This window comes from Sturnira hondurensis, unplaced genomic scaffold, assembly GCF_014824575.4.
Source record: "Sturnira hondurensis isolate 20B ecotype Veracruz unplaced genomic scaffold, ASM1482457v3 Scaffold0005329, whole genome shotgun sequence".
In the NCBI taxonomy this organism is placed as follows: Eukaryota; Metazoa; Chordata; class Mammalia; order Chiroptera; family Phyllostomidae; genus Sturnira; species Sturnira hondurensis.
In genome coordinates, this window is record NW_028077960.1 from 7,129,062 (window position 1) to 7,417,419 (window position 288,358).

The window sequence follows — 288,358 nt, forward strand, 5'->3', positions numbered from 1 at the left end:
CATTTGTGCTGTTGAAGCCACTGAATTTGTAGTAATTTGTTACAATAGTAGTAAAAAACAAATATACAGGAAGTACCAAGATTAGTCTATACCTGAAAGAACTTGGTGAGGTCAGAAACTGTCTTCTTTAACATGCTTGTACTTTTAAAAAAAAATCTTTTTTGATTTTATTTATTTATGTTTAGAGGGGAAGGGAAGGAGAGAGGGAGAGAAACATCAATGTACGGTTGCCTCTTGTGTGTCCCCTGCTTGGAACTGGCCTGCAACCCAGGCATGTGCCCTTACTGGGAATCAAACCGAGATCCTCTGGTTCGCAGGCCCATGCTGAATCCACTGAGCTACACCAGCCAGGGCTATGCTTGTACTTTTTAAAAAACTTTCCATATTGTACAAGTTTTCAGGGTCACTTTCCCATTGTAGACTATACTGAAAGATACACAGAAAGATACACTGAGTGTGTATCTTTCTTTAACCCATAATATTTTAACAATTTATTCATCTATTCATTCATCTGGTCACCTATACAGTTAAAAATACTTAAGTGCTAAATATTTATCATATCCTATGTTGATACTAAATAAGCAGAAATAATATAGACAAATCTTTGCATTTGTATAGCTTCCAGTCTGTCGTGGAGAGGGAGCGACAATTACCTTAAAAAGAGCTGTAGCCCTGGCTGGTGTAGCTCAGTGGATTGAGCATGGGCCTGCGAACCACATGATTGCAGTTCGATTCCCAGTCAGGGCACGTGCCTGGGTTGCAAGCCAGTTCCCAGCAGGAGACTCACAAGAGGCAACCATACATTGGATATTTCTCTCCTTCTCTCTTTCCCTTCCCCTCTAAAGATAAATAAAATCTTAAAAAAAAATGAGCCATGTAAAGTGTGAGTTAGGTTTTTCGTGACGTCCTGCTACATGTATTTGTTTTGCCTGCCAGAATGCCTGAAATCTATAGTAACAAAAGCTCTCTTAGGTTAAAGCATGATTTTCAGAAAGCCATTGTTACAAATGCATTTTGTTTGGCATTTACTCAGTATCATTGAAAAACACCTATTTCAACCACCCACTCAATACTTGGTTATACTTTATAATTTCCTACAACTTTCACCAAAAAAAGTTCAGTATCTCATGAAGTTGACTGTGTCTTTTTAAGCTTTTAACCATGTTAATGATGGAATATTTTTGACATGCAGAGACTTTAAAGTTTTATGCATTCACATGTATTAGTTATATCTTTTATGTTTTGCTGTTGTTTTGAAGGGTCTCAGCCATTCATTCCAGTAATTATAGGGGGAGTAAAACAGTTCTACTTTTTACATTTGGGGCCGTCCAAGTAACCGAATGGAAAGGAACTATTGCTCTTATACGCAGAACCTTAGGGCCCATCTGGGGAAATCTTCCATATCGTCCCTCATAGGCTATTAAGACCAGCAGGCGTCACTAGGGAGTCTGGTTTGAGTCCTGAAACACAAGGGGGCAAATTAAACGAATTAATCCTTTAAGTTTTCCAGGAAGGAATGTAGTTTTAGCAGAATAGTTTAGATCTATTTAAATTGTTCTGAGACAACAAAAAGCAAGTTGAAGGCCACTCGATTAATAAATTCTTCAGGAAAGTGACAGAAACACGTTCGCTTTAGGAATATTGGGTCTTTTGCGCGGCCGTAGAGCTCCGCCTTGTGCGCCTGCGTAGAAGAGTAGCGCCGCCGAGTCCGGCAGTAGTGAAAAGTGTGGTAGCGACCTCCCCAAACCTCGCCATGAAGACCCGCTTTAGCACCATAGATCTCCGTGCGGTACTCGCCGAGTTGAATGCCAGGTAGAGTGCAACAGGCGACCTGACTCATGCGGGGAGTGCGGGAAACAGAGGCCGAGGCCCCACGGTTAAATTCAAGACCAGCCGGATGTTTCCCCTGACTCCTCCCGTGCTAGTCTCTGAGGACCTGGCTAGGCCTGGGTGGGCGGACGCGTTTGTATCTTTTCCTGGCCTGCAGGATTCTTGGGGCGCGGGCTGGGGGTCCCGGCGGCGCGTGAGGCGCCCCCTGTTGCGGATTGCTAGTCTCTCCAGGTCTCGTGCCGGCTGTGGCGGGGCTCTGGCTTTGCCGGCCTGGGACGCCTGGGTCTGGTAGCTAATATTTAGTAAAAGCGAGACGCCAGGTGGACGCCAGGACGTCAGGACGCCCGAGTAGTCATTTGCTCCAGAGGTGTCCGGACTGGAGGCGTGTTTTCTTTGACACTCGTCGCCCCAAACAGAGGGAGGTGACAGATCTGGATTCTGGTTTGGGTTTTTTATTCTAGCTGTGTGAGCTTTGTCATATTTCCCAGGGCCTTGTTTACCTTTTTCTTTCCTCTTGGAGTAAACTAAGTGGATTAGAGTGTCTTCCCTTAAAAAAAAAAGAAAAAGAAAAGGTTATTGCCGTTCCTTATTGCCCTTCAAAGACGCAAGGCATTTTATGGTGTTCCCAGGGCTGATGGACCACATTGTTCTTAAATAGTTAAATTTTGGACTGAGTGCTTGATGTCCTACGGATTCTGTTCCTTGGTAGACTCCATATCTTTACAGTTGAAGATCCCCGAAGTTCCCCTCTTTCACAGGTTCTGATCCCCCCTGCAGCTTTAAATGGTGTTAAGTTTTGTTTCAAATGGTATGATTTATTACATGTTTCCTTTCTCTTTGCAGCTTGCTAGGAATGAGAGTAAACAATGTATATGATGTGGATAATAAGACATATCTTATTCGTCTTCAAAAGTAAGGCTTCTTTTATCTTTGGTAATTAAACGAGATTGTTGATTGATTTATTTATTTTTACCTACACTTTCAGTCCGTTTCACTGAGTTAGTGTTGGCAATGCTCTAAAGAAAGAAACAACTTTTTTTCTTCTGCAGACCAGACTTTAAAGCCACACTTTTACTTGAATCTGGCATACGAATTCACACAACAGAATTTGAATGGCCTAAGAATATGATGCCGTCCAGTTTTGCCATGAAGGTAAATTTTAACTTATACTTGAAAGTACATTTAGGCCCTGAGATTGGTCACTAACAGTGAAATTGCAAACTACTTGGTTTTCCTTTACTGTTATTAATAAAGTGAGATAAAATAGAGTAGTTAGTGGACACTGGAATGAATAAAGTAGAGATATTTGTTAACTCTTCCTTATTGCCCTTTGAACCCAGTTTTGCTTCCCACAGTCAGTATTCTAGTTCAAGCTTTTATACCATTTACCTGTAGTCCGATTTATGTGTCAAAACAATTGTTACTAGACCAACATTAATTTTTTCTAAAGCATCATTTTCATTAGTTATCTCATGTGTTATGATTCCCTGTTTTTTCAGTATCCCAGACCCTGGAGTTCTTGGCTTTCTATGATCTGGTTCTCACCTGCCCCCCACCCCCACCCCTTTTCCTAATTTTACTTCCCACAGCTCACTTTTATGCAACCAATCTGTATTTTTGGGAATACACAGTGACATCAGTATGTTAGCAGTTTTTATATCTTTTTACTTCTCTTCTTGCTTTTGTTTTTACTGTTAAAACACATTCTGCACTTGTGGGCATGTTATTACTCAGTTGCTTTTTGACATAATAGGTACACTGAAAAGTTCATGTGCTACAGAGGAAAGAGGGTTGAGTCAGATATGCCTAACTTTTAATTGATGGTCTTGCCACTCACTTTATAACTTGGAGAAGTTATTTAACCTCATGGAACTTAGCTTGTTTAAATGTAAAGTGTGGATAATATTTCCCTCATGGGGTTATTGGTAAGGATTAATTGAAGTGCCATGTAAAGCATCTAACACAATGCCTGACACGTATTAGGAATCCATATATATTAATTTCCTTCTTCCTCTCCTCCTCACTTTCCTTCAGAAATTTATTTGTTTTGGCATTGTGTTATTTCATTAGAGGCTTTACAGAGAAGAGCCTTATCCCCAGCAACTTAGAATCTGTTTTGGATTGCAAGTTAGGTAAGTGCTTCCCAAATCGCAAGGGCTGTGATAAAATTACCAAAGTCTTAAAAGCTTATTTAATGGTAACTCCAAATGGTTTTTTTGGAGGTTTCCTTTGTAGTAATGACACTTTATATATGTATAGCACTTTTCAAAGTAGATGGGTAATGCATATTTAAGTTAACAACTCAGTGAATATGAAGAACAAATGTTATCATTTTAGTTTTATAAATGCTGTAATAAGCAATAGGATATATGATACTGGGATAGTGTAAACAGCCCCAAATTAGGCTATAGTGTCAATGGGAGGTCAAATACTTATTAAAAACGTAGAATTTTATGAATTAGGTGTATGTATCAGTCTAAATGTATAGAAAGATTCCCTCTAATGGAGCAGGCATTGTTAAGCACTTTATAAACAACTGAAAGAGCTGTTACTGTTGTAAGGTACAGGCAGGGCCATGAACAGTATGTGGTAAATCACAGAGTTCCTAGTTCTCACATTTGGGGATGCCACCTATAGTTCAGGGGGTAGAAGGTTTGCCGTAAGCTGCTAAAGAGAAACAAAAACCCCCACAAGATTTACTTAAGTACTCTATGTCCATACACTTGTGATAATCTTCCATTTTTCACCATTCCATGGTGAGGACTTTTGGTCCTCTCAAGGATGCCCTTTATGTTCATTTTAATTCTGTATTTATTTCTTTTTTAAAAAAAGATTTTATTTATTTTTTTAGGCAGAGGGGAAAGGAGGGAGAAAGATGGAGAGAAACATCAGTGTGTGGTTGCCTCTTGCATGCCCCCCTACTGGGGTCCTGGCCTGCAACCCAGGCATGTGCCCTGACTGGGAATCAAAACAGCGACCCTTTGGTTCGCAGGCCAGCACTCAGTCTACTGAGCCACACCAGCCAGGGCCTAACTCTAGATTTCTTACATAAAAAGATTACTGGGGGACTCTGGAAGGCTTGATCATGATTTTCTCCTAGGGATTTAGAGATAGTCCTATTTATAGGTCATTGTTTAAATCAAGATAGATATAAGTTACTCTTAAGTCAGAACTGTTGAATTTCGGAAGAGGAGGTTGTTTATTCTGTGAAGTTTGAAGAGTCTACAAGTAAATAAAATGAGAATTTCAGTTAATTTGAACTACAGGGTTTGAAGAATAACTTTTCTTAGTTATGGAAAAGTTGCCATTAATTCTAAGAATGACTATTTTTTAAGGTGGTTTCAGATTAACCTCTCTAAAATTTGTGTTGAACTTGAGTCTTGAAGAAAAGAAAGCATTTTTTTTCTTAGTGGTTTTGACTAACTGGAGGATCTTTAAAATTCAGGAATTAGAAACAATTGTAAGATTTTTTTTAGGGGCTACAGAGCAGTCTTGTTTCTATTCCATGTCATACTTAACTATTTGTGCTAAAGGATGGCACAAGTAATCTAGAAAAAAAGGTATTTACCAAGTAATTTGTATTTCGGTTTAACGTGCTAATTTTATTTTGATTGCTAATAAAAACAAGAGCCTTATGACTAGCCATATGACGAATGATATTTGATAATGAATTGGAGTTGCTACATTTAGATTTGAGCTAGGTTGATCAAAAGCTTGGAGATAGTGCCAGAAAAATTCTGTTTGGGTTGTGTCACTAAAGCGTATGGCAACAGAGGGTAGTGATTGGGTGTGAGTAAGGTGGAGGACTAATTTACAAAATACCAAAAAGCTCATGGTTCAGAATTTGTATTTGAAGTGGAAGATTAGTGGAAACTATTAATTAATTTGAGCACAGTTACACAGCAGGAAATTTGGGATATTTAAAAGATTGAAATAGACAAATAAGGTATGACTTTAACAGTATCAGAGCGAGAACAAGGAAATTAGCAGTGGTATAAATTTCACAATGGGTCTGTCATCGTCTACTTAAAAATTGAATGTTGGGTTGGCCAAAAAGTGTATTTACTTTTTTCTGTTAAATAAAAAGACACGTTTTTCATTTTCACCAATAACTTCGTTGATTTGGATATTTGAGTATGTCAGCTGTCTTCCACTATTGGCTTCTAGTGGGTAGAGGCTGGGTTGCATTGAAGAAGTTAAAGTCGTACCTTATTTGTCTATTTCAATCTTTTAAATATCCCAAATTTCCTTCTGTGTAACTGTGCTCAAATTAATTAATAGTTTCCACTAATCTTCCACTTCAAATACAAATTCTGAACCATGAGCTAAATAAACATCTTCCAATGCATAAGACAGCCCTGGAGCAAACACTTATTTGGCCAAAATGTCAGTGGTACCAAGAAAGGTCACAGACTGCTTCTGACATGTTTAATCAGTTACAGAACCTTCTCTATACACTGCACAAATATTTTTTTTTGCGTTCCAGTTGCATTTTTACCTTTCTTGAAATAAGAAAGCATAATATGCTGAAAGTATTGCATATTCTTCCATCATCAGTATTGAAATGGCTGCATAAAAAATTCACTAATTTTGATGTTTTCTTAAAATACATGCTGTGATAGCTGTCATGATACAATCTCTAACAAAATTGTTTCAATTGGAGTTAAAGCACTACCAGAGCCATAGTATGGAAAAAACATAACGGACTTTTGGCCAGCCCAATAAAATACTGTTTCAGAGTTAGCAGTCAGAGTTGTTTGAACCAAAAGGTTCTCTCCTCTGATTATCTGAAAGCTTTTATTTTAGACTGTTTTATTTGCTGCTTTAAAATTATTATTCCTGATAATAATGAAAGAAAAACTTACTTAAAAACCAATACCAAATGAGTAGGAACTTACTTTTACTATATAAATGCATTTTTCTTTTGTTTCTTGCTAGTGCCGAAAACATTTGAAGAGTCGGAGATTAGTCAGTGCAAAACAGCTTGGTGTGGATAGAATTGTAGATTTTCAATTTGGAAGTGACGAAGCTGCTTATCACTTAATCATTGAGCTCTATGATAGGGTAAGTTAAATCTGGGGGATGGGGTGAAGGAGAAGTCATCGTTATATTGTTACTCATGTCATAGTGCCTTGTGGAGGCAGCTTGGCCCGAAAGTTCCCGTCTGCCACGATTGAAAATAAAACTGCCAAGACATGATCTGCTTGGGGAGGAAAGGTGGTCAATCTCTCAAAGGAGAAGGACTAAGAACCTCTTCTTCAACGGCTTTTATTAGGTTCAGAACACATAAGAATACACGTATAGCTCATCAATCAATGTCAGGCAGCAAGGATCAAACAATAGATAATATTTCAAAGAAATCTGAGGGCTTAGTCTGAGTCAGTGTCTGTCAGGTAAGGGGGTTGCAAAAACTTTGGGAGACATACTCATTTCCTGCTTGGACCCTTATCATGTGAATGAAAGCACTCTTAGCAAAGCAGGCTTCACAGGACTTTAGAAATTCTTTCTATGCTCGATCACCCTGGAACCCACTCTAGCCAGCAAAGGGCTGCACCACCCTACCTGTTATAGGTTTTTAGGTTTAAGTGGATTAGAGCCAGGAAGCCCTTCTCCCAGACAGAAATGGGGACTCAGGCTATGTCAGAATAGCCAGGGAGTGAGGGTCCATCACTCCCTCTTTGCTGCAACCCACCTGAGTCTTTTTTTGAGGGCCTCCCAAGTGATCATGTCTGGCTTAGGTCCCCCCTCTGAGGGGTCTTACCCATCTCTGACCTAACTGACCAAGCGTTGGGAGCAGAGATGCTTGAAGCAGAAGCAGCGCTCCTACCAGGGAGATAAGCTTTGTCTCCTTAGTGGCTCACAGTCCTAAGGTCACTCACTCAGCCTTAGCCATGGGGGGGCAGTTACAACTGAAACCAGGCAGAGCGGTTCCCAGCAGTGCCTTAAAATGTGGATGGAAAACTTTTTTCTGTATCAAAGGCTAGTGTTGATACATTAGGTTAATAAATGCCAAACAGTAAAATGTAATTTTTCAGTTAATAACCTTCATTTTGTCTGAAGATCAGAATTTAAGCAACCCTCGGCCTTTTAAAATGGCATTATGAATGTAGGAGATGAAGATCTGAGAATTGAAGACATTCTCTGTTTTTTACATTTTAGGACTAGTGTGGTGCAACCAGAAAAATCATATAGTTGAGTCATAGATAAGAGAGCAGTTGAGACTCAGAGATGTTTCCATGTCTTCGTAGTGTCCTCAGTCCTGAGAGGAAGGCTACCGAGGGCTTCTGTTTACGCAGTTTACACGCTTCTCTGCCTGTGATTCCTTTCACCACCTTTCTACCCCTTCCCCTGCAGGCGGTGGCAGCTACCGCCGCTGCCCATCTGGAATTGTTTCTGTGCGTGCTTTTCAAAGGTGATACATTTTTAAAATTTGTATGATTACCCTCTTCCAAGATTTTTAAAAATTTTTATTTATTTTAATTGATGTTCAAGTAGAGTTTTCTGTCTTTTACTCCCATCCCAGCCCACCCCCATCCCCATTTCCACCCCCCTTAGTTTTTGTCCATGTGTCCTTTATACTTGTTTTTAAGATTTTTTTGTAAAAACTTTGAAATAATTAAGACTCACAGGAAGTTGCAAATGTAGAACAGAGAAGTCTAGTATAGCCTAATTCAGTTTCTCTCAGTTGTTACATCTCATGTAATTATAGCCTAATACCAAAGTCAGGAAATTGCTTTGGGCACAGTGTATGCATATAGTGCTGTGCATTTTGCCACATCTCTACACTCATGTGACCACCTCTGCACCGAAGATAGAGGATTCTTCCATTACTACAGAGATTTTCTTTGTGATACCCCAGTAACACCCACCCTTCTTCCCACCTTCCTTTCTTCTGGCACCTACTAATCTGCTTCATCTGTGTCACTTGTCATTATAAATTAATTTTCAACAAAGAAGGCAGTGTCAGAACCTCAGTGGAAAGGACATACCAGGCACTCTGAAGCAGGAATCAGTAAACTACAGCTTATGGCCCCTTTCTGTAAAGCCTGTGAGCTTAATGGTTTTTACATTTCACAGGGGCACTCTTAAAGTGGCAGAGACCATATGTGTCCCACACACCCTAAAATAATTTAATATCTTACCTTTTACAAAAAAGAAAACATTTGCTGACCCCTGCTCAGTAGATTTGTATTACTTGAGCTGATACTGCTTAGACAGATGCCAGACTGTCGGGTACTGAGCTAGGATTTATAAGGCTCTTCAGTCTAGAAGCGGGCGCTTTCATGAAAGTAGAGTGCTAACCTGTGAGCTAAGAATGTGCATTTGATTACCCAGAACTGAATGAACTGGAAAGAATCTAATTGTGCATATTTTTTCAGAACATTGTTGGTAATTATTTTTATGATGACTATATGTTAAAGTCCTTTACCTTTCTCTGACCTATGAATTTAAGTGACTTTTTAAATTTTTTTATTTTATTTTAATTTTTTAAAAGATTTTATTTATTTATCTTTAGAGGGGAAGGGAAGGAGAGAAGGAGAGAAATATCAGTGTATGTGTGCCTCTTGTGAGTCTCCTGCTGGGAACAGGCCTGCAACCCAGGCATGTGCCCTGACTGGGAATTGAACCGCGATCGTGTGGTTCGCAGGCCCATGCTCAATCCACTGAGCCACACCAGCCAGGGCTAAGTGACATTTTTTAAATGGTAGTTTGCTATTATCATTCTCTCAATTTAGGAACAAATGCCTTTTCCTGAGTTGTTTTGTTTGTTTTGTTTTACTGCTAATGGCAGTATGTGTTTTTACATACGCTTGATAAGAATTTGCCCTTTTGCCCTGGCTGACGTGGCTCAATGGATTGGGTGCTGGCCTGTGAACCAAAAGGTCACTGGTTCCATTCCTGTCCAGGGCACATGGCCTGGGTTGCAACTGATCCATGTTTTTCTTGCATATCGATGTTTCTCTCTCTCTTTTTCTTCCTCCTTTCCCCTCTCTCTAAAAATAAATGAAAATTTAAAAAATACTAAAAAGGAAAAGGTTCTACTAAAAAAAAAACAATTTGTCCTTTTAACCAGGATACAGTTAAGCAAATTGTACAGCCAAGGTCATATATACAGTGTCATGGTGGAGAATAAATCCTACTTAATTCAGTATGATGAGCTCATCATTAAACAGCAAAGGTTATAGTTTATATGTAGAACCATTGTCCACAAAGTCTTCTTGAAAACCTGGTCTTGTATCTGTTCTGTGGCGTATTGAATCCTCGTCTACAGGTCATAATGTCACTTCCTACAGATTGAGTAATTTACAAGTATATGAATTTACCTACATTTTAGGAATTTACCTACACTAAATCTACATTTGCCACAGATAAAACTGGTAGTGATATTTTTTGGTTTGGTTTCACAACTTTGAGAGTAAATAATTTTTTAAAAGATTTTATTTATTTATCTTTAGAGGGGAAGGGAAGGAGAGAGGGAGAGAAATATCAATGTATGTTTGCCTCTCGTGCGTCCCCTGCTGGGAACTGGCCTGCAACCCAGGCATGTGCCCTGACTGGGAATCGAACCGTGATTGTTTGGTTCACAGGCCCGCGCTCAATACACTGAGCCACACCAGCCAGGGCTAGAGTAAATAATTATTAAATCTCTGGAATAATAGAGATTCTTGAAAATAAAACCCCAAATTTCTAGAAATCTCCAGGCATCAGTGATTATTATGGCTTTACTAATTGCTTAGGACCATATGGCTCTACATTTGCTGACTGTAGTACAAGAAAGTTTGTGTATGTCAATTAACATTTCTTGCTCCCTTTATGTAAATCAGGACAAAAAAACAGTGAAAGTAGCTGTGTGTATGTATGTTTAATCAAGAATAATTTTAGATATTATGATTATGAGAGGGGATGTTAAAAGTTATCCAGAATTTGAAGAGACAAAAAGGACTAAAGGCCATTGTGGTATACTGCCGGATGTTGTCTGGTGGGCATTCCTGGGCATTCTTTTGTTCTCTCTGGATGTGTCTTTGATTTGCTATTTACTGTTGATTAGGTTTCTTTACAACTCAATAAGGGTAGACTTTCACATGTAGAAAACTAATAGCAGTGCAGTAATTCTTGCCTAGTAGCAGTGAAAATTTAATTCAGTAGATATTCAAATTCTATCTGTCCAGTGAAAAAGATACACCCAAAAGGTACAGTTTTACCCCAGATTGACAGTCTGATACAATCATTCTTCTCTCAGCCACCCTTAAGTACTTTACTTACTTCGTTTCTTTTAGAACAGGTTGCCATCTAGTTGGTTCTCTCACTAAGTTAAGAAGTACATTTTTGACAGTTAGGAAGATAGTATATGTTGCCTTCTAGTGGCCATTATTTCTATTGCAATTAGTGTCAGTCAGGTTGTTGCTTTGGATGTTATCTGGCCTTTTTTATCTGGATGGTTAAACAATTTTTTTTTTTCTATTTGTCTTTGGTTTTTAGTAGTATTGCCATGATGTTCCTAATTGAGGTTTTCCTTGTAACTGTCCTACTTGGGTTCCTGTGCTTCTAGAATCTGTGAGTTGGTATTTTTCATCAGTTTTGGGAAATTCATCCATATTTTCTTTAGACCTTTCTTTCAGTTTACTAGTTTATTGCTGTCAGACAAGAATTTTGGAATCATTTGTAATTGCTTTGTATCTGATACCTCCATGTGTCTTATTTTTTTGAGTTCATCAGGGTACCACTGGTTAATATCACAGTTTTCACAGGTACAAGATTATAATTCAGCATCTGCGTACTCTGTTGCATGCTTCCTATCCGATGTCCAGTTGTCTTCCATTACCATATACAGGGTCTGGCACAAGGAGCGCTTTCTTTTTTTATTACAGAATCTTTTATTACAAAAATCATAAGCATCTAATGTCATACTCAAGCACAACATACGACATTTTAAGTGAAATGTTCAACTTGCTGTCCATCTTGTGCATGACATTCACGTACCCTGCCAGCCACACTCAGGCAGACCCTACTACTGCCGGACCCTGTGTTCGATCCCCGTTCCCCGCTTTGCCCTCCCCCTTCTCTCTTTTCCTTTTGGTAACCATCATTCTGTTGCCCGCGGTTCCCTTTGACTTAAATGACATTTTCTTGTTTCTTGGCATTTCTGGTTATTTTATTGTGTGCAAGCAGTGAAGGAGGAAAAATACTATATATGTTGTGAGACCTGTGATGATGCTGTCTTCCTTTAAAGAGACTAGTGGTTTGCTTTTGACAAGTAGCTAAGGGTTCAAGTAATCCCAGATTACCTTACTCAGATCAGGCATTGGATTGATGAGAAGTTGGTTCTGAGAAAGCTGATGCATCTCCAGTTCACCCCCTCCTCTGGGATGCACACTTTTGGGGTCACTATTCATAGCTGGACTAGCAGAGATATCTCTCCCCCCACCCCAGGACTTCTCACCTTGGGTCTCCAATTTTTATTCCCCTTAGTAGTTCTGTGAGTCGGCCAAAATTTGTGCTCTGCTCCCCAGCCTCCATCGCTTCTTATTACACAAATGATCCCGGGGGAAAAGTAGCCCCAAGTACGGGGCTCACCTTCTTGAGTTCTGTTCTAGATTTTAGTCCTGTGAATGTTTACTGCCTAGTTCATATTTATTTTATTTTTTAAAGGGCATGGTCTGTGTATTTTGTTCAGTTTTTCTACTTTTCAGTAAGACAGTGGTTGGGAATGTGTAGACTACCATTTAAATTAAATAATGCTTATACAAGTACTACATGAATATATTCTCAGTATGTAGATAATTACATAGAATTAAAATTGAAGGTCTTGGTACTCCTAGCTCAAACCAACTCCTCATACTAATATAACCGGTTTAGTGCCCTATTTATGGTCCCTTTTTTGTGCTTCCCCCAAAAAAGAAAAGAAAAAATTTTCATTTGGAGGTTAAAATCTCTCGAATTTAACTAATTGCATGCGTGCCTTAGGTTTGTAGGTCAATACAATCGTTTCCCCTTATCTACAGTTTTGCGTTCTTTGGTTTCTGTTACCCATGGTCAGCCATGGTCTGAAAATATGAAATGGGAATTTCCAGAAATAACTCATAAGTTTTAAACTGCACATCATTCCGAGTAGCATGGAGATTTCCAGTTCTGTCCCACTCCATCATCTCCTCCCTCCCGTGTCCCAAGTATCAGGGCTGTATGTATGTATATGTAGCCATCTGTTAACGTATTGACTGTCCCGCATTGCAGTGCTTGTGTTCCGAACCTTCTTTTACTTAGTAATGGCTCCAAAGCACAATAGTACTGTTGCTGACAATTCAGCTATGCCAAAGGGAAGTCTTAAAAGTGCTTCCTTTAAGTGAAAAGGTGCAGAAATAGTATAGGTAAGGTACAGTACTACCCAAAGTTTCAGGCATGCTCTGAATGTCTTGGACTCAGCTTCTACAGATATGGGGGGGGGGAGGCTACACTGGGCTTGCGTTCTAAATTTGGGTTTTTGTATCAGGCATGGGCCTTTCTGGGTGGGGGTTCTGTTTTCATTTTAAACTTGGCACTTAGTGGCATCTAAAAATTCTTTCCATAGCATGAATGAATTTGTGTAATCTTTATTATTTTAAAAATCTCAACTCCCTTTTTATTTTGTAATAATTTTAGATTTGTAGAAAAGTTGCAAAGGTAATACAGAAAGTTCCTATATACTCTTCACATAGTTTTCTTAGTGTTAACATCTTACATAACCATGGTACCTTTGTAAAAACTAAGAAATTAATGTTGGTACATTACCATTAATTATACTACAGACTTTATTTGGACTTCACCAGTTTTCATACTCATGACCTTTTTCTGTTCCAGAATAAATCCAGTATACCCCATTGCATTTAGGCTCTTTGTATTTTGAAGACTCTGAGCAACTGGCATGCCTACATTTACTGATGGGATCCAGTTAGTGATGTATTTGGAATAGACATTATGGATTCATATATGACTATATGTGCTTGAGAATTTTCAGTATTCACTGTGATATCAAGAGAGGTCAGTTGGGTGACCCCTAGAGTAGATCTTGAAGATTGCTGTTTCCTCTGTCTATACCAGGATTTGATCTAGCTTTCATGTCTGGAATTTTGATGTATGGTTTATCTGGATTTGACCAGGCCTTGGGTAAACAGGCTGTTGTTACTCAAGCTCATTTAAGAAAGGCAGTTTATTAATTTGTAATAAGAAAGTTCGAGTAGAAGAAGTTAAGATCAAAGTATTTTATTGTGTATATCAGAGCCAAGCACAGTATTTCCCAAAGTATGCTCCTTGGACACCACATTCATAAGATGGTAGGTGTGCCTAGAAAAATGAGTCCCTTGGACATAAAAGTTTGTGGAACTTTGATAATAAGGTAAAAATTTAACTCTAGGACTTAATCAGTGCAGAATTCTTTTTTCTTTTATGATTATTATTTTTTAATGTGAGTAAGGGGAGCCACTTACCAGAATACTTTTGGGCAATCTTTGTTTCAGGAAAGCCCTATCAGAGAAGTAACTGACTCACTGGAATCTTCCAGATGTTCTGGATGACTGCACAGTTTGGTCCAGTAAATGGTGATGGAGCATAGTCTGTGTGCCAGCCTCTGTGGCCAGGTGTTTTTCAAGTCACATCTTCCTGAGCGACACACTATTATGGACTTCCATCCCATCCCTCTGCTTTCCTTCTCCAGTTAACTTTTTTGTTTTTTAAGTTGAATAAATGCATGGTCGCTTTGAAGTCAGATCCTTTAGCGCCTTTCATCACTTCGTAACTTCCAGTTATCTTCATCTTGAGATGAATGGTGTCCCCGTCTACCGAAGCCATGTATCTGCGTCCTGGAATTCCTAAGAGATCGGGGCTACATGTGTCATCTTCTGCGACCAACTTCTAAGTAGTTGCTCTGGCATTTGTGACTATTTTCATGGATGCTTTTAATTGAATACTATCTTCACTGTAATAAATGTGAAAGGTTGTATTCTTTGTGCAGTGTTATTTTCATTAGATTCTTTCCCCTTTTTTTGTTGAAAAGATTATGTAGCTTAAATTTTAAAAAGTCTTTTTCTTCCTGTTTAATAAATATTTTCATTTTTTCTATATTTGTCTTCCACTTTCTAAGAAATTTTTTGCCTTGCTATTTTTTACCTAACATTATAAACAATTTTCTACTTTTTTAACATAGTCTTCATAAATTAACAGCTTTTAAGTATGTTACATTGTATATCATAATTTAACAGTTTTCTCAATTTTACATTTTGGCTGTTTCCTTTTTTCCTATTGTAAATAGAAATATCTTTAAGTGTAGGGTTTTTGGGTTTACTGAGTGATGGTATCAGGCCACATTACCCAGTGCAGAGTTACTTGGATGAAGGGTACCGCATCTTTATGATTTTTGCCACATAACTAACTACTGCTGTTAAAAGACACAGCGCAGGTGAATGTATACAGCATACCTCATTTTATTGCACCTCACTTTATTCCACTTTGCTTTATTGTGCTTCATAAATGTTAGGTTTTTTGCACCTTGAAAGCAAGACCTTCCATTAGCAAAAAAGACCAATTCGCTCTATTATGCTACTTCACTGTAGTGGTCTGGGTTGGAATCAGCAATATCTCCAATATTGTTTGGCCTCTGAAACATACAAGTGTATCTGTTATGTTTTTCTTAATAAGACATGGTGTTTCGACTTGCCTAATGGGAGTTCAGCTGGTGGTCATCAAGGTCAGATTCTCTCTGTAGCCTCATTTCTGTAACCTTCATAAGGTTTCTAAGGGCCCACATTTTTCTTAATTTTTAAGTTTCAAGAATGATTTGGGGAAAGCATTAAATTACTTTACTCTATTACAGGGGAACATTGTCCTTACAGATTATGAGTATATAATTTTAAATATCCTAAGATTTCGAACTGACGAGTCAGATGATGTAAAGTTTGCTGTTCGTGAACGCTACCCAGTTGACCATGCAAAAGCTGTTGCACCTTTGCCTACCTTGGAAAGGTACCGTGTTTTGTTTATAAACTCATTTCATGTTGTTTTAAAAGGTAAAGTAGGTCGCATGTGAAAGAACTGTCATAGAAAATACTTTGTTTACTTGGATAAATAAATTTGTACTCCCTGAACTACATAAATGTGCACGTAAGCAATGGGAGTAGCAAATGTATGTCTTTTTCATCTAAATTTGGTGTTATTTTAGATGTTTATGATTTCTTGGTGAAGTGAGAGGACTTATCAGTTCTTCTGTGAGAAGACATGGATATCTTGGGCAGAGTACAAAAAGAGGTAGAAATTCTGGTTTAGCTAAGGAAAGGGAGCAGGGTCGGATGTGGTACGAATTGTATCTACTCTTCTGGCTGGAGGCTTTGCTGCCGAATAAGCTATAGCCGTGGTCCTCAGAGTTGGGCATCCACTGGCGTCACCTGGAGGGCTTGATAAAACATTTCTAGCTCAGTAGGTCTAGTGTAGGGCCCAGCAGTTTACAGTTCTAACAGGGTCACGGGTGGTTTTGATGCTGTTCATCGGGGGCCTACCAAGGCCCTCGGCATTCTGAGGAACTCAGTATTTAAGTATTAAACCTTAACTAGATAAAGCCAGTTCAGGTATTAAGATATATCTCCAGGCTTCACAAACAACATTTAATTGTTACATAAAAATGTTGCTCTCCTAGTATGCATGGCAGTTGATAATGAGCCCTGTGACTTAGCTGAAAGAGTATTGATTTTCCTTAGGAAACCTGGTTTTAGGTTTCAGTGTGCTGTTTTAAGATTACTAACTTGAGTAAATTAATTTTATGACCCTGCATTTTCTTTAAAGATTTTATTTATTTATTTTTAGAGAGAGGGGAAGGGAAGGAGAAAGAGAGGGACCTGTGTGGTTGCCTCTCGCGTGCCCCCTACTGGGGACCTGGCCTGCAACCCAGGCATGTGCCCTGGTTGGAAATTGAACCAGCGACCCTTTGGTTTACAGCCCGCACTCAATCCACTGAGCCACACATGCCAGCCAGGGCATGACTCTCCATTTTTTTACCTACAAAATGAATTAATTTCTCTTTTATTTTAGAATAGTTAAAGATCAGGCAAATTGCTATTTATGAAAGTATTATGAATATAAATGCTGCCATAAGATTCATTAAATATTATGTAGAAAGAAGTCTGTCAATTTTGTTTTACAGACTGACTGAAATACTAACCAGTGCACCTAAGGGTGAACTGCTGAAGAGAGTTCTTAACCCACTGCTTCGTGAGTAATCCTGCATGGAACAATGGAATGTTTGCAAGATAGTGTAGTTTTCAGGAATATGTTTCAGTCTTTTATAGTTCTAGTGGAAAATTAGGACTTCTTGATAACTGTAGAAAGGAATTTAAAATGATCTTTTAGGTAAATAGTTTAATTTTAAGGAAAATTTGTCATAATCATATGAAGTGTGACCTTTATGTGTTAGATTTTATTTAAAAATAATAATTGTGTTAACTAATAATATGTTATTTAGCACTTTAGGGACAGCTGTAGTATTCTAAGAAATCTTTTTTCTCCCCCCAACATTAATCTTTGGTTTAATAAACACTTTTTTTTTCTTATTATTAGTGAGTCTCAGGGCATTCCAGGATGCCAGGTACCCTTAATAACCAGGGTAAATAAAATTCAATAAACTTTTATGCTTGAGAAAATCATTACCTATCCCTATAATAAGGAATCTGAAAAGAATGTGTGAGCAGGCTGGTACCCTTAATTACTGAGCATTAGAAAGTTATTTCTCTCCTCTGAAATTAGAATTCATTAAAGAGTTACCGTTAGAACTTTCCAACTTTTAGTATAGCATACATAAAATTTGTAAGTTTGGATTCTTCTGTTTTTCCTTTAGTAACATTGTGTATAACAATAACCAACTTTTGGATGCTGAACCAACCTTGCATTCCTAGTTCATAATCTTTTCTATATGTGGCCAGATTTCATTAAATTCCTATAACTTCTGTACTAACATCTACATTTTTTATCATAGTTTCAAATTTTAATTAAGTGCTTGAATTATCATTTCTAATAACATTTCAAAATAAGTGAACTAGTTGTTTTCACTGGCTACTGTTATTGAGTAGATCATTTATATTGAACATAAATTTGTATTATATTTTGAATGATAAATTTCATAGGAAAACACTAAAAATAACGCCCTTTGTTTTTACAGCTTATGGACCAGCTCTCATTGAACACTGTCTTATAGAAAACGGATTCTCTGGTGGTGTCAAAGTGGGTGAGAAATTTGAAAGTAAAGGTAGGTCTGCGTGGTATAAGTTTAGTCCATTTTCATTTGTTTCCTTTTTTAAAACATTACTTCTGGGAAAGTAATAAGTAACCAGGTAGCTCTAGACTTAAGAGCAATAGACTTGTGAGTGTTCTGTCCACGTGGTACTACCGGCTTTGTACTCTAACGTGGCGCTTTATCCCCAGTAAGGAGCGGCTCTGTCCTTTGACCTGCCTTGTTACCTTTCAGCTGGAGAATATTCTCCCTCTCCCCCTGTAAATTTTTGAAGTGGTTACTGGCCTTGAGACAGTCTTTGGTACAAGGCTTGAAGGAGTTGAATTATTCACCTTCTGACTCAGAACCTGGAGTGGGTGTGGAAATAATTAGTATTCGTACATTTTAATTCTGTAAGTCCTGTGGTATGGTTATATGATAAGTTAGGCCTTTGTAATATTTAAGAGAACCTAACTTAACTGCCAGATTAGGATAATAAAAAAATTAGAGGAAATGTAAGGAAAATGGAATATTTGATTTTTCACAAGTCTTTAGTCTCGTGTACAATTAGAAAAATCATTCTTGATGTTTATGTTTTGAGGTTTATATATCATTTTTTAAAGTTTAGGGATAACTTTTATGCTGTAACTTTTTGTGTGTTTGAAAATACAAATGGAATATTTTTAGTGAATGACTTCTTTTCTGAAATGTACTAATTTTATGCAATTCTGATGAAAGTGCCAACAGGTGGTATTGTTTTTGCTGTTGCATCAGTTTTTTTGTTTTATTATTTTATTTTTTTTTTAATAAAATGAATCTGATATTCATGTGGAATAAAAGCATGTGAAAATGTTCAGGAAAAGTGGAAAATAATAGTAATGATGGGGAATAACCTTTCCATAGATAAAATATACAATGAAGCTATAGTAATTACAACAGTTTTTGAAAATGAATGCAGAAAATAATGAATTTAGAAATAGGCCAAAGTATATATATGAGAATTTAGTATATGAACAAAGTGTCTTTCAGATCATGAGGGGCAAGATGTGATCAATAAAAGCTATTGAAATAACAGGCTGGTGAAAGCACCCTCATTTACAGTGCTGATAACAAACATGAGATGACTGTATTTAATTTTCTTGAACATTATTTCATAAACACCGTCCTGTTTTCTGCATAGTTGTTTAATAAGTTAATTGATACTTGATTGCCACTCTTTTTTCCCTTTTTTATTCTCCTATTAGATATTGAAAAAGTACTTATTTGTCTGCAGAAGGCAGAAGACTATATGAAAACAACCTCCAACTTCAGAGGGAAGGTAGTAGCACATATACTTGTTGTGTATTGTGGTTTTATTTAGATTTTTAGAATTTAAGTGTTCATTATACATCAGTATATGTAAATTTTTTGTTTTAGTTTGGAAATTCGACATTTGTAATATGCTTCTTCTAGGGTAGATTTTTTTCTTCAATTGCTATTGGTTTGTAATTTTTGTCTTGCTTTTTCCCTTTTGTAGAAAGTATTAAGTCCTGAAAAGATGAGGAGTTTGCAAATATTTTTTTCTCAGGTTAATTTTAGATAGAGAAGCACATTTTAATTTGCCAGCACTTTTCAGAGATTTGGTGACTTATATCCCGTAATAGTTAAACACCCTCTGAATTGCCTGATATTCTATGTTTTCTTTCCTATTCAAAATATAATACTTACCAGAAAAATTCAGAAACAGTTCTCATTAATTATAGGTAAATTCAGTGTAAATGTACCTGCCCAGATTTTAAAATGAATCAAAATCTGCCAACAAAGTGAATTTAAGAGATTTTCTGCTGGCAGTGTTTTTGGCTTTGTAAAATTGCACAATGTCTAAGAGTGGAAAGAGAGCAAAATGTACTGTATAATTCCACCATTTTATCAGTACAGGAGTTTTCATTTTCTTTATTACCTGTTATTTTCCTTGTGCATATGAATAAACCAATTACTTTCTAATAGTACTTTGAGTCTAAAAGCATTTTAGGAAGTGATATAATCAGTAGGCAAGTGCAGTTGATAATTTATAATTAGAAAATTACACAAGTTAATAGCAGTCATGAAAAGTCTTTGATAATTATGGATGGAAGTGAGTTTTTTGTTGGATTTTTATAGGGATATATCATTCAGAAAAGAGAAATAAAACCAAGCCTGGAAGTAGATAAACCAGCTGAAGAGATACTCACGTAAGCATGTAGGCATGGGTCAGTTTTTTTTAATGTTTATTAATGTTCTTGAATGTGATGAAATAAATATGTTTTGCAGGTATGAAGAATTTCATCCTTTCTTGTTTTCTCAGCATTCACAATATCCATATATAGAATTTGAATCATTTGACAAGGTGGGTTTTACATTCTGTTCTTTGACCAGTTAACATGATATGGGTTACTAAGTTGAGATATCAACTTGCTTTGATTGAAAAATTGGAAATACTTTTTGCTTTACAGTCACTGAATCTGGGTATTACGGAACAATGTAGTCATAGATACAAACTGTTGGAAACATTTGCTGCCACTTTATTTCAAGATAAAGGTTAAAAAGTGTGTCCTGAATTTGATTCTTGATTATTTAGTCATAGAGCACATTTATCAGGGATGTGTTGAGTGGTGTTACAAACAAAATGGACTCTCAGATTCTGTGTATGCAAGTTGCGATAGAGATCATGTATTTTTCAACCTAGTTATTTTTTTTGTTTGATTGTTTTGTTTTGTTTTATTAAGGCCGTGGATGAATTTTATTCCAAGATAGAAGGTCAGAAAATAGATTTAAAAGCTTTACAACAGGTATGATATTATTTGAAACATTAAACCAACTAGCCCTAATGTGGTTTGCTGGGTGGATGATGCTCTCATGTAGGAATGGGCAGCTTTTCGAAGTATGTGGGAGTGCCCTGGTTGGTCTCTCGGCCAATGGATAAAGGTCCAGGGGAGGTCTCAGTGTTGAAAATAACCTTCATTTGTTCCTACAGTGTATTGGGTACTCTCTAAAATGGGAAATACAGTGGGATGATGGGGGCTGTTACTTATACCCTAGTACAGTTTGCTGTATTACAGCATCCCAAAGCTTAAACTTTGCTGCTTAGGGAATACTGTTGGAGAATTTTTTTTTAAGATTTTTATTTATTTATCTTTTAGAGAGGACAGGAAGGAGAGAAGGAGAGAGAAATATCAATGTGTGGTTGCCTCTCGTGAGTTCCCTACTGGGAACTGGCCTGCATCCCGGGCGTGTGCCCTGACTGGGAATTGAACCGCGACCCTTTGGTTCGCAGGCCCACACTCAATCCACTGAACTATGCCAGCCAGGGCTCCTGAGAATATTTTTAAGTAGGCCAAAGGAGAGGGAAAAGTTTTCTCTATACAAGTAAATATTTTTGTTTATCCTTAAACTGTTTTTTTAAGTTAACTTTTAACTAGGCCAGTAGAGACTGGACTGGTGGTTGCCAGAGGGGAGGGGTGTTGGGGAGGGGGATTGGGGAGTGGGTGAGAGAGGTGAAGGGATGAAGTGCAAACTGGCAGTTACAAATTAGTCACAGGGATGCAAAGTGCAGCGTAGGAAATAGTCAGTGATATTGTAATAACTGCATGGTGCCACATGGGTACTGGAAATACCAGTGGCACCACTTTGTAAAGTAAGTATGTGATGTCTAATCACTATGCTGTACACCTGAAATCAATACAAAATAATGTTGGAAGTAAACTGTGATAGAAAAATTTAAAAATAAATCTAAAAAGATACATGCTTTTTCTGTACTGTGGCTCCACAAGGAGGTTTTAATATGCTGTGTTTTCCCGGCACGGCACGTGGGATCGTGTTTTGGAAACACTCCCTGGAGAAAGTTTCAGAAATTGGCCACAGTTACTCTTGATTTCAAGGGGATGTGATTCTTCAAAAATACTAGTAAAGTGTTAAAATGTGTGTGCATGGTTTGTAATTATGTGAATCCCTGTATCCTCACCCCTCTTCAGTCTTAGCACAATGAATGAATAAAGCACAATTTCAAAGCAGATGGGTCAAATTAATTAGTGTGATTGCCACATGGTGGCAGCACTTGAGCTAATAAGTAGGTATTTAGTGGTGACATTGAACCCTATGTTTTTATGTGCACTAGAATACCTATGAATTATTTTAGTAATCATTTTGCATTCTTTTAATAGTCACTGTTCTTATAATTTAAATCTTTTAATACTACGTCTAGCATTCAAACATTCATTAATTGGTAATGCTGTTGCTACTGCTAGAAAATTTGTACCCAAATCAGTAATCTTGAAATATAAAGTACATGTGATAAAATGCTATATAAAAGGTCAAATAACTACTATGACCCTTTGTATTATTAATTTGGGAGACATTCTGTAAAATACTAGAAACAATGCTAAGAAAATTAAAGGCAGCAATGAAATGAAAAGAAGCAATTTTAGTAATTTATGCTATGAATGCATTCCCCCAAATTTTACTTTTCTGCGTTAGGGAAAAAAATGTCTTGAATTCTGCCTGCTTGAATAATGCAAAGGCTTTAGGAGCATTTCTTACTTACATGTAACTTGTAATCAAAATACCTTTCCATATAGGGAATGGGAAGTAGGTAGACTGGAGTTAGTTTTGGAGCATGAAACAATTTGGGGAATGATGAACCTGGGGAGGTGGACTCCGGGGCACTTTAGCTAGGGAGGGATGGCATTGAGGGGGCAGAAACGGGCGGGATAACGAGTTTCAGGAGGTAAAAGAGAAGGTGTGGTAGATAAGAGAAACCTAATTTTTAAAAAATCTGTATTTTGTCAACAAAAGGAAAAGCAAGCATTGAAGAAATTAGATAATTTCCGAAAGGATCACGAAAACAGATTAGAAGCTCTTCAGCAGGCTCAGGTATTATGTTTCGCTTTTTCAGATGCTTTTTCAAAAATGGTAACTTAGAACTGGCATGATAGTAAATGTTTTGGTTTATTTCTTAAGGAAATAGATAAACTTAAAGGAGAGCTCATAGAAATGAATCTACAAATAGTCGACAGAGCCATTCAGGTTGTTCGGAGTGCTTTAGCCAACCAGATAGATTGGACAGAAATCGGGTTAATTGTGAAAGAAGCCCAAGCTCAAGGAGACCCCGTTGCAAATGCAATCAAAGAATTGAAATTACAAACAAATCATGTTACAATGTTGCTAAGGTAAGTTTAATTTTCAGTTAAGCAGTCAGTGCTTGTCTTTATTTTGCTATTGTTCATTGTATTAAAATTTATGTTTTATTTGGAAATTTATCCTCAATACAGAAAAAGTTAATTCAGAGTAAAATAATACAAATTATTTGAATACTGTAAACCAGTTATGATTTCATTTAGTAAAATACTGGAAATGAAAATGTGATGTCATTGACATTAGTGAAATACTATTGGATATTTTTAATAGAAATCCATACTTATTATCAGAGGAGGAAGATGACGATGTTGATGGTGACATCAATGTTGAGAAAAATGAAACTGAACCACCAAAAGGAAAAAAGAAAAAGCAAAAGAATAAACAGCTGCAGAAGCCTCAGAAAAATAGGCCATTACTTGTTGACGTTGATCTCAGCTTATCAGCATATGCCAATGCCAAAAAGTGAGTCTTAAACTTAAGTGTAAATTTTAGGTAAAATATTATCTGAAATAACTTGGGGATTAAATGATAAGAAAAATTTTATTTTGCCTGTCTATACTTAGGGATGAAAATACTTTTTTTTTGATGTGTCTTAAAATTATATTTATTGTAAGAAAGTATACTATTTTGGGAAATAGTAATTTCTCAGAATTACTCCTGAAAACTTCAAATAGCAGATACTTTTAAAATCTCGTGTGTATTCTACATGTAAACTTGGTTTTCATGTGGAACATAAAAAACAAAGTTGCATGGTGCACAAAACTTCTTCTGTATGATTTGAGTGTCTGTAAAATTAGAACAACAAATAGAAAACTAAAGGATAGAGATTTTACTTAAAATTTAAGAGAATTGTGTTTTTTAGGTATTACGATCACAAGAGATATGCTGCCAAGAAAACACAAAAGACTGTCGAAGCCGCTGAGAAGGTACTTAGTGTTTCTTAGAGTGAATGTTCGTTGTTTCTCTCTAATGTCATGGTCTCAGTTATTTCTTCTGTTTAAATGAGGTTTTCTAATTCAGAAGTAGCCTTTCAAACTTAATTTTGTTTTAAATGTCCTACCAAAATTCTTTTTCTTCCCAAACCTGTCCCTCCCCAATCTTTGCCATCTCAGTAAATAGCAGCTTTATTCTTCCCTTTGCTTAGATGAAAAATGTTGGAGTTATCCTAGACTCTTCTCTCATAAACCGTATATTATACTGGGGTGTAAATACTTTTTTTGGTGTGTCTTAAAATTATATTTATTATAAGAAAGTGTACAGAAATTACTACTTCTCAAAATAGTAATTCTCCTGGAAACGTCAAATAGCAAATCCTTTTTGAAATCTTGTATGTATTCTAAAACTTGGTGTTCATGTAGAACATAAAAAACAAAGTTGCATAGTGCACAGAACTTGCTCTGTATGATTTGAGAGTCTGAAAATTAGAAATTAAAAGTAGCAAAACCTTTTGGCTCTTCCTTTAGAGTATAATCAGAATCTGGTCATTTCTCATCGATCCAGGTCTCCATCAAGTGTACTCATGGACTGTAGCAATAGCCTCTTACTAAGGGGGTTGGTTACTCTCCTGCCCTTTCCTCACTACAGTCTGTTCTTCATGCATCTGCCATAGTGATACTTTTAAATAAAAAATAAATAAAGTCATTTCTCTCTCTTCCGAATCTTTCAGTAGCTTTCCATGTTATTCAAGACAATCCAAAGCCCTTCTCCTGGTCTCTTAGGGTCCTGAATGATCTGCCTCCCTCTGATTGCATCATCTGCGTTCCTCCTGCCAGGTGATTCCTCTTACCCACTCCTGCCAGCTGCAGTGGGATTCTGGCTGTTCCAGCAACAGTGGTCCATGCTGCCTTCCCAGGGCTTGCATTTGCTATTCTTTCCACCAACAGTGCTACTCCCTAAAAATTTCCATGGTTTGATCCCTTGCTTCATTCACATGTCTACCTATATGAGACTTCAGAGAGCCCTTTCTTGATCACTCTTACTAAAAATAGTATCGCAGTCTTCCATCTTGACTCTGTTTTTCTTCTTAAAAACCACCCTTTCTGATACATTTATCTGTCTTCACTCTTAAATGCAGATTGCATCGAAGTAGTGTTTTGTCTGTTTTGTTCATTGCTGTGCCAGACCCTAGACTATTACCTGGAACTTAGTCACATTAATATCTGTTAAATGATTGGCCCTCATGATTTAGCCCCTCTGTCTCCCTCTCCAAACTCATTTCTTGACATTTTACCCTGTGATCACTACTTACTGGTTAAGCTGGCTGTTTTGCTTATAGTGCTCTTTTTTTTATTTTTTTTCTTGATAATTACATTAATCCTTCAGGCTTCAGCCTATATACCATTTCTTCAGAAATACCTTCTTGGGTCATAATCAATTATAAATTAGGTTTGCTTGTTATAATTTCTTGTTATGGCATCCCTAGAAGTACTTACCATATGTTTAGTTGAATAATTATGTGTTTTATAGTTGTCTCTTCTCCTAGACCCCATTAGGGTGGGAACTTACTCTGTCTTGTTCACTGTTTGTCTATAGCCTTGTAGTCCAAACTTGTTATGGTAGGTACTTAGTATCTCATAAACGAGTGATACTTTTTTAAATTCCTAGGTTGGGACGATATATGCATACAGTAAATCTTTGACTTAAGTTATTTTAATATTAAAAGCAAAAATTGCCCTGGCCAGGTAGCTTGCTTGGTTAGAACATTGTCCCAATACTCCAAGGTTGTAAGTTCGATCCCCCAGTCAGGGTGCATATAAGAATCATCTGATAAATGTATAAATAAGTAGAAAAACAAATCATTGTTTCTCTCTCTCTCAAATTAATAAATAAAAATTTTTAAAGGCAAAAATATTTACTTTCATGTGGGGGGTATATGTGTAGATAATGCTTTTTTTTATATTTATTTCTTGCCCTATTTGCTTGGTGCTATTTAAATAAATTCTCAACAAATTATTTTAAACCTCCTTTTTTTAAATAAATAGGCATTCAAATCAGCAGAAAAGAAAACAAAGCAAACCTTAAAAGAAGTCCAAACAGTTACCTCGATTCAAAAAGCAAGAAAAGTGTATTGGTAAGTGTTCTACCTTTTTAAAATATAGGTTTTGTTTTATGAAAATTACACTTGCACATTGCTTTTAGAAAAGTGAAGCCGTTCTACAAAGCTTGTTAAAAAAAAACCAATAGCCTTGCAGTTTTTTACCCTTACTCGTATTGCCTCCTCTCCCAGAGAAATTACTTTTATACTTTTGCTCCTTCACTTGATTCTTTTGGTATATACCTTCCTTTTTCTAAGTAATATCCTCATATTGCTGCTCCTTAATTTTTCTGTTTCATACTCTGTTAATGACTCCCCGGTGTGGAGGTGCAGCTCTTACTCTCCCACCTTAGGCTCCCTTGCATAGACCAAACACCACCCAGTGTCCATTGTAGTCACAGCACAATTTAGCCTTGGCATTATTGTGAGTGTTTAACTTGTAGTCACAGCCTGCTTTCAATTTTTGTTCTTAGTAATTCACCTCCACTCTTCTAAGTGTGCTCACATTGGAATTCTGTTAGAAATCTTCTTGCAGAAGTCTCTTCTGGAGCTTTTTGACCATTGTTCTGATTGGTTACTCTAAGCATCCTAAAATTTCTCTTCGTTGTTATACTGAAAGTTACCTTTATCCCTCTCTTCGTTGGCATCTCTGCCCTGAATCTCGGATTTCCTTTATCTTTGTCGATAGAGTTATGAGCTATAGAAGCATGACCAGATGGTCAGTGTTTTTAGGTATCCAATGATAAAAATGATTTTACTCTTATACCTAATTCATAGTTTGGGTATAAAATTCTAGTTTGAAAAATGTGTTTTCCTCAGACTTTAAAGGTATTATACCTCCTGTTAACTTCCAGGTTTGATATTGAGATGTCTCATGTCATCTTGGTAGTTGGTATTTTATAGGAAACGTGTCTAGTCTTCCTGAAAACTTACGGAATTTTTCTTTCTCTCGGTTTTCTGGAATTTCCCAGTGATGTAGGTCTGTGTGGGTATATTTTAATCTATTATGCTGGATAACTTGTGGACTTTTTAAATTGGGAAACATTCAGTTCTGAGAAATTTTCTTGACATATTTCTTAGGAAACAGTGTGCCCTCTGGTTTTTTGTTCTGTTTTTTTCTCTCTTTTTTCCTTTTCTTTCTTCCTTATTTTTTTCTTTTTTAATACAGAAGCCCCTGAAAAATTGTTTTTCATTTTTCTGTTTTTCAGCGCTTTATCATTTTGTTTTATATTATGAAGGATTTCCTCAACTTGATCTTTCAAACCTTACACTGAATTTTTAAAATTCTTCTGTCATGTTTTTAATATTAAGCTGTTTTTGGTTCTTTGAATGGTACTTTTACTGTTTAAGAACTTCCTCTCTAGTTTCTTTACACCGAGGATAGTTTGGTTGTATTTAAGTTTTTATTAATTATATCTTATTGATTATGCTATTAAAATTGTACCGATTTTTTTCTCCTTTACCCTCCTCCACCCAGTACCCTCCACTCCTTGAGGCAATACCCCCATCATTGTTCATGTGCATGGGTCATGCATATAAGTTCTTTGGCTACTCCATTTCCTGCACTGTACTTTACATCTCCATGGCTATTCTATAATTTCCATATTTGTACTTCTTAATCCCCTCACCTCTTTACCTATTCTCTCCCTACCCTCTTCCTTCTTACAATCATCCAGTAACTAATTTCTTCTCTCATACTGCTTTTAAGACTCTCTTTATCTTTAACCTTTGGACTTTTAATAATGATGTATCTTGGACTGGGCCTCTTTGCATCCATCATAGTTGGGACTTTCTGTAATTCCTGGACTTTCATGTCTATTTCCTTTACCAAATAAGGGAAGTTTTCTTTCATTTTTTTTTTTTGGATACATTTCCATTTCTTGATCTTTCTCTTCTCATTCTGGCACCTCTGTGAGGCGAGTGCTGGACCTCTTGAAGTTGTCCCAGAGGTGGTTTTTACTATCCTCGTTTTTTTTTTCTTCTTTTTTTTTCTTCTTGTTCTGTGTGGTTCTTTATTGCTTCCTTATGTCCCAAATAATTGATTTGATTTTTGGCTTCATCCACTCTACTGTGTTTTCTTTGTAAATTTTTCTTTATTTTAATTAGTGTATTCTTCATTTCTGCCTGGATCATTTTTATGCTGCTAAGGTCTTCACTAAGTTCCTTGAGCATCCTTATGACAAGTGTTTTGAACTCTGCATCTGATAGATTGCTTATCTCCATTTCATTTAGCTCTTCTTCTAGAGTTTTGATCTGTTCTTTCAATTGGGCCATGTTTCTTTGTCTCCTTGTTTTGGCAGCCTCTCTGTGTTTGTTTCTAAGTATTAGGTAGAGCTGGTTTGACTCCATGTCGTGGTAGTGTAGCTTAATGTAGTTGGTGTTCTGTAGGGTCTAATGGCATAGCCTCCCCTCACCCAAGCTGGGTACTGGAGTTATGCCCTTTGTGTGGGCTGAGTATACCCTCCTTTTGTGGGTAAGTCTTGGTTGCTGTTGGCAGTTCAGTGGGAGGGATTTACCCAGGGCAGTCCCACAGGTGCAAGGACTGGCTGTGACCGCTGACCACCAACCTCCAGCCTCCGTGAAAGATCAGCTATGCAGGGGCAGGGTGGTGGCGCTCTGATGTGCTCTGTTTCTGTCAACTGGTTGTGCTGTCCCTGGGGTTTCCCGGGTGGTGCAGGCCAAGGTCAGCCCCACCTGTGTTTTACCCAGGGCACCCTGCCTGAGCTATAAAACAGTCTGAGATGGCTGCTACTTGTGCTGGGCTTGGAGATTCCCAGGTGAAGTCAAGCTGTGGTTCTAATCTGGCTGCTACCAGTGCTCGACCTGGGGCTCATTGAAGGCAGCTGTTCCTGCTGTCTGACGATGGGCATTAGGAAGATGTGAAGCATGAGCCAAGACCAGCTGTTCATATGGAAAAGCAGCTTGGGTGGGTGCATACATTGGGTGGCACAGAGTCTCTGGAGGTCTCCAAGGCCGGGCAAACAATATTAGCCTGGTTGATGGAGCCTTAGATATGGCACCAGGCTACTGGCTCTGTGGCAGGAACATTTAGCAAAGGGACAGTGGCTTCTGCTTGCCCTGATGCCAGACACTTCAGTTTTTCCCTGTATACCACTGGTGCCTTTCAAGCTGCTACCCCACTGCTGGAGCTCAGAGGGAGTGAGTCTGTGTGTGGGTTGTTTAAGAGGAACTCCTTGGGACTCCAGAAGTTTCTTCCACCTACTCAATCCTTGCTGGTTTTTCTAGCCAGAAGTTGTGGGGACTTATCTTCCTGGCACTGGAATCCTAGGCTGGGGGACCTGGTGTGGGTCTGGTACTCCTTGCTCCTGAAATATCCTGCCCAAATTTTTATCCACCACACGTAGGTGTAGGACTAGCCTGTTCCGCATCTGTGCCCTTTATCCTTGTCTGAATGGATGTGGTTACTTTAATTCTGTAGTTGTCAGACTTCCATTCAGCTCGATTTCTGGTATTCTGAGGGATGGATGGTTGGTCTATATTTTAATTGTAATTTTGATGTGTTTGTGTGAGTTCGCAAGTCAAGTCTGCCTGCACCATCATCTTGACCAGAGATGAATCTTAAATTTCATTTGGTATCCTTTTCCTGCAGGTCTATCTTTTCCAGGTTTTTTTTCTATTGTTAGTTTTGTCTCCAGCCTTCATGTTAATGTCTAGTGATCTTTGGTTGTCTGCTCACATATTACAATGAAGTATTAAAAGGCTGATTGGGAGTGCTCTGGGTGGTTGGGCACACGAAGTGATCTGTGTGGGCCATCTTGTGTGGAGCTCTGGACATCATTACCGTTTTTCCTCTTAAGCTGGCCTGACTTCCTAGAAAAGATTCTTTTTTCCTTGTTTGTAAAATGAAGACCTGGTTGTCACCTTAGGAGTTCAGTGGAAATGGTGGGAGTCTCAATATCCAGTCTTTCTTACATTTACTTAACTGCCCCGTTTCACATGTGTTATCCCCACTCACAAACTGTGCCACGTTTTCCCTAGTCAGCGTGTGCTTTCTGTACCCTTTCTAGGGAATTAGCTTCTGGCCTCCTTTGGGGTGTGGGAAGGACGGGTACCCCATGTTCGGCGTGTGAAAGAAGATCTAGGGGAGTGTCTGCTTTTGGATCAGACTTCCACCCAGTCCTCCTGTTTTTAGCCCCATCTTAAACCCTTTCTCCAGCAGTACTTTATGCTGCCATTTTTTGAGTCTCTTATGGGTTACATAGTGTAAATTGAGGTGCTTTTGGGCTTTTCCACTGTTGGCTTAGGGTTCAGTTTCTTGAGTTTGATCAAAATTTTGCTGCGATTTTCTCCTTCCCCACTGACATCTGTGTTGATAAAGAGGATTGACCGATAATTTTCATTTCTCAGTGTTCATGTTCATAGTGGTATCAAGGTTATATTGCTTCCTAAGGGAAATTGGGACGTGTTCCTTTATCAGTTGCACTTACTTGGTTAATGGAAATTGACCTGTGAAGCTGAGTGGTCCTAGAGTTTTCTTAATGGGAAAGTTGTTTTTTAAAATTTTAGATTCAAAGCCTTAGCAGGTATAAGGCCAACTCAGATATTCTAGTTTTGATTAGCAATGTTTTTCTAAGACTTTACCTGTTTTGTCTAAAGTTTGGAATATACTGGCAAAATGTTTATAATATTCTACTTTTTAACATACTCTAGGATATTTAATGACATCCCATACTCAGTAGTTATTTGTGCCTGCTCTTTTTCTTGATTAGTCTGACCAGAGGATTTTCAGTCATATTGATATCTGTAAAGCCAATTTTGACTATTAATCTCCGCTGTTACATATGTGCATACTTTCTCTCTCTTTTTTATTTTTTGTCTTTCCACTTTTCTTTGGGATTCATTTTTAGTTCCCTTTCTGACTTCTTGAGATGGAAGCTTAGTACATTGATATCTTTCTTCCTTCCGGCCTCTTTTCTTTTCTAATACATGTTTAAGGTAATAAGTTTTCCTCTAAGCCTGGCTTTGACCAGGTCTAAAACATTTTGTTATGTATTACTTTCATTATCTTTCACATCAAAATGTTCTATTTTCCATTGTAATTTCTTCATTTCTGCATGATTTAAAAGTATTAATTTCCAAACATATGGATCTTTTCTGGTAATAATTTTTTTTACTGACTTTTAGCTTAATTTGCATAGTGGTTATAGAATATATTCTGAATTGTCTCAGTCCATTGACATTTGTTTTTAAATTTGCTTTATGACCCAGCATACTTCTGTGGTCAGCTTCATTTATAAATGTTTCATATATAGATGAAAAAAGTGTCTGTTTTATAGTTTTGGAATACATTTCTGTGAATATCAACTAGGTCATACTTATTAACCATGATGTTCAAATCTTTGACATCTTTACTAATTTTTAAAAATATTTTATTCATTTATTTTTAAAGGGGAAGGGAAGGAGAGAGGGAGAGAAATATCAGTGTATGGTTGCTTCTCATGTGTCCCCTGCTGGGAACTGGCCTGCAACCCAGGCATGTGCCCTGACTGGGAATTGAACCTCGATTGTCTGGTTCACAGGCCTGTGCTCAATCCACTGAGCTACACCAGCCAGGGCTAATTGTTTTTTTTTGTTTTTTTTAATGATTGTTTTCTCAACTACTGAGAAAGATGTGTTAAATATCACTGTTGTGGATTTGTCTGTTTCTCCTTTTACTTGTGCCAGTTTTTGCTTTACTAGGTGATCCTAATACAGAAGCTACAACTTCCTAGTAAGTTGAGCCACTTATTAACGCCAGTGAAATATCCTTTTAACTAATTTTTTTCCTTCTGTGTGAGGTATTAAAACCTCATTAGCTCCATTCGATTAGTATTTGCATGGTATATCTTTTTCCATCATTATAGTTCAACCTTTAAATACTGTTATATTTTAAAGGAGTATATATATCATTTTCCAGTCTTACAATCTTTACTTTTTACCTGGAAAATTTATAAAGTTACATTTATAATAATGTAATTTATGATATATTTAGGTTCAAATCTACCCATCTTACTGTTTGCTTTCTATGTGTCCCATTTATTCTGTGTTCTTTTTCGTCATCTTTATGGGCTTCTCTGATGGGTTGTTGGCTTTTTTTGGGGTGGTGGGTGGCAACTGTTAATTATACATTTCTTTACTCGGATGATTGCAAAATGCATCCTTGATTGATCGGTTTCATTTTCTTCATCCTTTTGGGTTATACACACCTGTTTATCATCAATAGCAGAGCAGTTCAATTAAATGAGTGCATCCATTTAGCCACGAGGAGAGTATATTTTAAGTGAAAAAAAATACACAAAGTGTGTGTTGTGTCTGGAAAAAGGGGTTTAGAGTAAGCATTTTATTTTCCTTTGTATGTTTAAAACAGACTCTGGAGAGGGGTACACAGGAAGCTAATTACAATGGCTCCCTATTTGGTTGTGGTGGTGGGAATTGAAATGATGCAGGATCTTTCATTATACCTTTTTATACAATTAAAAAAAATTCCAACCAAGTGTATGTGTTACTCAGTCAAAAATCAGTTTAGAAAATTGGAATAAAATGGTTTTGCTATTATATTTTTATTTTAGTTTAATGCCTATGCTCAACCTTTATTGTCTTTAATCAAAAGTTTCTAAATTCTGGATTAAGTCATGAAAAAGATTATCTTGGTTGTCATATAGAACATAAGGGTATTTGTTTCATTGCTATTGCATGCCCTTTGCTAAATGGCACACAATATACACTCATTTCTTACTGTTCTTATGGTACATATTAGTCACGAAAAACCCAGATGACTTTGTTTCTTAAGAGAGGTTGAAATTTTATACTTTTAAAAGTAGTATTTGGCCTTTTGTGTAAAAATAAATGTAAAGAATATCATATATGTAAATATTCAGTTGATTAATTGAGGACAGAATGAGAAGACAACTTTTTTCTCTTCCCAGTGGTCCCATAGCCTATCCAGTTCCCCAATGAAAGAAAGCTAAACCTAGGGACCATGCGCCACTTTATTCTTTGGCTTCCTATAATTCATTGTTATAGGTCATCCTTTAGGAACACTGTCTGTGTGAGAGGGAGATAAGGAGAGAACATAATTTTTTAAACATAGAATTTAGGTGCTTTCTTCTAAGACTGTTAAGACTATCTTAGGACAATTTGTATTACAGGTTTTCAAGAAAATTAAACTTCATGCCTTAAGAAAAATCAAACCAGTTGTCCTAACCTACACAGGATAGCTTCATGGGAATTTAGGCAACGACGAAGGGAAAGAAATGTTAACTTTTGTTCTTTCAATTTGGTAGGTTTGAGAAATTTCTGTGGTTCATTAGCTCAGAGAACTATCTGATTATAGGAGGACGAGATCAGCAACAGAATGAAATAATCGTGAAACGGTACTTGACAGCAGGTGGGTAAGACTAAAATTCTAAAGAATTTTCTTGTTAAGTGTTTGCATCAGTTGTCTCAATACTAAGTATAGAATTTTCTTTGTTTGACACATTTAATTGGTAGAAAGTGTTTGATGGTTTGTTTATGGTTTAAACCTAATTCTCATTTTAGGTGATATTCTTAAAGTAGCAGCGTTGAGCTTCTCTGCAGTACTGGACTTTTGATTTTCTACTGCATTAACGAATATTAATGATTATCAATCCTCCAAAGTCATTGAAGGTCAAATTTTTAAAAGCTTAATTTCTCAGTGCTGAAATTTATAACCTTTTTTAACATTTAGAAATAGGACTTGAGCCCTGTGGTGTAAGGCCCTCATTCATTTTCTTTTAAGTTTTTAATTATTTATTTCAAAGTATATTTAATTAATTATGCTATTACAGTTTTCCCAATTTTCCCCTCTTTATCCCCTCTCCACTCCCAATTCTCCAGCATTCCCCAGCCCTTAGTTCACATCCATGGGTTGTACATACAGGTTCTCTGAGTCCTCTGTTTCCTGTACCATTTTTTACCTCTCCCCGTTTGATGCCTACCAGCTCTGCTTCTTTCCTGTACCTTTTCCCCTCTATTCCTCCCTTCCCCCTCCCCACTGAAAGCACTTCATGTGATGTCCATTTCTTCAATTCTGTTCCTGTTCTATTTGCTTAGTTTTTGTTTTCATTGCTTTTCTTTCTTTTAACTTTTTAGGTTCATTTGTTGATAGTTGTTCGTTGTCATTTTACTGTTCACATATTTTATTTTCTTTTTCTTAGATAAGTCCCTTTAACATTTCATATAATATGGGCTTGGTGATGAAATCCTTTAACTTGAGATTATCTGGGAAGCACTTTATATCGGCCCTTCCATTCTAAATGATGCTCTGCTGGATAGAGCAATCTTGGGTGTAGGCCCTTGCCTTTTGTGACTTCAAATACTTCTTTCCAGCCCCTTCTTGCCTGCAAGGTTTCTTTGTGAGAAATCAGCAGGCTCTCTTATGAGCACTCCTTTGTAGGTAACTCTCTCCTTTCCTCTTGCTGCTTTTAAGATGGTCTCTTTGTCTTTAATCTTGGGTGACTTAATGATGATGTGCCTTGGTGTGTTCCTCTTTAGGTCCCGTTTCTTTGGGACTCTCTGGGCTTCCTGGATTTCCTGGAAGTGTATTTCCTTTGCCAGATTGGGGAAGTTTTCCTTCACTCTTTGTTCAAATAAGTTTTCAATTTTTTGCTGCTGTTCTTCTCCCTCTGATACCCCTATCATTTGGATACTGGAACATTTCAGGTTGTCAAAGAGGTTCAAAAGTCTCTCTTCATTTAAAAAAATTTTTTTTTCTTTATTCTGTTTGGTTGGATATTTCTTTCTTTCTTTTGTTCCAAATCGTTGAGTAGAATCCTGGTTTCCTTCCTGTCACTGTTGGTTCCCTGAATATTTTGCTTTATTTCATTTTGGGTATCTTTCATTTATTTTTTCATTTTTCGACCAAGCTCCATCACTTCTGTGAGCATTTTGATTACTAAGCCTTTAAATTCTCCATCAGATATGTTGACAGTCTCCTCCTCACTTAGCTCTCTTCCTGAGGCTTTGCTCTGTTCTTTAATTTGGGCCATATTTCTTTGTCTTGGTGCAGCTGATATGTTGTAAGGGGCTGGCCTTGGGTATTCACCTGGGCAGGTCAACCCTGCTTGCTTCACTGGGGCACTGCCTGTGGGGAGGGGCCTCAGAGGGAACAATGCGGCTGGCCTGCTTGTCTGTAGTGCACTTTCCAAGACGCTTATGTGAGACTGGGAGTTTCTTCCATCACCGCAGCCGCCGCTGTAGTCCAGTCAGCTCTGAGTCTCAGTTTCTCCTTAAGTCAGTCGCTGCTTTGCCACAGTTTCTCTCAGCAGCAGCCTTACCGATCTGGTTGTTCTGTTTGACTGTTTCTTTCATTCTGTGCTTGTTGGAGTTCCATGCAGTTTGATTTTCTGTCACTTCTGATTGTTTATTGACTTTAGGTTAGTTGTTACTCTCCTTTGGTTGTGCGAGGAAGTGAAGGGTTTCTACCTACACCTCTGTCTTGGCCAGAAGTTCTCTAATTATGCTTTTTATTCTGTGTACCTTTCCCTTCCCTCCCCACTGATAACCCTCCGTGTGATCTCCATTTCTGTGGTTCTTTTCCTGTTCTAGTTGTTTGCTTAGTTTGTTTTTATTTAGGTTCAGTTGTTGATAGTTGTGAGTTTGTTGTCATTTTACTGCTCATAATTTTGATCTTCTTTTTCTTAGATAAGTTGCTTTAACATTTCATGTAATAAGAGTTTGGTGATGATGAACTCCTTCAACTTGACCTTATCCAAGAAGCACTTTATCTGTCCTTCCATTCTAAATGATAGCTTTGCTGGATATAGGCAAGTCTTGGATATAGGTCCTTGCCTCTCCTGATTTTGAATACATCTTTCCAGCTCCTTCGCACCTGCAAGGTTTCTTTTGAGAAATCAGCTGATGGTCTTATGGGAACTCCTTTATAGGTAACTGTCTTCTTTTCTCTTCCTGCTTTTAAGATTCTCTCCTTATCTTTAATCTTGGGTAATATAATTATGATGTGCCTTGGTGTGTTTCTTCTTAGAAGAAACACACCAATTTTGGGGGGACTCCCTGAGCTTTCTCGATATCCTGGAAGTCCATTTCCTTCACCAGATTGGGGAAGTTCTCCTTCATTATGTTTTCAATTTCTTTCTCTTCCTCTTCTCCTTCTGGCACCGCTACGATTCAGATGTTGGAACGTTTAAAGTTGTCCTAGCGTTTTCTCAGCCTCTTCTCAATTTTTTAAACTTCTGTTTCTTCATTCTGTTCTGGTCGAATTTTATTTCTTCCTTTTGTTCCACATCTTTCATTTGAGTCCTGGTGTTCTTCCTTTCACTGTTGATTCTCTGTACATTTTTCTTTATTTCACTTTGTATAGCCTTCATTTGTTCATTTTGCAACTGAACTCAAATAATTTCTGAGAGCATCCCAGTTACTAGTGTTTTGAATTCTGCATCTGATAGGTTGTCTCTCTTTTCATCGCTTAGTTCTTTCTCTCAAGTTTTAATCTGTTCTTTCATTGGGCTGTATTTATTTGTCTTGGTGTACCTGTTACGTTTGTTGTAAGGGGCAGAGCTTTAGGTATTCACCAGGGTGGGGCACCTCACTTTGCTGTGTTGTGGTGTTGTCTGTCTGGTTGAATTTTTCTTTAACTCTTTGGTTGTCGGACTTCCATGCAGTTTGATTTTTCTGGCAGTTCTGGGTGTTTTTTGTTTTAAATTGGTTGTATCTTTTGGTTGTGTGAGGAAGCAAAACGTTTCTACCTCTGCCTCCATCCTGACTGGAACTCTCTCTTTTCCTTTATTTTCTGATATACACTGCCTCACTTTGGCTAAACCGTCAGTGTAGGTATCAGGAATCAATAATTAATATCAGAATCAATCTGACATCCACTGAGGATCCTGACCCAGGAAAGAAAGCAATAAGGATCAGGTTACATGGCCCCAGGGCTTGGTCTCTATCTTCTCTAGCTCTCTTTATTGTGAGTTGCGCCCGTCATAGGGCAGTATGGGTTCTGCTTTTCTTTGAGTGTCAAATCCCAGGCGACCTGTTCACAGCACTTAATGACTGCTCATTTTATCTGCTAGAAACAGTGCGTTTTCCTTTACTCTGGTTGACAGTTTATTCTTTCATTCATCTGTTTGTTCCATTGTTCATTCATTGCTATCACACACTTAGAATAACACTGGAAGTCTTGGTCATAGCTTATAAGGATCCTGGTTTCTTCGGCCTCCATTCCACTCTCTCCCCAGTCTCCCAACTACCCTCCCTACGTGTCAAACATCCATAAGTCCTCAGGACCTTTGCACTTCCTAGGATGGCTCATTAGCTCCATGCGGCTCAGCCTTCTAGCAGGCTAGCCTGGCCCTTCTTACATGGTAACTCAGCAAGTTTCTAAGAGAGGAAGCACGCAACACCTCGTAAGGTCTAGGCTGGGATCTGGCACTTGGTCACATCTGCCACATTCGACTGGCCAGGGCAGATCATGGGGCAGGGCCAGATTCAAGGGATGGGGAAGTAGACCCCACTTCTCGATGGGAAAAGGTTCACAGTCAGAGAGCGAAGAGGTATGGATAGAGGAAGGGAGAGGAATTGTGACCATTTTCGTAACCTACCATGTTATCATTGCTTTCCTGTAAGGAGGCCTGTGAGAAATCCTCCAGGGGTAGGAGATGGAATTTTTGTGTCATCTTATCCCTTTTAGATTTTGAACCATTAAACAGTAAAGAAATAATTTTAACTAAGAAAAAAACATGGGATTCAGAGCACTATTTCTTGTTTTTAAGGGGACATTTATGTGCATGCTGATCTTCATGGAGCTACCAGCTGTGTAATTAAAAATCCAACAGGTAATATATTTCTTTCTATTCCCAACTTTTGATTCCTTTTGTTAAAATATTTTAGTATAAGACAAAAATTGTGAATAAAAATAAAGGAAGACACTCTAAATGAAAAGAGGGTCAATCTATCAGTAAGATACAACAATTATAAACATAAGAACTCAACAACTAGAGCCCTAGAATATGTGAAGTAAAATCTGACAGAATTGAAGGGAGAAATAGACTTCATGAAGACTTCAGTAGTTTAACAATTAACAAGGAAATTGAAGATTGGAACAACACCAAGTTAACTAGACCTGATATATCTGTACTACACTCCACCTAACAACAGTAGATTCTCATTCATCTCAAGTGCACATGGAACATTCTCCGGGCAGACCATGTGACAGTCTGTGAAACACAGCTCAGTACATTCAAAACTGTTAAAGTCCTACAAAGTAAGTTTTCTGACCATAATGGAGTGAAATTAGAAACTACCAATAGAAAAAAATTTGGAAAACGCACAAATGTATGGAAATTATACAACACACTCATAAATAAACAATGGATCAAAGAGAAAGAATCACTAGGGGTGTGTGAGAAAATACTTTGAGAGAATGCAACAAAAACAATGTATCAAAATTTATGGGATGCAGCTAAAGCAGTGCTTAGAAATTTATGGTGGTAATACCTATAATAAAAGAGGAAAGATCTCAATAACAAAATTGTAATCATTAAAATCTAGAAAACAAAAGCTAATAACCCATAGTAAGGAGAGGAGGGAAGTAATGGAATGGAAATGATTGAAAGAGACTAGAAATATAGTAAAGAAAATCAGTGGAACTATAGTTGGTTTTTTGAAAAGATCAGCAAAATTGATAAACCTAGACTTAACAAAAAAAAAAAAAAATACAAGAGAACATTCAAGTTCCTAAAAGCAGGAATAGAAGAGGGGACTTAACAAATCAGAAGGGTTTGGAGGAATTTCTATGCATAGTTGTACAACAGCAAATTAGATAACTTTGATGAAATGGGACAAAAATCTTAGAAAGACACAGACTACCAAACTGACCCAAGGTGAAGTGGAAAATCAGAACAGACGATTGAATTAGTCATTTAAAAAACCCACCCACAAAAGAAATCCCGGGCCTTCGTGACTACACTGGGTAATTCTACCACATTTTTAAAGATGATTAAACATCAGTCCTTTACAAAGTCTTCAAAAAAAATAGAAGAAATGGGAACACTTTTTAACTCATATAAGGCTATTTTACCCTAAAAACACAGCCAGACAGACATCACAAGAAAAAAACTACAGATCAGTATTGCTTGTGAATGTAGGCACAAATCCTCAACAGAATAATAGGGAACTGAATCTAGCAACATAGTAAAGCATTATGCATCCTGACAAAGTGGGGTTTACCCCAGGCATGCCAGGTTTGTCTTAAGATGGAAAATTAATTAATATAGTAAAACATATTAATAGAATAAAGGATAAAAATTACACAATCATCTCAGTTGGTACAAAAAAAGCCTTTGGCCACAATTCAGCCCCCACTGATAAACAGTCAACAAATGAGGAATAGAAGGGAATCTCTTCAACTTGGTAAAGAACATCTGAGGAGAACCCACAGCTGACAATCATATTTAACGCTGAAGGACTGAAAACTTTCATCACAAACCAGATGCGCATGCCTGTTTTTGCCACTTGTGTTCAACATTTTGTGGAGCTTCTGATTAGGCCATTAGGCAATAAAAAGAAGGAAAAATACCCAGATTGGCAAGGAACAAATAAAACTGTGTTTGCAGTTAGTTGATCTTAAAACCTTAAGGAATCCACCAAAAATTATTAATAAACAAGTTCAGCAGTGTTTAGAATATAAGAACAATTACAAAAGTTAGTTTATTTTCCATGCTGCAGTAATGAACAGTACGAAAAGGAATTTTTTAAAGATTTTCTTTCTTTATTTCTAGAGAGAGGGTAGTAAGGGAGAGAGAAAAACATCAGTGTGTGGTTCCCTCCCATGCGTCCCCAATCGGGGACTGGCCTGCAACCCAGGCATGTGCCCCGACTTTTAATTGAACCAGTAACTCCCTGGTCTGCAGGCTAACACTCAATCCACTGAGCCACGCCAGCCAGGCCCTAAAAGAAATGTAATAAAATGACCATTTATAATAGTATTAAAAAAAATAAAATACTTAGGAGTAAATTTGCCAAAAATAAATGTAAGACATATACCCCAAACTATAAAAAAACCACTGAATGAAATTAAAGAAGACCCAAATAACTGGAAAGAAGTGTTTATGGGCTGGAAGTGTTAATGTTCTGGTGGCAGTACTTCCCGCATTAATCCATAGGTTCAATGTGATCTCCCTCAAATTGCAGCTGCCTTTTTTAAAAAAACAAATGGACAAGCTGATTTTAAAATGAATGTGGAAATGCAGAGGACCCAGATGAGTCAAGTCATTCTTGAAAATGGAGAATAAAATTGGAGAACTCACACTTCCTGATTTTAAATCCTCCTGCAAATCAGTAGCAATTAGAACAGTATGGTACTGGCCTAAGGATGGACAGACAGATTAATACAAAGTTGATTGCTATTCCTTAGTTGATTTTCAGCAAGGTAACAAGGCCATTCAAGGGGGGGCGGGTAGAATAACCATTTCAAGAGATGGTGCTGGGACAACTAATATCAATGTGCAAAAGAATGAAGGTAGATCCCCTACTGCACATCCTTTAGAAAAGCTAATTCAAATGTCTCAAAGACCTAAACTTAAAGGCTAAAACTATAAAGCCATTATAGGAATATAAGGCATAAATCTTCACCATCAGAAGATTATTGCTTATATACGACACCAAAAGCATAAACAACCAAAGGGGGAAAAACACATAAATTGGACTAAATCACAATTTAAGATCTTAATTTAAAGAACACTATCAGGATAGTGAAAATGACAGCCTACAGACCAGGGGGAAATATTTGCAAATCATTTATCTAATAGCACCAGGACCCAGAGGACTCTTGCAGTAGAAAGACAGAAAACCCAATTTAAAAATGAGCAACAGATCAAACAGACATTTCTTTAAATATATACATAAATAGCTAATAAACACATGAAATGCTCAGCGTCATTCATCATTAGGGAAATGCATTTCAAAACCACAATGAGACAAGTTTTGATGAGGATGTGGAAAGGTTGGAACCTTTATACACTGCTGGGGAGAACAGAAAATGATGCAGCTGCTGTAGAAAAGAATTTGACTATTCTCCAAAAAGTTAAACATCGACTTTACCAATTCTACTTCTAGATATATAACCTAAATAATTGAAAATACATGTCCACACATAACTTACCTGCAGATATTCATAGCAGAATTGTTTATAATAGCGAAGATATGCAAACAACCCATATGTCCATCAGTTGATGAATAAACAAAATGTAGTATATTCATATAAAGGCATATTAATCATACTTAAAGAGAAACAAATTACTGAGATGTGCTCTAGCATGGATGAACCTTGAAAACATGCTACCTGAAAGGAGCCAGACATACGATACCATTTATAGTTGATGGTTGAACCAGTGGAGGGGGGGGTTAGGGACACTGACCTGTGCCAGTCCCCGCCCTGTCTCCCTGCCCTCATGCAGTTGAAAATCCATGTATAGCTTTTCCATGTATAGACTCCCTCAAAGCTTAACTAACAGCCTACTGTTGAGCAGAAGCATTATCAATACTATAAGTAGTTGATTAACACCTATTTTGTATGTTATGTGTATCATATACTATATTCTTACAGTAAAGTATGCTAAAGAAAAGCAAATGTTGTTAAGAAAATTATAAGGAGGCCCTGGTTGGTGTGGCTTAGTGGATTGAATGCTGGCCTACGAACCAAAGGGTTGCTGGTTTGATTCAAAGTCAGGGCACATGCCTGGGTTGTGGGCCATTTCCCCCATGCAGGGCACATGAGAGGCAACCATACATTGATGTTTCTCTCCCTCTTTTTCTCCCTCCCTTCCCCTCTCTAAAAAATAAAATAAATTTAATCTTGAAAAAAATTAAATCATAAAGAAGAGAAAATACATTTAAAGTATTTATTGAAAAAAAATCTGTTTATAAGTGGGCCCACACATTCAAACCTGTGTTATTCAGGCATCAACTGTATATGAAATTCCAAAATTGGCAAATCCATACAAACAAAATAAGTGATTGCTAGGGGCTGAGAAAATGGAGAGTGACTGTTAATGGATGTAGGATTTGTGGAATAAATAATACAAGAATGAGCTCTATGTTTGCATACTTGCCACTGTAAGTCTGCTTTTGCCCCACACTGTACCTTTTAAAAGGGTGAATTTTATGGTGTGTGAATTATATCCCAATTTTAAAAGATTTGAAATCTAACTAGAGATATGTTATTAATAAGCTCTTTATTGTAATGATCTAGGCAGTCTGTAGTAATTCTGGAAATCTTCACATTTTAACTAGATTTTAAAAATTATCTTTTTTGGAATAAAGTTAGAATTATTGATGTAAGTGAGAAGATATACTCTAACTTGTTTTATTTACGTAAACATTTAAAAGCCTACTCTGCAATGAACACATTTTTAATAAAAAGTGTGACTTTTTATAATATTGAAATAAAAATATATGTTAGTATTTGAGATATAAAAAGATTGCACCTGCCATGTATGTGATTTTCTCTTGCTCCGTGCAAAGTCTGTCCTTTGGCACTGAAGCACTGTGGCATGTTGTTGCAGGAGAACCGATCCCCCCTCGGACCTTGACTGAAGCTGGCACAATGGCGCTTTGCTACAGTGCTGCTTGGGATGCCCGAGTTATCACTAGTGCTTGGTGGGTGTACCATCATCAGGTAATAATGGCTCTGGTCTTTTATAAAATTTATTAGGAACTACCCTGTACTAAATTTTGAGGGCATAGACGTGAACAAGGCTAAATACCTCCGTTGATGGAGCTGACGTTTTGGTGGTGGAGAAAAACATAATGTCAGGCAGCAATTGCTATTAAGATTTTTTTTTTAAAGCAGAGTAAGGTGATGTAGAGGGATATAGGCTACCGTTTTGAGTAAAGCATCTATCTGGGAAGGGAAGGTTTGAGCAGCAAAGATCTAAATGGGGAGAGAGAGAGTGATCCATGCATTACACAGGGAAGAGAGGGTTCCAGTTACAACTGCTATACCGACCTGAAAGGCCTTTGTCCTACTCATATTTGTTGGGACTTTCTGACTTCTCTTTAGCCCTTCCAGAAAACTAGGTATGTCCAGTGGTTTTGTTTTCAGCTGATTTCAGTAGTTGTCCCTCTTTGTGGTTAGTACTACTTTATTTGATGATACTTCATTCCATATTTGGGTTCACACTGTTATTAGTACACATTTTCAAGGATTATACTCAATAATGATATACTTTTATGAGGTCCAATGCTCGCTTGGGTAGCACATATACTAAAACTGGAACGGTACAGAGATTAGCATGTCCCCTGCGCAAGGATGACACGCAAATTCTGAAGCGTTCCATAAGGTCCAAAAGCTTATGGTAAACAGAGTTCAATACCATTACACTTCCTTAGATTTAGTTTCATTTTATATTTATTATTTTCTGCTGTGCTGTGATACTGGGTTTTTAGGAAATTAATATCACATCTGAGATCAGATTTTCTGCCTCAGTCTTGTTACGAAAGTGACTTTAATTCTTTTGTGACTAAGTTTTTCAGTGTGCTTTTAATCTCTTGCCTAACTATAGCTAACAGATACTCTCAGATTTGGGGATTTCATAGATGTTTAAAATTTTTTTAAATTGTGGATTTATCTTGCTCACTTTCTGTTTTGAAAAATTAGAATATATTTTAAAAAATTAGAATATATTTTTAAAAATCTGGTATCATTTTTATCTCCTAAAATGAAAGGTTTTTTTATTACCCCCCAAAAAAGTATCTCAGAAAAGGATTTTGTTTAATAAATATAGTTGAATTTTAGTAAGTATAGTTTTATAGTAAATCTATTAAACTGTTTCTTCTCATTATATCTCACACCAGGAGAAACATGTAGACCAGTTCTGGCTCTAACCCAAAGCATTTAAAAATTATCAATGTAGCGTATTTTTTATTACATATTTTCCCTGTGTTACAGGAAAGGGTATATCATTGAAGAGAGGTATCTGTACCATCAACGTTTAGAATTTTCCCTAAATTACAAACTTTGTGGTGCTGCTAACTTGAATATGACTTTACTTTCTCAAAAACAAATTTTTACAAGTATTTCTGAAGACACTATAATGTATTACTCTTCTCCTCAGGTGTCTAAAACAGCCCCAACTGGAGAGTATTTGACAACAGGCAGCTTCATGATACGAGGTAATGACTGTCCGCGGGTTGTGAAGACAGGTTTGAGGACCATCTGCTGATGCCCTCAGGACTGGCACACTTTGATTGTATACGTATGAAGTCTGTTATGAAAGAGGAAAACTTTCCTCTGCTGTGGCACATTTAACATGGGTCATGTTATCTCCATATTTTTTCAGTTGATGGGAATGTACTTTCACTTAGTTTAAAGTTGTATGGGTAAGAAAATATAACATGACCCTTTTTCTAGAAATTGATTATTCAGGGTCTGACTAACCCAAAGAATAAGAGCAGTCATTTTTCAGTCTTAATACCTGTTTCTTACATAATGCCAGTTTCTATAAGTTGGAAGTGTTCCTTCATGACAGAGAAAAGACAAAACAGATGTGACTTGTTGGTGTCAGATATCTTGCAAGCATAGAATAAACAGATTTATAAACCACTTATGTATATTGTCTTTTGTAGGAAAAAAGAATTTCCTTCCTCCGTCGTATCTAATGATGGGGTTTAGCTTCCTCTTTAAGGTACTCTTCATCTTCTTCAGTATTTTTTTCTGATTTTCATTAGCCTCACCTAAAGTTCTATCAGTGAGAAAGAACTGTTTCCATAGGTGGAGGAGTCCTGTGTTTGGAGACATCGAGGTGAACGCAAGGTCAGAGTGCAGGACGAAGACATGGAGACGCTGGCGAGCTGCACGAGTGATCTCGTGTCGGAGGAGCTGGAGCAACTAGGTAGTTCCCAGACTGTATGAAGTAGCTCACAGTGTTTTCTGTGGCCGTTCGGCTTCTCAGTTCCTACTTAGAAAATCATGTCTTCTTTGGGATAACCGAAGTTTCCCAAAAATTTCAAAAAAAACCACCTTTGCTATTTTAGTGATTTTTTGTTTTTGGAAATGGTAAATATGTTTATAATTCTAGTAAATTATATAATAATTGGATCCATTACTAATATACTTGAATATGTTTATATAATAAAACTTCGGTATTTAATGGGTAACATATAAATGTGAATGAGCATTTACTTTTGGGTTTATGAATTTAAAGTGATACAAAGATGAGTTTATAACAAGTACAATTTCCTTTATGGTAATTTAGCTTGATTTAATAATATATGTGCTTCTAGTATAGAGCAACGGTGGTTTCTAAACTAAATTTACCTACTGACCCACAGGAAATAAGGAAAATATCTAAGTTATTGTTATAGTTAGTGTTTGTCCTGAGATCGTTCTGTTTTAGGGATAATACTGTATTGTTTCATTTGTGACTACTATTATACTACAAGATTTCTGTTTTTAAAATTTTCACCCTGTTCCTGATACTATATAAAGTGCTTTGTCTACATTACTTTTTATTGAATTCTCACAACCATCCTTGTCGGATGAGTGGTGGGACCGCTGGTTACAGGTGAGACAACCAGACCGTATTCTAACTGCTGGACAGTGTTCCTCCTGCCAGAGTGTGAAACCTGCTGTGTGCCAGCTACGTAATGTGTATAATCTCATTTCACTTCTCCTGTGCTAATGATAATGAAAGCAGCAGAGTTTATAGACTTCCTTCTGGTGTCCTCCTTTTTGGAAATACCTAACAAAGACAGGTTATCATCTTTATTTTAGATGTATAAAATGTGTAATAAATTTACTGTAGTAAAGCATCTTGGAAATCATTTATTCCGGTCAGTTTATGACACAGAGCATCCTTCTGTGTCAATCAGAGCACCTTTTGAGGATGATCAAGGCAGTTTCTGGTGATCTTTTGGAGAAACAGAAAGAGTCAGTGAAATACATTATGGCGTTTTCAAGAAAATCATCTAGCTTTTCGTTGTGGTGGTAGCACTCTGACTGTCCTGGTGGTGATTCTGCAGATGGAGGGGACAGTAGCAGTGGAGACGATAAAGAGGAGTTACAGGAAACACCCGTGCAAGTAGAACTTGTGACTCAGGTCGACCAGGAGGACGTTACTCTTCAGAGTGGTGGAGAAGAGCACAGTGAGGAACTGATGCAGGAAGAAAGCTCTGAAGATGAAGGAGAGTCAGAAGAGGTGGTAAAAGATCAGGAATCTGCTGGTGAAATGAAAGACAAAGGGGAAGAGACAATAAGTTATCCTGACACTACCATTGACTTGTCCCACCTTCAGTCCCAAAGGTAATTTTAAAACTATAAATTTAAGTTTTATTTTGTAAGCTGTGAATGGTGAAGAGTTAATCCTTAAAAAGATAATACCAAGCTTGACCTTAGTATGTTTACCCTTCATTGTGGATTGGTCTTTTTATCTTTTCACAGTTCGATCGGGGAGGGAGATTTGTTTAGATCTCTCTAAACAAGTTCCCAAGACCCAGGATGGAAAAATGCAGTAAATGTAAAAGTTGCCAAACTTGGTCAAAAATGAAATAATGGTTATAAATGCTAATAATATAAGAAAGGCATTTCCATCCAAAACATATAGTATTTCAGTCTTTACTGTCTTACTGATCACCAAATAAACAAGTACCATGGTTATAAAAGCATTACCACTGGAGTAGTTAAGAATGGCTTAGGAGTCAGACCAGACTTGAGTCTTAGGGTGCGTCAAGTGACTTTGCGTCTAAGCTCCAATTTTCTTCTCGGTGAAAATGGAACATTATTTACGTTCCTTGGATTTTGGTGACGGTTAGGCGCATGTAAAGCATCTAGCTGTGCCAGGCACATTGTAAGCATTGAGTATATGTTAGCTATTTAAGAATAAACTAAAAAGTGTGAGGAAAACGAACAATTTAATGATTTTTCTTCTATTTTACCAACTTTGAAAATCTGTAGGATTGTCAGTAATTAAAGAGTATGATGTGGGAATGTTTTGAGACTTTGTACATGAATGCCTTCTATAGGCCAGTGGACGTCTCTTTTCATAGGTCCTTCCAGAAATTGGCTTCAAAACAAGACTCTTCTAATATGGTAAGCTGTTTTCAGAGTTTTATGAAGAACATCATGGCCTTTTCAATGAATAGAATAAGTTTCTACTTTTTAATTTTACTTTTTGAAAAATTAATAGTAGTGATATTGTTTGTATTTACTTATTTTTTTAATAGAGTGACAGTAAATTACAGAGCCGGAGACATTTGTCAGCCAAGGAAAGAAGGTAAATGTATTTATATTATCTAACTGAAAAGTAGACAGTTACTTTTTGCTGACAATTCAATTAGGACAAATTACCTGGCTGTTCTGAAGATCTTATTAACGTTACCAAGATTCAACATAAATCTTACTGAGTTGTTAGTATTCAGCTCCAATGGGTTTTTCTGATTTAGACCCTATCTGTCACTAATTGATGAGACGGGTCATGTGACCTAAGACAGCCATTTTACTGCATAAATATGTACAGTAGTAACTACAATGTATTAAATAGGCTAATTTTGGGATAATATTGACAGGAATAAATAGGAATACTTGAAATTAAGTAGGAACGTTTTATATAAGAGGGAAGACTTTTGGTCTTGTTTTTAAAAATAGCAGGTCTCAGGAGGCAGATAGAAAGGTAGAGGCAGAAGAAGTGGGGCCCCTGAGATACCTGCGGTGGGTGAGGGAGATTCGGGCTGGTATTCGAAGAGGTACAATACAAAGTTCATGCCATAAAGAAGCTGTTGAGTCCTGGAGCCAGGAAGTAGCCATAAATCTGTGAATACATTTGACCCATGAACAACGAGAGGGGTGAGAGGTGCTGACCCCCACACGGTAGAAAATCCTCATCTAACTACAGTCGGGCCTCGGCATCTGTGGGCTCCTCACCAGGAACTGCAAACACAGTTGGCTCTTCAACAACATGGGTTTGAACCCATGAAGTGCATGGGTCCACTTCTCTGGGGCACGTAAGTGCAAACCTGTGTTGTTCAGGGGTCAGCTGTAGTGTTGTCTGAAAGTGATACAGTAGTTGAGTAAGAAACTGCTGTGAGTTCAGGTGTTTTGGGAAGTACTGTCAGAAGTGTTTCTTTAAAATGTATTTAGCATTTAGGTAAATGAAGGTAATAAGGCAGGACTTGAAGACATCAGAGAGAATTACCATGAATAAAGGGGAGCAGGAATTTGGAGGCAATATGCAGAATGCTTTGAAGAAATGGTAAAAAAAAAAAAAAAAAGACTGTGCCCTGGCTGGTGTGGCTCAGTGGACTGAGTGTTGGCTTTTGAACCAAAGGGTTGCTGGTTTGATTCCCAGTCAGGGCTCAAGCCTGGGTTATGGGCCAGGTCTTCAGTTAGGGCACACAAGAGGCAACCACATACTGATGTTTCTCTCCTCTCTCTCCCTTCCTTTCCCTCTCTCTAAAAATTTATAAATTAAAAAAGACTGAGGTAGAAGGCACAGACAGTTCATGTTTGTGACTGGTGGGTAAGATTGGCAAAGTGAATTTGGACCGTGTGTGGAGAACTTAGAATGACAAGCTAAGTATTTTGGATTTTATCCTGAACGTAGTGTGAGGAGGACTTTTGGAAGATTTTGAATGGAAATGTGACATAGGTAAATATTTAAGGAAGATTAATCTAGAAGTTCCCATAGAACAGATTATTGGGGAAATCACTGGAGGAAGTCAGGGTCGGGAAGTGATGAGGACCCGGCCTAGAGCTGTGGCACTGGGGATAGAGATTGCACATGAAAAAGACCACGGTAAAAGAATTTCCCTTTCCTTCGTAATCTGCTTACTTTTTATCCATTGATTCAGCCAACCAATCAACAAATATTTTATTGACTATCTATGACCTGACAGGGCCACACTGATTAAAAAGACCACAAGTCCCAGTGCCTGGCTCTGCAGGTGTGAGGCACTCAGTGTAGCCACTGAATTAGGGTAAGGCAAGGGTGACAGTGTATTGAGCCTGGCTGACAGAAAGAGTGATAAATCCATGAGAGGAAAAGTAAAGGTTTTCTCCTGAGTGATGGTTTGCACTTTTTTGTATACCGTAGCCCAGTGGTCATCGAGTTAAGCAGAAGCCATGGTCTTTTCCATGTTGTACGTGTTCCCGTCCCCGTGCAGTTTTTTTAGGACACTAAGAATTTGAAATTCTAAAAATCAGATGTTTCCTTTTCACGTATTTTTAGGGAACTGAAGAAGAAAAGGCTTCCAAGTGACTCAGGGGATTTAGAAATGATGGAGGGAAAGGACAGAGAAAAAGAAGACACTCTACACATTGAAACTCATCAGATCACGAGCAGAAACGCCCCGGCTGTGCAGCCAGTGAAGCGAGGACAGAAGGTAATGAAACCTCGGGGTGAGTTGTTAGAGGCGGTACTGTGTGGTTCCCAAATAAAGGTGAGAGGTTCCGCTTAATTTTTTGAAGTTTAAGTGAAACATGATGTAGGCAAAAAGTAATCTTATGTGACATCCTTTGACAGAAAAGATACTGGAAATTTAGGCATCCTTTGAAGTCCTGTCGGCAGAAGGTCTATTTAATGTAGAAGCGGGAGATGGTGGTTTGCAGACACTCAGGTAGTAGAGTGGTAGGCTTGTATTGATAAATTAGATTAATGGATTCTTTTTCAATTATTAATGCACTTTGGATTAGAAATCTTACATTTTTTATTTAAAGGTGGGTGATGGGGGAATAGGTAGTGCTTATAGAATATGCTTTTTAAATGCTGTAGCAGTGTAAAGAAGGGATTGTCAGCTGACACATCAGTGTATTGTTTAAAAAATTTCCTTTGAAATCTTAATAAAGATCATGTTCAATGATTTTCATTCAGAGCATCAGAATTTCTTGGATGTTTTTCAGTGGGCCTCAAATAATTATGTCCAAGCACATCACACACGTGGAACAGAAGAGCACCAGTTACGGCTCCATAAGTTCAACATGACTTTAGTCGGGATTGAGGTTTTAATTTACTCGATGAAGTAAATCTAACGAGTAAATACTAGAGAATAAGGAAATCTTGAAAAGGAGACTGAGGAGGGCGTTTCCCTACTGTGTTTAAATCCTTTAACGTTATAAAACAGCATTGTGTTAACATAGGAAAGGCAGATAGACTAGTTAAATAGCATAAAATCTGGACATGGGGCCATTAGTTACATATTTTAAAATTCAGTATGTGATAAAATAATACAGATTGTTTGGGAAGGCATGAACTATTAAAAATCAGTAGCTAGTCTTGTTTGAAAGAAAAAAGTAGATTCCAGGTGGAGGGAAGAACCCATCAATAAAATCGAAAGACAGACAACAAACCTGATAAAAGAACATGCTTATGTAAAAAAAAAAGGGGTTTTTTTTCACCCATCAAATTGGTAGATGACGTGTATTCGGTCTCATTCAGTAAATGTTTGCAAGCACGTCATGGGAATTCCAACCAAGAGGCCCAACAATGCATTTGCTTGCTGACTCAGCAAGTCTGCTTTTAGAAATATATACTAAAACAAAAAGTCACGTGGTTACTGGGGATATTCATCAAGCTGATATTTATAATAGCAAGAAGAGTGAAGATAATCTTGAATGCCCAACAGTAGAAAATAATAAACAATATTGTATATTTATACAATGAAACATTCTGCAGATAGATTAAGTTCCAAGGCAAAATCTGATGGCATTTTTATTGTTATATTAAATTTTTAGATAATTTTGTGAAGAACTATCACCTTTAGTACTTTGAGTCTTCCTGTCCTTGAATATAAGCTATAATTATGTAAGAATACTTTATATTCTTCAATAAAGATACATTTTCCTCTAGAGTCTTACCCATCTTATCTGTTCCTATGTAAAATTTTTCTTCCTTTTTGTAAATGGTTTGTTTTTTGATCTTTCACTTCCTAGTTATTATTGCTGGTCTGTGGAAAGATAGTCTTCATATTGTAATAGTCAGTCTTACTGAACTTTAAAAATACTTCATGTGTATACAGTCATTAATGGCTTTTCTTCTTTTCTAATCTTATTATCTGTTAGGACTTTCCTCCTGTGTTTTGCACTGCCTCCAAACAGCCGCACGCAGCGCTGCGTAGGGGGATGCGGTGTGCGCCCTTGTCCTTACACTGGGGGGCTCTGTTGGAGGGCGTGGGCACTGGGGGGGGTGTCCCATGAGTTGTTGGTAGATGTTCTTTGTGAAGAGTTATTTTTAATAATGATGAGTTAGATTTTACTAAACGCTTTTTCTGCATGTATTATTTTTTCTTAATTAGTTAATGTGTTAAATTACTTGAGAAAATCTATTAAATTGTCCTCTGATTTCTCATACTGTCTTTGTCTGGTTTTGGTTATACCAGCTTCAAAAAATAAGTGTGGGACTTTCCCACTTTTTTGCTCTCTAAAGCATTGTCCAAAATGGGCATTGCTTGTTCCTTGAAATTTAGTAGTATTTGTTTGTAAAATTGGGCCTGATATTTAGGCCCAATTTTAACCTGATATTTTAACCTGCCCTACCTTTGCAGGTAGGTTTTTAGTACTAATTAAATTTTCTAATGATTATAATAAGTCCATGCAGGTTTCCTGTTTTATACATAAGCATACAAATGGTAGTGTCTGTAGCTGGTACAGTTTGTCCCAAGTCTTCAGTTTCCCTAAGCTGTATCTTCCAGGAAACTGTTTTCCATTTCTTGGTTCAATTTATTGGTAATATTGTTCATGTTAAGGTTTTTTTGAGGTATAATACACATATAGTAAAATGCACAAGTCTTAACTGTTTTTAGCTCAGTGAGTTCACTCTTGCCCCTTTCTAAATAGGACCCTACCCCCCAAAATTACTCCCTTTTTAAAATATTTATTTTAGAGGGAAGGGAGGGAGAGAAACAGCAGTGTGAGAGAGACGCACTGATTGGTTGCTTTCTGTACACACCTGTGTCGGGGACCGAACCTGTGGCTTAGGCTGTGTCCTGACTGGGCATGAAATGGCAATGGTTCTGTTTTCAGGACAGTGCCCAACCAAGTAACTGAGTCACACTGGTCAGGGCCAAAAAGTTATTATTAATCACTATAGGTTATTTTGCTCGTTTTTAGCTTTATCTAAAAGCAACCATGTGGAGCATAGTCTTTTTTTCTGGCATGTTTCACTCAGCATTTTGTGTCATGTGTGTTGTATATGTTCATATGTGTTGCTTAGTAGTGTTCCATTGTGTGACTGCCACAGTTTATCTGTCTACACTGTTGTTAATAGACATTCTTATCTGTGTCTTTTAGGTCCAAAGCATGCATTTCTCTTGTGTTACAGTGAGAATTAGAATTTCTGGGTTCTATTGTGCATGTTTGGCTTTCAGTAGGTAATGCCAGTTTCCAGAGTACCTGTGCTAGTTTCTCAGCAGCAGTGTATCCAAATTCCATTTGCTCCATATCCTAACATTTGGTATTGTCAGATTATTTTTTGATCATTCAAGTGTATATATACTGAAATCTTATTTTGGCCTTAATTTGCATGTCCCTGATGACTAATGCTACTGAGCACTTTGAGTTCTTTGAAGTCCAGAATACACGTCCTTTCTTGATGAATGTATTACGAATACTTCTCACATTTTGCAGCTTTTTTTAACTCTCATAATAGTGGTTTTTGATGAGCAACATGTTATTTTAATGAAGTCTGACTTACCAGTCTTGTATAGTTAGTATGTTGTGTATGTTTGTGTGGCCTATTTTAAAAAGTCTTTAAAATTTTAGATATTTGTTTTGGGCCACAGCTTAGACTTATCAAGACAAAAAAATCTTTGGAGATGAGGCTTAGGTATCTCTAGTTTTAAAAACCGTTAGCATTATTTGGATGTGTAACCTAAATAAAGAATCCATGAAAATTCAGTCTTAAGAGTGTCGACAGTAAGTACGCAGCCTGCTTTGCTGCTTCCTGTTCTCCTCTATTTGTATATACTGACTGCAACCCAGTGCAGTGACTTGCTGTTATTACTCTGTCCTGTCTTTACCTTATAATCATGCTTTTCCTATATTCCCAGATACTATAAAATGTATTTCCTTAAGACTTTCAAGTTTTGCTTTATTTCTTCCTCACAGTTCTTGCTTAAGCTAAAAGAAATTTCATTCTCAAAATTATCTTAGAAATAATTTGTGCCTCTCATATAGCATTTAGAATATGTTGTGTTAATTTATCCTTACTCTTATATGTATCTTCTTCTCCCCCCAGATAGTAAATTCCTTGAGGGATGGGAAGTATGATTTATCTGCCTTTGGACTCATGCCTTACTCAATAAGTATCTTTGACAGAGAACTAAAGAAATGCCTTTTCTTTACAAACATATGTTGTCACTTTTTTACTGCTGAATTTTTTCAACCAAAATCTTGATTTTATAGAGTAAAATGAAAAAAATGAAGGAAAAATACAAAGATCAAGATGAAGAAGATCGTGAACTCATTATGAAATTGTTAGGAGTAAGTAATATCTAAAAACATTCTCTGCCTTTGCTTTTCAAGGGGCATCCAAACCCCTGCCTATTTATATATGCTAGGCATTCCATACATTTTTGTTAAAATAGTGACAGTATTGAAAATGTTGACATTAACTGTTTTTCCTCTATGTATTGAAGTCTGCAGGTTCAAACAAAGAAGAAAAAGGGAAGAAGGGTAAGAAAGGAAAAGTGAAGGATGAGCCAGTGAAGCAGCAGCCGCAGAAATCCAGAGGCGGATTTCGGGCCTCGGACAGCATAAGGAAAGAAACTCCATCCCTTCAGGTTCTGACTCACGAAATTCAAGACTTGGCTGTAGATGACCCACACGATGACAAGGTGAGGCTACCACACACGTGTGGACTTTCCTTCTTAGTTAGGGGGACCAGACAGCCTTGGGTTCCCAGGGCATGGGACTTACCAGGGCTAAAACCAGAATGAGTAGTAACCCTGTCCTTCATGGAAAGTCACCCTAGAAATACAACCTACAGGACTAAAATTCCAGGCACCAGCATAAAAAATGGTAGTGTTGATAGCTGATAAAATTTATAACAGGTTTTTAGAAAATACCGGTTTCCTGGACACACTTTATTTGATGCTATTAGGAACTTTAAAGACATAATTGGGATTGTCTTGAAGATGAGTGTAAAATAAATTTGCATTTCTTGAGGTTTTTTACAGGAATAGGTGCTGCATTCAGTATCTTACATCACGTTGAGAGTGGTTACACAGTTAAAGTGCCAAGTGCCCTGTTTGCAAACCAGTGAGAAGTTAACATTTTTCTAGTTAAGATGGTTGCCTGATTGTTCTCTCAACTGAATATAAGCCCAGCCCTAAGTATATCTTCTTGCATGAATATATATGGTCTGTCCAGGAGGTATCCAGTCATGTAATACGAGGTTTGTCAGGGAAAAAAGTTCAGCCTTTGTTGAGGTAACCAGAATCGTTTGAGTGACATCAGTGTAACCTGGCAGTCAGGGAGAGCGGACTGGAGTGCGCATGTGTGAGCAATGATGACTTCACTGTACTAGTCAGTGTGGCGGGGGGGGGGCGGGGAGGTGGGGCGGGGGCGGGTAGATGCCATGGAGTGAGTGTGTATTGTGTAGCCACTGCATTCAAAAGAATGAGTAGAACAATAAATCTGCATCATAGTTTGCATTAAGCTTGAACATTCCTCCACGGAAATTGTTTGGATGATTCAGAAGACTTACAGGGATGATGCAATGAGTGAAACACAAAGTGTGGCACAAATGCTTCAAAGGTGGTCGAGAATCTGTTGAAAGTGATCCATGTTCTGGAAGACCTGCAACAAGCAGAACACCTAAAACTGTTGAATGTGTTGAACAGTCAGCAATGAACAAAGGTTGCCAACTGACAGTGCGAGAATTAGAAGCTGATCTGGGGATTCCAAACACTTCTGTGTCCAGGATTTTGATGCACGATCTTGGCCTGAAACGTGTTGTGGCAAAATTTGTTTCATGGCTTCTGCTACCAGAGTAGAAGGAACATCGTGCTGTAGTTCTTAATGATGATGGGAGAACTGTGTGAGGTCCTAACATGCCTACCTTGAAGGGGACTGAGGCATCATTGTGGTGTGTAATGTTTCTTGTATCTTCTTCAATAAGTGTCTGTTTTGCATATCAGATGGCTGGATACTTTCTGGGCAGATCTCGTGTGAAAAATAATAGAGACATTTTTTAAGAAGATACAAGTAATGTACACTGGACTATGATGTCTTGGTCCCCTTCAAAGTATGCACCTTGGGACCTCACACAGTTCTCCCAGTGGCCACCAGCTACCCAATTGTATTTTCCTGAATCTCATCAATGGTCTGAAATCTCTTCCCTTTCAAAGGTGGTTTTAGTTTTGGGAGAAGCCAGAAGTCATAGAGTGCCAAATCTGGGCTCTAGGGGAGCGAGTTACCTGGCTGATTTGATATTTTTCCTAAAAATTCTGCATGAGACGTGAAGCGTGAGTGGGCTCATTGTGATGAAGATGCCAGTCTCCAGGCTTGCCAGTAGCGGCAGCCTTCTGAGTCATCTGGATAATTTCGGGGAGGAATGTTCAGGTTTAACATAAAAATTGATGCACATTCATTGCTCTACTCACTCATTTTTTTAAATATTTTATTTATTTATCTTTAGAGGGGAAGGGAAGGAGAGAGGAAGGAAACATCAATGTATGGTTGCTTCTCGTGCATCCCCTGCAGGGAACTGGCCCCTGCCAGAAACTGGCCTGCAACCCAAGCATGTGCCCTGACTGGGAATCGAACCGCGATCGTCTGATTCGCAGGCCCGTGCTCAATCCACTGAGCTACACCAGCCAGGGCTCTACTCACTCATTTTTAACGTGAGGGCCACACACTACACATGCGCACTCAGTGGCGTCTACCACCCCCACTGACCAGCACAGTGAAGTCATCATTGTTCACACATGGGCATCCCAGTCCACTCCTGGGCTGCCAGGTTATGTTGATGTTGTACAAACCATTCTCGTTGTATTAACAATGGCTAGACTTTTCCTGGACATACTTTGTCATCCATCTTCTTGAAATTCTGAGCAAAGGACTTGTTTTTTAAATTTGTAAAAACTTTTGATTCAGCCTGTATTTTTGTATGTGGTTGTTAAAGCTTTGGTTACTATTGTGTGCTCTGTTGAGTGCAGGTAATGCTCATGGGGATTGTAGCTGTTCTGATGTTTTCTTTTTTCCCTGAACAGTGTTGTTGTTTAGTAATATTAAAGCTCAGTTTGGTTCTCAAATTTTAGTGGTCTCATACTCATAATTCTGTAAGCCCTAGACTCACAAGTATTCATTAAATGTGTTAATTTTGAATGTTCTTCAGGGATAGGTTATATCCAGATAGGGTTTTTAATGTGAGCAAGCAAACAAAATGACCATAAACCTTATTTTAATATGTGAAAATTTATCCCAAAACTGTTCAACTAAAATGTAAAAGTCTTTTTGCAAAAATTTTCCGTTTTCTTTTTCCCTGGCAAATGTATCAGGCCTATTTTCATCTTAAGTTGTCTTTGTTACATTCCCCTCTTTAGCCTATGCTCCATGGCAGTGACTTTTCCCTCAGTGTGCCTCAGGAAGTTTTAAAACATGCAGCACCTTCCTATTTAGTCAGGGGCTTTGACCTCTTTTCCTTAGTCCCATAAAAATTGATAGTAGCCATCCCATAGTGAATCAAAACTATACCTGGTTTTTTGTCAGATCAGCAAAAATTGTATTTTTTGGTGTGCCACTGAATCTTAGTATTTGGTTTGTGTGTCTGTGTGCCATGAGATGGAAGTAGTTGAAAATCGCTGCTCTATGGAAAAGTTTTTTTATTTTAACCTCAGAGAACAGTCCCTTTTCTCTCTGAATGGCACTGCGTTCTGAAATAGTAGACACAACCTTGGAGTCCTTATCCTATCGGTAAGATGCGACAGTCTTATTAAATCAGTTTCTTTTTCATAGTGTTAATTGTGTAGAATGTCAATTTAAGTTATAACTGACATTTAAAATTTTATGTTTGGAGCAGGAAGAGCAAGATCTGGATCAACAGGGAAACGAGGTACGATTTTGGGTCAGGGCCCCTACTAGAACGCATTTGACACAAATCCGAACTAATTAAAACCAAAAGGCTAAGAAAAAACTCTGGAGTCAGACTTTCTGGGTTTCAGTCCCAACTTTGCTTCTGTGTGTCTGCTCCTTCATTTGAAGAATGGGGGTAATAATTGTCCCTACTAGGAGAGAGGAATTTTGAGAACTAAGGTAATTTGAACTTTAGAACAGTTCATGATACATATTAACACTACTTTAGCACCAAGCATTTTGTCTCCAAATATATTCATGTTGTTAAAAATGTGGGTAGCCTTGTTTTCATCCCTCCCAGATGGGAAACTATAAGCCCTGGGAGTTCTCCTTAAGAAGAGGTAAGAGAGAAGCCTATTCTAGACCGGATTCTCAACTGCAGCCCTACGAATATTTTGGGATGGGTAATTCTTTGTAGTGTTGGTAGCTGTCCCACCCTCGGTCTCTACCTACTACTAGGTAGATGCCAGTAGCACTCTATACCCACTCCCTCCTCCCCACACACTCCTCCCCGCGTTGTGACATCCACAGATGTCTCCAGCTGTTGCCCAGTGTGTTCTGGGGGCAAAAGCCCATAGTCCAAAACCTCATAGTCCACTGGTCCAAAAGTATCAGTCCCATTTCCATGCAGTGAATTTAAATGTACTTGTGGTCATTGGTATGCTTCCTTTTAATTCATAGGCATTTTCTGCAACCATTTTTTTCTCCTTTCTCTTAAATGGATTTTTTTTTTTTTTTTTTTAAGATTTTATTGTCTTTAGAGGGGAAGGAGAGGGAGAGAAACATCAATGTATGGTTGCCTTTCGTGCATCCCCTGCTGGGGGCTGGCCTGCAGGGAACCGGCCTGCAACCCAGGCATGTACCCTGACTGGGAATCGAACCGCGATCCTCTGGTTCCCAGGCCCGAGCTCAATCCACTGAGCTACACCAGCCAGGGCTACAAGTACCTTTTTGAAAGTCATTCTCGTTTCTGGAAATGCTAGGCAAAAACATACCATTGTTCTTAAACTTTTTGGAGCTGTAAAGCAGAGCTAAGGACTGTTTATCAATCAGAAAAGGATAAAAATGTGTTGAAATACTAATTTGACAGGTTTTAGAGTTTTCCTTTTTAGAACTGATGTAAATTCTTAACGTTTGTCTCCCTTTTTAGGAAAATCTCTTTGACTCTCTGACAGGGCAGCCGCATCCTGAAGATGTGCTGCTGTTTGCCATCCCCATATGTGCCCCTTACACCACCATGACGAACTATAAGTGAGTCTTCGTCAGTTTCCTCAAAAGAGCTGGCATAGTAGTGATTTATGAATTGTTTTGTAATCTATTTAGTAACATATACAATTCCTTTTTAAAGATACAAAGTGAAACTTACTCCTGGAGTTCAGAAAAAGGGAAAAGGTATTTACATTTTTTTATGAATTACGATTTTAAACATTTCTTGACTAAAGAGAAGTATAGTCTTATATTTTATTTTTACAGCTGCAAAAACAGCCTTGAATAGTTTCATGCATTCCAAAGAAGCAACAGCAAGAGAAAAAGACTTATTCCGCAGCGTAAAGGTAAAATATTTCTCCAGAACTTTCTGAAGATTCGCAGTGCAACTAAAAATGTCAGCAGTTACTTGCTATCTTTTATTCTGACTTTATTTAGTAGATGCAAGGTGCAGCCACTATTTTGGTAGAAAATGCTGTCTTCTTAGAAGCAGTATAAAATAAGTAAAATCATTTCAGCGATTAATTTTAGAAATGCTTTTCTATTGCTAGCAGTCATCACATAATTGTCATACAGAAAAATATGACTGACCACATAGAATGTGAAGATACTCAGCAGTTCTTGGTGTTTTTTTGGTTTTTTTTAGGACACGGATTTATCAAGAAACATTCCTGGCAAAGTCAAAGTGTCTGCACCCAACCTTCTGAATGTAAAAAGGAAATAGCTGGGATAAAGCCAGTTTTACGGCCTTCTGGACATTCAAAAATGAAAACACCATGTAACAAGACTTCCGCTTTTAAAAATGAACTAAATATTGCCTTGCTATACTCACCAAAAGGACTTACTGTTTTATTCCAGTTTTACAGAGAGGAGACACTGTCTATTGTAGGATTTCCTAAAGTATTTGGGGACAGTTAAATGCTAATTATATACATCTGTAGTTATTGTACAGTATTCTTGGAATTTGGGGTGTTATTATTAAGCATTCACTTCCTACTGTGAAGTAACTGAACAGTGAAGCGGTTCGGCCGCACAGACTGTCCGGTGTCGTCTGCAATGTATAATGTCCAGTACATCCATTACAGGCCAGTACCAAGGGGGGGGTTGTTTGTTTTCTTTTCTTGGTGATGGTGGTTGGTTTAAAAATTTTGGATTAAGTCTTGAAAATCCTAAATATTGAAGGAGTTCATTTTCTTCCATTTTATATTTGTCAAAAAGTACATCAGACCAGATATAAAATACAAGTAATTTCCATTACTCAGGTTAAGGAATAATATCTAGAAGTAATTGGTATTGATCACTTCCAGGCATTTACATACCCTCACTTTTCACATTAATTTCTTTCCTGTAATCTCATTCAGTTCTGTGCCATTTAATTACCCACGTCTACTAGGAATCAGTAGCGTGTTACGATGACCCTTAACCTGTAATGTCAGAAGTGCACTTGTAGGCTTACCACGAAAGACTCCAGACCCAGCTTTCCTCTGTCTCATAACAGAAGGGAGAATAAAGTCATACCTTATTTCCACTCTTCTATAAACTACAAAACTGTTACTTTCTAAGTGACCAGACAATAGCTCCCTACAGTCAACATGACCACTTCCTCCAGACCCTATACCAAAGCGTTTAAGGTCAAAGTACGAAACTGCTGTTGGTCCTTCCTTCCTTTTCCCAGTTTCTCAGTCCTCCTAGTGAGAGTATTTTTCCACTTGAAATCACTGTTTAAGTAAACTTTATAATTATGTAATCTCATGTTGTAAATATGAGATAGACTATTCTTGCCATTTAAAAAAGTAACTTCAACTTGGGCTGGTGAACACAACACAGTGTACAGAGGGTGTGCTGTGGAACTGTGTGTCTGAAACCTGTGTAATTTTGTTAACCAGTGACACCCCGAAGTTCAGTTAAAAAGGAAAAAAACTACTTCACCATTTTAAGTGGTAAGGATAATTAGCATACTGTTCCTACAGATAATATATCCTGAAGTTAAAGTAAAAAGCCTAAGTATTAATTACCCTTTGCTCTAACAGAAGACAGTTACTGATGTTAAATACATTTATTTAGACACAAAAATAGGTTCTCTAGGCCATTCACATGCACATCAAAATCAAAAGGCTGCAGAACTACAACAATGCATGTAACTTTACAGATGACGCCACTCTTGGATGTTTCCAGAACTGCTGCTGTCCGTGCTCGGCGGCAATCAGAGGCTGTCTGTGGGGCCTTAGGACCCAGAGGTGTTGTTACTACCAAACCTCTGATTCACACTGTGCAGCAAGTGTTTGGGAAGGCAGTTCCATGCGCTGGCTAACATTTCTTTAAAGCAAATGACTGCTTCTAAACTTAGCCTGGAAATGAACAAGGAAAGAGAAAAATAATTTCACTTTACTGTTTAGAAGTACATTCACTTGAACCATTAAAATAAAAAGAAAGAAACCATTTTCTTTTAAGATTTTCACAGGAAAATATAACTGATTAGTTGTGTCGTTCAAGGCTTGTTAGTACCCTTAAAAAGTTACTTGCCTTACAAGAGATTTTGGCTGAACTGAAAATATTAGTACTTCATTACTGTGTGCCTGCAAAGTAGATAAGAACACATTAAAAAGCGAGTACTTCACAAATAAATTTCAGCAGTGTCATAAAGTGTCCTTTCACAAAAGGTCATATACTTACAGCTCTGTGATGGACAAGAAGATTGTTGGCGCATCCACCAAAAACAATCACTTCTCCTTCGTCACTGGCACAAGCTGTATGCCATAATCTACATTCAAAACAAGAGCTTGAGTTTGAAGTCACCCAAAACACCGCAGAACAGAACTGATTTAGTAAAGACTAGAGCTCTTGAGTTCAGACCAATGTCAAGGTCAGAAACATTTTTCTTAAGGAAAAATAGTCAAAGGTACAAAAATCAATGTCTGTTATGATTCAGTGGATGTCAGCATTTTCTCTCTGGTCCAGTGAAGGGTTTGAACTAAACAAACTGTTCTCTAGGTCTTTATTAGCAATAAAAACCTTACGGGAGATGAGTGGTATATGGCCTCTCCTTCCTCTTTTCATGGGCTGGGCCACTTGGCCTTCTACCAAACATCTGAAAGATGCTGAATCGGCCTGAGTAAACATGTATCTGAAGGCCTGGTAATTCAGTGGAAGAACATTTGTCACATAAAGTCTTAGTGGCCTGACTGTACTTAGGTTAAAGGCTTAGGGGAAAATGCAGGCTCATGTATCTAAAGATGCTTTTAAGACCTAATTTGACCACCATTTCCTTTTAGTCTTTTTAACAATCCTTTGAGAGTAACAACAAATAACTGTTTAACAGTCTCTCCTTTTTTGATGGTTTGACTTCCTAGTCTTTGTTTTGAAGTGCTACTGAAAAGCTAATAGAAACTTACTGATTTTTGTCCATATGCATTCTTTAAAGTTTTGAAATTCTCTCCTTTCCAGTTCCTTTTTCTTTTTTTTAATGACAAATTCAGGTGCAGTTCAATTTACTTGGGCAAAGAGCTTGATTATAAATGTTAATTATATCGGTAATTTGTTGATAAAGAAAGGAAAAGAGTTAAAAAATCAAAATCCAGCTGTATTTTTCACACAGATGATGGAAAAGAAAGCATCTGATACTAGGATAACATTTTTTTTCTTTCAAAAGGTGTATTAAACCTTAGTGAATGCTAAGGTATTTAGTAGAAGAATGATGGATTTAATGCAGCCAAATTTTCCTCATTCTGTCTTGTACACCTCTAGGGACTTCATTACTTTAGTATAAGAATTACCTTTTTAAATAGTTCATACCTTGGTCTGTCCGTATAGGGATGATTAAACTGTATCCATTCATTTTTACTAATGCAGAAAATCCAGGCATCACCTAGTCGAAACAGAAGAAATCTATGAAGTACGTTATTCTATCAATGCAAGAGAGGTAATAAATCAGACTGTGAGTAGACAGAGAAAGTGTATTTCCTTTTTTCCTCTGCAGTTAACCAAGTAAACCCTTTGCATGTTACAGCCCTTTGGCAGGGCTTACAGTGTCCCGGGGCCCTTCGTCACAGACTGGATGTATGTCACAGCGTGCAGGCCGCGGGGGTGCCAGACAGGATCAAAATTAACAGCAAACCTGCCAACAAACCCTATGGCCCTGATACATCTAATGAAATAGACTTTCTTGAACTATGTATATATTATTACATATGAATGATATACAGGCGTTTCTTACATTTTTAAAGGACTTACTTAGTGGCTGTTTATCAGTGGTAAATCCTCCAAAAAGAAAGAGATGGTCTGAAGAAACTGGTGTTAGTGAGTGCCAAGATCGGCCAACTGGGCACATGCCTTGTGGAATTCTGAAAATAACAGCTATGTTATAATACCAACATCTAAAAGCAGAGAAATACTGAAATTTTCTTTAAAATTTATATGGAATTAAAAAGAGACTTCAAATTTAAAAAGGCTTTTTTGTATTAACTACATGCTTTATTTAGAATGGACTATTTTCTTTGACAGTCAACTTCAGACTTTTTCAACAAACACTGAGTGCACACTGTGTACAGGCACACAGTTAACAGGATCAGGAATTAAAATTCTTCCATTAAGGGTCTAATGATCATGTTTGTTTAAATTCACAGTTACAGACAATTTAAGCAAGTACATTATATACTAATAATAGAGAATAAGGAAAAAAGCCATTGAAAATGTTTTGGAAAACTTTTCTAAAGAATTATCTAATGCAATACCTACAATTCAATCCACTCCCATGCATCCAGATCAAGATAGTGCAGATCATTCATTCTAGCATCCTAAAAAAGGATAATCATGTAGTCACCATTCGGAATAATTCAGAGGCAGCCACTGAAACAGTTTGCACACTCACTCGGTATCTGCCTCCAAACACAAAGCCTTTGTTTCCCACAGTGGCACAGGCATGGGCAGCGCGAGGCGAAGGTGCCGTACCCTGTTAAAGTCAGGTGAGCAGTTTAATAAATAAGTGAACTTTTAATAAGTGCCAGAGTCTTCACACCTCAGTGTATGAAAAAACTCATATAGTAATGGTGCTGTGTTAAGTGCTTTGATAAATTAATTCGCATAATCCTCATATGTTCTATGGTTAAACAGTCATTGGCTAACTACTTGAGTGGCAAACCACTTTCCACCTAAGAATGTACAAGACACTTGTGCTTTTAAGCTAAACTGCAGCCTTCTAGTCAACAGCAGTACTAAAGGCTGACCACCACAACTGGAAATTTTAATTTTGTATTTCTGAGGTGTATTACTGAGTGGGCTAGTAAATAAATAGAATGCTTACTTTGTTTTTTATTTTAAAATAAAAGCTAGCACATTATATAACATCTGTATCAGAGGAGAAAAAAACCGGTATTTGAGTAACTGAAATTCCAGTGTAGTGCTAGGTCATTTATTTGATTACAGACAATACCACTCAACATCAATTAGATAACAGATGCTGGTTTGGTCTATACATTCATTAAACTTTCCTGAGTTGTGGAGTCCTTGGAACATATGAAAGGTGAGACTCTTCTCCAGAAAACAGGAAGAATGAACTGTCAATCTTACGCCACCTCCCAACTTCCCTCTGAGCAGGCCTGCTTTAGCCATCCATTACTCCTCAGGAACTCACAGTGGTTACAGGCTGGCTCCAGATAAATGTTTCAGTATCCAAAATGTGTACATGATCATTCCATCCTCTCGGATGACTTGAATTCTACAGAAAATAGTAAGAGTCTCTGAGTTATTTTACAATTGCTCTTTACAAATAACATTTATAAAATTACATAGCCTTGGTCTGATTTATTAACAAAGCAAAGTGAACAAAACTACTACCAAATAAAATATATCATTTCAACACACTAAGGCCATATGCAAATATGAAACTTCACTTACCCAAAAAGATGTTTCATCGAATTCAAAAGTTCCCAATACTTTATCTTCAGGTAAATATCCATACCCTCCAAAAAAGATTAACCTATTTTATTAAGAAAATAGACAAATTCAAATATCCATTGGTTAAGATATAAGAGATTTTTCTACTATGTTAAGTGAGTTGAAAAGGCACACGATTATACGAAAATAAATAGTGACGGCTAATATGTCTCAGGTGCCGTGTTAAGTGCTCTGGTGTATTAATACACTAATCCTCCTGTGCACTATGGTGACAACAGTTACCAGCTAAGGATACTTGAATGGCAAACCACTTTCCACGTAAAAACCCCAACCTGTAGTGCTGCTAACTCACTTGTTTTTATATACCCAGACACCAAGTTTGTCCTTTGACGACGGAGGCATTCCTTGGCAATCAATCCTTTCCCACTGTAATACTCTGTCTGTAGACCTTAAATCCAGCATGTAGAACTGTCAGAAGCAATGAGTTCAGTTAGATTTGGTCATGTGAAAGAAACTCCAACTTTGGCATTTAATTTTACTGTGATTTATAATAATGTCATCTAATTCAGTACTGTTCAAGGTGTGACTACAGACTGGCTGCAAAACTGTTAACTGAGTCTAAATAGGGAACTTGTGCCAGAATATAAATTACCTAAGTCACTAAGCATCCCATTTAGTTCAGCTAACTTTTTTCCATAGCCACATTTTTGAAGCAATAGATAGATACTGGCTTACATAGGCACTTAGAGCGGTACTGATCTAATTTGTGGGTATCAGGACAGTATTACCAAAAAATCAGACTCAGCAATTTAACCTCAAAATTTAAGATCAATTTAACAAACGTGTTAAGTGCCTACTTTAACTCTAGGGGCTAAGGACAAATCTTAAAATATTAAGTATCGGTCTACCTTTAAGGGTTCATTCACAACCAGGTAACTGAATAAATGTGACCATTCCCAAACTTCCTGGTGATCGAACTTAGTGCGCTCAGCCCCAGCCCCGTGACACACTAATGACTACTATTTCTCCAGCCGCCCTGGAGGCGGCAGCAGCTTCTCTCTTTCCCAAGCTTCCCCACGTTGTGTCAGAATCGTTTCTCCCCCTCGGCCCTGACATACTGAGCGGTGGCCAGCCTATTGCAGTGCCTCAACAAAGCTTTTAGGCACAGAACTCTTTCTTCACACAAAACCTTTAAGTAAAAGCCTAACATAAAAGGAAAAATGGAGCTACACTTGTTAAAATGGTGGTGGAAGGGCTGGCCTGGAGCCACCCAACACCATTATAAGCTTCCCACGGGGGCCTTAGCATTCATAGGAGCTCAGTTTAAACCACACCAGCCATGTGGCATTCCCACGAGCACACCTGGCTTTTGTGCGCCACTGCATCTTGGTACGTGTAGCTTGGCTATCCCTTTGAGTTGTATTCATTTCAAGCCTCACCTCTTGGGTGAAAACTTGACTTTTTCTGTTCCTCCATTTATCCGAACATGATGTCAAGGATTCTTTTTCGGATTCAGAAATATTTACTGAGCTATTACTATGAGCCAGGCTCTGTGTATGTGCACACCACATGCTACTGGGGTCATTTACTGCCCCTCTAGAATGTGAGCTCCAAGAGGCACAGACTACGTATCAATCATCTCTGTCTCCCATGGCTCCCAAGTGCTCAGCAAATAGGTGCCCATTAAGTTGCCAAATAAATGAATTTGTAAGAGTTTACCTATATCATATGCACCTTTCTGACTTCACCTCTCTCTTCCTGGCCTGAGAGAACAACTGATATCTTTTTCCTATTTGGGAAAAAGCATGAACAAAGTCTGAACAAGAGCATCTCACAGTGCCAGATCATAGGAAGGCTAGTGTACAAAACGTCGTCGGTGTTGACTGACCCTCATGGCTTTCTGCGGGCGGACTGTTCGATTTCACCCTGCCGCCCACAATCACCTCAGGTTCACTTAATTCACTGTTACTCATCTAACACTCCAGGTTTCTAAAAGAACAGGTAGCTGCAAAGAACACAGAAACAACCTGGGCAGTTACTGCACAAAGGTTACCAACCAAAGGTGATTTGATAAATGGCCTAGGTAAATACAGACTGGCAGACTAAAATGCACATTCCTACCACAATCAGGTAAACACATTCTTTTAACTGGAACAGGAATAACTATGGGTTAACCTTAAAAGTCTCAAGTTGTCTGAAAAAGAATAAAACTGCCTTGAACTGGAATCCTTAGGAACACTAACCTTATTCGTATTGCCTCTTGAATGGTGCCCTCCGAACAGGTACAGCACCCTGTCTACACACACAGCACAGCTTCCTGACATAGAAGGAGGAACATCACCTTCAGTGTTAATTTTTCTCCTGAGGGGAGAAAAGCAATGTAAATAAGCCTCTCATAAAGGAACTGGAAAAGTATTTTTTCAAGTATTCCCGCAATAAAAGATAGAAGAGGAGGCTGACTCGATCATGTCTAGGGTCTTATCTGGCTCTCAAATAAATTCAAAGAAGGAGCTCTTCCCTGTCCGTTCCATAGGCTGCACTGGCCAGCCCTGCACGGAGGCAGAATGCATGCGCTGAAAAGCCTCCAGGTTACATTATTTTGGGAGCATAACATTTTATGTTTTTCAGACTGAACTTTTCATTCATTGTCCACAAGTTGTTTTCGTTTTTGAGTGAGCCAGGAAAACACCAACTTTAATAGGTTGTTCAAGATCTGTTCACAATATCACTTTATATTAAGGTTTTAAGTTCTAGTAGGCTTTTAAAAAATTACAGAGCTGATTCTCTTTTTAAAAATATGTAGAATTCTGTATTAAAGGAATACTATTATAAACTCCCAATTTTCCAGAAAAAAGATGGTTAACCTAGCTCAGTAATGGGCCAGCTCAGATTAGCTAGGTACAGAAATAATCCTATTTTTAATTTAACTCTAATCAAGTGGGAGTATATTCCAGTTCTGAGATCCAGAATATGTGCAGTGTTTGTACAGCACAATGTTCTCACAATGCAAACCTTGGGGGAAGACTACTTTAGAACGCCTCAAACATGGTTAACCTAGCCTTCTGAGAATCACATTAATTCTACCAAGGACAGATATTCCTGAGTACCACTTTTAAGAGACTAGCAAAAGATCCTATCAGAATAGCCCCAGTTTGAATAGAAGGTAAATTTAAACTAGTTTTGTTTTGTAAACAAAACACTATTTCAAAGAGAATTACATAGAATATTTAATGTTAGAGATCACTAAAATATACCACCTTTATTTCTAATAGATACAATCTATAATGTTTCTCATCCAAGATACCATGTAACAAAAGATATAACATCTTAAAAAATACATATGTGATGCTTCTGAAGTGATGCTAGACCAAACCAGCACAATTGTTTTCTTTTTGTTTGCAACATTATTTGAGTGTTTCCCCTTATACATCAAGTTACCATCTTCCCGTCTCCATGTTGTAGATCCACAGTTCTTCTCTAGGCAGATAGAAGTCATATAATCCTCTGACTTGGTTACTCTAAGAACCAAAAAGAAAATTGCAAATATAAAAAATAATCAGTATTCTAAAGAGGCACTACTGTGTTTTTTTCACATTCATCTTATTTGAGATGCTGAGAGATATGCAAAATAGGTCAATAAGTCCACCAAATGCACAGTCCTCCCCACCCCATGTCACAAACTCCTGCCAATGCTTTCTATAGACAGCTCCTATTTCAAATTTTTGATAGAACAGTTGCAATGGTGCAGAAAGCTAAGAGACCACCAGGAAATCTTCAAGGCCACTTGATCCTGAAAAGACCATGCACCAAATGTCAGCTGCATGACTTCAGGAGAGATTACCTGTACCATGGTGAGCAGACTGAAAAAAGGTCTACCCTTTAATTCCTCACTCACTCTGACATGTGAGGTATAGTTTTTCCAGCCATTCTTTCCTTTGACCCACCCATTCTCTACCAAGATGCAGAGAGGGTAGCACTGCAAATATGAAAACATGTAAGTCCTTCTGCAAAATTGTAAGTTCCTTATTCTCTATTTCCCTTCAGGTAATAATTCTTAGACTAAATGAACCATATACTAGAACTAGCCTACAGCTACCTATGGATTGCTTTAACCCTTACAATGATCCCTAGAAGTAGTTGGTATTTCAAAAGAACAGGCTTTTTAGAGAGGTAAGCAATTTGCCAGGTTACTTAGCAAGTAATGGTAGAACCAGGATTTCAGCCTCCTTTCCCTGAATTTGTAGCTTCAACTGCTGCTCAACCTCTCCAATCTTTGAACCCCGCTGGCCACTTCTGAACAATGTCAGCATGCAGTAAACAACTGCAGTTCTCTGAGAATGGGTGCCAGAGTCACAGAGCACGTGGAATAGAGCACCTGGCTATGTAAACATTTCACTTTCCGCTCCACCACTTTTGCAGGGAAAGGCTAGAACATAGCAGGCTAAACCCGAGATCAGCGTAGGGAGGACGACTGACCGCTGTATACGAAGCTAAGGTTCACTGCCTTCCATATAATCTCCAAAGGCTTCCTGTGCCTACTCTCAGGGTTCTAACCAAAGTGTGGACAACCTGTCTTTGAACCACCCCATCAATATCCAGGCCTTCAAAAACACCATCAGAAATCTTCCATCCTCACCACCCTCCTTCTCCCCATGCCCAAAGAAACATCCCATTCCCTCAGTGCTGCTGACTTTTACAAACAGAATTTCGAATAAAGTAGTTTAGACTGAAGCATGATTGACCAACAGGATTGCTTTTGTCCTTGTGAATTATTTACATTTCAGTAAGGATCACCACATACCTTCCCTCTTCCTCTTAACAAGTACCCTCTAAACACCTATTCGTTGGAGGTTAAGGAAAACACAAATTAATGATTAGCAAAAAACTCCCAAAACGTTTGTGGTTCAATTACACGAAGTCATCAGGACAGCTAAGGCACTTTGTCCCATCTGTCTTCTGAGAGTATCTCAAAAGTGTTCCACGAAGGTCAGCCCAACGGGACCATGAGCTGATACTGCCAGAGTCACAAAGCAAGTCATCCAAGACACAGGAGTATCGGAATAGATTGCAATCGAATACGGGAGGGCGGGGATTATTTTTAGGAGGGGAGGGGATTATTTTTAGGAGGGGAAGGGGCTATAAAGAATATTTTTGGTAGGAATAGCTTGGAGCCAACTGAATAAATGAAATAAGATTCTAGAATGTGGGGTGTTATTAGGAAGTTCTAAAAGCAAAAGAGCTGGAGAACTAGTGGGCAGGGGGCAGACAGCAGGGACTTCGGCGGGGAGGCTCATGCACGGGGCGGGAAGACATGCAGCTGGCTCCGCAGAGGTAAGCAATCACATCATCATTAGGGGCCAAGGAGCTGTTGATGTTCTGGTTACTGGTGGAGCTTTTCCATTAACTTTTCTAATACGGGTGTCTTCTGAAACTTTTAAGCCCTTTCTCAGCTGAAACCAAAAGGAAAACAGCCTTAAAATATCCGAACACAGTGTGACGGCCATCTGCACAAGCTGCAGCTGTGGGACGGGTGGGAAGGTTGCCTGTGGCCAGCGGCACCGGTGGGCCAGTGGCCTCGGCTCACAGGCAGACCCAACAGAGAGTAAGAGTGACATCACACACCGTCACGTCTTACGCACACCCCCAACTTTTCAAATAAAAACACGGCTAGTTGTCAGGCACGCCAACGTGCCCTCCCCAAAAGATCGCTTCGAGGTCACAGAGCATTCGGGGCGCCTGAAGCAACAGGGCTGCGGGGGCAGAGCGTGCTGTGAGAGCGGGCGTGGGGGTGACAACAGCCCGGAGGCCTCGGACGGGGCCGGGCACTCGTGAGAAGGTTCCCACGCTCAAAAAGAACAACGACGCGCAGAATCGGGACGTGGGGGCGCGGGAGGAGGCCAACCTGGCCCGCCCGCCCGCCCCGCCACCAGAACCCAGGTGACACCAAGCGACGCCCGCCAGCCCGGGCCACCCACTGACCTTGTAGCCGCCCCAGACGAACATGTGGCGCCCGTCGCTGACCGCTACGTGGCCGCTGCGCTCGGCGGGGCAGGCGAGCTCCATGGACTCGTAGCTGTCGTAGGCTGGCCCCGGCAAGTCGTCTGCCCGCAGGTCCTCGTTCCCATCAGCCATCTTGAGGCTGCACTCCCGTCCACCGACAATCCCCACGGCCGCCGCCGTGAGGGGGGGAAGAGACAAAGGGAAAGGGAGAAGAAACGGACGGCTGCGAAAGGGACTGGGGGAAGCCACTCCCTCGCCGCGGGCGCGTGCACCGGCCCAGCCCCCTCGGGGACGGCCCCTCGGCCGCGGGGTGGTGCTGACGGTTCGCAGGCGGGGAGGCGAGGGCTGGGGCGGGCGAGGGTCCGCGGAGCGCAAGGACCAGCTCCTCGCCCGTCCGCCCCGCCCCCCGCTCGCCTCACGCCACCGCTAGCTCCTGTTTACGCTGCGTCTCCGCCGGACCCGCCCGTTCTGCCGGCGCCACCTGCTGGGCTCCGGAAGCTCGGCCCGCGCTCCGCGCCGGGTCCTCCCGCCGCCGTTCCTGCGCTGCTCCGCCCGGCCCGGGCCCTGAAGCCGTGACGGCGAGTTCCGCACGCAGCAGAGCTCCGAGCCCTGCAGGCTCTGCCAGGATACGCTGGGTTGTAGCCAAAGCGGTGCTGAAACGGCCCAGCTGGGGTGTTTCTGGTCTCACTGCCCCGGTTTATGTGGACCTGCGGAGACCGCCGGCCCCGCGGTGCCCTCTCGGGAGCCGGCCGCGGTGGGTAGGCTCCGGGCGCGCAGCCCCGACCCGGCTCAGCTCTTGTGGTTCAGCAGGGATCTTGATTTAGTGCGCCCGACACCCTTATCACCCTGAAAATTATTGTCTTAGTTTATATTAGTTTTCCTCACGCAATATACACACATACATATACACACGTGTGCATGCATATATGCATGTATATATGTGTGTATATATATGTGTGTATATGTGCGTATATATATATATATACATACACACACACACATATGTACTGAGTGAGTTTGTACTGGTGCAAAGATCACCTTGTGCCTGTGCTGACAGTATGACGTTCTAAAGAATATTTTAAGCTTCTATCCAAAGGCTAATCTTTTTAAAAGTTGTGCAAAAATACTACTTGAAAAATGCATACTTATTTTGATGTGCTATTTTCAGTATATCATACCAAAAATGATAATACCAAAAAAGAATCCTCCCTGACAACTGGAATATCCCAAGAGACATAATAAAGATGGTCAGAAATTCTTTTTCCTTAAGAACCAGACTGGAGACCTATTTTGTGAACCACCAGAACGAAACCTGGAATCACCTTTCAAACAGACATGCTATAAGGGAGAATTCAGAGCTAGTGTTAGGAAGCTGTCATTGCCTTGGGCTCCCGTATACTGATCCCCTGGAGGTCAAGAACCTAGAAGCTGACAGTAAACCATCAGCTGGTGAAAAGTGAGGAATTAATACTTCTTGTCTAACGAACTTTACTATCTCCTAATAGCAGGAGAGCCCTGGTTTAAACAAAGTTACAGAAATTGAAGGTGAAGATCAGAATTCCCTGCCACCCCCACTATGAGGCTACCTCAAGACATAATTTTTGGAGTAGCACAGTATATTAGGTCAAATGAGTATAGCGCCAGTTACCTGTACCGTAGAAAACACAATATACAGATTTTCATTCTCTAGAAGACTAAATGCTGTGTATTTGAGGGGCTAATGCAACTTTTAATGTTCTATGTAAACCGTTTAAAAATAGAAGTGCGTTTCTAAGAGGCTAGAGAAGGAATTCATATAATCCAGAAGCCATTTTTAAAAAGTGTTCATTCCACTCAGTGTCACCTATCCAGTAGGTTTTGCTATTTTCCCCTTAAATAGGAAATGCTGATACTGGAGCTCATTGCAACAAAACATTACTTATAAGATGCATATCACCTGTGAGATTCACTCTCAATCTTTTATTCAGCCTAAAAATAGTAAGAACAATGAAAATTTACATTGAAATATTGTTTGTACAATCAACTCTAATGACTGGTTCACACTAACAATACTGGGAAAATAGTAAATCTATAGTTCGTATAATAAATAAAATGTAAACAAAATGTTTCAGTACATAAATAGAAGCTTTACACATCTAAAATACAATACATATATATAAAATATATCTCTAAAATGTATTGAGATACTTCAAACTACTATAATTTTCATTATAAATTACACATATATTTCAATATTTGCTCTCACATTTTAAATTTCAGAGATAATTTGCATAGTGGTATTGTGGAGAGTAGTTTTATATACCAAGCCTTTTAGTAATATATTGTTATTCAATGGAAGGATATAACTGATAATATGCACAATTTCTTAATTATGGCAAAATTGCTCTTTTTAAAAATGTAAAGCTACAGTGTTTTATTTCTGTTTAGGCAGTTAATACTGAAAATAAATAGGAACATAACACATTTTCAACATCCTTAAGCATCGACTTTGTAGAATGGGGTGGGCCAAACTGAGGGGTTTCAATAAAGGCAAATTACTACATTACCATTCCACTTCATTATTTATGAAAATTACTGTAGAAGCACTCTCCCAAGGCAAAATATATATAATGTGTCTCAACAATTAATAAATATACTGCTTCTCAATAATTCAAAGCCTGTATGACAAATAAACCTCCATTTTAGAAACTTTAAAACATGGTCTTTTTATATATATATATATATATATATATATATATATATACACTAATATATAGAGAGACTACAGACTAATAGACTATAGACATGTTAGTCCATCAGTCTTTATAAATATATATATAGATAGGTATATATCTGTCTATCTATATATATCAGTTTGGACAAACTAATAAATTAGAGATAAGGGAAAGCAATTGAATGGTTTATATATATAGACTAATATAGACTATAGACAATAGACTATAGATATATTAACCTATTAGTCTTTATAAATATATAGATAGGTATCTCTCTCTCTCTATATATATATATATATTATATATATATATATATATAATATATATATACTAATATATATATATATTAGTATGAACAAACAAATTAGGGGTAACAGAAAGCAATTGAATACATTTATTTCCCTACTCAAATAAAGGTCGAAGAAAACCTACAGAAGGAAAAAGGGGAAGTCGCATTAATGCCTGAGACCGCTCTCCCAGATGAGTTCCAAAGGGCAGGCTCTCAGTACCTAATACCACACCAGTGTTTGCCGATTTTATAGTTGGGCCAGCTGTATTAGGAGATGTTATTTAAGATGTTATTTAAATAACTGAGTCATTTAATGAGAAGATTTAGGTAATTATAAAGTGACTTGAGAAAATTTATTCTTTTTAAAAGTTGGTATGTCCTGTTTTTATGTATCATTATCATTAATTTATATGTCATTATGATTTCTAAAGTCCTTGAGTAATTTCTTATACCCCTCAAATTTGTACAGTCTTCCCAGTAATGGATACACAATGACTTAAATCTCCTACAACTGTACTTACTTTCAGAAAGTATATTTTTTTCTGCAATTTATAAAGAATTTAGTTTAGAAATATAAACGAATCTGTCATTAACGCCTCATTCCCATATATCCCATCCATGTAATCACTTTAACATAGCACTGTTGCTTCAAATTTTATCTTCTAAAGAAAGGCTCCAGTGTGGGGTATAAATGTACAGTCTGATTTAAATGTTTAAACACACTAAATATACAGAGTGTATAACAATTTAATTCCTACTGATCCGCTGACACTTAGTTTCTGTTTCTTCTTTTTGGGCTCTTTGTTCATCTCGGTGCTTAGCTGCAGTCCAAAATGTGATTTTTTTGAGTACTTGTTGCAGAAGTTTAGGAGGTAATAAAGATATTTGACTTTCTAAAATTACAGCATTTTTACCAATGCAGTCAAGGCATGACCTGTAAATGAAACATAGCAGAATTATTCACTTTTAAGTAATCAAGTGTATGTGGGTAAGTTTCTTAAAAATAAAAATCATGAAAAAGTTTTTCCATACTAACGTGTTTCCTTTGTGTTGTCTGGAGCATGGCAGGGCAGGTGTGCTTCCAGAGCACAGCCAGCCAGCCGCATGCTGTCAAAGCACAGAGACTGCCTCTGACCAAGACCCCACGGAAACAGATGACAATTTAGCATGCATAATATTCTTTAAGTAAAGAAGTTTCCGACTTAATTTCAAAGCAGGTTAGTCTGTAGCAGACCCTTTCTCACCTATCCTTGCAGCCCAATACCCGTTTACTCTGGCTTTTTTCTTCCAGCGCTCCAAGATGAGGCATCTGATATCCATGCTTGCGTAACAAGACGGGGTCCTCCCTTTACTTTGGGACTCTCTGTAAGTCCCAAAACTACTTGTCAGGGAGTCCCATCAGCTGTCTGGACTGGGAGGGCCCAGGGAGCGGATTTGGAGACTCTAGCGGCTGCTGAGTGATTTGAGGACTCTTCTCCTCGGACTCTCAGCACCTCCCGTCGTCTTCACACTTGATTGGATCACTGTGCTTTCTGGTTGAGGTTACAATCACAGGTCACAATTTAGTTCATCAGGAATTAAGGTGACTTCTGGTTTACAGAGTTGTGTCTGGTAAAGGTGCTTTTGGGTTATTGTGACATTACAGATCTGTCTGGCTGAATGGGGGGAAAAGCCTCCATTTTGGGAAACAGCACTTTGGGGCAAGTTTTGGCTCATTGGTTGACCTATACTTATAAACCTGTGACTAAAAAGAAAGTGGAGTTTATTGTAATATTGTTTGGCTTATGTATTACATAATATAGACTCAGGAGAGTGCTGACGGTTGAATGTGTCTTTGAATTACTGTAACATACTGTAACTACAGCTGTTTTGTCAAAGATCTGGGAAGTGGGACAAAATGCCTCAATTAGAAACTTATGAGTTTACATAATCAGGATGCAGGATTAAAAGGAAATAGACTAATGGTCCAGAGAAAAGGGAATTTGCCTGTGAAAGATAGCAGAAGCTCAGAATAGAGGAACCAGGAAGATCTGGATATCGTGGCTGCTGTGAGCGTGGTCAGGGTTCCCACGGCCCCTCCAGCCCCAGGGGATCTTCCTCCTTCCTTGGCTGAGGGAACTGGGGAAAGTGAGCCTGAACTGGTATCAGTTGTCTTGAACCTGTCAGGGAACTAAATTCAGTGGCAGAAAAGCCCCTACCAGGGTGGGGCAATACTCTTTGTGAAAACTTCCAGGGGGAGTAGGGCCAGAGGGCCACCTCACTCGATGTTATTGGGAACATACTCCATTTTCTACATCAGATCTGTTAAACCGGAAAAACTTTGAAAGGACCAGGGTATATACCCCTTTAGAATGGACGAAGGAGTGCACCAGGCTCTTGAGTCCCTGAAGCTGCACCTGGCTTCTGCACCAGCCCAGAGGCTTCCAAACCTACTAAAGGCCTCTCAGTTATACATTCATGAAAGGCAGGGCATTGCCCTAGGAGTCCTCACCCAAATGCTTAGTGACATTATGCAACCCATCGCTTACTTGTCAAGGAAAACTAGATCACACTGTCCAGCAGTGGCCAGCCTGCCTGAGGGCTGTGACAGCCACCTGTGAGCTCTTACAGGAAGCTGAAAATTTTCCCTGGGACAGCCTATCACCATTTATGCACGTGTTGAACCTGCCAGAGCAAGAGGGAAATTTGTGGCTCACTGCTGGAAGAAGGGGCAGGTACCGAGCCATTCTTCTCAACAATCCCAACGTCTGCCTAAAAACTGTAAGTAAGGTAAATCCTGCCTCTCTTCTCCCAGAGTCTGACTTGGCTGCGCTAATACATGACTGCGCTGAGATAACTGATGAAGTACACTCTAGCAGAACTGACTTACAGGGCTATCCTCCTGAAGAGGCAGGCTGCACTCTATGCAGAAGGAAACAGCTATATGGACACAGGAAGCAGAAGGCTGGGTATGCAGTTGTGAGTCTGGAAGGAACAGTAGAGGCAAGGCCTTGCCGCCAGGAACCTCTGCTCAGAAAGCCGAACTGACTGCATTGGCGAGGGCACTGGAATTGTCACTGAAAAGAGCATGAATGTGTACATCAACTCAAGGGAAGCTTTCCTAATTTTGCAACCATATGGCCACATCTTGAAGAAAAAAAGAACTGTTAACCTCCAATAAAAAGGAGATTGAGCGTGCCACAGAAATTTTAAAATTATTAGAAGCTGTTCTAGGTGGCCGTAACCTGTAAAGGTGGCAGTAATGCACTGCCCGGGGCACCAGAGAGAGGACGCTGAAGTGACGAGAGGAAACAATCTGGCTGATCGAGCAGTGAAAGAGGCCGCTAAAGGGACGTTTACAATGCCTTTGGTACCTGTTCTAGATTTGTCTAGTTTGACACTAAATATCTGGCTGCAGACTTAGAGAAAGCTGAGAGCTAAAGTTTTTTAAAATTTTTGTATTTATTTATCTTTAGAGGGGAAGGGAAGGGGGGGGAGAAATATCAATGTATGGTTGCCTTTCATCTGTCCCCTGATGGGAACTAGCCTGCAACCCAGGCATGTGCCCTGACTGGGAATCAAACCGTGATCCTTTGCTTCACAGGCCCGCGCTCAATCCACTGAGCTATACCAGCCAGGGCTTGAGAGCTAAAGTTTTGATGAAGAAGGAGCCAATGGTGGATGGGGAAAGAATAAGAAAGAAGCTATATTACCCCCTGAGCATTTTGGTAGAGCCAGTCACGAAGCATGTGCATGAGGCCACTCACTATGGAAGGGACTCACTAACCACCTATGTCAAACCATGGCTCACAGGTCCTGGAATCGCTGAAGCCATATGAAAAATAATTGTTAGGACTTCCGCCAAGATGGAGGCATAGGTGGAAACACTGTGCCTTCTCCCACAACCAAGTTTGACTACAACAAAAGTTTTGGAGAACTAGAACACACCCAGAGACCAGAACACGGAATTATACGGAAGTCCGACAGCTATGAACTGTTCAACGGGGATGGTAAGAGAGGTGGAGCTAGCAGCGGAGCTGGGTCAGGCAGGACAGATCCCCCGACCTAGACGCTAGGCGCGCAGGCAGCCCAAAGCCAGTCGGTGGCCAGCCCAAAGCCAGTGCGGAGCAGACTGACCAAGGTCGCACATTCGCGCACAGTGAGACGGACAACGCAGGCCCCAGGGGACGAACCCAGTGGTGGAGGGCCGACAGCGGTGGCACACTCGAGTGCAGTGGAACAAAACGCGTGGGCCCGGTGACGGTGATGGCTGCAGTGCCGGTGGGGGTCACGGCAGCAGGCGGCGGAGGGAAGCCATTGTCCCTCTTTGACCCCGCCCCCACATACAAGGTCACAACCCAGAGACTGAGTTGCCCTGCTCCGGTGAAAACCTAGGGCTCCGATCCTGCTACTTAACAGGCACGAACAGCCCAAAAGATGGTGCAAGAGGAACTGAAAGTCCCAGAGCCAATAACCCTAAGCGACCGGGAAATTGCCAGCCTCTCAGAAGCCCAATTTAAGACACTATTTATCAGGATGCTCACAGAATTGGTAGACTACAGTCACAAATTAGAGAAACATATGAACGCTAAACTAATTGAAATGAAGGAAGATGTCCAGGGTACCAATAGCTATGGAAAGGAAACTGGGACTCAAATCAATGGAATGGACCAGAAGGAAGAACAAAACATCCGACCAGAAAGGAATGAAGAAATGAGAATTCAAAAAAATGAGGAGAGGCTCAGGAACCTCCAGGACATCTTTAAACGTTCCAACATCCGGATTATAAGGGTATCAGAAGGGGGAAAGAAACAGCCACGAGTGGAAAACGTATTTGAACAAATAATAAAGGAGAACTTCCCCAGTCTGGCAAAGAAAATAGACTTCCAGGAAATCCAGGAAGCTCAGAGAGTCCCAAAGAAGTTGGACCCAAGAAGGAACTCACCAAGGCACATCATAATTACATTAGCCAAGATTAAAATGAAGGAGAGAATCCTAGAAGCAACAAGGGATAAGGGGACAGTCACCTACAAAGGAGTTCCCATCAGACTGTCAGCTGATTTCTCAAAAGAGACCTTACAGGCAAGAAGGGGCTGGAAAGAAGTATTCCAAGTCATGAAATCCAAAGACCTACAGCCAAGATTGCTTTATCCAGCAAAACTTTCATTTAGAATGGAAGGACAGAAAAAGTGCTTCTCAGATAAGGTCAAGTTCAAGGAGTTCATCATCACCAAGCCCTTATTATATGAAATGCTAAAGGGACTTATATAAGAAAGAGATGATGAAAAATATGAACAGTGAAAGGACAGCAAACACACAGTTATTAACAACCACACCTAAAACAAAAGCAAACTAAGCAGACAGCTGGATCAGGAGTGGAACCATAGAAATGAAGAACACATGGAGGGTTAGAAACAGGGGGGTGGGAGGAGGAGAAGGGAGGAGAAGGCACAGAAAATAGCATAGATGGTAGGTAGAAAATAGATAGGGGGGAGGGCGAGAATAGTGGGGGAAATATAGAATCTAAAGAAATTGAGACACGTGGTTATAAACTAAGGGGGGGAGAATAGTGGGGGAGGGAGTGTGTGGGTGGAGGGGAATGAAGGGGGGAAACAGAACAACTGTAATGGTATAATCAATAAAATATATTTTAAAAAAAATAATAATTGTTAGATGTGTTTTGTGCCAGAACAACCCCAAGACAGATCCCCATCCAAAGAAAGAAGGGAAACAATACCAAGGACAGAGCCCCCTTGAGGACTGGCCAATAGAATTTACTCAGATGCCAAGGGTCTGAGAGTGGAAATATTTGTTAGTCTTTGTTGACACTTTTCAGGATGGGTAGGAGCCTATCCCACTAGAATGGAGAAATCCTTGAGGTAGTGAAAGCCTTTCTGAAGGAAGTAATTCCTCGCTTTGGCCTACCTGGCAGCATCCAGAGCAATAAAGGACCTGTTTTTGTTTCAGAAATTACACAGAAGGTTAGTAAATTTCTAGGAATCAAGTGGAGACTCCACACAGCATGGAAACTTCTTGGAAGGTAGAGAGATGAGTCACACTGTGAAGAAAGACACAGCCAAGCTGTGTCAGGAAATTCATCCATTGGGATCCGGCTTTGCCTATTGCCCTGCTCAGGATATGGGTGGGTCCTCGAAGTGGGATTCTGTTAAGTCCTTATGAAACCATTTTAGGCTACGATTGGAGTGGTAGAGACGTATATAGATCAAGAAGTGAAGATAAAGAAATATGTACATTTAAGGCAGATGTTAGCGGTAATTAATTACCTTGCTTGTATTACTGACCTCTCCCCTGACAGGTCTGGCTACATTCCTTTGAGCCTGGAGATAAGGTACTACTCAAGACTTGAATGACAGCATCTCCAGAAAGCCAACTGGAAGAAAAGTGGACTGAACCTTGGGACATACTCCTTACCACCCCCACCGTGGTGAAGTTGGCAGGAATAAAACCTTGGATTCATCACCCAAGTTAAGAAAGCACTGGAGGAACAATGGACCACTGAACCACAACAAGACCCCAAGAAGACTTTTGAAGTCATCTTTCAAAAACAATGACATATTCTTTTCATTACTTTCTGTTTAAATTCATGTTTTGGAGAACGTGTTCCTTTCAAATTAGATGAGAATATTTGAGTGTATTTAGCAAAATGTTCTAAATATCTCTGACTTTTCTCTTGCAGGAGAAACTTATGTTGAACAAACTTTCACTACATGTCTTACAGGTGTTCGTACTTCCTTGGAAAGCTTCTACTGATATTTATAATTGGGGACCTGTGGTAACTCTCAAAGACAGGGAAATGTTTTTTTTAAAAGCCACTAAGGTGGCCCCAGCTGAAGGCATACAACTTTTTTCAACAGTGCTAAAAGCTGTTTTGTGCTTTATCATAGCTTGTTATTGCATACAATGCGCCCCCTTGTATGGACCTGCAACTAAATGCATTCCTACGCCCCTACCAGACAGTCTAATGCTAAGTTACATGCTCAACAGCAAAATGAGAACTTCCACATGAAACCGATCTCACAGAAATAAGGTATTTTAACTGGGGGGGAATGATGTGAGACTCAAGAGTGTGAAAATTTTATTTTTAGGTAATAGTCAGTAAGCGTAATAGTTAATGCATGTGAAAAGCTTTTGTTTCAGAACTGTAGGTAGGCCCACCCTGACTCCAGGAGACCACAAGCATTTGGCCTTTGTGCTCCAGGAGAGACCAGAAGCAGCAAGGTGGTATCTGAGCCACTGTGTTCCAGGGAGAGACAGTCTGCCCCCGAGGACACGGATAAAGAAAACTGCCCAGGACACAGATAAAGAAATGACTAGACTACAGCTTTTATCTGATTAACCTCTTTCTTGAATTCCAGAAACACTTACCTATACTTTTTTCCCTTGAATTCCAACCCCTTACCTACACTTTTCTTCTCCTTATAAAACGGGTCAGTTGAAAATGGAATTTGAGGAGGTCCGTTAGGGCACAGACCTATCATCTTCTCAAATCACCAACCATCTGAATAAAGTGCCCACGAAGATTCGATCCCTGTCTCCACTTATTGGGTCTGGGAGGTGACAGGCAGCACAATGGCTTATCTGGCTTCACAAATACAATTCCCTTTTTATCTTAAGCAACCTGTAAGAGGGTTTTGTACTTTAAAACCAAAAGAAACTAGATTAAGGTAAGAACCATCAAGAAAGCATCTTTCAACTAATAAACTTTAATTCAAAGAAGTAAATATTTTATAAAAGTTGTGGAAATAGCCCTGACTGGTGTGGCTCAGTGGGTTGGGTGTTGTCCTGCAAACCAAAAGGCCGACAGTTTGATTCTGGTCAGGCGCAGGCCTGGGTGTAGCCCAGGTCCTCAGCTGGGGTCCTGAGAGAGGAAGCCAATCTATGTCTCTCTCACACATCAGTGTTTCTCTCCCTCTCTTTCTCTCTCCCTTCCACTCTCTCTCTTCTTAAAAAAAGTTGTAAAAATAATAGGTTCATTGGATTCTGCTGTGGTTAATCTCAGTTGTCATTTTTTTTAAAGGTTTTATTTATCCATCTTAGAGGGGAAGGGAAGGAGAGAGAGAGAGAAAGAGAGAGAGAAATGTCAATGTATGGTTGCCTCTCGTGCATCCCCTGCTAGGAACCGGGAACTGGCCACTGGCCTGCAACCCAGGCATGTGCCCTGACTGGGAATTGAACCGCAATCGTGTGGTTCGCAGGCCCGCACTCAACCACTGAGCTACACCAGCCAGGGCTCAGTTGTCATTTTTGTAAGGATTTACACTCTAGGATTTTACAAAGATTTACACTTCTTCCGCACTTTCATGAAGACTTTTCTCTCTGAAAATGCTCACTGAGAATAGTGAAAATTTTCTACATCAATACAGAAGAAGTACAAGATGAAATGAGTCTTATTATCTGACGCAGATTTAATTCTGCTGCTACGGAAACAGCATAGCTCCTGTGCCCCTTCCACGAGGGGGGAAGGGAAGAGTCAGACGAGGAGACAGACTCATGACCTTCCATTCACTGATTCAACAGATATTTACTAGTGTGCACCACATATTAGTACTGGCTTAGGAGTAGGAAACCCAACACTGAGAAGAACTCTATTTCAGCCTTCAAGATTACAATTTAGTGAAAAAAAAAAAAACAATAAATGTGCCTGGGATAAAGTGAAACTCCCATGACAGGCACAGGTCCTATGGAAACCAGAGAGAAGAATAACCGAGACCGCCTTCGGAAGCCAGGCAAAGTTGCCAGATGGGAGGTCCGCGCTGAGACCATGAGTCTCAGTAATTTTGTTCCAGGTGGAGAAACCACACCTACAAAACCCAGTGAGGTGAAATAAGATTTATTACAGAGGAACCATGTCCGGTTCACCTCTGTTGTTCCCCAGTGAGTACTAAAAGCCTTCCAACTTTGAATTTAAAATAAAATGGTCACACTTGCTGCACTGTGGACAACTAATTGTGGTGCACATGCCTCTCAAAATCAATACGACTAAATACACGCGCTCAAGTTGTGACGCGCTCAGCATCCAAAGGGCCTGTACCCAGGGGCAGAAGCACCGCACTACTCACAGAGCACGGTACCAAGAAACCCAACTTAAGGTCACCCTGAGTCCCAGCCTCAAATACAGTCCCACCCCGTTCGTCCTTTTGCTCTCTCCCATTTCTATACCAGTTCGTCTTCCCCATCACTGTTTATCTTTGGGGAGGACAGACTGTTCCAGGATGTGACCACTGCCTGCCCAATGAGCGGGACCTGGGCCAGAATGGGGAGTGCTTCTCACAACCCTCCCACCCGCCTTGGAAACTGTCTGATCCTAATTGATGTTTGTTACATCATAAACCAGGAGTGTTCCCCTACTTTGCACTACTGGTTCCTAGAACAAGGCCATTATCTTGAGCTGCACAAACGTGTAAAATAATTCACATAAGTAGCAGCATTCACATTGGAATACCTGTTACTGTCCGCCCCTTTATCCCATATAATTCTTTGGTGCCTGTCAAGTGGTGTGGGGATCCATCTCATTTTACAGCCACCCAAGATGTACCTCCTATATGAGTTTCCCTCGACAGATTCCATTAATTACGAGACTGGAGTGGCCAGCCTCTTTCTTCAGTCTTCCCCGCCCTCTGCTCACAGAGAAGATTTTCAGTCCTGTGACCTTCTCCCTGGGTCTGTGTGTGCTGACAATACCACCTCCCAAATCTCTCCTTTGTGCTTTTCAGAACACCAGCTGTGTCTACAAACACCCCTGCTCCTTCTGACTTTCTGTCCTAGCTTTAATTGAAAGTTAAGAAAATTGCTTTGTGTGTAGCCTTCCTGAGGAAAGAGTACAAATTTTCCCTCCCCTCCCCTTTCACAGTCAAGGAGCCAGTGTTAATATTCCGCTTCGAGCCTGCTATCACTTCACTGCCACGCACTGCCGTCTACTAACCTCCTTCCTATTCATCACCACCCCCCGACCGCCACCCCCCCCCCACGCATGTTGAGGACTCTGATCCTGGCTGCCACAATCTTGTCTCTTGACTGATTTTAGCATCTTTGTGGAAAACCCTTTTATTCTTTTTTTATTAAAAGATTTTATCATTTACTATTAGAGAAAGGGGGGAAGTGGGAGAAAGAGGAGAGAAATGGAATGTGGGAGAGCTACATTGATCACTGTCCCTCACACACCCCCTACTGGGGACCTGGCCCACAACCCAGGCATGTGCCCTGACCGGGAGTCCAACCAGCAACCCTTTGGCTCACAGGCTGGCACTCAATCCAGCTGGCACTCAATCTACTGAGCCACACCAGCCAGGGAAAAAACCTTTTTATTCTTTATGACCTCACTCAGGATAGTTCGACCTCTGAAATCTTAAACTTCCATACTTTCCTCTTGGACCATAATCCTTGCATCCTTTTAATTTTTACACTCCTTTATCTTTTGACTCATCTTGGTTCACCAAATAACAAGATTCCTCCAGTTTTAACTTTCTTTCCTGTCCAGCCTAGTCCATATGCACTTCATTCTCTTACCAAGAATCTTAATCCCTCTCTCCACTGTCCCTCTTGTTACACCATTCTGGCTAAATTCCAACCACGAGTAAACCCTGCGAGTACCTCCTTTCTGCACCTGCACCCTGGCTGCTCAGTGCCGCGGGAGAGGACCATGCGTCTGCCCTCGCATCTCACTGCTCTCTGGTTCTAGTGTACCTCAGCTGCGCCGTCTTTGGTGCTCAGCACTGCTCTGTCCCAGACTCCAAGTCAGCATCTTCTCAGCCACGTCAGCAGCTATTTCAAATTTCACCACTCTTCTTAAATTCACATCTTCATCTCTCTTCTTTCTTATCAGACGACCTCACTATCAGCCAAAACTACCTCAATGCCCTGTCCCCAACTAACAAATCAATTTTTCTTTATACTTACTTTTTTCCCTTCTATTTTAAAAGTATTCTTGCTGCAGCCAAGGGGCAATTCAATTTACTTGTTCAATAAAATACACCTCCTGAAGACTATGCTCTGCTCATTTGCCTTCACTTCCTGTGTTTCCAGCAATTTACTCCCATTGGTTTCTTCCCCTCAGAATGTGAACAAATATGCTCAGTCCTTCCTTGGTCCTGGTGTTCATACCTGGAAGTCACCTTGGCTTCCATCTTCATCTTACCAACAACTTCCTAGTATTGCCAAACTCCAAGGCATGTTTCTTAATTCATTCCTTCCTTCCTTCCTTCCTTCCTTCCTTCCTTCCTTCCTTCCTTCCTTCCTCCCTCCCTCCCTCCCTCCCTCCCTCCCTCCCTCTCTTCATTCCTTTAATTGATTTGACAGTGAAAGAGACGGAGAGACAGAGAGAAAAAAAAACACTGACTTGTTGTTCCACTTATCTATGAATTCATTGGTTGATTCTTGTATGTGCCCTGACTGGGGATTGAACCTACAACCTTAGCATATTAGGACCACATTCCTGGCATATCAGGACTGAGTTACCCAGCCAAGACCTCCTAGGCTCTTTTCAATCCAGATGTTCTATAATCTCTTTACAAGTGGTCTCTCCATCTTCAATTCTCTCCTCCTGCAGGTTTTGTATTCCCATTATCTCCTGGTTCACCTTTGACATTTCTGGTCACTTTCTGCCTCCTTTTCCTCTACCTGCTCCTCAAATATTATGAGCTCTTAATGCTCAGTTGTTGACTTCATCCTTATGATAGTAAGGATGAACTCTTACTTCCTGGGCAAAGCGAACCCACATTATTTACACTCCAACAATCTTTAAATCATTATGTCTAGCCCAGACCTCTATCCATATATTTCCTATTTGATGGATAGCTCCACTCAGAGGTCCCCTAAGGACTTCAACTTTATATGTCCTAAACCAAGTCTATCATTTCTACCCCATCCCACCTTGAACTCCACTGCCTTCTCCCCATTCTCTCTACCACTAATTCTTCCCTCCTCTTTCAACGACCACACCCACGTTTCTCTTCTAAGAACCCCCACCTCCCTCTCTTCTCTCAGACTCTCACTTCGTGCCTGACCACTGCAACAGTCTCTCCCAACTTTTCTAACCCAGTCACATCGCCCTCCAGTGTCTCATCCACACTGCTGCCAGGGGAATTTTCTAATTGTTGGTGTGATTATCTCATTCCTCGCTTCAAATTTTTCAGTGCTTCCTGATCTCCTACAAGATCATGTAAACTCCTCCGCATGAGAGACAAAGTGCTTAGAAGACATACGGGTTCTGACTTCTTGTCCAATCTCATCTCTTACAACCCCCCCCTCATACTTACATCCCAGGAATACCCAAGAAGTCAGTTTCCAAGGCACATCATACATAGTGTTAGCATCTCTGCACTGCCTGTTCGTAGTAAATTCTTGTCTCAAACCCGTCTGCTGAACAGCTTCCCTAGCCTTCACAATCTCAACCATGTGGAGAGAGAGCCTTCCTCTCTAGTATTCTCATAAACTGTCTATATGTGCTTCTTAAAGCAATCTTCAATTTTCTACTATAGTTGTTTGAATGCTTGCCTTCTATATCATTAGCAATTTAAGAGAAAGGTCATGATTTTCAATTTCACAGCAATGTGCCTCCCCATGGTGGGCACTCAAATACTGTATTTCTTGATCCTTGGATATGGGGAATGTGCCATCTACTTAGGGAGAGCGGTTATGTTGCTCACAGCAAAAGTTAAGTAACAAAACACTGCAGTATAAATTACCAGAGTAGCAATTCTTAAACTTTGCCTGCACATTAGAATTACCTTGGGAGCATTCAAGAATTCCAAAGTCCACATTACACTCCAGACCAGTTAAACCACAATCTGTGGTGATGAAACCCAGGCATCAATATGTTTTAAAGTTCCACATGAGAGTCTAATGTGCTGCAAGTGTAGGAAACACTGTGCTGACAGAAAGGGCAGTTAAGAAAGATTTTAGGGAGGTCCAGTTTGAGCTAGTTCATTGGTTTTCAAGTGATTCAAGCTGTTAGATGTCTGGAAGTTTTGGCATACTCCCTGACATACAGCATGTCACCTCTCTCTGCCTCCGTCTCTCTGTCCCTGGTGCCTTCACCCATGTTACTCCTACTGCACACAATACCCACACTTCTTCACTAGGCAACTTGTACTTCACTCAAACCCTTCCACCCAGCCTTCACCAGCAGGAACAGGGGCTTCTTCCACAATCCTCCCATTAAATGTTGCATACATTCTTTTTATTTATTTACTTTTAATATTTTATTGATTATGCCATTACAGTTGTTCTATTTCCCCCCTTCATTCCCCTCCACCCTGCACACCCCCCCACCATTCCCCCCTTTAGTTTATGACCATGTGTCTCAAGTTCTTTAGATTCTATATTTCCCATAGTATTCTTGCCCTCCCCCCTATCTATTTTCTACCTACCATCAATGCTACTTATTCTCTGTACCTTCTCCCCCCTTCTCCTCCTCCCACTCCCCTGTTGCTAACCCTCCATGTGATCTTCATTTCTATGGTTCTGCTCCTGATCCAGCTGTCTGCTTAGTTTGCTTTTGTTTTAGGTGTGGTTGTTAATAACTGTGAGTTTGCTGTCCTTTCACTGTTCATATTTTTTATCTTCTTTTTCTTACATAAGTCCCTTTAACTTTTCATATAATAAGGGCTTGGTGATGATGAACTTGAATTTGATCTTATCTGAGAAGCACTTTATCTGTCCTTCCATTCTAAATGAAAGCTTTGCTGGATAGAGCAATCTTGGTTGTAGGTCTTTGGATTTCATGATTTGGAATACTTCTTTCCAGCCCCTTCTTGCCTCTAAGGTCTCTTTTGAGAAATCAGCTGACAGTCTGATGGGAACTCCTTTGTAGGTGACTGTCCCCTTATCCCTTGTTGCTTCTAGGATTCTCTCCTTCATTTTAGTCTTGGCTAATGTTAATTATGATGTGCCTTGGTGTGTTCCTTCTTGGGTCCAACTTCTTTGGGACTCTCTGAGCTTCCTGGATTTCCTGGAAGTCTATTTTCTTTGCCAGACTGGGGAAGTTCTCCTTTATTATTTGTTCAGATAAGTTTTCCATTTGTTTCTCTTTCTCTTCCTATCTGGTACCCTTATAATTTGGATGTTGGAACATTTAAAGATGTCCTGGAGGTTCCGAAGCCTCTCCTCATTTTTTTGAATCCTTGTTTCTTCATTCTTTTCTGTTTGGTCATTTCTTTCTTCTTTCTGGTCCACTCTCTTGATTTGAGTCCCAGTTTCCTTTCCATCACTATTGGTTTCCTGTGCATTTCCCTTCATTTCAATTAGTTTAGCCTTCATATGTTCCTCTAAGTTGTGACTAAAATCAACCAGTTCTGTGAGCGTCCTGATCACCAGTATTTTGAACTGTGCATCTGAGAGGTTCGCTATTTCTTGGTCACTTAGAGTTATCAGCTCTGGGGCTTTGAGTTCGTGAGCCATATTTTGGTCTGTTTGTGCCTGTTACATATGAGGAGTGGAGCCCTAGGTGTTCACCAGGGTGGGGCAACTCAGTCGCTGGGGTGTGACCCTGTTCGTGGGGGCAGGATCAAAGAGGAGCAATGGCAGTCCCCTCTGCTGCTTCCCGCCACTGGGGCCTGCGTGGTCTGTCTCACTGCTCGCTCCTTTGCTGGTTTATCTACGTGCAAATGTATGACCGCGGTAAGCCTGCCGCCTTGCGCCCTCACTGGGTCCGCCTGTTGCTACCCCACACCTGGGACCCATCCACGGCTGCCTGGGTGCCTGGGGTTGGGGGATCTTTCCTGCCCGACCCTACTCCGCTGCTGGCTCTGCCCCTCTTACCAGTCTGGTGAAACAGTTTGTTTTTGTCGGACTTCTGTATAGTTCAATTTTCTGTGTTTTGGCTGCGTTTTTGTTTACTAAACCTTTGTTATTCAAACTTGGTTGTGGGAGAAGGCACAGTGTTTCCACCTATGCCTCCATCTTGGCTGAAGTCCATACATTCTTTTTAAAGCAAGAGTATATGAGCTAAGTCTCTTGTCAGTTATACCACCAATTTAATAACAGCTTTGAAGTTATAAAAAAAGAAATTGTACTAATTTAAAAGCATGTATATATGTTTACATTTTGACTTCAGAAAAGTTAAAATAAGGAAAAAGTCAGGCTTAGAATCAAGGAAATACAGTATGATTAGTATTCCCATATGAACTAAATGCAATTTTATAATCAGAGCAAAAATGTGAGTATACTATATATTTTCTTTTAAAAATAACATTGGCCCTGGCTGGTGTGGTTCAGTGGACTGAGTGCCGGCCTGCAAACCAAAGTGTCACCAGTTTGATGCTCAGCCCAGAGCACATGCCTGGGTTGCGGGCCAGGTCCCAGTAGGGGGCACATGAAATGCAATTAAACATTGATGTTTCTCTCCCTCTCTCTCACCCTCCCCTTCTCTAAAAATAAATAAAATCTTAAAGAAAAATACAAGTAACACTAGTGTATGTTTCACCATTACAAATTTGAATTATACTCTTAGGATGATTTAAACATTTAAAAAAATTCAAGTCATAAACTACCTGAAAAATATTACAAAGTTTTCCCCAAATCAGGCAGAGATAATTTATCATATATTAATAGCATATATATTAAAAATAATGAATTTCAGCTCTGGCTGGTGTAGCTCAGTGGATTGAGCACGGGCCTGTGAACCAAAATACTGCTGATTTGATTCCCAGTCAGGGCACATGCCTGGGTTGCAGGCCAGGTTCCCAGTAGGGGGCACTCAAGAGGCAACCACACACTGATATTTCTCTCCCTCTCTTTCTCCCTCCCTTCCCCTCTCTCTAAAAATAAATAAAATCTTTAAAAAAATAATGAATTTACTTACCTGAGTAGTGAATAAGGTTGTGTTTGAAAGATCAATAAATCATTACAGTGACCCTAATCAACATAAAAAGGAGTTATCAACATTTTTTATAAACATAACGATGCCAAAGAATGGGGGGGCAGGGAGAGTGGGTATGGTAGGTACAAGGTGAGTAGGGCAGGGGAGAGCAATGGGGGGAAAATGGAGACAACAGTGATTGAACAATAAAAATTTTTGTGAATAAAAATAACTGCATTAATACTGAATATTTTTATTTTATAAATATAAAAGAAATTATATAAAGCTGCAAATAAATCTCTCTCTGGCTATGGACACACATACATACATGCACATATAAACATAGACATATATACAAATATCTATGTCCACACAAATTTTAGAAACATGGTTACCATATTTTCAGTGACCCAATTTTTACCTAACCGCAGTCTATATGACCAAATTTAAAAATCAGAAACATGTTTTTCTCTTAGAACAGTAAGTTTAAAATGACAATGTAGTGGTTTTCAAACTTTTTTGTTTTTTAAGCAGAACTTTTTTCTTCCAAATTACTCTTATTTTTAAATCTTTTCTTTACCCCATCTCCCTTTTCCAGGCAGTCCCAGTGTAACAGGGTGCAGCCAGGGGGCCCCCAAGTAGGGATTTGTAATGGGGTCCAGAACTCAGGGTGTCCAGAAAATATTAAAAATATAGGATGTCCTCACCCCCACAAGTCTGAACTGGGGGATGGGACACATGGAGCAGGGCCCCTGAGAGCTGTTCTGCATAGCAACAGTTTTGCAAATAACCTCAGGCATGGTCATTTAACATATCTATAAGGTTTTTTTTAAAGATGTATTTATAGAGAGAGAGAAGGGAAGAGAAGGAGAAAGAAGGGGAGAGAAGCATCAATGTGTGGTTGCCTATCATGCCCCTTCTACTGGGGACCTGGCCTGCACCAGGCATATGCCCTGACTGGGAATCGAACCACAACCCTTTGGTTTGCAGGCCCGAGCTCAATCCACTGAGCTGTACCAGCCAGGGCTATCTATGAGTTTTAACTGGTTTCATGGACATGTTAAATTGCTGTAGCTGTGCTTTGAGCCAGGAAAATGAGAGTGACTTCCACCCAGGATGTAACTAGGAGGCAGCTCCCCCTGGTTACAGGGCCTGCATGAGAGCTTGGAGATGACTGCTTCCATTCCACGAGGCCACACCTGTCCAGACTTACTTTGGCAGCCCAGAAAAGCTGGAAAAACATGGGAATGCTGGCAGGTGTAGTCCACTGTGGGAAGGGTCAGAAATGGGGCTGCAGAGGAAGATTGGCGCTGGGATTTAAACCCAGGCATGGCAGCCATGCTAGAAGAGAACCATGCAGCTTCGGGGCTCCCTTTGCCACACAGCTTAGGAAGCTGGGAAGCAAGATGTAGCAGCGCTGCAGAGCTCTCTCTCAGCAGCTTGGAAGAATGCAGGAGAGATGCTGTGGGGAGGAAAGGGGTGAAAGGACTCTTGCTGGTGGGCCAGGAGAAGGTGCCATATGGGTTTGGAATAAGAATTGGAGATCGCGGTGACACAGCTGATGGTGCTGGGATCCGAGAGAGGCCTGCCAGCTGAGCACAGATTACTGGGAAGAACCGGGGGCTACCTGAGCCACAGACTTCTATTTCTTTTCCTGAGATACGGTACCCAGGAGTGGGTAAAGGGAAAGCAAGGACTGTATATGTTTGTGGGTGTTTTAAGGGACTTTGGGATCTTAACGGAGACATTGTCATTATTCCTAAGTCAGTATAACTTTTGAATAAATAACTCCTTTCCTTTTCACCAATCTCTGGCATTGAGAGCTGTAATTCCCTGGCACTGGGCAAGGCAAGCCTAGTGCAGGGGGGCCCTGGGAGAAAGGGGAGGTCCATTCAGTAATAGTATTCCCCCCACCCACCCCACAGGTCCATTCAGTAACACCAGGACTTTCTGGGAATTCTTCGCTTGAAGATCACAGATCTAAAAGATTTTCTGAATATAATTTTCTTATTTGAAAATTAGTGTGGAAAAATCAGCAGAAATTTTCCCTAATCCTTTCAAATAGGTCTTTAGACTTTTGTAATTTATGATAATAATTTTAATCAGAATTCCTATTTCAATGATAAAATTAAGTCTTAAGTGAAGACTTCTAGTGCCCAGAAAAAGATGAACCACTAAATTTGCTTCTTAATTAAATGCAAAGTTGTGGTTTTCATCTTTTATTGAAGCAGTGCATCCTCAGCCAAAGAAAGTTCTGAAACTTTCAGTATACATAACTTTTAATTTTAAGACCTAAGGACTATTAAATAAACCAGTTACCTGGAAAGAAGCTACCTATTTCAGGGTTTGCCATGCTATTCTGTAGGAGAAACTCTGGAAATAACTACACCCAAGGAGATGAAAGGGAATGGGCCCCTCCTTGGCTGGACCCTGGCTTGCTGTACTCACCCCCTCCATGGAGGCTCAGACCTGCTATGCCTAAGTGTTCATCCAACCCAGAGAAACCAGTTCTGAAATCCTGTCCCATCACATCTAAAAAAGGAGAATGGCCACCCTGCTCTGAATTTCCCAAGGTGCTAGGAATTAAAGAACAATACCCTCCAAATGCTACCCATTTATTCCTTTGACCTTAGTTTATGAGATTTTGAAACAAATACTTTCATGCAAATGTAAAACAGGTGAAGCAGTGGCAAAAGATGCATATAATAAAAAGAAAATCCACTAAGCATTTCAAAGTAGTTTCCTCTTGAGGAAAAAAGCTAGCATTAATGATGTTCTAGTTATTGTCAGGTGGCAAATTTCATAAGCACTTCTTACACTAAGTTGTTTACATATACATCATATATTCTTTTTATGTATCAACTATTTCAATAAAATGATAAGCACCCATACCATGGGAAAGCTCAGAGAAAACATGAAAAACCATCCTTTGAGACCTTTTCTTAATAACTTGACTAATGAAGTTAATAGACCTATTTTGATTTGCAAACCTAAGATCCTGAAATACTTCACAAAAGCCACTTACTCTGAAGATTAGTCACACCACAGAGTAACATTTCATGCCTTTCCACATTTTGCAATGTGGGGATACTAACATTCTTACTGAACAACCATTTAGGCTGAATGACACAATTAGAGGAAATATTTAGATAAGAAATTTTCTTACTGTATCCAAGGAAAGTAAATCATCTTTGCTCCCACCAAATACCATTATTTCATTTTCTTTTCCCAAACAGGCAGTGTGCCATAACCTATGATTGAAAAGTATAAACAGTGAAATACTATCAAAGAAGAAACTATATCACAGATACATATCTTCAGTTGCACAGTCTAAAATGTAATGTATTTCAAAAGGCACCGAACTCCAAAGTTTGGAGTTCAATATTCTCAAAGAAGACAGACTTTGAAGATCCTTCTAGGATCATCAGAGAATTAGATTTTAGAGTTCATTAAGTCACATCATTTCAGTTAAGGAGATGATCCCCAATAACTTTCCCACTTTATCCCACAACTTTTTCTAATCTAACTCAGATATTAAAATAATTTATCACAAAAACATTTTAAAAAGAACTGAACAGCAGAAATAGACACCTTTCCCATTTTTCTTACTACTATCTGCCATGCTCCTGTCCTCGTTACTGACTCCTGTTCCCTCTTCCCCACCACCTAACAAATCCAATTTGGCATTTTCTTTTTATTTACATCGTCACACTGCTTATCACTCTGGGTACAGAATACCACACCTGTTCCTCATCTTTCTGTCTGCAGTGTCAGCTACATATTGGTAAGTATTTGTCAAATATTGTTTTTAACCATAGACATCTCCTGATTAAGATGCACTTGTGCCATTTTTCTTAACCTATATTTATGACCAAGAACTATTTCTGTTTTCCATAAAACTAAAATGAACTCTTGCTTCTCCCCAAATGAACCCTCTACTTCAGCCAACTTTATTTATTTGCTTTTCTTAAAAGTAAAGCTTCCATCTGACTCTGTTTACCCAGTTTCCAAATCTTAAAATGAGAAGTCATTCTCCCATGGCCTAAAATAAAAACAGGCTCAAAATCCCCAAATGGAGCAAGGAGTCCTAGCTCCACACCAGGCCCTCCAGCCCAGGATTCCAGTGCCAGGAAGGTAAGTCCCCACAACTTCTGGCTGTGAAACCCAGTGGGGATCCAGTCTGTGGAGGAGGCTGCTGGAGCCCTAAGCAGTTCCTCTTGGGGAACCCACACACAGACTCACCTATTCAGACTCGCTCCCTCTGAGTTCTAGCACGGGGTGGCAGCTTGAAGGGCACCAGTGGCATATAGGGAGATATTGCAATGTCTGGCATCAGGGCAAGCGCAGCCCATTGTCTCTCTGCTGAGCCCTCCCCCAACGAAGCCAGTAGTCTGGTGCCCTAGCTGAGATGATATCAACCTGGCTAACACTGTGTGACCCACCCTGGAGATCCACCCGATTTAGGGGCCCACACAAACTGCTTTGCCATAAGATTGGCTGGTCTTCACTCCTAAATCCTATCAAACAAGCAACAGATGGCTTCAGTGAGCCCTAGCAGCAGCCAGATTAGTTATAGTTTGGCTTCACTTGGGAATATCCAAACCCAGCACAAGTAGCAGCCATATCAGATTGCTTTATAGCTCAAGCAGGGTGCCCTGGGTAAAACACAGGTGGGAACAGACCTTGGCCTGCAGCACCCAGGAAACCCTGGGGCCAATGAAGCCAGTGAACAGCTATAGACCAAGTTGAAGCACCACCACCCTGCCCCTGCACAGCTGATCCTCCACAGAGAGTGGAGGTTGGTGGTCAGTGGTCACAGTCAGTCCTAGCAGCTGACTGGCCTGGGTAAACTCCTCCCATTGATCTCCCAAAGGCAACCAAGGCTCAACTACAAGAGAAAGGTGTACTCAGCCCACACAAAGGGAACATTTCGAGTACCCATCTTGGGTGATAGGGGAGGCTATGCCACTGGACCCTACAAGACACCTACTACATTAGGCCATACTAGCAAGACACAGACTCAAAAGACTTCTACCTAATACATAGAAACAAACATAGGGAGGCTGCCAAAATGAGGAGACAAAGAAACACGGCCCAAATGAAAGAAGAGATAAAAACTCTAGAAAGAGAACTAAACAAAATAGAGATAAGCAATCTATCAGATGCAGAGTTCAAAACTTGTTATAAGGATGCTTGAGGAACTTAGCGAGGACCTCAGCAACATAAAAAAGACCCAGTCAAAAACAAAGGATACAATAATCGAAATAAAGAAAAATTTACAAGGAAACAAAAGGAGAATGGATAAAGCCAAGAATCAAATCAATGGTACAGAACATAAGGAGACAAAACAACAACAACCACCACCATGCAGAACAAGAAGAAAAAAATTTTAAAAATGAGGATAGTATAAACCTCTGAGACAACTTTAAGAGGTCCCACATTCACCTCATTGGGGTGCCAGATGAAGAATAGAAAGAGCAAGAAATTAGAAATCTTTCTGAAAAAATAGTGCAAGACAAATTCCCTAATCTGGTGAAGGAACTAGACATTGCAAGTCCAGGAAGCAGAAAGAGACCCAATTATGATGGATGCAAAGAGGCCCACTCCAAGACACATTATTAAAAGGCTAAAGGTTAAAGATAAAGATAGACTCTCAAAAGCAGCAAGAGAAAAGAAGTCAGTTACTGGAAGTTTGCCAGATGGGAGGGAGAGGAGGAGAATGGGTGATGAAATAAAAAAAAAAAGAAGTACAAATAGGTAGTTACAGAATAGCCATGGGGATGTACAGCACTGTACAGGAAATGGAGTAGCCGAAGAACTTATATACATGACCCATGGACATGAACAATGGCGGGGGGGGGACTGCCTGAGAAAGTAGGGGTTGCTGGGTGGAGGGGAGTAAAGAGGGAAAGATCAGGACAACTGTAATAGCATAATCAATAATATATAATTTTTTAAAAATTCCCAAATGTTGCCCAAACTGGCTGTCACCCTCTCTGTTCAGCACTTTCAACATTTATGTGTTCATTTTATAATCTAACTTACATTTGGTGAAAAACTGCTCTATATACTGCTTTAATTGTTTGATGTATCTTTAGCTCCCCACAAAAAGATCTAAGATGAAAAACTGTTGCACTGGTGTGCTGGACCCAGTTAATTGGCCAGTTAAAGCTGACTGTGCATCTCCATTCGACTCCATGTTCAGTGACATCACATTGGTAGCTTGAAACCAGCCAGGGTGGAAATCAGCAAATGCTACATACTATGGCTTTTTTAAAATTTGGTTTTTCCTGGACAGCAGTGTTAACTGTTTACCAGCACATCACTGGAGCTTGGGTAGTCTAATTATATGCTTCTCTTTAAAAATGCCTATAATGGTGTTCTATATCCAGCAGGTGACCAAAAACTTTGGATTAACAAAAGCAAACACAAAATGCCACCATAATTTATTCAGTGATCAAATAAGCAAATTATTTTATAAAGGAGTAGAGTATCTAACATTCTTTTGAAAATGGTCTGATAGCACAGATCCATCTCCAGTTTCACATTATTTATCAAGAATACTTGTACGTTTTTAAAAAACTCAGTATTTCTGAGGGATTAAACTATCAGAATAAAAAATACACATAAATTTCTCAATTTTAAAGGATAAATTGAGTGTTTACAAAGTCATTGCTTTAATTCTGAAAGTGCTTTATTTCTCTTAACAGACCAAATTGCTGAATCAACAAATTCCCCAAATAATTACATATTATCACCTTTTATTACCACATAACTTATTTTTAGTACATTAATACTTCTTACTTAACTTCCACAAGTGCAAACAGTGAGATTATGTACAACTTATTAAAGGCTTTCCTCAAACAATCATGACACATTCAATGACAAATGCACTTCAGACCCAGGATAGAAGTGAGTCACTAGACACTCTGTTTGGGAAATACTCTGCCCAATTCTCCCACTTGTATGTTAGACCATAATGTGATACAAATCTTCAGCAACATTCAGGTTATGTTTTGGGGTTGGAGTTGTGAACAAGAAGAGGGACTGGGTAAAAGAGATAGAATATGATGGAGTACTCATATACGGGCAGCTTAACTTATTGGAGAGAAGGTCAGGTAACCTTGGCAATGCTCATGGGATACAACAGTATCTAAGGCTCTATAGACCAACACCTTATCGACACCTTTTACAAATATTTAAGAAAGTTCTGTGCTGATGGCCACCTACACAGATGATCAGACATGGATATGTAGATGGCTTTTCAACCAAGTACTGTTTTATCTAGTGAGACCTTTAGAGGAAGACACAACACTGGAGAAGAGTTGTTCTCAACCAGGGCCATTTCTGTCCCCAAGGGGACATTTGACAATATTTGGAGATATTTTTGATTGTCATAACTCCAGGTTGATGGGGGACAGTACTACTGGCATCTAATGGGTAAAGGACAGAGATGTTATTAAACATCCTCCAATTCACAGGATGCCCCTCACATTAAATAACTTGGCCCAAAATGTCAATAGTGCTGAGGTTGAGAAACCTGATGTAGAATTACAAGAGGAGAATTGGGCAGCTTACATTTCAAATTATAGCTTGGAAAGTTTGCACAAAATTCATTTAGATGTTAAATAAATTCTTACTTTCATAAAAAATTAGTATATATACACACATATATGTTCTCCTTACACTAAACTGTATCCCACCTGTTCTCCTCCTCACCTCATACCTGAAGATAGATCTGCCTTTGTCTTATCTGCCTTATGGAAACTCTGGCCTGGACTTCATCTTCGAAGAACACTGGAAAGCCTTTCCTGCCTCGATTTTGGTGACATCTAGTTTGCAAACTGATGTTTTTTCTACAGACTGATAGTTTATGTCCTCTCACAGCTGCTCTAAACTTATCACCTAAACATTCTAACAAAGCATATTATTTAGATGGCACATTAGTTGAATTTACAAAATCTCTTTACATAGCTCAGTTCTAACTAGTATATTATTGATCATAGTTGTGCTGCTTTACTCATTAAGGGCTTAAATATGAAATAGCAATTAAAAAATTAAACATTCTTACTACCACTTTGGTCTATAATTAATGCATTCATACAATCAAACAACTGGAAGAGAACGAGGAGCTTATCTAGTCCAGCTCTCTCATTTCACACATGAAGAAAATGATGCTCAGTTTCATAAGTAACTTTACCAAAGCCAAATGCTAAGTAGGAGCTGAGCAAGGACTAGAACTCTGGGCTCCTATATCATAATATAAAACTCTTTAAATTAAAATATATATTAAAAAAGTGCTCACTTCAGCAGCACATATACTAAAATATATATTAAAAAAGATCAAGAATTACTAAAATAAAACATTCAAATGAATTTCTATACATGAAAATATAAGAATCATACATACAACTATGATAAATTCTAAATATATTATTTATATTAATATAGGTACATACAATTATATATATATAAATATTTTCAGGTCTTTTTCTCAAGTAAGTTACTTGTCATATATTAAATTACTGAAAGGCATGTCATTAAGTTGATTCACACTAGAATAAATAATCTATAGTAAAAAATCTAAAACACATGGCATGAAAAAGAATAAAATCTATTACTAATTAGGATAATTTAATGTGCCAAATCTGAATTTCCTATGGATATGTTTATTACACAATTCGATCAAATTAGAAAAAATAAGATTTACAGTACTAATGTAGCTTTCTTTGTAGTCTAATAATAGTACATTGTTTCTGTAATTTTTATAGAAAATTATACACTACAAATTTTTTATAGAAAATTATACACAAATAATGTTTTCTTTTTCAAAAATTTCACATAAATGAATATAAGTTAATAAAGAAAAATAATAATCTGCCACCTATTTGATTGACATGAAAGCAATTTCCCCATTAAACTGATCTAAACCTCGTCCATAAACAAATTACTACAACTAAAGCCAACCCCATTCATGTCTACTCATTAAAAACAGTATAATTATATGTTACTATCAATTTCTTAGCCTTTTCATATTTATCAGGGAATATTAAGCATTCACTTAAAAGGATAATAGTTTCAAATATGCAAGTATTGGGTAGAAACTGAATAGATCATTTCTAACAATCAGATATCATTTAAGCAATCATTAAATTATGTATCATCAAGCTTACTTGAAAAAACATCTTTCCTGGTGATTTAAGGTTTTAATAGCAAACACTATAAATTAAAGGCTATATTTTAATATTTAAAAAATTCTTGACTAGTTTACTATTGTTTGTTAACTTCTAGACTTACCTGGGTCTTGTTTTAGGTAAATGTGTCAGTTGTTTCCAACAATTTGTTATGACATTATGAATCCAACCATCACCTGCAATATTATGCCAGTTCAAAAATTAAGGTTAGATTCGTTGGAATAAAATTTTACTTTTTTCCCAAATTCATCATGCTGCATCTACATAATGATGTTTTGCGTGTGCGCATATTTTCTCATAAAAATTTCAGATATGTAAAAGTAGAATGAACATATTATTGAACCAACACATATCCCAGATTCCACAACTATAAAAATTTTGTCACATATGCTCCATTTATCTCTCTTTATTGTTGTTGTTGCTGAGTTATTTTAAAGTAAATCCTAAATCTCCAATCATTTTCCCTATGCATACTTCAGTAAGCACTGCTTTAAAAAAAGGAAAACTTTTATATAACTACAATACTGGCATACGTAACTACAATGACATTATCACTGTGAAAAAACCTAAAAATTATTTCTTAGCATTATCTAAAACACATATGTCCACATCCTAAGCAGAACCTATAAAGGAAGAAACTGACTGGACTGAGTTAGGACATTTGCAGATGGGTACTAGACTTATTGTGGTGATCACTTTTTGTACACCTGAAACTCACACAATATTGTATAACAACTATAATTGAAAATAAGTTAATTTAGAATTAAAAATTAAAAAACTTTAAGAGTTAGGACATTTAATTCCCCATAGGTCAATGACCAAAATCAGAAAATAGGAATTAAAAACAGTAGTGCTCATGAAGATATATTAACCCCTAGGGAAATAGATAAATGCTAGTTTTTTATTATATTCCAAATATCTTTTAATTAAAGCCCCCAGAAACTGAAGAAGCATAATATTCTGCAAAAATTAATATCCCCTACTAGGAACTGCTGTTTCCAACCAATCTCTGGCATTTGTTGGCCAGCAGGCTGCCAGATACACCAGCTGATGCTCAATAAATTTTTGTTGAAAAAAATAGTTTTTTCCAGATCCTATATAAGATTATAGAAATGGCTTTAATGCTATACAAATTCTCTTAATGAAAATATCTCTAGCCTTAGAAAACCTTTGAGTTAAGAAAACATAAAACATTTAGTATGTCAAACTAAGAAGCAAATATTCTTGGTCATTTGTTTATCCTAATGGTATAATTTTAATTTTAAAAGAAAAACTGCATTTCAAAACCCATAGCCATTGGGACTAGCAGTGACAGGAGTTAAAAAAAAAATTCTAGCTAAGCACTTTCCTTTACAGTTTGGGAACAAAAAGAGGAACAACAGGTCTTCCCACCTTATATTTCCAGAGCATTCTGGAAAAGGCTGCTCTTCTAATTCCCATTGCAGCCTACAGTATAAGCATCTGGATCAAAGTCTGGAGGACATGGAATTATAGACTATTTTAGTCGGAAGGGGCTTTAACTCACCTAGGTTCAACCACCCTTCCTTCTTTCTACACCTAGGGAACAGGAAAACAAGGAGAACCAAGGAGAACAGAAACAAAGGGGTCTTCCACTTTTAATTTTCAATGCAAGCATATAGTTGGGGACAAAATAAAGGTAAACCATAAAAGCAATACAAAGGAAGACACTTTAAGTATAAAATACAACTAAGAAAAAAATGAGGCATTAAAAGATTGCAGAGGAGTAGGCGGAAGCTACACTCCCCGCCAAAATCAGATTTACAGCTAAATTATGGAGCCGTCAACCTGAATAACCAACAAAATGCTAGCTGAACTGAAATATAACCAAGGGTTCAGAGAAGCCACACAGAGCCTGGTAAGAAGGGTGGAGACATGAAAAGGGCTAGCCCCTGCACCCAGGTGCAATGGCTGAGACTCCAGAGGGATATTGCAGCTGCAAAACTTCCTCCCCTGAAGGGTGTGGTATCTCAACCCTACACAGGGATTCTCAACCCAGAGCAACAGAGACATGAAGAAGAGCCCGCATAGCAGCTGGTAGTGAAAAATCAGAGGGGATTCTGTCCACCTGGGAGACCTAGATGCCACCTTCCCAGGGACAAGCACTCCTGTTGTTACAGCACTGCCTGGTGCCTAACTGCTGGCGAGGCCACTCTGTCATCCTGGGGTCCTGCAGAGGGGAATTTGGGCTGCACCTAGCAATGACTTTGGGGGCCCTCTTTTTCTGGGGAGGCTCTTGGAAGAGACTCAGAGAGTGAATAAACTGTGTGGCTTTGGAAAGAGGGCCTATCTCTCCCACCTCAAGTGCACTGCCAGTGCCCATCTCCCTCCTGTCGAATCACTTGGCTGGTTCTATTCTGCTGAGTTTAGCTGAGCAAGGAATTCATAGTGCCATGCAGAGCCAGGATATTCAGAGCATGTTTTCCAGCAAAGCTTTTCTCCAGGAACCAGACAGGTGGATCCTGGGGTGTGTGGCTACATGGTGAGGGGTTGGGGCCACTACTATCTCACCTGTGAGCTCAGCTCATGATGCCCTCGGAAGGGGAAGAAGTGCCCTGCTCCCTCCTCCAGGTTTGCAAGCACAACCCTCAAGAGGAGACTCTTTGGATCAGCTCTGCCAAATCCCTGGTACCCTGCCTTGCTGGGCTCAGTTCCATGAAAGAAAAGGGAGAGTGGCTAAGAGTTGGGACATTCAGAGTGTGAGCCCTTTGGAAACTACTGTCTGGGACTGGGATTAAGTGCTTAGCCCCCTTCTGTGGGCTGGGCCAGTATCATCCCCAATGGGAGACTTGATACATTCTCCTTGGTGGCCCTTCCCAGCTGAGTAGATGGCTGGCTGCACCCAACCTGAACCTATAGCCCATCGTGGGGGAACTAGAGTTGGAGACTCTGGCAGAGACTGAGTGGTTTAGGCCGCTTTCCCCTCATTGAGTACCTGAATGTGTGACCCCCAAGTAGGGGACCAACTAGCCCAGTCTGTTGCCCTGCCAGGCCAAGCTCACCACCTGTGGAAGGGTCTGTGGATTGCATCCAGCTTGGGCCTACTCTGTAGTCTTTCTTCTGAAAGCTCTGAAGGAGGTGGAGAAGCCGACAAGTGCAGGCAGACCTCAGGGAGCCTAGGTTCTTTTACGGATCTGCCCCCAGTGCTAAGCAGGAAAAATCCAACCACATATACAAATTGGGCCCTTGCATGCACACCAAAGACCAGCAGATGCAGGCACAAAGAGTGAACAGTGTGGTAGCTTCAGACAGGTAGCCCTAGGCCAATTACATACAATGTCTGACATTGACACGTACCTGAACCCTGCCCAAGTGGACCCAGAAGCAACACAACCAACAGTGCATTTTAGACCACACCAGAGCTAGACCCCACGAGTCACACAAGAGGCACGCCCAAAGGGGGAATTTCAGCAGGCACCAGATTCTGCTGGGAACAACTCTACCTTGGTGGGGTGGCCCCTGGACATCACCTCATATGTGATGATCAAGGTTTATCTTTCTACTAAACCATCCCGAAGGGTTAATTCCAACCATGAAAGGGCCAACAGCATTCAAGACTCAACCACAACAGGAAGGTGCACATAACCCACAAGGAACACTCCTGGAGTATGAAGATCTGGTGATCTAGAAGATTAGGCTACTGGGCCCAACAAGATACCTTCATCAAAAAGCCCTTATATCAAGTCTGGGAATCCAAGAGATCTACCTAATACACAAAGACAAAATGAAAAGAAGAAGAAATATGACCCAAATTAAACAATAAGAGAAATCCCCAGAAAAAATAATTAAGGGAAATGGAAGCCACCACAATACCAGATGTAGATTTTAAAACAATGGTTATAAGGATGTTCAAAGACCTTACAGGAAGAATGGGTGATCTTAGAGAGAACTTAAAAAAAGAGATAATAAACATTAAAAAGGACATAGAAACCATAAGAAGAACCAATCAGAAATGAACAATAGAATGTCTAAAGTGAAGACTATATTAGAAGGAATCAACAGCAGGTTAGATGAAGAATAGCACCAAATCAGCAATTTTGAGGACAAGATAACACTATGCATTCAAGCACAGAATCAAAAAGATAAGAGAATTCTAAAAAATGAAGAAAGTCTAAGAAACTTCTGGGACATCAAGCATAACAACATCCATTTCACAAGGTTACCAGAAGAAGAAAGTGAGCAAGGGATAGAGAATCTGTTTGAAAAAAATAATGACTAAAAACTTCCCTAAGCTGGTGAAGGAAAAAGTCACACAAGTTCAGGAAGCACCAGAGACTGCCAATCAAGAACCCAAAATGGCCCACACCAACACGCATCATAATTAAAATGCCAAAGATTAAAAACAAACAGAGCATCTTAAAAGCAGCAAGAGAATAACAATTAGCAACCTACAAAGGAGCTCCCCTAAGACTGTTGGATGATTTTGCTACAGAAAAATTTCACGCCAGAAGAGGCTGGTATAAAATAAGTCAGGGTGATGAGAAGCAAGGACCTACAACCGATACCATTCAATCCAATAAGGCTATCGTTTATAATTTAAGGCAAAATCAAGAGCTCCCTAGACAGAAAAACAAAAACCAAAATGAACAGAAACAAACTAAAGGAGTTCATTACCACCAAACCAGCATTTCAAGAAACGTTAAAGGGCCTGCTTTAAAAAAAAAGAAAGAAAAAAAATAGAGAGAGAGGAATATAGGTATACAAAATAAAATGGCAATAAACATTGATAAGTATCTATCAATAATAACCTTATATGTAAATGTATTATATAGTCCTGTCAAAAGACATAAGGTAGCTGGATGGATAAGTAAACAAGACCCACACATAGGCTGCCTGCGAGAAACCCACCTCAGAACATAAGATACCCACATACTGAAAGTGAAGGATGGAAAAAATATTCCATGCAAATGGAAACAAACATAAAAAAATAGCTGGGGTAGCAATATTTATATGTGACAAAACAGACTATGAAACAAAAGCCACGACAAGTGACAAAGAAAGTCACTACAAAATACTAAAGGGTCCAACTGAACAAGAGGATATAACCCTTATAAACATTTACACAACAAATACAGAAGCACCTACACATATAAAGAAAATCTTGGTGGACATTAAGGGAAAGATCCACAGCAATACAGTCATAGTAGAGGATTTTAACACCCCACTGTCATTAATGGATAGATCTTCCAGACAAAAATTAACAAGGAAACAGTTACTTTAAACAACACACTGGACTGGGTAGATTTAATTGATATTTACAGAACATTTCATCCCAAAGCAGCAGAATACACATTCTTCCAAGTGTTCACACAAAATTTGCAGACAGACCACATGCTAGGACACAAAATAAGTCTTAACAAGTTCAAGAAGATTTAAATCATGTCAAACATCTTTTCAGACCACAATGGTATGAAACTAGAAATCAACTACAATAAAAAAATTGAAACACATGGAAGCTACATAGCATGTTATTAACCAATGAATGGATTAACAATGAGATCAAGGAAGAAATGAAAAATTACCTAGAAACAAATTAAAATAAACACATAATGCAAAATCTATGGGACCCAGTAAGAATAGCCCTGAGAAAGAAGTACATAGCATTAAAGGTCTACCTAAATAAGCAAGGAAATTTGCACATAAACAATCTAACCCTTCACCTAAAAGAACTAGAAAAACAACAACAAATAAAGCCCAAAGTAGAAGGAAGGATATAACAAAGATCAGAGCAGAAATAAATGACATAGAGAAGAAAAAATACAAAAGATCCATGAAACCAAGAGCTTGTTCTTTGACAAGATAAACAAGATTGATGAACCTTTAACCAGACTCATCAAGAATAAATGAGAGGTCTTTCCAACATGGAGGTGTAGGTGGAAACACTGTGCCTCCTCGCACAACAAAAATTAAGGGCAACAAAGATTTAGAAACAAAAACACAACCAGAAGAACAGACAGAAAATTGAACTGTATGAAAGTCCGACAACCATTCAACTGGACCAATAAGAGGGGCGGAGTTGGTGGCGGGTGGAGAGGGGTTTGCAGCAGAAAAAGGCAGTGGCTTTCAGATCCAGGAGCACAGGCGGCATGGAACAGACTGTGGTCACTCATTTGTGCGCAGATAAACTAGGCAAAAACGGGCAGCAAGATAGACCACGCAACCCAGGGATCCAGTGCCGGGAAATAAAGCCTAAAAGCACCAGTTGAAAAGGTGCCAGGAGAGACTCCCAGCCTCACAGAAGAATTTGTTGGAGAGACCCACAGGGTCCTAGAATATATACAAGCCACCCACCCGGGAATCAGCACCAGAAGGGCCCAATTTGTTTGTGGGAAGTGGCAGAGGGGACTGAAATCTGAGAGACAGCGGAACAAGCATCATTGTTCCCTCTGGGACCCTACCCCCACATACAGCATCACAACCCAGCAACTGGGTTGCCCCGCCCTGGTGAACACCTAAGGCTTTGCCACTCATACATAACAGGCGCAACCTGACCAAAAAATTATGGCTCAAACAGAAGAACAAATCAAAAAAGCCCTAGAGCCAATACTTCTAAGCGACAAAGATATACCCAACCTAACAGATGCACAGTTCAAAACACTGGTGACCAGGATGCTCACAGAATTAGTTGATTTTGGTTGCAAGTTAGATGAAAAAATGAAGGCTAAAATAATTGAAATGAAGGGAAATGTACAGGGAAACAATAGTGATGAAAAGAAAACTGGGACTAAATCAATGGAGTGGACCAGAAGGAAGAAAGAAACAATAGAAAAGAATGAAGAAACAAGAATTCAGAAAAATGAGGAGAGGCTTAGGAACCTCCAGGACACCTTTAAACATTCCAACATCTGAATTATAGGGATACCAGAAGGGGAAAAGGAAGAGCAACAAATGGGAAACTTCTTTGAACAAATAATAAAGGAGAACTTCCCTAGTCTGGCAAAGGAAATAGAAACTTCCAGGAAGTCCAGGAAGCTCAGAGAGTCCCAAAGAAGTTGAACCCAAGAAGGAACACACCAAGGCACATCATAATTATATTAGCCAAGACTAAAATGAAGGAGAGAATCCTAGAAGCAGCAAGAGATAAGGGGACAGTCACCTACAAAGGAGTTCCCATCAGACTGTCAGCTGATTTCTCAAAAGAGACCTTACAGGCAAGAAGGAGGTGGAAAGAAGTATTCCAAGTCATGAAATCCAAAGACCTACAACCAAGACTGCTCTACCCAGCAAAGCTTTCATTTAGAATGGAAGGACAGATAAAGTGCTTCTCAGATAAGATCAAATTCAAGGAGTTCATCATCATCAAGCCCTTATTATGTGAAATGTTAAAGGGACTTATGTAAGAAAAAGAAGATAAAAAATATGAACAGTGAAAGGACAGCAAACTCACAGTTATTAACAACCACACCTAAAACAAAAGCAAACTAAGAGAACAGCTAGATCAGGAGTGGAACCATAGAAATGAAGATCACATGGAGGGTTAGCAACAGGGGAGTGGGAGGAGGAGAAGGGTGGAGAAGGTACAGAGAATAAGTAGCACAGACGGTGGGAAAAAATAGACAGGGGGAGGGTAAGAGTAGTGTGGGAAATGCAGAAGCTAAAGAACTTATGACACATGGACATGAACTAAAGGCAGGGGAATGTGGGCAGGACGGGGTGTGCAGGGTGGAGAGGAATAAAGGGGGGAAGGGGATGACTGTAATGGCATAACCAATAAAATATATTATTTAAAAAAAATAAATGAGAGGACCCATCATATATAATCAGAAATGAAAGAGGTGAAGTAGCAACTGACATCATAGAGATAAAAAGAATTATAAGAAAATACTATGAACAAATATATGCTAATGAGCTGGACAACCTGGAAAAAATGAATAATTTCCTGGAAACATACTGTCTTCCAAAACTGAATCAGAAAGAATCAGAAAACATGAATAGACCAATTGCAACTAATAAATTTGAAGAAATAACTGGAAAACTGCCAGTAAACAAAAGTCCTGAACCAGATGACATCATAGGTGAAATTTAACAAACATTCAAAGAAGAAATGACACTATCCATCTCAAACTATTCCAAAAATTCAAGAAGAGGGAACACTTCCAAGCTCTTTTTATGAGGACAGCATTATGGTAATTCCAGAACCAGATAAAGATGTTACAAAGAAAGAAAATCATAGGCCAAATCCCTGATGAACATAGATGCTAAAATTCTCAACAAAATACTAGCAAATTGGGCTCAGCAATACAGTAAAAGTATCACACACCACGATCAAGAGGGATTTATTCCAGAGATGCAAGGTTGGTACAATATTACAAACCAATAAGTGTGATATATCACATAAACAGAATGAAGGGTAAAAATCACATGATCATATACAAAGATGCAGAAAAAGCATTTGATAAAATCCAGCACCCATTTATGATAAAAACCCTCAGCATAGTGGGAATACAGGGATGATACCTCATCATAATAGAGACCATATATACAAATCCACAGCCAATGTCATGCTCAATGGGCAAAAACTAATTGGGTTTCCCCAATGATCAGAAACAAGACAAGGATGTCTGCTTTCACCACTCGTATTCAACAGAGTGCTGGAGGTCCTAGCTACAGCAATCAGATAAGAAGAAATGAAAGGCATCCAAACTGAAAAATAGGAATTAAAATTGTCATTATTCACAGATGACACAATATTGTACATGGAAAACTTTAACGACTTCACCAAAAACTACTGGATATAATAAATGAATTTTTAGCAAAGTAGCAGGACACAAAATTAATATTCAGAAACTGGTGGCATTTTTATACACCACCAGTTTCATTATTACACAGTTCAGCAATAATGAACTATCAGAAAGAGAAATTAAGAAAGCAATGTCATTAATTATTACAACAACAAAAAAATAAAGTACCTAGGAATAAATTTAACCAAGGAGGTAAAGACCTGTACTTGGAAAATTATAGCACATTGAAGAAAAAAATAAAAAAGATGCAAATAAATGGAAACATGTACCATGTTCATAAGTGGGCAAATTAACATCATTAAAATGTCCATAGTACCCAAAGCAATCTGCAGATTCAATGCAATTCCTATTAAAATACCAATGGCATATTTCACAGATCTAGAAGAAATATCCTCCAAATTTACATGGGACCAAAAAAGACCTTGAATAGACTCAGCAATCTTGAGAAAGAAGAGCAAACATGGAGGAACCATGCCACCTGAAAATAAACTATATAACAAGACCATAGAAATCAAAACAGCACAGTTCTGCTATAAAAGCAGATATACAGCCCTGGCTGGTGTGGCTCAGGGTCTGTGAACCAAACGATCACCAGTTCAATTCTCAGTTGTGGGCCAGGTCCCCAGTAGAGGGTGTGTGAGAGGCAACCACACATTGATGTTTCTCTCCCTCTCTTTTCCCACCCTCCTCCTGTCTAAAAATAAATAAATAAAATCTTAAAAAAAAACACAGATAGAGATCAGTAGAACACAACAGAGAGCTCAGAAATAAACTCATACACAAACCCACACATTTATGGTCAATTATTATTTGACAGAGAAGGCAAGAACACATAATGGAGTAAAGGCAGTCTCTTCAATAAATGATTTGGGAAAATTGGATAGAAAATTGCAAAAAGAAAAGAAAAGAAACTACAGGAGAGAAGATGGTGGTGAAGTAGGTGGGAGCTGAATCCACTTGCTTGTGCTCCGAACTGGGGCACTTAGCTGATCTTCCGAAAGACAAAGTGAACAGCCAATAGAATCTTAGCTGATATGAAGTTTGGAAGTCAAAGTGTACAGAGGACGCTTCAAAATGGGTGGTTTTATAGATGGATAGGGAAAGTCCCCTGGTGCAGAGCCAAAAACTGTGGCTGCAGCATGGACATAGAAGAGATCCAGGTCAGTGATAGCAGCTTAGTGGCTCCCTCCCCTCCCAGGGTGGGTAAATCCCAGACCCCCTTGAGGAGAGACTTGAATGCCTGAAGTCTCTTGGGTGAAGGGGGAAGGCAGCAAGTACACAAACTGCTGGCGATGGACCCACACTGGGGTAGCAGCTGCAGGCCATGGCAGTGTCAGAGAGTGGGGGTGACCTGGGTGGCACCTGGAGCTGGGAGAAAAGGTGGTCCACAACTGGCCATGATTGAGATAAGACTCTGGACTTGCTAGAGAGTGGAAAGCTGGGCAGTGGCTCAGAGCAGCAGCACCCACAGAGACTGTTTTCAAAACCTGAAATTATGTATGCTGGGCAGATACCTTGTGTGCAGCTGCCCAGCCAACAAGGAAGGAGGATTGTGGGTGTGATCTGGTCCCACTCAGTGCACCTTAGGATTGATCAAAGGGATGCAAAGCGAGATGGTTTATCAGTGCCAGCCCAGCACAACTGCGCAGAGAAGACAGTGTAAGCTACACAGTGCTCTGAGGGTGTGGGCTGGAAACTGGGCAACTGTGATTACTGTAGCCCAGACTGAGCCCCCTTCTGTGCAAACAGTTCGAAAGGGAAAACTGAGCCCAATCTCCCATTGACTGCAGGAGCCAAGAAGACTTACAAAGGTCAAAAAGTTCAAAAAGTTCAAAAAGTTTTTGAACCTGCAAGTTCAAAAAGCCAGAGAGTCCCAATTAAGATGAAAGCAAAAGACTCCCAGTACAAGACATATCATACTTAAAATGTCCTATTTTAAAGACAAAGAGAGAACCCTAAAGCAGCAAGGGAGAAAGAGATAATATTACACCAGGAAGCTCAATAAAGCAAGCAGCAAATTTTTCAACAGAAACACTACAAGGCAGGAGGGAATAGCAAAAATATTCCAAGTAATGAAATGCAAAGGCCTGCAACCAAGACTACTCTACTCAGCAAGGCTGTCATTTAAAATGGAAGGTGAAATAAGGAGTTTCCCAGACAAAAGAAGGTTAAAAGAATACACCTCCACCAAACCAATATTACAAGGCATACTAAAGGGACTGCTTTAAGAAGATGGAGGAATAGAGTGAGAGAGAAGAACACAGGTACAACAGGAAAAACTGCAATTAATAATACCTATCAGTAGTAATCTTAATTGTAAATGGAATAAACACTCTAATCAAAAGACATGAGAAGCTGAATGGATAAGAAAACATACCCGCACATATGCTGCCTACAAGAGATGCACCTCAACAAAAGACTTACAAAGACTGAAAGTGAAGGGTTGGAAAAAAAATATTCCAAGGAAATAGACGAAAAAAAAACAGGGTAGCAATACTCACATCAGACAAACTAGACTTCAAAACAAAGGCCACAAAAAGAGACAAAGAAGGCCATTTCATAATTCTAAAGGAAAGAATCCTCCAGGAAGTTATAAACATTGTAAACATATATGCATCCAACACAGGAAAACCCAAACATGTAAGGAAAATCTTGGAGGACATCAAAAAAGATGTAGACAATAATACACTTATAGTAGAGTATTTTAACACCCCACTGTCAACAATAGACAGATCTTCCGAACAAAGAATCAACAAGAACATTGTGGCACTGACTGACACGCTAGATGAAATGGGCCTCACTGATATGCATAGAACTTTTCATGCTAAAGAAGCAAAACACACATTCTTTTCAAATGCACATGGAACATTTTAAAAGACAGACCATATGATAGGACACAAAACAAGACTCAACAAATTCAAGAAAACTGGAGTCATATCAAGTATTTTCTCTGACCACACGGGACTGAAACTAGAAACCAACCTCAAGGAAAAAAAAAAAAAACAAAGACACTCAAATTCATGGAGATGGAATAGCATGCTATTAAACAATAAATGGGTCAAGAATGAGATCAAGGAAGAAATCAGAAAGTTTCTGGAAACAAATGAAAATTAACTCACAACAACCCCAAACCTGTGGGACACACAGAAGGCAGTCCTGAGAGAGAAGTTCATCGCGATACAAGCCTACCTCAAAAAGACAGAAAAATTTCAAATAAACAACCTAACCCTACAGCTCCAAACACTAGAGGAACAACAACAAACAAATACCACAGGAAGTAGAAAGAAGGAAATAACCAAGATCAGAGTAGAATTCAATGACATAGGACTAAAAGAACAACTCAAAGAATAAAAAAATCCATAAGCTGGTTCTTTGAAAAGATAAACAAAATTAACAAGTCTTTAACTAGATTCATCAAGAAAAAAGAGAGATGGCACAAACAAATAAAATCAGAAACAACAGAGAAGAAATTACAACTGATACCACAGAAATACAAAAGATCATTATAAATTACTATGAATAACTATATGTCAACAAATTTGAAAACCTGGGCACAATGGACAAATTTCTAGAAACATATAACCTCTAAAACTGAGTAAAGAAGAAATACAAAGCCTGAATAGACCAATATCAATTAGTGAAATTGAAGCAGAATCAACAAACTACTGGCACACAAAGCCCTGAGCCAGAAATATTCACAGGAGAATGTTACCAAAAGTGTAGAGAAGAACTAACCCCAATTCTTCTCAAACTACTCCAAAAAAATCCAAGAAGAGAGATATTCCCAAACTCTTCTTATGAGGCCAATATTATCCTAATTCCAACACCAGATAAAGACACAACAAAGAAAAGAAAACTACAGGCCAATATCGCTGATGAACACAGACGCTAAAATTCTCAACAAAATATTGGCAAACTGAATCCAGTAATATGTTAAAAAGATCATACACCATGACCAAGTGGGATTCATCCCAGGGATGCAAGATTGGTATAATATATGCAATTCAATAAATGTAATACACTGTATAAACAATATGAAAAACAATACTGACATCATCATATCAATAGATGCTGAAAAGCCTTTGATAAAAAAAAAGCATCCATTTATGATAAAAACACTCAGCAAAGTAGGAATACAGGGAGCATATCTCAATGTAATAAACACCAAATATGAGAAACCTACAGCCAACATCACATTCAATGGGCAAAAACTAAAAGCTTTCCCACTAAGATCAGGCACAAGACAAGGGTGTCCACTTTCACCACTTCCATTCAACAGAGTATAGGAAGTGCTAGCCACAGCAATCAGACAAGGAAAGGAAATAAAAGGCATCCAAATTGGAAAGGAGAAGTAAAGCTGTCATTGTTTGCAGATGATATGATAGTATACACATAAAATCTGACAGACTGCACCAAAAACTACTCAACCTAACAAGTAAATTGGCAAAGTATTGGGATAAAAGTCAACATTCAGAAATCGAAGATATTTTTGTACACCAACAATAAAATGTCAGTAACAGTAATTAGGAGAGAAATTCCATTTACTAAGGCAACAAGAAAAAAATTATTGGTAAAGAATTTGGTAAATTCTTAGTAAATTCCATTTATTAAGGCATAAACTTAACTAAGGAAGTAAAACACCTGTACTCAGAAAACTACAGAACACTGAAGAAGGAAATTAAGGAAGATACAAATAAATGGAAGCACATATACTATTCATGGATTAGAATAATTAACATCATTAAAATGTCCATACCACCCAAAGCAATTCATAGATTTAATGTAGTCCCTGTCAATATACCAATGATATATTTCACAGATGTAGAACAAATATTTAAAAAATTTATATGGAACCATAAATGACCCTGAATAGCCTCAGCAATTTTGAGAAGGAAGAACAAAGCAAGAGGGATCAAATGATATCAAACTGTATTACAAAGGAAATATAGTTTCCTTTCTAATACAAAGCCACCGTAAGCAAAAGTTTGGTACTGACATAAAAACAGACACAGAGAACAATGGAACAGAACAGAGGGCCCAGAAATAGACTTATGTCAGTATGGTGAGTTAATATTTGACAAAGGGGGCAGGAACATAAAATGGGGTAAAAATAGAGTCTTCAATAAATGGTGTTGGGAGATCTGGGCAAGTACATGCAAAAAAAAAAAAAAAGAAACTTGACCACCAACTTACACCACACACCAAAATACACTCAAGATGGATAAAAGGCTTACATGTAAATTGCAACACCAAAAAAGTCCTGGAGGAAAACATAGGCAGGAAAAGTTCTTATATCCCATGCAGCAATATTTTCACCAATACATCCTTTAGGGCAAAGGATATAAAGAGAAGAATAAACAAATGGTACTGTATCAAAATTAAAAGCTTCTGCACAGCTCAAAGAAAATAGCAACAACATGGAAAGGGAACTAACCAGATGGAAAAACATATTTGCCAATGATACCTCAGAAAAAGGTTTGATCTCCAAAATATATAAAGAACTTACACAACTCCACACCAGGAAGACAAACAATCCAATTTAAAAATGGGCAAAGGACCTTAACAGACAATTCTCTAAGGAGGAAACACAGAGGACCCATAGACACATGAAAAAAATGTTCAACATCACTAGCCATCAGAGAGATGCAAATTAAAATCACAATGAGGTAGTACCATTTCACACTGATCAGAAATGGCCATCGTGCCGTAAACAAAGCAACAAACAACAAATGTTGGAGAGGTCGTGGGGAAAAGGGGACCCTATTTCATTGTTTGAGGGATTTCAGACTGGTGCAGCAACTGTGAAAAACAGTGTGGTATTTTCTCAAAAAAAGGAAGATGGAACTGCCTTTTGATCAGCGATCCTACTGCTGGGACTATACCCTAAGAATCCTGAAATACCAATTCAAAAGAACCTATGCACTCCAATGTTCATAGCAGCGTTATTTACAATACTCAAGTGCTGGAAACAGCCTAAGTGCCCATCAGTAAGTGTGCAGATAAAAAAATTGTAGTACATTTCCACACTATGCAGCAGAAAGAAAGAAGGAACTCCTACTCTTCGTGACAGCATGGATGGAACTGGAGAGCATTATGCTAAGTGAAATAAGCCAGGCAGTGAATGACAAATACCATATGATCTCTCTCTCCTATATGTGGAACCTTATCAACAAAACAAACAAATGAGCAGAATAGAACCAGGGACATGGAAATAAAGAACAAACTGACAGTGATCAGAGGGTACCTAGGAGGTATTTAATGTGGGGAAAGAAGGGGGAAAGGCAAGCAAAGGAACATGAATAGAAGACTCAGGGGCACAGACAATGGGGAGAATTGACTGTGGGAGCGGCTTGTGGCAGGGTAGAGGTGAGCAATAGGGAAGAAGGTGGGACAACTAAACTGAACAACAATAGATTTAAAAAAAAGAAACTACACCATCAATTTACGGCAAGCACAAAAAGAAATTCAAAGTGGATAAAAGACTTAATATAAGCCACAAAATTATAAAAATCCTACAAGAAAACATAGTAAGACATCTCTTGGAGCAATATTTTTGCCAATATACTTCCATTGGGGAAGGGAAACCAAAGAAAATAAATAGATGGACTCCATCCAACTAAAAAACTTTTGCACAACAAAAAAAACCATCAACAAAAAGAAAAGGAACCCACTGAATGGAAGAACGTATTTCTAATGATACATCTGATAAAGGATTAATTTCCAAAATATATAAAGAACTTAGATAACTCAAGACCAAGAAGACAAACAACCCAGTTATAAACGGGCAAAGAACCTGAATAGACATTTCTCTTAAGAGGAAATGAGATATCATTTCACACCTGCCAGAATGGCTATCATCAAAAAACAACAAACAGGTGCTGGCAAGGATGTGGATGAAAAGGAATGCACTGTTGCACTGTTGATGGGAATGCAGACTGATGTAGCCACAAACAGTGCAGAGTTTCCTGAAAAATTTAAAAATGGAACTGCCTTTTGACCCAGCAATCACACTTCTAAGAATATAGTCTAAGAATCCAGAAACACTAATTAAAAAAATCTATTTACCTCTATGTTCACTGCAGCATTATTTACAATAGCCAAGATCTGGAAATAGCCCCATTGCCCCATTAGCCCCAGACTAGATCAGTAGATGAGTGGATAAAATGCTGTGGTACACTTACACAATGGAATGCTATGCAGCTGTAAAAAGGAAGGAAATCTTATTTGCAACAGCCTGGGGGGACCTGGAGGTTATTATGCCAAGTGAAATAAACCAGTCAGAGAAAGACAAATACCATATGATCTCACTTATATGTGACATCTAATGAATGTAATAAACTGGTGAACAAAATAGAAACAGAAGCATGGATACATGGAACAGACTGACAGCTGTCAGAGAGGAGGGGTGTTGGGGTGTTTGTTGAGCACAAACAGCCTAAGTGCTCACTGTGTTTGGGGTGAGGAGTGTTTGTTGAGGGGTGAGGGGTGTTTGTGGAGCACAAACAGCCTAAGTGCTCACTTACTGATGGACACTTGGGCTGTTTCCAGCACTTGATTATTGTAAATAACATGGCTATGATGAAAGGAGGTGAAGGGATTCACCAAAAAACATATGTAACACACAGACACAGACAGCAGTGTGATGACAGAGGTTAAGGGGCTAGGTTGAGGTGGCAAAAGAAGAAGAAAATGGGGAAGAAAAGAGACTTTGCTTGGGAGAATGGGCTCAGGATACAGTCTGTAGATGATGTTTTATTGAGTTGTACAATTGAAACCTGTATGGTTTTGTGAATCAGTCACCCCAATAATTCAATTAAAAATATAAAAATAAAGAATGAAGAATAATTTGGGGGGAAAAGTTTAAAAAAGAAAAAGTAAGGTAGGCTAAATATGAATTTACTTACTCAATGGAATATTGTCCGCACTTAGTCCACCAAACAGGAAAAGCTTATCATCAGCTATTGGTGTTAAAGTATGCCATGATCGATGTTTAGGGTTTTCTCCACTAATTAAAATCCTGTGGGAAAGGACAAATATAAAAATCCAAGTCGTGTTAGTTAAAATAAAAGGTTTTCAATCACTAGTTTAAAATTTTATGTAGGTGGGATTACTAAAATACCACCTATATAAGATTTATAAAACATTCTTAAATTCACCCTGGCTGGTGTGGCTCAATGGATTGAGCATTGGTCTGCAAACCAAGGGGTTGCTGGCTCCATTCCCAGTTAAGGGCACATGCCCAGGTTGTAGGCCAGGTCGCCACTAGGGGGCATGCAAGAGGCAACCACACATTGATATTTCCCTCTTTCTCCCACCCTTCCCATGTCTAAAAATAAATAAATAGTTTAAAAAATAATAGAACATTCTAAAATTCTTAGTTGAGTTTAAACAATCTTTCCACTTACTGTCTATTTTATCTGGTCACAGAACACAGTTTAAAAATTAATTCTTAGATAATTCACAATGCATACTCAGAATCATTCTTGTTGGTAATCAGTAAAACTTCAACTTTTTCAACATAATTATTTTCATGTGTATAACTCTTAGCTGTTGTTTCATGTTTAATTTTGTGTTTTCAGCAGATTTCCTCAATAATATGGAATTTTGCTGTTGTTTCTACTTTGGTCAATTTATTGTAGAATTTCCCAAAATATTATCTTCATCTGAAAATTCTAACTACTCTAGCTTCAAAATAAAAGCATATAAGTCATTTCATATCCAGGGAAAAAAACTCTAAAAATTTCAAACAAATGCTGTTTTTATTCCTTAAAAGACAGAAACACAGTAAAAACATAAGCACGAAAGTGCTTTAACTAACTTGGAAGGTGAGAAGGCACTATTCCCCAGCATTCTGGAATGCTGCAGAATGACACAGGCCATTTGTAGAAAATATAATTTTTTTCCAAACTGGAAATATTTTTATTGACTATAAAAATATTTTGGTTAGAAAACATTCAACAGCCACAAAAATATATATATATGTATTTTTTTTTTTTGCAATTTGATTTCCTTATTTTTAGAGGGGAAGGGAGGGAGAAAGAAAGGGAAAGAAACATTACTGTGTGGTTGCCTCTTGCATGTCCTGCACCTGGGAACCTGGCCTGCAACTAGGCATGTGCCCTGACTGGGAATCAAACCAACAACCCTTTGGTTCACAGGCAGTTGCGCAATCAATCCACTGAGCCACACCAGCCAGGGCCACAATTTTTTTAAAAATTTTTAATTATATTTCATTGATTATGCCATTACAGTTGTCCCCTTCCCCCCTTCATTCCCCTCCACCCTGCACACCCCCCTCCCCCATCATTCCCCCTTTAGTTTATGTCCATGCGTCACAAGTTCTTTAGATTCTGTATTTCCCATAGTATTCTTGCCCTCCCCCTGTCTATTTTCTACCCACCACCTATGCTACTTATTCTCTGTACCTTCTCCACCCTTCTCCTCCTCCCACTCCCCTGTTGCTAACCCTCCATGTGATCTTCATTTCTATGGTTCTGCTCCTGATCCAGCTGTCTGCTTAGTTTGCTTTTGTTTTAGGTGTGGTTGTTAATAACTGTGAGTTTGCTGTCCTTTCACTGTTCATATTTTTTATCTTCTTTTTCTTATATAAGTCCCTTTAACATTTCATATAATAAGGGCTTGGTGATGATGAACTCCTTGAATTTGATCTTATCTGAGAAGCACTTTATCTATCCTTCCATTCTAAATGAAAGCTTTGCTGGATAGATTAATCTTGGATGTATGTCTTTGGTTTTATGACTTGGAATACTTCTTTCCAGCCCCTTCTTGCCTATAAGGTCTCTTTTGAGAAATCAGCTGACAGTCTGATGGGTACTCCTTTGTAGGTGACTGTCCCCTTATCTCTTGCTGCTTCTAGGATTCTCTCCTTCATTTTAATCTTGGCTAATGTAATTATGATGTGCCTTGGTGTGTTCCTTCTTGGGCCTAACTTCTTTGGGACTCTCTGAGATTCCTGGATTTCCTGGAAGTCTATTTTCTTTGCCAGACTGGGGAAGTTCTCCTTTATTATTTGTTCAAATAAGTTTTCTACTTGTGGCTGTTTCTTTTCCCCTTCTGGTATCCCTATAATTCAGATGTTGGAATGTTTAAAGGTGTCCTGGAGGTTCCTAAGCCTCTCCTGATTTTTTGAATTCTTGTTTCTTCATTCTTTTCTGTTTGGTCATTTTTTTCTTCTTTCTGGTCCACTCTCTTGATTTGAGTCCCAGTTTCCTTTCCATCACTATTGATTTCCTGTGCACTTCCCTTCATTTCAATCAGTTTAGCCTTCATTTGTTCCTCTAATTTGTGACTAAAATCAACCAATTCTGTGAGCATCCTGATTACCAGTATTTTGAACTGTGCATCTGAAAGGTTGGCTATTTCTTGGTCACTTAGAATTATAGGCTCTGGGGCTTTGAGCTGTTCTTAAGTCATAATGTTTTGGTTTGTTTGCACCTGTTATGTATGAGGGACAGAGCCTTAGGTGTTCACCAGGGCGGGGCAACCCAGTTGCTGGGTTGTGATGCTGTATGTGGGGGCAGAGTCAGAGAGGGAAAAAAATGGCACTTTGCTCCGCTCCCCTCTCTCTTAGATTTTGGTACCCTCTGCGGCTTCTCACAAGCAAATTGGACCCCTCTGGTGCTGGTTCCCGGGTGTGTGGGCCCATGTACCCTCCAGGACCCTGTGGGTCTCTCCAAGGAACTCTCTGTGAGCCTGGGAGCCTCTCCTGGCCCCTCGACCCCGAAAGTCTTTCCAATTGGTGCTTTCAGGCTCTAATTCCTGTTGCTGTGGCCCTAGCCTGAGCGGTCTGTCTCATTGTTCGCTCCTTCGCTTGGTTTATCTGCGAGTGAAGGTGTAACCATGAATGTGTGACCGTGGCCAGCCAGCTGCCCTGCACCCTCACTGGGTCCACCTGTTGCCACCCCACGCCTGGGATCCGCCAACTGCCACCCCCTGGGTTGGTCCGACCGAACTCCGCGCCTTTTACTGGTCTGGCCGAATGGTTCGTTATTGTCGGACTTCCATACAGTTCAATTTTCTGTGTTTTGGCTGCGTTTTTGTTACTAAAACTTTGTTGTTTTTAAATTTAGTTGTGCAAGGAGGCACAGTGTTTCCACCTATGCCTCCATCTTGGCCGGAAGTCCCACAAAAATATTTTAATGAGAGTTATACAATCCTGTCCTCAAGCAATAAAAAATAATAACTTGATATATATCTTTCCAGACTTTAATATACACAGAAATATTAAAATATATCAATGGGATCATATATTCCATTCTGTAATTTTTTTCATTCAACTAGTATGTTGTAGAATATTTACATGAAGTAGTTTCCTTTGGTAATGGAAGCATCTCAGCCTTTTGGGCAAATGTAGCATGATTTAAGCAATCCCTACTTGTGGCCATGAAGTCTGACCTCAAGTTTTTGTTTTTATAAATAATGTTGCAGCAAACATCTTTGTGTACACACACACACACACAGATATACTTGTCCAATTCTTGTCTTTAGAGAAATTCTGGATCAGTGTAGAAATTTATATTTTAAACATATTATCAGAATACCTCTCAGAAAATTAGTACCAATTTTCTACTAATAATGGAAAATTTGTACAAATACTTCCACTAATTATTTTGTTGCAACCTAGCAAGCACTGATCATTTGTAATTGCTCTTATCTGATAAGTGAAAACTAGTTTTATTTCTATTTCTTTAATAATCTATGAAGTTGAACACTTAAAAAATAATTTTGTCTATTTGTATTTCTTCTATGAGTTGCTTATGCATGTTCTTTGTCCACTTTCCTATTGGATTATTTCTTTTTCTTGCTGACTTACTTCTTGTGGATCTTAGCCCTCTTTGTTAAAAATACTATAAATACTGTGTAAAGTATATGATTGTCCAACTACTATGTGGAACACCTGAAACTAATACAAAATAATATTAAATGTGAACTGCAATTAAAAAATAGAAATAATTAAGAAAAATTCAAAATGAAATTAAAAAATACTGTGTAGGTCAAACAAACATAAAAAAATACTATAAATACTACTTCTAGTTTATATTTTTTGCTTACATTTTCCAATTTGCCTTTTAACTTTTTGTGATATATTTTTCTACATAGAAATAATAAATTATTAAGTAGTTTTATCAACCTATCTTTTAATTTAATTAACCTATCTTTTAATTAGGGGTTTAGCCCTGGTTGGTGTAGCTGAGTGGATTGAGTGCGGGCCTTCGAACCACAGTATCGCAGTTCGATTCCTAGTCAGGGCACATTCCTGGGTTGCAGGCCAGTTCCCAGCAGGGGACTCATGAGAGGCAACCATACATTGATATTTCTCTCCTTCTTTCCTTCCCTTCCCCTCTAAAGATAAATAAATAAAAATTTAAAAAAAAAGAATTAGGGGTTTAAATCATTTTTAGAAAAGCCTCCTCCATACTGAGATTCTAAAGATAATCTGCACCCTGGCTGGTGTGGCTCAGTGGATTGAACATCTGCCTTTGAACCAACGGGTAGTTGGTTTGATTCCCAGTCAGGGCACATGCCTGGTTGCAGGCTGGGTTCCCAGGTATGGGGTGTGCAAGAGGCAACCACACAGTGATGTTTCTTTCCCTTTCTTTCTCCCTCCCTTCCCTCTCTCTAAAAATAAATAAATAAATAAAATCTTTAAAAATAAAGAGAACTTCTTAGCTTAAAAAAGAAATATAATCTGCTATATTTTCTTCTCCCACTTTTGTTCTTTTATTTTTAACGGCATTTATACTTTGGAATCATATCTAGTTCTGAGTTCACTTTATTATAGGAACAGCTAAATTGATAGCTAAATATATGTATTCTACTATTAAATATAGTCATAAATTATGAGCCATAAATAAAATCTGACTTCTATCCACTCCATATCTGCTCACCTGTGATGACCACATTAAAGTTACTTCACTTCTACTGACCAGTCTTCAGGTATACACAGTATAAAACCAGTATTTTTACATAATCAATTTTCAACAGCTAGTATCCTCATGTTTTATATAGTTCAGTTAAAGAACAAACTCTATTTAAATCTATATATTCTTTGCTTAGGCATATAATCTGAAGGGAAAAAATAATAGTTCAGTTTTAGAACCAAAATTTGGATTATGGTGCACCCATATACACATAGAGAAATGCCTGAAGGTAAAAACAAACCAATTACATACCTACCTGCCAGACCAAGTCCAGGTATCCAAGTTCAGGTAGTGCAAATCATTCATCCTAGTTTGCTAAAATAAAAGTGTGTTAAACTGGTCAGTGTTTTACAATTTTCAAAAGGTAAATTTTGTTTAAATAAGTTTATATTATAAATAGATTATCTCTATTTTACTTAACATCATAAGTTTATATACTGGGGAACAATACTAAGCATTAATAAAATTAAAATAGAGCTACCAAATTAATGTGTCAAGAGGGAAACATGTAAATGAGTTTAAACCACCAGGAATTAGATGATAACAAATTAAACTTTTCTAATAATACACTAAAGTAAAGGATTCTCATCATTAAAATATCATTTATAATCATCTGTGATTGTTCATGTGTGGCTTGTTTGGGAATAGAAGATAGATTTTCTATTGAATAACACCATAATCTCTAAATTATTTGAATGTTCAGTTGTTCTATAAATTCAGGGGATAAGTTTTATAAGAAGCGTCACACATAAAAGGTTATTTCCATCGAAAATACTAACCAAAACACGTCCACCAAAGATATAGCCCTTATTTCCAAGAACTGCACAGGTGTGCGCGGCCCGTGGCTGTGGGGGAACTCCACCCTAGAAGCAGAGATGGGAAAATGGAGCACAAAGGTTTGGAACATGTGAAATCATGTCGCATGTTCATGCTCAGTATGAGAAATACATGACTGCTAAATCACTACTATTTATGGAACTCAATTAGAAAGCCTAATGTAAAAATTCACTCTAAATGAGCAATTTTCAACCTGTATGCTGCAAGAATTTTTAAAACATGCAATATCTGACTATTTAGTCAGGGGCACTGACTTCTTTTCCCTTAGGTTGTGAAATAAACTGACAACAGCCAACACAACAACAGCCATCCAGTGTGAATACATCAAAACTATACCTATTTTTTGTCAGGCAAAAAAATACAGTATTTTTTGGTGTGCTGCAGAATTTTAGTAATTAGTTTGTGTGCCATGAGATGAAAAAGGTCAACTATTGCTGCTGTAAATAGTAATAATTACGGACAAATACCATAGGCATACATCATTTTGTGGAGTTTTACTTTACTGTGCTTTGCAGATACTGCATTTTTTTACAGACTGAAGGTCTGTAGCAACCTTGTACCAATGAAGTCCATCAGTGCCATTTTTCCAACAGCGTTTGCTCACTTTGTGCCACATTTTGGTAAGTCTCACAGTATTTCAGACCCTTTATTATTGCATTTGGTATGATGATCTATGATCAGTGATCTTTGATGTTACTATTGTAATTGTTTGGGGGTGCCATGAAATGCACCCACATAACATAGTCAACTTAACAGATTAATGTTGTGTGTTCTGACTGCTCCACCAAACAGCCATTTCCCCATTTTGTCCCTCTCCTGAGGCCTCCCTATTCTCTAAGGCAAACAATACTGAAATTAGGCCAATTGATAACTACACAATGCCCTCAAAGTGTTCAAGTGAAAGGAAGAAGCACACTCTCTCACTTTAAATCAAAAGCTAGAAATGATTCAGCTTACTGAGGAAAGCATGTCAAAAGCTGAGACAGATCACAAGCAGAGGGAAGGTTAAAGCAGAGGGAAGGCTAAAGCTAGGCTTCTTGCACCAAACAACTAACCAAAATGTGAATGCAAAGGAAAAGTTCTTGAAGGAAATTAAAAGAGCTACTCCAGTAAACACACCAGTGATAAGAAAGGGAAACATTCTCATTGCGAATATGCAGGAAGTGTTAGTGGTCTGGATAGAGGATCAAGCCAGACCAAACCTTCCTAAGCCAAAGCCTACTCCAGAGCAAGGCCCCAACTCTCTTCAAGTCTATAAAGGCTGAGCAAAGTGAGGAAGCTACAGAGGAAAAGTTTGAAGCTGGTAGGTTGGTTCATGACGTTTATGGAAAGAATCCATCTCCAAGACATAAAAGTACAAGATGTAGCAGTAAGTGCTGATGTAGAAGTTGCAAGTTATCCAGAATAGCTAGATAACATAATTAATGAAGGTGGCTACGCAAACAGCAGATTTTCAGTGTAGACAAAACAGCCTTATATTGGAAAAAGATGCAATCTAGGACTTTCCTAGCTAGAAAGAAGTCAATGCCTGGTGTCAAAGCTTCAAAGGAGAGGCTGATTGATTCTCTTGTTTGCAGCTAATGAAACTCGTGACAATGCTCATTTACTATCTGAAAATCCTAAGACCCCTAAGAATTATGCTAAATCTACTCTATCTGGGCCCCATAAAGGGAATAACAAAGCCTGGATGACAACACATATGTTTACAACATTGTTTACTGATTTTTTTAAGCCCAATTTTACTGTTGAAACCTACTGCTCTGAAAAAAAGAGTCTTTTCAAAATATTTCTGCTCATTGACAGTACACCTGGTCACCCAAGAGCTCTGATGGAGATATGCAGTGAGATCAATGCTATTGTTTTCATGCTTGCTAACACAGCATCCACTCTGCATCCCGGGAATCAAGGAATATTTATTTAAGAAGTACATTTCATAAGGCTATAGCTGCCACAGACTATGATTCCTCTGATGGATCTGGGCAAAGTTAATTGAAAACTTTCTGGAAAGAATTCACCATTTTAGATACTTTTAAGAACCTTCATACATTATGAGAAAAGGTCAAAATATCAACATTAACAAGAGTTTGGAGGAATTTTATTCCATACTCATGAATGACTTTGAGGGGTTCAAGACTTCAGTGGAAGAAGTAACTGCAGCTGTGGTAGAAACAGCAAGAGAACGAGAATTACAAGTGGAGCCTGAAGATGTGACTGAGCTGCTGCATTCTCATGATAAAACTTTAACAGATGAGAAGTTACTTCTTATAAAATAAATATATTAATGAAAAATATTTTTAAAAGTTATTTCTTTAAAATATATTTTAGTGATTATGCTATTATAGTTGCCTCATTTTCTCCCCTTCATTCCCCTCCATCCTGCACACCCCTGCCTACCCACATTCCCCCGTTTAGTTCATGTCCATGTGTCATACTTGTAAGTTCTTTAGCATCTACATTTCCGATACTATTCTTGCCATCCCCCTATTTTCTACCTACCATCTATACTACTTATTCTCTGTACCTTTTCCCCCTCTCTCCCCCTCCCACTCCCCTGTTGATAACCCTCCATGTGATCTCCATTTGTGTGAATCTGTTCCTCTTCTAGTTGTCTGCTTAGTTTTTTTTTTTTTAGGTTAGGTTGTTGATAGTTGTGAGTTTGTTGTCATTTTACTTTTCATATTTTTGATCTTCTTTTTCTTAGATAAGTCCCTTTAACATTTCATATAATAAGGGCTTGGTGATGATGAAATTCTTTAATTTGACCTTATGTGGGAAGCACTTTATCTGCCCTTCCATTCTAAATGAAAGCTTTGCTGGATAGAGCAATCTTGGATGGAGGTCCTTGTCTTTCATGACTTGGAATACTTCTTTCCAGCCCCTTCTTGCCTGTAGGGTCTCTTTTGAGAAATCAGCTGACAGTCAGATGGGAACTCCTTTGTAAGTGACTGTCTCCTTATCTCTTGCTGCTTCTAGGATTCTCTCCTTCATTTAATCTTGGGTAATGTAATTATTACGTGCCTTGGTGTGTTCCTCCTTGGGTCCACCTTCTTTGGGACTCTCTGAGCTTCCTGACTCCCTGGAAGTCTATTTCCTTTGCCAGATTGGAAAAGTTCTCCTTTATTATTTGTTCTGATAAGTTTTCCACTTGTTGTTCTTCCTCTTCCCCTTCCCCTTCTGGTACCCCTAATTTGGATGTTGGAACATTTAAAGATTCCCTGGAGGTTCCGAAGCCTCTCCTCATTTTTTTGAATTCTTGTTTCTTCATTCTTTTCTGTTTGGTTGTTTCTTTCTTCCTTCTGGTCCACTTCATTGATTTGAGTCCCAGTTTCCTTTCCATCACTACTGGTTCCCTATACATTTTCCTTTGTTTCACTTAGCGTAGCCTTCATTTTTTCATCTAATTTGCTACCAAATTCAACCAATTCTGTGAGCATTCTGATCACCAGTACTTTGCACTGTTCATCTGGTAGGTTGGCTATCTCTTCATCACTTAGTTGTATTTTTTCTGGAGCTTTGATCTGTTCTTTCATTTGAACTTTCTTTGTCTTGACGCTCCTGTTATACAGTGAGGAGCAGAGCCTTAGGTGTTCACCAGGGCGGGATAACCCACTTTGCTGGGTTGTGATGCTGTATGTGGGGGAGGGGTCCAAGAGGGAACAACAGCCCTTGCTCCACTCTCTGACCGATTTCAGTCACTTCCACCAATTCCCCCAAGCAAATTGGACCCTTCTGGTGCTGATTCTTGTGTGGATGGGTTTGTTTACGTTCTAGGACCCTGTGGGTCTCTCCAACGAACTCTCCTGTGAGGCTGGGAGTTTCTCCCACTACCACCTCAACCCCCACAGGTGTTTTCAATCAGAGCTTTGAGGCTTTATTTCTCTGCCCTGGGACTCTGGGTTGTGCAGTCTGTCTTGCTCCCCAGTTGTTTTTCCCAGTTGATCTACACGTGAATGTAGGACCACCCAGTCCGCAATCTACCTTGTGTGCCACACCCCTCCCAAATCCCAGGCCTCATTGGGTCTGCCCGTGCCCGGGGTCCACCAGCCACCGCTTTTTTCTGCCACAACCCCTCTGCCCCTCCTACTGGTCTGGATGAATGTGTCTACTTTAACTCCTTGGTTGTCAGACTTCCATACAGTTCAATTTTCTGTCAGTACTGGCTGTTTTTTGTTTCTAAATTTTTGTTGTCCTTATTTTGGTTGTGCGAGGAGGTACAGTGTGTCTACCTACACCTCCATCTTGTCCAGAAGTAAAAAAAAAAGTTATTTCTTATGGATGAGCAAACAAAGTGGTTTCTTAGGATGAAATCTCCTGGTGAAGATGCTGTGAAGATCTTTGAAATGGCAACAAAGGATTAAGAATATTACATAAACTTAGTTGGTAAAGGTTTGAGAGGATTGACTCCAATTTTGAAAGAAGTTCTACTCTGAGAAAAATTAAATCAAACAGCATTCTGTGCTAAGAGAAAGTGTTCATAAAAGAAAGAGTCCATTGATGTGACAAACTTCACTGTTGTCTTATATTAACAAACTACCACAGCCACTCAACCTACAGCAACCACTACCCTGATCAGTCAGTAGTCACCAATATTCAGGCAAGACCTTCCACCAGCAAAAGATTATAACTTTCGGAAGGATCACATGAAGCTAGCTTTTTTGGCAGTAAAATATTTTTAATCAAGGTATTTTTAGATATAAAGTATTTCCAGACGTAATGTTATTGTACACTTAATACACAACCATATAGTATAAAACATAATGTTATTTGTTCCAGAAAACCAAAAAATTTGTGTGACTCACTTTATTGTGATATTCACTTTATTGCAGTAGTCTGAAACCAAACCTGCAATATCTCTAAGGTATGACTATACTCTTTAAGGATGAAGTTTATTCTCCCCAATCTTTACTTTTAAGCATTTTTGTTAAATGCTTGACACCATTTAGCAAAATAAGATTTTATGTAAATTTTATAGAAGGATTTTAAAATGATATTTTAAAAGATTCTCTTTCTCCCCTCCTCCTTCCCTCCCTTTGTCTCTCTTTCTCTCACACACATACACACACTCACAGAGTTAAAATTGTAAGTGAGTAGAACATAGTGTGATGATTTCAAAGACTCTAAAATAATAAATCTGTCCTACAGAACTCCTGGTGCTTCAAATTCCACAATAAGAATTTCATTTTTTGGCTTAAGCCAAACAGTGCTTTATCGCTTACTAAAACTCTTCACATTAACTGATAACACTTCTCTATACATTACTTTGAATAAATACAGCAGATCTTTTTTTCAGAGAAGTTGTGTATTGGTGAGAAAATAGAATATAATGGAGTAGATGAATTAGCAAGATTTGAAGGAAAAATTTTCTGCATAATTTCCATGTGTTCATGGTGGGTATATATTTGTGTATATATTTCACTCCAAGTTCTGAAAGAACCCAACATTTTCAGCTCTTTGACTACTAAATGTGGGCATGGGAAACTTAAACCCTACATTCAATATCATAATTCCCTAGACTTCTCAGGTTGACTTGAGTAACTGTACTGACATCTACATGGTAAGAAATAATTCACATATTACCTATATAATACTTAAATAAATGAGAGAGAACTATCTGAGTTGTGGTTCCCAGCCTTTCCAGAAAAACAAAATTTTCATTATTACCCCATCTCTGATTTGAAATTTGGAATAATTCTTCTACTATAAACACATTTATTATGAAATAAATATAAAATTTCTCCTTTAACTTATACAACATATCTAACAGCCAACCAATGTTTCTGAATAAACTGTGTCCACACATTTTCAAACAAAACAAAAAAAAAACGATGTATGTTAGTCTGTGTGCCTAACTGCATCAGTAACGCTCATTGTTTATTAGGTTGTTTGAAATGCTGAAAATAATTCAAAGATCCCTGTTACTTCTATATTGCTCTTACAAAAGTAAAAATCTCATGTAGGAAAACATGTCCCACCTTCCATTTTATAGATGACACACTAAATGGCTTGTCTAAAGCACATTGGTCTTTCCTGACACAATTCAAATACAAATTTAGTTTTTTCAACTTCAACATTGATAACTGTTCCCCTCTACCATGTTGCTTGTCATTTTGAGGTAGATATTTGAGAATAATGAAGTAATTTAAGAATGTCTCTAAAAAAATTAAGAGAACAGATTTCAGCTCTAACCATGTCAGAAAAAGTTTCAGGTATAATATAAATAATATAAGAATTTGCTTGGCCCTGGCTGGTGTAGCTCAGTGGATTGAGTGCGGGCCTGTGAACCACACGACCGCGGTTCGATTCCCAGTCAGGGCACATGCCTGGGTTGCAGGCCAGTTCCCGGCAGGGGACACACCAGAGGCAACCATACATTGATATTTCTCTCCCTCTCTCTTTCCCTTCCCCTATAAAGATAAATAAATAAAATCTTAAAAAAAAAGAATTTGCTTGAAGACACTATCATGGAAATTACAGTGAAAATACTGTTGAGGACTACCTAAAATTGCATTATCTGCAGATGTCTTGTGCAGAAGTCATGTGCTTCTGTTGGAACAGAAGGAGGAGAAGGAGACAGATTAAGGTAAAGAGGGAGAGGAGTCAGAAAAAGATTTAAAGTCAAGGAACTAATTATAAGCAACCTCAGTGGCTTCACCTAGGTGTGGTGAATAAAAATTCAGGAGGGATACCTCGGGAGCAAGGAGTCCTAGCTCCACACCAGGCCTCCTAGCCCAGGGTTCCAAAGCCAGGAAGATAAGACCCCACAAGTTCTGGCTGCAAAAAACAGTGGGGATTAAATGGTGGAAGAAACTTCTGGAGCTCCAAGCAATTCCTCTTAAAGAGCCTACATATGTTCTAACCTAACTCACCTAATCAGATTCACCTCCTCTAGACTAGCAGGTTGAAAGGCACCACTGGAATACTGGGAGCGACTGACCTATTGGGCCTCAAGGCAAGCAGAGGCCATTATCCCTTTTCAAAACCCTCTCCCTACTGGGCTGGCAAGCTGGTACCATATCTGAGATTCCATCAACTGAGATAACACTGTTTGACCCACCTTGGAGATCCCCAGAGGCTCTGCCCCACCCAACTTATAGGCCACCCAAGCTGCTTTCCCATAAGAGTAGCTGGTCTTAGCTCAAGCTTCATGACTTCCTAAATCCTCTCAAACAAGCAACACCTGGCTTCAATGCAGCAGCCAGTCTAGATTCACAGCTTGGATTCACATGGGAATCTCTAAGCCCAACATAAGTAGCAGCCATCTCAGATTGCCTTATAGCTTAGGCAGGGTGCCCTGGGCAAAACACAGGTGGGGGCATACCTTGGCCTGTACCACCTAGGAAACCCCAAAGACACCCAAAAGGACAGCTACAGACCAAGTCATATCACCACCACCCTGTCCCTGCACAGCTGATCCTTCACAGAAGGCAAGAGGTTGGTGGTCTGTGGTCACAGTCCTTTCAGCTGACTGGCCTGAGTAAAATAAATCTCTCCCACTGATCTCCCAACAACAATCAAGGCTCAACTACAAGAGGAGGGTGTACTCAGCCAATACAAAGGGTGCACCTCAAATACACAGCTTGGGTGATAGGGGAGGCTGTGCCACTGGATCCTGCAGGACACCTACTACATTAGGCAACACTACCAAGACAGGGAGTCAAAGCAGCTCTACCTAATTCATAGTTACAAACACAGGGAGACTGCCAAAATGAGGAGACATAAAACATGGCCCAAATAAAGGAAAAGTTCAACACCCCAGAAAAAGAGCTAAACAAAAGGGAGATAAGCAATCTATCAGATGCAGAGTTCAAAATACTTATTATAAGGATGTTCAAAGAACTCAATAAGGACCTCAACAACATAAAAAAGATCCATTCAGGCCCTGGCTGGTATGGCTCAGTGGATTGAGTGCTGGCCTGCTGATTTGATTCCCAGTCAGGGAACATGCCTGGATTGTGGGCCAGGTCCCAGTAGGGGCCATGTGAGAAGCAACCACACACTGATGTTTCTCTCCCTCTCTCCTTCCTTTCCCCTCTCCCCCAAAGTAAAAAAAAGTCTTTAAAAAAATGATCAAGTCAGAAATTAAGGATATCCTAATTGAAACAAAGAACAATTTACAGCAAAACCACATTAGATGAGATGAACAAATCAAAACTCCAGAAAAAGAGCCAAACAAAAGGCAGATAAGCAATCTATCAGATGCAGAGTTCAAAACACTTATTATAAGGATGCTCACTCAAGGAACTTAGTGAACACCTCAGCAACACAAAAAAAATCCAGTCAGAAATGAAGCATACACTAATTTAGATAAAGAACAATTTATAGGGAATAACTGTAGATTGTTGGATGAAGCCAACAATCAAATCAATGATTTTGAACATAAGGTAGCAGAAAACAAACAATCAGAACAAGAAGAAAAAAGAATTCAAAACAATGAGTATAGTGTAAGCAGCCTCTGGGACAACTTTAAGATGTCCAACATTCACATCATAGGGGTGCCAGAAGGAGAAGAGAAAGAGCAAGAATTTGGAAATCTATTAGAAAAAATAATGAAAGAAAACTTCCCTAACTTGGTGAAGAAATAGACATATAAGTCCAGGAAGCACAGAGAGTCCCAAACAAGAAAGACCCAAAGAGGCCCACTCCAAGACACATCATTGGCATAATTAAAATGCCAATGTTTAAACACAAAGAGAGAATCTTAAAAGTAGCAAGAGAAAAAAAGTTAGTTACCTACAGAGGAGTTCCAGTTCCCATAAGACTTTCAGCGGATTTCTTAAAAGAAACTTTGCAGGCTAGAAGAGATTGGCAAGAAATATTCAAAATCATGAAAAGCAGGCACCTACAGCCAAGATTGCTCTACCCAGCAAAGCTATCATTTAGAATGGAAGGGCAGATAAAGTGCTTCACAGACAAGAAAAAACTAAAGGGGTTCAATATCACCAAACCATTATTATGTGAAACGTTAAAGGGACTTATTTAAGAAAAAGAAGATCAAACTATGAACAATAAATGGCCAAAATACATATCTAAGAACAATTGAATTTAACAAAAAAACAAACTAAGCAAACAAGAACAGAGACAGAATCATGGATACAATTTTGAGGGTTGCCAACTGGGAGAGAGGTATGGGGGAATGAATGACGAGGTGAGGCGATTAAGAACAAATAGGTAGTTATGGAATAGCCATGGGGATGTAAAGTACAGTGTAGGAAATGGAGTAGCCGAAGAACTTATACACATGACCCATGGACATGAACAATGGTGGAGGGACTGGCTAAGAGAGTGGGGGTGTGGTGTGGATTGGGGCAAAGGAGGAAAAATCAGGATAGCGTAATCAATAAAATATAATTTAAAAAATAAATAAAAGACACAAATCTTAAAATTCAAATGCTAACTAAAGGAAAATTTACTCAATAAGTATAAATGGCTGACAGTTGATCAATTCCAAAAGTAGAATTGGGGTGAAGAAGACAGAAGGGCAATGGAAACCTGAAATTCACAGCTTGGACAAAGAGGAGGCTAAGGAGGGTCCTGCCTTGTAACACCTACTAGTTTACAGAGAACCTCCTATCATTTCCATCAGCAGTAGTTGGACTACAAGAAATTTTAGTCATGTATGCACATTAGCAGACAGTTTTGTTTTTTCCTGTTCAACACTTAATTCTGCACAGTTCTGGTGAGTTTATTAGCCACAGTAACCTGCTTTCTAAGGGGCAGGCCTGGCCAATCATCCTCTTGGCAACAGAAACAGATGTGAAGAGTGGGAAAATGCCTGCATAGAGCCAGACTTATTTTCTAGAACTAATATGTAAGCACTGAAATAATACAACACCAATAAAAAGAACTGCTTGGGTAACCAGGACCATACTCACACCTACATGAGCCAACCAGTCTGCAGCACACAGAATGAAACTAGCGCAAAAACAGGGAGAAGCAGGCATAGAAAGATGAAAAATAATGGCGTTGAGTAACTTGCTCCAGTTCCTGAGTTCCTGGCCCCTACATCTCTTCCTTCCACTGTGTGAGCTCCTCCACAATACTCTTTCCAGCTACATGAGAATTCACTACTGCTTAAACTAATCTGATTCCTGCTGGTTCACTGGCACATGAAGGAGTTAATAATGTATAGCTTGTAGCCAAGCTACAACTGCATGTAGCCCTAACCTCAAAGGTTTCTGAGACATGGAGTTTTAAAAAATTCTGAATTTGGCTATAAAAGGACTTTTTACAAGAACCTTCCTTGAATCAAGGCATCATAGTAGTGAGTAAACAATGATGACAGCACCTCTTGACAAGATTTTTTAGAAAACCTGGCTAACCTGGAGAAAAACATGATTAGTGACAGTACTCAAGAGAACCCCTATGTATGTGATTACAAACTCAATTATTAAAATCCAAATAATATAGTAAAAACATATAGTTTAAATGTGCCAACAATTATATAAATGTAAAGGTAATGATTTATATAATACTTACTTTAATTTCTGGTTGAAGCCAACTCTTTGTCTTTGTGTCAAATACATGAACATCATTATGCCATCCCCAGAATATCTGCGCTTCCTAAAACAAAAATTTTAAAAATATTTAAGAGATTTTATAACTTTTAAATTGTTATGGTTTCACTGCATAGTCACTGGTGAAATAACAGGCACCTTTACAAAAATGGAGTCATTACCAGATTCACAAAGCAAACGCATGCATCAGGGGCTCACAAAGTGTGGTCCCCAGACCAGAGCTGCACCACCTTGCAACTTTTTTTCTCATAAGATTGCTGGCAGTATATAATAATTTACTTGTTAACAATTTTCCAATCCCCTCAAAGGATTGTCTCTTTTAAAACTGCAGACAACAGAATGATATTTACATTTTGAAATCTGTTTTTCTAAAGTACACGCTCAGAAACCCTAATCTTTGCTATTTTAAACTCTAGTGGACTACGGGCCTTTTTCAAAAAAGTTCCAATCACTTCTACTTAACCAAGCGATTTGCTGTTAGAAGCCAAAGTTATACTTTCTTCTTTGTTTTCTAAGAGATAAAATTGTTGGCAAGGCAAAGATTAGCAGTTATATTGTACTTAGCACCTTCCAGATTGTTATGATCCTCTGTCACAGCTCACCTCTGTGCCAGGTTTATGTTTTATGTCAGAAATAAGCACTTTTGTCAGGACTTGTCAAGGTAAAAAAATTACTCAGTTTAGAACCTAAACAATAAAAATCCACTGAACACCGGAGTCAGAAGATGGCAGAGAAGTAGGTGGGGCCTGAGCCCACTTGCTTAACTGGGACACTTAACCGATCTTCTGAAAAACAAAGTGAACAGCCAATAGATTCTTAGCTGATACAAAGTTTGGAAGCCAAAGTGTACAGAGGACACTTCAAAATGGGCAGTAAGGAGGTTCTATAGGCAGACAGGGAAAGTGCCACAAACCAAGGCTGCTGCAGGGACCACATTGGACAAGAGGCGGGTTAGTGACAGCAGCCTAGTGGCTCCCCTCCCTCCTAGGGCAGGAAATAGCACTCACCAGGAGAGACTTGAACGCCTAAAGTCACCAGGGGGGGAAAGAAGGCAACACACACACACACACTGCAGGCAGCGGGTACCCAAGCTGAGGCAGCGGTCACATGCCAGGACAGTGCCAGAGGGTGGGGGTGATCGTAGAGGCACCCGGATCTGGGACGAGGGGTGGGCAGCGCTGGCTATGACTGAGATAGACTCTAGACTTGCCAGAGAGTTGGAGTGTGCGGAAAGCCAGACAGTGGCTCAAGCAGCAGTGGCACCCACAGAGACTTTTTTCAAAAGGGGAACCAAGGCACATGGGGCAGGGACCAGGTGGGCACAGCTGCCCAACCAACAAAGAGGGAAAACTGTGGGCTCTATTTGCTCCCACTCAGTGCACCTCAAGGACTGATCAAAAGGATGCAAAGCAAGGTTTATCAGCGCCACCCTGGCACAACTGGGCAGAGTGGAGAGTGTGGGACCGCACAGAACTCTGAGGGTGTGGGCTAGAACCTGGGCACCTGTGATTACTGTAGTCCTGACACAGCCCCCTTTCTTGCCAAACCACCAGAAAGAGAAAACAAGGCCAAACTCCAGCCACCCTGCAGGAGCCAGGAAGACCTGCAAAATCGAGTAGGCAGGCTTGACAACCAGCTGGGGGCTTTTTTTGTTGTTTTTCAGGAGTAAGACTATAAGACCTGGAGATGAGAGAACACCAGAAATAGATGCAGAAAGAAGTGAGAAGTAGAACACCAACAGCTGAGACAAATTTCACCTTGACTCTCATCAGAACTTGCATATTTTTTCTGTCTTCTTTCTTTTAGTTTTTTTGTTTCGTTTGTTTGTTTCTTTTCTCCCTCTCATACTGCATTTAACTTTTCTTGTTTTACTTCACTCATATTCCTAATAACTCATTACTCTTGGTCTCTTATTGTTCATTCTTTTTATTTGGGTTATATATTTTTTATTATATTATTGTTATTCCAAATCCAACACAGCACCCTTCCCTGGTCTTAATCCATTCCGTCATCTTCCTGACCTTTCTTACTGTTGTGGTAAACTTTATGACCTTTCCATATGTCAACAAATTTGAAAACCTGGGCACAATGGACAAATTTCTAAAAACATATAATCCTCCATAACTGAGTCAAGAAGAAGCAGAAAACCTTAATAGACTGTTATCACTTAGTGAAATTGAAGCAGTTTTACTGCTTCAAAAAACTATCAGCACACAAAGCCCTAGGCTGGACGAATTCACAGAAGAATTTTACGAAACATTTAGAGAACAGCTAACCCCAATACTTCTCAAACTACTCCAAAAAATCCAAGAAGAGGGAAGACTCCCAGTTTTTTATGAAACCAGTATTATCCTAATTCCAAAATGAGACAAAGATACAACAAAGAAAGAAAAATATAGGCCAATATCGCTGATGAACATAGATGCAACAATTCTCAACAAAATATTGGCAAACCGGATCCAGCAATACATTAAAAGATCATACACCATGACCAAGTGGGATTCATCCCAGGGACAGAAGAATGGTACAATGTATGCAAATCAATAAACATAACAGAGCACATAAGCAGTACAAAAGACAAAAACCATTTGATCATATCAATAGATGCTGAGAAAGCATTTGATAAAGAACAGCACTTATTTATGATAAAAACACTCAGCAAAGTGGGAGTAGAGGGAGCATACCTCAACACAATAAAGGCCATATACAAGAAACCTACAGACGACATCATATTCAATGGACAAAAACTAAAATCTTGCCCTGGCTGGTATAGCTCAGTGGATTGAGCACAGGCTGCAAATCAAAGGGTCACTGGTTCAATTCCCAGTCAGGGCACATGTCTCGTGTGCAGACCAGTTCCCCAGTGGGAGCCACGTGAGAGGCAACCACACACTGATGTGTCTCTCCCTGTCTTTCTCCCTCTTTTTCTCCCTTCTTTTCCCTCTCTATAAAAGTAAATAAATAAAAGCTTTTTAAAAAACCTAAAATCTTTCTTCCTAAGATCAGGCACAAGACAAAGGTGATCACTTTCATTACTTCTATTCAACATAGTATTGGAAGTTCTAGCCACAGCAATCAGACAAGGAAAGGAAATAAAAAACATCCAAATTGGAAAGGAGAAGTAAAGCTGTCACTGTTTGCAGATGATATGATAGTGTACACAGAAAACCCTACAGACTGCACCAAAAAACTACTCAACCTAATAAATGAATTTGGCAAAACCACAGGATGCAAAGTCTACATTCAGAAATCAAAGACATTTTTGTACACCAACAATAAAATGTCAGAAACAGTAATTAGGAGAAAAATTCCATTTACTAAGGCAACAAGAAAAATAAAATTCTTAGGCATAAACTTAACTAAGGAGGTAAAAGACATATACTCAAATAACTATTAAACACTGAAGAAGGAAATTAAGGAAGACACAAATAAATGGAAGCACATATACTATTCATGGATTAGAATAATTAACATCATTAAAATGTCCATACCACCCAAAGCAATTCATAGATTTAATGCAGTCCCTGTCAATATACCAATGATATATTTCACAGATGTAGAACAAATATTTAAAAAACTTATATGGAACCATAAATGACCCCAAATAGCCTCAGCAATTTTGAGAAGGAAGAACAAAGCAGGAGGAATCAAATGATATCAAACTATATTACAAAGGAAATATAGTTTCCTTTCTAATACCACTGTAATCAAAAGTTTGGTGCTGACATAAGAACAGACACAGAGAACAATGGAACAGAACAAAGAGCCCAGAAATAAACCTATGTCAATATGGTGAGTTAATATTTGACAAAAGGGGCAGGAACATAAAATGGGGTAAAAATAGAGTCTTCAATAAATGGTGTTGGGAGATCTGGGCAAGTACATGCAAAAAAAAAAAAAAGAAACTTGACCACCAACTTACACCACACACCAAAATACACTCAAGATGGATAAAAGGCTTACATGTAAATTGCAACACCAAAAAAGTCCTGGAGGAAATCATAGGCAGGAAAAGTTCTTATATCCCATGCAGCAATATTTTCACCAATACATCCCTTAGAGCAAAGGATATAAAGAGAAGAATAAACAAATGGTACTATATCAAAATAAAAAGCTTCTGCACAGCTCAAAGAAAATAGCAACAAAATGGAAAGGGGACCAACTGTATGGAAAAACATATTTGCCAATGATACCTCAGAAAAAGGTTTGATCCCCAAAATATACAAAGAACTTACACAACTCCACACCAGGAAGACAAACAATCCAATTAAAAAATAGGCAAAGGACCTGAACAGATACTTCTCCAAGGAGGAAACACAGAGGACCCATAGACACATGAAAAAAATGTTCAACATCACTAGCCATCAGAGAGATGCAAATTAAAATCACAATGAGATATCATTTCACACTGGTCAGAATGGCCATCATTAATGAACCAACAAACAACAAGTGCTGGCAAGGTTTTGGAGAAAAGGGAACCCTAGTATACTGTTGCTGGGAATGCAGACTAGTGCAGCCACTGTGGAAAACAGTGTGGTACTTTCTCAAACTGAAGATGGAAGGGCCTTTCAATTCAGTGATCCTATTGCTGGGACTATCCCCTAAGAATCCTAAAATACCAATTCAAAAGAACCTATGCACTCCAATGTTCATAGCAGTGTTATTTACAATAGCCAAGTGCTAGAACAGCCTAAGTGCCCATCAGTAAGTTAGTGTATCAAAAACCTGTAGTACATTTATGCAATGAAATACTATGCAACAGAAAGGAAGAAGGAACTCCTACCCTTCATGACAGCATTGATGGAACTGGAGAGCATTATACTAATGAAATAAGCCAGATGGTGAAAGACAAATACTGTATGATTTCTCCTATAAGTGGAACCTAATCAACAAAACAAACAAATGAGCAGAATAAAACCAGAAGCATAGAAATGAAAAACAAACTGATAGTGACCAGAGGGGATATATGAGAGGAGTAACAGAGCTATGAAGGGGAAGGGGCAAGTAAAGGAACATGAATAGAGGACTCATGGGCATGGACGATGTGGGGGTTGACTGCAAGAGTGTGGGGGGCAGAGTAGGGATGAGCAGTGAGGAAAAAGGCGGGACAACTGTAACTGAGCAAATTAATAAATAATTTTTTTACTGTACCAGTGGGAAAAAAATCCACTGTACACCAAAAATTTCAGGACATGAGCACTAGCCTAATTGTACTAGAAGAGAAAAAAAAGAGAAAGATTTCACTGATGAGTAAAAATATATACAAAGGGAAGTTATATTTCTAAAATTATCAGTAATAATGTAAGTAGCCAAGCTTTACAGATATTTTATATTAAAAGCTAAAAAGCCATGTAACTATAGGGAGAATTAAAAAACACCCATATACAAAGAGATATATACAAAATGTGCATATACATTAGTAACATACAATAACAGTATATGCTAGTAAAAGGTAAAACTAAAGAGTTACTGTGCATTTTGGTGGTGAATCAATTATTTTGAATCAATGTTTTTCAAAATTATCTTTTAAAGATTTCATTTTTATAAATTATGACATCTTTCATTAATAACAGTTTATTCTATAACCAGTAAGAATAATTAGGAAAGGTAATATCACCACCAACTTACTCAGGTGTAAGGCCATCAGAGCTGTGTGGTTCTAGTACACATATCTAAAAGCAGGTGTATGCCAGCAAAAGCCATTTTGGTACCTGTGAACAGAGTTTTTCTAAGTTGTGCTAAAGCCTCCACTTCTAACAGAAGCAGGTATAAGCAATTAACTATATAAGAAAAGAAACTTCCAGTTTCCGTGAAGGTGAGAGAACCTTGCCCAATTTAATCCAAAATCAAAAGAGAGAAAACAAATTTTTTCATAGTCAATTATAGCAAATTAAAATGAGATAGAGTGGGCTCATTATTTCTAAACACTTTAAGGCAATAATAAATTAGAGGAAACTATTAGCAGTGATTACTCTTACCCAAGATGCATCATGAACATCAAAACAGTCTTGGAGTTCACTGTGTCTCCTACACCCATAGCCACCAAAATATATTAATCTGAAAAACATATACAAAGACAGGAACACCCTTTAGAAGTTCTATTTCCACTTTGTTCATAGAAAGTTTAATGAGATCATCTCTCTCACCCTAACAACCTAAACAAGCTAGATAGTCATGTGCTGTGTAAAGAGGGTTCAGTCAATGATGAGTCACATGTATGACAGTGGTCCCATAAGATTATTATGGAGCTAAAAAAATTTCTATTACCTAGTGATGTCACAGCCATCACAATGTTGTGCAATGCACTGCTCACATGTTTATGATAATGCTGGTAAATGAACCTACTGTGCTGCCAATTTACAAAAGTATAGCAAATATAATTACAGTATATAATACGTGGTAAGTACAGTGCATAATACTTAACCATGACAATAAATGACAATATAATGGTTTACATATGTACTATAATATACTATCATTATTTTAGAATATACTCTAATTATTAAAAGTAAGGTTACTGTAAAATGGTTTGCTGATTTATGCCAGCAGCAGCTTTATATATTGTTTATCTATTTTGTTAATTGTATCAAGACTTCCGGCCAAGATGGAGGCATAGGTAGACAAATCGTGCCTCTTCCCACAACCAAAAGAAAAAAACAAATTTTAAAATGAAAAACAATCAGAACTGACAGAAAATTGAACTGTATAGAAGTCTGACAACCAAGGAGTTAAAGAAGAAACATTCATCCAGACTGGTAGGAGGGGCAGAAACAGGCAGCCAGGTGGAGAGGACTCAGGGCAAGGTGGCGGCTGGAGGATGGAGGCTGGCAAGGCAGCAGATGGAAGACCTCATCATCCCACATTCGTGTGCAGATAAACCGGGAAAAACAACTAGGAGCCAAGACAGACTGAGAAACCCAGGGTTCCAGTGTGGGAAAATAAAGCCCAAAACCTTTGACTGAAAACACCTGTGGGGGTTGAAGGGGCAGTGAGAGAAAATCCCAACATCACAGGACAGTTTGTTGGAGAGACCCAGAGAATCCTAGAACATACCCACCCACCCAGGAGTAGCACCAGAAGGGCCCAACTTGATTGTGGGTATCAGGGGAAGTGACTGAAAACCAGCAGAAAGCAGAACAAGCGGCACTGTTCCTTCTCAGGCCTCTTCTCCACATACAGTGCCACAATGTGGGTGGCCCTGCCCTGGTGAACACCTAAGGCTCCACCCCTTACTACATAACAGGCACACTGAGAGTCAAAAAAAGGTCCAAATGAAAGAACAGATCAAAGCTCCAGAAAAAATACAACTAAGCCATGAAGAGACAGCCAACCTATCAGATATACAGTTCAAAATACTGGTTATCAGGATGCTCCAGGAACTCTCTGGGTACTTCAACAGCATAAAAAAGACCCAGGCAGCAATGAAGGTTGCATTATGTGAAATAAAGAAGAATCTACAGGGAACCAATAGTGACAGGAAGGAAACCAGGACTCAAATCAAGGGTTTGGAGCAGAAGAAAGAAAGAAATATTCAACCAGAACAGAATGAAGAAACGAAAATTCAAAAAAATGAGGAGAGGCTTGAGAACTAACAGGACAATTTTAAATGTTCCAACATTGACCAAGAAATTGAAAACTTATTTGAAAAAATAATGAAGAACTTCTCCAATCTGGCAAAGGAAACAGACTTTCAGGGAGTCCAGGATGCTCAGAGAGTCTCAAAGTAGTTGGACTCAAGGAAGCACATACCAAGACACATCATAATTACATCACCCAAGATTAAAGATAAGGAAAGGATCTTAAAAGCAAGAGAAAAGCAGAGGGTTACCTACAAAGGAGTTCCCATTACACTACCAGCTGATTTCCCAAAAGAAACCTTGCAGGTAAGATGGGGCTGGAAAGAAGTATTCCTAGTCATGAAAGGCAAAGACCTACAGCCAAGATTACTCTATCCAGCATAGCTTTCATTTAGAATGGAAGGGCAGATGAAGTGCTTCCCAGATAAGATCAAATCGAAGGAGTTCATCATCACCAAGCCCTTATTATAGGGAATGTAAAAAGGACTTATTTAAGAAAAAGAAGAAGATCAAAAATACAAACAGTAAAATGACAACAAACAAACAACTGAACCTAAAAAACAAAAAACGAACTAGTCAAATAACTAGAACAGGAAGAGATTGACAGAAATGGATTATTAGCAGGGCAGAGGAAGGGTGAGAATGGAGGAAAACATACACAGAACAAGAAGCATAAATGGTAGGTACAAAATGGACAGGGGGCATTAATAGTATGAAAAATGAAGAAGTCAAAGAACTCACATGTATGACCCATGGACTAAAGGGGGTAATGATGGTGGGATGTACATGGCAGAAGTGAAGGAAGGGTAGGAAAAAATGGGACAACTGTGGTAGCATAATCAATAAAATATATTTTTTAAAAAGAGAGTAAGGACCCGAATAAAATCAGAAATAAAAGAGCAATAACAACTGATACTACAGTAATACAAAGGACTGTAAGAAATTACTATGAACAACTATGTGTCAAGAAATCGGACAACCTGGGTGAAATGGATGTTTCTAGAAACACACAATCTTCCAAAACTGGATCAGGGAGAAGCAGAAAACTGGAATAGACCACTAACATCTAGAAAATTAAAGCAGTAATCAAACAACTACTGACACAAAAAAGCCCTGGACTACATGGCTTCACAGGGGGATTTTACCAAACATTCAAAAGGAACTAACAACAATCCTTCAGAGATTACTCCAAAAAATTCAACAAGAGGTGAGACTCCCAAACTCTTTTTACAAGGCCAGTACTATCCTAATTCCAAAACAAAGTAAAGACACAATGAAGAAAGAAAACTACAGGCCAATAACTCTGATGAACATAGTTGCAAACATCCTCAACAAAACAGTAGCAAACTGGATCCAACGATACTTTTAAAAGACCATACACTATGATCAAGTGGGATTTATTCCAGGGATGCAAATCAATAAATGTGATACATCACATGAACAAAATAAAAGACAAAAATCACATACATGATCATATCAATAGATGCAGAAAAAACATTTGACAAAATCCAGCACCCATTTATGACAAAAACACTTAGGGAAGTGGGACTAGAAGAAGCATACTTCAATGTAATAAAGGCCATACATAAAAAACCTACTGCCAACATCATACTCAATGGGCAAAAACTAAAAGCGTTTCTCTTAAGATCAGGAAAAACACAAGGCTGTCTGCTCTCACTACTCTTATTCAATATAGTATTGGAAGTTCTAGCCGCAACGATCAAACAAGAAGAAGAAATAAAAGACATCCAAATTGGAAAAGAGGAAGTAAAACTGTCATTATCTGCCAGCAATATATTGTACACAGAAAATCCTACTGGCTTCACCAAAAAAACTACTCGACCTAGTAAGTGAATCTGGCCAAGTAGTGGGATACAAAGTCAATATTCAGAAATTGATGGCATTTTTGTACACCAGTAATGGTGTAGTATTCCTGAAGAGAGTACTACAAAAATGGTTCAAGAAAAATTGAAAATCTGAATAAACTAATATAACAAATAAGGATATTGAATCAGTATTCAAAATACCTCCCAACAAAGAAAATTCCAGAACCAGATGGCTTCACTTGTGAATTCCACTAAATATTTGAAGAAGGAGAATTAATACCAATACTTCTCAAACTGTCCCAAAAGTTGAAGAGGAGTGAACACTCTCTAAAATCATTTGATGAGGCCAGCCAGACAACGATAGTACAACAACAAAAACACTGCACATCTCTGATAAGAGATTAATACCCCAAATATGTAAAGAATTACAAGTCATCAACAAAAATGAGAAACAACTCATTTTTTTAATGGGCAAAGGACTTGAATCGACATTTCTTTAAAGATATACAAATGGCAATAAGCACATGAATAAGGTAGTGGACATCATTAGTCACTGAGGAAATACAAATCAAAACCACAATGAATATTACTTCATACCCACTAGAATACCTATTATAAAATGGAACAAAGAACAAAAGTAAAAACAGAAACAGAAAACTGCAAGTATGGGAGAAGTTATGAAGAAATTGGAACACTTGTTCATTGCCAGAGGGAATATAAAATAGCATAGTAACTATGGAAAACGGTTTGGTGTTTCCTCAAAAAGTTAAGCATAGAATTATCATATGACTTAGAATTCTACTCTTAGATATACTGAAAAGCATTCACACGGGGACTCAAACAATACTTGCAAGCCAATGTTCATACCAGCCATATTCACAATAGCTAAAACATGGAAACAACCCAAGTGTTGATGAACAGTAGAATATACAAAATGCAGTCTGTAATGGAATGTTATTCCAATTTATAACAGGAATGAAGTTCTGATACATACTACAGCATAGTGAACTTTGAAAACATTTTGTTAAGTGAAATTAAGCCAGATACCGAAGAACAAATATTGGATGATTCCACTTATATGAAATACCTATATTGGGCAACTTCATGGAGATAGGAAGTAAAAGTTACCAGGGGTTGGGGAGAAGGGGAAAGGAGGGGTATTGTTTAATGGGTGCAGTTGGCCCTCCATACCTGGCAGTTCTGCATCTGAATTTGACCAACTGTGGATCAAATATATTTGAAAAAAAAAGTGATGTTGCCACTGACATGTGCTGTGTAGTTAAGCTTACAATGGTTGCATCAGTACTGGACAGTGCAAACTTTTTTTCTTATCATTATTCCTATCCAATACAGTATAACAATTATTTACATAGCATATATACTGTATTAGATATTTTAAGTACTCTACAGATGATTTAAAGTATATAATACCCCAAATATGTAAAGAATTACAAATCACCAACAAAAAAGAGAAACAACTCGTTTTTTTAATGGGCAAAGGACTTGAATTGACATTTCTTTAAAGATATACAAATGGCAATTTGCATAAGTTATATACGAATATCACACCACTTTTTATACAGGACTTGAGCACTGGCAGATTTTGTCCCCCACAGATACCTAGGCATGATGACTATCATAAAGTTTCTGATTTGGAGTGATAAAACATTTTGGAACCAGATGATGATGGGTGAACAGGACTGTGAGTGTTATTAATACCACTGCATTGTACACTTAAATAGATTAAAATGGCAAATTTTATATTATATATATTTTACCACAACCTTTTTAAAAAGATACAGTAAAAAGTAAGTCTCCCTCCTACTCTCACCCAATTCTCCTGCCTAGACAACCACTGTTGCCAGTTTCTTGTACACACAAACTAGAAAAACTTTAAGGAACCAAAAATACTTTGTAGATTTGGGGTCCATTAAGTCCCAGAAAAACAAAAGTAGAAAACCGTGGCCTATTGGCTTACAGAAACATACTTCATTTCTCCTAATTGTTCACAATGCAAGCCTACCCAAAGCTCAGAGTTCAGTTTTATTTTAAGCTTCAGTTCCTATAATGTTTTTTCCAAAGGGTCATGACAAAAAAATTAACATCCAGAAACAAATCGACAAAGTTATCCATTACTCTTCCTAAAAAATTCTAAATGTCTGCTAACAGAAATCAACAGCGTGCTGAAATACTTGTTACAACCAAGCAAGATTTATATCTGAAATACAAATACATAAAAAATACAAATTAGCCCTGGCCTGGTAGCTCAGTTGGTTAGGGCCTTGTCCTGATATGCCAAGGTTGTGGGTTTGATATTCAGTCAATAAACATCCCTTCCACATATGGGCACTTAATTTGTGCTGAAAGTGGTACCGCAAAGCAAAGGAGAAAGTATGATCATGGCAGTCAATGCTGCTGGATCAACTGGTTATCCAGTGGGTTATCCAAATGGAAAAATAAAACCTGACCCCTCCCCCGGCTAGGTGGCTCAGTTGCTTGGAGTGTCAGCCCTACACCAAAAGGCTGCGTGCAGGTTCAATTGCCAGTCAGGGAACATACCTAGGTTGTGGGTTCAATCCCAGTCAGGGTGCACGTATAGGAGGCAACTGATTGATGTTTCTCATATCAATCTCTCTCTCTCCCCCTACCTTCTACTCTCTCTAAAATCAATAAACATATCCTCAGGTAAGAATTTTTTTAAAAAGCCTGACCTTTACCTCATATCACAAAAAACAATTCCAGGTGGACTGTGGATAGGAATGGGTAAAGTAAAATAATGAATGTTTTAAAAGATAACATAAGAATATCTCAGGACCTTGGGGAATGAAAAGTTGCTAGGGTACAAAAGCACTAATCATAAAGAAAAGATTGGTAAATTATACTATATTAAAACCAGATTAGACCACTAAGAGAATGAAGAGAGATAAACCCAATGGAAATGTATACCTTCATGTACCAAAATACATACAAGAATATTCATATTACTCCCAAGAGTTAAAAAGTGAAAATGACCTAAATATCTGTCAATAATAGAATGAATAAATATACTGTGTAGTATTGTACTTAATAACATATAGGAAAGAAAGAAAACTATAGGTAGACAAAACATCATAGATGAATCTCAAAAATATAATATGAATAAAAGCATAAACTCTGTATGATTCCATATATGACACAAAAAATAAATTCTGTACAATTCCATATATGACACAAAAATAATAAATAATACAGGATGTTAGACATTAGGATATGGTTTCCTCTGGAAAGGAGTCTGAGCACAGTGGTTAGTAGTGGGCATAAGGAAGGTTTCTAGAGTGCGAATAATATTCTGCTCTTTATTTGGGTAGTAATTATATAAGTGTGCTCATTTTGTGATAATTATTTAAGGTGTACTAGTTCTATAGAAATGTTCTGTAACACTTCAAGCTCTAAACTAATGAAGTATTTGTGCATTAACAGAGAGAAAATAAACAAAATAGAATAAAACCTAAAAGTAGATCCAAATATCAAAAAAATAGTAAATACATAACAAAAGTAGAATCTGAAATAACTGAGTTAGAGATGAGATAGTCATTCAAAAAAGATAAACCTGAATCCATATCTCACACCATTCACAGGATAAGTCCCAAAATTTATTAGTGATTTAAATGTAAAAATTAAATTTAAAAAGCATCAGAAGAATATGTGGGAGAATTAGATTATAATCTTAGAGTGGAAAAAGCCTTTGCAATCAAGGCTCAAAATCCAGAAGCCACAAAATAAATTATTGATAAGTTTATCTAAATCACGGTTTTGAAAAGCTGTTTAATGTATGCAGAGCTCACTTTTAAGTAAAGTCAAAAGAGGGTGACAAACTGGAAAAAAATTTCATATTGCACAAACACTAATCTCTTTAACACATAACTATAGAAACTTCTAGCAACTGAGATTATAAATGCCAACAATAGAAAATAATTAGTGAAGGACACGATCAAACAGTCCAGAAAAAAGAAATAAAAATTTCCCTTAAGCATATGAAAATGCATTCAAGTTCACAAAAATATGTTTTTAATGAAAATCAAAATATCACTGAGACATTACTTCTCAGCAAAACAAAACAGCTACATTTGTTTGCAAACTCTTGGCAAGACTGTGGAGAAATAAGCATTCCATTGTTGAAATACAAAACAGCACAACCTCTATGGAGAAAAAATTGCAAAATTTATTCTTATGGGTTGAATTGTGTCCTCCCAAAATTTGTATGTTGAAGTGCTATTCCCCAATATCTCAGAATGTGACCTTATTTGAAAATAAGGTCTTTACAGAGGCAATCAGATTAAGATGAGACCGACAGGCACACACAGGGAAAACGCTATTGTGAAAATGAAGCAGAGACAGGAGAGCATACTACATGCCGAGGAACACCAAAATAATCACCAGAAACTAGGGGACAGGCATGGAATAGATTCTTCCTCAAAACCCAGAGAAGGAATGAACCCTGCTGACACTTTGATCTCAGACCTCTAGCCTCCAGGACTGTGAGACAATATATCTGTTGTTGAAGCCACTCGGTTTATGATTCCTTGCTACAGTAGCCATAACAAACTAAGCATCTACAAAATTATAAATGCATTACCTTTTGACCCAGCCATCTAATTCTGGAATTTCACTCAATAGATCTATCTGGTATGTACACACACACACCCACACATACACATAAAGATACCCATTAAGGCATAATTTATAATAGTAAAGGACTTGAAACAACCTACAGAGTAAAGGTTAAACAATGGTATACATATTCACAGAGGAGAATACTACAAAAGTGCCAAAAAAAAAAAAACCCCACAACAACAACCCACAAAGAACAAGCTTTCTAACTAGGGATACAGAAAGATGAAAGATCTCCATTTCACTTTTAAGTAAAAGAAGTAGCAGAGTGCACACAGTGTACAGAGAGTATACCAACATTCATGTGAGAAGGAGGGGCAAAAAGAGGAATACATATGCACACATACATATTTGCTTCTATTTGCATAAAGTAACACTGACGGCAGTGGTTTCCAAACTTGTCTGCATCTTGCGACCACCTGAGGAACTTCAAAATAGTCATATTCCCAGACACTGTAATTTAATTATTTGGGGTATCACCTGGGCTTTGGAATTTTTAAAAGATCATCAGATGATTCCAATGACACAGTTTTGGAAACCATTACCATAAAAATACAAAAGATATAAAGAGAAGTAGCTATTTGTGAACGGGGAGCAGGGATAGGAGTGGGAGCCAAAGCTTTCACTGCAATATTTTAAAATATGGTATGAATCCTGTGAATGGGTTATTCAAAAATTTTAATCTGTAAATAGATTAATAAACTATTTAACTATACATTATAGTTTATTAGAAACTATAATAAACTATTAAACTATAAATTAATTATTTGGTGTTTTAAAAATTATTTTTAATTTATAGTTGCTTCTACATGTTTATTTTTATTACTTAGGTTTCTAGGGTTTAAAACTGCTGTTACCATTAGCATCAAAACAAGTTTGGGCCCTGGCTGGTGTAGCACAGTGGATTGAGCACAGGCCTGCAAACCAGACGGTCGTGGTTCGATTCCCAATCAGGGCACATGCCTCGGTTGCAGGCCAGTTCCCAGCAGGGGACTCACGAGAGACAACCATACATTGATATTTCTCTCCCTCTCTCCTTCCCTTCCCCTCTAAAGATAAAAAAAGAAAAAAACAAGTTTGGCCCTGGCCCATGCCGCTCAGTTGGGTGCAAGGTCCTCCCAGATGCTGAAAGGCTGTAGGGTTTACTCTGGTCAGGGCACATATCCAGGTTGCGGTTCGGTAGGTTGCGACACCTAAACCAATCGAAGTTTCAGAAGTGATGTTTGTCTCTCCAATCAATGTTTCCCTCTCCCCCACCCTCTCTTTCTCTCTCACCCTGCTTCCTCACCCCACATCCCCCTTCACTCTCTAAAGCAATAAAACAGCACCTCCTCAGGTGAGGATTTAAAAAAAAGTTTGTAATTATATGCTGAAACAAATCAGACTCTCAAGTTTTCTTGACTTTGGCCTCAAGCTATGATCCTCATGTAAGTGTGGCTAATGAGATGATTTTGATGCATTACCTGTCTTTATATACCCAGCAAGAAAGTTTATCACGTGGTGTGGGTGGTTTCCCTTCAAACTTGGTGATTTTTTCCCAAATGTAGGTTCCATCTCTGGTTCGCAAATTAACAAAATAAAGCTTTAAAAAAAGAGAACACCATTAACAGACAGGGCACTTGAAAATTAAATCTATATCTGAGGATTATGTGATCCAAAAGATAATAATATTACTTTTTTCTTTCTAACAAGTAAAATTTTAACTGTGGAGCTGTTTTAGAAGCAAAAAATGATATACGAAACATACTGAAATAGATCTTTTCCCATCATCCTCTTGCCCTATAGATATCAATTAGGTATGTAGTTAAATCTGTAACAGAAAGATATGGAAAAAAAGCACTACTTCATTTTCACTCTAAAACCTTATAATCATAAACACAAAATTTTCTACATATATCTTCTTTTTAAAATATTTGTAAACTTGTGAGGTGAAGTGATACACTAAATATTACACATTTTGCTGCCCTCCTGAATTGAAAAAATATATTACTCGATTGCTGTATCCTTTGTCATCATATCCTCCAAAAATGTACAGCTTTCCATTAATGCAAGCACCACAGCTTCCTGACATGGAGGTAGGGAGTTCTCCTTCCATGAGGTGCATTGTCCTGCAGCAAGAACGACATGGAATTTCATAACTTTCCAAAAGGCAAATTAAAATTCCCTTTGAACTCCATGAGTCCTTTTTAAATGAAAATTGTCACCGACGAGTATAATTAAAATATAATGGTAGCTAATACTGCAAAAATTCTAAGATCCGCCATACAGGTTTTTCGATGTACTGGAAAATTACAAAATCTTCACATGTGTCATCAGAATCAAGAATTAGTTAGCAGAACAAAACCTTCAGAGACAGCCTTAGAATTTTGAGGAATGGTAAAGGACAAATGGTGGAGAGAGGAAGGGAGTAGGGGAAACAAAGAGCCAGAGAAAATAAAACATTGAAAGAAAATGAAAGGGAGAAATAGATGTTGCAGTATGTTCTAAGCAGGGCTGTAAATTCCCAAGTCTATGAAAATATTTATAACACATATTAAGACTCAACATTCTACAATTTAAAATTACTTACCACAACCCACTATCAATATCATAGGTCCAAATTTCATCATTAGGCAAATATACTTCATTGTCTTCAATAGACTAAAAACATAGAATACATAAAATTATATTTATCAAATGCATAGTAACAATTCAATAGTTCCTCAGGATGGGAAAACCTGCAATTAAAATACTGCAAAACACAAAAAGCAGGCTCAAAAGTTGTTTTCAACATAAACTGTTAGATCAAATGAGAAAAGGAAAAAAGACATTTTCTAAGAGAAAATGGGCAAACAAAGGTTTAGAATACAAAATAACAAGAACATGAACCTTAAGAAAAAGAGTGAGGACAATTAAATCTCAAAAAGAGATTTTGAGTAAGGGAAAACAGCAAAATAATAATACTCAAGAGTAGAACACTGAAGACTATCAAGCCTGGGAGAAAATGAATACCAAATAAAGGCAGTATGTTTTGTGTGAAGGGAAGGAATTAAGGAAGAAATTTTATCAGGTGTAATTAAGAGCACTGTATCAGAAAAAAAGTGAAATCTTACCAATTGCAACAGTATGGATAAATCTAAAGGTATTATGCTAAATAAAATAAGTCAGACAGAGAAAGACTAATACCATGATTTCACTTATACATAGAATCTAATGAACAAAATAAACAAACAAAATTGAAAATACAAAGGACAGACCTGGCTGGCGTAGCTCAGTGGATTGAGCGCGGGCATGCGAACCACACGATTTCGGTTCGATTCCCAGTCAGGGCACATGCCTGGGTTGCAGGCCAGTTCCCAGCAGGGGACTCACGAGAGGCAACCATACATTGATAGTTCTCTCCTTCTTTCCTTCCCTTCCCCTCTAAAGATAAATAAATAAAACCTTAAAAAAAAAGAAAATACAAAGGACAGACTGATGGTTGCCAGAAGGAGTAGGCTTGGGAGACTGAGTGAAAAAAGTAAAGGGATGAGAAGTACAAATTAGTAGTTATAAAATAGTCATGGGAGCCCTGGCTGGTGTAGCTCTGTGGACTGAGCACGGGCCTGTGAACCAAACAACCGAGGTTCAATTCCCAGTCAGGGCACATGCCTGGGTTGCAGGCCATTTCCCAGCAGGGGATGCGCAAGAGGCAACCAGACATTGATGTTTCTCTTCCTCTCTCCTTCCTTTCCCCTCTAAAGATAAATAAATAAAATCTTTAAAAATAAATAAATAAATAAAAATAAAATAGTCATGGGAATGTAAGGTACAGATAGGGAAACTATTGGGGGGAACACTTTGTAAAATATATGATTGTCTAATCACGAGGCTGCACACCTGACACTAATGCAAAATAATATTGCTTATGAACTGCAATTGAAAACTAAAATTTAAAAAAGATAACTATCAGATATATTGATTCACTGAAGATATTTTTAAGTGCCAACTATGTGCAAGACATAGTGTTAGGTGTTTATTATTGGGTTGGCCAATAAGTTTGTTACATTTTTTTAGTAAGATGGCTCTAGTAACAGTTGTCTTTAACTTCATCGAAACAATTACACCAGATTGTATTGTGACAGCTGTCATATCGGTGGGCATTTAAAAAAACATCAAAATTGGTGAATATTTGTGCAGCCAATTTAATACTGAAGATGGAAGAAAATAAGCAACATTTTCATTATATTATGCTTTATTATTTCAAGAAAGGTAAAAACACAAATGCAATGCCAAAAAAAAGATTTGTGCAGTGTATGGAGAAGGTGCTGTGACTGACTGAACATGTCAAAAGTAGTTTTCGAAGTTTTGTGCTGGAGATTTCTCACTGGATGATGCTCCACAGTAGGATAGACTAGTTGAAGTTGATAACAATCAAATTGAGACAGTAATTGAGAATAGTCAATGTTATACCACATGGGAGATGGCCAACACACTCCAAGCTTCCAAATCAATACTTATTGGTGAAAATGAAAAATACAGAACAGGCTGACAGGGTCCAGAGGGGAGAGGGGAGAGAATCATAGGGGAAAAGGGAATGGACTCACATGAACAAGTATAAAGGACACATGGACAATAACTAAGGTGGGGGGCGGAAATGGGAGGCAGGCGGGGAGCATTGGGGGGGCAGGGCTGGGAATATAAGACAGAAAACTGTACTTGAACAAGAATTAAATAAAAATAAAATTTTTTTTAAAGTGTGCCTTTTATTTTACAGAAAAGACTGAACAGACTTTTTGGTCAACCCAAAACAAACAAACTCTAAGGCTTAAGATAAATTTAACTAGTCCTAATGATAACTCTGAACAATCTCTAAAGAAGCCAATAACATAATTAGAATAGTACATTCTGACAGTTATATTGAGAAGAGAAATATGAACAGACTAACAATCTTATTTACATTAAGTAAAGAATTTATGGGTTGAAACAAATCCTTAAATAAATCTGTCATAATTTCTTAGAATAATTCAAAAATAGTCAAATGTAAAAGATAGCAGTTTAAGAATTACTAATACTGCGTGATACATAAATTATTAACATTCTAAGTAGATTTAGCTAAATTTTCATTGCTATGTCAAATTTTAAAAATAATATCTTGACTACCAGGTATCTCTCCTGCCCACACCCCCTAATATCTCTCTTTACTCTACCTCTCTTCACACACACAAGCACACACACACAAACACACAACAGAAAACCATTTTATTAATTCCAAGGCAACATCCATTTATGTCTCACTGAGGAAGCCATGCTTAATGCTCAATAAGCTAAGCATTAAGCCATGCTTTATAAGATAAGTAAACAAATACTTTGAAAAAGGAGAGTTAATTTTATGATTCTAATGTTTAATCACATCAGGCTCCAGCTTTGTGTGTACACCTTTATAACAAAAATATTACAAAGATGGATTCTGTCATTACTCTGCTTAAGTGCCTTCAATCCTTCCCTAGTACTCACAGGGTAGTCTAAAATTCTTAAGATTCTGTACTATTTGGTACCTAGTATCCCTCCAAAGTTCACCTTGTCTTTCATTCATTATGCTCTAGTCTTCTTTCAATTCCTAAGCCTCCATAAGTTCCCTGCTGTAATAGGGACTTCAACTATGCTTCTCTCTCTAGGAATGCTTCCTAGAACTTGTCTGGCTAACTAACTCATTCTTTGGGAACATCTTAAATGTCCCTGCTTTACTACTAAAACGGGGTTAAAAGATTAAGTTCCCTATTATATGCTCCCATACAATCCTGTACTTCTCCTTCAAAGTCCTTGGCCTGAATCACCCACACCCACCACCCCCACTAACCTATAAGTTTCATGAGGGCATGGATTGTGTTGATGTTGTTATAATGTGATTCTCAGAGCCTAACACAGTGCCTGATACATAAAAGGAAAATTGAGTATTTATTGATTGAGTGAGTGAATGGGTAAGTGAATGATACCTGTTTAATTAAACTGACTGCAAGGCCTGATTATAAAGAAAAGTCCTTTTCAGTAATCTTTAAAAGGGGTGGTATAAACTGTCTGGTCCTTGTATAAGAATAGACACATGGATCAATGGAACAGAATAGAGCCCAGAAATAAACCCATGTCTTTATGGTTAGTTAATATTTGACAAAGGGGGCACGAGCATACACTGAATGCCCTAGGAGATATATCGGCAAAAACATTGCTATGTGAGATATCTGAAATTTTACTGTTTATATTTTCCACTAGGACTTTTATGGTATCACAACTTATATTAAGTCTCTTACCCACTTTGAGTTTATTCTGGTGTATGGTGTAACTTGGTGGTCTAGGTTAATTTTTTTTTGCATGTACAAGTCAGTTCTCTCAACACCATTTATTGAAGAGACTGCTTTTACTTCCAACAAATGTAATTTCAACTCCTTAACTGTTAAGGAGTAGTTACATTTATACAGTCCTAAAATTACATTTGGCCCTTTGAAGGCAACCGAGAGGCTGATTGTGGCCCCCAGTGAAAATGAGTTGGACACCCCTGACCTAGGACAAGAGAAATAAAGAAAAAATAAACAAATGGGACTATATCAAATTAAAAAGCTTCTGCGTAAAGAAACCATCATCAAAAGGAGAAGGAACTGACTGGATGGGAGAACATATTTGCCAATGATATATCAGACAGGTCTTGATCACCAAAATACATAAAGAACTCACACAACTCAACACCAGAAAGACAAACAATCCCATGGGCAAAGGACCTGAAGAGACACTTCTCTGAGGAGGACATACGAAAAGATGCTCAACATCACTAGCCATCAGAGACATGAAAATTAAAACCACAATGAGATATCACCTCACACCTGCCAAAATGGCCATCATTAATAAATCAACAAACAAGTGCTGGTGAAGTTGTGGAGAAAAGGGAAGGAACCCTAGTGCATTGTTGGCAGGACTGCAGACTGGTGCAGCTACTGAGGAAAACGGTATGGAGTTTCCTCAAGAAACTAAAAATGGAATTACCTTTTGACCCTGCAATTCCACTGCTGGGAATATACCCTAAGAAACCCAAAACACCAATTCAAAAGAATTTATGCACTTCTATGTTTATAGCAGCATTATTTACAATAGCCGAGAGTTGGGAATAGCCTAAATGTCCATCAGTAGATAAGTGGATTAAAAAATGATGGTATATTTACACAATGTTACCATGTGGTAACACAGCAGGAAAAAAGAAGGAATTCCTACCTTTTGTGACAGCATGGATGGATGTGGAAACTACTAAGCTAAGTGAAACAAGCCAGTTGGTAAAAGACAAATACCACCTGATCTCACTTATGAGAGGAATCTTATGAACCAAATAAACTAATGAGCAAAACAGAACCAGAGGCAATAGAATCATGGAATAGACTGGCAGCTATAATAAGAGGGGAGGAGGGAGGAGGGAGGTGGGGACTGTTTGAAAGAAGGTGAAGGCATTAGTAAAGGAACATACATGAGGGATCCATAGACATGGTCAACAGTGTAGGGACTGACTATGGATGTGTAGGACGAGCTGGATGGAGGGGACTGAAGGAGGCAAAATTGGGACAACTGTAATAGTATAAAGAATAAAACATTAAAAAAATAAAACCCAAATCAAACTGAAAAATACAAGGCATGGTACAAAAATACAAATGAAGCACAGACTCGAAAAATTTGGACCTAGTTCCTTTTCTCTCAGATTTTACTCCAAAAGTATCTCTTCTATTCTACATCATCAAGTTTTCCTCCTCTACTAGATCATTCCTATGGATGTCATCTTTTTTTTAGTATATTTTATTGATTAATGTATTACAGTGTCCCAATCTTTTTCTCCCATTTATACCCCTCTGCCTGGTACCCCCATTCCCTGCAGCTTTCCCCTTACTCCCTTAGTTCATGTCCATGGGTTGTACATATAAGTTCTTTGGCGTCTACATTTCCTGTACTATTCTTAACCTCCCCCTATTTTGTGCCTACTATGTATACTTATTCCGTGTACCTTTTCCCCCACTCCCCCACTCCCCACTGATAACCCTCCATGGGAACTCCATTTCTGTGATTCTGATCCTGTTCTGTTTGTTTAGTTTGTTTTTGTTTTTATTGGCTCAGGTATTAATACTTGTGTTTGTTGTCATTTTATTGTTCATAGTTTTAATCTTTTTCTTGGATAAGTCCCTTGAATATTCCTATAATAAGGGCTTGGTGATGATGAACTCCTTTAACTTGATTTTATCCGGGAAGCACTTTATCTCCTCTTTCATTTTAAAAGATAGCTTTGCTGGATAGAGTAATACTGGGTGTAGGTCCTTGCCTTTCATGACTTGGAATTCTTCTTTCCAGACCCTTCTTGCCTTCAAGGTTTCTTCTGAAAAATTAGCTGATGGTCTTATGGGAAATCCTTTGTAGCTAATTCTCTTCTTTTGCTGCTTTTAAGATTCTCTCCTTCTCTTTAACGTTGGGTAACTTAAATATGATGTGCGTTGGTATGTTCCTCCTTGGATCCAACTTCTTTGGGACTCTCTGACCTTCCTGGACTAGTATGTCTAGTTCCTTTGCCAGATTGAGGAAGTTCTTCATTATTTTTTCAAATAAGTTTTCAATTTTTCCAGCTTCCTTTTCTCCTTTTGGCACTCCTATGATTTGGATTTTGGAACATTTACAATGGTCCCAGACATTCCTAATCCTCTCCTCATTTTTTTTGAAGTCTTTTTTCTTCATTCTGTTCTGGTTGGATGTTTATTTCTTCCTTTTGTTCCGAATCATTGATTTGAGTACCAGTTTCCCACCCTTCACTGTTGGTTCTCCGTATATTTTTCTTTATTTCACTTTGCATAGCCTTCATTTCTTCCTTTATTTTGTGGCTGTACTCAGTCATTCTGGTGAGCATCCTGATTATCAGTGTTTTGAACTCTGTATCTGATAGGTTGGCTACCTCCTTGTCATTTAGTTCTTTTTCTGGAGTTTTGATCTGTTCTTTCTTGGGGCCACACTTCTTTGTCTTGGCACACCTATTCCATTGTAAGGGGCAGAGCCTTAGGGATTCACCAGGGTGAGGCATCCTACTTCTGTGTTGTATCACTGTATGTGGGAGAGAAGTTACAGAGGGGACAATGCTGCTTGCTCTGCTCCCCCCCTTCCAGTCACTTCCCCCACTTCCCTCAAGCAGATTGTGCTCTTTCAGGTGCTGCCCTGGTGCTGATTCCCCGGTGGATGGGCTTGTGTACATTCTGGGACCCCATGGGCCCCTCTAATGAACTCTCCTGTGAGACAAGCAGTTTCTCCTGCCACTGCAACCCCCACAGGTTTTTACAGCCAGAGATCTTGAGACTTTATTTTCCAACACTAGAACTCTGGGTTGTGTGGTCTGTCTTGCTCCCCAGTTGTACTTCCCAGCTTATCCACATGTGAATGTGGGACTGCCTGGTCTGCCAGTCACTACCTTGCCACACGTCTTCTTTGCCCCAGCTGCCTGTTCCCACCCCTCCTACCATGTGGATGAATGTTTCTTCTTTAACTCCTTGGTTGTCAACTTCCACACAGTTTGATTTTCAGATAATTTTGTTTTTGGGGTTTAAATTGGTTGCTATCCTTCTTTTGGTTGTGCGAGGAAGGTAAGCATATCTACCTACACCTCCATCTTGGCTGAAAGCCCCTCTCTTCTATATTAAAAAAAAATCCCAACTCTCTCCTAACTGCTTCTATTTCTCTGCTTCCTTCAGAAATAGCTTCCATACTGATTACCTATGGTGGATGTTTTACCTCTCATCCTCTTGTCACTTCAGATTAATCTTGCTGCTGAGCCTATTACTTCACTAAAATTACTCTTGTCAGGGTTTTGCTAACAGAGGCTTAGTTAACTGATTTATCCAGCAATATAGCCCAGATAGATAGAGTATATAGAAAATAAATTAACAGACAAGGAGGAAAAAAACTGTATCTAATCAGCATTACATTAGGATGTGATTGAAAGAATGAGAAAGAGGCAATATTTGAAGAGACCAGGCTGAGAGTTTTCCAAATCATCAATCCTTGAAACTATGAAGTCCTAGGAATCTCTAACTGGACACCTTATAGTAAAACTACAGAACATCGAAGAAAAGATGTTCTTTAAGTCTGCTAGAAATAGGACAAATCATCTTCAAATGAATAGCAATTGATGACCAACTAAATTCTCATTACTAGAACATAAGACTAAGTAATAATTAACAATTGTGTTTAACAAAAGCAACTGTTGACCCGGAATCCTATACCCAGTGAAATAACTTTTAAAAACCAAGGTGAAATAATTTTCAGACAAACAAAAGTTGAGACAATTGGTCAATAACATACTCTCATTTGAAGAAAGTAATAGCTGTGCTACTTTAAGCGAAAGAATATGTTCTGAAATACAACAAAGAATAGTATTACAAGAGATTGGTAAATATGTGGATAAATTTAAATATGAAAAAAGAGGTAAACATTTTTCGGTGCCTAACTGGGGTAGGGGAAGGTATGGAACAGGATAGGAATAACTAGGGAAAGGGGTGACCAGACTTAAAACTTTTGAAGTACCTGAACTCTTTGGGAAGAAGGAAAATTATTGACTTTGAGCTTTGTGGAGTATTCATGTTGACATAAGTACACTAACTAATATATGGCTAGAAAATTATCATATAATTTCTATACAAGGACAGAGAAAAATATAGGAAGAGAATAAAAAGTACAAACAGTCCTTAAAATCAAGAAGAAGTGAAATAGAGAGAGACAAATATAAAGTACATCTGAAGAAAAAAAAAGTATATCAGAATTACATTAAGTGAATATAGGCTTAACTCTCCAGATAAAATACACGTCAGACTGGATAAAAATAAGATCCAACTATTTTCAGATTATAAACCACATCTAAAATATAAAGATACACAGTTTCCATTAGGAGGTAGAAAAAGATACACCATGCAAATACCAGCCAAAAGAAAGATGGTGTGGCTGTGTTAACACTGGCAAACAGATTTTAAGGCAAGTAACATTACTACAGATAAAGAGGATCATTACAAAACATGAAAATGTTCAATTAACCCAAAAGATCTGAATTCATATCTACCCAAAAAGGTAGCCTAAAAATACATGTAAAGTAAAAACTGACAGGACCATAAGAAGACACTAACAAATTAGTGTCTAATGTAGACACTAATCTACATTAGAGCAGGAGTTTTTAAACCTGTTACAGTAACTGAAAGAGCAGAAAATAAAATAATCAAAAACAATATAGGAGATTTAAACAACACAATTTGCAAACTTGATAAAATAAACATATATAAATACTTCATATGATATAAAAACAAAGTGTATGTTTATGATAATGGGTCACATAGCTTAGTCCTTAAAAGCAAGCCTCAACATATTATCAAATAGATACAGACTACATTCTCCAAAGTATAACACAATTAAGTTAGAAATTAATAACAGAAAGCTAACTATAAAAATAACATAAGTTTAGAAATATAAAATATTTCCTAAACAACTTATGGGTCAAATAAATAATAATGGGAAATATAAAATATCAGAAGAGTAAAATGACAAAATATTAGTAATTCTTGCCAAAACTTGAAGAAGACAACTAAAAAGATATTAAGAAAAAATATAGACTAACATACTTAGTTAAAATTTTTAAAGCCTTGCCCTGGCTGGTGTGGCTCAGTGGACTGAGTGCTGACCTGCAAATTGAAAGGTCGTGGGTTCAATTCATAGTCAGGGCACATGCCTGGGTTGCAGGCCAATCAATGTATCTCTCCCACTCTCTCTCCCTTCCATCACCCTCTCTAAAAATAAATAAATAAAATATTTTAAAAAATTTTAAGTCTCAAAAAGAATGAGTTCAGCATCCAACTTCAGAAGCTCAAGAAATAACAGCATAATCAACCAAAAGAAAGTAGGAAGAAACAAAAAGGAATAAGATATTCATGAAATAAAAAAATACAGCAGTCCCCGGCTGGCGTAGCTCAGTGGATTGAGCGCAGGCCTGCGAAGCAAAGGATTGTGGTTTAATTCCCAGTCAGGGCACATGCCTCGGTTGCAGGCCAGTTCCCAGCAGGGAACTCACGAGAGGCAACCATACATTGATACTTCTCTCCTTCTCTCCTTTCCTTCCCCTCTAAAGATAAGTAAATAAAATCTTTAAAAAAATACAGCAGTAAATATCAAGTAAACCAAAAGTTGGTGTTTCTGAAGGTTAATCTACCTCTGGTAAGATTATTCAAGGAAAAAAAAGGAACCATTTAATTTTAGGAATGGAAAGGAAACATACTTACAGAAATTAAATAGAAGATATTATGAGTAATTAAAGTTCATGCCAATAAATTTAAAAGCCTAAATGAAACTCAATAGATTCCTTGGGACGGAGATAGGGATAAGAAAATGACAAAATTGGGCCCTGGCTGACGTAGCTCAGTGGATTGAGTGCCGGCCTGTGAACCACACAATCACAGTTCCATTCCCAGTCAGGGCACATGGGCCAGTTCCCCGCAGGGGACACACCAGAGGCAACTGTACATTGATATTTCTCTCTCTCTCTCTCTCTCTCCTTCCTTTCCCCTCTAAAGATAAATAAATAAAATCTGGAAAAAAATTTAAAAAAAGAAAATGACAAAATTGTATCAAACCTGACTCAAGAAAAATCTAAGCAGTCCCACAGCTTTAAATAGATTGAATCACAGAGTTAAAATCCCACAAAGTACAAAGCCCAAATAGTTTTATGGATTACTTCTTTCAAAGATTCAAAAACAAAATAATTCAATCTTACAAAAGCTATTCCAGAATATAAAAGAAGGAGCATTACCCAATCCACTTATGAACATAGATGTAAAAAATCCTTTAAAAAATTATCAGACGGGATCCAGTAATGTACAAAAAATGAAATATATTACACTAACTTGTGTTTAATTCAAGGAAAGTGACATTGGTTTAATAATACATATTAGCATAAATCATCACATTAACAGATAAAAAGAGAAAAAAAACATTATCTCACTGTAATGTAGAAAAATCTCCAAAATTAAACATTTAAACACTGAAAATCAGATAGAAGGGAACTTCCTCAACTTAAAAAATGTCCATCTACAAACAAACAAAATTCTAAAGCAAACATAAAACTTAACAGTTAATAGTTGAGCCCTGGCTGGTGTAGCTCAGTGGATTGAGCGCAGGCCTGCAAACCACACAATTGCAGTTCGATTCCCAGTCAGGGCACATGCCTGGGTTGCTGGCCAGTTCCAAGCCAGGGACTCACAAGAGGCAATCATACATTGATATTTTTCTCCTTCCTTTCCCCTCTAAAGATAAATAAATAAAATAAAATAAAATAAACAGTTAATGGTTGAAAACAATCCTTCTGAGATTAGGGACCACAAAAAAATGGCTTCTATTAAACATTGTACTTAAGGCCCACCAATACAGTAAAGAAAGAGAAATAAAAAGGAACAAAAATTAGAGTGTAAGAAACAAAACTGTCATCACTTGCAGATTATACTGCTATCTACATAGCAAATAAAAAGAAAACTGACATATGAATCACGAGAACATAAATTGAGAAGGCTTGCCAGAATCCAAAGTATTCAAAAGTCAATTTTATTTCAAAACACCACCAACAATCAGGAAATTTACTTTTAAAAAATTAACAACAGAAATTAAAAATATAGCCCTGGCTGGTGAAGCCTAGTGGATTGAGCACGGACCTGGAAACCAAAGGGTCATGGGTTCAATTCCCAGTCAGGGCACATGCCTAGGTTGCAGGCCAGGTCCCTAGTGGGTGCCACATGAGGGGCAACCACATTATTGATGTTCTCTCCCTCTCTTTCTCCCTCCTTTCCCCTCTCTCTAAAAATAAATAAAACCTTTTTAAAAAACTTTCTTGAAAGATATCAAAAAGTCCTGCATAGAGAGATATACTACATAATTGTATTAAGTCTCAATATCATAACAGATTTACCACCCTGAAATGATCTAAAGATTGAATAGAGAAACATAAAACCCAATAGGGTATTTTGTTTGACAATCTGACTCTGAAGTTTATACAAATGAGGAAGCAGTGTGGAAACCAATGGGCAGTTCCTCTACAAGTTAAATGTAGAATAATCAACCATCTGACCCAGCAATTCCACTGCTGGGTACCCAGAATAACTGAAAACAGGGGCTCAAGTACTTATATGCCAGTCTGCATAGCAGCATTATGCACAATACACAAAAGTGGAAACAACCCAACTGTTGAATAAGCAAAGGGTGGTATATGCACACAATGTAATCTTATTCATACTTATTAAAAAATATGAAGTGTTGACACATACTACAACATAGGTAAACTTTGAAAACATGCTAAGTGAGATAAGCCAGACTTTTAAAAAGACATATGGTATATGATTCTTTTTATATGAACTATCCAGAAAAAGGCAAATTCATAGACAAAAAGATTAAAAGTTACCAGGAACTGGGATAAGGAAGGAGGGAGAGTCTGCATAACGGGCACAGAGTGTCTGTTTGGAGTAATGAGTTTCAGAATCAGATAAAGGTCACACTGTACAACACAGTGAATGTAATCAATGCCACTAAATTGCACTCTACACTATGGTTAAAATGGCAAATCACATGTTTTATATATTTTACTACAATAAAAATAGTAAAGAAAATTTATACAAAAGAGAAAAAGGCCCTAATTAACCAAAATATTCCCAAAGAACAAGACAGGGTGGGGATAAGGCTTTTACTGCTCAATATTTAGACTTCTAATAAAGCTGTTGTAATTTAGATAATGTGATTCTGTCACAAGAGTAAACACAAAGAGCCCTGACTGGTGTGGCTTAGTTGGTTGGGTGTCGTCACATAAAGTAAAAAGTTGCCAGTTGAATTCCCGGTCAGGGCACATGCCCAGGTTGTGGGTTCAGTTCCTGACTGGGACACATACAAGAGACAACCAATCGAAATAACATAAAAATGGGTTACTCTTATTAAAAATATAATAAAATTGGATCCCTATCTGAAGCCAAAAAACCCCAAAAAATCTGATTTAAAAAAAGATTTAAATATGAAAAGCAAAACTAAAAATTATTTAGAAGACACTATAGGAAACTTCATGATCTCCACATCGGAAAAGATTTCTTAAGGAAAGGACAAAGCATTAAGGAAAAAATTGAAATCACACTAAAGTTAACTTCTGTTGGACAAAAGACAATCATCAAGGAAGTACAAAAAAACAAGCTACAAACTGAGAAGACATATTGAACTCACGCAGCTATATATTTAAAGAATTCTTATAAATTGGTAAGAAAAGACAACCCAATAGACAAATGAGCAAAAGGTATGAAGCAGCATTTTTACAGCAGAGGAAACACAAATAGTCCATAAAGTTATGAAAAGATACTCAACTTTATTAGTAATCAAGGAAAAGCAAACAAAACCCACAACGAAATTTCTCTCCCTCTCTCCTTCCCTTCCCCTCTAAAAATAAATAAATAAAATCTTAAAAAAAAGAAATAGATGTATATGTGGTAAAACTATAAAGAAAACAGTGATTAACAAGAAATCAAGATAGTGGTACCCTGTGGGGGTGGGAGGAATACTATAATCAGAAAGGAGAAACAGGAATCTTCTAAGGCACTGGCTCTAGTCCATTTCTTAATCTGGAAGTCAAACATGTTTACCTTTTAATGATACTCATCTTACACATTCGTTTGTACATACATTTTAAATTTTAAAATTAAGAAAATAAGCCCTGTCTGGTGTGGCTCAGTGGATTGAGTGCCGGCTTGCAAACTGAACAGTCACTGGTTCAATTCCCAGTTGGGGCACATGCCTGGGTTGCAGGCCAGGTTCCCAGGTTGGGGCGTGTGAGAGGCAACTGATAGATGTATCTCTCGCACATTGATGTTTCTCTCCCTCTTGTTCCCTCCCTCCCTCCCTCCTCTTCTCTCTTAAAATAAATAAATAAAATCTTAAGAAATATATGAAGAAAAAAAATCTTAACAAGTGAATATTAATGCACTCACAGGATCAGACAGGCTGAAGAAGCAGCCACTGATCTACATGAGGAGGAGCAAGGTCTGAAACCATGCCAAAACACAGGTCCAGTGAGCACCACACTGCAGCTTGCAGCAACACCTTTTATGCCTGGGACCTTGATCATCCTACAAATTCTATTGCTGGGTAAGGATCCTCTTCAGGTCTTGAGTTTTCTATCTTTACTCCTGAACCCAAATCGACTACAGATTCATCTAACAGAGTCTGAGCCACTTGCCCATAACTTAGCTGCAAGTGAGGCTGGAAAAGCAACTGGCACTTAGGTTCTTTTCATTGGGCACCTGCTATACCCTATTCTAGACAGTAGGGATATAACAGGGAACAAAATCCTTATCTGTATAGAATTTACATCCTATGGGGGTAGGTAGGAGGAAGTCAGACAACTGAAATAAATACCCCCGTAAGACTCCCTCAGCGGGAGATACTACAAATGGAAGAAGGAGTATCTAAAAAGAATAAATGTCTTCCACGTGACATAGATGGTGTATGTGACCACCTATGAATATATAAAGTGGAACTATTACATTAAAGAGAATACATACTCAAGGCTTTTGCTACACCTTGCTAAATTTCTACTCAAAATGGTTATATAAATTTATACTCTCATTACTAGTGTAGGAGTAATTCATTTCCTTAAGCTCTTCTCAAAAATTCTTTTTAATATTTGCAAATTGGAGAACAAAAATCTTTATTTTCAACTGGGTTGCTTTGATTCACATTGTATTTGTATTCCTTCTTTTGTAAATTGTACATATTCATTACTCATTTTTTCATGGAGATTGAAATCTTTATTTTCACTGGAACTTTACCTATTATATGTTGCAAATACTTTGCCCAGTTTGTCATTTGCCTTCTCACTTTACAGTGAGACTTACTGCATTCAAAGTTACTATTGAAAAAGTACAGAATAATTTTGTTTAAGTTCGACCTATCAATGTTTTTCTTGTATAGTGTTTCCCAATTCAGTTTTTCCTTTCCCAACTCAAGGTTTTTACAAGAGTCACATCTTTTTTCCTGGTTTAGTATAGCCTAACTTTTCTACATTTAAGTCTTCGATCCTAAGTCTGTAATATCATTTATCATTTTCCTTCAGCTATTCCTGGACCATTTATTGAATAAGAGATTGTTTTTGTAGATTTGAAATGCTACCTTTTAACTACAGAATAGCCTGTATGCTTGGCTTCTTATGTAATTTGTTTTTCATTCCCCATGTTCTCTCAGCTTGCATTGGGACTACTGATTTAAATATTAAAGTATTGTGATATATAATTTAATATCTGGCACTATAAACCTTCCACTTTCATTCTTTTCAAATATTTCCTGAATTGACCTCTCTTGCCTTTAAGTCCATATCCAAAATAGGAATGTGTGTTGAAGTATATTATTTACTGTAAGAAAAAGTTTAGAGCAAAATGTATTAATGCCAACTGTATTGTAGAAATAAAACTGTTCATATGATTAAACCTTAAAAGGAAAGCATGTCATCTGCAAACATCCTGAAACACTGCTTTTCCTCCCAAATTTGGGAAAACTAACTCACAAATATTAAATGTTCCTAGTAGTGCCACTAACATTTGTATGAATTTCAGAAATGTTGATAGGATATGGGGAACTAAGAGAAAAGAATATTTTGACACCAATTAAAACTTACCACTTTTTCCAACATTGGCACTCTTATGTTTAAAGGTAGGGCTGTTCTCAGATACAACGGCCTATAGAATATGTTTGACAACAGAGTAGTAAGTAATTTAGTCATTCAAAAATTTTCAGATGTATGTCGATTTTAACAAATATGAAAAATTGTTATTAGAACATACAACCTGGAATCATCTGATCATTATTCTTAACTACTGACTATTGATTTGGGTTACTTTCAGATTCTGTCCAGTGACCTTTTAGCTATCTTCCCTATTCTGGCCTTTTAGCTATCTTCCCTTCAAAAGGATCTAAATAAAACAATTGTTGGAATAATTCTTCTCCCCATGATATGTCACCTCTTCTTTTTGCCTTCCTCTCTTTCCTTTCACTTACACTTTAGACATATTTAACTGCTGATAATCACTGGACTTTAAAAAGTAACAGTCTTGGACTAAACCTGTGTGGTACTTTCCAGGGTGGTTCTTACAGCACACACTACTCACTGATCAGTAAGTAGTAGGGAAAGAAGCATTTTTATTCACTGACCAACACCAAAAGACTTGGAATTGTATCAACTATGCAATTTTCAAGGTTAAAATGAGATATAGAAAATTCAGGTATTTCATTTATGGGCCTAAAAGAAATCTATACTGTCACCAAATATAACACAAACTTTTATTTTAACTGAAAAAAATTTTACTTAACTTTTACATTAAGAATCAAAATAGCAGATGAAGACAAACACCTCTACATCTTCAAATGGCAGAGCTCAAAAACAATCAAAATATTTCTTTGCATAAAACCATCATTATGTCTAGACTATTTTTTCATCAAGAACAAATGGTGGCCCTGGCTGGTGTAGCTCAGTGGATTGAGCACGGGGCTGTAAATAAAAGGATCGAGGTTGGATTCCCAGTCAGGGCACATGCCTGGGTTGCAGGCCAGTTCCCAGCAGGGGACTCAAGAGAGGCAACAGTACATTGGTATTTTTCTCCCTCTCTCCTTCCCTTCCCCTCTAAAGATAAATAAATAAAATCTTTTTTTTAAAAAGAACAAATGGTGGAAACATTAGACATTGATAAACCATACTTACCTAATTTATGTTCACTTATCATAGAAAAAAGTAGCCTTTGGGAATCCAATATACCTGGTTGGAATTTGCTATCCTTTAAGTCAAGTGGCCATTCAAGTGATTCATTCTCACTGATTCATCATTATTATTATTTTTAAACGAAGTATTACTTACTTTATAAGGTATGGTAAAGATTACATATGATTAGGTATATGAAGAGTTCCTAGCACATACCAGATATAGTAGTCACTCAAAGGTTGGTTCTAATTTTCTTATCCTGATACTGCACCAAATAAAAAATAAACACACAAACAAAACAGCAAAGACCAACTTGGATCTGAGGACCATTTAACATAGACAGTATGTACTTTATTTCAGGGAGTGATTCAGTCACGTTACACCTGTCACATAATAGTATCGAGACAGTCAGAAAACGCAGGTTCTACTTCCAGTAGAAGTTCCAAATGGCTCACTTATAAAAAAAAATCTGTAAACTAAAGGGCTGGCATATGCTCCTGAACTGCTTCCCAGCTTCAGAATCCTTGACTCTATAATCCAATGACTACAAAAACAAAACAAATACATTCAACCCTCCATTGTAGTAAGAAATTTGAAGCATGTTCTTCAGTACACTGTCGCTAATATGAATGAGTCTATTTTGAAATTTGAAAAAAAATCGTAATTATCCATTTGGCAACAGTGAAATTTCCAAGCAAATTTGAAGATGCGTGTGGCCAAATGACTCAACATTCCATTCCTTGGTATATATGCCCTAGAGAGTGTATATGTCCTTGGTAAAAGAATGACACTAAAAACTGCTTAGGAATATTTAAATGCTTCGGTGATTTCCGATTTTTTAAAATTTATTGTGCCGCGGCGTTAAAGAAGTATTTATACAATAATGCAGCACGGCGTCCTAGGTATACTTTTCCGTCTCCGCAAGCATTTAAAGATCATTAACCGCGCAGTAACTGATTCAGTGTTGGGTAAACCCGGGTCACTGGACAGCAGCGAGGGTGGGAAAGAGTGGGAATGGGAAGAGCCCCGGAACCGGGTTTGAAGGCTTTCCTAGCCGGCGGGGTGGCGTCAAGCCCCGGCGCGGCCCGGACAGCGGCCCACGGAGGGGCGGGTGGCGGCGAACAGGCGCTGGAGGCAGCGGGCAGGCGCGGGGCGGCCGGGCCGCCAACCACCCCGCCTAGAGGCCGCGTGTGGGCGGGCGCTCGGCGTCCACTCGGTCCGCGAGTCCGCCCCGTCCCGCCTCTTCCCCTTACCACGTAGCCCCCCCACACGTAGAGGAAGTTTCCGTCCACCACGGCGCAGTGGCCGCTGCGCTCCTCAGCCACGCAAAACACCTGCGAGTCCTCCATCCGCGCCGTCACTGGGCCCCGCCGCTCCACACGCTGCAGCCCCGGCCCACGGAGCTGCCTCTCCTGCCGCCCGGTTCCTCCACGCAGGAACGGAACGCGTCGAGGGTCGAGATTGGAGGAAGGCGGAAGCAGTGCGTCTGCGCTGTCCTGCAGCCGCCGGAGAGGACGAGCCAAGCGCGGCAATGCCAGGGAGGGGTGCCTGGGCTCTGCGGAAGCCTGCCTGCTGCGGGCCAATTCCGCCTCCCTGGGCTTGTGTTATTTTGTTAGTACCCCGAACTGTATCTTATTCACTGGATAAATCGGCTTCTGGTCCACAGGGGCTGATGTAGCAGTGACATGAGTCAGCGTATTAATAAATACTTTGTGTTTGTCTTTTGCACTCAGCCTCCAGCAGAGATGGTAATTCACAGGAATGGTGTGTGTGTGAGCCTTGGCTGGATAGCTCAGTTGATTAGAGCATGGTCCAACGTTGCAGCTTCCATCTCTTGTCAGGGCACATGCAAGAAGCAGCCAATGAATGCATGAAGTGGAAACAAGGAATCTGTGTTTTTCTCTCTCTCCTTCTCAAATCAGTACACTCTTTTGAAAAATACTGAAAAAACAGCCCTGACTGGTGTGGCTCAGTGGGTTGAGAGTGGGCCTCCGAAGCAAACAACTGTGGTTCCATCCAGGGTTGGAGCACATGCCTGGGTTGTGGGCCAATTCCCAACATGGGACGCACAAGAGGCAACCATGTATTGGTGTTTCTCTCCCTCTCTCTTTCCCTTCCCCTCTAAAGATAAATAAATAAAATCTTTTAAAAAATACTAAAAAACAGTGTATGTGAACTTCATAGACTTTTTTAAAAGGAATTTTCTGAAACATACTGGCAAACTAGGCCTGGAGGTCAAATCCTGTCTACCACCTAATTTTGTAGAGCTCACAAGCCTACAAAATTTGAGTGATTGAAAAAAATTCAGAAGAATGATATTGTGTAACTCATGAAATTCAGATGGACAACAACAATTGTCCACCACATGTGGACAGCCAGTCCCACATCCACATGTGGTGGATAAAAATTTGGGAGGGATATCTCAGGAATGAGTAGTCCCAAACCCACACCAGGCCCCCCAGCCCAGGGTTCCAGTGCCAGGAAGACAAGTCCACATAACTTCTGGCTGCAAAAACCAGGAAGGATTGAGTCAGTGGAAGAAACTTCTGGAGTCCCAAGGAGTTCCTCTTAAACAACCCACACACAGACTCACTCCCTCTGAGCTCCAGCAGTGGGGTAGCAGCTTGAAAAGCACCAGGGGTATACAGGGAAAAACTGAAGTGTCTGACATCAAGGTCATAGTTGGGGGACGGCTTTCTCCCAGACAGAAAGGTGGGCAGAGGCCATCGTCCCTTTTTTGACCCTCCATCCACAAAGCCATAGAACCAGCCAGCTGGTGCCATATCTAGATTCCATCAACCTGGCTAATCTGTTTGCCCTTCCTTGGACGTCCCCTACGGTTCTACCCCACCCAACTTATAGCTGTTGACAGTGGCTTTTCCTCAAGAATGGTGGGTCAAGCTCATGCATCACAGTTTCAAAAATCCTTTCCCATGAGCAACAACAGCCCTCAGTGAACCTCCGATCCCTATACCTTTTGCTAAATGGCCCCAACCCCGCACTAGCAGCAGCCAGCCTAGATTCACAGCTTGGCTTTGCCTGGGAATCTCCAAACCCAGCACAAGTAGCAGCCATATCAGATTGCTTTACAGCTCAGGCAGGGTGGCCCCTGGGAAATCACAGATGTAAGCTGACCTTGGTCTTCACGACCTGTGAAACTTCAGAGCCTGCACACCCAGTGGGCAGCTACAGACCACATCAGAGCGCTTCCATTCTGTCCCAATGCAGCTAATCCTCCATAGAGGGCAGAGGGTGGTAGTCTGTGGTCACAGCCAGTCCTTGCAGCTGACTGGCCTGGGTAAGTCCCTTCCATTGATCTGCCAACACCAATCAAGGCTCAACTACAAAGGAGGGTGTACTCAGTCCACACAAAGGCCATACCTCAAGTACCCAGCTTGGGTGATAGGGGAGGCTGTGCCACTGGATCCTACAGGACACCTACTGAATTAGGCCATACTACCAAAACAGGGAGTCATAGCAGCTCTACCTAATACATAGAATCAAACACAAAGAGACTGCCAAAATGACAGGAGACAAAGAAACATGGCCCAAATGAAAGAACAAATTAAAATTTCAGGAAAAGAGCTAAACAAAAGGGAGGTAAACAATCTATCAGATGCAGAGTTCAAACACTGCTTATAAGGATGCTCAAGGGACTTAGTAAAGACCTCAGCAACATAAAAAAGACCCAGTCAGAAATGAAGGATACACTAATTGAGATAAAGAACTGTATCTCAATTTACAGGGAAAAACTATAGATTGTTGGATGAAGCCAACAATCAAATCAATGATTTGGAAAATAGGGAAGAAAAAAATCAGAATAAGAAAAAAAAGAATTAAAAAAAAAACAAGTGTAGTGTAAGCAGCCTCTGGGACAGTGAAGTTGCCTATAAGGTCTATTTTGAGAAATCAGCTGACAATCTTGTGGGAACTCCTTTGTAGGTAACTTTCTCCTTTTCTCTTACTGCTTCGAGGATTCTCGCCTTAATTTTAATTTTGGGTAATCTAATCATGATGTGCCTTAGTGTGTTCCTCCTTGGATCCAACTTCTTTGGGACTCTCTGAGCTTCCTGAACTTCCTGGAAGTCTATTTCCTTTGCCAGATTGGGGAAGTTCTCCTTTATTATTTACTCAAATAAGTTTTCCACTTGTTGCTCTTCCTCTTCTCCTTCTGGTACCCCTATAATTTGGATGTTGGAACATTTGAAGATGTCCTGGAGGTTCCTAAGCCTCTCCTCATTTTTTTGAATTCTTGTTTCTTCATTCTTTTCTGGTTGGATATTTCTTTCTTCCTTCTGGTTCACACTGTTGATTTGAGTCCCAGGTTCCTTCCCATCACTATTGATTGCTTCCCTGTGCACTTTCCTTCGTTTCACTTAGCATAACCTTCATTTTTTCATTTAATTTGTGACCAAATTCAACCAGTTCTGTGAGCATCCTGATCACCAGTATTTTGAACTGTACATCTGATAGGTTGGCTATCTCTTTGTCACTTAGTTGTATTTTTTCTGGAGATTTGATCTGTTCTTTTATTTGGGCCATGTTTTTTTTGTCTTGATGGGCCTGGTTCGTAGTGAGGGGCGGAGGCTTAGGTGTTCACCAGGGTGGGGCAACCCACTTTGCTGGGTTGTGACACTGTATTTGGGGAAAGGGTTCAAGAGGGAACACTAGCACTTGCTCCGCTCTCTGTCAGATTTCAGTCACTTCCCCTGCTTTCCACAAGCAAATTGGACCCTTCTGGTGCTGATATCCAGGTGAGTGGGACCCTGTGGGTCTCTCCAACAAGCTCTCCTGTGAGGCTAGGAGTTTTTTTGGATGTCTCAACCCCCACAAATGTTTTCAGTCAGTGGTTTGAGTCTTTATTTCCCTGGGCTGGGACCCTGGGTTGTGCAGTCTGTCTTGCTTCCCAGTTGTTTCTTCTGGTTTATCTACACGTGAACATGGGAAGGTTCAGTCCGTAATCTGCTGCCTCATCGGATCCTCCTGCTCCTGCCTTGCCTGCCAGGGTCCTCCAGCCACCACCTTACAGCAAGTCCTCTTTGCTCTGGCTGCCCGACTCCACCCTTCCTACCTGTCTGGATGAATGTGTCTTCTCTAACTCCTTGGTTGTAGGACTTCCATACAGTTGGGTTTTCTCTCAGTTCTGGTTGTTTTTCTGTTTTTAAATTGCTGTTGTCCATCTTTTGGTTGTGTGAGGAGCCACAGTGTGACTATCTATGCCTCCATCTTGGCCGGAAGTCCCCATCTCTTTCTTTCTCTCCTATTCTATCTGCCAGGAACACTTTCCTCCCTCTTCACCTCTGTTTGCCTAAACAACTTCCACTCATCTTTCAAGCCTTAGCTTATACTTTACTTTTTCTTGAGAACATTCCCTGATTCTCCCAAATCTGAGTTGGGGACCCTGCGAGTTTCATGTCTGCTGTAATGCATCAGAGAGGAAAATTAGCATGCTTAATGGGAAGAACATGCATAAATCTGTAAAAAGAATTATTCTAGTAGCAGTAGGGCTTTAAAGCCAGAGGGGACTATGAGATTATAAACCTTCTTAGAATTCACAAAAATCTTGGTGAGGGCTTTGGAATTCTAGTACAGGTAGAAAGAGGATTCCTGGGGCAGAGGTTACATACATTAGTAACAACAATGACTACTACCGCTATTACTACCACTTATTGAACACCTAGCTGCGTGCTTACACCAGAGCAGTGCTGTGTGCTACCCACCTTTTTGCCTTAAGCCCCGACTGTCCAACCATCCAAAGTGAATGTTCTAATGAACAACTTACATTATTCACTCCTTGCTTAAGATCCTTTGGCCTAACAGTTCAAGTTCAGACTCAGCATGACAAACAAGACTGTGTGACTAGCTATTCCACCTTTAGCCATGGCTGCACTCCACAGTCATTCTCTAGTCATACAGCAAAGGTGTCAAACTCACTGTCACAGGAGGCGGGCCCACATCAGCCTTGCAGTTGCCTTCAAAGAGCTGAATGTAATTACAACTCTTTAACAGTTAAGGAGTAGTTACATTTACACAGCCCTAAAATTACTTTGGCTCTTTGAAGGCAACCACAAGGCTGATGTGGCCCCCAGTGAGAATGAGTTTGACACCTCTGATTTACAGTTTGTCAAAAAACTAATGTCTTCCTTTGTGAACCTCCACATGTGGTGGGACCGGCTGTCCACCACCTAATTTTGTAGAGCTCACAAGTCTACAAAATTTGAGTGATTGAAAAAAACTCAGAAGAATGATATTATGTAACTCACCCCTTTTCCCAGTCTGGATAAATGTGATTTCTTTAATTCTGTAGTTGTCAGATTTCCAGTCAACTTGATTTCTGATTGTTCTCAGTGATGCTTATTCTACAAGTTAGTTGTAATTTGATGTGGTAATATGACAAGGCAAGCTGTGTTTACCTATGCTGCTATCTTGGCTGGTAGTTTGTTTATCTATTTTTATTTCCTCTCCTTTCTTGAAACCAGAAAAGTTGGCAGTTGTGCTGCCTGTCACCTACCAAACCCAGTAAACAGAGACAGAAGTTGGATGTTTATGAGCACTTTATTCAGATGGCCTGAGATCTGAGAAGATGGTGGGGTTGTACCCTAACAGATGGTCTCGAATCCCATTTTCGACCAACACTTTTTATAAAGAGAAGAAGAACGTAGGTACGGGGGTTGGAGTACAATGGCTCAGAGACCATCTTGACGGCTTACAGTCTTCCTGAGGCACAAAGGTGGCACTGCTTATGGCCTCCTGGAGTCAAGGTGGGTCATCACTTCAGTTCCTAAAACAATAGCTTTTTACATACATTGATTACTAAGCTTATTAGCTATTAACTGAAAGTAAAAATTTTCCAACGTCTGAGAACCCATCATTCTTCCATAAAAATTTTGTCTTTATAATATATTTCACTGAAAATATACAGAAAACTAGGTCAAAATCACTTTTCCCTGTGATATTACATTACCAATTTAATATACAGTTAGGTATTTTGTTGTGGGTATGCTTTCAATTTTGTTTTTTCTTGTATATTTTTTGAACATGTTAAACATCATGAGTTGACTGTTAAACCTGCAGTACAAAGAAAGTCTCATTGTCATCCTTATCCCTTCCTGCCCTTTACGGTTAACCATGTTTTTGTGTCTAGTGTAGCCTTCCAGATTTTTTTCTTTTTTTAAATTCTCACTCTAGGATACATTTATTGATTAGAGAGAAGAGGGGAGAGAGACAGACAGACAGTCAGAGAGACAGAGAGAGAAACATGGATGTGAAAACAAAACATTTATATCTGTTGCCCCACCCTGGATCCTGGTCTATAGGATGACCCTCCAACCAACCAAGCCACACTGGCCAGGGCCTGAGGGTTTTTTTTTTTTAATGCAAAAGTAAGTATATGTACACACACACACACACACACACACACTCACTTCCCCTCCTTTACCATACTTTGCTTGTGTGTGTTTTTTAAGTTAACCATATACCCTGGAAGTTAATGTACAACAGTACTTCATAATTGCCCTCATGTTTTATAAGGCTGTGTGCTCACCTATAAGCATTCCATGGTTTTATGTAACTCATTGGACAAGTCTTTTGAAGTGTGACAGATTGACAGTCTACTTGCTGGAATCAGACTGAGTTCAAATCCTAGTTCCACTTAATTTTGAAACTTTGACTTTGAGCCAGCCGTCTACCATTTTTGTATCTGTTTTCTCATCTGTAAAATAAGGACGTTGAAAAAGTAACACAATTCATTAGCCTTTATGAGCATACTGCAGTTAATACACTTACAACACGACAATTTATGGCGCATAGGAAACCCTCAACAGTTAAATAAAAAAAGTGACAGATGGGAATGTTGATTTTTAGCAATTTCGAGGGAATGTCAGGGAAAATCAAGTGGCGACACAGAGTACTTCCAGGGCCTTGTAAAATAGAAAGCGTGAGTATACAGGACCCTCTGGATCCCGGGTAAGTTCGACTGGAGTCACGGAGGGTCGAGAGTAAGCCATGAGAGTGACTCAGTGATGCACTCGGGATAAGGTAAGCACATTTCCAACCAGACCCAGGGAAGGACGCTCTCGTCCTTCAGTGTAGGGCAAAACGGAGTTCAGGGTCCTGCCCTCCTTCAGCCTACATTGTTTGGGACTGCAGCCGCCAGACAAATGGAGCCGCAGGGCTCACAGGGAGAGCCGCACCCGCCACTCCCGTTGCGCCCCAGAAGCAAAGTATAGTCCGCGGGAGTAGCGGGTGAGCCACCGCCATGCAAGAGCGAAGGGGCGGAGCGCACGAGGGAAGGGGCGGAGCGCACGAGGGAAGGGGCGGGGCCTCGGCGGTGGCGCCAAAACGCTAACATGGCACCGGAGCGATTGAGAAGTCGGACCATCGCTGCTTTCAAGCTTCGAGGCTTGCTGCTCCGGGGGTGAGTGGGATGGGTACTTTGCGGGACCAGAGCGGGGGAGCCAGGGCCAAGCCACCGCAAGGGGCAGCGGGCGCCCCGCGTACTGGGAGAGGTTTGACTTTAAATGACAGAGACCCTTAAAAAGTTCTAAGAAGCTAAGTGCTTTTGGCTGTGGTCAGGTTGAGATACCTTCCTAGGTTTCTCCGACGCTGGCACGGTCGGAAAGCTTCACTTAGGCGGGACGAGGCTCCCCTCCTGCAGGTACCAAACTGAGCCTGAGAAGTGGCGATTCGTGTCGCAGCAGCGGTTTACTAGCACTGTGACTTTGACACTGTCAGTCCATGAAGTCTGCCTCCGGGAAATGGAAATCAGAGCAGTGCTGCAGAGCGTGGTCACTGAGACGACAAAGGAGAGACCTGGGAAAGCCCATATGCAGTCGGTAGTTGACAACTGATATTGTTGCAGAAGTTCTAGGCCCTGCCAGCCTTCCTAAGTTTGGATCAGGTACTACTCCTGAGAGAATTCCTGGAGAGTAAAAAGTTTGATGTTCCTAGGTCTCCTCCTGGGTCGTTTCTTTTTTTAAAATATTTTTTAATTTAATTATTGTTCAAGTACAGTTTTCCGTCCCCCACTCCCATCCCAGCCCCCCGCCCCGTGCTCCCCACCTCCCTCCCTTTTCCACCCCCCTTAGTTGTTCTCCATGTGTCCTTTATACTAGTTTCTGTGTCTGTTTTCTTTTTCTTCCCCCCACTCCCTCCTTTCCCCCTTCCTCCCTTCTTTCCTTCCTTCTCTTAAGAACTTCTCTGATAGATTTCCTGGCCATATCCGTGTTTTCTAGGACCTACAGAATGAATCTTTCCAAGATTTTTCTTATTAAATCTGCTTTAAAAGAAAGAGAATACAGTATTTACATCTTTGAATGCCTGCCAGATGGGATATACTTTCCTGTAGCAGGTTTTCATTACTCTTGTGTGTGAAGAGTTTTGGGAGGTTTTTTGTTTGTTTTTATAATGATGAGTTTTATGGGACTTTCAACTTTGGGTTTGGGTTAGTAGTTAACAAGGGCAAGAATGGATATATTCTGGGAGAAAATAATGAATTTTATTCACTCGATCCTTGACATTTTGAAAATATAAGCAATTGGTCAATTTTTCTTTCTTTTCACTTAGAATTTGACCTAATATTAAGCTATCATTCATTAATTAATTGTGAGAAATATACTGAAATCTATTAGCTGAAAAGCACTGTGCTCTAGGGTAAAGACAGTAGAAGAGAGTAAGACACTGTGGAGCTTGGGAGGCAGACAGTGCATTAGTTATTTATTGCTGCGTAACAAACTCCCAAAACTTACTAGTTTAAAACAGCACATACTTAATATTTTCTCACATATCCCGTCAGTCAGTAATAAGCAGGCTTAGCTGGGTGCTCAGCTTCCAGGTCTCTCTCAAGGCTAAGGTGAAGTTGGGGTCATCTCTAATGTCAGTAGGGTAGGATTCACTTCCAAGCTTTTTGGTGCTTGGTAATATTGAGTTCCTCCGGGATTGTTGGGCCCAGGGCCTCAGTCCTTGCTGGCTGTTGGTTGGAGGTCACCCTTATTTCCTTATTATTTGGGCTCTCCAAACATGGTGCTCGTTTTATCAAACCCGGCAAGAGAGTTGACTCACAAGATGGAAGTCAGTCTTTTGTAACCTAATCATGGAAGTGACATCTTGTCACTTGTAAAATTTTACTTTTAAAATTACAATATAATCCAGTAAAATATTCTCTCACTTTTGCCATATGCTATCAGCGAGGCAAGTCACTAGGGACAGCCTTGTACTCAAGGATTGCATGTGGATGTGAGCCAGGATGCATGGAGTATTAGAGGTCATCTTACAAGTCTTTATCTACCATGCATATTAAATAATTCACAATTATTTAGCTTCAATTGTGAAAAGTATTTGAGGAAAAAGTTCTAGTATAGTGTATACTTGGGTGTATAAATAGCTCTAAAGTCAAGGAAGGGCTTTATTGAAGATTAGTTTGAGCTGAGTGTTAAAGGATGAGCAGAATTTAACTAGGTGAAAAAAAGTAGGGAGAAATGACCATTTGAAGACCCTGAGTCAAGAGAGCACCAGAAAAATCAGAGACACTGGATGAGCCTAAAGAGACTTGGCAACGCCACATCCTCTATAGCTTAATGGGCTTTAGTCTATTCTAAGAGCTGTCCCAAGATTCATCCAAAATGCATGTGATTTTAGGGACTCAACATCAAATACTTATGGGCCACCTTCGGTGTGCTTAGCACTCTGCCAAGGGATGACACTGTTCCATTTCTCAAGGAGTGTCATCTATTGATACAATAAATTGGAGGTATGTGACACCCACACATGAAACAGTAAGCAACCTGAGATATAGAACAATTGTGTGATGCCTATAATAATATTGATATAAAGTGTAAAGTTGTGTGCTACATATAGAATGGCATGTAATTAGCTAATTGTTTAGTACACAGTACTCATTTTGAGCACAATTAGTGTTTAAATTAGGGAATCGTGTAGTAATTTTTTTTAAATTTCAGCTTTATTAAGGTTATTTTGTTGTTGTTGTTGTTGGAGAGATTCATGTCATTTAACATGAGTGTTGCTTAAGTGTCTGTTATGTTCAGGACGTTGAAGCAGAGATAGTTCTGCCTTGAATGTAAGGGAATAAATTGCACGAGGCTAATGTAATGTGTCAGATCTAAGGTACATACAAGTGAGACTTCACAGTTTCAGGAAGGAAGGGGAGATTGCAGCAGGTAGGGCTGGGATAGGAAGGCTTCTTACCAGAAGGATGTGACTTGGGGCTTTAAGAACAGTTATGCTGACAGGGCACAGAAGGGAGAACTTGCTCAGTGCAGGAAAGGTGGGTACTGCTTGTAGGCAGGAGTGAATGGATCTTGATTTCAATGCCAGATTGATGAGTGTTTGCCAGTTTTTATCATAAAATGTTTAGCCTTAATTACCAAATCACCTGCCTCCTCTTTTCTTACTATCTCTTATCAGCGAAGCTATTAAATACCTCACAGAAGCTCTTCAGTCTATCAGCGAAGTAGAGTTTGAAGATGCACTGGAAAAAATCATCGATGCAGTTGAAAAGCAACCCTGTAAGTAACATTCTGGTAGCTCTTAAATTGTTAATATACTTGTACAGCCTCAATTAGAATTATAGATTTATTTTTATATATTTTATTGATTATGCTATTACAGTTGTCCCATTTTCCCCTCTTCATTCCCCTCCACCCTGCACACCCCCTCCCACCCACATTCCCCACCTTTAGTTCATGTCCATGTGTCACAAGTTCTTTAGCTTCTACATTTCCCATACTGTTCTTGCCCTCCCCTGTCTATTTTCTACCTACCATCTATGCTACTTATTCTCTGTACCTTTTCCCCCTCTCTCTCACTCCCCTGTTGCTAACCTTCCTCGTGCTCTCCATTTCTGTGGTTCTGTTCCTGTTCTAGTTGTTTGCTTAGTTTGCTTTTGTTTTTGTTTTAGGTGTGGTTGTTAATAATTGTGAGTTTGCTGTCATTTTACTGTACATGTTTTTTATCTTCTTTTTCTTAGATAAGTCTCTTTAACATTTCATATAATAAGGGCTGGGTGATGATGAAGTCCTTTAACTTGACCTTATCCTAGAAGCGCTTTATCTGCCCTTCCATTCTAAATTAAAGCTTTGCCGGATAGGGTAATCTTGGTTGTAGGTCCTTGCCTTTCATGACTTGGAATACTTTCTAGCCCCTTCTTGCCTGCAAGGTCTCTTTTGAGAAATCCGCTGACAGTCTGATGGGTACTCCTTTGTAGGTGACTGTCCCCTTATCCCTTGCTGCTTCTAGGATTCTCTCCTTCATTTTAGTCTTGGGTAATGTAATTATGATGTGCCTTGGTGTGTTCCTTCTTGGGTCCACCTTCTTTGGGACTCTCTGAGCTTCCTGGACTTCCTGGAAGTCTATTTCCTTTGCCAGATTGGGGAAGTTTTCCTTAATTATTTACTCAAATAACTTTTCCACTTGTTGCTCTTCCTCTTCTCCTTCTGGTACCCCTATAATTTGGATGTTCGAGCATTTAAAGATGTCCTGGAGATGCCTAAGCCTCTCCTCATGTTTTGAATTCTTGTTTCTTCATTCTTTTCCGGTTGGTTGTTTCTTTCTTTCTTCTGGTCCACTACATTGATTTGAGTCCCAGTTTTCTTCCCATCACTATTGGTTCCCTGTGCATTTTCCTTCATTTCACTTAGTGTAGCTTTCATTTTTTCATCTAATTTGTGACCACATTCAACCAGTTCTGTGAGCATCTTGATCACCAGTATTTTGAACTGTGCATTTGATAGGTTGGCTATCTCTTCATCACTTAGTTGTATGTTTTCTGGAGTTTTGATCTGTTTTATTTGGGCCATGTTTTTTTTGTCTTGACACACCTGTTACATACGAGGGGCAGACCCTTAGGTATTCACCAGGGTGGGGCAACCCACTTTGCTGGGTTGTAATGCTGTATGTGGGGGCAGGGTCCAAGAAGGAACAATGGCTCTTGCTCCACTCTCCATAGGATTTCAGCCACTTCCCCCAAGCAAGCTGGGCCTTTCAGGTGCTGATTCCCATGTGGGTGGGCTTGTGTATGTTCTAGGACCCTGTGGTTCTCTCCAGTGAACTCTCCTGTGAGGCTGGGGGTCTCTCCTGGTACCTCAACCCCCACAGGTGTTTTCAATTGGTGTTTTGAGGCTTTATTTTCCCATGCTGGGACTCTGGATTGTGCAGTCTTTCTTGCTCCCCAGTTTCTCCTGGTTTATCTGTGTGCAATTGTAGGACCACCCAATCAGCCAGTGGTCTTGTGCGCCATGCCTCATTTCCCAATTGCCGTCTTGCTGGGTTTGCCTGTTGCCATTCTGAGCCCAGGGTCTGCCAGCAGCTGCCTGCGTGCCCAGGGTCTGTCCGCTGCCATCTTGCACTCCATTGTGACCGTTTTTGCCACGACCCCTCTTCGCCTGGCTCTGCTCCTCCTACTGGTCAGGATGAATGTGTCTATTTTAAACTCCTTGGTTGTCGAACTTCCATACGGTTCAATTTGCTGTCATTTCTGGTTGTTATTTTGTTTCTAAATTGTTGTCCTCATTTTGGTTGTGCAAGAAGGCACAGTGTGTCTACCTACGCTTCTATCTTGGCTGGAAGTCAGACTCATAGATTTAAATGGAAGTGGAGGATTCAGTATTTTTAAAAGATTTATTTGTTTATTTATTTGTTTGTTTATTTTTAGAGAGATGGGAAGGGAGAAAGAGAGAGAGAGAAACATCAATGGGTTGCCTCTGGCAAACACCCTGACCTGGAATCGAACTGCAACCTTTCTCTTTGCGTGATGAAGCCCAACCGACCAAACCACACTGGTCAGGGTGATGATTCAGTATTAACATGTCCCAGCCTTATGGGACATACCCCTGGTAGCACGCCTTCCCAAGGGGTAACTTCTTGTTCTTTTGGAACCTCAGAGACCCTTATACAGTTCTTCCCCCTCATGGAGCTGTCACCAGCACATTTCTGTGCTTACCTGCTGATTTTGATCTGGGCCTTTATGCTCACACTGGTCTTGCTGTGCGTGTCTACAACTTTGTCTTACTTAACTTAGGTACTCCTAAAAGGTGGGGCGGGGGGAGTAAGGGAGCAGGACTAACTCCCTTCTTCAGCCTTTCTTCAGGGATCTTTTTACAGTCTTTTTGCCACAATTTTGAGCCTACAAAGCAGGAATGCTCTTCCACCAAAAAGAAAAAACCAAAAAAAGAAAAACAGCCCACTGTTTCTGCAGCACTAAAGGAGAGAAGTGGGTGCAGCTTGCTGTCATATGATGGATAGATGTTAGTTTCTTCAATTACATAGAAAGAAATCTGTTCTATGATATAGGAAAAATGCTGTTATATATCATGGTCACTTCTGAAGGCAGAATTTTAAATATAACTTTGTTTTCAAAAGTTTCTTTATAGTTGAAAATTTAGAAAATGATTAAATTTAGAAAATTAGTATTTGTAAAATTAAGGTGGCACATGATATTTTGCCTGAGAACATACCAAAGTGGTTCGGGGTGCCCAGTCTGGAATCAGGCCTGGGTTTGTGTTGCTCTCCAATCCTCCGGCTATGTTCTCGGTCAGGTTGTTCAACCTCTCAAAGTTGCACTTCCCCATCTGTAAGATATGGGCATGTGAACATCAGTCATAGAATGTCGCTCTAATGGGAGAGTGCTTGTAAAGTACTGAGCATGGTGCCACCCACACATTTACTAAGGGCTTAATAGGGGGTAGCTGTTACTGTTATTATTGGCTACTGAAACAGAGCACATATGATAAAGTTATACTAATGTAAACTTTAAACTAAGAGCTTACAGTTTTACTAAACAATAACTAGAACAGGAGGGCATCTGACTGTATATTAAGGTACTACAAGTATATTAGAGTGTGGAAAATTAAGGTGTTTGAGGTATGGCTTTTGTTAATGTTCTAATATTTTTTTCTTGCTAAAAACTATCTAATAAGAACCTCCAGGTGTGTCTTCAGATTATTTGTAAGAAAAAAGCTCTCTGTGGGAAGAACTAATTTTTACACTTGTTTTTAAAACTTGACTTTGAAATTCTCTTTTCAGTGCCATCCAACATGATCGAACGATGTGCAGTGGAAGCAGCGGTCCAGGAATGCAGTCAGTCGGTGGATGAAACCATGTGCGTGGGAAAAATAACACCCCCCATGTCGGAGGGGTTATTGAGTGCTCATTTTAAAGTATTTTCATGGGGAAATTAATTAGTGGTCAACATTGCTATAGTGGTTATATCTTAGTGTTTCCTTTAAAGCGATAGCCTACATTATAAACCTCATTATCAATGGACTCCTCTCTACTATTTTCTGCTAGGGTTTGAGATAATTGTGTAGTTTGTACCATGACTACTTTTTACCTCTCACCCAGCATTGTATTCTGTAGGTTATAAATGAAGTAAATATTCAGAAATATAAGTGACTTTTGCTTTAAGGAAAGTGCTGAACCCAGAGGAGCTCAGAGGTTTAACTCGGATCATGTGGTGAATTAGTATTTGTAAAATTAAGATGGCACATGGCATTTTGCTTCTTTGAAAATCCACAGAGTTTAACTGGGGAAAAAACATCTGGGAAAATATTTCTTCTATTTGGGGAAATGTAGATAATTGAAAGGATTCATTCTATCGTTTTGGTCAGTAGTTATAGTTCCCTGTCAGAACTAAGAGCTGCTAAAACAATAGAGAAAGTGTGGAGTTTTAACTTTATTGTTGGAGACTCCGTATTTAAGATACTAGAGTACAGTGATATACCCTTGAAGCCACCAATAAAAATTTTAAATGATTGTATCAAAATGTAAGGATGATAATCATAAAATAGGCATTAAAGTTCCCAGTTGTTTTTGTCTAGTTGTCAATATTTATTTATATGTTCCACTCAGCCAGTGTAGAGGTCCAGTAGGTACTGAATGGTAAACAATCTTTACAACTTCAGTTGTCAGAAAGTCATAATATAGCAGGAGAAAGGCTCTCATTCTTATAAATGAAGAAATGCCGTAATAAGTTCAATAACTTGCCAGGATTGATCCACTAGAAAATGGTGGAGCTGTGCGTGCGTGCCAGGCTTTCTTCAAGTCGGGGATTCTCTGCTCCTCTCTCCTTAGTGCTACCACGAGGATAGCAGGAATGTTTTTGACCATTTTCCGTTTTGGAGGTAAACATATAATTTATGGAAGTGTTTTTTGGTTAGAATATTTATGCTAGTGCTGTGAATTTTTTTAAACCTCTTTCAAACTAGGTTATGTTTTTAACAGTATCTGAAAGTAAAAGTATTTGTTAATTTTCCTTCTTTGACTGTGTTTAGGATGTTACCAAAATTTGGGGGGTTCTTTTTCTATTTCACACCTTTTTCTGGGACATATTTGCATAATATTTTGGAATAAGAATTGTCAAAAATGATTCATATCATTTAATAATATTGCTCAAAAAGTACTACATAGGGGGAGAGATTTTATTTGAATATGACTTTTTGTATCTAAATGTTCTTTTTCAACACATAACATTACTCATTAGAAATTAACTTGACTATTTTTGTTTGCTTGGAATATCGGCAATGCTTTCTTGTGTTTCGGGAGGAAAATGCACAAGCTAAATCTTTGACTCCCATATTTTTATTATTTTTAATGCACAAGCTAAATCTTTGATTCCCATATTTTTATTATTTTTATTATTTAATATTTTATTTATTTATCTTTAGAGGGGAAGGGAAGGAGGGAAAGAGAGGAGAGAAATAACAACGTATGGTTGCCTCTCGTGAGTCCCCTGCTGGGAACTGGCCTGCAACCCAGGCATGTGCCCTGACTGGGAATCAAACCTCGATCACGTGGTTCCCAGGCCCATGCTCAATCCACTGAGCTACACCAGCCAGGGCTATTATATATATTTTTAATTTATTTCATTTTTAGACAGAGGGGAAGGGAGAAAGAAAGAGAGAAACATCAATGTGTGGCTGCCTCTCACGTGTCCTGGCCTATAAGCCAGGCATGTGCCCTGACTGGGAACTGAACCAGCAACCCTGTGGTTCACAGGCCAGCACTCAACCCACTGAGCCACATCAGCCAGGGCCATATTATTTTTGACAGTATAAGAAATTGTGTATGCAACCTATAAAAATAGCATGCATGTGTGACATGAGATTATAATGTAAGTTTTTCATCTAGAATACTTATGTTTTAGTAAATCAGATCTATGTTTTTGGGATGTTTTTCAGAGAACATATTTTCAATATCATAGGAGCATTTGATATTCCACGCTTTGTGTACAGTTCAGAAAGAAAAAAGTTTCTTCCGTAAGTATTTCATCTATTGATTTTAAGCTAATTTCCAAGTGCACATTTTTCTCAAAAGGTATGTAGTCTCATATTTCATTTTTATCCTACCTTGGTTTATTCTGATAGTCATAAATAGGCATTCTTTTTTTTCTAGTCTATTAATGACCAACCACCCTGCACCAAATTTATTTGGAACAGCAAGAGATAAAGCAGAACTGTTTCGTGAACGATACACCATTTTGCACCAGGTAGGTTGTGGGGGAGGGGAGAAAGAGACCATTTCCGCTTAGGTAAGACTTGAGGATAATTGAAGGATGGAATTTTGTAGTCTAAAGTTTGTCATTCAATAGACTGTTATTGGGCTCTCTCTGTTTGAGAGCCCAATGTAAGGGATATAGGAATAAAAGGATATTTTCCCCTTAGCAATCAGGATGATAAAAATAGTAGCTAACATTTATTACATGCTTTTGATATGCCAAGCATTGTTTATCACTTTATGGACATTATTTACCTTATTTAATCATCATAATAGCAATGTAAATATACATGCCATTATTCCCATTTTACAGGTGAGCAAACAGATCTAGAGAAGTTTAATAACTTGCCCAAAGATCCTATCTAGTAAGTAGAGACAGGGTTTTAATCCAGTCTGTCTGAGTCTGGAGCCCAACTTTCGCCTACTACTTTAGACTTCCTTCAGGGAGCTCATCGTCTATGAAGTTAGAAACATTTGCACAAATAAAATATAAAGTAGAATTTTATACATGCTCTACAAGAGATATAAATATGCAGTCAATGGAAAAATCAGGGAAGTCCTCAAGGAAATGACGGCACTTGATGTGGGCATTGCTTGCTTTGCTCTTGTGGCAGTAGGGAAAATGTGGTGTGAACACAGGCACAGCAAAGGGAAAAAGTGGACTCTGTTCAGGACATAATGAACAATCAGTCCACTTTGTGTGGAGAGGAAGGCTCATGAGGAGGAGCATTGTGGGATAACTGGGAAAGGCAAGTGGAAGCCAAACTGTGGGTGTCCCTTGGATGGCATTCTTGAGAGCTGGGCTTCTGTTCTCTTGGTACAGGAGCTTTAGACTATCAGAAAGACTCAATTGAAGCTGGGTTTTTTTTTTAAGGCTTTTTCTATCAGAAGATTTTTAGGGTGAGTTAGAGCATGAGAGAAGACTCACAGGAGTCTGTGATATTAGTCCTGGCATAAATGATAGCCAGGATGAAGGATGTGGCAAGTGCAGTAGACAAGGGGACAGCACTGGGCCAGCGGAAGCCATAGTTCATGGTGACTGGCTGGATGTGAAGGAGAAGGGGGAGAGTGAGGACTCAAAGATGGTTAGGGTTTTGAATTTGAAAGAGTACGATAAAATGTTAACAAATAGGAACAAGAGAATGTTTGAGGAAGATGATGACAGGTTCTGTTCAAAACATTTGAGTTAAGTTCATAGTAGGCTATTGGGTAAAATGTTTGTATGGACCAAAGAAATCCATCTGGGTAGAGAGAAATTTAGGGTGTATCTGCTTGCAGTAATAGATGGAACTGTTCAGGGGTGGGATCCTGAGAGGAAGATGCAATGGAAAAGGGAACAGAGTAGAATTGGGGGGCCGGGCGAGGATGGTGTCATGGCAGAAACAAAAAGGTTCAAGGAGAAGAGGATTGGCAACAGGCATAAGCAGTGAAAAGGCTGAAGAGAATGAGCACCAGCATATCTGTTCGGTCCTTCCTTCGCCTGTGTAAGGGTGCCAGGCTGACCTTCCTGAAATGGAGCTGTGATCATGGCACAACTTTGCACAGAATTCTTTCCAGGAAATCTACTGCCTATTGAATTAAATGCAAATTATACTCAGTATTTGAGATGTCACACATTTTTGGCCTAATCTCTACTTTTCCTCTAATCATACCATGCTGGAGCCAATACTGAACTTTGGAATTATTGTTTGTTTTTTCCACTGTTCTGTGACTTTGCTCACACTATTTGCTCTTTAGACAGCTCTTCCCTTTTATCTCTGTTGTTGAAACCCTCCTAATTCTGGGAGGCTGTTCTCGAATTCCTCTTCTTTTCTGAGGCCCTTCTTGATCTCCAGTTTGTTGCAGTTTCTTGCTGTTCGAACCACTGACTCCTTACTAGTTCCCCTACTCAACTTCCTGGTGCTGGCCCTGCCTCGCATTGGCGTTTATCCCTGTTATCAACTGGAGACTCCTCGTTCGTTTCCTCTGCCCCATTAGGTGCAGTGCTTTTCAGACGGGATGCTTGGTAAATACTACATTGCTTTTCTTTTTAAAAATTATGTTTTAAATCCTATTATATTATTTTGAGTGTGTCACTTAACCCCCTGAGCCTCTTTTCTTCTCATCTGTGAAATAAAAGGGTTACATTTTATTTTAGTCCATTCATATTTTCATCACAATTGTCTTCCTGAAAGAAATTTGATTTTATTGTTATTCTACTTCAACATCGTTGTTTTCGGACTTCTGGCCAAGATGGAGGTGTAGGTGGAAATACTGTACCTCCTCGTACAACCAAACTTAAGGACCGACAAAGATTTAGAAACAAAACCACAACCAAAACAGACAGAAATTTGAACTGTACTGAAGTCTGACGACAATGAACCATTCATCCAGACCAGAAAGAGGGTCAGAGTCAATGGCTGGTGGAGAGGGGTCCCGGCAGAAAAAGGCAGTGGGTTGGCGACCCAGGCGCGAGGAAGAAAGCAGCAAACCCAGTAAGGTGCACAAGGTGTTTGGCTGACGGTGGACACACATTTGTGTGCAGATAAACCAGGCAAAAAACAGGCAGTGAGACAAACCGCACAACCCTGTGCTTCCCCAGCGATGGGAAATAAAGCCTAAAAGCACTGATTGAAAAAACTTGCGGTGGTTGAGGTGCTAGGAGAGACTCCCAACCTCACAGAAGAGTTTGTTGGAGAGACCCATAGGGTCCTAGAACGTACACAAGCCCACCCACCTGGGAACCAGCACCAGAAGGGCCCAATTTGCTTGTGGGAAGTGGCAGAGAGGGCCGAAATCCAAGAGAGAGTGGAGAAAGCACCATTGCTCCCTCTCTGGCCCCTTCTCCACATACAGTGTCACAGCCCAGCGACTGGGTTGCCCTACCCTGGTGAACACCTAAGCAAAAATGGGCGGCAAGACAGACCGCACAACCCAGGGCCCCAGTGCAGGGAAATAAAGCCTAAAAGCACTGAATGAAAAGGTGCCAGCCTGTGGGAAGTGGCAGAGGGGACTGAAATCTGAGAGCACAGAATAAGTACCATTGCTCCCTCTCTAACCCTGCTCCCACATACAGCATCACAACCCAGCACCATGGGTTGCCCCGCCCTGGTGAACACCTAAGGCTCTGCCCCCATACATAACAGGCATAACCTGATGAAAAATGGCTCAATCAGAAGAACAAATCCAAGCCCCAGAGCCAATACTTTTAAGCAACTAAGAGATAGTCAACCTATCAGATGCACAGTTCAAAACACTGGTGATCAGGATGCTCACAGAACTGGTTGATTTTGGTTGCAAATTAGATGAAAAAATGAAGACTACACTAAGTGAAATGAAGGAAAATGCACAGGGATCCATTAGTGATGGGAAGAAAACTGGGACTCAAATCAATGGAGTGGACCAGAAGATAGAAAGAAACAACCAACCAGAAAAGAATGAAGGAAAGAATTTGAAAAATGAGGAGAGGCTTAGGAACCTCCATGACATCTTTAAACACTCCAACATTTGAATTATAGGGGTACTGGGGGGGCGGGGAAAGGAAGAGCAACAAGTGGAAAAGTTATTTGAACAAATAATAAAGGAGAACTTCCCCAATCTGGTAAAGGAAATAGATTTCCAGGAAGTCCAGGAAGCTCAGAGAGTCCCAAAGAAGTTGGATCCAAGGAGGAACACACGAAGGTACATCATAATTACATTAGCCAAGATTAAATGAAGGAGAGAATTCTAGAAGCAGCAAGAGATAAGGGAACAGTCCCCTACAAAGGAGTGCCCATCAGACTGTCAGCTGATTTCTCAAGAGACCTTACAGGCAAGAAAGGGCTGGAAAGAAGTATTCCAAGTCATGAAAAGCAAGGACCTCCATCCAAGATTACTCTATTCAGCACAGCTTTCATTTAGAATGGAAGGGTAGATAAAGTGCTTCTCAGATAAGGTCAAGTTCAAGGAGTTCATCATCATCAAGCCCTTATTATATGGAATGTTAAAGGGACTTATCTAAGAAAAAGAAGATAAAAAATATGAACAGTGAAAGGATAGCAAACTCACAGTTATTAACAACCACACCTAAAACAAAAGCAAACTAAGCGGACTCCTAGAACAGGAGTGGAGCCACAGAAATGGAGATCACATGGAAGGTTAGCAACAGGGGTGGGAGGAGGAGAGTGGGGGAGAAGGTACATAGAATATAAGTAGCATCGGTGGGGAGAAAATAGGAGGAGGGAAAGAGTAGTGTGGGAAATGCAGAAGCTAAAGAACTTATGACACATGGACATGAACTAAAGGGGGGTAATGTGGGTGGGAGGGGATGTGGAGGGTGGAGGGGAATGAAGGTGGGGAATGGGACAACTGTAATAGCATGATCAATAAAACATATTTTAAGAAATCTTTACTTTCCATTGTTGGTAAGGCAAACTTCCTTGCTTTGCATGCAGAGTGTACTGTCAGGGTTCTTTTATTGGAGGTTACAGAAACTCAAATTTACTGGGACAGGAAGAAGTCTGGAGGTCCACCATGGGTTGATCCAGGTGCCCACACAAGATCATGAACCATCCACCTCTTTCTATCTTCCAGCAACTTTAAAATTCATTTTACTTTCTAACAGGTTCTGAGGTGACAGAGATGGCCACTAGTAACTTTAGCAACTGTTTTTTATTGGCTCAGCTTGAGGCCCTTGCTCAGTCCTGAACCAATCACTGATCAAAGGAGTACCTTGATTCATTAGGCCATGGTGGCCTGCCTATAGAAGGGGGAAGGGCACCAACTCTACCTAAACTGCATGGACCCACATTAGGGTGGGGAGGGTTTCCCAAACAGAGGCTCCAGCTTATCTCTTGCCTTGTCTGACATACTGCCTCACACACCTCATGTTGTAACGGTTCCTAAATACTCCTTTACTCTTATAACTCTTTCATGTGACACATCCCTTCCTCTGCCCAAAGTGTCCTGTCTTAGTCTCCTTTTGTTTCTTACTAGCAAAGTGTTTTTTTTTTTTTTATCATGTAGAATCTCATTAAATGGCCCCTTCGGCCAAGGCTCCTTTTTCTTTTGTCTTGTGACTGCTTGGTACTCTCTCACCGGCCCCCATGCTGTGAGGATGACAGCTGGGTTTGTTGTCTTCATGTTTGCACGCCAGAGTGTGCTGCTGCCAGGTCCACAAGAGACTTAAAATGTTTTAAGGAATTTTATTTTTATATTTTAAATTACATATCTAGATTTCTACATTCAGGTATGTGGATTTTCAAATTTTAGAATANATCTCTTGCCTTGTCTGACATACTGCCTCACACACCTCATGTTGTAACGGTTCCTAAATACTCCTTTACTCTTATAACTCTTTCATGTGACACATCCCTTCCTCTGCCCAAAGTGTCCTGTCTTAGTCTCCTTTTGTTTCTTACTAGCAAAGTGTTTTTTTTTTTATCATGTAGAATCTCATTAAATGGCCCCTTCGGCCATGGCTCCTTTTTCTTTTGTATTGTGACCGCTTGGTACTCTCTCACCAGCCCCCATGCTGTGAGGATGACAGCTGGGTTTGTTGTCTTCATGTTTGCACGCCAGAGTGTGCTGCTGCCAGGTCCACAAGAGACTTAAAATGTTTAAGTAATTTTATTTTTATATTTTAAATTACATATCTAGATTTCTACATTCAGTTATGTGGATTTTCAAATTTTAGAATAGATAATAGAAACATTAAGGACTGTGTTTTGTCAGGGAACTGTTTTAATGAATCTTGATTTTAAATGTCTGCTTCGGTAATTCATGGGAACCTTTCTTTCTTACAGAGGACGCACAGACATGAACTGTTTACTCCTCCAGTGATAGGTTCTCACCTTGATGAAAGCAGAAGCAAATTTCAGGTAAGAACATTGTCCTACTTATTTAGGGGGTAAAAGTATAGAAGTTTAACATTTATTGCTTATTCTAATTTATTGAATTTTAAATGAAAATGAACCACTAGTAACTGTTTAACTAGCTAACTGATCTGTGCCTATCCACTGTTGATAAAGTCCATGTCCTATGTCCTGGGTCCGACAAACCTCTAATAAAAGCAACAATTTCCTTCTTTGGGGTAGGCCCTGAGGCTGTGGTAACCTCAGATGGTCTCCGACCACAGGATAGATCCCTAGTTCTCCCGATCCATTTGTTATGTACTATACTGGCTTTCTGTCCAACCCTCAACATTGCCCTTCACCCTCACTCTTACTCCAAAATACTGGTCCTTGTCCAGCCCATCCCTGTGATGACCACCACACACTTGTTCAACGACAATGGACTATATCAGTTGGAGTGATAACTTTATATGGGTACTAAAGAAACAATATTCATCGAATGAATCAGAGAGCCCAGACAGGCCACAGGGCTTTGGGGACCCAAGGAACAGAGGTGAGAGGGATAATTTCTTTCATGTGTGTGCCTTCTACTTTTATACTCTCATACCTTTCGTTCCAGCAACACACCTAATCACTGTCAGTCCACCTGTGGCTCTATTCCCTTCTCCAGCACACAACCCACTGGGGGATCGTCCTCAGCTACTAGTGTCTGGGCCCCACCATTTCTGCAAGGTTCCAAATAGGTTCTAAAGAGGCCCAGTCTCTTCTAAGGTTCAAATTCCCCACCAAGTTAGATCAGAAATTATGAGGATGAGTTATCTGATAGATTCTAAAATAATAATACCAGGTAATGCCCAAATTAATGTTTGATGACACCATAAGGACAAGATACTTAATAGTATTTGACAGTTTCTGCTTTTAAGTTTTACTACGAAAAAAATATAGTATATTTTGGAAACTGATATTACTTATTTTTCTCATATACACACACCCACAAGGTTTCCAATGGCAACTCAAATACCCATGGTACAGGAGCAATATTTCTCTTCTCCTCTTTGCCAAAGTAACTTTATGACTTAATTATTCTATTCTTTTCAGTCTTTCCAAGCTGTTTAACTTTGTATCCCTGATGGTACCTTCCCTACTGAACTGGTACTTATAATACCTATATGGTGATCTTCCTTTATGGGCTGCAAAAATGGTATCCTTGGAAATCCTTACCTGTAATTTTGTACTCCTGTGTTGCTTGATTGCTTGCTTGCTTGCTTGATTACTTTTATGTGAATTTCAATATTTTTCATTCTTTAAATTGTGTTTTTATTCCCTTAATTGTCTTTTTGAAGAACCCAAGTTCTTAATTTGTTGAAGTCCAAGTAACAGTTTTTTTTTATGGGATAATATTTTTGGCATTGTTTTTAAGAAATCTTTACCTAACCCAGTTTTTAGGATACAGATCTAGTATATATATTTTTTCATATTTATCTTTAAGTATTTCATTTTGTAAAAAAAAAGCTATTTTAAATGTATATTAAACTCCTGTGTTGTTTTAGGTTCATGTTTTTATTTTTATTTTTTCTTTATTTTTTAAAGTTTATTTATTGATTTATTTCTAGAGAGGGGACGGGAGGGAGAGAAAGAGATGGAGAGAAGCATCAATTTGTGGTTGCTTCTTGCATGTCCCCCACTGGGGACCTGGCCCACAACCCAGGCATGTGCCCTGGCAGGGAATCGAACCTGTGACCCTCTGTTTGCAGGCAGGCGCTCAATCTACTGATCCACACCAGCCAGGGCCAGGTTCATGTTTTTAAAGAGGAACTCCAATATGAAATTTAACAGTTATTATTTTATATACCCATTCATCCAGCAATTCTGTTTAGCTTTTTGAAGGTGAAATTATATTTTCTAAGTTTTATTTGATTTTCTACTATGAAGTAGGTATAAATATTGGAAAGTACACTCAAAGTTATTTATAAAAAGATTAGTTTCTTAAAAGAATATATATATATATTTAATTCTTATATCTTGAGAGAGAGAAAGAGAAACAAAGATTTGTTTTTCTACTTATTGTTACATTCATTGGTGGATTCTTGTATGTGCCCTGAGCAAGGATTGAACCCACAACTTTAGTGTATCAAGATGATGCTCTAACCAACTGAGCTACCTGGCCAGGGCCAGAATATATATTTTTAATCTTTAAGGATTTATTTTGTTTTATTTTAGCTTAAAACAATAGAAACCCTATTGGGCAGTACAACGAAAGTTGGAGATGTAATTGTTCTTGGAATGATAACACAGTTAAAAGAGGTAAGTTAAACTTAATAAGCATCAAATTTTTATGTGCACCCTTCAGATTGATGACATGTCAGTTACATATAGCTTTTCTACAGAGAATAGAGGAGCCTAGACCTAACTGGAAGTTCTTACCTCAATTATCAAGTAACATTTCCATCTGTGTTTACTTTCCTGCTAGACATCAGGAAGGGGTGTCTTACAACGGCCACCAGATTACAATAATCTGAAATTAGTCCCCTATTGACCTCTGGTTGAACTGAGCATACTGAGTTTCTGAGACAGCAAAGCTTCAGACCACATCCGGGTCCCTCGGAGACACTGTTGACTCTCTTAGGTGAAGGCTCTTATTGCAGCCAGGAAGTGTATTTCTTGCCACCTCTTGATCTTCAGTGGTCATTCTTTAGGTACCTAGGAATCTCAATTAAGTGATTAGTCTGAAGTGACCAGGCTAATAAATGGAAAAGCCTGGACTAGGCTTTTTGTTGAGTTTTGAGGTACACTGTTACTTTCTACCTTACTGTTTTGTCAAAATCATCAGTGCTTTAATTATTTAAACATAGTATTCATTTTTACATAATAGTGTAGATATGTCTTTTATTTTGTTTTTAGGGAAAATTTTTTCTGGAGGATCCGACGGGAACAGTACAACTGGATCTTAGTAAAGCTATATCCTTTACTTTTTTTTAATCTGTGAATTACGGAAATTGATTATATGTCATTCTCAAGTTCAGCTGTTTGGTTTTCTAATGTAACTTTCATGTGGTGGAGGTGTCAGAATTTAGAGACACAGGAAGTTATTTTCCTCAACTGTGTATACCAGTTTCACAGTGGTTTATATACAGAGTCATGCTTTGTCTTAGCAGAAGGTAAGTCAGTATACTTTCTTCCTGTCCTCATCATTCTCCAGTAAAACCATTTCTGCATTGGTTAAAATATGTTAATATGGTATAATTGGGAGAGCATTCATTATGGGCGCATACTTTCAACAACTTTAAATAACTCTCAGACTGCTAATTGGCACAGGTTTCTTTTTGGGTTGATGAAAATATTCTGAAATCAGTGATGATTTTTGTACAACTTGTTATATATTTAAAAACCGCTGAATTATATTCTTTTAAAGGTGGATTGTATGGTATGTGAATTATATCTCAATAAAGTTGAAAACAGATTTTACATAGGGTCATAAAATGAAACATTTCCTAATCTGTGTACCTTATCTCTTTACTGACACATGTGTTGTGAATAAAATGAAAAGTTTCTGAATCTATTTCTATTTCATGTTTTTTAACTTTTTTAAAAAATAGAACTGAGATTGTCTCTGGATCTAAAGTTGTTCTTTAGCTCAGTGGGAATGGCAACTTCTGTAGTCAGCTGACGGGGGATGAGATGATAGCCTGGCATCACTGCTGTGCGTTTTATACTTTTGTCCTTTCAAACAAGAATTGAACAAACGAAAGTGACTTTTTTACTTATGTTTTTTCAGGTTGGTTTGAAGATCAAGTGTTTCATGTCAATGCCTTTGGATTTCCGCCCACTGAACCCTCTAGTACTACTAGGTACAGATATGTTTGACTTAAACCCTGCAGGAATTTTGTAGTACTGGCAGTAATGAATGTAAGGTAGTATATAATAACATGTCTCAGTTATTACAAGGCCTTAGACTTTGTGGCAGAATGCAAAGAGCAATGGAAAATTGGAGTTAGGAGACCAGGTATTATATGTAACTGAAAACTACTGGATTGACCCCAATTAGTTGCAAAAGCATCTCTGTACTTTTATCTTTAACTGGGAAAGAATTTCAATTGACTTGTATTACTTGGCTGTAGGGTCAATGAGATAAGAGCTAGGAAAAGACTTAGGAGAAATTAATTGCCATGTTAATATAAAGTTCTTATTTTTGTATTCAACTAATGAGTGAAAGTTAAAAGAGGCAGATTCTGTAGCTCTTTAATATGAATGAAAGTATCATAGTATTAGAAGTTTCCAAGAGGGCCTTCTCTGAGAGGAGTGAGTTCCTGTCACTTGAACTAACTGAGCAGAGACTGAATGGTTTTATAAAAGTGGTAGCTGGTAGGCGATCACTTTGAATTTAGTCTACAGATTCTCTCTCTCTCTCTCTCTCTCTCTCTTTCTCTCTCCCTCTCTCCTTCCTCCCCCTTCCTCCTTCCCTCCCTTCCTTCCTTCTCCTTTGAGGTGTTAAAACACATTTTTAGTTAGTTCCAACATTTAGAAATAGGAGATTTCTCCTAAAAGTCTGTATTTCTGAGTTCTCTCAAGCCATTGATCTGGGGGCATGGTGCCTGAATTCTCACCTGGCCACAGCCCTACTGCAGTGACCACCCATTTGGGGCAGGTTGCGTGTGCACCCCAGCTCATATCTAGTCAGCCCCAGTTGGCAGCTGCTTCGGGATCTGTGTTTCCTTCCTGAAGCCTGTATGCATTTGAGTTTGCTCCTCTGAGAAATTAAAGTTGCTTTCTAACTTGAGATTCTATTGTGAAGGCAAAGATTTCAACACATGTAAGGATTAGGATGTTAGTTCTGCGTACCTGTATCAGTTCAGATGCAGAGGCCAGGTTTCCTGCCTGGGGGTCACAGGCAGGGCAGCCTTTATGGTGCAGCTCCTCCTCCTCTGAAGTAATTTGGGGACAGTGCTGGTCACACCAAGGAGAACACAAGCCCTCATCAAGCCAGCTCACTTTTAAGTGAATGTTTTCAATGCTAGTTTGTGGCTTTTTACTACATGGTAGGTCTTCTTTGAAATATATTTCAATCAGAATTGTTCTCTTAGTGTTTTAGATTCAAAATTACTACTTGGGAATGAGAGGTATAGTTGAGGAAGCTGGCAAAGAGTATTACCATTTGTTTCAATTTAGCAAAGAGATTGTCGTTATAATGTCCCAAATAATGTTCAATTTAAATTACGCCATTTTCTCTATATTGAACTGTTTTGTGTGTGTTTAGTAAACCAAAGACTGGTATGAGGTGTCATAAAGTACATTAAAATAAAATAGTCGTTTTATTCCTGTTAGAATTGTAAATTATTTTTCTCTAAACTAACTTCCAAATAAAATTCAAAGGGCTGTATTCCAGTGGTAGTTAGTGGATTCAACAACAGATATTTTATTAAGTCATTTTTATGTGTAAAAATACTGTTTTAAGGATACAAATAAGTACACTTAAGCCTACAACATGGTCCCATCCCAAAGGGATGTACACTAACCTAATGCCTTCCCACTATTGGACATTTTGTTGTATAATTTTTTGGAATACAGATTTGCCAGAACTTCACTGCTATCTATCTTCATTAGACTTTCACTGGTACAGGGCATGTGACTTGTGTTTTTTGAGTCCAAGGTGGTATTAGAATCTCTAGAATATTTATTTCTTTTCAGATTTGACAACTTAGGAAAAAGGGTACTGTCAGGCCTGTATTTGCACCTTATGTCCCATGGACCGTGGACAGCAGATGTTAGCAGGGCTCTTCTGGGCTTTAATTATGAAGAATCAGTTTAATAGGTACTTTTTTCTGTGATACTCTGGTTTATGCTTGGGTATATATTTACGTGAAGTCACCATACAATGGTATCGACTTACTGCATTCCTCTGTAACTGCAAGATTATTACTGGAAGAGCACACCTTTGAAAATGCCAAATACATTTGGTGGCAACAATAACAGCTGCCATGTCCAAGTGCTCCCAATGTACCAAGCCCTGAGCCCTAAGAGCTAGTCCTAACACACCTCCATATTTTCACAATTTTCACAATTCTAGGGTATAAGTTAGCCTTTGTAGAATTCCTTGATTCCTTAGAACAAGTTTTTAGAAGTGGAATTGTTTGGTCAAATGGTTAGCACCCTTTTTGAGAACTTTAATTGGATATTATTCAAACTGAGTACCCATTTCTCTTTCAGCTACGTGGGAAATTATGATTTATTTTAGTATTTGCTTTTGTCAGTTTTAAAAGGCACAGATACAGCGTATTAAGAATCTTATTTACTACTCTGTATTGCTCCTTTTCTCATTTTAGAACATTTAAGTAAAGTTTGCTACAAATAATACATTTTCATGGTACTATATACATTGATGGAGGAAAAAAATCTCATGAGATAGAAAGTTAATTTGTAAAGTTATAAAACTATTTACAACAGAATATAGAAGGTAATTCTTATGTTTTAATTACTCAGGGCATACTATGGGAATATAAATTTTTTTGGAGGGCCTTCTAATACATCTGTGAAGACGTCTGCAAAACTTAAACAACTAGAAGATGGGAATGAGGATGCCATGTTTGTGTTTATATCTGATGTTTGGTTGGACCGAGCAGAGGTGCTGGAGAAACTTCACACCATGTTCTCTGGTAGGTTTCATTTGATAAAGTTCCTTTTGAACTATTGTGAGAGGTCATGTTTTAAAACTAAATTCTTTTAAAAATGTGTTTTTTTTAAACAGTAATCTATTTTTCTAACAAATATTGATCCAGCACTGAGATACTTTAAATGAGTTCATCTTTAAGACTTACATTTTTACATTTGAAAAATAACTGTGTATGTGTGTGTGTATTCATGGTATACAAAATTAGTGTAAGAGTGGGTAAGAGCTTGGGCTGTGGAGTTTGACAGAGCTGGGTTTAAGTTACTGCCTAGTACCCGGGGCAGATTACTTAATCTTTCTGAGCTTCTAGGGATGCTTTGAGGCATAATCAACACAATGCAGGGCTGGGCACATACATAAGTGCCAAATGCACCTATTATTATTATTATTACTTTTTTTAAAAATTTTTTTCCTGGTTAAGAAAAAGAAGTTTACTTAAGAAAATATATTTATAATGATCAAGCATATGAGAAGATGGTCAATCATAAACTCAAAAAATGCAAATTAAAACAAGGCGTTATTTTTACTTTTTATATTGGCAACTTTAAAAGGCAATTTTTTAAAAAGTATATTTTATTAATTATGCTATTACAGTTGTCCCATTTTTTCCTCTCCCTTTATTGCCCACTGCCCTGCACCCCCCTCCCACCAGCATTCCCCTGCTCCTTAGTTCGTGTCCATGAGTCATACATATAAGTTCTTTGGCTTCTCCTTTTCCTATGCTATTCTTAACCTCCCCCTGTCTATTTTGTATCTACCATTTATGCTTCTTATTCCCTGTACCTCTTCCCCCTTCTCCCCCCACCCGCTCCCTGCTGATAACCCTCCATGTGATCTCCATTTCTGTGATTCTGTTCCTGTTCTAGATGTTAGCTTAGTATTTGTTTCTGTTTTTTAGATTCAGTTGTTGATAGTTGCGAGTTTGTTGTCATTTTACTGTTCATATTTTTCATCTTTTTTCTTAAATAAGTCCCTTTAACATTTCATATAGTAATGGCTTGGTGATGATGAATTCCTTTAACTTGACCTTATCTGGCAAGCACTTTATCTGCCCTTCCATTCTAAATGATAGCTGTACTGGATAAAGTAATCTTGGATGTAGGTCCTTGGTTTTCAGCATTTTGAATACTTGTTACCTGTCTCTTCTAGCCTGCAAAGTTTCTTTTGAGAAATCAGCTGACAGTCTTATGGGAAATCCTTTGTAGGTAACTCTGCTTTTCTCTTGCTGTTTTTAAGATTCTCTCTTTATCTTTAGCCTTTGGCATTTTAATTGCGATCTGTCCAGGTGTGGGCCTCTTTGGGTCCAACTTGTTTGGGACTCTGTGCTTCCTGGACTTGTAAGTCTATTTCCTTCACCAAATTAGGGAAGTTTCTTTCATTATGTTTTCAAATAAAATTTCTTGCTCTTCCTCTTTTAGTATCTTTGTGATTCAGATGTTGGCATTTTTGGAGATGTCCCAGAGTCTTCTTATACTCTCCTCAATTTTTTTTTTTTTTTGAGAATTCTTGTTTCTTCATTCTGTTCTGGTTGAAAGTTTATTTCTTCCTTGTGTTCCAAATCATTGATTTGAATCCTGGCTTCCTTTCCTCCACTGTTGGTTCCCTGTAGATTTTTCTTTATTTCATTTAGTGTAGCCTCTTTTCTTTCCTTGTTTTTGCAGTACTCAATGGTTTCTCTGAAAGCATCCTGATCACCAGTGTTTTGAACTCTGCAGCTGATGAGTTGACTATCTCTGTTTCACTTAGTTCTTTTTTTTTCATTTTTTATTTATTTACATTTTTCAGAGAGAGACGAAGGGAGGGAGGAAGAGAGAGAGAGAAACATCCATGTGTGGTTGCCTCTTATGTGGCCCCACTGGGGATCTGGCCAGCATGCGCAACCCAGGCATGCCCTGACTGGGAATCAAACTGGTGAATCTTTGGTTTGCAGCCTGAGCTCAATCCACTGAGCTACACCAGCCAGGGCTGTTTCACTTAATTCTGTTTCTGGGATTTCATTCTGTTCTTTCATTCAGGCCGTGTTTCTTTGTCTCCTTGTATTGGCAGCCTCCCTGTGTTTGTTTCTATGTAGTTGGTAGAGGTGCTTTGACTCCCTGTCTTAGCGCACCTGTTAAGTTGTAAGGGGCAGAGCATTAGGTATTCTCAGCATTAGGCAGAGCATTAGGTTACCCTACCAGGGTAGGGTAACCCCCTTCAGTGCTGTGTGGTCCTTTGTCAGTGGGAGAGGTCAGGAGGGGACAATGCTGCTGTCTGGCCTCTGAAAGTTTGTTGGGCACTTGGCCTGTTTCCAGTCACTTCACCCACTTCCTGCATGAAACTGATGCCCTTCTAGCTGCTGCCCTGGTGATGACTTGCAGAGTGGGTGGGTTTGTGTACTTTCTAGGACCGTGCGGGCCCTGGACACTCCTGAGAAACTGGGAATTTCTTCTGCCACCCCAACCCCCACTGATTTTTATAGCTAGAAGTTGTGAGGTTTTGTCTTCCCAGTGCTGGAACTCTGAGCTGTGCTGTCTGACCCTGGGGCATGGATCTTTTACTCCTCAGGGTATCCCTCTCGATTTTTACCCACCACATGTAATTGTGGGACCTCACCAATCCACCACTGTCAACTCTCCATGCATCTTTGTGCCTGTCCACACAGCACTGCCTCCTCATCACCCAGCTCCCTGTCTCTGCCCTTCCTACACATCTGAGTGAATGTGACTTCTTTAAATCCTTGGTTGTTGGACTTGTATACATTTTGATTTTCTGGCAGTTCTGGGTGTTTTTTGTTTTGAGGTTAGTTGTAAATCTTTTAGTGGTTGTGCATGTCTACCTACCCCTCCATCTTGACTGGAAGTCCAGGAACGATCATGTTTATTCTCATATTTTTAGGTTATTCACCAGCCCCTCCAACCTGCTTTATTCTCTGTGGCAATTTTTCATCTGCACCATATGGAAAAAATCAAGTTCAAGCTTTGAAAGGTATTAAGAGTCTATTGAATAAGTGTTTCAACATTTGCATAAACTAATAAGCAGTAATCTACCTTTTAATTTTATTCAAAAGATGTAAGGTTGTAACTAATGAAATATAATTTGATTTTATAGGCATTATTTGCAAATTAAATTTAATATCCCTTTAAAATTTTAGACTCCCTAAAAGCTTTGGCTGACATAATATGTGAATATCCCAGTATTCACGAAAGGTAATGATTTCTACTGCTATATTTTTATTTAAACAATTTTGTTTAAAAAAACAAAAAATGAATCTCAAGTTTGATATCAGTGATTATTAAGAAAGGAATAGAAGAAAATGTTGAAGAAATTAGTACAGCTAAGAGAGAAAAATTTCCTCACCTCATGATAATGTATGTAACACTGCATTAGATACTGAGAGTGAGAAGTTTTAAAAGGATGAATGACAGTTTCAGACATATTTAGAATTTTTTGGTAATTTTACTCTAAGTCTAGAGCGGCATTCTTCAGGATAGTCACTGGCCACATATGTCTTTCTAAATTTGAAGTTAAGTAAAATGTAAAATTTAGTTGCACTAGCCACAGGTCAAGCACTCAGTAATTGAACAGCGCAGATACAGAACATCCCCATCATTGCCAAAGGTCTGCTGGACAGTGGCGGTCTAGACACTTTTAGTAGTTCATTTATTAAAATGCATGAAATTTTAAAAATCTCTTAAAATTTATTACCTAAAGGCAATAAGTTGTTTTTAGAAAATTGAATAGAATTACAGGATTTTTAAAATATGATTTATATTGAATTTTGCTACAGTAGTCGTTTTGTGTTTGTACCTGGTCCAGAGGATCCTGGATTTGGTTCCATCTTACCAAGGTGAGTTTTATTCAGGTTTTTATGCCAATAAAGAAAATTTCATCAAATTTAAAAATATACACTGTATCACATAAATTGTTTTTATAGGCCTCCACTTGCTGAGAGCATTACTAATGAATTCAAAAAAAGAGTGCCATTTTCGGTTTTTACTACTAATCCTTGCAGGTAAATGTTATAATTTTGTGTTTCTTTCATTTAAAAATTAATTCCTAAAATTTGTCTCTGAATTTTTACTGTTAGGAGATAAATATAAAATTTATCTTTATTTCAGCTTTTTCAAAACTTTGAAAATACTTTATACTTAAGTAATTCACTAATAATGAATTTAGAAGCTTGACTAATAAAGATTTTAAAGTAGATATTTTCGAGCGGGGCCAGGTAGCGCAGTTGGTTAGGGCATAACCCCCATGCACCAAGGTTCTGGGTTCGATCTCTGGTCAGGGCACATGCAAGAATCAACTTAGTTATACATAACTAAGTGGAACAATAAATCCAGGTCTCTACCTCTCTCTCTCCCCCACCTTCCCTCCTTCTTCTCTCTAAAATCAATACATTAAAAAATTTAAAAATAAAATAGATATGATTACACATCCTTTAAGAAAAGTGACCGGCAGAATGAAAGGATTACACATTTACTCTATGTGCTGCTTAATGTGATCATAGGCTCTTCTGAGGGTATACCCCCCCCCCCCGCCCTTGCTTCTTGTTTATGCCCACACCATTCCTGCTATGACCTTATCCGGCCCCATGGCTTTCAATACCACTATGTTTGACAGCTCCCACATTTATGTATCCAGCTTGAACCTTCTCCCAGACTTTAGCCTCACATAGCCAGTTGCCTATTCACCATTTTCCGTTGGGTGTCTAGTAGACAACTCCAGACTGAACCTCTGGTCTTCCTCCTCCCCTGTCAGCCCCCACCCTGTTCTGTAGCCTTCTTCATCAGAGTTCATAGGATCCTTATCCTTTTAGTCACTCAGGCCCCAAACTTTGGGGTTTCTTTCACATGCAGTTTTTCAGGAAGTCCTTCAAGACTTTTAAGGAAGACTTCAGAATATATGTAGAATCTGGCTACCTCTGTGTCTGTGACCCTCTATCACCTTCTAGCCTGGGTTACTGTCACAGTCGCTTGGTTGCTCTCTAGCTTCTACAGCTGCCCTTCTGTAGTCTATTCCTAATACTGTGTCAGAGTGATCCTTTGAAATGTAAGGCCCCTTACTGATCCTGAAAGATGGAACCCCCCTCATGTCATTCATTAACATCCGGTATCCTTGCCATGGAAGTCAGAGCCCTGCATGATATGCCTTTCATGTCCTCTCTGCTCTCTGCTCCTCCTTTTCCTCCTCATTGAGTCCAGTCACTACTACAGCTTTTTCTTTTCTGTTCCTCAGATGTGCCAGGCATGCTCCATCTTAGAGCCTCTGCTCTACCTGTTCCCTCTGCCTGCAGTGTTCTTCCTCTCTCTGCCTCTCTCACCTCCTCCAAGTCTGTCCTCAAATCAAACTTCATCATGAGCCCTACCTGTTCTGATCATTCGCTTTCATACTCCAGCCTTCCAGACCTTCTCTTCCCACAGATGATCCTAGTTAACCTTTTTATTTTTCTCATACTCGTAATCATCATCTTCCAACATACTATATAATTACCATGTTTATTGTTTATTTTCTCTGACCACCCTTCTCTCATTAGAATGTAAACGTCATGAGGGCTGGGATCTTTTTGTTTTGATTGCTCATTCCTAGAGTGTGGAACACATACGAAGAGCTCAATGAATTACTCTCTAGTGAATGAATGGAAAATTCTGGTTGAATTTTTGCTGTGGTAAACAATGGAAAGTGGGAATGGTTTTGTATTATAAAATATTTTGCCTTTTAAATTACCTAATTTTTCTGATGAAGTCAAATTCAACTATTGTTTGCATTTCAGAATTCAGTATTGTACACAAGAAATTATTGTCTTTCGGGAAGACTTAGTGAATAAAATGTGCAGAAACTGTGTCCGTTTTCCTACTAGTAATTTGGATATTCCAAGTCATGTAAGTTCAGAGTTTTCTTTATAAAACTGTCTTACATGTTGCATTATATAAAATTTTAAGCTACTTGGTTATTTCCTCTCTTATGTATATTATGGTTCAAAAGAACTTGAACATACTTTTGTCAGTAAGTCAATATTTGTTACTATGTGTTTCTCATCTCTCACTGAAATATCCCCTAATGTGTGGAGGAAAACCCAGAACAAGCAGGAAATTTCATTGAAGCTTCTTGTTAAGCTTTTAAACTCATAAATCTTATGTTATATTTTAAAATATATTTGTTTTAATAAAATATTCATGTTTATTAAATATTTCTTGTGATATGTCTACATCAGGAAGATGTGTAGTGTTTACCTTGTAGCCTCAAGGTTCCAAGATATGTAATTACCAGTACCTGGTTACATGTACCCCCTTTTCAGAAGTATGAACATAGATCATGCAGAGCATTTTCTATATTTATTTTATAATATTTAAAGCTTATATAGGTTAAATATCTATTCTTGGCATTACTCAAGCTACGGAAGTATTTTTAGATGAACAGAATTTGTGTGAATTTACTATACAGCTGTGAGTATAGTTGCCCCAATATAGATATTGGGGAAGTAGCTTTTACAGAATATGGTGTTAAATGAAAACTCGTCAATTTTTCCTAAACTACAGCATAGTTAATCTCATTTCATATCTGTTTCCCAAAGCTCTGTGATTCAAAGTTGTCCTAATTGTTTCTCATATTTTCTAATTCCTTTTGGTAATTAATTTTTAACTTGAAATGATTTGTTAGCTGGTTTAACTTTTACAAATGAACTGAAGTTTGTTTTGTATCATTCTTTTTAGTTTGTAAAGACTATCTTATCCCAAGGACACCTGACTCCTCTACCCCTCTATGTCTGCCCAGTGTACTGGGCTTACGATTTCGCTTTGAGAGTGTATCCTGTGCCTGATCTACTTATCATCGCGGACAAATATGATCCTTTCACTTTGACCAATACCGAATGTCTCTGCATAAATCCAGTAAGAATGCAGTTAACATTATATAGTCAGAGTTTGTCACGAGTGTTATTTCTTTAAATTTAAAATACGCATTTAATAAAATTACTGTTGAAGTAAAAATACTATTAATGGAACACCGAATTAATCTGATATATACAAAAAGTTCTTAAACTTTTAGTATGGCATGTGACTATAAAGTAATGTGACTTTTTCTTTAAAAAAATAAATAAATAAACCAAAGCTTATAAATCTGCATGAACATTTTTCCCCTTCAAAGTAACTTGCCTTGGGACTCCTTCTGGGAAAAGCTTGAAGACCCGTGTCCATTCTCTTTAAACATATTAATGCTACTTGTCCTTTGAGAAGGCTTTTGATTTTTAGAAATTGCCCTGGTCCCCCAAAATCTAAACCTAGTAGATGTAGAAATTCTTAATGGGACACATTTTAAAGCTCATTTTTATCCAGAACTTCGAAATTGCTTCAGAATCTTGAAGTTGCTTCTGAATTTCTACAGAAGTATGATTGACTTTTTAAAGTCAGGGAAGGAACACTGCAAGAACATGGTTGTCGACGTCAAGGTGTCTTCACCAGAGGTTTTATACTCTGTGCTTCCTTAGTTCTTGGGAGTTTCAGACCTTAGTACTTTTTTGTTTCATCTAGGTCATTTCTAGAAACATCCTGACTAACTATCGGTTACTGCTTCTTCAAACACACATGTATTGTGTCCAGCTTCTTCTAATACAGGGTTTCTCACCCACAGAACTATTGACATTTTGGACCCAGGCTTTGTTGTGGAGCATTGTGCTGTGCATTGTAAGACATTTAGCAGAATCCCTGGCTTCCACCCACTGGATGAGAGTAGCAGCCCCCAGTTGTAACAATCAAGAATGTCTGAGGATAGTTGACAGATGTGCCCTCGGGGACAAAATTGTCCTTGGTTGAGAACTACTCTAAGGATGAGCATAGTCAACTGATTTGATTTTATTGTTTGAAATTTGTGACCTCATTTTTGTAGACTCTATTCATATTCCAATATTCTTTCACAGTGAGGCTGTATCCGTATTTAAACTGAACAGTTTGGGTATTCTCATAGTTAATTCCGTTTTTTGAAAACATCTTATTTCTGATTTTTCCACTTTTCATCTTGTAGGTGAGTAAACCATTTCCTACACCATTATTACATCTTTTTACCTTATTTATACCTTTTGGACCCCAAACTTGCCTTTTACATTGCTTCATCCCTTCTTGATACTTATTTACATAAATGAATGCCTGCAATGAAGGAGGCATTGTGTTAGTGCTGGGGACATGCAGACTGAAGGGACAGAGTCTCTGCTCTAGAGTTTAGTAGTGGACACAGTCGTGTAAGTTTAGTAGTGAACACAGTCGTGTGTGTTCAGTGGCTTTGAGGGCACATTGGAGGGTCATCAAACCCAGATTTTCACTGCAGAGAGGGGCAGAAGAGGTTTCTTAAACGTGTCTGTATCTTCTATGCATCTTTAGCATTGCACAGTACTGCTTAGCTCTTATACTAAGTAGAGCCACTCCTACTTACATTTCTAATCACATCTGCTTGCACTGGTCTAGCCAGTTTGAAAGACTTTTACATCAAATGAGATACAGTAACACCTCTCTGAAAGGATGTTTCAAGCAAAAATCTCATCACTTTATAGTCACATCTTATAACTTTATTTTTAAAGTCATGACCAAGAAATTTGATTTTAAAAATATGAATTCTTCTGTAAAAGTTGAGTTTATTTACAGGCATTTTTCTCCCCAAAGGGCTCTTTTCCAAGAAGTGGATTTTCATTCAAAGTTTATTATCCTTCCAATAAGACAGTAGAAGATAGGTAAGTGTGTCCACAGAAATGGGTAGAAGAAACTGTTTCATGGTACTACATTGCTAAAGATCATATGTTCTGTAGGTGTGTTGAGGTTTTAAAACATGTTTGCAGTGACCCATTGCCAGTGTTCTAGGCTGAAGTTACTGTGGTCATGCTGTGTGACATAGAATTGTATGTACTTGATGACATGTTTGTGATGAAATAGATCAAGCACTGTTTTCTGAGGGAAATCTCAGACCAGCTCTGGAGGTGGGCTAGTTCTCTCACAGGCTTACGTCTAATGGTTTTTGTATTCTGAGAGGTTAGCCCTGCCCTCCACATACTTGAGTTTCAAAGCCTAGGTAATCTGCTTTAAATTGGCAGCAAAGAAGATGGAAGGAGCTGGGTGCAAGTGTGGTGATGGGGAGGTGTTGGAGTTGGGGGAAAGTCATGGAGGAGATAAGAGAATAATCACCAAGTGAGTTTTGGGTTTCAAAGGGTAATCTATAGATCACCTGCATCAGAATCCTCTAAGGTCCTTGTTAAAAATGTTAAGTTTCAGGATCCCACCCCAGATTTAGCAAATAGCTTGCTCTGTAGTTCTACAGCCCATAAATATGCATTTTGACACTATGTTCCTTGGATTCAGGCATCCTAACATGCAATATCAGTTAATCAAAGATATTTTTAAAAACTTCCACTACCTGTTAAGAATGAATCACCAGATAACTGCTCTCAATTTTCGTTTTAGAGAATACCTCACACTTGGACACAGCCCAATTGTCTTTTTTTTCCTTTGGGGGGGGGGTAATTAAATTAATTAAAATAAAAACCAACACAATCACATGATAAAATTTTCAAACAATGCCTAAAAGTGTATAATTCAAAAGAATAATACCTCTGCTTCCTAACCCTGAACCCAGGATGAGCAGTTTCTTGTATATATTTGTTGAAAAAACAATTATGCATTATTCTTGCTGCTTAATATTCAGGGGGTATTGAAGTCCATTCACTTTATGAGATAGTCTATTTTATTACTTGATTTTATTACTTTGATTATTTGGCATATATTTGATTCTGGTGGGTTTTTTTTAAGATTTAATTTATTTATTTTTAGAGAGGGGAAGGGAAGGGGAGAGAGAGAAGCATTAATGTGTGTTTGCCTCTTGAGCACCCCCTACTTGGGACCTGGCCTGCAACCAAGGCATGTGCCCTGACTGGGAATTGAACCAGCAACCCTTTCGTTTGCAGGCTGGCACTCAGTCCACTGAGCCACACCAGCCAGGGTGATTCTTTTTTTTCTTTTTTAATCCACACCCAAAGATACATTTATTGATTTTAGAGAGAGAAGAAGGGAGAGAGCAAGAAACATCAATGTGAGAGAGATACATTGATTGGTTGCCTCCCATATGCACCCCAACCAGTGACAGAACCCACAACCCAGGTATGTGTCCTGACCAGAGATTGAAAATGCAACCTTTTGGTGCATGAGATGATGCTCCAATCAACTGAGTCATCTGGCATGGGCTGTTTGATTCTTAATATATTCCAGACATTGCTTAGTTTTTGGAATATAACCTCATAAAGGTTATATGAGGAGATTCATAAAGGTCTTTAACCCATCAGCCTTACATGTGTTTAACTTTACCTAGCCCACTTTGAATCCAAAAAAATAAAATAAAATAAGAATTGATTTGGGTCCTGGCTGGGTAGCCTAATTGGTTAATGTGTTGTCCCAATATGCCTAGGTTGTGGGTTCAGTTCCAGTCAGGGCACATACAAGAAATCAACCAATGAATGCATAAATGCGTGGAACAACAAATTGGTCTCTCTCTCTTTTTTTCAAATCAATGATTTAAAAAATGATTTGAATGCCTTTAGGTAAGGGAAGCAAGCCATCTACTGCAGTCTCACCAGTTCTTGTTGTCAAGATATAGATGCCTCTCAGGGCATTTGACTTTGTGACCCCAGAATTAAGTAATCTCTGAGGGCTGTCTACCTGGAACATATTTGTCCACCTTCTCACTGACTTACTGAACTGAGATTTGGTTTAAAACTTATCCTGCTATGAAAACCAGTACTGAGATCTTTAAACAGGTCCCAGATCAAGAGAAATCTGTCTGTCCCAAGAAGCTGTTTGGATTTATCTTAGGGAGCCTGTAAACCTTCTCACCGATTCCCTTCCCTTTAGCTGCTGGGAAGCACAGCCCAATGTGCAGCCCACCTCTGAAGCCGCAGAGTAATTGCAAGCATGAAAGTTGGGTGCAGCTGTACTTTCATCTCCTTTTCTGACCTGTATTTTCGCCTTACCTGAGTTTCCTTATTTACTTTTACCTTTTTTAACATTTATCTCTGTAAATCATTTTGTCTGTTAATGAGTTGGGATAGAAGCAAATAACCCCCAGTAGGAAATTAACTGATTTATTATGACAGCACAAGACACTTCAGTTTCATTTCTTGTAATGTTCCCTGGTTGCCATGCAGAATTGTTTTGTGTTCTAAGCACTTTATACAGATTCCTCTGATTGTTCTAAACACTGTGTTAGAAGTCCTGTCCCTCTTAACAGTTTCTAGCAAAGTAGTACTTGGTTTGCAATTTGTGGAGTTGAAATAGTTGGTTCCTTTATCTTCTGCGGACTCTGATACTGAAAACCTTGCCATAATTTCCAAACTATAATTAGTATTGGTAATATGAGGAATCTTCTCAGTGCTGGGTCAAACAAGTTGATGCATGTCTATTTTGGGGAGAATGAAAAATTTTCAAGATATAGTATAATAATTTTGTCTTCCTGCTACTTAGTTTCTCCTAAGAAGAAATCTTTTGTTGGAATATTTGTGAAATCATATTGTAGAGTTAGTTGGACAGAATAAAAAATGGTAAGAAATTATGGAGGGAAATTTCAAAAGATTTCTTAAGACCTAACCTGCATATACCAGCAATTTTATGTCTGGGAATTTATCCTACAGGTATACTCCAACTTATGAATAAAAATAGGTGCAACTGTTTTTACCGTAGTTTTTATACTAGCAAAACAAATGGTTTAAATGTATATCTATTTAAATGTATACGCTTATCAGGAGTTGTCTAGTTTATTTAGATTTTAAAGCATGAAAGTGATTAGTTAAATTATAAACATAATGTATTTATTAATGGATTGAAAAAAGGTATAGAATAGTATTCATAGTATTCTACCACTTGTGTGGGGGTATATGCTATAAAAACACATTAATACATATGACTAGACGATCTTTATAAGGATGTGCTTTATAAGGATATATAGTTGTTTCTAGGGAGCAGAAATAGTGTGAGACTGGAATATTTTTCCATCACCTTTTCAATTTGGAACAGTATGCATGTATTTTTAAAATCAATGAACTAAAACTAAATATTAAGAAATGTATACTAATTTAGATTTCCAAAAGATTTCACTTTATGAATATTTTTTATTTTCAGCAAACTTCAAGGTTTTTGAAATTCTAGAAGACCATCTGAAGAAACAAAATTCATCAGTATTTTGCTTAATTTTATATTTTATGTAATTTTCATATTAAGTTACAATAAAATTATGGTAAACTTTAGAGTGTTTAATTTTGTATTTTATGAAATATTGATATTGTTATAGTAAACAAGATGGTATACTTTATACAATGTTATAGGGAAAATATTTTCTAATCTATTAAAAAATATGAAATGTGTATAAAGATGTAATCTAGTTATACATTTGTACTTAAAAACTGAAGTTTCATTATTTCTATACTAGTCATATGCTAAAGTTCATTTTAAGAAAAACATTTAAAATTTTTGAATCATTATTTTAGTCTAACTTAGGTTTTTTAATCACTGTAAGAGTCCTAATAGTATTTCTGACAATTTTCAACCTGTTTAAATTTCAAGTCACACAATTTATTCTAATGACAGGGAAAACCTTTGTTACAGGGTATCATTTTGATATTCATTACATGATTATATTTTGGCACTGGAAATTTAAAAACATAGTCCCTGTGGTTTATACATTTAAAAGACATGTTTACTTTGAAGCAGCATGTTTTACCATATTGGCTGTAATTACTCAACACCATTCTTTTACTTTCAGTTTATAGTGTTGCAGTAATGGCCCAGAAATGAATCTGAATAACAGGAAATTGTTAGAGGTACAGGAGTATTTCAAATTTAGGAGTATCCTTAATATTAAAAGAGCCTAGCATGGAAGAAATTTCTTTTGATGAAAATTAGCTTTTGAGGGAAAGAACTATGATAAAAAATAACATATTAAAGGGAAATTCCTTGAGAAAATTTAATGTGAATATTATAAATGAATTAGTGGTTAAGAATGAAGTGATAATTTGAGATATGGATTGAGGATGGAAAATTTAGGGAGACTGTTAGAAGAGGCCTGATATTAGAAGAACAAGATTTAACTTTAATTTCAAATAGCCTGGGAAAATTGAAGTTAAAGATGAAATCAAAGCATAAATTCAAAAGCTACTAGACTGCTTGGAAAAATTTACAACTTATATTTTGAGAGTGGTAGTGAAATGGACATGGCAGGGTTTTGGTCCAGTGATGAGAACCATAGGGCTAAACGTGAAACTTGATGGGTAGAAAGTTAGAAGTGGAAATTGGGGTACAAAGTGTTCATTCATTTGATAAATAAGTACTTCCATAAATAAAGATGAGCTTTTTGAGATCTTTTCAGGAACACACTTAATGGGTAGAAAGACAAGGTGTTATTTAGTGGTTAGCAAGGTGAAGTCAAATGAAGCAAGGAGTTAATTAAGAGCAGAGAAGTTGCCAGAAACAGGCAGTAAGTATTGGAATGAGGTAAGACAGGAACTAGAACCAGATGTGGATTGGCACCATCCAGAAATGAAAAGGAAGCAGAGGTCTGAAGATGACGCAGTGGAGAAGCAGCACTGAAAGGACATCCTGGGCTTCTTCCTTCTTTGGGTCAGAACAGGTGGTGTGCTCCCCGAGTCAGTGTTTAATCAGCCGATGCACGTCTGATCTTACTGCAGAAATCTGGGTGTGCCTCACGGCAGGGGCCAGGCAGATCACACAAGACGAGAATGGGTAAGGTTTCTCTAAGAAGAGAAAAGCAACACTTGATCCCTGTGTGGGGAAACCACAGGATGCACCTGGGACTGCAGAAACCAAGCACCCAGTTGCTTGCCAGTAGGTTTCAGACTATCTATTCTGGACCTCTAGTACGGATATTTGTGGAAGAATAAGGTAAAGCAGTGTGCACCAAGGGGTTCATACTCAGTCCATCTCCCCCAAAAAGGCATTCATATTTTAATAAAGATAGCCTTTCTTCAAGGGATGAATTTTAGTCAAAAGATCATTTGTTTGGGACATGGAGACTTTTCAACCACACATTTTTTCCCAAGGAGCTGTTGGGAAAGGGACTGTCACATAGTAAGAAATTTGGCAAGGTGGAGCATGGACGACTCTTAGGGAATCTAATGAAAACTAAGGGCCCTCTCTCTCTACTCAGAAAAATCAGCATGAGCCTACCCCCAGTTCTAGTTTCTCATAGTTTCAAAAGGCTCAGGAGCTCCGAAGGCTCTCAGCCTTCAGAGCCTTCATTCTAATTCCCAAACTGGTGTGATCTGTTGTCATGTGTGTCATGTGATGTTTTCCTGTTTGAAAATGCTGTAAAGATGAAACCTGTCCGGAATTTTCAAGTTACAAAGGTAACAAAATAAGCTGAAACCAATCACTGGGTGTGTTCACTGACATTGTTACTTGGTACTGACACAGTAAAGAATTACAGATCTGGAAGCCTATTAGTGTGCAGGGAAAGCTTATTAGTGTTGAATTCTAATGGGAGAGCAAAAGGAAGGGTGGCCACAGGCTGGGTGACCAGCACCCAGATGGCCTGAGGGCCCTGTGTGGCAAAAGAGCTAAAGAGAGTGAGCCCTTTGTTCTGAGTTCTGTAGCTGGTGGGGTGGAGGTGAAGTTACATATTGATTGATGGGTAAGGGTGGTGGCAACTTTCCCAGGGGGACATGACTACCCACATGTACCTATGTGTGGGGGTCTGTTAGCTCGAATCCTTATCTACTTCCAGATTCCATTTATTCATTTTGGGTATGTGACTGGGGGCAGCCAGTTAACCAAAGTTGTTTGTGGGGTTTTCCTTTGGGCACTGTGGACCCCTTCCTGTTGCCCTTCTAAGGCTTGGGATGAACACCCAGTCTCCAAAGTCTTTCTTTTCCCAGCTAGCGGCAATGATACACAGACTTTTGAGGGCTAATCCCCTCCTGCACTATCATAGTTTTGCTCATTTGGAATGCCTGGCAGCCCTACCCAACCATACTCATGATGACTGGGTCACTGAGTGAGTGAGACTTGTCTTCCTTTGCCTTTAGTCTCCTGTATTTTCTTTGCTAGATTGCAATGGCGAGGGCCCTGACTTTACTCTCCCACAGGTTGCTCATTCCTAGCTGCTCTGTGACATTCCCCTCTGAAGTAATCGGAACCCAAATCTGGGGACTTTGGGCTCAGGACTGCTGGGTCAATAGGTGAGACAGGTCTTCCTCCTCCCTGCCTTGGTTTGCTGTTACCCTACCTAACAACATCAGGGTTGTAACAAAAATAGATCCCTCACATGCTTTAAAGGTTCAGAATTTATCTTTATGCCTCGGAGTCTTTTCAGAGTAATTCTAACACCTCAATTGTAGGGTATTTTTAAACTTTTTACTAAACAAGTTCATAATAGTCCTGGCTGGTGTGGCTCAGTTGGTTAGAGCATTACCCCACAGACCAAAAGGTCATGGGTTCAATTCCTAGTCAGAGCATGTACCCAGGCTGTGGGTTGATCCCCCAGTTGGGGCACTAGGCATGTATGAGAAGGCAATGAATCAAGGTTTCTCTCTCCCCTACTTTGTCTCTAAATGCAATGAAAAAAAAAATGTCCTGAGGTGAAGATTAAACAAATTCGTAACAGAAAAATTAAAAAATACAAGTAGTCATAAAAAAGTTTTAAGGACCTGCAATTCCACCATCAGAGACTGTTAATACTTATATATAGATCCTTCCAAATTTCTATGCATATATTTTCTCTTAAAGCAGACCCTTTAGCATCTATCCATTAGCTCTTCTGTCTTCTGATTGGAGCATTTAATACATTTACGTTTAAGGTTATTATTGATAGGTACTTATTCATTGCTATTTTACTGCCTTTGTACCTGTGTTTCTCTCTCTCTCTTTTTTCCTTTTATCAAAGCAGACCCTTTTATTTTTCCTTTAAATATATTTTGAGGGTCATACCATACATACCAAACTTGCCTTTTTCTTCATTCATTCGTCAAATACTTGAGTGCCTAATACAGGAGTTGGCAAAAGTAGGTTGACAGTTGTTCATATGGAAAAACAGGTGATTACTACAATAGCTTTATTAATTCAAAAGAATGTCTCAAGGGCACAGTGCACTCAAGTATAATCAATCTCATAGTGCTCAAATTGCTGGTCATTATTCATACATCCACGAGTCTACTTGGTATATTCAGGCACTTTATTTAGCACAGAGTTCTCTATAAGCCCACCCCTGTATATTCTACATACTGAGGAATCCAGAAGAAAACCAGAAAGACAGGCCCTTGCTTTCATGATGCTTACCTTCAAATGGGGTGAGCCATACCCTAAAATAAGGAAGTACCAAATATGAACTATGCTGAAAATAAAATGATGTGGGCAATTTTAGATGGGATGCTGAAGGTGGGAGTCACTAAGTTGACATTTAAGTTCTTCAGACTCCAGGGCCCGTGCACAGACTGCACAGAACAGTGAGTGTTCTGCCAATGAGGCTGAAGTAGAGAAAATCTGGTGGTATGGAGGCTAGGGATTAAGTATAATGGGCCTTGTGGACACAAGTAAGGAACTGGATTGAAGCCTACTAGGAGTTCAGATCTGGCTTTAAACATCAGCAAGGATACTCTGGAGAGGAAATCATAAGAATGGAAGAGGTGAAGAGGAGACATCAGGAAGCTATTACTTAAGTCTGCAAGGGAGAAGAGGGAGGCTCAGAGCAGAAATGCAAAGAAGTGGATATTTTGGGAGTGTATACAAAGGCAATAGGACTAGGTAACTGAATAGCAGTGCAGGGTGGGGGAAAGAGGAATTGGGGCTTACACTTAGGTTTTAAGCTTGAGCAGCTAAGTGGATAGGAGTAATACGTTTGATAGTAAAAAATCAGGATTTCTATTTTGAGATGCCTATCAAACCCAGGTGGAGGTGTCTAGTAGGCAGTGGCATGAACGGAGAGCTCAGTGGTCAGGTAGCAGTGGAGATAAAATTTTGGAGTCACTGGTCTTGTTCCACATGAGTTCCATGAGGGCAAAAATGTTTTTAAAAAGCACATTTTAAAACATTTAAATTGAAGTGTGAGGTACGTAAAAGCCCCCTGTTGCTTGGGTACATACAGCTAAATGAATTTTCAAACTGCAAACCCTGTTACCAATACCAAGATTAAGAAATGGAACATGACCTTCACCCTAGAAGCTAACTCCTGCTTCCTACCCCCAGTCACAACACCTCACTGCCCCTGAAAAAGACAATGACAAGCCTGACTTTTAACATTTATTAAAATTTTATTTATTTTTAGACAGAGGGCAAGGGAGGGAGAAAGAAACATCAACTGATTGCCTCTCACATGCCCCCATCTGGGGACCTGGCCTGCAACCCAGGCATGTGCCCTGCTGACTGCGAACGGAACCGGCAACCTCTCAGTTTGTGGTACAATGCCCAACCCACTGAATCACACCAGTCAGGGCTTAACAGATTCATTTTTCCAAGTTCTGTCTTTTATATAATGGAATCATAGAGTATTTATTATTCTACATATGATTTCTTTCACATTATGTTAGTGATATTCATCCACATTGTTTATTCATATTTACTATGATTATATACATTTTACTTATCCGTTCTACTACTGAGGGGAACATGGGTAATTTCTACTATGTCTATTACAGTGATGTTATAAATATACAAAATATAGGAACATGGGTAATTTCTACTATGTCTATTACAGTGATGTTATAAATATACAAAATATAGTCTATGTCTTTTGATAGAAATAGAATTTCGTAGTCATAATATATACATTCTACTCAACAGCAATTTTCCAAAGTAATTAGCCCAATAGACACTTCCAGTATACAAGTGCTAGTTGCTTAGCATCCTGGGAGCACAGTGATTTTGTTGCACACCTATGCAATCAATTCTGTTTAAAGAAGGAACTGGAACATAAATGGCATTTAAAGCTGTGGGCTTGAATTAAGATCATCCTGGAAGAAATAAGATTAGATAACAGGGCTGATGAATAAGCCTTCAGTGACTCCTACATTTGGATAACTGGCAGAAGAGGAGCAAGTAGAAGAGGAAGAAAATGGGAGCCCATGAGATTCTGCAAACTAAAAGAAATGTGTTTTAAGCCAGTACAGTTAACTACTTTGAATGCTGCCAAGAGATCATAAAATAGGGCAGACTGGGGGAAGAGTCAGGAGTTCTGTTTTTGCCCTGAATATTTCAAGTCTGAAGGGCTTAAGCTTTAAATCATTCAGATGGAGACCTTAAATGCACAGATGGATGTAGAAGTCTGGAGTTTAGAACCTGATATGTTTGATATTTATGAGTATAAATTTATTTGTGAAAGAGAGAGTGTAAATGGCACTCTCTCTTTGAGGCATTTCCACTGAGAAGTTGAACAGAGGTAAACACCTGCAAAGCAGACCATGTGTATGGTTAAGTATATGGTAAGGTAGGAGAGAAGCCTGGAAAGTGCCTTGTCACTGAGGTAATGACAACATCAACTGTGTTAAATGTTGGCGAATTTCAACAAAATGAGAACAGAAAAATAATCACTGGATTTAGCAACTACTAATTAATAATTACGGCATCTATAATCACACCTATAACATCACTCTGACTGGCTGCAAAAAGTCCCATTGTATGGCATACCAAAATCTGCTCAATCAGTCCCACTGTTGAGTTCTTAGATTCTTCCCAAACCATTAGAACCATAAAGTTGCCTTGAGCATGCTCTCAAGAGTTGAAATTGCTGGATTAAGAAAGTATAAACATCTTGAAAGCTTTTTATACAGCTACCAAAGTACTCTCTAGAAAGGTTTTATTAATTTCTACCACCACCCCACAGAAATATAGTAATTGTTAAAAAAAAGAAGTTTTTGCCATTTTGATAGGTGGTATGTGGTATCTTATAATTACACTTTTATTAATGAAGTCATGTTTGTTTGTTGATCATTAGTTACTTGTTAACAGTGTGTCTATATCTCTTACCCCAAATGAAGGTTGTTACAGGCAAACTATATGTTAAATATCCAGAAGACTGAAATATTGATTTACTGCAGTACAAAAAGCAGATAAACATAGGTGTGAATCACAGCTTGTGAATACACTAGCTGTGTGTCCCTGGTCAGGTAACTTCTCAGGTTCCATCTTGTCCCCATGCAATGGGGATCAGTTCTACCTTTAAGTGTTGTGAACAATGAAGTGATGTAAAAAATGCTGGAAATTATGACATTATTATGATAGTTAACCTAGCGCAAAAGTAACTGCGCCATGGCCGTTTTCTAAAAAACATAGACTGTAGGACAGTTAGTTGGTTTGAAGAAACAAAGATGCCATTTCTTTCATTTCCACCATCTTACTCCAATTCCTGCCCCTCCTCTCAGGTGTTGCCGTTGCCGTGGCAACAAGCACGCGCTGCCCAAGGCAAAGTTCTCTGGCGGTTGGGGACCTCCACTGCCTCACTTTCCTCTGGCCAGCGACTCGGCGGCGCGTCCCGTCCACCTCGCCTCGGATAAGATCTCCCTGGGCCTTAGAACTAGGAGCCGAGCGGCAGCATGGCGAAAGCGGCAGCCTCTTCGCCGCTAGACGACTTAGATCTGAGCGGAGAGGAGGTCCAGCGGCTCACCTCCGCCTTTCAGGACCCGGAGTTCCGGCGAATGTTTTCCCAGTACGCCGAGGAGCTCACGGACCCCGAGAACCGGCGGCGCTACGAAGAGGAGATCACCGCGCTGGAGCGCGAGCGCGGAGTGGAGGTGCGGTTCGTGCACCCCAAGCCTGGCTACGTGCTGCGCACCAGCCTGGACGGGGCGCGGCGCTGCTTCGTGAATGTGTCCAGCAACACGCTGGTAAGCGCGCCCAGCAGCCGGCCAGGCTCCATGAACGCGGCGACCGGTAGCCAATGGTCCCTGCCCTATAGCCTGGCGCCGGGCCGCGAGTACGCAGGACGGCGCGGGACCCGCTACATGGTCTACGATGTGGTCTTCCACCCAGGGGCGCTCGCGCTGGCCCGGCGCCACGAGCGCTTCCGCCAGATGCTGGACTCCACGGCCCTGGAGGTCGTCGAGAAGCAGTTCGGCGTGAAGCTGGACCACAGAAATGCCAAGATGCTGAAAATCAAATACAAGGGGACCCCGGAAGCGGCCGTGTTGCGCACACCCCTGCCCGGGGGTGTCCCGTCCCGGCCTGAAGGGGAGCTGGAAAGCCCTCTCCCCGATTTTCCCTACCCTTACCGGTGCCTGGCAGCCTCCGGGAACTTTGTGGGGCCCGAGCGCCAGGCTCCCTCCTCTCCAGAGGCGGTCCCGCAGCCAGCCCCTACCGAACCTCACTACAGTGTGGTGCAGCGACACCACGTGGACCTCCAGGATTACCGCTGTTCCAGGGACTCGGCCCCCAGCCCCGTGCCTCAGGAGCTCGTGGTTACCATCGAGCTGCCGCTGTTGCGCTCCGCCGAGCAAGCAGCGCTGGAGGTGACGGGAAAGCTGCTGTGTCTGGACTCCAAGAAACCTGACTACCAGCTGCGGCTCTCACTCCCGTACCCGGTGGATGACAGCCACGGGAAGGCGCAGTTCAACAAGACCCGGCGGCAGCTGGTGGTGACGCTGCCGGTGGCGCAGTCCGCGGTGCGCCGGGAGCCCGCTACAGAGACGGAAGACAGCGCAGGCCCACCCGGAACTGACGGCGCGGCCTGCACTTCCGCTGGCGATGGCCAGACCGATCCCGCGGGGGATCGCGTCGGGGGCCAGGACGTGTCTCCCGGCCGAGCTGGGGCTGCAGACGCCGGGATCACTACTCCAGACATCGTAGGGGAGGAGCTTTTTTCCGAACTGGAGGAACGGGACTTTGGCGGGCAAGTGGTTTCGGATACCGACTTCCGGGAAAAAATTGATCCCGGAACAGGGAGCTCACCGGGGGACTGTGGTGGAATCGCTCCTTGTATTTCAGCCGGGCTGCTAGAGTCTTCTGCAGGAAGAAGGAGTGCGTGTGGCGATCTCAGCGTTACCCGCGTGGCTCGGGAAGACACGGGCTGGGAGTCTTCTGATCCAGCCATGGATGGTCCCGGGACAGGCAGCGGGGAACCTCTGTGTCCTCCTTTGCAGTGTAAACAGGATGAAGAATCCCTGACTCTGCTAATTCAGGTGCCTTGGATCCAGCCACAAAGTCTTCAAGGGGATGTGAGCCCCCTCCAGTACAAATTGTGCTTCTCCACCCAAGACTTGGTTTGTTATTCCTTCCTCTTGCAGTTTGCTCCAGAAAATAAATTGAGTAACAAAGAACCAGTGGTCAGCATTTCTTCGAACAATGCAGTGATAGAACTGGCCAAATCTACAGGGTGCTATGGATATTGGAGAGAGTGGTATTATGGTTTAAACAACGATTCTTTAGAGGTAATAAATTCTTTATCGAGTTTTAATATTTGCAATATTCTACCTTTTAAAATTTCTCCAAAAGTATTTTTCTATTGGAACTTTTCTCGAAATATCTTGAAATTGATACACGTGATGATAGATGTCATTGCTCGTTAAACGAATATTGAAAAACAAAACAAAATACCCCAAAGCAATAAACAGCACGCATCCCCTCTGATGGATCAGTTTCAAGTCTTCAAAATTGTCCTTAGTGCATTTTCTTCCCTGGAGTCCATTGACTGAGGAGGACATGAATAGATTCCGAGGATCCATAAACCTCTAAAACTGTATGCAAAAAGTTGAGGATAGTTTCTTCTCGAGAGAAGGGCTATAACTTACTTTAGTCATATTCTGAAAGAGGTTGGTGACCCAAATAGGTTTGAGAGGCTCTCTGTTAGGGCCATATTTTAAGTTGGTAAATAACATTGTCCGACTATGGAAAGTAATCCGTTTACTTCCAGAGATCAAATGCCACTTAGCTTCATTTCTTACGTAGGAAAATGAACTCAGAACCAGGTGTTATTCTAAATAAATCCCTTGTCCTTTCAACTATAATATAGTGCTGCTTCATTTTTAGTCGCTGATATTGGTGGGGTTGTCCTCAGGTCGGCATTTTGTTACATTAAAATGACATCTTTTGCGTCTGTTTTAATCTTTACATCCCTACTAGTATTTGGCACAATGGCTGGCATTTAACAAAGGGTAATGTAAACATGTTTTAAACTGTACAGCACCATTAGCTACATATCTTTTGGGCGTATACTCCAGAACTGGGCTGAGCATTACCTAATTTTTTTTGGTTAAATTTTTCTTTACGTAATTTATTTGGGATATAATTTTGATAATTTAGTATGCCTGTTGTAGTTGTTACTATACCTTTTGGGGTTTTCGAGGTTCTCGAATTTCAGATTCAATACTACAATACTATGAGCAAATATCGAAAACAAACCTTAAAATTTGAAGTTGTAAAGAACTTTTGTAAACTCAAATGAACAATTAATTAGTGGTTTTGGCGGAGGTTCATATCAGTGTTACATGTAAATATTTAAAACTGGGTTTAATTCCCAGAAACAACACAAATTGCACAGATTATATATTAAAAATAAAGTTTTGGGCCTTGGGCTTTCACCTGCCAGAAATTTTCACTTTTTCCCCATTGTTTTTCTAGAAATTTGCTAATAAGTTACATTTATTTTATGAGGGGTATTTTCTGTGAGAAGAGGTTAATTTGAAAGACTGCAAAGGCAGTAAAACTAAGTAGCCAGGGCTGGGTAAAATACTTGGTGATAATAGGAAATTGACTATCTCTTTATATCGTTAGAAGGAGGAAATTTAGGAAAGGGCAGGCGTTTTCCTGTGATTGTCTTAATAAATGTGAAGGCAACTCACAATATGGGAAGAAAGCTTTGTGGACAAGCAGTAGAGAAAATAGTAAAGAATACATTTTAATCTGATTTACTAGTGTGGTAACATTATTTTAGCAAAGAAACCAGACAAAAGTGGGATTTTGGCAACTGAGTTTTATATCTTTGAAGCTTGAAATAGATTTAATACTTCTTAGTCATCACATTTGCTAAGGCTGATGAATCACAATGTTGTTTTTATCTTTACATTTCACTGTCACTGGACCAGGCTCTAAAAACTAAATTTTTAAAAAAATCACAAAAGAGTAGTGGGTAGATAGATAATGTATCATGACTATATTGTTATATGCATTATATGAAAACAATTATAATGTGAAGAGACTGATTTGTGACTGTGAAGTTCAGAATTGTTCCTTTACACATAAGGATAAAAAGTATTTATATAAACCTTAAATATTCACTGGGAATTTTGCTAATGGGTTACAACCACTGAACACAGTATATTTTTTTTAAAATCCTCGTCTGAGGATATTTTTAATAATTTTAGAGAGGAAGAGGGAGAGAGAGAGAAAAAAAAACTGATAGGTTGCTTCCCCTGTGTGCTCTGACTGGGGATTGAACCTGCAACCTTTTGGTCTTTGGGAGGATGTTCCAACTAGCTGATCTAGGCCAATACAGTACCTTTATAGTAAAGTCAGTCACTACATTGTGAAGATGATTTTATGCAAATTGTATTTTAATCATAGCCATTTCTACTATAAATACATATTATTTTTCCTTGGGCTAACTAAAAACTAAACTATTTGGTGTATTTTCTTTTTTTCAGTAATTTTATTTATGTATTTACTTGTTTGTTTATTTATTTATTTATAAAGAGAGGGGAAGGGAAGGAGAGGGAAACATGGATATGTGGTTGCCTCTCATGTGCCCCCTACTGGGGCCCCCAGCCCAGGCACGTGTCCTGACTGGGAATCCAATTGTGGACCCTTTCGTTTTCAGGGCAGCACTCAATCCACTGAGCCACACCAGCCAGGGCTGGTATATTTTCTTTTTTTTCTTATATAATTAATATGACAGTCTTTTCCAAGATAGGAAACTTAGAAATGTTTTTGATGGTTGTGTTTTTATAATACAGTGTTATTTTGGATCTTCAAATAATAGCAAGGCAAATTACTCGAAAAGTGAAATTTTTCTGTTCTGAAGGTTCAACTTGTTTCATAGGTATTCCCAAGTTCAAACACTTTAATAGAAGAAACCTAAAGACTTGTCTTTTTCTGATTTCCTTCCCCTCTTTGGACTAAATAATGGACTTTTTATTTGTAGTTATAAAATTTATTTATTTGAAAGTACAGAGGAAAATACTTTTATTTTGGGTAACAATGAACTGATTTCATGAGTATGGTTATTCCTTCAGTGCCCTAACTGAATACCTGATTTCACGCGATGTGAATATGAACAAATTGCTTTGTGTTTGGGGTTTTTGTGAATGTGATTTTGGCATTTCCTAGTGGTTTGGAAATCTACCTCATTGCTGTAAATAGCTACATGCTAGGGTCACACTGTGTTGTCTCATTGCTTAAAAATAAAATAAACTTCTTTTAAATAAAGATACTACACTTGGCTCTTACCTGACCAAGAACCAAAAGACAGAATTTGAATAGATCCTGTCATGTATATTTCATTAGCTGACTCATTAGGAAGTGTTCTAAAATTGAAGTACATTTCATAGCTGCGACTGCATTTATAGCCCTAGAGGTGATGTTATTCTTATAAAATATTAAGAGGAGAAAAGGAAAATATCATTTGTAAGAAAGATGAGAAAACATCTTTTGTAAGAAAGGAGAGAAAACATACCTCGGATTTAACAGAGATCTAGGAAATGAACTAAACTTTATCTTTTAGGGTCTTTCTGTATATGTGTATGTACTCTTACTATTCTTACTGCTGTGCTCAAGGCCGTCTTCTTTTGCCGAGATGTAGGAATAACATTAAACATTTTAAAAGTGTAATCCTGAACTGTGTGAGAAGTTTTATGAGTTGTTTTTACGTAAAACTTAAATATGCCCTGTAAAGCAGAACATATTTTTTCTTCTTATTTTAGGAAAGGTTATTTATAAATGAAGAAAATGTTAATGAATTTCTTGAAGATGTCCTGAGCTCTCCATTCCAACAGACAACACCCCTAACCCCACCTTTAATTGAAGTCCTTCAGGTTACTGATAGCAAGATTCAAATTCAGGCAAAGGTAAGGATTTCAGTGGGCTTTGTAGAATAGTGACTTAGGACAAAGTTAAAGCCTAATGAATAACTTAATTTTTTTAAAGATTTTATTTATTTATCTTTGGAGGGGAAGGGAAGGAGAGAGGGAAAGAAATATCAATGTATGGTTGCCTCTTGTGCGTCTCCTGCTGGGAACTAGCCTGCAACCCAGGCATGTGCCCTGGCTGGGAATCGAACCGTGATACTCTGGTTCACAGGCCCACGCTCAATCCACTGAGCTACACCAGCCAGGGCTGAATAACTTAATTCTTGATGTTATAATTTTAAGCTAAATGTAGATAATAGCTGGAAGTAGGAATAAAGACTTTTTATATGTAGTTTACTATGTGCTAAACACTCTGCAATTCATTTTCATATACATTATCTCATTTAACTCCAAAGTAGCTGTCAAGTGAAGAATAGAGAAAAACTGACATTTGAAAAGTTAGTCCAGGGACAAAAAAGTCTTTTTGACTCTCAGACCATGCCATACAGTTAGTTCATTCTTTCTAGTTGAATCTTAAGTTTGGTTATTTTTACAGACTTCATTGTTGAATGCAGAAATTAACTAGCACAAATGGCATGTATTAGGGAGAGAGTGGCTCTGAAGAATCACAGTGATTCGAGAACATTCAAGGAATTTAAGAATACCCTTCTAAGAATGATCGCTAAGCCCTGACTGGGTAGCTCAGTTGGTTAGAGGATGTTTGGATTCACCAATGTTGTGGGTTCAATCCCCTGTCAGGGCACATAAATTCTTTATTGACTTTTAATATTTGGGGAGTCAACCAGTTAATGATAAGTAAGTGGAACAACAAATCAGTTTTTTCTCTTTCCCTTTCTCTCTTAAATAAATAAACAAAAGTAGTTTGTAGGCCAGGATTTTTTTATCCTGAGGTAGGTAAGTCACTGAAAGAACTTAATCAGAATTAATGCCAGGGTTGCCTTGTTTGCATTGTCAATAATTGGCAGCATTTGGAGGATGACTTTGAGGAGGAAGTCTGTCTACAGGTCTGCAAGGGTTGGTTGTTCCTTCACAACTTTAATTTTTTCCAGATGATACTAAAATTTCATTTTCTGTTTGTTTCCAAGGATGATTAATTTGTTGTTTCTCTTGACATAGTTGCAAAAATGTAGTAACTCTGAGCAGCTTCAGGAAAAGGAAGAAAGAGCCGATGAAGGAAGTCATCTAACTGAAAAAGAAAAAATAGAACATCCTACTACCTCAACAATGGATTCTGATTCATCTATAGCAGTTGAAGTACTAGAAATAGACAGCTGTGGTTCCGCTGAATACTTGCAACAAGAGTCTCTTGATGTTTCCCCAGTGCTATTTGGAAAGTCTCAGCAACCTGAGTCAAAAATGGAACCTGAATTTATGAAAGAAAAAAGTGCTGTTTACTCAAATGAAGGGAAAGATAATTTAAAAGGACCAGTAATGAGTGAAAAGAAAGAATTAACCGTTCACAATATATCTGGTTTTGACAACATAAAAGAAACCAATATGCAAGATGGTAGTGTGCAGATTATTAAAGATCATGTGACTCACTGTGCATTCAGTTTTCAGAATTCCTTGCTATATGACTTGGATTAATTCTATATAATTTTAGAATTTAAAGGCTAAGAGTTTAAAAATTTTGGATATAATATAAATTATTTCTCTTAACCATTATCCTAAAACCAAAGGTTACTCGAGAAAGTACATTTTCAGTTTAAAATATATTCTCTGTTCACTCTCTTAAAACTGAAGATACTCAAGAAATTAAAATTTGCAATTTTGATTCTAATGGGAACACTGAAGATATTTTTCAGTTTATATACACATAGAGTTTATATACAATTTCTTTAAGTTTTGTGATTCCTCTGTAGATGTATATTCTTTCGAAATGAGAAACGTTTAGTTTGTTACAACCTGTATATATTCACTTCTGTGCTGTTTTTGGCTTCTTTTGTTTACCATCAGTTTCAAAATATTCACTAAGTTGTGGCTGTCACAAAAAGTAATTCTCAAGAATGTAACCAGAAATGTAAGTGTTGGGGTGGTAGAATCTCAAAACTGTTTTGAAGTTTCACTAAATAGGATAGGGGTTTTTTGCTTGAAATATTGTTAGAGATGAAAGAACTTTACTAACCAGTAATAATAACTTAACAGTTATAATGTAAATATACTAAATGACATTTAGTATTTTTGATTCCACACTCTATTTTACTTTTCTCATCTGTCACACACACACACAAACACACACACCATATATATATGTGCATGCACACATATAATACAGGTTATTTAGTAATTACTTTCAAAACTTAAAATTTTTAGTTTTTCTAGAAGTTATTGTTATATATTAAAACATCCCTTGGTTTTATAGAATACATAGCTGAATTTTAGAACAGGAAAACTAAAAAGTCTGGGAATTTGCTCCCATGGGAAAATTATCGTCATTATATTATTATATGAAGACAATAAAATATTTTCTAATTAATTTCCTTTATAACACCTAAAAGAAGGCAGCAGCAGAAGATAATGTACTGTGGCTGTTATTTTGTGGAATAGTGTTTTTATTTGAGGCCAGAATCTCCTACTCCATATTTTCCTCACAGAAATTTTTAGGACAGCATGGAATAAAATGTAGAAAGAAAAATATCTGTTAACCTAATCTCTAACCCCAAAGACTATGAGCTGAGGTATGTATTCCAAAAACTGACATCAGCTATCAATTCAAACATCTGGCCTTACCTTAGTCCTGGAAATTACCTAATATCTTTAATTCTTTAAACTGGGGAGGTCACATCAAAGTACCAAAAGCCTGGCTAGCTGACTAGCCAGGCTACTCATCCTGATTTACATTTATTATCCAGATAAAATCTAGAACTAGACTGGATTAAGGGCAGTATAAATGTAAGTAGTTCATAAAACAAGAGAACTTATTTGCTCCACCTTAGATGACCAAATGCTTTTGCATCCATATACTTAATTTGCTGTAGTGATTTTGAAACTACTTAATACACAATTTTCTTAGTTTGAAATGACTGATTGTACTATCTACACAGAAATTAGACTGAGTAATTTTTGGTTGAATAGAATTGTATAGTTAAGAGAAATGTCTACATTAAATGTGGAATAAATTTTAAGCCTGTTTCCTACTGTGTCCTTTTAAGAAGTATTTCAGTTAAAATAAAGCTGGCACTATAATGCTGCACTCTGGCATGACTGAACTTTGTATTATTCCTGACTATATTTCACTTGCACAGCAGCTTTTTATTGTTCATTATCTATGCCTGGCTAATTTGAAAGCCAGTTTCTTCCAAAGGGAATGCACTGTCAAGAGCTGGGTTTTCTTTATTTCAGACTCAGTTATATAGTGTACAAATAGTAAATATGAAGATATAATACAAACTTTAAAACTTCGAAAATGCCTTCACTGAATTTTGGTGTAATGAATACACAAAATTTATTCTGCAAAACGATTAGGAACCTCTTTATGCAAAAATGATTATTTTATTTTGGCAGCACTAAAAGAAAAAAAACCCACTGTATTTCTACATTGAGGTGAAAACAGTGTTAAAATTTTCTTATCAAATACATTCCAAAAGAAAGTGTATTCTACGAAGGTTCCAAAGCACAGGCAAATCGTAACACAATAATACAGGAATCTGTAACACTTATATTGACTCTGTTTTGACAGGGTGTTTAACAAACATAACTTTTGAATTATAAAAGCAGTAAAGCAATCCTTTTCTAGTAACTGTGTGGAGAGTGAAACTGGGCTTGTTCCATTAATACTTAACAATTTCGTGGTAATATTTTTTACTACTATGACAACTTTAAATAAATTTGAAAATGGAAACGCATACAAAGTTCCAGGTAAAAATATTAATAGATGCAATTTAAATAAAATTCCTCCTCTTCTCTCAGAGTAATGATTAGCTATAACAGATACAAAGACTAAGCTTTAAAATCCAACTCCCAAAATTAAAACTTTTAAATCTTAATCAGACATAAAGGAAAAAGATTACTGTAATTGGACACCTTTTACAAGAATTTTTTGTATTAAAGCAGAAACCCAAACCTTAAACTCTTTTATTTAACTGTCTGTCCTGTTGGGACAAATATCAAAAATAGAAGACTGTCACTTTTGCTTTTGCATTTTTTTTTTTCACTGCAGTCTTCTATAACTTTTACAGAGTTCATGGTCTCTAATATCTCCCCACCCTCCATTTTTCCTAGGTGGGGAAATGGCTGCCATGAATTTCTCACTGATACTTAGAGTTTCTGGAAACATGTACTGTTTGTTACTATTTAAGAGTGACTCAATTTGGGCACTCTGGGTTGATGGTCTACAGGTTTTCTTGTGGTGCATACCACAGTCTCCAGCATGAAAAATCCTAGGTACCTGAGGAACTAGCACTTTCCAGAATTTTGGAAGACAAGATAGAGTCAAATATTGAACAGTCCAGTCCCAGTTATAATCATCATAAGTACAGAAAGTATCTGTGCAGTCGATCAGTTTCTGATATGCATCCCGGGTCAAGGCTAGACCCATATTGTGCTCTGTGGATTTCCAAGTTTTCACGTCTACCTTGTCAGCAATGCCAGAGAAACTTCGACTGGCAGTATAGGTTCCCAGAGAAAGAACATCACACTCAGGACACTCTTGTTGCTTTAATTTCCACATCTTTTTGAAGACATGGTAAAAGTCTGGGGCTAAGTAGTGATCCTCCTCCAGGAAAACTATGAGGCCAGCATAGTCTCGAAGAATTTTGACCCTTTCCCATACAAAATGCAGCTTCCACCACCAGTGGTGTTTGGTTTGGGAGAACTTGGCCTCTCTATAATGGCCAAAGGAGTCAGGATACTCAGCATTAATGCATCCCATCTTCAAAGCTGCATTCTTCTCCAGATCTCTCGGGCAATCTCTAGGGTCACTGCCCGGAAACTCGTTAGGGTACAACTGAATGCTGAAAGGAAAGAACACTTGCAGAACAGGACAGAAATCCACAGCAGCGATCAGCTGATTGATCTCAGTCGACCAGAAGTCATGGCTAAAGATGACGAGGACGTTGTCAATGCCCTGGGCTTTCCGAAGTGAGTCCAGAAGCAGTTTGAGGTAATCAGGCCGGTTATGTACCTGGACCACCAGCACCAGCTCTCCGGGGGCCCAGGAGCCGGCCTTATCTACATTCCTCAGCGTCTGGTCAAAGTTCAGCTGGTAAACCAGGGACCGGTACCGCAGCGTCAAGTTGTCCGCCTCGGGCTGCGGGGCCACCGCGACCAGCGGGGCCGCTGACTCGTTGGAGACCCGACGGATGCCCATGGACACTGGGGGATGGTCCCCAACCCGGCCACCCGCAGCACGCACGGGCTCGGTGTCCAGGAGCGGCGGGGAGAAGGCCTCATTCTTCCTTTGTCGCCCATTGCTGCTCCAGAGAACGAAGCCGCAGGCGGCCACCACGATCGTTAGGATCAGCACCTTCCGCTTGTAGATACGGAACCTCATGGTCTCCTGAGCCGGGAACGCTGGCAGGAGGGTACGGAAAGGAGCTAGCCGCGTCTGCACGGAAGAGGAGAGCAGGCAGCTGTCGTCGCCTTGGCCTGTAGCAGTCGGAACTGGCCCCCGTGGCTGCCCTCGCTAACTCATCCCGGGCCCCAGAACTCCTGGGGCCCGAACGCTCTCGGCTTCACCGTGCTGCCGGGACTCCACACATCTTCACCTGGCAGCTGCAGCTCGGGCAGTAGTCCCGCCGCTAGGAGCCGGGGCTCGTACACGCCTCGGTTCTCTCCATTCAGCACGAGTCTCGGAAGAAGCTCCGCCGCAGCCCCACCGAACCTCAGCTTCGTTACCTGCGCCTCCAGCGGCCCTGTGTCCTCTGCGCTCTCATCCTTAACGCCAGCCCCAGACCACCAAGACCCAGCAACGCAGCCTCACCCAACTTGGGCAGCGACCACTCTGACAACCCGCTACTGGCCCGCGGAGCGCCGCGGCCCTAGGGCCCACACCCCTCTGGCCCGCCCCTTGGGCCGTTGGTTGGCGCTTCCGCAACTCGTGCAGAGGTGCTCATCCGCCGCTGCCCGCTACCTATTGGTCCGTGGCACTGTCGCTCAAAGCTTGGTTTCAACTTCCGCTCGTTGCCTCCTTTTCCTGTTAGGCGCGAGCGGAGCGAGGCCGAGTATAGACGCCGGGTTTCCAGGTAAGGTAGGGTTGGGGCTCTAGGGTGTCCAGAACCCGGGGGTGGACTGGGCCCTAGTAGGGAAGGGAAGGTGAGACCCGCCGCTTTGGCTGGGTAGAGCTCAAGAACGGGCTTCTGCTTCAGGAACGGGACTCGGGCATGGCGCAGCTGGGCCGGGAGGTACTTGTTAAGGACACGTCAGCGTTCTGGGCGGCTGAGCGGTGAGGGTGAAGGGTGCTTGGGATGGAGGAGTGAAACCAGACGCCTGCAGTTCTCCCAGAACGAATGGAGGCGGGTCGTAGCGGTAGCTAGGCCGTCTCGCACGGAACGGGGCCTGTCCGGGATCTAGAACATTGCGGAAGTGGGTGCGGAGAGCAGTTTAAATGGAACTGGAACCTTGGCCTTCTCTGCGAAAGAAAATTAAACATCATTAGGCTTTTCTCTTGAGAGCCACCGGTAATTAAGCTCCTACTCTGTACCGGGAAGTCGGTGCTTGCTGCTCTTGCTGTTTATCGTCTCATTCTAGCCATGCAGTGATTTAAGCTTTCCAAAAAGGTGTTCGCGTGTATGCGCGTTTACTCATGGAAAATTAATAGTTGGTGGATTTATACATTACTAATTGTTATTCTCCTATAAGTACTTGCAGACTACTAATACATTTCAAAATGTTTAACTGTAGTTTAAATATCTTACCACAGTTTTCCTTGTATAGACAGCTTTACCGCAAAGATGGTCAATGTGCCTAAAACCCGAAGGACATTCTGTAAGAAGTGTGGAAAGCATCAGCCTCACAAAGTGACCCAGTATAAGAAGGGCAAGGATTCCCTGTATGCTCAGGGGAAAAGGCGCTATGATCGGAAGCAGAGTGGCTACGGTGGGCAGACAAAGCCAATTTTCCGGAAGAAGGCTAAAACCACAAAGAAGATTGTGCTGAGGCTTGAATGTGTTGAGCCTAACTGCAGATCCAAGAGGATGCTGGCCATTAAAAGATGCAAGCATTTTGAACTGGGAGGAGATAAGAAGAGAAAGGGCCAAGTGATCCAGTTCTAAGCTTTGGGATTCTGTTTTATTTTCGGAAGGAAAATGTTGAAGCAGTAGAAAAATTACCTGTATGAAAATAAATGCAGTGATATTCTTACTCATATCTTTTGTGGGTTTTTTAAAAAATAGGAGTAGAACTGCATGCTTAATGTGGTTCTAAATTAAGGAAATATGAGTAAATTACTTGTGAGTCTCAAATTATTAAACATAGTTCCACAGGAATGAGAATTTTGCTTTTATATATGAATTTTAGGTCAGCTATGGTATTTACATGGGATGGCTTGTAGATGAGTAAGATAGGCAAGGGGCTAAGGTGTAGGAGTCACAGGTGGTTAAACACTTATTCCCAACATTTCTATCTGCATTTTTATTTTATTTTTTTAATTTTATCTTTTTTAGAGAGGAAGGGAAGGAGAGAAGGAGAGAAACATCAGTGTATGGTTGCCTCTCGTGAGTCCCCTTTTGGGAACTGGCCCACAACCCAGGCATGTGCCTTGACTGGAAATCGAACCGTGATCATGTGGTTCGCAGGCCCATGATCAATACACTGAGCTATAGCCATGACTATAGCTGCATTTTTTAAAAAAATAATTATAAGAACATAAAAATCAGATATGTACAAATTTTTTAAATATGCCATAAGACATCACTAAAGAACCATGTTTTAATGTAGTTTTATATTTATAGGCAATCCCCCACCAATTTTTGTGTTAAGAAAATCCTAAGATACTTAATTACAGATTTATTGGTTTTAGAGACCAAATTGAATTAACTCTAGAAGGTAGTATGACGCTTGGACCTAAAACCTCTGATATGGTTCATGGCATCCCTCACAGGATGATGTGTAATTATTGAATAAAATACTCGGAATAGAACACCTGGAACAAAGTCGGTACCAGATAAATCACTGCTCTATTTAAGGCATGTTTGCATTATATATGATTTTTTAAAATAAAAATCTAGAAATAATACAGGGTTTGAGGAAGAATTTAATCACTAGCAATATAAATTTAACATTGTCCAAAGGATCATTTCTTTGGACCGATGCCTTGCCTCCGCCAGCGTGGTGAAGAAACATTTGGACCTCATGTACATAGTTTTTTAAAAAATATATTTTATTGATTATGCCATTACAGTTGTCCTATTTCCCCCCTTCATCCCCCTCCACCCTGCGCACCCCTCTCCCACCATTCCCCCCCTTTAGTTCATGTCCACGTGTCTCAAGTTTTTTGGATTCTATATTTCCCATAGTATTCTTGCCCTCCCCCCGTCTATTTTCTATCTGCCATCTATGCTACTTATTCTCTCTACCTTCTCCCCCCTTCTCCTCCCACTCCCCTGTTGCTAACCCTCCATGTTATCTTCATTTCTATGGTTCCACTCCTGGTCTAGCTGTCCTCTTAGTTTGCTTTTGTTTTAGGCCTGGTTGTTAATAACTGAGTTTGCTGTCCTTTCACTGTTGATATTTTTATCTTCTTTTTCTTAGATAAGTCCCTTTAACGTTTAAAATAATAAAGGCTTGGTGGTGATGAACTCCTTGAATTTGAACTTAGCTGAGAAGCAGTTTATCTGTCCTTCCATTCTAAATGAAAGCTTTGCTGGATAGAGCAATCTTGGATGTAGGTCTTTGGATTTCATGACTTGGAATACTTCTTTCCAGCCCCTTCTTGCCTCTAAGGTCTCTTTTGAGAAATCCGCTCACAGTCTGATGGGAACTCCTTTGTAGGTGACTGTCCCCTTATCTCTTGCTGCTTCTAGGATTCTCCTTCGTAGGTGACTGTCCCCTTATCTCTTGCTGCTTCTAGGATTCTCTTTCATTTTAATCTTGGCTAATGTAAGTATGATGTGCCTTGGTGTGTTCCTTCTTGGGTCCAACTTCTTTGGGACTCTCTGAGCTTCCTGGATTTCCTGGAAGTCTATTTCCTTTGCCAGACTGGGGAAGTTCTCCTTTATTATTTGTTCAAATAAGTTTTCCACCCGTGGCTGTTTCTTTTCCCCTTCTGGTACCCCTGTAATTCGGATGTTGGAACGTTTAAGGATGTCCTGAAGGTTCCTAAGCCTCCTTATTTTTTTGAATTCTTGTTTCTTCATACTTTTCTGTTTGGTCATTTTTTTCTTCCTTCTGGCCCACTCCCTTGATTTGAGTCCCAGTTTCCTTTCCATCACTGTTGGTTTCCTGTGCATTTCTCTTCATTTCAATCAGTTTAGCCTTCATTTGTTCCTCTAATTTGTGACTAAAAACAACCAGTTCTGTGAGCATCCTGATCACCAGTATTTTGAACTGTGCATCTGATAGGTTGGCTATTTCTCAGTCACTTAGTTATTGGTTCTGGGGCTTTGAGTTCTTCAGACATAATGTTTTGGTCTGTTCGCACCTGCTATGTATGAGGGGTGGAGCCCTAGGTGTTCACCAGGGCGGGGCAACTCAGTTGCTGGGTTGTGGTGCTGTATGTGGGGGTGGGGGTCAACGAGGGGCATTGGTGGTCCCCTCTGCTGCTTCCCGCTGCTGGGGCCTGTGTGGTCCATCTCACTGCTAGCTCCTTTGCCTGGTTTATCTGCATGCAAATGTGTGACCACGGCCAGCCAGCCGCCCTTCACCCTCACTGGTCCACCCTTTGCAACCCCACACCTGGGATCGGCCAACCGCTGCCCGAGCCTGGGTGGGTCCGGTTGAATTTTCCTGCGCAAACCCGCTCCGCCAGCCACTGGCTCCGCCCCTCTTACCAGTCTGGCTGAATTGGTTCATTATTTTGGGACTTCTGTATAGTTAAATTTTCTGTGTTTTGGTTGCATTTTTGTTACTAAAACTTTGTTGTCTTTAAACTCAGTTGTGGGAATAGGCACAGTGTTTCCACCTACGCCTCCATCTTGGCTGGAGGTCCATAGTTTTTTAATAAAAATTTAAAACAGTATCTGTTCAAGAATATTTGTATTTTCCAAAAAGAAAAAATGCCCCAAATAAATATGCTAGGGAGACAGGTTATTTCAGTTGTAAGAAATAGTCTTGTATATGATGGGGATCCCTACAAAACCAGAATTTATTTATAAAAAATTGTGTATTCTCACATGTATCAACTTTGATCACCTTCAAAGTACTAACCATTTGATGCAATTTACCTATCGAGATGTTTTCCACTGCTCAAAAGTCTTTGAACATATTGATTTTGATGCATTTTTGTACTTATGCCATTTTTTGTTTCACCTCTCCCACATTGGTAAAATGTTTCCTATAGAGGACTTTTTTCATCCAGGGAAACAAAGTTGCCTAGGGTGAGATGGGGTTAATAGAAAGGGTGGCGCATGGGGGTCATGCCATTTTTAGTCAAAAACTGCTCAATACTCATCTGGGTGTGGGCAAGTGTCCCCCAAAGTCACACATCATGTAATAATGGGCAGACAGGTTGAAAGAGTCTTCAAAAAAAAAATTCACTAGCTGAATGCAGCCTATCACAACAACACCAGCTGGCACACTGGTACAGATGGGTTCCTAGAACACTCACCTAGTGGGGGAAGCGTGTACTACAAGGGGCCTGACCCCCGAGAAGATAATTGTTTTTTGGGGGGGGTCCCCCCTCAGAATCCGCCTCTAATTACAAGCCCAAAGTGGCAGTAATGTATAAATGCTGGAGGAGATTTTCTCCAGGAACTTTTTATCCTCCCTTGTTCTGAGAAACCAGTTAGGAGTCTGTTAGTGATCTAGGAGAGGCTGATTTGAAGGGCAGTGGGAATGAACAGAAGGAACAGTTACTGATGCCATTCTACATAACTTTCAAGTTTGTTACTTTTCTACTTCCTCTACCCTAGTTCAAATTCTCATCCTTTGTTTGTGTATTGCCGCCACTTTTTAAATGAAAAAACTTAATAGAAAAAGAACCCTCATAATACAGAATGTCAGTAAAATATAATCTTTTTCTGCTCCTCTCACCCAACTAAAACCTTGTTCAACTGCCACCCCCCCCACCAACCTTAGAAATACAAAGATTGTGTGATTGACATTATAAAACTTATAAAAGTCTAAATCTTTCTCAAAGCAACTCCTACTTTATGCTTGGTGGATATAGAATTCCATCTGTAGACTAATACAGCTAAAAAACACAAAAGGTAGTAATGCTTAAGAACACATGCAATTTCATAATAAAAAGTTTTCCCTATAATTTAGACCACATTAGTTCTCCAAGGAGTATATTATGCATTCATAATCTCAATTGCTTTACTTGAAATGAAAAATAAGTTGGTAGGAAAATTCTATGACTGAAGTGATTGAGATCACTGTATGCTTAACATTAAAAGATAACCCCACAACACATTCCAGAAACACTAAGCTAAAATCAACACAAAATGCAATAAACTGATACAAGTTCACCCCACAATAAAATTGTTTTAATGAAATTAAGACTTTACAGTTACAAAATGTTAAGTGTAACACACATTCTTGCCCTCAAGCATGCATACAAAAAAGCTTCCCTTTCTCCAACTGAACTCTGTTAAACCATAAATGAATCCCAAACTGATCTGTAACACAGAATTTCTTTTTGTAGTATCATCTATTATTTGAACATATCACAGGAATTTACGTAACAGGATAGAGAACAGAAGTAAGAGAGAACAGGTGCTTCAGTGCCACCCATATTATCTACTAAGACCACAGTATGAGCAACTGAGTGTAGATTCATGGTCGTTGTTCCCTGAATAAAACAGCTTAGACAAAATCTTCCACAAACACAGGTTTTTGCAGTATCCAAATCTTGGCAAAGGTGGAAAGGAATGATATGAGAGCCATATGGAATCCTATTGGAGAAAAAATGTTTAAAAATATATTTTAAAAATGTATTTGGATATGAATTATTAAGCACTAAATTATAACCGAAAGATTACTCAATTAAATGATTCTGTATATTGTTTCATCTTACAAACTGGGTTATGGGGGAAATATTTCAAAAAACAGGATATTCCAAACTATAATTTATTGTAAACCGAACAGGATCTATACCACTCCATATAGTATCTTTCAAGCACTGCCACTTAATCGTATAATCCATTGAATAGAATGAGGTATCTATCCTTTATATAACTATACTGTATGAACAGCATTACATGGTAAGTTAAATCTATAGCTCTTTCATACAATTCTCATGATGGTAATGGGAGAACTAAGGAGTTCTACCTGTGAAGAAACATTTCAATAAATCCATATACCATACTCTCCTAGGTACATCAATTATTCAAAAGGGAATTTTAAACTATAAAACATTTAAAACACATTGTTTGGGGCCTTAGTTTTACTTTACTTGCTAAGCAAGTAAGGCCGCCTCACCTTGCTTTAATCATTCGCCCTCCTGAATAACTTGAGTGGTGTCCAATGCAATTAAAACCAAGTCTAAGTGCTCACCCTCATCTACACAAAACTAAGAGACAGTCTCTTGAGATGGCCTCCCTACCGCCCACTCCTTCCCCCTAAACACAATGCTCTGTGCACTTAGTCTCCCTTACACAGCTGTTTTCTATAGTTCCTAGCCCAGGCTGGCACATAATAGGTGTTTAGATCTTTTTCAGCAAATAAATAAAACCAACTCAGAGTTTAAAACCCTTTTTTAAAAGTCTGAAGAGATACACATCAAATCAGAAATAGTGGTTTACTTTTTGTAAGGGATTTGGAATTGACCTGGCTTACAATTTTTCACTTTTCCCACATGTATTAATTCATTACCTGTGTGTGTAAGTTAAAAACTGTGCCAGGAAGTGTCTATTGCATATCTACATTAATGTCTTCCACCTATCTGTTATAGTCTAAGGAAACAGGTAACAACTGTGACATAATTTAAATTTCCACATATTTTTCTAATAGACCATAACTTTGTAACTAGTAGTTAAAACAATTTACCAACAGATAGATAATAGGTATTATTCTCATGGCTTTGGGTTTATATCCTTTCTAAAAGAGGGCTGAAAACATGCAAAAATTATACTTTAGTAAAGGTTAGTGAAACATGCAAAATTATATTTTAGTAAGGGTATTAATAGAGATCAAGTTTAAAAAAGAGTACTACAATGCTCACTCATTCAGCACTAATTATTTTTCTGCTCTGCCTATTATATCATATTGTTTTTTTAAAATTGTATTTTATGCTATTGCAGCTGTCCCGATTTTTCTCCTTTGCCCACCTCCGCCCCACCCCAACTCTCATAGGCACTCTCCACACAATTGTCCATGTCCATGTCCTGCATATAAGTTCTTTGGCTACTCTATTCCCTATTCTGTACTTTACATCCCCATGACTATTCTGTAACTACCAATTTTTACTTCATAATCCTGTCACCTTTCTTGCCCATCTCTGGCAACTTTGAACTAGTTAGTCTGAGGTAGAAACTAGGCATGTATATTTTTCATCTATATTATTTAAAAGCTCTTCCACAGCTAATGATAACACTAATTTTTAACTGCCAGATAAGTAAATTACATGTATTTATTATAATAAATATATGTAAATATTAAATATTTATTGAGACCTATTATAAGCCAGGTACTGTTCTAGGCACTTACATGTATTGTCATTTAGCTAGTAATTTTTAATTCTTACTTAAGAGTCAATGCCTTAAGCCAGTGGTCGAAGTGTGGTCTCTGAACAGCCAAATCAGTATCTCCTTAGCAGATGTGTCAAATTCATTTTCTTTGGGGGCCACATCAGCCTCACAGTTGCCTTCAAAGGGCCAAAATAATTTTAAGACTGTATAAATGTAACTACTCCTTAACTGTTAAGGAGTTGAAATTACACTCAGCCCTTTATTAGGGGTTCTGAAATTACACTCAGCCCTGAATTAGTGGTTCTTAGTCATACCTAGCTCTACAGAATCACCTGGGGTTTAAATACTGGCTCCTACTCTCAGACATTCTGATTTAGTAAGTCCAGGGTGGGAACTAATTGTCAAATTTTTAAAAGCTCCTCAGGTAATTCCAAATGCGAAGTTTGAGAACCATTTTATTCTTTAAAATAAGAATTCTTATGCTATGGATAGTGAGAAGGGAGGATTGGATTGGATTTCAGTGTGGTCCATAAACATTACAAAGTTGTATGGAAAATTCTGTGTATGTATTCATGTGCATTTTTCTAGGCCCATAATTTTGATCCGTTGTTTTTATTCATTTATTTTTAAAGATTTTATTTATTTTTAGTCAGAGGGGATAAAGGGGGAAAGAGAGGTAGAGAAACATCAATGTGTGGTTGCCTCTTCTGTGCCCCTTACTGGGGACCTGGCCCACAACCCAGGCTTGTGTCCTGACTGGGAATTAAACCAGCGACCTTTGGCTTGCAGGATGGCACTCAGTCCACTAAGCAACACCAGCCAGGACAGTTATTTTTATTTTTAAAGAGCTTGTATCCTGCCAAAAAAAGAGTTAAGAATCTCTTCTTTGAAATATGGCTGTGCTACTATTTTATATGCATTCAATAATGAAAGAAGCATGGACAAAATGAATACCTGTTCAGCGTCTCATGAAATCAACTTCAGTTAGTGCATGAAGACAAAGGAAAGGGAACCAACAGCTATTGAGACCTACTATGTGCCAACTGCTTTGGTATTACATTAGCTCAATATCTTCACAACTCTGTTTCACAGATAGAACACTGAATAGAAGAGGTTAAATAACTTGCTAAAGCCATATTAAGGGGTGAAGCCAGGAATCAAACCCAAGTCTGACTCCAAAGACCATACTTAACCACACAATGCCAGATTGGAGTTCTCAAAATTTAAAGTACATTAGAACTACCCAGAGGATTTATCAACACATAGATAACTGTCCTCACCCTCAGAGTTTCTAATTTAGTAGCTCTGGGGTGGAGTTCAAGAACTTGAATCTCTAGCAAGTTCCTAGAAAATCCTGATGCTTCTGGTCAGGAGACCAGAAGAAAAAGAAAAACAATGCCATTCATTCACTCAAATATTTAATTGATGTGTGCACTGGCCCGCAGTGCCCACAGTGTCATAGATGAGACATGAGACAAATTCACTCAGACAACTCAGTCCTGTGGAGGAAAAGGGACGGCATGACTACTCCCTCAAAGGGGAGTGCCTTGGAGTGATCTAGCCACCCTCTCAAGGGGAGAGCATGCTGACCCTTGCCTAGACAGGCTTTTATTAGGTTTAATTTTCACAGGAATACAGGTACAGTTCATTAATCAGTGTCAGGCAGTAAGGATCAAACAGTAGATAGCATACAAAGAACTATTAGGGCTTCTTCTGAGTCAGGATCTATCAGCTAAAAGGCTACAAAACTTTGGGAAACAAACTCATTTCCTGCTTGGGTCTTTATCATTTAACTAAAAGTATTCTTAGCAAAGCAGGTTTCACAGGATTTTACATATCCTTTCTCAGGCCCGATCTCCTGGGGAGCCCGCCCTTTCCAGCACAGGAGGCAAGATAGCCAAGGAATTAGAAGAAATGACGACTCGGGCTTCATCAAAGCTGAGGGCTAAGGGACCATCACCCCCGTTCTCCATAGCCCCCCAAGTCCTTCCCTGGGGCCTCCACATGATCATGCCTGTCTTAGGTGGGTCCCGCCTTGGGGAATCATACCTGTCATTGGCTGACTGATCAAGCACTGGAGGCCAGTTATGGAAAAAGGAGCAGAAGCAGCGTTCCTGCCAGGGAGATAAGCTTTGTCTCCTTAGTGTATGGTCTGAAGGTCGAAGGTCACTCACTCAGCCTTAGCTATGGGGGTTTACAGCTCCTGAAACCAGGCAGGGTGGTTCCCAACATTTAATAATGCCTAACATATGGCAAGAGCTGAGGATACCACATTTTAGACACTAGGGAAATAGTAGAGAATAAGACAAAGTCCTTACCTTCATGGATCTTAGCTAGTGGGAAAAAGTGACATAAAACAAATGTTGAAAAAAATGTAATGCCAGGTAATATATCCTATGACCAAAGGAAAAAAAAACAATGTAAAGGGGTGGAGGATAAAACATTAAATAGGTATTCACAAAAGACTGTTCTGGGTGCCTCCTGGGCAGGAAACTTAATGAAGTGAGAATTTCATTAAGAAATGAAATTTCTTATGAGTCTATGAGACTTTCTGGAGGAAAAGTATTCCAAGCAGTGGTTAAGGAGCAACAAAAAGGCCACCACAGCAAGGGGTCAGATTATGCACAGCATCCTAAACTATGGTTAAAGACTATTAGTCTGAGGATGATGAGAACACTAGGATGCTATCAAAAGTACCACATTTTATGACTATTTAAGTCTTACCTATTATTTAATATGGTCCGTGCAGAAGATTCCAATAAAGTTAATGGCGTTTGCAGCATTATAACTGGAAGAACTTCTGGTTGTTCAAAAGTATTTCCATAAAGATCCAAGTACTCAAGAGATAAATTTTTAAATTCACAAGGCAAAAATGGAAGCTTATTTCGAGCTGCTGACAAAAATCGCAGGTTTGTCAATTGTCCTAGCTTGAAAGGCAACCGAATCAATTCATTATCATCAAGTTTTAAATCTGTAAGTTCCCGAAGCTGACAAAGCTGCACAGGGAGTGCCTTGATTTTGTTCTTGCTGAGATCCAAACTCCGAAGTGATTTCCGGAGTGTAGATTGACACAGTGCTACACTAAATGACTCCAAGTGATTGTCATTCAGGTTAAGTTCTTGTAGGTGGATGAGGTCTCCAATTGTAGCTGGAAGCTTTTTTATATGGTTGTGGCTCAAGTCTAATTTCTTAAGGTTTTTTAAGGAAAGCATACGCATATCAACTCGGACAAGACCACAATAAGAAGCCTGAAGATGTTCCAGGTAATATGGGAAGTTCTTGCTTAAAGGATAGTCCTTTTTGGAAGTGATAACCATTTTAGTTTTGAATTTTTCAAATTCTGAAGTCTTCACTGGTTCGAGGGGTGAAAGTGGTGCCTCAACATCACAGCCTCTATGAGCCAGTCTCAAGGCTGAAAGGAAACTCTTTAAACTGCTGGAATTGGCCTAAATAAATAAAAGTTGTACAATTATAAATTCTGTTTTAGATAATGTATGCATACTAATTCATTCTATAACAAATATTGTAAAGAGTTATACATGCAAATCATACAATCATTTATTGAAGATGGCTATAAAAAATAAAATTTTTAGTATTCTACTACAACTAAATTTCAATATAGATACAAAAAATATTAAAAGTTTTTAAAAAAAATATTGACATACCCTAAATAAAACTGTTCAAAGGAGGGAACCATAAGAATATAAAATAAGATAGGAAGGCATGAAAAGATTCCACTTGGGACTTGGGTTTAAGATGAACGCACCCAAATCTCCAGGGCCTCTGAGACAGACTGAGACAGCCCTGTACACTGTAAAATACCCAGGAATGCCATTCATAAAGATTAGGAACTAGGAAATTCATGGCCTGTCTGTCAAAAGCAGGGCTAAATGGCACTGTCCACAGTGCCAGAAAATGTCAAAAGTGCCAGAAAACGTCAAAGGCAAGTGAGGTTGCTTCCAGCTGAACAGAGAAATCACTAATCAAGTGGTATGCGAACTAAGTCATCAATAAAAATTACTAAAACTTGGTGGGATACTTTAGGAGTTTCCTAAAGTTCACATGTGAAAAAAATAGTGAACGTTTATCAAGTGTGGGAAATGAAGTATGTGATCCTATTTGGTTGGAATGTGGGAGCTTTGCAGAGTAAAAGATTAGAAATACAGTTCGGGGATAGATTATATATGAGCTTGATGTTAAGGTAAGGAAGACAGAGAGATCAGGCTGAGGGAAATCAGTGAAGAATTTTGAGCATGAGAATTACATAAGATCTAAGTATTATTTTGGCAGCAGTACATACAGTGAAGTGGAGTAAGGAAAATCTGGAGACCTGGATCTCCAGGTCCAAAAGAACGTACCAACTTGGGAGTTACCCACAATAAGGGTTGAACTCCTGGAATGGAAGGCAGGGACGGCAGAGAACTGGAATAAAGCCTTTATTTGGGGGACAGAAAAAAAGGTTGCCAGAGATGGCAGACAAAGGAATGGCTGCAAAAATCAAAGGTCAATCAGGATAGTGCCCTGTCACAGATGGCAAGAAAAGTTTTATTAAGAAGAGAGTGAGCCCGGGCTGGTATAGCTCAGTGGATTGAGCGCGGGCCTGCGAACCACAGGATCGTGGTTCGATTCCCAGCCAGGGCACATGCCTGGGTTGCAGGCCAGTTCCCAGCAGGGGACACATGAGAGGCAACCATACATTGATATTTCTCTCCTCTTCTCCTTCCCTTTCCCTCTAAAGATAAATAAATAAAATATTTTTTTAAAAAAAGAAGAGAGTGGCCACCAGTGTCAAATTCTACAGAGCTCAAAAAAGATAAGGAAAAAATGGTAATGTGATTGGCAAATACACAGGACATCACTGACCTTTCAGGCAGTGTTTTGAATACACCAGTGAAAGTAAAGGTCATAAAGTGGAGGCACTGGATTTAGCCTGTCTTTCCAGAAATTTGTTTTTTCTGTTTTTTTCATTGTTAAGATCTCAGCTTGTTTTTAGGTATAAAGAAAAAGTTAGTGGAAGGACAGGCTAAACATGAAGAGAAAATGAAAAATCACAAGAACAGGAAGAGGTATGACTAAATGATTCCATTTAATACAAATACTTCAAAAAGTTATTAAACTTTAAAAAACTTTGCTTGGGGTTAAGGGTAATGCAAGGTTGAACAAGACATTACTCCTACCCTCTAGGAAGGGGGAAAACAAATAAGGGGAGATGGGGCAAAAAAAAATTGTTTTTATTCTAATGGTTTATTTTTAAAAATAATTATAGTAAATAAAATACTCCTACACAAGGTTCTAATTGCATTTTATCCTTTTTTTACACTGAACTTAGATTTGTAACATGTAATTCAGCTGGCAAAATGTAGACTTGGACCACCTACCTTAGAGTTCCAGTGTAAGAACAGCCTAAGGCTCCACTTTGGGTAGAGAAGCAAACCTAGTTTTCCTCCCCATCCTGGGCGGCTTTACCATGGCTGACTCTGCCCTTTGGAGCTATACAAGCACACCTGAGAAGATGCCATCACTTCTTCTTCTTCTTAAAAAACTCCTTTAGTGTTACTTTGGGAAGCACTTTATCTGCCCTTCAATTCTAAATGATAACTCTGCTGGACAGAATAATCTAGGTTGTAGGTCCTTGCTTTTCATCACTTGGAATACTTCTTGCCAGACCCTTCTAGCCTGCAAAGTTTCTTTTGAGAAATCAGCTGATAGTTTTATGGGGACTCTTTTGTAGGTAACTCTCAGCTTTTCTCTTGCTGTTTTAAGATTCTCTCTTTATCTTTAACCTTTGGCATTTTAATTATGATGTCTTGTGGTTGCCATCACTTCTTCAAACACATCTGTGAGAATCTATCCTTATTCAACTATGTGAGATATCAGGATACTCAAATGGTTTATTTAAAAAAAATAGAGCCAACCACCTCCCCATTAATGTCTTCAATATCATACCTTACTTAGACAGATATCCACAGGAGGCTCCTTTAACCGAACAGTAGCTTTCCCCTCTTCCACAAATTTGGTGAAGAACTGCTCAATGTTCTCCTTCAGCTGTTTAAAACCAATGGAAAAAAAGAACAAAATGAAGTATTATTTAATACTTAATTACAACTAGAATGTGCCAGTCACTTTGCCAGGTGTTGGTTTGTCTTTTAGTCCTTAAGGCTGTGTGTTTTGTGGTTTTAAGTTTTAAAGTTTTCTGTTTGGTCGGGTTTGTTTTTAGCAGATGGGTAGCTACATTTCTTACGTACCTTCTGGCAGATACTATTTTTCTACCTGCCCAGTTAACACTCTCTGCTTCTGAGCACAGAATTTCCTGTTTTGGGAGAATTTTCCTCTTCTCCAATTCCACCTATGCGGAATGGTAGTGAGCTATCAATAGGAGTTATTTGCCTTTTTAATTTCAGTCCTTCAGTCCATCAGTCTGGGTTGGGCACACCTCCCATAAGATTACAAACTCCATGAAAGCAGTAATCTTGTCTCCTTTGTCATTTTTGTACCTCTAGAGCCAAACGGTGACTGACACATAAGAGGGGCTCAAAAATTTTTAATGACTGATGTTGTTTCTGCTTTAGACTTCAACAACAACTTATTGAGATGCCATTACGTACTTGGTTAACTATGATAGGAGGTTTGGGACAATAGTGGCGAATGAGACCAGCATGGTAATCACACAGTTGCCAATCTGATGAGAGACAGTTATTAAAGTAATTACAAGCATAACAACTATCAAGACAAGTACAGGTTGCTATAAAACCTTATATAGCAAAGAAATCTTACCTGGTCTTGAGATATGAAGGTGACTTTAAAGGTGAGAACTAAAGGATTAGGCCATATTGGCCAAGTAAATAAATTACAAGAGAAAACAGCACACTAACAAAAGGGAACAATGTGTGCAAAGCCTTGAAAGCAACAGAGCTTGGCAGCTGCGAGGAGCTGAAAGAAGTTCAGTATGGCTGAAGGATCCAGTGAAAAGAGGTAAGTGAGCCTGAAAAGGTAAACAAAGATTGGATGGTGAAACAGTTTGTAAACCATGTTAAGAATTTTGGATTTTACGCTAAGAACAATGTCATCCACATGGTTAGATCTACATTTTTACAAGTTCCCTTTAACTACAGTGTAAGAATGAACTTTGCGGGAGGGGAGCATAGGATGGGGGAAGGACAATAGTAGACAGGTCCTTTAAGAAATTCTCCTGGCAAGGAACAATGATGGTTTGGGATGGATGAAAATTTGAAAGATACCCAGGATGTAGAATTTAAAGGATTCAATAATATATTAGATGTGTGGAGGCAAAGGCTTTAAGGCTTTGGGATGGGGCAGATCACTACTTAATGAGTTGAAGAACACTGTCAGAAAAGCAGGTTTATGGGTGACGAAGACAGTCAATTTTTAGGTTGAAATGCTGCAACACATCCAAGTGAAGATTTCCAGTAGATAGCAGATTCAAACGAGAAGGGATTTACACATTTATCAGATGAAAAATGTTTCTCACTGCTCTTCTAAGATCTGTTCCCTCTGATGACCACCAATTTGCTGCCCTCCACCAATATATCATGAAGATTTAGATAGTCAGATGTGGGTCGCGACTACTTCTGTGAGGGGGGAAAAAAGCTAAATGTTGTTAAGCATTTTCTAAAGTGAAGAGGTATAAAAAAAGTGACCGTGGCATGAAACATCACACACCCAACTGGAAGATACAATTGTTCTCCCTTATCCAAAGGAGAGACACAGTCCAAGAACCCCAGTGGAAGCCTGAAACCTCAGAGAATGGCAAACTCTATATATACTCTCTCTCTATATATATATATTTATATACACACACTGTTTTTTCCTGTGTACACATACCTATGATAAAGTTTAAATTCTAAATTAGGAACAGTAAGAGATTCAAAAACGGAGAATACTGGCTAAAGATACAGATTTGGAAATGAGTCATATGAGAGCCGAAGTCATGGGACAGAAAAGTAGGTGTGAGAAATAGGTCCAAGGTACTTCCCATATTTGGCACTAATACCTACTTTTCAAGGCCCCGCTAAATTCATTCAACAAATGTTTACGAAGCACCAATGATTTTCCAAGCCCTGTAGTACCACCTCTTGTACAATCTTTCTCAAGGCCCTACAATCAGAATTCTTGTTGTTGATACTGTACTTCACTTCCACTTTTATTATCATAGCCTGTCTTATATTCTAAGTAGTGGTTTCTGTTTCTCCCTTTCTAACCTCAGAAGGACAGTAAGTCAACTTTATCTCCCAGTTTTGAGCACTGCACCTTATGCGTAGGTTAGGTCTGCAGCTAAGTTTACAATCAAATTTTGATTGGGATTAGCACATGGAATTGACTATTAGTGCAGTAGTTTTAAGAGGGATATCACTAGAGACTTTTTAAATAGGCTTTAAATAGGCAGGGCCTGAGCTGGGCATTAAAGAGACAGGTTTGCCGGGAAGACAAGAGGAGATAAAAGAAACATCCAATTCTAGTTATGAGCTTGCTTTTGTCACTTCATAGTTTTGTAACCTTTACAATGTTGGGTAATAGTTTTCAATGTGAACAACTATATAAATTGATTCCATCAATAGAAGAAAGTTATTTAGACTTTCAACTACTTGCATGAAACACTAAGTGTTTCTGAAAGAGATGGTAATGCCCCCTTTCCCCAACTAAGTACTGTATTCCTGCGGAGTACAACACTGAGAGGGAAATAATGCCAGAGACGGCATAAAATCCAGTCAAGAGTCAGATGCAAGGGTGGGCAAATTGCCCACTCAACTTTATTTATAGACATAGGGTAGTCCAGTCATTTTGACAATATAACAGCGCCTGGTAATGAAGGAGGAAAGATTTGATAAAACCTGTGCTTTAAAAATTCTATTTCAAATGCGGAAAAAAAACCCACAATTGAAAAATAAACATTCTGTTTCAACTTCCAAGTGTTTCTAGAGAATTTACTACTTACTGCTACGCAGGTAAGGAAAAGTCCTGGGCTCAAGAAATCAGTTGTTAGGAAATTGCACATTTCAGCAAACAAAAAAAGGAGATGCAGTAACCAATAACATTAATAAAAATATCAAGATGCAGACCCACGCGTTACCGCTTCACTCTACTAATCTGGTCTAGCGACCTTAGATACTATTCATTACCCCTTAAAGCCTTAAAAGAAAAAAGCTACCGAAAATTCTGTGGGAGGGACAGAATTTATTGAACGGAAGTGCGCTTATTTTACTGTTCCCCCAGTCTAGATGGCTCCCTGTCAACTGGAAGGCGCAGAAACGAGCACGAAAACTAAGCAGGGGTGCACTCTCAAAAGCTCTCCTCGAGCCCGTGGGGGAAGCCCCGGAACCCGGCGTAGTGGTGGGACTCCGGGACCGGGCGCTCACGAACCCCCAGGACAAGCTCCAGCCCCGGAAAGGCCCGGGGCTCCACACACCTCATAGCGGGTCCCGCGCCTGTCCTTCAGGGTGGAGACAAGCAAGCAGGCGGGGCTCGGGCCGCCGGGCTGCTCCCCAGCCCGAGGCCGCAGTTGACTTTTGGGAGCCTGCTGACACAGGCTCAACACCGTGCGGACGCCCTTGCCCCGGTTCCTCAGCCCCAAGGCCGGCAAGTGCCGACTGACCACCTCGACCTCGCAGTGCAGCTTCATCTCGCCTGAGAGGCGACAGACGGCTCCACGACTGGGCTTTGAAACTTCCCGGTTCCCGCCCGGCCGCGCCGCCGCCGGGGTCCTCGAGCTCGCGGGCTGTCTGCGGATCTGCCTGTCTGCTCCGGGGGCCAGCAGCTCCGGCTTTCTCAGCGCAGTGGCTCTAGGAGTCCTGCGAGGGCAGGGGGTGCCTCCTGCAGCTAAGTTTACAATCAAAGTTTGCCCTCCTGCAGCTAAGTTTACCCTCCCTCGCAGGGTCCAGTCTTCACCGTGACTTCGAGCCACAGAGCGCGGACACCGACAGCCCGAGGACCCAGCTAGAGCCTCCCGAAACGAGGACTGATGTGGCCGCAAGGTCCTTTCCTCGGACCGCGTGCAACTGCGTGTGGTGGTTTTTGTTGTTTAGGGTGGAGCTGTTTTCCCGCTGATGACTCTTAACCCGTTACTTGCACACTTTGGGCCACTGACTTTCCTGAGGGAAGGCAGGTACTCCTCTGTTAAAAGGAAAGTCTCCCTTCTTACACAGCTTCGGCACTTGGGACATTACAGGTTGCCCAGTGCCAGCTAGGGCGCTGCATTTCCTGACCCTTTCGGGCTGGTGTTCTGTTTTGGTTTTCGGGGCTCCCTCATTCCGGAGGGAACGCCTGTCACATCAGAACTCATTTGACTTTGCAAGTTCCGTTGAACAGATCCCCACTTTGCAACTGTGAGGGGTTTGGATGGATTGACTGGCTTAAATGAGTGTGCGACTTGGAAAGACCGACAGTCCACCCCAGCTGCTTTTCGGAGTCCTTATTTTATCACCGGAAAGGGACCTAGTGGTGGCGGATCTGCCCCAGCAAGGTTTGGGATGTGTGGGCTCTTTACTTCCTGCAGGAAAGAATTCAAGACAAAAGTTCAGGTGATTTTGAGAGTGTGTTTATTAAGCTTGGGACAGTGGAGCAAAGGAAGGGCTTGGGATGGAAGAACCAAGATCATAGTAACAGAAATGAGCCTAGCCCTGGGCGGGTAGCTCAGTTGGTTAGAACCTCACACCAGTACACCAAGGTTACAGGTTCCATCTCTGGTCAGGGCACATACGAGAATCAATCGATCAATGCATCAAAAAGTCCATGTCTCTCTGTCACTCTCTCCTTTCCCCTTCCCCCCTCTTTAAAATCAACTTTAAAAAAAAAGAAGAAAGAAGAGGAGAAGGGGGAGGAAGGGGAGGAGTGGTGAGCCTAGCTGGGCTAGTGAGGCTGCCTAGTCTCACTAAGAAGTAAAAGTCACAGTGACAGTAGTGAGCCAAGATGAGGCTGCTTTAGGCCCACTGAAAAGTTAGGCAACAGGAGAACCCTCAAAGTTTAGGAGAAAGTAAAATTATAAGCCTGAGGAAATAGAGGTGTTAGCAGCTCAAGGGAGAGCATGTGCTGTGTCCTTTGCCTTGAGGGTTTTTCTCTGCTTTCTGTAGCTGGGGAATTTTAGGGAAGATCCCAATCAGAATATTCATCAGCTTTTCATTTGCTTTTTCAATATGATGCATCGAAATGAGTGTATAGCGGGGTTTGGGATCATCTAGCTTCATTTCTATCTTGGATTTGTCTAGCTCTACTTTTTTGTTTGTTTGTTTGTTATTTATTCCCCTCACTTTATCCATTGAGGTTTGGCTGGCACTAATGGCACTAACTGGGTCTCTGTTATCTACCACCTTGACTAGGGTGATGTAAGCTATTCCCTGGTTGGGGAGGAGAGATGCAAACCATCTGCTCCTAAGTGTCTCTGGTTAAGGACGATAGGGGCTTGTTATTAGCTGACTGTTAATTGCTCAGTGATTTCTTAAAGTATTTTGTCTCCGTTTCCCTCATTGCACTTGCCAGGGAATTTTTCTAGCTTCTTACTAATCTGTCTCAATTCCATTTATTAAAGAAGGCCAAGGCGCCTACCTAGGTGGAGCAAGAGAGGCCCCTGGGACGCACATTTTAAGGAGGCACTCACTCTTAGGGTCATAGTCTTTTTAAATATGCACTCCAGGTGCCCCCCCTCTCCACACTGTGGTCCAAGCCTTGCATTAAGTATTACGTTTCGTCTGAGCTGTATTTTTGCAGATGTAAATGATGTCCAGAAATGTTGATTTTCAATTCAACTATGACAATTTATTCTGTGGCCCCTGAGAAAGATGATACCTACCTAGAAGGACTCAAACTTAAAAACAGTGTCTAGCAGCCATTTCTATACAGGGGCTTCTCACACAAAGCCCACTTTAGGGAGAAGCCTGCATTAAGCTGCCTTCCTCCTACACTGACCTGCCTGCCTGCACTGTGTTTCTGCTAGCTGAGCCAGCCCTTATAAAGGAATTGCTGCAATCCTATTTCAACCAAAAGGACTGAGACTTACCCTATCCAATCAGAGCTGCTATATCCCCATCAGTATCTTTATAAGCCAATCAAAGTGGCTCTCTTTGACAAATCAGGACAGATTGCCTTTTGGACCAATGAGGCTGTTAGGATTTGGAATTCTCATTTTACATTAGGATAGACCAATCAAGGACCAGGGATGGGAACTCCAGCTATATAAGCCAGCTCCCCTCTGGCTGGGGAAACACTTTCTCTTTTCCAAAGAAGACTGCATGTCCCCTGCTGTAGCCGAAACACCTGAGAACAGGTGTTTTGTCTCACCAGAGCAAAACAGAACAGAGCTGTCTATCCTGAGAGGGGCCTCCAGGGATTTCTAACAGCTATAATATTTCACTTGTCAGCTGTATCACATTGAGCTGTTTGCATGGAATAAAGTTTCCTTTTTCACTACAAATTGAGGATTCCTGATGGTGTTGAAGGCAAGGACCATCTGTTGACACTAGCTAGCATTGCGGATTGACTGGACATGGAAATGCTCAGAGTTTTTTATAAAGATTTTACTTATTTATTTTTAGAGAGAGGGAAAGGGAGGGAGAAAGAGAGGGAGAGAAACATCTATGTGTGGTTGCCTCTCACACACCCCCTACCAGGGACCTGGTCTGTGACCCAGGTATGTGCCCTGACAGGAAATTGAATCAACAAACCTTCTCAGTCCAGCACTCAATCCACAGAGCCACACCAGACAGGGCAGGAAATACACAGGAATATCAAATTGGGCTACAGGTTTGACAAAAGGGACCAAAGAACATCTAGATCTGTTTTTCTCGTCCAATTGGTTCCTATGTTTCCGGGCCAACACACTACCCTTGTTCCCTTTTTTCTGTTTTGTTCATACTAATAAACCCTATTAATCTTTCAAAACCCAGTTCATTATTCATTTTCCACTCTGCTTTCTGTAACATCTTGATCTTCCTTTTTGGAGTTGGGAATACAATTGCACTTAAAGTTACCTTTCATTCCTTTTATTTCCTTAGGTTTGGGGTGCATACCAGGCATTCAACAGATAATTAATTGACTGTTTTCTCTTTAATTTGTGCCCATAAGTTACTCTACTCACTTAGGTTTGTGGCTCATTCAGGTTTAAGCTAGTAAAATCATAGTCATATCATATTCTTTAAAAAGCAAGGTCACAATCTATGGACATATTATATGGTCAACTTGTCTGCCCCACCACATTTGGACTAGATTGTGGAGTTGGTTTTTTAATGGTGAACTTCATGTAAAATTCACCTAAAGCTAAAATAGTTAACAAATATGTACCTAAGCATTAGACTTCCACAGAGCTGTTTCGAGCCTGTTGACACTCCTTGATCATGTTTTATAGGTTGTGTCTCCACTGTGATTTCCTAATTAATACCCACCTTTCCATTCTAAGTACTGGCACATCAATTTAGAGCTGTATTTCTTGCCTTAAGAATTATTCTTCTATTTACCAGGTCTTCTTATTTCAGTGCATTTATTCATTCGATATTTATGGTGTTCTTGCTGTTATAGCATCTGTGATAGATGTTTAGGTGGCAAAGATGAGTTGACAGTGCTTGGGAGAGACAAGTAAACCAAAAATTTTACAAAAATGGATAAATGTTAGATGGGGACATTTGTATAAAGTAGCTAGATGATGAAAATAATTTGTTTGTTAAACCTAGGCCTTTGAAAACCACTGGGAGCAAAATTTTCCTAAGTGAATGTGGGTCATGTGGGTAGTCACATCCTAGGCTTGTAGCTTCCTTGACAAAAGTCAATCTTTACCTTTAGGACACTATAGAAACCTTTATTGTTATCTTGTTGCCCAAATACCATCTCTTTATGCCATGTTAATTGTTAACTGTCCTGTACTCATCAATGTAAAAGAAGTACTTATGTATCTCTCTGTTTTACTTTTTATCCAGTCCCAGAGATTTCCCCCTTTGCTTTGTCGTGCCCTGTTAATCTATCATCAGTGGATTTCATGTAACCCCCTTGAATCTTCTCCTTCAATCCTAATGTATAATATTAGCTGCAAAACTGCCATTCTCTGAAGCATTTTCTCAACCTATTGAGAGTTTGCTTCCCAGCAATTGTCAGTTTGGCTCAAATAAATTCACAAAAATTTCCTACAGGTTTGGACATTACTTTTTTTAAAAAAGATTTTTATTTATTTTTAGAGAGAGTAGAAAGGAGGGAGAAACAGAAGGGAGAAACATCAATGTGTGATTGCCTTTTGTGCACCCCGCACTGGGACCTGGTCTGCAACCCAGTCATGTGCCCTCCTGACTGGGAATCGAACTGGCGACCCTTTGGTTTGCAGACTGGCACTCAATCCACTGATCCACATCAGCCAGGGCAGTTTGGACATTCCTATGTCCACAGTGGGAAAACATGATCTTCCTCATCAAAATTCAAACTAAAACAACAGTTACTATTTTTAGGCTATCAGAAGGACAAATGTAAAAAAGTTTGCTAATTTACACTGTTGAGGGATTGTGGGAAAACATACTTTGTATGGGAGTGAATTTGAATTGTTACAATTTCTATAGAGGGCAAACTGGTAATATCTAAAAAATTAAAAAACTTGTATTATTAGGCCAAGAAGTTGCATTTCTAGAATTTTATTTTATAGACATACTTTATTATATTGATATACTATATAAATATAGATATAATGTAAGTATGCAGAAAAATAGCACACCCGAGGATGTTTCAATTCATCTGTATTCTCTGATTTTACTGTGTATTTCTCCATAGATTTTATACTCTTCTAAGATGTTTTATGAACTATATAGGTATAGTTTAAAAGATTTTACTTATTTATTTTTAGAGAGAGGGGAAGAGAGGGAGAGAAACATTGGCCCGCACCCCAGACATGTGCCCCAACCGGGAATCAAACCTGCAATCCCTTGGTTTGCAGGCCAGCGCTCAGTCCACTGAGCCAAACCAGCCAGGGCTGATCTATATAGTGTTTAAATATATTGCATATGGTATATACCTGTTTATGTAAATGAAATGTAAAAATATATAATTATGTACACATATGTGTATAAGTGCATAAAGAAAGACAGATATTTTTCAAGCCCCCCTCCCACGAAAACTAACATGTTATTTTGGATAAGAAAACTGAAGAAAACAGCAGTTTGGAGATTTACTCTTTTTCCTTCTTTTTTTTCTTTCATGTGCGATTCCCGGAGGTAATGCAATACCAGATCAATTTGCAGAGTGGCTGGAGCAAGCTTCCATTCCATCTCCCTGCTCCAAATATCCATTTAATATATTGTTTTTGGATAGAGGGGTGTATCAAATATTAAACTGATAAGAACAGATACTACACTTGATCTTAGCCAAAAGGCTGAGGACTGATGGAGACTTACTTCTAAAAATATATTTTTGTGAATCACTTCTCAAGCTTTTGGCTAAGATCAAGTGTAAAAATATTTTTTGGGGACTTCTGGCCAAGATAGGTAGACACACTGTGCTTCCTCACACTCCTTACCAAAGAAGGATAACAAATTAAAAAAAAAAAACAGAACTGCCAGAAAATCAAACTGTATGGAAGTCTGACAACCAAGGAGTTAAAGAAGAAACATTTATCCAGACAGGTAAAAGGGGCAGAGATGGGTAGGGGGGTGCAGAGGACTCCTGGCAAGGTGGTGGCTTGTGGACTGGGTGGGCCCACATTCAAGTGCAGATAAATTGGGAGGAACACTTGGGGAGCAAGACAGACCACGCAACCCAGATTCCAGTGTGGGGAAATAAAGCCTCAAAACCTCTGACTGAAAAAACCTGTGAGGTTTGGGGTGGCAGGAGAAACTTCCAGCCCCATAGGACAGTTCGTTGGAGAGACTCACAGGGTCTTAGAATATACACACACACACCCACCCTGGAATCAGCACCAGAGGGCACAATTTGATTGTGGGTAGTGGGGAAGTGACTGAAAGCTGGCAGAGAGCTTAACAGGCAGCATTGTTCCCTCTTGGACCTCTCACTCACACACACCATCAGCGACATGGGTTGCCATTCCCTGGTGAACACCTAAGCCTCCACCCCTCACTACGTAACAGGCATGTCAAGACAAAAAAAAAAAAAGATCTAAATGAAAGAAAAGATGAAAGCTCCAGAAAAAAAAATACAACTAAGTGACAGAGAGATAGTCAACCTATCAGATGCACAGTTCAAGACATTGGTAATCAGGAAGCTCAGAATTGGTTGAATATGGTTGCAAATTAGATGAAAAGCTGAAGGCTATGAAAAGAAAAATAAAGGAAAATGTTCAGTGAGCCAACAGTGACGGGGAAAAAATGAGGATTCAAATCAATGGTTTGGAGCAGAAAGAAGAAAGAAAGATTCAACCAGAACAGAATGAAGAAACAATAATTCAAAAAAAATGAAGAGAGGCTTAGGAACCTCCAGGACATCTTTAAATGTTCCAACATCTGAATTATAGGGGTACCAGAAGAGGAGGAGCCAGAAATTGAAAGCATATTTGAAAAAGTAGTGAAGGATAACGTCCCCCATCTAGCAAAGGAAATAGACTTCCAAGAAATCCAGGAAGCTCAGAGAGTCTCAAAGAAGTTGGACCCAAGGAGGAACACACCAAGGCACATCATAATTGCATTACCCAATATGAAAATTAAGAAGAGAATCCTAGAAGCAGCAAGAGAAAAGGAGACAGTTATCTACAACCAAGTTTCCATTAGATGATCAACTGATTTCTCAAAAGAAACCTTACAGGCAAGAAAGGACTGGAAGGAAGTATTCCAAGTCATGAAAGGCAAGGACCTACATCCAAGATTACCGTATTCAGCAAAGCTTTCATTTAGAATGGAAGGACAGATGAAGTGCTTCCCAGATAAGGCCAAGTTCAAGGAGTTCATCATCACCAAGCCCTTATTTTTTTTTTAAATTTTATTTTATTGATTATACCATTACACTTGTTCTATTCCCCTCCTTCAATCCCTTCCACCCGCACCCTCCCTCCCCCACCATTCTGCCCCCCTTAGTTTATAACCACGCGTCTCAAGTTCTTTGGATTCTATATTTCCCCCACTATTCTCGCCCTCCCCCCTATCTATTTTCTACCTACCATCTATGCTATTTTCTGTGCCTTCTCCCCCCTTCTCCCCCTCCCACCCCCCTGTTTCTAACCCTCCATGTGTTCTTCATTTCTATGGTTCCACTCCTGATCTAGCTGTTCTCTTGGTTTGCTTTTGTTTTAGGTGTGGTTGTTAATAGCTGTGTTTTTGCTGTCCTTTCACTGTTCATATTTTTCATCTTCTTTTTCTTATATAAGTCCCTTTAGCATTTCATATAATAAGGGCTTGGTGATGATGAACTCCTTGAACTTGACCTTGTCTGAGAAGCACTTTATCTGTCCTTCCATTCTAAATGAAAGTTTTGCTGGATAAAGCAATCTTGGCTGTAGGTCTTTGGATTTCATGACTTGGAATACTTCTTTCCAGCCCCTTCTTGCCTGTAAGGTCTCTTTTGAGAAATCAGCTGACAGTCTTATAGAACTCCTTTGTAGGTAACTTTCTCTTGCTGCTTTTAAGATTCTCTCATCTTTAATCTTGGGTAACTTAATTATGATGTGTCTTGGTGTGTTCCTCTTTGGATCCAATTTCTTTGGGACTCTCTGGGCTTCCTGGGCCTCCTGGAAGTCTGTTTCCTTTGCCAGATTAGGGAAGTTTTTCTTCATTATTTGTTCAAATAAGTTTTCAACTTCTTGTTCTTCCTCTTCTCCTTCCAGCACTCCCATGATTTGGATGCTGGAATGCTTATAGTTGTCCCAGAGGTTCTTAAGCCTCTCCTTATTTTATGTATGTATGTATGTATGTATTTATTTATTTATTTATTTGCATTCTTGTTTCTTCATTCCGTTCTAGTTGGATGCTTGCTTATTCCTTTTGTTCCAAAGCATTGATTTGAGTCTTGGTTTCCTCAAATCAATGAGGCAGCAAAGCATCTCTATCTATGCCTCCATCTTGGCTGAAACTCCCCTGTAACTTCTTACTGTGTGTAATCCAGGTTTCAGAACAGGATTACTGTAGGTGTGTTTATGATTTTAAGTATTGTAGCAGTGAAAGGAAAGAATAGCATTTTCTTTTAAAAAATCTATTGGAGCCCTGGCTGGCGTAGCTCAGTGGATTGAGCAGGGGCCTGTGAACCAGACGATTGCGGTTCGATTCCCAGTCAGGGCACATGCCTGGGTTGCAGGCCGGTTCCTTGAAGGCTAACTACCAGCAGGGGACGCACAAAAGGCAACCATACATTGATGTTTCTCTCCCTCTCTCCTTCCCCTCTAAAGATAAATAAACAAATAAAATATTTTTAAAAAATCCATTGGAAAAAATTTTAAATAGATTTTATTATGCTATTATATTCCCAATATTCCCCCTTTGTCCCTCTTGCCTGGTACTCCATTGATTCCAGCAAATCCTAGCCCCCCACCCTTAGTTCATTTCAGTAGGTGGGGGATATAAGTTCTTTGGCTTCTCCATTTCCTATCCTGTTCCTCACACCCCTTTGTCTATTTTGTACCTACCAATCTATGCTTCTTAATCCCTGTACCTTTCCCCCATTCTCCTCCTCCTCCTTCTCAGCTGATACCCTCCAAGTGATCTCCAGGTCTATGATTCTGTTCCTGTTCTGGTTGTTTGCTTTGTTTGTTTTCTCAGATTCAGTTGTTGATAGCTGTGAATTTGTTGCCATTTTAATGTACATAGCTTTGTCCTTCTTTTTCTTCAATAAGTACCTTCAACATTTCATATAATAGTGGCGTGGTGATGATGAACTCCTTTAGCTTTACCTTGGCTGGGAAACACTGCATCTGCCCTTCCATTCTAAATGATAGCTCTGCTGGATAGAGTAATCTAGGTTCTAGGTCCTTGCTTTTCATCACTTCGAGTACTTCTTGCCAGTCCCTTCTCACCTGCAGTTTCTTTTGAGAAATCAGCTGACAGCTTTATGGGAACTCTTTTGTAGATAACTGTCTCTTTTCTCTTGCTGCTTTTAAGATTCTCACTTTATCTTTAATCCTTTTCATTTTAATTATGGTGTGTTGGTGTGGTCCTCTTTGGGTCCAACTTGTTTGGGACTCTGTGCTTCCTGGACTTGTATGTCTATTTCCTTCATCAAATGAGGGAAGTTTTCTTTCATTATTTTCCAGATAAGCTGTCAATTTCTTGCCCTTTCTCTTCTCCTTCTGGCACCCCTATGATTCGGATGTTGGTACATTTGGAAATGCCCCAGAGGCTCCTTAGTCTATCTTTGGTCTTTTGAACTCTTTTTTATTCTTGCTTTCCTGATTGAATGCTTTTTCCTTCTTGTTTTCCAAATCCTTTTTTGAATCCTTGCTTCATCCCCTTCACTGTCAATCCCCTGTAGATTTTTCTTTGTTTCACTTAATGTAACCTTCATTTCTGCCTGGGTCTTTTTTATGCTGTTGCCATACTCAGTGAGTTCTTTGAGCATCCCGATAACTAGTGTTTTGAACTCTGCATCTGATAGGTTGGCTATCCTTTTTGTTTAGGTATTTCTCTGGAGTTTGTTTTGTTCTTTCATTTGGGCCGTAATTCTTTGTTCTATTTTGCAGCTTCCCTCTGTTTGTTTCTGTGTATTAGATGGAGCTGCTTTGACTCTCTGTCTTAGTAGCCAGGCCCATAGCAGAAAAGGCAACTGAATATTTTGTGTGGTGGAGCCTTAGGTGGTCTCCCGGGTGGGGCAAAGTAGCCTCAAAGTTTTGCTACTTTGTGGCTCTGTGTGGAGGGAGGGCTCCAACAGGGGCAATGCCTCTGCCTGGCTTCTGGAGGTTTTCCTGGGAGGAAGCTGTTTCCCAGTACTGGCCCTGTTTTCTGCTGCTTCACTTTCTCCTTGTATGCTACTTGTGCCCATCCAGCTGTTGCCTAGGTGCTGAATCCCAGAGGGAGTGAGTCTGAGTAAGTCCTAAGTCCATGTGTGCTGTTTAAGAGGAGTCTCCTGTGGATCTGGCAATTTCTTTTGCTGCCCCAACCCCTACTGGTTTCCATAGGCAGAAGTTATTGGGACTTATCTTCCTGGTGCTGGAACCCTGGGCATTGTGGTCTGGGGCTGGGATTCCTTGCTCCTGAGGTATTCCTCCTGATTTTATTCACCACATGTGAATGGGGGACTGTCCATTCTGCCACCTCTCCATGCCATTCCATGGTTCTGTACCTCTCAGCCCATATCCACATCTCTGCCCCTTCTACCCACCTGGATGAATGTGGCTTCTTTAAACCCTTGGTTGTCAGACTTCTATACAGCTCAGTTTATGATGGTTCTTAGTGATATTTGTTTTTTTGGTCTTGTTTTAATTTTTCTGTAGTGTTTACCTGTGCCCCAATCTTGACTGGAAGTTTGCAAATAGATTTTAATAGTTTAGAAAAAAGTATGATTCTATTTCTAAAGGTTCTGAAATTGAAGCTAATTCAAGAAAGATGCAATCTTTTGAACTATGATATTTACATATAGAATCTCAAATGTTTGTGAAAAGAATCTGAGGATGGAAATGGGAGTTACTCTGCAGAATAACTTTCAGGACCAGAAAAAAACTTTAAAAGCTACTTGAATATTAAGATAGGTGAACAGATTGTTCAAGTGTAACTAATTGCTTCCTGTTCATCCTCCCCCCCCCCCCTTTTAAATGAGTTCACATCTATGGTCTCAAATGATCAATGTGAGTGTTGAAAATATTAATGGAATTGATCTCAGAACCATTGTAATTTTTTATTGAGGCCAACTAGGTAAGGCTTAAGAGGGTATATAGGTGGCAAATGTTAAACTAGGTTTTGAGAGGCACATTGATTTTGTTAACTATACATCAGTGACTGATAAATTCCAGGAAAACTATAGCAGCTTTACACTGGACCATCCACAGTCAGGCTTTGAAATAAAACACCTTTTCAATTTTATCTATCACTAGCTTTTTGTTGTTGTTGTTTATTCCCCACTTTAGTTATACAAAGTTTTTCATTTTTCCCAAGTCTTTTCTGTTCCTGGGTGAGGTCTGGGCCTGGACCTAGTCTGCTATGGGTCCACTGGTACTGCCTGAGTTCTTGGCTTTGCATAGGAAATATCTCACAACACAATTCCAAGTGATTTTGAGAGTATGTTTATTAAAGCTGGGGACAGTGAAACAAAAAGAGAGCATAAGGTAGAAGAAGCAACAGGAGAGAGCAATTCAGTGAAAAGTGAAGCCTTGGAGACAGGTTCAGCGGGTAAGCATGAGAGAGGATGCTGCTTTCTGCTGCTCTCCTGGTTGCAAGTCTCATGGGGTCATTTTGAATTTAGGAAAAATAGATACAAGGTGGAGGTGTGCTCTATTGAGAGAACACTGTGGATCCTTTGTCTTGAAGCTTTTTATCTTTCTTTGGCCAGTCAGAATCCTAAGGGAGGTATCAGGTGAGGGCCTGAAGAGAATATTCATTACCTTTTTAGGTGTATCCTTTAATATGTTGATTTATCAAAACGTGTGTTTAGAGGGATCAGGGTATTTTTCTGGTTAGTTATATTTTTAAAGAACATTATTGAAGAGACACTGGGACTGAGGCTAGTCTGCCCCAGGGCAATCTGGAATGTTTAAACCATTTGTTCCTAGGTGTCCTTGGTTAGGGAGGATAAAACCTTGTGATTCATTAGGGGGCTGCAAATTGCTCACATTGTTTGCCTTGTTTAATTATTGTCTCAGTTTCTGTTATTCTATTTGTCAAAGAATTTCTCTAGCTTCTTACTATCCTGCTTCATTCTCCAACTCCATTATTTGGCTCACACTTCCATCTCAGTAGGTATTTCTTTCAAGTGCTGCCTGTAGAAGTCCCACTCTCCAAGGTTTACCTCAGAGGCCCATTAAATGCACCAAGCTAGGGTTAACTTCTCTCTTCTTTGCTCCTCTTGCGCTCCATGAGTACATGCATTAGTGAATAGAGAATGTTCTGCTTACTTAGCTGTCACTGTGTCACAAAAGTTGAAAATGGCAGTAATGACTTTGAGGCACTCCTGTTTCCATCACATTTGAAGGCTTTAAGAGCAGGCATCAAGTCATATCAACTCATATCAGGTTTTTAAATCTCTGACTTACTTCCTTCTTTATCGTGTTAAGTGCCCAATTTAATGATTGGGAAGGGCATCCCACCAGAATCCTAAAGAAATACAGCCTTTAAGTGTTGTATTTCAGTTCTAGATTATTACACAATATAGTGCATTTTATAGATCTACCTTTTATAGATATAGTTAAAGCTTTGACTTCAGAGCCATATACAGCTTTGTGTATCTAGACACATTATAAGTGATCATGTGGATATAGGCATTTTTTAGCAGATTATCAGGCGGCATTTGTTTTTCACTAGTTTTGTCACCAAACCATCTGGTCAAAGACACACATATTGCACGTTAACTTGTTTCTCAGTTTAAACTCGATCCGATTTACTTAAGTACCAGACAAGCTAAGTTTCGCCTCAGTTTTCTGGCATCGTTTAGGTGTACTTCTAGGAGTGTGTCAATTAGATAAAATGACGTTTTTTTTGAAAACATACTGTTTTCAAAAAACATACTGTTACACATACTGTTTAACAAAATGGAAGCACCTACCGTTGAGTCCTAGTCATTACAGCTGATTTTAAGTTATTTTGTTAACTTGTCCCAGTAGGTGTCAGTGTCGAGTTAAGGCAAAGTCTTCCTTCTTCCAAATGTAATTTTAATTGAAAAGATATTAAAGGTTCTGGCAACACACAGGAAAGTAGTATCATTTGTTTCTTGAGGGTTAGAGGGTTAAAGATTGTTCATTCAGGGTTCAAAAGAGACCGGGTCTCGCTATGTTGCCCAGGCTGGAGTGCAGTGGCTATTCACAGGCGCGATCCCACTACTGATCAGCACGGGAGTTTTGACCTGCTCCGTTTCCGACCTGGGCCGGTTCACCCCTCCTTAGGCAACCTGGTGGCCCCCCGCTCCCGGGAGGTCACCATATTGATGCCGAACTTAGTGCGGACACCCGATCGGCATAGCGCACTACAGCCCAGAACTCCTGGGCTCAAGCGATCCTCCAGCCTCAGCCTCCCGAGTAGCTGGGACTACAGGCGCGCGCCACCACGCCCGGCGACGGGTGAGGGCGCGAGATTGCATTAGAGGCTTAGCTCTCGTGACGTCATTCGCTGTGCCGGCCTCGAACACAACCCAAGATCTGTATTCACCTCCCTAAACGCCCCATCGCGCACGCGCCGTTTGTCAGCACTGCATTGTGGGTAGACTGTCTCCAAAATTTCAAGAACGCATGCGTGCGCCAGCTCTTTCCTTTTGCCTCGTTGCAGCAGAGAGAGCAACATGGGTCATCAGCAGCTGTACTGGAGCCACCCGAGAAAATTCGGCCAAGGTTCTCGTTCTTGGTGAGAAAGTGAATGTGGTTTTAAGGAAGGGTTTCTCCGGGGGGGGGACGTTTTCTGAAATCTAATGTAGAGGAGCTCGCAGGCGGCATGTAGTGGGAGACTGACTCAGAGCCGGGAGTGCCGCCATTACAGATCTCTAATGGGTCCGGGAAGGCCGCGGTGCGGACCGTGGACCCCAGAGTGTGGAATCCTTTCATCTCTGCGACCTGTCGTAATGCCGTCTCTTTTCTTGTAGCCGCGTCTGCTCAAACCGGCACGGCCTGATCCGGAAGTACGGCCTTAATATGTGCCGCCAGTGTTTCCGTCAGTACGCGAAGGATATAGGCTTCATTAAGGTGCGTATTCGCAGACGCCGTGGTCTTCTGTTTCTGTGGGCGGCGAAAGTGGGGGTCGCTCTTTAGTGTGAGCAGTCGACTAGCACCGTTTTCCCGTTTTAGTTAGCGGGTAGCAGGTGACACTTGAGAGTTTTGCAGTCCGGTCAATGGGAAGGGGAGGGTGACGGTTCCAACCCCTTTTTGCCAGCTCTGTTAGCTCGAGGTGCCACGTATTGTGATGGGTGAAATTCACATTTAAGAATTACTACAATGGAATTGTAGGTATAGACAGTATATGTGTGTGTTGACCACTGCCCTGAAATTCTGGATAGTGTCATACACTGGAGTGAGCTTGAGGTTTGGGGCTGGATAGACTTCGTGAAGATTCAGGCAAAGGTCAGTTCACTTAAAGCTCAGTTTCTACCTGTGGAAGAGGAATGATAGGGTATTATAAAAAATTGTTAACGTATATGCGAAGCTTTCTTACTTCCTAGTGGTTACTACGAGTTGGTTTTATTTTTTTAAATGCAAACTGATTCCTTATTGGCTCTTTGAGTTGTAATCACTGGCTTGACTCATAAATCTGTTTAGAATATTGAGTAGAGCCTATTTGTTAAAAATAGATGTCTTTGTGTTGATGTATTAATAGTAAATCGTTAATGTGAGAGCTCTGTGGCAGAGACAAAGTATCTTATGTTTAGACTTTTATCCTGGGCCAAAAACTTAACAAGTATATTCTTGATATTAATAGGGAAGTTCAGATAACTCATTGGGAGGTAGGGTATCACAGATGGTATAGTAAACTCAGGCTCATTCCCTAGTTTTGTGAGTTTAGTTTCTCAGAGGCTAAGATGAATAATAGCTCTCAGTATAGTGCCTGGCACACATTGAGTACCAAAATACCAGCTGTGTAATTACCATCTTGAGCTTTTTGTAAAGATCGTTCTACATAGTGGTGTTTCTCTAGTGGGAAATTTCTTCGAGGGAAGAAGTGACGATACCAATACTAAAATTAAGCCAAGAGTATAATTGTTGGGGTTTGTGGAGCAGCCTGTAGTAGTCATTCAGTAAATATTTTAAACTATTTACATCTTCATAGCTAGTTTGGGCAGGCTACATTTCCAATCTAAAGCTTATTTATATCAATTTTGGTGAGTAAAATGGATATATTTTTTTAAATGGGTATTTAAAGCATTTTAATTTATTCATTTCTTCTTTTTTTTTCAGTTGGACTAAGCGAACTTCTTTGGGTTATTGAAGACATCTACCTTATTGCAGAATGGCTAGCTCTTTGTACATAAAATAAAATAAAAAAATTCAATTATGAGTGTTTCAATGTGAATGGAATAGTCACATAATAATAGAACTCTCCTTTTTAAAAATCACTATTCTCAGTGGATTTATCTTTGAAATTTGTGGCTTATTTTCCCCGGTTATAAAAGTATTTATCCTTCACTCAGGTAAATGCCAGTTTTGTTTTTATACTTAAAGACACATATGCTATGTAAAATGCCTGTTGTATTTAGGAGCATCCAGCATATAACCTGAGTCAAACTGTCTCATGGGATGGGGCAGGTACAATAAAACTGTTGAAAAATGATTTTGAGAAACAGGCTATCACTAAAATCTGCTCTGGGCATTAGTTCACAGGTGGCAGTCCTGGCTTTTGGGATAATTAACACAAGAAAGCTAGTTTCTCAAATACTTATATGCAGAAGGGAGCAGTGATTGATTACATTTGCCAGATCTGTAATTCCCGAGAAAAGCAGTAACTTAGCATATGGAGGCTGAAGGTGGAGGTTGTAGACAATTAAATTGTCTATAATGGCAGTGGCAGTTGTAGAAAGCCATTTGCTGAGAAGCTATACCTATATGTAGGTTAGGAATTTATTAGGCAGAGATGTGTCCTGTCTGGGAGAACTCTTGGAGCTTTCTAGGAACAGCAAAGTTGTGGCTGGAACAGAGAAACTAAAAGTTAGGAACTAATTTGAGCTATATTTGGGGAACTTTAGAGTGCTATAAACTTTTTTAAAAGGTTTCCTAGATCTTGTGGGCAAAATAGATTTTAGTGGGACAAGGGAGGAAGCTGGGAAACAGCTATTGGAATAGTCTAGGCACGTGATCTTGGACTAGGACAAACAGGAGTAGTTGCCATGGTCATGACAATGACTTGTGAAGAGGGAGATGGGCAGGATTTGTTGAAGGATTGGATGGAGACAGGATGGCTCCAAGGGTTTCTGCACCTGAGCATCTGGAAGGCTAGAATTGCTATTGAGCTAAAACTGAAAATTAGGTTTGAGGAAGAGTAATAGTTCAGCTTATGGCATATTAAGTTTAAAAGTCTTGATTAGACATCTATGTGGAATTCTCAACTAGGTCTTTATATAAACTCTGGAATCCATGAGAACTTGGGACTGAAAATAAAACTTTGATCATCCTCAGTACAATTTAGTATCTGGCATTGGGATCTCATCCTGTGAGGGGGAGATCTAAGTCCTAAATTTTAGGGAGTATACATGAAAAAGAGGATTACTCCAAGAACAGTTGGGATTCTGCAAAGGAGGACCAAGAAGGTAGCATACTAGAAGCCAAGCAGGAAGTGGTCAACTGTGAGTCTCATAGTTTATCACTGCAGTGTCACCTGAAAGAGGGAACCAGTGGGGAGAAAAAACCCTTAAAATTTTTTTAAAATTTAAAAAACACATTGCTAATGTACCTCCTGGGTCCTTAGAAGGAGCTCATGAAAGTTAGGGATGCTGAAGCTTAAGTTGTGGTTTTTTTTTAATTTTTTATTTTTAGAGGGGAAGGGAAGGAGAAAGGGTGAGAAACATCAGTGTGTCGTTGTCTCTCGCATGTCCTCCACTGGAGACCTGGTCCTCAACCCAGGCATGTGCCCTGACTGGGAATCAAACCAGCGATTCTGGTTTGCAGGCCCATACTCAATCCACTGAGCTATATTAGCCAGGGCTGAAGCTTAAGTTTTAAGACCATATTAAATCCACCTCTGCTCCTTACCCCTGTCCCAGAAGTAGATAGTGGTAAGCTGCAGTTGCTTCTGGGGAGTGTCTAGGGAAGAGCCAGCGTTTAATCGGGGTAAGGAAGTGGAAGGAATATTGGGAGGAGAGGGTAAATTTTCTGGTATTGGAACTGGTCTTGCAAATGAGAGATGAGAAGCTGGTTAGCTGGGCAAGTGTAAAAGTTGTGAGATACTCAAGGTTTACACACGTAGTGATTTAGGTAGAGGAGTTTTGATTTGGACATGAGAGTCTTGGGTCACTTGTTCTAGCAGGCCTTGTGTAAATGCTGTAAGGAATTGTGCGGTACCTGAGGGAACGTGGGAGGGCAAATTCCTTTACACGTCCTTTGTGTGTATGTGGTGGTAGTGAGTGGGGATGCTGGTGTGGAGAGGTCTGGTGTTTCTGCTACGGGTTGAGTAACTTGCTGATAAAGACTTGTAAAATTTACATGCCAGACATGTTAAGTGCTTTGTGTGTATTAACTTTTTCAAGTTTCATAATACATTTCCATAGATATCCTTATCATGCACAAGAGGAAACAGGCTTAAGAGTTTGTTTCCCCAAAGCATCCCCAAGTTAGAAGGAAAGCAACTGTACTGGAGCTTGAATCTGTCCGACATCTTAATACCCACGACACATTGTTAGGTTAGAAGACTGCATCTCCTGTCTCTGAAGATCAACTAATACGAAGGCAGGACTTGTGATTTTCCCCCATGCTTATAACAAAGCATGAAGCCTTGTATATTAATAGTTGATCATATATGGCAGGAACTCTGGCTGGCAGAATTCCTCCCGTCTATAGATGAGAAATAAGTCGTCCCAGACACAATCTTACTGTTCTGGCAGGAAGGGTGGTGATTCCCTCTAGTGGAGAATGCCCTGAGCCTTTCTCCCAAATGGCTTTTATTGGGAATGGTATGTGGAGGTGTATACATCATACATGCATGGCTCATCGATCAATGTTAAAAGGCTAGTCACTCAAAAACAGGTATTGTCTATAGATAACAATTGAAGGAACACAGAGATCTGTCATGGGTCAGGGACTGTTAGTCATGCTGATGCCAGAGAGTCTTTAAGATGTGTTTCATGAGATAAGGAGTTTACTTCTTATGCCTTGGACTTAAACATCCTGTTTATATCACCAGGGCTCTACAAAGCAAAGCAGAGCAAGCTTGAAAGGATACAATGTATTTAGTAGCAGCCCTGGTTCCCAGGGGAACCCGAGGTGTGAAGAGTCAGGTCATGTTTGCCACCTGCGTTACCTGGTTTTCCAAGGGGATTTACTAGTCCCTGTCAGTACTTGCTCTCGTGGGGCTACAGTCTCAGAAACCACAGAGTGGTCTTCAACAATCACATAGTTGATAATAATCTTAGGCTTGGGTCCCTTAAACTATTAAGTTAGGACTGAGTGGGACCTGTTAAAGGACCTGTCCTGGCCAAGATTACATTCAGCTTACTAATGAAACCGGTTTAGATGTTTCAGTTTGTTTAAAAGAGAATCAGAGGATCACACTTAGGTGAATCAGGGATGTGGAAATGAATTTACAAGTACGTGTAAAACTGGCTTTGTCAACAGGGGAGGGGAGTCAATTATTATCTACCACACAGAATTTGAGTGTCTAAGGACAAGAATTGTTTACATACAACTTTCAAAGTTGTAAAACAGGTCAAACACAAAGATTCAGAGTCCCTACCTACCCACTCCAAGATGGTGCTAGATAAAGCCTTATTTTTGATGAAAGACACCTGGTAATCTTGGTTTATTTCTAAGTCTCACAATTTTTCTTAACAGATTTTTAGGCTTTTACCTATATTGGTTAAATTTCTGAGTGCATGATATGTGCTAGGCATTGTTACTGCTTTACTTGAATCGTTTTTTAAGTACAACTCTGTGAGGTGCAACTCCCATTTTATCCATGAGGCACTTAAGGCACAAAGAGTAAGTAACTTTCCCAAGATAGCACAGTCAGTGAAATTCAAACAAGGTAGTTGTGTGTTGAGAACCGCTAATACCATTAAACTATAAATGTCCAACAATTAGGGAAAGCTTTGGTAAATAGTAGTAGTGTACAAAATAGCTTTGAGAAATAATTTTCAAAAAAGTGGAAAATTGTGTATGTGCTACGATTTCATTGTCAACGCACAGAAACAAAAGGGCATGTGCTAGTGTGTTAGCAGGGATTGCCTTGCGGTGGTAGAATTACTGATTTCACTTGAAGTGGTCAGATAAGATTTATCTAGCGGTATGATGTGCAGTGGCTCTAAAGGTAACCCAGGTACCGATATTGCTGATCAGGCTTCTACTCTTCCCAGACAGCTCTTAGATTGCTGTATTGACAAGTATGTTCTTGGTGTTGCTATGAGTTCCTTCCACTGAGTTCCACCCATTGATATTAATTCTCTATGGTCTTGTGCAAAACAAGTCTAATCACTTTTCCATAAGAAAAAGGTTAAGTATTTAGGCACAGGGCTCTTGTGTTCTCCATAATCTTATTTCAGGCTAACCATTTCTGATTATTTCAACTGTTCCTCACAGGATGTGATTTAGAGCCATCTTTAGAGACCTCTGAATTTATTCCAGTACACCTGGATTCTTACCGTATCTGATAGAATGTTCCACAGGGCAGGCATCCAGTAAAGATTTGTTGAATGAATAAATGAGCAGATTTGGCAATGACTTAATCTGGTTGGGTATCGTTACTTCTTCACTTTTTATGGGCCTTCTTTCACCCTTACAGAAAAACCAGAGACTGGCCTTGTACAGCTACCTGCATGGCCAAAGCCCTTGAGAGTTTTCAAGCTGCCTGCTTTGCATGACTTCTGCCTAGGAGATGGTTCTTGTACAAAACCATGTTTAATAGTTGGTGCCTTAGAGATTTGGGGTTTTGGGTAGGCAGAGCAAAGCTCTTGCAGTGGTATGGTGAAGGGTGTAACAAAGTGTATTTCCTCAGTCTCCACAAGAGTTGAAGAAAGGAAAAAAAAAAAGAAGGCTGAGGTACTAGATTTTTTCAAGGGTTACTCTAGAAAATTAACTGTTCAGCCCTGGCCGTTGTGGCTTAGTGGATTGAGCACCAGCCTTCGAACCAAAGTGTTGTTGGTTTGATTTCTAGTCAGGGCACCTGCCTGGGTTGTGGGTCAGGTCCTCAGGGGGGGGCAAGTGAGAGACAACCACACATTGATGTTTCTGTCCCTCTTTTCCTCCCTTCTCCTCTGTCTAAAATAAATAATATCTTTAAAAATGTATTTTATTTTAGAAAAAGTAAAAGGTTCGGCCCTGGCTGGTGTAGCTCAGTGGATTGAGCTCGGGCCTGCGAACCACAGGATTCCCAGTCAGGGCACATGCCTGGGTTGCAGGCCAGTTCCTAGCAGGGGACTCACGAGAGGCAACCATACACTGATCGTTCTCTCCTTCTCTCCTTCCCTTCCCCTCTAAAGATAAATTTTAAAAAAAAGGTTCAGTTTGTTGATGTTACTGAATATATTTATGTGTAGGATCAAAGCTAGATAGGGCCAAAAATTTGACCAGATTATTATCTGCCCTGTCAGAACTTTAAAACAACTGAGATAGGAAGTGACAACTTAATCTAGGTGCAATCAACTTATGTTTGGTTAACTAGAAAATAAAGAAGTCAGGACTGGCTTTCTTTTTTTGTTAAATTCGGCCTATCATGCATGCCAGTGGTCACCACTCCCTTGAGCTGATTTGAGATTGGACCTTCTGCTGTAAAGAAAGAAATACTGGGTTCCCTCATAGATGTATTGGAGGCCTAGAGAACCACGATGCCCTTCCCATCCCTTCATCACCACCTCCCCACTCCATTGTTCCTCTGAGCCCCTTTATCCCCTGGATTCCTGTCTGCTTACAAAGAGATCTCTGCCTTCCTGTAAAGTCCGAGAACCACTGATTTGGGGGAAATGACTGCCATGTCTCTGGATGTGGCTGCTGTGGGTCTCAAGTGGACCCCATCCTGAGAATCCAAAGGACACATTTCAGGAAGCTGTGCTCTGGATCACAATGACTAGCATTCCGTCACTTTAGGATGTATATCATCTGGTTACTTTTTCAGACTCCTTTCCTCAGGCCCTCCATTTCTCCAGGGATGACTCCTCCTGACTAGTGTTCTTGAGGTTCTTAGCTCACTTAGCCCAGAAGGCTGCCACTCAGCTGTTCTATTATAAAACCTTTGTTGATTCTGATAAAAGAGTAACCGTAACAGCATTAACAAAGAGAAGAGTGAGTTTCCATTGACAGACTGATGAGAGTTGTTGAGGTCTGGAGGGAGGGAAGAGAGTGAAGAAGTATCTGGAGAAGGCCGCTGTTAGGAGAAAAAACATGCTTGTGTGTTGGAGTGGTTCTGGCCCCAGTACTGCAGGGTCTCGCTGATCTTTCTGAACACATTGTAGGGCCAGTCAATATGGATCCAAAGGCTGCTTCTGTAACTTCTTTTTTTTTTAGTATATTTTATTGATTGTGCTATTACAGTTGTCCCAATATTTTTCTCCCCTTTATCTCCCTCCTGCTTGCACCACCCACCCGACCCCTCCAGCCTCCCCCAACTTAGTTCATGTAAGTTGGGTTGTTCAACTTGGGTTGTTCATATAAGTTCTTTGGCTTCTACATTTCCTATACTATTCTTAACCTCCCCCAGTTTATTTTGTACCTACCATTCATGCTTCTTATTCCCTGTACCTTCCCCCCCGCACCGTTCTTGTCCCCCACCAGTAATAACCCACTATGTTATCTGCATTTCTGTGATTCTGTTCCTTTTCTAGTTGTTTGCTGCGTTTTTGTTTCTGTTTTTTAGGTTCAGTTGTTGATAGCTGTGAATTTGTGATTTTACTGTTCATAGTTTTGATCTTTTTTTAGATAAGTCCCTTTTAATATTTCATATAATAAGGGCTTGGTGATGATGAACTCCTTTAACTTGACCTTACCTGGGAAGCACTTTATCTGCCCTTCCATTCTAAATGAAAGATTTGCTGGATAGAGCAATCTTGGACATAGGTCCTTGCCTTTCATGACTTAAAATACTTCTTTCCAGCCCCTTCTTTCCCTCAAGGTCTCTTTTGAGAAATCAGCTGACAGTCTTATAGAACTCCTTTGTAGGTAACTTTCTCTTGCTGCTTTTAAGATTCTCTCATCTTTAATCTTGGGTAACTTAATTATGATGTGTCTTGGTGTGTTCCTCTTTGGATCCAATTTCTTTGGGACTCTCTGGGCTTCCTGGGCCTCCTGGAAGTCTGTTTCCTTTGCCAGATTAGGGAAGTTTTTCTTCATTATTTGTTCAAATAAGTTTTCAACTTCTTGTTCTTCCTCTTCTCCTTCCAGCACTCCCATGATTTGGATGCTGGAATGCTTATAGTTGTCCCAGAGGTTCTTAAGCCTCTCCTTATTTTATGTATGTATGTATGTATGTATTTATTTATTTATTTATTTATTTGCATTCTTGTTTCTTCATTCCGTTCTAGTTGGATGCTTGCTTATTCCTTTTGTTCCAAAGCATTGATTTGAGTCTTGGTTTCCTCAAATCAATGAGGCAGCAAAGCATCTCTATCTATGCCTCCATCTTGGCTGAAACTCCCCTGTAACTTCTTACTGTGTGTAATCCAGGTTTCAGAACAGGATTACTGTAGGTGTGTTTATGATTTTAAGTATTGTAGCAGTGAAAGGAAAGAATAGCATTTTCTTTTAAAAAATCTATTGGAGCCCTGGCTGGCGTAGCTCAGTGGATTGAGCAGGGGCCTGTGAACCAGACGATTGCGGTTCGATTCCCAGTCAGGGCACATGCCTGGGTTGCAGGCCGGTTCCTTGAAGGCTAACTACCAGCAGGGGACGCACAAAAGGCAACCATACATTGATGTTTCTCTCCCTCTCTCCTTCCCCTCTAAAGATAAATAAACAAATAAAATATTTTTAAAAAATCCATTGGAAAAAATTTTAAATAGATTTTATTATGCTATTATATTCCCAATATTCCCCCTTTGTCCCTCTTGCCTGGTACTCCATTGATTCCAGCAAATCCTAGCCCCCCACCCTTAGTTCATTTCAGTAGGTGGGGGATATAAGTTCTTTGGCTTCTCCATTTCCTATCCTGTTCCTCACACCCCTTTGTCTATTTTGTACCTACCAATCTATGCTTCTTAATCCCTGTACCTTTCCCCCATTCTCCTCCTCCTCCCTCTCAGCTGATACCCTCCAAGTGATCTCCAGGTCTATGATTCTGTTCCTGTTCTGGTTGTTTGCTTTGTTTGTTTTCTCAGATTCAGTTGTTGATAGCTGTGAATTTGTTGCCATTTTAATGTACATAGCTTTGTCCTTCTTTTTCTTCAATAAGTACCTTCAACATTTCATATAATAGTGGCGTGGTGATGATGAACTCCTTTAGCTTTACCTTGGCTGGGAAACACTGCATCTGCCCTTCCATTCTAAATGATAGCTCTGCTGGATAGAGTAATCTAGGTTCTAGGTCCTTGCTTTTCATCACTTCGAGTACTTCTTGCCAGTCTCTTCTCACCTGCAGTTTCTTTTGAGAAATCAACTGACAGCTTTATGGGAACTCTTTTGTAGATAACTGTCTCTTTTCTCTTGCTACTTTTAAGATTCTCTCTGTATCTTTAATCTTCTTCATTTTAATTATGATGTGTTGTTGTGGTCCTCTTTGGGTCCAGCTGGTTTGGGACTCTGTGCTTCCTGGACTTGTATGTCTATTTCCTTCATCAAATGAGGGAAGTTTTCTTTCATTATTTTCCAGATAAGCTGTCAATTTCTTGCCCTTTCTCTTCTCCTTCTGGCACCCCTATGATTCGGATGTTGGTACATTTGGAAATGCCCCAGAGGCTCCTTAGTCTATCTTTGGTCTTTTGAATTCTTTTTTCTTCTTGCTCTCCTGATGGAATGCTTTTTCCCTCTTGTTTTCCAAATCCTTTTTTGAATCCTGGCTTCATCCCCTTCACTGTCAATCCCCTGTAGATTTTTCTTTGTTTCACTTAATGTAAACTTCATTTCTGCCTGGGTCTTTTTTATGCTGTTGCCATACTCAGTGAGTTCTTTGAGCATCCCGATAACCAGTGTTTTGAACTCTGCATCTGATAGGTTGGCTATCCTTTTTGTTTAGGTATTTCTCTGGAGTTTGTTCTGTTCTTTCATTTGGGCCATATTTCTTTGTTCTATTTTGCAGCCTTCCTCTGTTTGTTTCTGTGTATTAGATGGAGCTGCTTTGACTCCCTGTCTTAGTAGCCAGGCCCATAGCAGAAAAGGCAACTGAATATTTTGTGTGGTGGAGCCTTAGGTGGTCTCCTGGGTGGGGCAAAGTAGCCTCAAAGTTTTGCTACTTTGTGGCTCTGTGTGGAGGGAGGGCTCCAACAGGGGCAATGCCTCTGCCTGGCTTCTGGAGGTTTTCCTGGGAGGAAGCTGTTTCCCAGTACTGGCCCTGTTTTCTGCTGCTTCACTTTCTCCTTGTATGCTACTTGTGCCCATCCAGCTGTCGCCTAGGTGCTGAATCCCAGAGGGAGTGAGTCTGAGTAAGTCCTAAGTCCATGTGTGCTGTTTAAGAGGAGTCTCCTGTGGATCTGGCAATTTCTTTTGCTGCCCCAACCCCTACTGGTTTCCATAGGCAGAAGTTATTGAGACTTATCTTCCTGGTGCTGGAACCCTGGGCATTGTGGTCTGGGGCTGGGATTCCTTGCTCCTGAGGTATTCCTCCTGATTTTATTCACCACATGTGAATGGGGGACTGTCCATTCTGCCACCTCTCCATGCCATTCCATGGTTCTGTACCTCTCAGCCCATATCCACATCTCTGCCCCTTCTACCCACCTGGATGAATGTGGCTTCTTTAAACCCTTGGTTGTCAGACTTCTATACAGCTCAGTTTATGATGGTTCTTAGTGATATTTGTTTTGTAGTCTAGTCATTTTTTCTGCAGTTATATGAAGAGGTAAAGTGTGTTTACCTACCACCTCCATCTTGACCAGAAGTCAGAACAGCTTTGTTTAATAAAGCTGTGAAAGTGTAAGCACCAGTAACCACCTGCACATTATAAACTTTATAATAATTATGTTTAACAGGTAAACATTCCCCTGTGTAGACCTGCTGAGCTTCTATTGCCAAACACGAAGCATTAACAGCAGGGCTAGAAAAATCAATAAGCCTTTACCCAGGGACCAGATATGCAGGTTACTAAAACTAACAATTGCCCCTAAAGAATAATATTACATTAATGCTAAAGTAGGTTTTATTTCCTACATGATAAAAAGAATATATTAAAGGACTAGTTGATGGAATGATACACATTTATGGCAGCATAGACAAATCCATAAACATGCAAAATAAGAAATGGAACCTGTTTCTTGGTGATACAGTTAGTTTTATTTCATAGACTGAGTCTGGCATAACTGGCATTCTCTTCGTATATGCAAAAATCTCATTTTATTTTGACACCTGTGCATTTGTTCTTCCTTTGATGCTAATTAAGTCCTGTTACCATTCATGAAGATTTAGTGTGGACACATATAGCACAGTATTCAGTCAATTAGAACAGAAAAGGGTTTATGAAAGTGAATTCATATTTGGAAATTTGGGGGGAGTTTTTGGTCAGTAATCTCCTTAAGTACAATTTCTGTTAAAGTACCCACATGGCTGGGAGCCTTTGATTTCTGAGTACTCTAGCTTCTTTATGCCAAGGAAGCAAGTCATAGCATTGACTGCTCCTCCCTTGGGTTCTTCGTTAGAGGTTTTCTAAATAATTCTATCCCTTGTTAATGACTTTAATTTTTTTCCTGAAAGCCCTGCTGCTAAGTTAAAAGCTGTTAAATGAAAGGAAAAATCCCATGAATTTTACTGGGAAAAAAATTATAATGTGTGTCATTGCACTACGAGGTACTCAAGTGATTTTCACAAATGTAAAAATATACTAATTAAATAGTGGAAAGCAAGCTTATAAAAGTCATAATACAGGGTCTGGCACAAATAACACCCCCTTTTTATTACAAAATCTTTTGTTACAAAATCATAAGCATGTAATTCTGTAACATAATGATATCACACTCAAGCACACCATGTGACATTTTAGGTGACATGTTCAACTTGCTGCCCATCTCATCTGAGACCTTCGCATTCCCTCTCAACCACATTCATGCAAGCCTTACTCCTGCCAACCCTGTAATTTGAAAGTACTCTGACACCACCTGCTATACTGAAGTTCAATCCTGGCACTAACTTCTAGAGTTAGCACAGACCACACAAGTTAAGGGGTGTGGTCCACAACGAGGCTGCCCTCACATGCGATGCTAGCCATGCTTTGGGAGCCCTCAGGCCACCTGTAGGATGTTTAGTTTTTACCTCTGTCAAGGCAGTGCTCTGTGGGAAAATGTGCTAGCGTCTACAAAGTTTCTCGAGAGAAATAGGCCCCTAAGTGCATAGCCTCTGCCTTTTTATAATTGCATAGGACACTAGCTTTTGAGGCCTTAACCTAAGCCAAATTGCACCATGTTGATGCCCAGGCCAAGAAGAGAATCCTCAGACTTGCCTGCAATTAGTAGGTAATAGAATTCTTCCGACTGGTCAAGACTGGGGCTTACCCCTCCCCAAAGATGAAGGAGTCAGAAGGTACAATTCATTTCTTGAGAGTCTGTAAAATAGGACAGATCAGCATCTGATCCAGCTGTGGCAACCTCCAGGCAAGAATACTCCTCAAAATGTCTCCTTGCTTTGTATTGGAGGTTCAACTTCTCTTTCTCTGATCTATGTATCTGTGGAGAATAGCTTGGTTACACTGATATTTAATCACCCAAAATAATCCTTACTGTCCTAATGAATATTTTGTTCTCTTATACTTAAATGTGTGAATTGGATAGCTGTTTTCATAATAAAATATCATCAAAAAGATCATTCTAGGAGACAATAACCTCATCTGTTAAATGTAATGATTATAGTACTTTATTGAAGTGTTGTGTCAGATGAGCTAACGTGTAAAAGTGCACAGATAGTTGACTGTGGGTAATTTTGGATGGTGCAGGGACTTGAAGGCTGAGGACTTGATGAAAAACTCATCCGTTATCCCAGCTGGGTAGTTCAGTTGGTTACAGCATTGTCTCCCTGTGCTAAGGTTGTAGGTTTGATGGCTGGTCAGGGCACACACAAGAAGCAAGCAATGAGTGCATAGATAAGTGGAATGACAAATTGATTCTCTCTCTCTCTCCCTCTTGCTGTCTCTAAAATAAAAAAAAAAAGAAGACTTGTTTCCAGGTATCTGAAGACCCAAGAGGAGGCTGGGCATGCTAGGAACACACATTTCACCTGTGTTCGGTCAGATAGTCACTCAGAGTGGGAATGACTAAAACTCTAGGGTGTCTAAACCTGAAGAGTGTCTTTGCTTTTTGGGCACTGCTGTTCCAAGGAGCACAATTTTTTTCTTTCTATTTTTTTTTAGAGAGTGGGAAAGGAAGGGAGAAAAGGAGGGAGAGAAACATTAATGTGAGAGAAAAACATCGATTGATTGCCTTTCATAGGTGCCTGACTTGGGATGAGCCTGCAACGTAGGCACGTGCCCTTACCGGGAAGTGAATTGGGGAACTTTTGCTTTGCAGGACGATGCCTAACTACATGAGCCAGGGCCGGAGGAGCACAATCTTGATGCACTATGGAATAGTTGCCTTGAGTATCCCAAGGAATCATGCTTTTTATGGAGACCAATGCCCAGTTTTCGCTGCACTTATTCCTGCACGAAGGTCCTTGCAACATCTAGGCTATGGACCCAGGAGTGTTATGCATTCAAATAGAGGGATGTAGCATTTCTTAGACTAAAACACCGAGACCATTGACCCCTCAATTTCAGGACAGCACGCTGAGGAAAAGCAAAAATGAACAAAATGAAATGGTCCAGGAGTCAGAGTTGATAACATTATTTATAGAGAGAACTGTTGACAAGAATTTTTTGTGTGTATATTTGTCATGGATTGCCTTTTATTAACATTTGTCCTTGCAAGTCATTCTAAGTTTTTTAAAAACGAAGGTATATTCAACATATAATATTATGTAAATATAAGGTATACAACATGTTGATTTGATACATTTTTATATTGCAGTATGATTACCACCATAGAGGATTAGCTAACACCTCTAGTACTTCACATAATCCTCACTTCGTTTTGTGATGAGAACTTTACGATCTAGTTTCTTAAAAACTTTGATGTGAGGTCTGTCAGGAAAAAGTCCAGCCATGGTTAATATAATGAGAAACGTTTGTGTAACATCGATGTAACCTGGCAGCCAAGGAGAGTGGACTGGGTGCACACGCATGAAGAGTGAAGACTTCACTGTACTAGTCAGTGGGGGTGGTAGACACCACTGAGTGAGCATGTGTACTGTGTGGCTGTCACATTCAAAATGGCTGAGTGAGTCGAGCAACAAATCTGCATCAAATTTTGCATTAGGTTTGAACGTTCCTCTGTGGAAACTATTCAGATGATTCAGAAGGACAGACAATGCCCACAGCTATGGGCAACTGGTGGTTGGCAGCTTCATGAGGACAATGTGCCCACTCGTGCATCATATCTTGTGCCAAGTTTTTTGGCAAAACATCAAATCACCCAGGTGACTCAGCCCCTCTACAGCTCAGATTCGGCACCCTGTGACTTCTGGCTTTTTCCAAAACTAAAATTATCTTTGAAAGGTAAGAGGTTTTAGACCATTGATGAGATTCAGGAAAATACGACGGAGCAGCTGAAGACTATTGGGAGAACTGTGTGAGGTTCCAAGGTGCCTACTTTGAAGGGGACTGAGGTGTTATTGTCCTGTGTACAACGTTTCTTGTATCTTCTTTAGTAAATGTTTCTATTTTTCATGCTACATGGCTGGATACCTTCTGGACAGATGCTGTATAATACAATATTTTTAACTACAATCACAACGCTGTGCATTAGATCCTCAGAACCTATTCACCTTCTAACTGCAAGTGCGTACCCTCTAGCCAAAATCTCCCCAATTCCTCTATCCCCCAGCCCCTGATAAAGACCATTCTGTGTTCTCTTGCTACAAGTTTAGCTTTTTCAGTTTTGAGGGGATGGAGAAACATGTATGAATTTCCTTTAGCCTTCTAAGTTCATCTGGCTGATCCAATAATCAAATTAACTCGAGGCAGATTAATAGGAGGAAATGACCAAATTCATTATGTTACCTACAAATGGGGGTTCCCTAAGAATATGGGGCCCAGGAAGCTAGGGGGAAGGGAATCGAGTTTTTGTTTGGGACTTCAAAGGGGAGGAAGGCAATGCCTATGGAAGTTGCAAGCAAGTGTTTGGTAAATAAATGTTCCAGGAGTCATTTTTAACAATGGCAGACAGAAAGGACTTTGCTAGGTTCCTCCCTGTCTATCACACTAATTTATATTAGACTGTTGTTATCTATGATGATATCTCCGTTTCTGGAGCAGGTACTCTATCTAAAAATTTGTAGGCAGTTAGGGATAAGTTCAAAGGCTTTTCCTAAATCTTTCCTTTCTTGTAAATAACCAGTTTGAAGTAATCAATATCTCCCAAAAGGCCTATTTTGTGGTAGCAAAACTCTGCTTTCCGTCAATTTCCACATACAAGTGCTAATCATACAGTGTTTGTATTTCTCTGTCTGTCTTACCTCACTTAGCATAATTCCCTCAAGGTCCATCCATGTTGTCACAATGGCAGGGTACCTAGGAGGACAGGAACTGAAGAGAAAAGCTAGTTCGTCTTCATGGCCTTGAGGAATGCTCCCACAGGAACCTGGGGCTGACGGAGCTCTCCACAGTCCAGACCCTCCTGGTCTCGTTGCCATTTTTGGCTTAAAGTAAAATTTGTCTGATTATATATATATAATTATATATATATAATTTTTATACAAACCATTATATATATAACAATAAAATAATAATTTATGTAAAAATTATTATATAATTTATATGGTATATGTAAATATATAATTTTGTCTGTGTGTGTACATGTGTGTGCATCTCCCTGCTCTCTTTCGATTTCCACTTGCATGGAGTATCTTTTTCCATTTCCTCACTTTGAGCCTAAGTATGTTTTTAAACCCCTTGCAGGTGGCATATAGCAGGATCTTACTTTTTAAAACTACTGAGCCACGCTACGCCTTTTGACAGAAGTTAATTCATTTCTGTTACCAGACGAAGGACATGGCCCCAAGTGGGTCTGCCCAGGGCAGTGGTGTGTGGGTTCTTGACACTGTGTAGGAACACAGTGTAGGAATAGTTGCCTTGAGTATCCCAAGGAATCATGCTTTTTATGGAGACCAATGGACAGACTTCACAGCACAAGTCCAGATGACTAGGCTCGTCTGTTTATTAAATCTGAGGACAATGAAACAAGGAAGGGTTTAGCATAGAAGAAGCAACAGGAAAGCCTAGGAGGGGCTGCTTTGGCTTACTGAGAAGTCACAAGAAAGGGGACCTTGGAGACAGATTCAAGGGGTTCGCCTGGGATGAAATGCCACTGCCCATTGTTCCCCTGGTTGCAAGTCTCAGGGGTCCCTTAGAGTTTAGGAGATACCCACCTGTGGGAGGAGGAAGAGACGGGGGGAAAAAAAAGGCACAGGTGTGCTCCCAGGAGAGAGAGAAGCTTGAGCTGGGTCTTTTGATTTGAAGGTTTTTCTCTCTCAGGCAGAAGTCTTAGGGGAGGTTTGGGGCAGGGGGTGGTTTCAGCAGAATAGTCATTAGTTTTCCAGGTGTGCCCTTTCAGGGTCCTGGCCCCTACTGATTAGTCAGCACCAGGGCAGGGACTCAGTCATTGCAGCTGGTCTTGGCATCACCCACCTGGTTTTGCTGCCTCACTGGGCCTGGAGTTGAAATACAACTGGTGTCTAGATGTTATCTCTAGGGAAGTGACCTTTATCTGGCTCTAGATTACTTGACCAGTTTGTACAGCTATCTGTCTCAGTGTCCCTATTCCACTTGTCCTGGCTTACTGGCTTTTCTCATTTACACTAAGAGTGATTATTGGTAAGTAAGGACTTACTAATGCCATTTTAATTGTTTCTTCCTGTTCTGTAGTTCCCTTGTTCCTCTCAGCCTCTCTCGCTGCCTTCCTTTGTGAACTGATAATGTGGTATCCTTTGATTTCCTTCCCTTTTTTGAATTTACTGTAGGGCACAGGCGGCAAATGCAAGGCCCATGGATTGAATATGGCCCTCCACCTTGTTTTATCCAGCCTGGCACCTTGTTTCTACCTGGCTGCAGTGCCCAGCTCCTTGCCCCCAGTTAAGGAGTAGTTACATTTACACAGTCCTGAAATTACATCTGGCCCTTTGAAGGCAACCACAGGCTGATGTGGCCCCTGGTGAAAGTGAGTTTGCCACCCCTGCTGTAGGGTTTTGCTTTGTATTTACCATAAAGCTTACATAAGATACACTGTCACTGGTGCAAAGTGGGGTTTTTGCCATGCTGCACGGAAAGCATTCCAGGAGTCCCACAAGGGAGGATGAGTTCTGATAAGGTTTATCTGTGGTGCGAGATGCAAATTCAAAGGAGTTGCCCTGGGTTCCCAGTGTCCTATTTCTCTCCATTTCACCATGGAAAAACCTCAGTCTTGCCTTCTTCAGGCCCAGAAATAGGGCCAGGGCCCAGGTGCGTTGTGTCATTGGTTCTAAAGCTTAGTCCAGTCCAGCCTTTGTCACCATCTGGCTGTCTTAGTTTGTGTTTCTGGCTATGCTTCAGCTGGTGCTGTGTCCAGGCCCACACTTGGAACCCCTTCAGTCAGCCGTGGGCCCAAGGCAGCTGCTAAGACTACATGGAGGCTACAGAGAGAGTGAGTGAATGAACAGGGTGAGAAGGTGGGTAGAGAGGAAGAGGAAGAGGAAGAGGAGAAGAGGGAGAGAGAGGGAGTTGTTCTTTGTTAAGATGGTTATATCCTCTTGGGCAGGGGACAGACCAAGAATTTTTTCAAAATAACCAATCAACTTGCCAGTTTTTCTTTGGTTTCTGATAGGTCCACCTCCTAATAAAGCTATTTCCTTCCCAGGATAGATTGACAGGCCTCTGTGGTTGCCATTGTGGCTCCTATTGCATATGTGCTTACCTCTTCCATTTCTTTTTTTTAAAATATTTTATTTATTTATTTATCTTTAGAGGAGAAGGGAAGGAGAGAAGGAGAGAAATATCAATGTATGGTTGCCTCGAGTGAGTCCCCTGCTGGGAACTGGCCTGCAACCCAGGCATGTGCCCTGACTGGGAATCGAACCGCGATCGTGTGGCTCGCAGGCCGCACTCAATCCACTAAGCTACACCAGCCAGGGCTCTTTTTTTTAAAAAATATATTTTATTGATTATACCATTACAGTTTTCCTATTTCCCCCCTTCATTCCTCTCCACTCTGCACACCCTCTCCCACCATTCCCCCTCTTTCATTTATGTACACGTGTCTCAAGTTCTTTAGATTCTATATTTCCCCTACTTTTCTTGTCCTCCCCCCTATCTATTTTCTACCTACCCTCTATGCTATTTTCTGTACCTTCTCCCCCCTTCTCCTCCTCCCACTCCCCTGTTGCTAACCCTCCATGTGTTCTTCATTTCTATGGTTCCACTCCTGATCTAGCTGTCCTCTAGGTTTGCTTTTGTTTTAGGTGTGGTTGTTAATAACTGTGAGTTTGCTGTCCTTTCACTGTTCATATTTTTCATCTTCTTGTTCTTAGATAAGTCCCTTTAACATTTCATATAATAAGGGCTTGGTGATGATGAACTCCTTGAACTTGACCTTATCTGAGAAGCACTTTATCTGCCCTTCCCTTCTAAATGAAAGCTTTGCTGGATAAAGCAATCTTGGTTGTAGGTCTTTGGATTTCATGACTTGGAATACTTCTTTCCAGCCCCTTCTTGCCTCTAAGGTCTCTTTTGAGAAATCAGCTGACAGTCTGATGGGAGCTCCTTTGTAGGTGACTGTCCCCTTATCTTTTGCTGCTTCTAGGATTCTCTCCTTCATTTTAATCTTGGCTAATGTAATTGTGATGTGCCTTGGTGTGTTCCTCTTGGGTCCAACTTCTTTGGGACTCTCTGAGCTTCCTGGGTTTCCTGGAAGTCTATTTGCTTTGCCAGATTGGGGAAGTTCTCCTTTATTATTATTTGTTCAAATAAGTTTTCCACTTGTGGCTATTCCTCTTCCCCTTCTGGTACCCCTGTAATTCGGGTGTTGGAACATTTAAAGATGTCCTGGAGGTTCCTAAGCCTCTCCTCATTTTTTTGAATTCTTGTTTCTTCATTCTTTTCTGTTTGGTCATTTTTTTCTTCCTTCTGGTCCACTCCCTTGATTTGAGTCCCAGTTTCCTTTCCATCACTATTGGTTTCCTGTGCATTTCCCTTCATTTCAATTAGTTTAGCCTTCATATGTTCCTCTAATTTGTGACTAAAATCAACCAGTTCTGTGAACATCCTGATCACCAGTTTTTTGAATTGTGCATCTGATAGGTTGGCTATTTCTTTTTCACTTAGAGTTATTGGCTCTGGGACTTTGAGTTCTTGAGGCATAATGTTTTGGTCTGTTCACACCTGCTATGTATGAGGGGTGGAGCCCTAGGTGTTCACCAGGGTGGGGCAACTCAGTGGCTGGGTTTGATGCTGTATGTGGGGGCAGGGTCAAAAAGGGGCAATGGCGGTCCCCTCTGCTGCTTCCCACCACTGGGGCCTGCACAGTCTGTCTCACCGCTTGCTCCTTTTCCTGGTTTATCTGCGTGCGAATGTGTTACCGGGGTCAGCCTGTCGCCTTACGCCCTCACTGGGTCCACCCGTTGCTACCCTACACCTGGAATCTGCCAATGGCTGCCTGTGCGCCTGAGTCGGTCCAGCAGATCTTTCTTGTCCGACCCCACTCCACCACTGGCTCCGCCCCTCTTACCCGTCTGGCTGAACAGTTCGCTGTTGTTGGACTTCCATATAGTTCAATTTTCTGTGTTTTGGTTGCCTTTTCATTACTAAAACTTTGTTGTCTTTAAACTTGGTTGTGCAAGTAGGCACAGTGTTTCTACCTACACCTCCATCTTGGACGGAAGTCTACCTCTCCCATTTTTATCCCACCCCCCAAGTGATCTGCAGGGAATGGACCTGTGATTCCCTGGGGTGTGAAGATGTAACTTCCTAGGGAAGCAAGCAGGCTTCTACTTCCTAATTTGTTATGCTTAATAATGTCTAATTTCCTTTTCTCCCTTCCTTTATTAATATCTAGCTACCTACACTAACAATAGTATAGATATCACAGTCTATTTTAAGCTGATAACAACCACAGTTCCATACAAAATCTTTTACTTTTTTACTCCCCCTTTTATGTTTTTGAGGTCACAATTTATCTCTTTTTATATTGTGTATTTGTTAGGGAAATTCAAGAGTTAAAGATTTTAGCCTCAGTTCCTAGGCTTCAGTGGTTAACGTACATGGATGGCTGGGTAGTCCAAGAGCAATTCAACCTTTGTACCCCAGGGGGTCTGGAGATGGTGTCTGAGCTGTTGATTGACAGATAAAGAAGTACTAGGAAATTCACCCTGGAGTGCAACTCTTATCCGATTAGCCTTCTATCCAAACCCCTTACCTACCCCTTCTTATAAAAAGATAGGCTTCAGATGTTAAGATGGCTTTTTAGGGAATATAACCTGCCATCTTCTCAGATTGCTGGCATCTCAACAAAGTGCCCATAAAGATTCAATCTTGTTTCTACTTATTGGTTCTGACTGTGACAGGTAGCACAAATGCTGACTTTTCTGGTTTCACACTCATAACAAATCACTGTAGCTATGGTTATTGTGATATTCTTTTCCTTTTAGCTTTACATTACAGTTAAGTGGTTAACATACCACCCTATTACAGTATGTGTAATATACATATGTATATACAAAATCACAAAGGCTGGTGAGTCTCTACAATTATTTTTCTTAGCTATGCAGGACTTCTGTGCCACCTAATTCTAATTCTGGGGATATCTGCATCTTGGTCTGAGTTAATCTTGACTCCACAGAGCATTTATGAAATGTCCCAAGACAACAAGGAGGGAAAAGCAAGAATAGAGCTCAGAAGGAACCAGAATATGCCAACCTGGAATGTGTATCTTTGTCACAAGGATTATTTTGAGTTGATTATGTTGAGAAACACCAGGCATAGGAGAAGCTCTGTCTTGCAGCCTGTCAAGGCTTGGCAAGTCCACTCTGGACTTGGGCAGATGGGAGAAAATGCGTGGAGCCGTGGGGATGCTTGACATGCCTTTATTCAAGGGTGGGTGATCCACGCACACTGCAAACTGCGTGTGTCCAGTGGGAAGCCCCACCCCCTTTTATACTACATTCACACAAAGCTGGCAGAAAACCAGGATATTGAATGACATAGCATGATTCTGTGCATATAAGCCCACTCAAGGCTATGGGAACAGTTTATCAGACTAAGTCTCAAGGCTATGAGAACACTACTTATCAGGCCCATTCTCAAGGTTATGGGAAACTGCTTTCCTTAGTTTCCCAGATATCTGGTCAAGGAAGCCAGACTGCCTCCGTTTACCCTACAAGCTCTAAGAAGAGAGCATAAGTTTTTCTTTTGTAAGGGATATTTACACTTATAAAAAAAATTTCTATTTGTAAAGGTGTCTCCCTTTCCCATATCAGGAGGTGAGGCAGGGTACTAAGAAGCTAGGAAAATTCCTTAGCAAATAGAATGAGGAAACTGATACAGTTTGCTGAACAAACTGGCTGAGGAATTCATACCCAGATAAAGAAGGTCAATTCCCTAGAGATGACATTGAGGCTTCAGTTGTATTTCAGCTCTAGGCCCAGTGAGGCAGCAAAACCAGGTGGGTGATGCCAAGACCAGCTGCAATGACTAATGACCCCTGGTGCTGACCAATTAGTGGAGACAAGGACCCTGAAAGGGCACACCTGGAGAACTGATGAGTATTCTGACTGCCCTTCTTCCAGCCGCCCCTCCAAGCCTCCCCTAAGATTTCTGCCAGAGAGAGAGAGAGAGAGGGAGGGAGAGAGAGAGAGACAGAGAGACAGAGAGAGCGAGAGACAGAGAGAGAGACAGAGAGAGACAGAGAGAGAGAAACCTTCAAAACAAAAGACCCAGCTCAAGCTGCTCGCTCTCCTGGGAACACACCTGTGCCTCGTCCTTCCCCGCCTCTTCTTCCTCCCACAGGTGGGCATCTCCTAAACTCTAAGGGACCCCTGAGACTTGCAACCAGGGGAGCAATGGGCAGCAGCAGCACATTCCAGGCTAACTCCCTGAACCTTTCCCTGTCCTTTTTTCTCTGACTTCCCAGTGACCTAAAGCAGCCCCGCCCTGCCTCATTTTTTTCCTATAACATTTCTAGGGAACAAAAGCAGCCCCTCCTAGACTTTTCTGTTGCTTCTTTTATGCTAAGTCCTTCCGTGTTTCATTGACCCCATCTTCAATAAACACACCCTCAAAATCACCTGGACTCGTGTTGCGAAGTCTTTCCGCAATGAAGTCAGGAACCCACACACTACCAGCTGGCCCTGGGCAGACCCACTCAGGGCCAGGTGTCTGTCCAGTAACAGGAGGAGGAGGAAGACTCTAAACCAGGGGTGTCAAACTCATTTTCACTGCGGGCCACGCCACGTCAGCTTCACAGTTGCCTTCAAAGAGTGAAAATAATTTTAGGACTGTATATAAATGTAACTACTCCTTAACTAGGGGCAAGGAACTCGGCACTGCCACCAGATAAAACAAGGTGGAGGGCAGCCCTCGGTCCTTGTGTTCGCCACCTGTGCTCTACACAGCTCATCAATGGAGGAGGCACTGACTTAAGTCTTCATAACAAAGGACAAGAGGAAAAATTCATAGACATCCTAAATTAAATTAAAGCAGTCAGAGAGTAAAAGAGACAAGAGTAAACCAGTTAATGATAGTTGTGGACCAATTAACTAAAGACCGCTCACATTCCTGGATGTACGTTGGAACTTCGAATCAACTTCCAGGTGGCTATCCAAAAAGAAATAGCCCACCATCAGAAGCCTTCGCATCCTGCTTATGCATGAAATTTCTGTACACTTGCCTCCAATGCATCAAAAGTAGTAAATGTTTCTTTCTATGGATTAGGCACCCACTGCAGAACTGCCCCTGCTTCACCTTTTCCTGACCCCTTTATTTATAGCCAGTGTACATTTTTGTCTTCTCCATCTGCCAATGTTGCTGGTGGTGACTGTATTTCCTAGGACCTGGTTCTTTTTCTGGCTAGCACATGGCTCAGTAAACCATTTCTTTAAGAGAAACTTTCAGTCATAAGAGGATTTTTTTGTTTTATTTTGTTTTGTTTTTGCTTAATACAAATTTTACTTTATTTTATTTCAAGATTTTATTTACTATTTTTTAAAAATATATTTTATTGATTATGCTATTACAATAGTCCCATTCCCTTCCACCCTGTATACCCGCTCCTACCCACATTCCCCTCCTTTCGTTCATGTTCATGGGTCGTACATGTAAGTTCTTTGGCTTCTACATTTCCCATACTATTCTTACCCTCCCCCTGTCTATTTTCTACCTACCATTTATGCTACTTATTCTCTGTGCCTTTTCCCCCTCTCTCTTCCTCCCACTCCCCTGTTGATAATGCTCCATGTGATCTCCATTTCTGTGATTCTGTTCCTGTTCTAGTTGTCTAGTTTGTTTTTGTTTTAAGTGTGGTTGTTAATGATTGTGAGTTTGCTGTCATTTTACTGTTCATATTTTTTATCTTCTTTTTCTTAGATAAGTCCCTTTAACATTTCATATAATAAGGGCTTGGTGATGATGAACTCCTTCAACTTGACCTTATCTGAGAAGCACTTTATCTGCCCTTCCATTCTAAATGAAAGCTTTGCTGAATAGAGCAATCTTGGATGTAGGTCCTTGCATTTCATGACTTGGAATACTTCTTTCCAGCCCCTTCTTGCCTGGAAGGTCTCTTTTGAGAAATCAGCTGACAGTCTGACGGGAACTCCTTTGTATGTGACTGTCCCCTTATCTCTTGCTGCTTCTAGGATTCTCTCCTTCATTTTAATCTTGGCTAATGTAATTATGATGTGCCTTGGTGTGTTCCTCCTTGGGTCTAACTTCTTTGGGACTCTCTGAGCTTCCTGGACTTCCTGGAAGTCTAACTCTTTTGCCAGATTAGGGAAGTTCTTCTTCTTCTTCTTCTTTTTTTAAGATTTTATTTATTTATCTTTAGAGGGGAAGGGAAGGAGAGAAGGAGAGAAATACCAATGTATGGTTGCCTCTCGTGGGTCCCCTGCTGGGAACTGACCTGCACCCCAGACACGTGCCCTGACTGGGAATCGAACATGATCGAGAGGTTCACAGGCCCGAGCTCAATCCACTGAGCTACACCAGCCAGGGTGGGAAGTTCTTCTTCATTATTTGTTCAAATAAGTTTCAATTTCTTGCTCTTCCTCTTCTCCTTCTGGCATCCCCACAATATACATTTCCTAGTCAGTTTCTCATAACTTAACCTCTTACCTCCCCCTACCCAAAGTATACTTCTTCACTCTCTTGCCTTCCCTCCAGACCTCAACAAGTCTCATCGGTCTCTTGTCAATGGAAACTCACTCTTGAAAAATGCCTTTTCTTTTGTCTAGCTGAAGATAGTATATAAGCCCCTCAATTTTGGCCACTTCCTTGAGCCACATATTTCATTCTGAGTTCTTTGTGGATGTACACAATTAAATCTGCTCTTTTGTTAATACATCTTTTGTCAGTTTGATTTGCAGCCTCCAGCCATTGAACTTGGGAGTGTAGAAGAGTTCTTTTCTTTCTCCTACAATTCCAAGGACTCTCTTTTTATTACCCCTACAGCTGAATAGGACTACTTCCTTCTTCCAGATAAAATGTCTCCTTCTACCTTCTTGCTTCCAGTTCAAAGCATCCCATCCATTTAAATAAACTCCACAATGTTTCTTAAAATGTTATCTATATTTTGATGTTTTCTTTTTATAGTTCATCCAGAGTTGATTTGGGAGCCAGAAGTTCTTGTGAATTCCATATCTTGGTATTCTTTTCTTTTAAAAAAACTATTTTATTTATTTATTTTTAGAGCAAGGGGGAGGGAGGGAGAAAAAAGTGAGAGAAACATCTATCTGAGAGAAAACATTGATTGTTTGCTTCTTGTATGTCCCCAACCAGGGAAGGAACCCAGAACTCAGGCATGTGCCCAGCTGGGAATCGAACCTGACACCCTTTGGTTTACAGGCCAGCACTCAATCCACTGAGCCACACCAGCCAGGGCTTTTTTCTGTTTTGTATCTTTGATCATAGTCTTCAGGCTCAATTCTTACCCTATTTATTATTGTAAGATATAGTTTTATGTAAAGGAAATATAGAAAATAATGATGATAGTGAAAAGGGGAGCACATACTAAATCACAAGCTTAGGGGAGGACAGCATAGTGGGTCCTACACACCGAAAGATTGAAAGTAACCACATAAGATGGTCTGAACATAAAAATTCCCACCAAAAGCCAGCCATAAAAATTTCTAGTGAAAAGTGGGTCATGGGGGGTAGTCCCGTCCTAGCCTGCAGCTTCCTGACAAAGGTCAGTCTTCACCCTCACTGAGCCTGTCTCTGGCCTTTTCACATCCAGCATACTGTAGCTTTGAACTGGTGGAGTAATCTCTCTTTTCAGAATCCAAGTCATAGCTGCTGGCCCTAGAGCAGAGACCACAGAACCCTCACTGTTATCCTGTCCCTTCCCAGTACCATCTCTATGTGCAGTAAATGCTAATTGTTAACTATATTATATCCACCAGTGTAAAGAGGTATGTGTTTCTTCATTTTGCTTTTTATCCAATCCAAGAGATTTCCCGGCTTTGCTTTCTGCCACCTCCCTAATCTATGGGTGACCAAAAAGTTCGTTTGGTTTTTCCCGCAAGGTGGTTCTAATAGCACTTCATTCATTGTCTTCAACTTCATTTGAAACAATTTTGTTAGACAGCTGTCATATCAGCATGCATTAAAAAAGCTTATCAAAATTTGTGAATTTTTGTATCAGCATTTTAATGTTGAAGATGGATGAAAATATGCAACATTTTCAGTATATTGTGTTTTATTATTTTAAAAAAGGTAAAAGTGCAACTGAAATGCAAAAAAAAAAAAAAGACTTGTGCAGTGTATGGAGAAGGTGCTGTGGCTGCTCAAATGTATCAAAAGTGGTTTTCAAAGTCTCATGTTGGAGATTTCTTGCTGAATGATGCTCCATGGTCGGGTAGACCAGTTGAAGTTGACAGCAACTAAGTCAAGACATTAATTGAGAACAGACAACGTTATACCATGTGGGAGACAGCGGGCATATTAAAATTACCTAAATCAATAAAGTTATTGGTGAAAATGAAAAATGTGTCTTTTATTTTATGGAGAGAACNAAGCTTATCAAAATTTGTGAATTTTTGTATCAGCATTTTAATGTTGAAGATGGATGAAAATATGCAACATTTTCAGTATATTGTGTTTTATTATTTTAAAAAAGGTAAAAGTGCAAGTGAAATGCAAAAAAAAAAAAAGACTTGTGCAGTGTATGGAGAAGGTGCTGTGGCTGTTCAAATGTATCAAAAGTGGTTTTCAAAGTCTCATGCTGGAGATTTCTTGCTGAATGATGCTCCATGGTCGGGTAGACCAGTTGAAGTTGACAGCATCTAAGTCAAGACATTAATTGAGAACAGACAACGTTATACCATGTGGGAGATAGCGGGCATATTAAAATTACCTAAATCAATAAAGTTATTGGTGAAAATGAAAAATGTGTCTTTTATTTTATGGAGAGAACTAAGTGGATTTTTTTGTCAAACCAATATAACCAGTGGGTTTCATGTAACCCCCTTACAGCTTTAATTCTAATGTATAAAATAGGCAACGAAACTGCCGTTCTCTGAAGCTTCCCAGCAATTGTCAATTTGGCTCAAATAAACTCAAAAATTCTCTACAGGATTGGATGGTTCTTATGTTGACAATAGTAATAATAATATTATTTGTTAAGGGTTTAGTACCCATCTGTCTCTGCCAACAACTTTTAAATCCTCCCAGAAGCTCTGTGAGGAAATAGCTTATTTTTCCATTTTACACATAAGAAAATTTAAGACTCAGAGAAGTCAGGTCAATGCCTAGTAGTGGAGTTGGGATTTGAATTCAGGCTATCTTAATTCTGGATTTAACATTTTAATTAAACTGCCCTGCAGACAAAGCACAAAGTGATATTAAATAAATTGAAGTGTTTTTTTCCCTAGAGTTGGCTTTGTTTTAGGGAAATTCTGAAAACTGGTTGTACAAATTTCCATGTCTATATTATGAAGGAGTATGTTTTTGACATACTCTTATTTAAGGAAAAGAGATGTAATCATTGTCCTTAGCAATTCGTCTGTAATACGGTCTCTAAGGCTGCTGACCATGCTAGAAAAAGGCTTTAGTCAGAGAATTAGGAGATCAAAGGGACCCCTGGGTCTAATGCCCCCTTCAGCGACACTCAGGCGTGTAGCTCAGACCTGAGCCTGAGACCCTGGCTGGGAAGCTGTATGGCCTCTCTTTCATAGAGTCTCAAAGTTTGGAGAAATCCATGCCACCTGATTTCCATTCTCCTCCCCAAGTCCTGGAAAGAAATTAAGTTCTCTTATAGGATAATTTTTTCTTTAAAAAAGAGAATTCATGACTCTCTTATAAGGTGTAAGTAATTAATTAATGAGAGAACAAGTGAGATATTATAATGTGTTCAAACTGCAGAGGCAAAAATGGGCCATGCACTAAGTTTACGAATGGGTGCAAACTCACTGTTTTTTTCCAAATGTGGAAGGAAATCTTTGTGCCTGCTGTAGGCAGAATCGACTTGCATGTCTACAGACAAGAATTCTTTGCACTGCTATTAGTTATTACAGATCTATGAACAGAGCAAAGACAATAAAACCCCATAATACCAGATAATCCAGAAATGAATGCTGTAAATAGCACATATTTTCCATTGAAATCACCCACCAATCTTTCTTTCCCCCCACCCAACAATATTTTTGGTCCATTTTAAAGTCTTTCCCAATTTTCCCAGACAGACCACATTGCATTTCTGATCATTTTATACTTATCTCTTCCATTACAATCGATCATTAAACATTGATAATGGAATGAGATATGCACTTTTCTCTCCAGCTCATTCTAAACTTAAAACATTTTAGAACTAGATGCCTCAATAGGAAGAAATACGTTTGAGTGTGTATGTGTGTGTGTGTGTGTGTGTGTGCATGCGTGCGTGCCAGGGCCAAACACAGCAGAACATGAGGACCTCGGGTGCAACTGAGTGCAAATCCATTAATAACAAAGGAGTGAATTCATAGGAATAGATTGTGGTCTTGTTCTGTGTGAGAAATACGCTGTCTCTACTCATGTGCTCTCACTCTGCTGGCGACAGGGTCCTCTAGCCTGAGGGAAGTGAAGACATTTATTTTCTGAGATTGGTGAGTTTACCAAAGAACACCATTTAAAAACAATCTCAAACCCAGGTACAGGCCAAAACAGAGATTTTCCCTCATTTCCCAAGACACATGTTATGGTTTTCTAGAAACAATAATATTTCTATAACAGATAACGTTCTTGGTAACCTAGGGCTAGCAAGGTTTAAGAAACTGCTGATATAGAGCATAAACAGACTATTAGAGAAAACTTTCCTTTTCAACTAAATTTATAAGATTTAGTCAAACGAGATTTAAAAGTGCCTCATATAAAAGTGGTTTGCCTCTTGGTCTTTCATGTTAAGTTCACTTACTTTAAATCTAAAATCTTTCCAATTTTAGTATATGTGCTGCTGAAACAAGCACAGGCCTAAAACCTGCATTCCAGATTTTTGAAAAGAAAGAATGCTATTTTATTGACTTTTTCCTTTTTAACAAGAAGAAATCTCAGTTAGCTCAGGGCTCTCTCACAACACTGAAGACTGACCTTACAAATCAGAACTTCTTGCTGTCAAGGAGAAGGCATCACACTTCCTGTTATTATCATGGATGTGTGTGTATGTAGCGTCCCTGAACACCTGTTCAGTGATCTAAAACAGTTTATTTTAGACCAAAGCTTACCCCTAATATGATCCAGGAGAGTCTCATGAACAGCTATATAGGCTTAGGAAGCTAGATGGCAGAGTAATCACACAGTTAAAAGGCTTTATACCGAGTTACAGAGAGAAGCTAAGCTGTTTTCAAATTTTAAAAAAATTGCTGCTTAGCTGTCTGAAGGTAGAAAAGAGATAATTAAAAAAAGATTTTGTTTATTTTTAGAGAGAGGGGAAAGGAGGGAGAAAGAGAGGAAGAGAAACTAATGTGAGAGAGAAACATCAGTCCATTGGTTGCCTCTCACACACCCCCAACCAGACCCGGCCTGCAACCCAGCCATGTGCTCTGACCAGAAATTGAACCAGCAGCCCGTTGGTTGGCAGGTCGGTGCTCAGTCCACTGAACCACACCAGCCTGGGTGAAGAGAGCTAATTGAATTGGATTGTTTCAGGGTAACAATTTCTTTTCAGCTCTTTTGACATATAATGATGTATAACATTGTGTACTCTAAGGTTTGCAATGTGTTGATTTGATATAGTTATGTATTACTAAAGAATTACCACCTCCATCATGTCACATAGTTACCATTTCTTTTTTATGGTGAGAACATTTATGATCCACTCTTTTAGCAACATTCAAGTACATGCTCCAGTATTATTAGCTAGAATCACCACGCTATACATCAGTTTCACAGAACTTGCTAATTTTATAACTGAAAGTTTGTACCCTTTGGCTTATCTCTGTGTCCCCTCCCCTGCCTCCTGGCAACTGTTACTCCACTCTGTTTCTAAGAGGAAGCATTTAAAGAACTTTTTGACTTCAAATATTTTTTTTTATTTTTCAGTTACAGTATTAGTTTCAGGTGTCCAACCCAGTAGTTAGACATTATATAAATGACTAAGTAATCACACTAATACATGTCATACCCATCTGACACCATATGTAGTTATTAGAACACTACTGGCTGTATTCTCTATGCTGCACTTTACATCCTCATTACTATTCTGTAACTACCAGTTTGCACACTTAATCTCTTCCTCTTTTTCACTCATCCGCCCCAACTGCCTCCCATCTGGCAACCATCAAGTTGTTCTCTGTATCTATGAGTCTGTTTCTGTTCTGCTTGTTCATTTATTTTGTTTTTGTTTTTAGATTCAATTGTTGACACATACAAATTTATTAGCATTTTATTCTTTGTGTTTTTGATTTTTTCTTTTTTTTTAAAGAAGACCTTTTAAAATTTCATGTAATATTGATTCGATGGTAATGCACTTCTTTAGTTTTTTTCTTGTTTGCTTTGCTGGGTAAAGTAATCTAGGTTGTAGGTCCTTGCTTTTCATCACTTTGAGTATTTCTGGCCAATCTATTCTGGTCTGCAAAGTTTATGTTGAGAAATCAGCTGACAGTGTATGGGAACTCCCTTGTGGGTAATCAACTGCTTTTCTCTTACTGAACTTAAGATTCTTTCTTTATCTTTAACCTTTTGCATTTTAATTATGATGTGTCTTAGTGTGGGCCTGTTTGGGCCTTAATGCAATTCCTGGACTTGTATATCTATTTCCTTCATCCGGGGTTAGAGAAGTTTTCTGTCATTATTTTTTCAAATAGGTTTTCAATTCCTTGCTCTCTCTCTCTCTCTTTTTTTTTTTTTTGGCACACCCATGATGCAAATGTTGGTAGGCTTGAAGTTGTCCCAGAGGCTTCTTATGCCGTTTTCATTTTGGGGGGATTCTTTTCTCTTTTTGCTGTTCTGATTGGGTGTTTTCTGCTTTCTTATTTTCCAAATCTCTGATTTAATCCTGTTCTTCATCTACTCCATGTTAACTTCATTACAGTTAATGTATTCTTCATTTCTGACGGTTCTTGTTTATGCTCTCTAATTTAATTTTTATGTTTCTTCTTTGTTGGAGTTCTTGCTAAGTTCATCTACTCTCTCACTGAGCATCCTTATAACAAGTGTTTTGAACTCTGCATCGAGTAGATTGCTTGTCTCCATTTTACTTAGCTCTTTTTCTGGAGTTTTGTTCTGTCTTTTCATTTGGGCCATGTTTCTTTGTCCCTTCATTTTGACAGCCTCCCTGTGTTTGTTTCTATGTACTAGGTAGAGCTGCTATGACTCCTGGTCTTGGTAGCGTGGTCTAATGTAGTAGGTGTCCTTTGAGGCTCAGTGGCTCACCCTCCCTGTTCACCTGAGTTGGACACTCCAGGTGTGTCCCCCACCAAGTTGGCTGTGTGCATCCTCCTGTTATAGTTGAGCCTTGATTACTGTTGACACATGAATGGGAGGGATTTGCCACCAGGCTGATGGACTGCAAGGATTGGTTGTGACCACTTTGGAGGATCAGTTGTCTAGGGGTCCACCCCAGAGGGTAGGACTTACTTCAGCAGAGCAGGAGTTACTTCAGCAGGCCACTGAATCTGTCCCTTGAGTCTATTTCTTGTGGAGGTTGTTGAGTGGTATTCTGGCATGGTCTGAAGCTGCCTACAAGTTGCTCTGGCTCTGGGGTCTCCCAGAAGGTACAGGCCAAGGTCAGCTGCTGCCTGTGTCCTGCCCAGGGCCTCCCAGCATGAGCTAAAAGGCAATCTTCAGATGGTTGCTATTTGTGCTGGGCTTGCAGGTTCCCAGGGGAGTTCAAGCTGCCAGCCA

General features: G+C 39.4%; 9 protein-coding genes, 2 long non-coding RNA genes and 2 other non-coding genes across 20 annotated transcripts in view; 8 read left to right on the top strand and 5 right to left on the bottom strand.

Annotated features, from left to right (window-relative positions):
* Positions 1–1,671: 1,671 nt before the first annotated feature.
* Positions 1,672–61,061, top strand: NEMF (nuclear export mediator factor). Its single transcript, XM_037047182.1, has 33 exons — positions 1,672–1,812; positions 2,674–2,742; positions 2,880–2,982; positions 6,769–6,894; positions 15,674–15,822; positions 16,994–17,061; positions 18,005–18,091; positions 19,300–19,373; positions 20,195–20,265; positions 20,345–20,420; positions 20,800–20,862; positions 22,865–22,942; positions 23,030–23,238; positions 23,477–23,668; positions 24,069–24,132; positions 26,188–26,276; positions 33,524–33,627; positions 37,988–38,050; positions 42,779–42,891; positions 44,330–44,387; positions 44,841–44,899; positions 44,986–45,106; positions 46,236–46,515; positions 47,259–47,301; positions 47,436–47,485; positions 49,436–49,589; positions 53,605–53,682; positions 53,838–54,035; positions 57,224–57,256; positions 58,427–58,527; positions 58,625–58,668; positions 58,750–58,829; positions 59,129–61,061. Exons 1-33 carry the CDS (start codon positions 1,754–1,756, stop codon positions 59,204–59,206), a joined length of 3,234 nt encoding a protein of 1,077 aa, XP_036903077.1. The 5' UTR covers positions 1,672–1,753; the 3' UTR covers positions 59,207–61,061.
* LOC118987859 (U6 spliceosomal RNA) lies at positions 43,456–43,558 on the top strand. Its single transcript, XR_005066660.1, has one exon. It is a non-coding gene; the product is annotated as a U6 spliceosomal RNA (small nuclear RNA).
* Positions 60,527–70,803, bottom strand: KLHDC2 (kelch domain containing 2). The gene is made up of 13 exons (XM_037047183.1): positions 70,354–70,803; positions 67,813–67,892; positions 66,618–66,735; positions 64,727–64,842; positions 64,375–64,456; positions 64,112–64,195; positions 63,350–63,430; positions 63,217–63,275; positions 62,713–62,822; positions 62,275–62,347; positions 61,156–61,243; positions 61,006–61,058; positions 60,527–60,830 (listed from the first exon to the last, which is right to left on the bottom strand). Exons 1-13 carry the CDS (start codon positions 70,504–70,506, stop codon positions 60,707–60,709), a joined length of 1,221 nt encoding a protein of 406 aa, XP_036903078.1. The 5' UTR covers positions 70,507–70,803; the 3' UTR covers positions 60,527–60,706.
* Positions 68,785–69,254, top strand: LOC118987801 (uncharacterized). The gene is made up of 2 exons (XR_005066644.1): positions 68,785–68,869; positions 69,163–69,254. It is a non-coding gene; the product is annotated as an uncharacterized LOC118987801 (long non-coding RNA).
* A 2,600-nt stretch (positions 70,804–73,403) lies between the features above and the next one.
* Positions 73,404–165,789, bottom strand: KLHDC1 (kelch domain containing 1). 2 transcript variants are annotated; one of them, XM_037047184.1, is made up of 13 exons: positions 165,491–165,789; positions 148,041–148,111; positions 147,462–147,579; positions 146,935–147,053; positions 137,397–137,475; positions 131,381–131,464; positions 120,847–120,930; positions 120,324–120,382; positions 115,031–115,143; positions 98,471–98,543; positions 92,340–92,424; positions 89,177–89,229; positions 73,404–74,311 (listed from the first exon to the last, which is right to left on the bottom strand). In XM_037047184.1, exons 1-13 carry the CDS (start codon positions 165,584–165,586, stop codon positions 74,125–74,127), a joined length of 1,221 nt encoding a protein of 406 aa, XP_036903079.1. In that variant the 5' UTR covers positions 165,587–165,789; the 3' UTR covers positions 73,404–74,124. The 2 variants fall into 2 exon arrangements, with proteins under 2 accessions (XP_036903079.1, XP_036903080.1); XM_037047185.1 differs by lacking the exon at positions 89,177–89,229 and having other exon boundaries at positions 74,211–74,311.
* A 6,759-nt stretch (positions 165,790–172,548) lies between these two features.
* On the top strand, positions 172,549–206,466 carry POLE2 (DNA polymerase epsilon 2, accessory subunit). 2 transcript variants are annotated; one of them, XM_037047187.1, is made up of 20 exons: positions 173,112–173,171; positions 175,519–175,522; positions 175,659–175,759; positions 179,274–179,349; positions 181,427–181,504; positions 181,641–181,734; positions 187,505–187,579; positions 189,773–189,856; positions 190,454–190,510; positions 190,662–190,710; positions 191,328–191,400; positions 194,030–194,202; positions 197,091–197,180; positions 197,347–197,401; positions 197,983–198,042; positions 198,130–198,207; positions 199,969–200,077; positions 200,909–201,085; positions 202,847–202,914; positions 206,342–206,466. In XM_037047187.1, the coding sequence occupies exons 4-20, from the start codon at positions 179,285–179,287 to the stop codon at positions 206,358–206,360; spliced, it is 1,404 nt and encodes a 467-aa protein (XP_036903082.1). In that variant the 5' UTR covers positions 173,112–173,171; positions 175,519–175,522; positions 175,659–175,759; positions 179,274–179,284; the 3' UTR covers positions 206,361–206,466. The 2 variants fall into 2 exon arrangements, with proteins under 2 accessions (XP_036903081.1, XP_036903082.1); XM_037047186.1 differs by lacking the exons at positions 173,112–173,171; positions 175,519–175,522 and adding an exon at positions 172,549–172,653.
* Positions 206,467–213,756: 7,290 nt separating this feature from the next.
* Positions 213,757–222,423, top strand: DNAAF2 (dynein axonemal assembly factor 2). 3 transcript variants are annotated; one of them, XM_037047189.1, is made up of 4 exons: positions 213,998–215,337; positions 215,443–215,586; positions 219,073–219,216; positions 220,354–222,423. In XM_037047189.1, the coding sequence occupies exons 1-4, from the start codon at positions 214,078–214,080 to the stop codon at positions 220,822–220,824; spliced, it is 2,019 nt and encodes a 672-aa protein (XP_036903084.1). In that variant the 5' UTR covers positions 213,998–214,077; the 3' UTR covers positions 220,825–222,423. The 3 variants fall into 3 exon arrangements, with proteins under 3 accessions (XP_036903083.1, XP_036903084.1, XP_036903085.1); XM_037047188.1 differs by having other exon boundaries at positions 213,757–215,586; XM_037047190.1 differs by lacking the exon at positions 215,443–215,586.
* A 497-nt stretch (positions 222,424–222,920) lies between these two features.
* MGAT2 (alpha-1,6-mannosyl-glycoprotein 2-beta-N-acetylglucosaminyltransferase) lies at positions 222,921–225,251 on the bottom strand. Its single transcript, XM_037047191.1, has one exon. The coding sequence runs from the start codon at positions 224,726–224,728 to the stop codon at positions 223,388–223,390; it is 1,341 nt and encodes a 446-aa protein (XP_036903086.1). The 5' UTR covers positions 224,729–225,251; the 3' UTR covers positions 222,921–223,387.
* Positions 225,252–225,313: 62 nt separating this feature from the next.
* Positions 225,314–226,540, top strand: RPL36AL (ribosomal protein L36a like). 2 transcript variants are annotated; one of them, XM_037047196.1, is made up of 2 exons: positions 225,314–225,419; positions 226,111–226,540. In XM_037047196.1, exon 2 carries the CDS (start codon positions 226,128–226,130, stop codon positions 226,446–226,448), a length of 321 nt encoding a protein of 106 aa, XP_036903091.1. In that variant the 5' UTR covers positions 225,314–225,419; positions 226,111–226,127; the 3' UTR covers positions 226,449–226,540. The 2 variants fall into 2 exon arrangements, with proteins under 2 accessions (XP_036903091.1, XP_036903092.1); XM_037047197.1 differs by having other exon boundaries at positions 225,339–225,419; positions 226,097–226,540.
* Positions 226,541–230,795: 4,255 nt separating this feature from the next.
* LRR1 (leucine rich repeat protein 1) lies at positions 230,796–242,784 on the bottom strand. Of its 3 annotated transcripts, none has more exons than XM_037047194.1 (4): positions 242,575–242,784; positions 238,908–239,006; positions 235,686–236,407; positions 230,796–231,227 (listed from the first exon to the last, which is right to left on the bottom strand). In XM_037047194.1, the coding sequence occupies exons 1-4, from the start codon at positions 242,596–242,598 to the stop codon at positions 230,987–230,989; spliced, it is 1,086 nt and encodes a 361-aa protein (XP_036903089.1). In that variant the 5' UTR covers positions 242,599–242,784; the 3' UTR covers positions 230,796–230,986. The 3 variants fall into 3 exon arrangements, with proteins under 3 accessions (XP_036903089.1, XP_036903088.1, XP_036903090.1); XM_037047193.1 differs by having other exon boundaries at positions 242,386–242,784; XM_037047195.1 differs by lacking the exon at positions 235,686–236,407 and having other exon boundaries at positions 231,069–231,227; positions 242,386–242,784.
* A 5,348-nt stretch (positions 242,785–248,132) lies between these two features.
* LOC118987879 (U2 spliceosomal RNA) lies at positions 248,133–248,322 on the bottom strand. The gene has a single exon (XR_005066679.1). It is a non-coding gene; the product is annotated as a U2 spliceosomal RNA (small nuclear RNA).
* Positions 248,323–256,229: 7,907 nt separating this feature from the next.
* Positions 256,230–258,044, top strand: RPS29 (ribosomal protein S29). Its single transcript, XM_037047198.1, has 3 exons — positions 256,230–256,354; positions 256,590–256,689; positions 257,896–258,044. Exons 1-3 carry the CDS (start codon positions 256,293–256,295, stop codon positions 257,902–257,904), a joined length of 171 nt encoding a protein of 56 aa, XP_036903093.1. The 5' UTR covers positions 256,230–256,292; the 3' UTR covers positions 257,905–258,044.
* Positions 258,045–273,960: 15,916 nt separating this feature from the next.
* Positions 273,961–288,358, top strand: part of LOC118987833 (uncharacterized) — a 19,543-nt gene continuing 5,145 nt past the window's right edge. The window contains exon 1 of the long non-coding RNA XR_005066647.1: positions 273,961–274,041. This is a non-coding gene — a long non-coding RNA (uncharacterized LOC118987833). The remainder of the gene's footprint in view (positions 274,042–288,358) is intronic.

Coding starts and splice junctions, on each gene's coding strand:
- NEMF (XM_037047182.1), top strand. CDS start 1,754: ATGAAGACCCGCTTTAGCACCATAGATCTCCGTGCGGTACTCGCCGAG. Junction 1,813..2,673: donor CTCGCCGAGTTGAATGCCAG/GTAGAGTGCAAC, acceptor TTCTCTTTGCAG/CTTGCTAGGAATGAGAGTAA. Junction 20,863..22,864: donor ATTTAAAAGCTTTACAACAG/GTATGATATTAT, acceptor TGTCAACAAAAG/GAAAAGCAAGCATTGAAGAA.
- KLHDC2 (XM_037047183.1), bottom strand. CDS start 70,506: ATGGCTGATGGGAACGAGGACCTGCGGGCAGACGACTTGCCGGGGCCA. Junction 64,843..66,617: donor CAAGAGGCAATACGAATAAG/GTTAGTGTTCCT, acceptor TGCTTCTGACAG/TTCTACATGCTGGATTTAAG. Junction 60,831..61,005: donor CAGCCAAAATCTCTTGTAAG/GCAAGTAACTTT, acceptor GTTCATTTCCAG/GCTAAGTTTAGAAGCAGTCA.
- KLHDC1 (XM_037047184.1), bottom strand. CDS start 165,586: ATGGAGGACTCGCAGGTGTTTTGCGTGGCTGAGGAGCGCAGCGGCCAC. Junction 137,476..146,934: donor TGCTGGGTATATAAAGACAG/GTAATGCATCAA, acceptor TATGTTTTTCAG/ATTAATATATTTTGGTGGCT. Junction 98,544..115,030: donor TGCGGACAATATTCCATTGA/GTAAGTAAATTC, acceptor ATAATATTGCAG/GTGATGGTTGGATTCATAAT.
- POLE2 (XM_037047186.1), top strand. CDS start 172,586: ATGGCACCGGAGCGATTGAGAAGTCGGACCATCGCTGCTTTCAAGCTT. Junction 191,401..194,029: donor GAACCCTCTAGTACTACTAG/GTACAGATATGT, acceptor TTAATTACTCAG/GGCATACTATGGGAATATAA. Junction 200,078..200,908: donor ATTTGGATATTCCAAGTCAT/GTAAGTTCAGAG, acceptor CATTCTTTTTAG/TTTGTAAAGACTATCTTATC.
- DNAAF2 (XM_037047188.1), top strand. CDS start 213,757: ATGGCGAAAGCGGCAGCCTCTTCGCCGCTAGACGACTTAGATCTGAGC. Junction 215,587..219,072: donor TAAACAACGATTCTTTAGAG/GTAATAAATTCT, acceptor TTCTTATTTTAG/GAAAGGTTATTTATAAATGA. Junction 219,217..220,353: donor AGATTCAAATTCAGGCAAAG/GTAAGGATTTCA, acceptor CTCTTGACATAG/TTGCAAAAATGTAGTAACTC.
- MGAT2 (XM_037047191.1), bottom strand. CDS start 224,728: ATGAGGTTCCGTATCTACAAGCGGAAGGTGCTGATCCTAACGATCGTG.
- RPL36AL (XM_037047196.1), top strand. CDS start 226,128: ATGGTCAATGTGCCTAAAACCCGAAGGACATTCTGTAAGAAGTGTGGA.
- LRR1 (XM_037047193.1), bottom strand. CDS start 242,598: ATGAAGCTGCACTGCGAGGTCGAGGTGGTCAGTCGGCACTTGCCGGCC. Junction 239,007..242,385: donor GGCGCGGGACCCGCTATGAG/GTGTGTGGAGCC, acceptor GGTTTTAAACAG/CTGAAGGAGAACATTGAGCA. Junction 236,408..238,907: donor TGGATATCTGTCTAAGTAAG/GTATGATATTGA, acceptor TTATTTATTTAG/GCCAATTCCAGCAGTTTAAA.
- RPS29 (XM_037047198.1), top strand. CDS start 256,293: ATGGGTCATCAGCAGCTGTACTGGAGCCACCCGAGAAAATTCGGCCAA. Junction 256,355..256,589: donor GGCCAAGGTTCTCGTTCTTG/GTGAGAAAGTGA, acceptor CTTTTCTTGTAG/CCGCGTCTGCTCAAACCGGC.